General features: G+C 42.6%; 5 protein-coding genes and 3 non-coding genes across 12 annotated transcripts; 3 read left to right on the top strand and 5 right to left on the bottom strand.

Moving 5' to 3' along the window:
* Positions 1-67,724: 67,724 nt before the first annotated feature.
* Positions 67,725-108,823, bottom strand: CNBD2 (cyclic nucleotide binding domain containing 2). The gene is made up of 11 exons (XM_061127181.1): positions 108,773-108,823; positions 106,271-106,408; positions 103,198-103,251; positions 96,299-96,462; positions 91,244-91,400; positions 90,600-90,751; positions 88,428-88,566; positions 80,960-81,074; positions 75,296-75,473; positions 74,354-74,474; positions 67,725-68,084 (listed from the first exon to the last, which is right to left on the bottom strand). The coding sequence occupies exons 1-11, from the start codon at positions 108,821-108,823 to the stop codon at positions 67,782-67,784; spliced, it is 1,572 nt and encodes a 523-aa protein (XP_060983164.1). The 3' UTR covers positions 67,725-67,781.
* A 12,459-nt stretch (positions 108,824-121,282) lies between these two features.
* SCAND1 (SCAN domain containing 1) lies at positions 121,283-122,422 on the top strand. Its single transcript, XM_061127182.1, has one exon. It carries the CDS (start codon positions 121,634-121,636, stop codon positions 122,171-122,173), a length of 540 nt encoding a protein of 179 aa, XP_060983165.1. The 5' UTR covers positions 121,283-121,633; the 3' UTR covers positions 122,174-122,422.
* A 1,256-nt stretch (positions 122,423-123,678) lies between these two features.
* On the bottom strand, positions 123,679-262,535 carry PHF20 (PHD finger protein 20). Of its 5 annotated transcripts, none has more exons than XM_061127176.1 (18): positions 262,400-262,535; positions 240,659-240,773; positions 215,970-216,141; positions 214,825-214,909; positions 204,970-205,049; positions 201,663-202,047; positions 196,665-196,778; positions 195,395-195,583; positions 194,691-194,870; positions 173,288-173,566; positions 156,393-156,491; positions 155,227-155,391; positions 153,956-154,134; positions 144,892-144,991; positions 141,808-142,003; positions 132,633-133,050; positions 130,684-130,867; positions 123,679-126,227 (listed from the first exon to the last, which is right to left on the bottom strand). In XM_061127176.1, the coding sequence occupies exons 2-18, from the start codon at positions 240,739-240,741 to the stop codon at positions 126,085-126,087; spliced, it is 3,051 nt and encodes a 1,016-aa protein (XP_060983159.1). In that variant the 5' UTR covers positions 240,742-240,773; positions 262,400-262,535; the 3' UTR covers positions 123,679-126,084. The 5 variants fall into 5 exon arrangements, with proteins under 5 accessions (XP_060983159.1, XP_060983161.1, XP_060983160.1 ...); XM_061127178.1 differs by having other exon boundaries at positions 132,633-133,032; XM_061127177.1 differs by lacking the exon at positions 262,400-262,535 and adding an exon at positions 250,808-250,934.
* On the bottom strand, positions 134,010-134,377 carry LOC133045073 (large ribosomal subunit protein eL39). Its single transcript, XM_061127183.1, has one exon. It carries the CDS (start codon positions 134,307-134,309, stop codon positions 134,154-134,156), a length of 156 nt encoding a protein of 51 aa, XP_060983166.1. The 5' UTR covers positions 134,310-134,377; the 3' UTR covers positions 134,010-134,153.
* Positions 162,247-162,579, bottom strand: LOC133045074 (large ribosomal subunit protein eL39-like). Its single transcript, XM_061127185.1, has one exon. It carries the CDS (start codon positions 162,556-162,558, stop codon positions 162,403-162,405), a length of 156 nt encoding a protein of 51 aa, XP_060983168.1. The 5' UTR covers positions 162,559-162,579; the 3' UTR covers positions 162,247-162,402.
* Positions 200,278-200,384, top strand: LOC133045395 (U6 spliceosomal RNA). The gene has a single exon (XR_009690256.1). It is a non-coding gene; the product is annotated as a U6 spliceosomal RNA (small nuclear RNA).
* Positions 206,277-206,383, top strand: LOC133045295 (U6 spliceosomal RNA). Its single transcript, XR_009690175.1, has one exon. It is a non-coding gene; the product is annotated as a U6 spliceosomal RNA (small nuclear RNA).
* On the bottom strand, positions 254,259-254,388 carry LOC133045342 (small Cajal body-specific RNA 24). The gene has a single exon (XR_009690215.1). It is a non-coding gene; the product is annotated as a small Cajal body-specific RNA 24 (non-coding RNA).
* Positions 262,536-264,228: the final 1,693 nt, after the last annotated feature.

The following is a 264,228-nucleotide window of genomic DNA, read 5'->3' as shown; positions in this document are numbered from 1 at the left end:
GGAGCAGGGGAGGGGGGGCTGAGCCCCGCGAGCCCGCCTGGCGTTGGTGGCCCGCCGCCCGCTTCCCCACGTGGGCCGGGCGCCTACCTGTGTCGCCGCGGAGCTCAGAGGCCGGGGCGAGCGGCGGGGCGACCCCGAGGAGACCCCACCCAGGGCCCCCGCGCCCTCCCCGTCCCAGCCTGGTGGGCTCGGGCCCCGCCCCCCGCCTCCTCCAGGTCCCCGCCAGCGCCGACCTCGGTTTTCCCTGGCTAAGACGCCTCGGCTCTCGGCCCGGTGCCCCGGACTAACCCCACAGCCCCGGCGCCCAGCTCGCCGGTCCAGTCCACCTCCCGCCCCGACCTGGCCGACGCCCACCCGCCTCCCAGCCGCCCTCCCATTGTTCCCGCGACCTGGGCTCGAGGAAGACCGCGCCGCTCATTCGGGGGAGGACTCAGGTGGCAATACCTCTGAACCCTGGCAGGGGTAGGGGTGCTTTCCAAGGGCTGGCCCCTGTCTCGGGGCGCCAACGCCCACCCTCCACAATCTCAGGCACACCCAAAGTAAAGAGCTTTTCTAAATTAGAGTTTAAATCACCACCGCCCTTAAAGGTGCCCCGTCAGGTCCTACTTTGAGTATAGACTGACGCTTGGGGGGAGGAACTAACGAACCCATTAGGGAGCCACATTCCACAGAAGAAGAAACAGGGGATTCCTGCCCAGAGCTCCTGGGATAGGGGCAGGCCCTCCAGAGGACAGGGAATAATGAGCCTGACCTCCTTGGTTAGACACGACTTAAAACACAGAAATGTGGAAGAAGCCGCACTTTCAGAGGCTTTACTGCATGAAAAGGCCTACTAAGGGCAGGAAGTCGCATCTACTTTGTCTCACTTAGCCCTGACTGTGGTGCCCTGAGGCAGCTGTGATTATCATTTCATCATTTTATAGATGAAAGCTTGTCCTAGGTCTCTCCAGCAGGACAAACAGAACCAAGATGAAGCCTAACAATTATCGGAGTTCTTCACTGCAGTAACCCCTCCAGCAGAGGATACGAAGTGCCAGGTGAGCAGCCAAGAACATAAGAAATCAAGGAGGGCAGGCCTCGTTTGGGCCTGAAAAGTCATCCACGAACTGAAAGAGGACAGAAGTGAGGACCTGAGACCCCAAAGCAGGACTGAGCATGGCCTGTCCAGGGGAAAATTATAATTAATCATGAGAATAAATAATAGCTAATATTACATTAATTACTATAGGCCAGGCACTGTTCTAAGAGCTTTACTTGCACTAACTCATTTAATCCCATAACAACATGGTGGGATGGAGGTTCTTAGGAAACTGAAACACGAAGACATTACATAATACATAAAGTGGCACAGAGGACGTCCCTGATGGTCCAATGATTAAGAATCTGCCTCCAAATGCAGGGGACACTGGTTCAATCCCTGGTCCTAGAAGATTCCACATGCTGCAGGGCAACTGAGTCCATGTGCGGCCACTAGAGAGCCCCTGACAAAGACCCAGTGCAGCCAAAAAATACTAATTAAAATAAATGAATAAATATTTTTTTAAATAAATAAAGTGGCAGAATCAGGATCCAAACCCAGGAAGCTGATTCTCAAGCCTGCACTTAGCTACTATAGGCCAAAAAGAAGCAACCCTGAATGCAAGGTGAAGGCATTTGAATTCCTAGCAGGACTCTTTACTTGTCATTGTCTGTCTCATGTGTAACAGGTGCCCGGTACACAGGGCCTGGAATATCGGCCTCATTGGTTAAACTACTGCCTGAATGACCCTGGAGTGCAGAGGGCCATGTGCAGCACTCCACTGCAGCTCTGGTCCACTGGATATTTTTATCAGTGGTTTTAGATGAAGCAGAGGAAGGCATGAAACGCTAATCAAATCTACAGCTGTCATGAAGTTGGAAGGGCCCACAAATACTCTGGAAACCAAAATGAGTTTCCAAAAACTTCTCAGCAGCCTTGGAGCTGAGCTGGAACTAACAAGATGAAGTAAGTGCCACAAGGGATAAATGTAAATACCTGCCCTTCAGTCCAAACCAGAGCAATCCCATAGAACTTTCAGTGATGATGGAAATGTCCTAGATAGGCACTGTCTGACTTAGTCGCCACTAGACAACTGTGGTGGTTGAGCCCTTGAAATGTGACTCCTACAAATGAGAAACTAAAACCTTAATTTCAATTAGTGTTAAGTATTTGTTTTTCTTTTTAAGTACCTTAAATGTAAATTGTCACATGGGGCCAGTGGCTGCCATATTGGACCAGTGCCCAAAATACAGGGTAGAAAGAATCTAGATTAAGAGCAGTTTCAGTGACAATGACTTATAGGTTTGAGATGACCTCAAGCTCAACAATATGTGGCCGTAAAAAAAAAGAAAGAAGGAAGGGAGGGTAGGAGGAAAGAAAAAAGGAAGGAAGGGGAGGAGAGTGAACATGATATACTATATCGACAGAAACAGAAGGTTAGACCTCCGTGGTTCTAATTCTGTTAGAGACTCTGGGCTGCCTTGGGCTGATCACAACTGGGCCACAGATCTCAGCTCCAGGCCCACGTTCCGAAGGGTACACTGTCACACTAGAGCATGTCTAGAAGAGACCAGAATGCTGAAACCTGGATGCCGTGTTCTGTGGCAAATTATTTAAATACCCTGGAGAAGGGAAAGCACAGGAGGATATAGTAGCTGTCTCCAAACATCTGAAGGGCTGTCATACAGAAAGGGGATTTGATCAGTTTATTTTTTAGGCCTAATAAACAAAACAAAAAAACTCTGTGAAGCCCTGAGCCCCACTCTCTGATGGAAGGATCCATGTCCAGTTCCTCTTTCTTGTTCCCCTCAGCACCTAATCCACCAGAACCTGGCTCATATCAAACATTGACTAAAATTTGCTGGCAAATGGATGTGAAAGAGTTCCACTCAGCTTTAGTGGGTGGACATCCAGGAGGAGAATTTCAGCTTATTATAAAGAACTCTAACAGTCAACGGGGCTTCCCTGGTGGCTCAGGGGTAAAGAATCTGCCTGCCAATGCAGGAGTGCATGCCTGCTTACTCAGTCGCTTCAGTCATGTCTGACTCTTTGAGACCCTATGGACTGTAGCCCACCACACTCCTCTGTCCATGGGATTTTGCAGGCAAGAATACTGGAGTGGGTTGCCATGCCCTCCTTCAAGGGATCTTCCTGGCCCAGGGATAGAACTCCTGTCTCCTTTGTCTCCTGCCTTGCAGGCAGATTCTTTACCACTGAGCCACCAGAGAAGCTCCAATGCAGGAGACACGGGTACAATTTCTGGATCTGGAAGATCCCCTGGAGGAAGAAATGGCAACCCACTCCAGTATTCTTGCCTGGGAAATCCCATGGATGGAGGAGCCTGGTCCATGGGGTTTCAAAGAAGTCAGACACAATTTAGCGACTAAACAACAATAATCAACAGGGTCCAAGAATGCAGTGGACCACCGTGGGAGTGATGAACTCCCTGTCAATAAATGTATTCAAACAAAGATTGGATCTTCAATTAGAGGTTGAACCAGGAATCAGATAACTCTTCAAGCTGAAAAATAAGGAAGTTCTATTACAAGGGAAGAAACAAGATCAAGGCTGTGCTTCCAGACAGTCACCAGACTGAATATATAGAACAAATTGACAGGAAGTCACTAGAGGCAGGGAGGACCAGTTACAGACCACTGGAGTGGTCCAGAAGATTAGAGAATAGGTTGGGTGGCAGCAGGAAAAGAAAGCCTAGGACAGGTGTGTGGTGACAGGAGTGTTGGCCCTGGGCTGGAAGTCAGGAGCTACAGGTTTCAGTCCTACCTCTGCCATGAACTTTTTGTGGGGTCTTGGGTGAATCCCTTCCCTTCTCTGGACTTCAGTTTCCCCATCTGTGAAATGCAGAATAATCTCTAAGTCCCTGTAACTCTGGATTCTTTATATATATATTAATTTATTTAACCGGTCTCAGTTGCAGCATGTAACTTCTTGATAGCTCAAGGCCTTCTCGAGTTGCAGCACACGGGTTCTCTAGTTGTGGTGCCCAGGCTTAGTTGCCCCACAGCATGTGGGATCTTAGTTCCCCAATCCAGGATCGAACTCTTGTCCCCTGCATTGGAAGGCAGATTCTTCCTCGCCCCCCCCGCCCCCCGCCCCACCCCACCCCGCGCCCCGCCCCAGGGAAGTCCTAGGATAGCTTTATTTATTCATTTTTGTATTCATTTTTGTTTGCTTGTTTATTTTTGGTTGTTCTGGGTCTTTGTTGCTGAGCACAGACTTTCTCTAGTTGTGGCCAATGGGGTCTACTCTTCATTGTGGTTTACAGACTTCTCATTGCAGTGGCTTCTCTTATTGCGGAGCACAGGCTCTAGGCACATGGGCTCGATGGCATAGAGAATCTTCCCAGACCAGGGATTAAACCCATGTCCCCTACAATGGCAGGCAGATTCTTATCCACTGTACCACCAGGGAAGTCCCTAACTCTAGATTCTGTTTCTGGGAAAGAGATTATGAAGGATGCTTCAGAGTAACAGTACCACCAGTCTCATACAATCATTATTATTACAAAGATGCCCCCGTAAGATTTGGTGACTAGATTGGCAGGAAGGGACCATAAGGAGTCAATGGACTGTATGTGTGTGGCGGGGGGTGGGGTGGGCAGGGGACAAGGACATTTGATCTTTGGGGTGGGTCAGCTAATCTCTCTACTCCTCCCCCTTGGGAGGAGACAGAGTGAAGACAGCGTGCTGTGTGCTGTCACCTCCTGAACAACTTCCTCATTCCTCTGAGCCACACCTCATACTTGGCTAAAGGAAGCAGTCAGTTCCAGGGTAAGTTAGACTCTGTGTCCTTCCTTTTAACGTTTCCAGGTGTGGTCCTTTCCTTAAATAATAAGTGTCATCAACTCATATGAAAACAGACAGTATTATTGAGCACTATGTGCCAAGCACTTTATTTACATAGTTTTCTTACCCTGGGAGGTAGCTCTAATTATTACCCCCATTTTATAGATGAGGGCACCATGGCTCATGGAGCTTTGCATTTTTCCCACAGTCGCATGGTTTATGAGGGGGAGTCCAGCACAGGTCTGTGAAATATCAAGGCTGCATTCCTAAGGGCTTCTAACATTTAACTATATATTTTTACAACTGCTTAGGGAAGAAGGCAAGATCAGTATGGTCTCCAGATGACAGCTGGGGAAACGGAAGCTCAGAGAGGTTAAATTCAATCACTTGGACAAGTTAGTAAAAGCTTTCACAGTGCAGTTCACACTCTTTCCTATTCTCTGTTCCTCTCCTCTGACCCAGCAGCGCTTTCACCCTTCCCTGTACCTTCCAGGGCCTCCCCAGTTCTCCTACACCTGATGGGTAGGGACTTGCCCAGACCATTTAAGAGGAGGACTTTTACTTGTCCTTTTCCTGGGGTGGGGGAAGGGGAGGACTTCTGAAAGGCAAAAGTTAATTTCCACCTCCTCCCTCACCACCACCAACACACACACACCTCGAGCCCTTGGGCTGGGTGCTAAAGGCTTACAGAGTGAGTCACGGGGGTGCTGACCTGCCAGTCACCTAAGCACCAGGTGCTAAGCTTAGGTTAGAGAGATGAAAAAGTAGGCCAAGTGTTCTCATCCCCAGGAGCATGGCCCCATTGCAGCTTAGCACTCCCCCCACCCATTCATTTCATCCCCAAATACTGCAAACATTTAGGGGACACTGTGCAAGGCCCAGGAGCAGAAGAGACACAGGAGAAATAAGAATGCATTCCCACCCTTCAGAGAGGATAGGGCAGTGAGTACAAAATAGTATATACTTATAAAGGGTGATGGGAGAGACTTACCTGGTGGTTCAGTGGTTAAGAATCCACCTTCCAATGCAGGGGACTCAGGTTTGATCCCTGGTCCGGGAACTAACATCCCAGATGCCTCGGGGCAACTAAGCCCATTCAGTTCAGTTCAGTTCAGTCACTCAGTTGTTTCCGACTCTTTGCAACTCCATGGACTGCAGCTTTCCAGGCTTCCCTGTCCATCACCAACTCCCAACTCCCGAAACTTGCTCAAATTCCTATCCATTGAGTCGGTGATGCCATTCAACCATCTCATCCTCTGTTGTCCCCTTCTCCTCCTGCCTTCAAGCTTTCCCAGCATCAGGGTCTTTTCCAGTGAGTCAGTTCTTCACATCAGGTGGCCAAAGTATTGGAGTTTCGGCTTCAGCATCAGTTCTTCCAATGAATATTCAGGACTGATTTCCTTTAGGATGGACTGGTTGGATCTCCTTGCAGTCCAAGGGACTCTCGAGTCTTATCCAACACCACAGCTCAAAAGCATCAATTCTTTGGCACTCAGCTTTTTTTATAGTCCAACTTTCACATCCATACATGACTACTGGAAAAACCATAGCTTTGACTAGGCGGACCTTTGTTGGCAAAGTAATATCTCTGCTTTTTAATATGCTGTCTAGGTTGGTCATAGCTTTTCTTCCAAGGAGCAAGCGTCTTTTAATTTCATGGCTGCAGTCACCATCTGACCATTAACCACAACTAGAAAAACCCCTAAAGGTCACACTAGAGAAAGCTAATGTGCTAGAACAAAAACCCAGCACAGCCAAAATTTTTTTTAAAAGTGATGGGGGCACATGGTGATTAATTCCAAGGAAAGAAGTTCACAAAGGAGTTATCAGAGTGGATCTTAAAGGGTGAATTGAACATTCAGAGGAAGAGGGACACTCCAGACTACAGGAACGCACATGCAGAAGGCCTAGAGCTTAGATGGACTTGCACACCATCGAGCAGGCATGGAGGTATGGAGTGCACTATGGCTATGGAGAAAGACTGTCCGAGTTTGAATCCTGACTCTGTCCCTTCTCAGCTTTTTGACCTTGGGCAAGTTACTTAACCCCTGTGGGAGAGATATCATTGTCTCAGATTATTTGCTCTCCCCCTTCCCAGTAAGATTACACATTCTAGCCAGTTGCCAAAGGAAGAAGTACACTTCCCCAGGCCAATGTCAGACTTGATCACATGACTCCCTTTGGCCAATGGAATTTGAGCTGGAGAGACTATAGGCCAGTCCTAAGCAGAAACCTGAAGAACCATAGCATGTTTTAGTCTAAAATCAAACTCTTTTATCTCTGCCACTGGAATGGCATCACCTGTGCCTACAGTCTTCGACACAGCCAACCCACAGCTGCCCCACAGCTGCTGATGTATAATCTGAGGGAGAAAAATTTTTTGTTATAAGACAATGAGATTTGGTGTTGTTTGTTATCACAACAATAACGTAGTATAACCTAGTGATTTTCATAGTACGTACCTCATAGAACTGTTGAGAGGATTAATAAGATGATCTTGTGACATGTATAACCATTTCATCAGAAGTTTGCATGATAAGATGGCTATTCTACCCACACTTATATGGACATTTGCTGTATAATAGAGATGACATTTGCAAAAGAATGGCAAAGGATGGTGTCACAGGTGGAGTAGTATCTCCTCCAAATTAATTTCTACCCGGAACCTCAGAATATGACCTTAGGCAACAGGATCTTTCCAGATATAATCAGTCAAGGATCTCAAGGTGAACACACCTGGATTTAGAGGGTGCCCTAAATCCAGTGACTGGTGTCTGTGTGAGAAAAGAAGACACACAGAAACAAAGAGAAGAAGGAGATGTGAAGGTAGAGGCAGAGACTAGTGTGATGTGTCTACAAGCAAATCCTTAGTGGTAAGGATCGTTACTACCACCTGAAACTAGGAGAAAGGCATGGGATGTTTTCTCCCTCAGAGCTTCCAGAAGAAACCAATTCTGCCCATACCTTGATTTTGGACTCCTGGCCTCTTGAACTGTGAGAGAATAAATTTTCTGTTGTTTTAAGCCACCCAATTTGTGGTAATTTGTTCCGACAGCCCTAGGAAATTAACACAGATGGATTACTTTCAAAATGATACTGAACAATTGGTTATTCATTTGGAAAAAAATAAAATTGTACTTCTACCTCAGAGCACACACAATAACAACCTTCTGTTGGATTAAGGACCTAAATTTGAAATGCAAAACCTTAAAATCTTTAGAATTAACTAAAGGAGATTATATTTAGGACTTCAGGATAGAGGAGAATTTCTTAAACAAGACATAAAAATCACAAATTGTATTACTCTGAGTTCTCCACAGAAACAGAACCAATAGGATATATAGACTATATTGGGCTTCCCAGGTGGAGCTAGTGGTAGGGAACCTCCCTGCCAGTGCAGGAGATGTAAGAGACTCGGGTTCCCTCCCTGGGTCAGGAAGATCCCCTGGAAAAGGAAATGGCAACCCACTCCAGTATTCTTGCCTGGAGAATCCCATGAACAGAGGTGCCTGGCAGGCTACAGTCCAGAGGATTGCAAAGTCAGACATGACTGATGTGACTTAGCCTGTATATCGATAGAGAGATAGAGTTATTATAAGGAATTAACTCATGTGGTTACGAAACTGTGCAACTCAGTCAGGATTTGAACCCATGGGCGAGGACTCGAACTCTGCCAGAACCCATTGTCTTTTCATTGAGATCACATACCTGGTCTCAGGACTTAATGAAGCTCAAGTTCCTTATGTCTCATGGTAGAAAGTATTCAGTGAGAGACAAAGGTAAGAAGTGGATTTATTTAAAGAGAAACACACCCCCACAGAGTGTAGCCCATCTTAAAAGGTGAGAGGCCCCAAAATATGGGGTGGTTAGTTTTTACTGGATGGGTAATTTCATGGACTAATGAGTGAGAGGATTATTCCAACTGTTTCAAGTAAGGGGCTGTCATGGCACTGGTGGGTATGTCATTTAGATTCTAATATATTACAGTGAGCATATAATGAGGCTCAAGGTCTACTGGAAGTTGAATCTTCTGCCATCTTGGACCTAGTTGGTTCTAACCAGTCTTTGTCATGTCCTATGACTGTATCCATGGGGTCGCTGAGTCAGACTCGACTGAGTGACTTCACTTTCACTTGTCACTTTCATGCCTTGGAGAAGGAAATGGCAACCCACTCCAGTGTTCTTGCCTAGAGAATCCCAGGGATGGGGGAGCCTGGTATGCTGCAGTCTATGGGGTCGCACAGAGTCAGACACGACTGAAGTGACTTAGCAGCAGCAGCAGCATGACTATATCATTCTTAGAAAGGCTGTGCTCTGCCCCCTTCCCTTGTTTCAGTTATGGAGACCAAGAAGTCCCAAGATCTGCAGTTAGCAAGCTGGAGACCCAGGAGAGCCAGCAGTGTAATCTCAGTCCAAAGGCAGGAAAGGCTAGTGTCCCAAATTGAAGTCTATTAGGCAGAGAGAGTGAAATCTCCTCATTGTTGTTCCGTTGCTAAGTCATGTTCGACTCTTTGCGACTCCATGGACTGCAGCACGCCAGGCTCCCTGTCCTATACTGTCTCCCAGAGTTTGCTCACATTTATGTCCATTGAGTCAGTCATGCTACCTAGCCATTTCATCTTCTGTCATCCCCTTCTCCTCCTGCCTTCAATCTTTCCCACCATCAGGGTCTTTTCCAATGAGTGGGCTCTTTGCATAAGGTGGCCAAAATATTGGAGCTTCAGCTTCAGCATCAGTCCTTCCCATGAATATTCAGAGTTGATTTCCTTTAGAATTGACTGGTTTGATCTCCTTGCTGTCCAAGGGACTCTCAAGAGTCTTCTCCGATACCACAGTTCAAAAGCATCAGTTCTTTGGCACTCAGTCTTCTTTATGATCCAACTCTCCCATACATATATGACTACCAAAGCTATGGAAAAACCATAACTTTGACTATATGGACCATTGTTGCAAAGTAATATCTCTACTTTGTGTGTGTGTGTGTGTGTCTGTCTGTCTGCTTTTTAATACTATGACTAGGTTTGTCATAGCTTTTCTTCCAAGGAGCAAACGTCTTTTAATTTCATGGCTACAGTCACTGTCCACAGTGATTTTGGAACCCAAGAAAATAAAATCTGTCACTGTTTCCATTGTTTCCCTATCTATTTGCCATGAAGTGACAGGACTGGATACCATGATCTCAGTGTTTTGAATGTTGAATTTTAAGCCAGCTTTTTCACTTTCCTCTTTCATCTTCATCAAGAGGCTCTTTAGTTCCTCTTCTCTTTCTGCCATAAGGGTGGTGTCATCTGCATATCTGAGGTTATTGATATTTCTCCTGGCAATCTTGATTCCAGCTTGTGCTTCATCCAGCCCAGCATTTTGCATGATGTACTCTGCATAGAAATTAAATAAGCAGGGTGACAATATACAATTTGGAACCAGTCCATTGTTTCATGTCCAGCGCGAATTGTTGCTTCTTGACCTGCATACAGGTTTCTCAGGAGGCAGCTAAGGCGGTCTGGTAGTCCCATCTCTTTAAGAGTTTTCCACAGTGTGTTGTGATCTACACAGTTGAAGGCTTTAGCTTAGTTAATGAAACATAAGTAGATATTTTTCTGGGATTCCTTTGCTTTCTCCATGATCCAGCGAAGAATGTTGGCAATTTGATCTCTGGTTCCTCTGCCTTTTTTAAACCCAGCTCGTAGATCTGTAAGTTCTCAGTTCACGGATTGCTGAAGCCTAGCTTGAAGGATTTTGAGCATAACTTTGCTAGCATGTGAAATGAGTGAAATTGTATGGTAGTTTGAACATTCTTTGGCATTGCCCTTCTTTGGGATTGAAATGAAAACTGACAATTCCCAGTCCTGTGGCCACTGCTGAGTTTTCCAAATATGCTTACTATTGAGTGCAGCACTTTCACAGCATCATCTTTTAGGATTTGAAATGGCTCAACTGGAATTCTGTCACCTTCACTACCTTTGTTCATAGTGATGCTTCCTAAGGCCCTCTTGACTTCACATCCCAGGGTGTCTGGCTCTAAGTGAGTGATGACATCACTGTAGTTATCCAGGTCATTAAGAGTTTTTTTTTTTTTTAATAGTTCTGTATATTCTTGCTACCTCTTCTTAACCTCTTCTGCTTCTGTTAGATCCTTACTGTTTCTGTCCTTTATCATGCCCATCCTTGCATGAAATGTTCCCTTGATATCTCCAATTTTCATACAATGCAATATTATTCAGCCTTAAGAAGGAATGAAATTCTGATATATGCCACAACATGAACCTTGAAAACATTATGCTAAGTGAAAGAAGCCAGATACCAAAGGATACATAGTGTTTGTTTCCGCTTATATGAAGTTTCTAGAATAGGCAAATTAATAGAGACAGAAACTAGACTAGAGGTTACCAGGGACTGGAGGAAGATAGTTATTGTTTATGGGTAGGGAATTTCTGTTTGGGATGATGAAGTTCTGGGAGTGGTGGTGATGGCCACACAACGTTGTGAGTGTACCTAATGTCACTGAATTGTACACCCCAAAAATAGTTAACATAGGACATTTCATGTTATATGTATTTTGCCACAATAAAAATAACAATTTGGGGACTTCCCTGGTGGTTCAGTGATTAAGAATCCACCTTCCAATGCAGGGGAGTCAACTTCGATGCCTAGTCGGAGAATTAAGATCCCACATGCTGTGGGGCTACCGAGCCAGCAGGCTACACCTACTGGGTCCAAGCACTCTAGAGCCCATCCTCCTCAACAAAAGAAGCCCGCACATCACAACTAGAGAAAGCAAGGAAGACCCAGCACAGCCAAAATTTAAAAAAAAAAAAGCCCCCTTGGGGCTTCCCTGGTGGCTCACTAGTAGACAATTCGCCTGCCAATGCAGGAGACACAGGTTCAATTCCTGATCCGGGAAGCTCCCATATACCAAGGATCAACTAAGCCTGAGCACCACAACTATTAAGCCTGTGCTCTAGAACCCATGTTCCACAACCAGAGAAGCTACAGCAGTGAGAAGCCTGCACACCCCAACTAGAGAGTAGCCGCCACTTGTTGCAACTGGAGGAAAGGCCTGAGCCACAACAAAGACCCAGCACAGCCAAAAATAATAAATTAAATAAAATTATTTTTAAAAGCCCTCAAAAAAGAAAAACAACAATTTGTATTCCTAAAAAAATTAAGCAGAGTGAAAAAAAATACAAGTAATTGTATTTAACTCTTAGCTTATCCAAGAATAAATATGACCAATTTCCTTCAGCTATTCCAGGATTGCTGGATTTGTTTAGGATTCCCCTGCTGTGTTGCTAATACAATCCTCCCACATAATCGTGATCACTTTGAATATGGTACGTTAATTGATCACACCTTTGGCAGAGCAAAGAGCAAATGATAGGCAAGTGTTCTTGGGGAAGAAATGGAGGAGTCAAGATATCCTTTTATGGGCAGATATAGAGCTCAAATTGGATTTACGTAGGAGGGACATCAGCTCTCTGCTTCTAGTGAAGACAGAATCAGTCCAGATACTTCAACAGGAAAGAGATTAGCTATCAGGAGTCCTCTCACCATATGGAATGAAAGGGTTGGACCAGTCCCTTCTAAGACCCCTCCAGCTCTAACAGTCCATAGCTCTGTTACTGAAAGATGAATAATAATTCACATTTGCCCAGTGCCTCTGGCTTGTGTGGCACTCTGCCAATAGCATTAACTTATTCAACCCTCACAAGGACTCTCCATGGTTGGTGTTACTCCCTCCATTTTACCTACAAGGAAATGCAGGTTCAGATATGGGCTTCAGCAGGTGTAGCGTGTGGATTTAGTTGCATGTGGGATTTTATTTCCCTGACCAGGGGTCGAACCCACATCCCCTGAATTGCAAGGTGTAGTCTTAACCACTGGACCACCACAGAAGTCCCCTTGTGGAGATTATTTAGGACAGGGCAAGGGCTGACTCTGGGCTACTGGCTTGCTCAAAAGCAGGAGCCTGAAGTTACCTGTTAAGATCCCACACAGCTGCTTCTCTTATCATTATGTCAGGTTCCCAGTGACAGGGGCTGCTGATCCTGCCACTCTCCAGAAGTTTGCCTGGAAACTGCCCAGATCTTCAAAGAGTGAGTACTTTACGAGGGTTCACCTGCCCTTGTAAATTTCTGGAGCATCCATGTCCCCGGTGAAGTGCTTGCCACACTGGGAGAAGGAAGGGACAGCCCCTTTTAGCAGAGGTGTGACTCTGTCCTTTTGAGCTTTCTGACCTAGAATGAGAAGAACAAAAAACAAGTTACAATGTAAAGCACACTGAGGTGGGTGACAGATCTTGCATATGGATTTTATCAAAGAACATGCTGGAATAATTTCCCATCACTGCCTGGTCTTTTGGCCTCTGGTCCATGCTATACCTCAGTGGCCTGATTAAATATTCCAGAGCACAGCTCCAACAAGGACCCTCTCCAGCTCAAAAGACAACTCTCAACTCCTTAGCTCGTTACCTGAGGCCCTGTATGGGGGCCTCCCCATAGGGAGCCTCAGGTGTCTCAGCCTCCCCACCAATCTCCTACCCTAATAAAATCCCTCCTCCTCCTGACGTGCCTCACCTTTTTTCATTACAGCAGGCAGCGGCAGCCATGTCTGGCTCTAATTTCCGCTCTTCTGGGAATAATCTCCCCTTTTCTTTAGAGAACTCTTTGCTCTTCATTCATACACAGAACTCTGTATCCTCCAATGAGATTTATCTTCCTGGGCACAAAGATTAATTCAAGGTTGGGTATGTGACCTAAAATGACCCCATTACAATCTTCTCTGGGACTTTCATGCTGCAAGTAACAGGGAGGGCTGTCTCAGTTTCCTCTGATCTCCCATGACTCTTATCTGGACCTTTCTTAGGGTACCTAGCAGTTTCTAGCTTAAACTATGGTTTTATACCTGGACTTCCCTGGTGGTTCAGATGATAAAGAATCCACCTGCAGTGCAGGAGACAGGGTTTAATCCCTAGGTTGGGAAGATCCCCTGGAAAAAGAAATAGCTACCCACTCCAGTATTCTTGCCTGGAGAATCCCTTGAACAGAGGAGTCTGGCAGGCTACAGTCCATGCTGTGAGTGAATAAGCATACACACACATTTTTACACTCTCTGTGAGATGGTCACAGCCCCTGCATCCTCCAAGGACTCTACTTTTGGTTCAAGTGTTCAATTTTTCTAGGCATTTCCTGACTACCTCTTCTGTGCAAATATTGTATTATGCTCTGGAGATATAGCATTGGATAAGACACTGTCTCTTGTTAAATGGATGGATGAATGAAAACACCTCTCAGGCCATCACCCAGCTTATCACAGGGGATTTGAGCTGCAGAAAATAGTAGACATAAAGTCCAAATCTGTTAGCCTGGAGTTCAAAACCTTTTACAACCTGGTTCTAATTTTGTCTTCCCTACACACACTCTTAGCTCCAACCAAACTGAACTGTTTTTGTCCTGGAAAACCCCAAGACGTCCCCAACGTGTGGCATATATCCAGGCTGCGGTCTTTTCCCACCGGCTCTCTTCCTGTTTTTCTCTTTCATTCCTACCCTCTTCCCCCATCTCATTTCACCCTCTTTCTTTCAGTCTTACCTCCCCTTGCTTCTACTTTCCCTCTTTCATTATCTCCCACCTTCCCTTTTCCTTCTTCTCTCCCTGAGCTCTCTTTCATCAATTCTGTCTATTCCACACTTACCTCTTTCTCTTTCTCTCTCTCTTTTTTAAGTTTAATTTATGTTTGTTTATTTGGGTGTGTCAAAAGTCTTAGTTGTGGCACTCGGGACCTTCAATCTTTGTAGTGGCATGTGAACTCTTAGTTGCAGCACGTGGGATCTAGTTCCCTGACAAGGGATCGAATGGAGAGCCTTGCACTGAGAGTGTGGAGTGTTAACCACTGGACCACCAAGGAAGTCCGTCCTTTCTCTTTTATTTTGTGCCCCGCTTCCTGTCCCTCTGGGGGAAAAACATGGAATAAAACAAACATATACCAATCAGCTTCTAGAGCTCATCACAAGAGGTCATCAAGAGGACTTCCCCTGCGGTCTAATGCAGGGGGTGTGGGTTCAGTCCCTGGTTGGGGAGCTAAGATCTCACATGCCTCTCAGCCAAAAAAAAATACTCCAAAACAAAACAGAAGCAATATTGTAACAAATTCAATAAAGTCTTTTAAAATGGTCCATATGGGGAAAAAAAAAAAGAAGCAGCAGCCCTCAAAGTGAGGTGGAAATGAGGAGGGGAAGGGATCATGGAAGCAGAGAAGAGGTTGCTTAGTGACTGCTGGTGAAGCCAGAGAGCACTGTGTCAGCTATCTACATCTAACCCACCCCAGCTCTTCCTTTTCCTCCCTGTGATGACAGAATTTTGAAAAATCAGAACTGCAAAAATTCTTGACATTCATTAACTCTGCCTCCGTAAGTTTGCAGCTGGGAAAGTGAGGCCAGCTAGAGAAACAGGGGCACAGAAAAGAAAAGCAACTGGCTACTGTCACCCAGCAAGTCAGTGGCTCAGTAGGAACTGGAGTCCTGAGCCTCCTGAACCCAGGTCAGTGAAATGCCCTTTCTTTTCACCTGTACTACATGATCTTCCTTCCTGTAGTCAGTAGTTCCTCCCCTTGATTTCCACCCACCAGGTTTGGGATGATATCTAAGGATTCCCAATCTGCCCTCCCATCCCCCATCCCCCAAAACCCCACCTCTGAGTGAGTGTAGGGTCCAGTGAAACAGAGGCAGAAGGGAGAACTGACAGTAGAAGGGCTTGCCGTAAACCCTAGGGCATATATGGCAGTGGCGGGACTAGAAGGGGCTTCCCCGATGGCTCAGCAGTAAAGAATCCGCCTGCCAATGCAGGAGATTCAGGTTCGATCCCTGGATTGGGAAGATCCCCTGGAAGAGGAAATGGCAACCCATTCCAGTATTCTTGCCTGAAAAATCCCATGGACAAGAGGAGCCTGGTGGGTTACAGTCCATGGGATCGCAAAGAGTCAGGGTAAAACTGAACGAATGAGCACATACACAGACACAGACAGGATGGTGAAAACTGTCACTCTGGCCTGTAGGGGGACCAGTCTCCAGTAGAAGAAGCAGCCTCTGTGCAGTTAAGGGACCAGACACTCAGTTTCAGCAGGCCCTTCTGGCAGGACCCTTCCTCACTCCTCCAGTCTAGCTGGTTGCCTGGATAACCTACCTCACTCTGCCAGCCGAGGATTTGCACAGAGGCCACCCAGGCACAGGATGGTCCACGACTGCCGGGGATGTGGGGGGGGGGAGGGCGGGGAACGGAGGCAGCTCCACTTTCAGCCCTGCTTCTCTGCTCCACAAAGGGCCACTGTCTGAGCACAGAGGGACCCTGGAGGGAGGCCTCCCAAGGTGCTCGGCAACAGGGCCAGGTTTCATCACGCGGGGCCTCCCGGCCAAGTAAACATCACGGGGAGGAACAGGCCCAACAGTTTCTGCAGACAGGCTCCCGGCTCCAGGCTGGCTCAGGGGCGTCTTCCCCCAGGGCTTCCCCGAGACAGGAAGAAGGGCCAAGTTCGTGTGCCCACTTTTCTCCAGAAACAGAGAGTCGGGATGAGGAACCAGCTCTCTCCTAGTTCACTTCCATTGTTCAAAACTCGGAGAAGCATCCTATTCTCCTCTTCAGAAGTAGACACTTGATAAGAAACGTTTAACTTAGTTCAGAGAGATCCGTGAGCCTGAGTAATCAGGGAAGACTTCCTAGGGGAAGTGTGATTCAGATGTGATTCTGCCTCGGTGTGTGAATCTCTACAAATAGGAAGGAGAGGTGCACTTCAGACAAAGAGCACAGACTGTGGTATCTGGAAAGCAGGAGCATCTGGGGTCAGTGAAGAGACTTATTTGGCCAGGGTAGAGAATTCACATAGGAGAAGGTGGAAAATTGGTTGGAAAGTTTGGTTAGGAACTGAACCACAGCTAGTCTTTAACAGTCATGTGGAGGAGTCCTTCCAGTTTCCAGGCAGACTGGTGATGGGGCTCTAAAAGCAGAATTATTGAAAGCTTAGTCTTAAGATATTGTGAAAGAGGCCCCAGGGTGAGCCTTAGTTCTTTGGGAAAGCTTGGGCTGGTTATGGTCTCTCTCTGGGGCTTTGTTTCTTCATCTTTAAAATGAAAGTGTTCTGCCAGAGAATCTTAAAGCCCTCTCCATCTCTAAAATGCAAGGATTCTCTAATGGGGCAACACAGACTACAGGAAATGAAAGGAACAGAAGTTGTGGCCACACCCTGGACACCCCTGGGCTGCATTTCTGCACTGATTCATCTGCTTAGAGCTGTGGAATGGCTGTTACCACCACTGCTGCCAGGCACTATGCCAACTAATGTCTTTTTTTAAAAACTTCATTTCTGTGAACAGAAATGCATGTACATACTGCAAATTTTAAGTTATAAAACGACATATGTAGATAGAAATAAATTTCCCTCCTTTCCCTCTTTCCAGCCACTCATTTCTTCTCTCACTGTATCCTGAGTATGCTTTCAAAGATAACCTATGCATTTTTACAGATTGTATAGTCTTTTTCTTTGCACAAAGGGAGCATACTAGACATACCATTCTGTACTTTGCTTTTTATTTACTTATTATTTTTAATTGGAGGATAATTGCTTTACAGTGTTGTGTTGGTTTCTGCCATACATCAACATGAATTAGCCCCAAGTATACATATGGCTCCTCCCTCTTGAACTTCTCTCCCAAGCCGCTCCCCCCGCCCCCATCTCACCCCTCTAGGTTGTCACAGAGCACCAGGTTGAACTCCCTGTGTTAGGCAGCAACTTCCCACTAGCTAGCTGTTTTACATATGGTAATATATATGTTTCAATGCTGCTCTTTCAATTCTTCCCACCCTCTTCCCCCACAACTGTGTCCACAGGTCTGTCCTCTATGTCTGCACCTCTATTCCTGCCCTGCAAATACGTTCATCATGTACTTTGTTTTTTTAACTTGAAAATTCTGGCAATCTTTTCATAGGAGTCTACAAAGAGCTGCCTCATTTTTTGTATGTTAGGACCATGATTTGTTAAAACAGTCCCCTATGGATAGATATTTAGGGTGTTTCTTTTCTATTACAAACAACAAATCAGTGCATATCCTGAACATATATCATCCAACATGTGCTGGACTAGGTTAACAGGATACATTCCTAGAACTGAAATTATGTGCTTCATATGACCTAATACTTTATATGACCTAATACTCTCAACAAGAATTTAAAGTGATCGTAATTATACTGACTATGCAAATAAGAAAACTGAGGCTCAGAAATTCAATAACTTGCACAAAATCAGTAGAGTTGAAATTCCAGTGTGGACAATCTGACACCAGAGCTACCACAATCATTCCCCTAGTGTTTCTGAAACTTTAGTACGCATCAACAACACTGGGAGGGCTTGTTAAAACATAAACTACTGGGCTTCACTGGTAATCCAGTGGTTAATAATCTACCTTGCAATGCAAGGGACACAGGTTCGATCCTTGTCAGGGAAGATCCCACATGACTCGGGGCAACTAAGCCCGTGGGCCACAAGTAATGAGCCTGTGGGCCCTAGAGCCTGTGGTCGCAATACAAGAAGCCACGACATTGAGAAGCCCAAGCACCGCAACCAGAGAGTAGCCCCCGCTCACAGCAACTAATGATGATCCAGCACAGCCAAAATAAATTTTTTTTTTTTTTAAAAAAAAGCGTAGATTACTACGCCCTACCATAAGAATTTCTTGGACTTCCCTGGTGGTCCAGTGGTTAAGGCTCTGCACTTCCACTGCAGGGGTCATGGGTTTGATCCCTGATAGGGGAACTAAGATCCTGCATGTCAAGTGGCATGGACAAACAATAGAATTAAAAAAAAAAAGAAGAGGAAAACAGCAGAGCTCTCTCTCATCACTGTGTGAGGACACGGTAAGAAAGCAACTGTCTGCAGGCCAGGAAAAGGACCTCATCAGGAACCAAATCCACCTGCACCTTGATCTCGAACTTTCCAACTCCCAGAATTTTGAACAACAAATGTGCGTTGTTTGAGACCTGTCTATGGTATTTTGTTATAGTAGCCCAAGCTGACTAAGACAGAGCCCTTGGGAGCAGAGCTGTTTATTTCCTCCCATTCCTCCCTTGGCTTATAATGAAATCAGTGAGGCAGCTAGGCCTCTGTTATTAATGGAAAGGCAGCAGCTCAGAATGCTGGAGCTTGATCAAGATAAGCTAGTCTGGTGCTCTCACTTATTAATAGCTATAATTCATAGCATACCCATGCACTTGACATGCTGGCTTTTTTTTTTAATTCCCCCTAATCTAAGTCTCTGACATGTGGCATCTTAGTTCCCTGACCAGGAATCAAACTCATGCCCCCTGCAGTGGAAGCATGGAGTCTTAACCACTGGACCATCAGGAAATTCCCTCCCTGTATTTGCGTTCTCCTTATTCTGGTACACAGCCTCTTTCTCCATTTCATGCAGTTGATGTGGCCAGTATATACACACACACACACACACACAATGAAAAAGATATAAATTCAGGAAGTTGGAAGGAGACCTGAGGTCTGTGGGACAGAGCAGCAAGGCACTGACAGAGACATCCCACAAACGTGAAGAAACAAAGAGTCATGCCACGTTGTGGCTCCCACAGGCCAGCCTGTCTCCTCAAGGTGCTGACTCTGTTACATCACTAGATCCTGAGTCTGGGACCTTGAGGACCCGTGCAATTTCTTCCAGCTGCTCCCTGTGTGGCCTCCAGTCCTTCTTTCTCCATCCCCCAAAGGCCCCATCCTAGGTTCTCTTCCCTGTCTAAGCCCTTGCTATGAACCCCCAAGGCCAGACTTATAGCTGAAAACATCTAGGCCCCAGCTCCCTGGACAAGGAACACCTTAGAAGCCATTTGTTGGGGAGCTGGAGTGAAAGAGGTCATTAGGGAGAGAATTTCAGAAGCCAAGTCAGATTCAGTTGGTCAGCTGCAGTTCAGGCAGCAATCTGATTCAACCCACATTATGGAATGTAGAAGAGGCAGCTGACAGTCAGGTGTAGCCAGAGACAGACGCTGTCCATAAAGCAGAGTGAGGCAGAGGTGGTCAGGGAGGGACAGTCAGGCAGACTCAGTCATTCAGAAACCCACTCCCTGAGATTTCTCTGGTGGTTCAGTGACTCTGTGCTCCCCCTACAGGGGTCACTGGTTCGATCCCTGGTAGGGGAACTAAGAACCTGCATGCTGCGCAGCCGAGAAAAACCCAACCAAATACAAAAAAGCACAGAAACCGGGTCGCTGAGATACAGTCAGATTCAGTCAGCCAGCCAGAACCAGCCAGCCGCAAACTCAGCCCAGCAATCTGGCAGATGCCCGGAGTCCACTCTTCAGGAGGGCTGATCCCACCTGTCAGATGGCCAGTCAGGCGGACCCCACCAGACACAGAGGCTGTAGTGAGGCCAATGCAGTCAGGGTAACCAGCCAGCTTGTCAACCAGCCAGTCAGGCAGACGCGCAGGGGCCTCAGGCAGATGCGCAGGCCCGGGTGTAGTTAGAATCAGCTGAGCTGAGCTGGGGTCAAAACGCCAGCACAGAGGAATCAGTGAACCGGTCAGTCAGTCATACAGGGCCTCGGTCACTCAGATACAGCTTGTCGAGCACAGAGGGAATCTGGTCAGTCAGAAACAGCAAGATCGACTCAGTCAGACACGCGCCGTCGGTCCCAGCTGCCATTAGCCAGGTAGGGCAGTCAGTCAGTCGACTGTGGTCAGGCAGACAGATCACGCGGTCTTGGTCCATCAGGCATTCACGAAATCTGTTTTCATTAGACACAGCCAGATAGACAACAGTGATGGCGTCTGTGGTCAGTCAGACACAGTCGGCCAGTCAGAGGCACTTCTGTCAGGCACTGATGGAATCAGAGAGCCGGGACAAAGTTGCCGCGGAATCCCGGAACTGAGGCCCCAGGCCTCCTTTATGGGCGGAACCTTGTTGGGGCGGGGCTTCGTTCTGGGCGGGGCCTCTCTCTCTCTCCTCCCGGCAGCCTCCGGGCGTTGCCATGGCAGCTTTGGACCCGGCCGGAGTCGCTGGTTTCCTCCGCCAACCCCCCTCCACCAACATCGTGCCGGCGGAGTGGGGGTCCCGCAGCGTAGTGGTGGGGCGGCGGGGTTGGGCAGGCTGCTCTCCACACAGCAGCAGAGGCTGCGGCTCGCGCTTTTGTCGTCCCCTTGTACAGAGGGGGATGATGGGGACCCCGGGAATGACACACGTCAAGCTACACAGTGACAGAGACCCAGAACTTCCACCTCTGCAGAACCCCGCGTTGCCCTTCAGGAGGAATCAGATTTCCCCAGGCAGAGGGCGCGTGTGGAAACGGGAGAACAGCTCTTGGAAAGAGGTGTTTAAGGTTCTCTGGGCTTAATAATGAATAGGGCGAACACTCATCGTGTACCAAGCGCTGTAATAACAGCTTCATGTACAATAATTCACTCGAGCCTCACAATTTTCTTTTGAGGGAAATAATGAAGGTTTCCTTATTACAAACGGTGAAACAAGTACAGAAGGGCTGGTGACTTGACCAGAGTCAAGGGGCTGTAAAGGGAGCCAGGATTGGATCCTGGGCAGTCTAACTCCTGACATGGTCTCCTGGGCCCTCCGCACACCTTCCAGTCCCTTCCTTCTGACCTCTGAGGGCAGAGATGAGTCACCTTCAGCAGGCCTCCGTGGTCTCCTTAAGAACACCCAACCCTGTGCATGAGGCGCATGTTTTCATCTCTGCTTCAAGGATTTAGAATAAGGAGCTATCGAAACCAGGATCCTGGCCAAACCAGAGGACAAACTGTGGGTCTGTCTCACAGAGTTCAGAGAAGGGAAAACCTGTGAGATCAAAGAAGCCAAGGGCCAAGAGGCCACTGGAAGCTGTCGCTGGAGAACGCTATGGGCACAGCCTCAGGGCTTCAGGTTTAAAGATCTTTGAACAAATTCCAGCAATGTGAGCCAGGAGTTAGAATCACATCATGGGTCATAAACTCAAATGCCTACAAGGGCCAAAAAAAGTCATGAAAGTCATAAAAGTGACCAGAATGCAAAACTCTCCCCATCTAGGGGGCACTGCCTCCTGACTCCTGCCCATCCTGTACTCGGACACCTGCTGTCTCTAGCCTTCTAACTGGGTAATGTTGGCTGAGTCAATCAACATTAAGTCTCAGTTTTTCCATCTGTCTAGTCCGGGAAGGATAATTTGGCTTTATCTCACCATAAAATGGTGACATTTTATGGCAATTAAACACATTTTTGTATATAGAGAATATTTTGTGTGCTGTAACATTCTCTAACATACTCTATAAAGTGGAGGGGGTAGAAGAGGAGGTTGACTGAATGCTGTACATCTGCTACATGGTCTAAGAGTTCTGACAGCGTTCCTCTAGGCAAAAATTAGCATCCCTCTTGTACAGAAGATGACTATACCCTTCAAAAAATATGCTGACTTACCCAAGGTCACAAGTTTGTATGGAGTCCATTTAGAATTTAATTCTGACTTCTTTTTAAAAAATATTTATTTGGCTGCATCTGGTCTTGGTTGGAGCATGTGGGTTCTTGCTGTTGTGGTGCGTGGGCTCTGAAGCATATGTGCTCAGGCTTGGTTGCTCCAAGGCTTGTGGGCATATGGGATCTTAGTTCCCCAACCAGGGCTCAAACCCACATTCTCTGCATTGTAAGGCAGATTCTTAACCTCTGGACTACCAGGGAAGTCCCTCTATGACTTCTGAGACTAGACTCTTGTACCAGTTGTTTTGCAAAGTGTTGCTTGGGTCCCATTAGTTGCACTAAGATGACTTCAAGTGAAACCCAAATGAAGATGTTAAAAATAGTTACACAGTTTTTGTTGTTTTCAATTTGAGAGGAACCTTATTGACACTACAGAAGTCCTAAATTTCACACAGCCAGGCTGCAGTAGGCTGAATAATGGCCTCCCAAAGATGCAGAGATCTAATCCCTGAAGCCTGTAGATACTAACTTATCTGGGAAGAGGATTTTTACAGATGTGATTAATTAACTTATGGATGCTGGGTTGAGGAGATCATCCAGGATTATCCAGGTGGGCATGAAATGCCATCACAAATATCCTTACAAGAGGAAAGCAGAGAGAGAGGGGAGCAGGCAGACACACAGAGAACAGCAGGAGAAAATGAAACCTTGGAGGCAGAGATCAGAGTGATGCAGCCAGCAAGCCAATGAATGCAGGCAGCCACAGCCTGCAAGAGACAAGGACGAGTCTGGACGGAACATGGTCCTCTCAGCACCTTGATTTCAGCCCAGTAAATCTAATGTTGCGATTCTGGTCTTTAGAACTATGACAGAATACATTTCTGCTGCTTTAAGCTATCAGTTTTGTGGTACTTTGTTATATCAGCCACAGGCAACAAATACACAGGTCCACATCTGCTTATCTTCAAAATTCATGTTCCAAACCACTAATGTGTACATAACTCCCCTCACTAAAAATAATACAATTATTCTAAAATAATTTTATATTTATAGAAAACAAATGTAAATTTTTGATTTACAAAGTATAGAGATTTCCTATAGTATAGAGAGTTTCCATGTACTCCTCCCCCAGTTTCCCATACTGCTAACATTTAACATGACTCTGGTGCATTGGCCACAACAAAGAAACCAACCCTGGTATCTTCCTATTAGCTGAACTCTACATTTTATTTGGATTTCACTAAGCTTTCCCCCTTAACATCCATTTTCTGTTCCAAGGTTCCATCCAAAATACTATATTACATTTAATCTGCATGTCCCCTTAGTCTCTTCCAGCCTGGGACAGTTTCTCAGGCTTTCCTTGGTTTTCATGACCTTGACAGTTTTGAGGAGTACTTCGGTGTTCATTATTTTATAGAGTGTCCCTCAATTTGGGTTTCACTGATGCTTTTCTCATGGTTTCAGTGAATGTTACCATCAAGGTTAAGTGGCCTTTTTCATGGCATCATGTCAGGGGTAGGTGCTATTAATACGACTTGATCACCTTGAGTACCTGGCCAAGGTAAAGTTTACCAAGCTTCCCTCCTGTGAAGTTACTTGTTTTTCCTTTCTTTCTGCTCTCTGAAAGCAAGTCACTAAGGGCAGCCCACTTTCAGGTGGGGAAGGGGGGAGAGAAGATTAAGCTCCATATCTTGGAGGGGATAAATTATTTGGAAACTTTCTTTAGGAAGATTTGTCCCCTCTCCATTTATTTATTTGTTCCATTATTTATTTACATCAGTATGAACTCATGGATATTTATACTCTGGGCTATAATCTGGTACTGTGTTATTTCTTTTCTTGCTCAAATTGCTCCAGTTTTTGCCCCTGGGAACTCTTTCAGGATGTCTCTTGTGTCCCTTTGACTCCAAGTGTTTTGCATTTTGGTTGCACTAAGATGACTTCAAGTGAACTCAGCTGACCTTTTTAAAAGAGTTGTGTATTTGTAATATTCCAGATCTTAGGAAAACATAACATGTATGTCAAATTGGTGAGTTCACAAACAGCACTGAGGACAAGGCTATAGTGATGACTGCTGAGTGAGTCAGTTCACAGAGAGGTATTCAGTAAAAACTGGTATCCATGGTACAAAGGTATGGCAGTAATTGTTAACGCTGATTAGGGGATGATTCAAGTTTGAGAAACTCTGTGCTAAAACAGAACTGTCTCAGATTCAGGCAGTGATGATAATGATGAGGATTACCAGCAGCCTCTCTGGGACACACCCACACACAATCCATTCCCCGGGGCCCTGATGCCAAGCGGACCTGCCTCAGTGCAGATACGAGCTGATGTTGACGACGCTGGGACTGCGCATGCCCAGGCCGGGGAGGGAAGGATGCTGCACTGTTTATCTCCCGAACGAGCTGCGTGGGCGGCTTGCTGTTCGGCACCATTCCCGCTAATGAGCTTGGAACCGCTGGCCTAACAAACAAGCTCCATGTCACAGGCCTGACATGTGATGTTTCTCGAGGAGAAGTGCCAGGGAGGCTCGTTATTTTTACTTTTTTTCCTTGTTTCATCCTTGATCTGAGACACGCAGACAGGCATGGCCGTGGCCGGAGTCAGCAGTCAGACCCCGTACACCCCGAGTCTCGTCTGGGGTCTGCAAGCCAGTTCTCCAGCCCCACTGAGGATGCTTACACTGAAGTATTTCGCTTGCCCTACTCTGCACCATCCTGAGTCTTGATCCAGGCCCTGAATCTACCTCCTGGTTGAGCAGTGATGCCCCAGAATCTCTGACCTGATCTGAAATAGAAAGTCCTTCAAGAAATGTCTTTTTTAATTTCCCTGCTTCTAGTCTGAACTGTGGGTGGCTGCAGGCTGGTGTGTACTCAGGCTTCTAAACCCTCTCTAGTGCCAAGGAGTTCTGGAATCACATGACCTAGGTTAGAATCCTAGTTCTTCCAAAGAACTAGATAAATTACACAGCCTCTCATAAAAGGAAGAGAGTAATACCTACTTCACAGAATTGGAAGGAAGAATTGCAGTGCAAATTAAATGAGACAGTTATTAGCACAATGCCTGACCCACAGTAACTGTCCAATAAATTCATTCGTCTAACAATTATTAATGTCCACTATATGCTGGGCATAGTACTGGGTGCCAGGAAGGGACACAAGGAGAAAACAAGAAAGAAAAAATAATAAACTAGCAAATTAATAAATAAGGTAAAGCATATAGCCAAATCCTGTGTACAGTGCCTAGCACAGAACTACACAGACAAGTTAAATTTTTTTTTTTTTTTGGCCACACCGTGTGTCATGTGGGATCTTAGTTTCTTGACCATGGATCAAACCCATGATCCCTGCAGTGACAGCATGGAGTCTTAACCACTGGGCCGCCAGGGAAGGCCCGAGACATGTTTTTCTTTTTTTTTTTAGATTTACTTATTTATTATTTGGCTGTGCTGGGTCTTCATTACAGTATGTGGGCTTTCTCTAGTTACGGTGAGTGGGAGCTACTCCTTGTTGCGGTGTGTGGGCTTCTCGTTAGGGTGGTTTCTCTGGTTGCGAAGCACAGGCTCGAGGCCAGTGGGCTTCCAGTAGCTGCAGTGTGTGTGGGCTTAGTAGCTGTGGGGCATGGGCTTAGTTGCTGCTCGGCATCTGGGATCTTCCTAGACCAGGGATCGAACTGGTGTCCCTTGTGTTGCAAAGTACATTCTTAACCACTCTACCACCAGGAAGGCCCCTCCAGACATGTTAATTATTAGTAAAATAATGAGGTATTCTGGTGGATGAATGAAGGAAATAAGTAAGGTCACTTGATGATAACTGGAAAAAACCTTTTTGAGACAGGGAGGTCAGGAAATGTCTTGATATGTGATATCATATAATATGTTTTATTATATGAAAGACATATTATATGATATCACTCCAAATAATATTGGAACTGAGACCTATAAAATGAGAAGAAACTTAGCCTTGCCAGGAGCCAGGTGAAAAGCTTTCAGGTAGAGGGAACAGCATATATAAAGCCCCTGAGGTTGAGAAGAGCTTGAAGAGTGGAGAGAAGAGCAAGGAGACTAGTGTATCTGGGATGTAACAAGAGAGGGCAATAGGCCAGGGTAAGAAGTTTGCATTTTGTTCAAGGTACAATAAAGAGCCACTAAGGTTGAAACAAGATTTGATTTCTGATTAAAAGTTAACTCTGGTTTCTGTAGGGAAAATGGATTTGAAGGGAAGAGTAGTAGAAACAGTCAAAACTTCAATTGAGAGGCTATTTGAGTCACCCAGACTAGAGATATTGCTGAGTCAGACTAGGTTATAGATCCGCACTGCCCTATGACTTTCTAGATGGTGGAAATGTTCTAGCTCTGTGCTCAGACTGTATCCACTGGCCACCTGTGGCTCTTGAGCACTTGGAATGTGGCCAGTGCAACTGAGGAATTGAATTTTTACTTTCATGTTATTTTAATTAATTAAAATTTAAATAGCCTCCTGGGGCTAATTTCCAAAACATACAAACAGCTCATACAACGCAATAACAAAAAAGCAAACAACCCAATCAAAAAACAGGAGAAGACCTAAACAGATTTTTCTCCAAAGAAGACATACAGATGGCCAACAGGTACATGAAGAGATGTTCCAATACCACTAATTATTGGAGAAATGCAAATAAAAACCACAATGAGGTATCACCTCACACCGGTGAAGGGCTATCATCAAAAAGTCTCCACATAATAAATGCTGAAGAGGGTGTAGAGAAAAGAGAATCCTCCTGCACTGTTGGTGGGAATGAAAATTGGTGCACCCACTATGAAAACCAGTATGGAGTTTTCTTAAAAAAAAAACTGAAACTAAAGCTACTGTATGATGCAGTCATCCCACTCCTGGCCATATATCTGGAAAAGAGGAAAAGACTTAATTGAAAAGACACATGCATCTCTATGTTCATAGCAGCACTATTTACACTAGCCAAGACATGGAAACAACCCAAATGCTGATCAGCAGATGATTGGTTTAAGAGGATATGATATATGGACTTCCCTGGTGGCTCAGCTGGTAAAGAATTCACCTGCAGTGCGGGAGACCTGGGTTTGATCCTTGGGTTGGAAAGAACCGTTAAAGAAGGAAAAGACTACCCACTCCAGTATTCTGGCCTGGAGAATTCCATGGACTGTATAGTCCATGGGTCAAAAAGAGCCAAGACATGGAAACAACCCAAATGCCGACCAGCAGATGATTGGTTTAAGAAGATGTGATATATACATACAAGGGAATATTACTCAGCCATAAAAATAAATGAAATATTGCCATCTGCTGCAACATGGATGAACCTAGAGAATATCATACTGAGCAAAATAAGTCAGACAGAGGAAGACATCATATATCACTTATATGTGGAGTCTAAAAAGTTATACAAATGAATTTATATACAAAACAAACACAGACTCACAGACATAGAAAACAAATTTACCCAAAGGAGAAGAGGGGGGTGGATAAATTAGGAGAACGGGATTAACAAACTACTATACGTAAAATTACTGGAGAAGGAAATGGCAACACTCAAGCGGAGATATCAAGTAGAAAGCAAAATGTGTACATGGTTGTCCTCACCATCTTTAGGTTCCAGTGGTATCAGCCTGTTGGCTGCTTAGAAGGGAGGGAGATCAGAAACAGGACCAGGAACTCCACACTGAGACTTTGCTTTTCCTTGTCTTGGTTATTCTGCCAACTACTCACCTAGCCAGGCAGATTTTGTTTGAAACCTGTGTATGATCTGTGACTCCTCCTTTCCCCTCCTCCCTCTTCTCTCCAGGTATTGAGCCCGGGGGCTCCTTCCTTTGCTAATCGAGAAAGCCTCACCCCACCTGTTTTCTACTCCTATAGCCATTTCTACCACTCAGGCCTCTGTCATCTCACAGTGGACTACAGCCTCGGTGCCCAGAGCTCCTGCCTTCTCAACATTCCTGCTTTCCACCTTCCAGCAGAAGGGTCTTCCTGACTATAAGACTTTCCTCCTAGGAATCCTGTCTGGATCTGCATCAAGAGTCTCAGACCTGAACCAACACTTGCTCCTTCTTTGGATTTCTAGAATTTGCAATTCTAGAATTGCATCCAAAGGAAATCGGAAGCCTCCACAAAGTTTGAAAAACCATAAGAATGTTCCTCACGACATTTATTATAAAAGCTAGACGTATGCTTCTCAACCATATCTCACATGACCCATCAGCAGTGTTTGACACTGTTGATAACTCTCCCTTGAAACACTTTCTTCATTTACTTCCAGGATACCACATTTTGTTTTTGTTCTCCTACCACTCTGGTCACTCCTCAGTCTCCTTTGCCAGCTCCTTCTCATCACCCTGATCTGTACACATTACAGTGCCCCAGGGCTTAGACCTGAGAACTCCCTCTCTCTCTGCCCATGACCTTGGTTCTCTCATGCAGCCTCATAGCTTCAAAGATAATCTATATACTTTCTGATGACTCCCAAAAGTACATATTCAGCTCAGACTCTCCCCTGAATGCCAGACTCACAAATCCAACTGTCTACTTGACATTTCCACTTGAATGTCAAACAGGCATCTCAAACTTATCATGCCCAAAACTGAATTCCTTATAGTCTCCCCTAAACTCCCTCTTCCCATGGTTTCTCCCATTTCACTTAAGGGCAATACCCTCCCTTATTTGCTCAGGCCAAAAGCCTTTGAGTTATCCTTGATTCCTCTCTTTCCCACTTCACATCTGGTCTATCAGCAAATCCTGCAGGCTTATATTTATTTATCTTATTTATATTATTTATCTTATATTTATCCTGAATTCACATTTTTGCCATCTTTGCTGCCATCAATCTGGTACAAGCCACTATCCTATTTCACCCTCTTGACAGCCATGGTCTATTAGGTCTCCCTGCTCTACCTCTGGCTCTACATCAGCTATTTTCCATGCTTCAGGCCAAAACTCTCCAACAGTTCCCATTTCACCAAAAAACCCCACCAACTTCCATATATGAGTGGTTTAACCTCTACACTTTTTACTTCTCACTCTGCTCTAGTCTATTTGCTGTTCCTGGATCAGGCCATCTCCATATTCCTCAGCTTTAAAGCCTGTTCCCTGGCTGTTCCCTTTGCCAGGAAGGCTCTTCCACCTGACATTCCCTTGGCTGGTTCATTCCTTCACCTATTTCTGCTCAAAAGTCACCTGCCACCATCTATAACATTCCACAGGCACACCTCATATTCTCCTTCTTTTATTTCTTCATAGCACTTTCACCATTCCTGCCCTTTCACACATTTTAAGGATTGTCTGTTTTCCCTAACGTGTTACAAACGTGTTGTCACTTAGTTGTGTCCAACTCTTCGTGACTCCATGGAATGTAGCCAACCAGGCTTCTCCGTCCATGGGATTTTCCAGGCAAGAGTACTGGATTGGGTTGCCATTTCCTTCTCCAGGGGATCTTTCCCACCCAGGGATCGAACCCGGGTCTCCCATATTTGCAGGCAGACGCTTTATCCCTACTATAGTGTAAATTTCAAGGGGGCAGAAATTTTCGCGCCCGTTTGCAGTTGCATTCCCCAGTGTTTATGTGGCACACAGTTGGTGGTCAATAAATAAGTGGTAAATGAGTGAAAGTTGCTCAGTCCTTTCTGACTCTTTGCAACCCCATTGACTATACAGTCCATGGAGTTCTCCATGGACACAATAAAGGACAGAAATGGTATGGACCTAAGAGAAGCTGAAGATATTAAGAAGAGGTGGCAACAATATACAGAAGAACTATACAAAAAAGATCTTCATGACCCAGATAACCACGATGGTGTGACCACTCACTGACAGCCAGACATTCTGCAGTCTGAAGTCAAGTGGCCCTTAGGAAGCATCACACAAACAAAACTAGTGGAAGTGATGGAATTCCAGTTGAGCTATTTCAAATCCTAAAAGATGATGCTGTGAAAGTGCTGTACTCAATATGCCAACAAATTTGGAAAACTCATCACTGGCCACAGGACTGGAAAAGGTCAGTTTTCATTCCAATTGCAAAGAAAGGAAATGCCAAAGAATGCTCAAACTATTGCATAATTGCACTTATCTTACATGCTAGCAAAGTAATGTTCAAAATTCTCCAAGCCAGGCTTCAACAGTATGTGAACTGTGAACTTCCAGATATTCAAGCTGGATTTAGAAAAGGCAGGGGAACCAGAGATCAAATTGCCAACATCTGTTGGATCATCAAAAAAGCAAGAGAGTTCCAGAAAAACATCTACTTCTGCTTCATTGACTATGCCAAAGCCTTTGACTGTGTGGATCACAACAAAATGTGGAAAATTCTTAAAGAGATGGGAATACCAGACCCCCTGACCTGTCTCCTGAGAAATCTGTATGCAGGTCAAGAAGCAACAGTTAGAACTGGACATGGAACAACAGGCTGGTTCCAAATTGGGACAGGAGTATATCAAGGCTGTATATTGTCACCCTGCTTATTTAACTTATATGCAAAGTACAACATGAGAAATGCTGGGCTAGATGAAGCACAAGCTGGAATCAAGATTTCTGGGAGAAATATCAGTAACCTTAGATATGCAGATGATACCACCCTTATGGCAGAAAGTGAAAAAGAACTAAAGAGCCTCTTGATGAAAGTGAAAGAGGAGAGTGAAAAAGTTGGCTTAAAACTCAACATTCAGAAAACTAAGATCATGGCATCCGGTCCCATCACTTCATGTCAAATAGATGGGGAAACAATGGAAACAGTGACAGAATTTATTTTGGGGGGCTCCAAAATCACTGCAGATGGTGACAGCAGCCATGAAATTAAAAGATGCTTGCTCCTTGGAAGAAAAGTTATGACCAACCTAGACAGCATATTAAAAAGCAGAGACATTACTTTGCCAACAAAGGTTGGTCTGGTCAAAGCTATGGGTTTTCCAGGAGTCATGTATGGATGTGAGAGCTGGACTGTGAAGAAAGCTTAGCGCCGAAGAATTGATGCTTTTGAGCTGTGGTGTTGGAGAAGACTCTTGAGAGTCCCTTGGACTGCAAGGAGATCCAACCAGTCCATCCTAAAGGAAATCAGTCCTGAATATTCACTGGAAGGACTGATGCTGAAGCTGAAACTCCAATACTTTGGCTACCTGATGTGAAGAACTGACTCACTGGAAAAGACCCTGATGCTGGGCAAGACTGAAGGCAGGAGGAGAAGGGGACGACATAAGTTGAGATGGTTGAATGGCATCACCGACTCGATGGACATGAATTTGAGTAAGCTCCGGGAATTGGTGATGGGCAGGGTGGCCTGGCGTGCTGCATGCAGTCCATGGGGTCCCAAAGAGTCGGACACGACTGAGCGACTGAACTGAAATAAGTGAACGATTGTCCAACAGTCTAACAGTCGGAGGTGTGAGGGAAGAAAGAAATACGCATGCTCGGGGAATTCTGAAAAATTACCGTTTGGAAGTGCAAGACAGGCGGGAGTCCCAATTTCACGTGACACCTCCCTTGTCCTCCTCCCCGCCGGAACGTTTCAGTCCCGGAACCTTGGCTCGCGGGTCCCGGCGCGATGGCACTTCCGGTGCCCCTCCTCGCTAGCCAGCGAAGAGAACTGCCAAGTCAGTTCCGGCAGAGAGCGCGGCTAGAAGCGGATCGTGGCTTTCTACCCTGGGGCCCTCCAGGCCCTCCGGCCTCTGGTCGGTAGGTGAACTGGGGGGCCCCGGGACATTCTCGGATGTGTTTTGCAGAGCGGTCGCCGAGGCCGCCAATTGGCAGGGCCCAAGACTGGAAGCAGCTGCGAACCTCTCCCCCCAACCCCACCCCACCCCACCCCCACCGCCGCGACCAAATGGCGGCGGCCCCTCCGAACCAGGATCCTGCCGACCGCTGAGTCTCCTCACCCAGCGCTGCAGGGCTTGGGCTTAGGCGAAGCCTCCGCCTGGCCACCGAGAACGTGGCGCCTTTGGGAGTCGGGCGTGGCAGGACTGGAAGAATGGCGGCTGCTCGAACTCTGCGGAGGGCCGTTAGAGTCTCGGGGGCCCGGGAAGGATTGTGGACGCCAGCTCGTCCACCCTTAGGCCTTGGGGCCACGCGGATCCGCGACCTGAGGTGACCGCTCTGTCCCAGTTGGACGAGACCTCACCTCGTCCGGACAACGACGGACAAAGGCCTTAACGGGCCCGCAAGGTGAGCGGAGCCGCGGTCGACGGCGGGTGGAACGTTAGCGGGCCATCGGGCGGTGATCGTCGTTCTACCGAGACCTTGATGTCAGAAGATAGAAATGGTAGAATAACGTACCCCTTGTGGCCAACAGAAAGTGCCCGCCGCCCTCTGGGAAGATTACTGGCCGCTGATAGAAGGCCTGTGTATATAATATGAAAAAGCTGCTCTCAACTTTACCCCCAACCTTTCAAAAGAAAACTTTCGCTACATCTAGGCCTCCTAGATGTAAAGAGGTTGCCGACGTATGATAAAATAGTTAGAAAAATCACGTCTTGTAAATGCCCGTTTGTTTAAAAAAAAAAAAAAAAAACTATAGAAAAGAAATGTCTTCTGGAAATGACTTTTCTTCGAAATGGAGTTGTTTGATTACGTTTAGAAGCAACTTCCGGAGCCACCGAAGTCCCCGTTTGTTCAGTGGGTTGGAGGACGTGGAATGGAAGACCTTGAAGAGGAAGAATAGAAAGTTCTATGCCAGACTGGTCATACTTAGAAGACATTTTTATATAACCATTGTTTTGTGTGTGCATTTTATTCCTCACTACTGTATATATAGTTGACAATAAGTACTTTGTTGAAATACCTAGTCTTTCTAGATGTTCTGAAGTGCCTGATATATGTTAAAAGTCGAGGTAGTAAAAAGACATTTTGTAAGTACCTTTTTGTTAAAATTCATACGAAATGTTGGGGAGTGGGGGGGATTGGCCAGACCACTTCCTGGAGCAGTACACTTTGTGTTTTGTGCACTGGTTCAAGGTTGGGGTGTCGGGGGGAGAGGGGAGGGAAGTGCAGATCTCTGTGCTAGTGTGTTTATAGTGAGGCAAGAGTAACCATTGTCTTTTCTGTTAGTGCATTTTGTTTGACTTTGCTGTATATATAGTGTATATAATGGACAAATGAGTCCTAATTTACAACATCTAGTCTTTCTAGATGTTAAAGAGGTTGCCAGTGTATGACAAAAATAGAGTTAGTAAATAATACATTTTGTACATTTTGTTTTAAAAGTTTCTAGGAAAGATTGTCTTCTGAAAATTTGAGCATTATAGCCCCCTGGGTATAGTGGAGAGAGGAGAGAAGGGAAGGGTCTTAGGCTAGAATACTCATATTTTGAAGACAATTTCAAGATTATAACTGTTACATGTGGCAGTTTATTCAAGACTGCTTTGTATATAGTGGACAAATTAAGTCCTTATTTGAAACATCTAGTCCACCTAGATGTTTAGAAGTGCCCGACGTATGTTAAATGTAGAGGTAGTGAATACCACTTTGTAAATAACTTTTTGTTCAAATTCATACGAAGTACTGTCTTTGAGAATGTTAAATGTTAAACCACCTCTGTGAGCAGTATACTGTTGTCTACACTTGTTCAGTGGTTTGGAGGAGGTGGGAGGGAAAGAACTACAAAAGGTAATATGCTAGTTGTTTGCACCTGGACATTTTCAGATGAAACCATTTTTTGTATGTTATGTGCATTTTGTTTTGCTGTGTATATAGTGTATACAATGGACAAATGAGTCCTAATTTTGTGACATCTAGTCTCTAGATGTTAAAGAGGTTGCCAGTGTATGACAGTAGTAAAATTAGCACATTTTGTACACTTTGTGTTGAAAATCATAGGAATGCTTGTTTTCTGTAAATGATTTTTTTATATGAATGTATTCAGACACCTCTAAGCGTTACACATGCCTGTTCTTGTCCACTGGATTGGTGGTGGAAAAAAAGAAGTGAGGGAGGGAATGGTTCAGGCCAAAATGGTCTTATTTAGGAGATACCTCAAATTATAACCATTGTTACCTGTGTGCAATTTTACTTTACTGTGTACATATTGGACAAGTAAGTTCTTATATGAAATATCTAGTCTTTCTAGATATTTAGGAGTGCTTGATGCATTTTAAAGTAGAAGTAGTGTAATAATGCTTCTTGTAAATAGCTTTTTAAAACTGATGGGAAATACCGTAATTGGAAATGGAATTGTTAAACCTCCTCTCCGAACAGTACACTCTCTGTGCTTTTTCATTGGGTTGAGGGAGGTGGGAGGGAAGTTTGCAAAAGATGTTTTGCTAGTGTGTACCAGAACATTTCAGGTTACCATTGCTTTATATGTTAAGTGCATTTCATTTAACTTTACTGTATATATTATGTATATACTGGACAAATGGGTCCCAATTTTATAATATCTAGTCTCTAGATATTAAAGAGGTTGCCAATGTATGACAAAAGTAGGGTTAGTAAACTAACACATTTTGTACACTTTGTGTTAAAATTCATTGGAAAGGCTGTCTTCTGAAAAGGACCTTGGAAAGTGAAATTGTAATAAATCACATCTAAGTGATACATGTGCCTGTACTTGCCACCCACTGTTGGATGGATGGCGAAAAGGAGGAATTGGAAGAAATGAAAGGTTCTAGACCAGAATGTTCCTTCGTAGAAGATACCTTCAGGTATAACCATTGTTACATGTGTGTAGTTTATTCAACACTACTGTGTATATAGCGGACAAACTTAAGTCCTTATTTGAAACATCTAGTCTTTCTAGATGTTTAGAAGTGCACAAAGTATGTTAAAAGTAGAGGTAGTGAAATAACATTTTGTAGATATATCCTTTTGTTAAGATTCATATGAAATACTCATTTAGAAATGGAATGATCAGAATGATCAAACCACCTCTCAGAGCAGTACGTATTACTTTATTTGTGCTGGTTCAGGGAGAAAGTACAAGGGGGGTTATACCAGTATGTTTATGTTAGGCAAGGTTAACCATTGTCCTGTTATGTGTCTGCATTTTGGTTTACTTAGTTGTGTATATAGTGTACATAAGGGACAAATGTCCAAATTTACAACATCTAGTCTTCCTAGATAACCCATAAATACATTGTGTACACTTGATGTTAAAATTCATAGGCAAGACTTCTGAAGACAACTAGCAGAAGTGAAATTGTTAAAATCCCCTCTAAGCATTATAGATGCTTATTAGACTTGTCCACTGGGTTGATAGAGAAGACCAAGGGTCCTTGGCTAGAGTGTTCCTGTTTAGATGATACTTTGAGACTATAGCCATTGTACGCAGTGTATTCAGTGCTACTATGTGTATGTATAGTGGACAAACTTAAATCTTTATTTGAAACATCTAGCCTTTTAGATGAGTAAAAGTATACAACCTATTTTGAAAGTAGAGTTAAACACCTTTTAAGTTTTTTTTTTCTGTTAATAGGAATGGTTTTATTTGGGGAGTGGGGTTGTCTTGAAGAGTAAGCTGACGTTTACTGGGTGGTGGGGGTGGGGGGAGGGGACAGGGAAGGAAGTGCAGAGAGCAGGGCTCTGCCCATCAGTCTATAGACAAGTTCAGATTGTCTACCCATTGTTCTTTTTGTGCATTTTAGTTAATATTGCTGTGTATTAAAGAACAAGCAAGTCCTAATGCCCAAAGTATATTAAAAGTAGAGGTAGTAAAATAACCCCTTAATGAATGCCCTTTTGTTGGTTTTTAGGAAGGGCTGTGTCTTCTGGGAGTATCTATGTTAATCCACCTCTTGGAACTAGATGTCGTCTGGTACTTAGTCGCTGAAATGCTGGAGGAGTAAGAGGAAGGGTGAGGGGAAGGGCTCTTGGCTAATATCTCCCATTATCTGGAAGACAGTTTTAGGTTATAGGTCTGTAATGTGCATTTTTGTGAAGTACCTATGTTTATTGTGGAAAAGGTTCATTACTTTGAAACATCTAGGCTTTTTAGATGTCCTGAGGTGACAATGTATGATATAAAGTAGAGCTAGTGAGTTAACCAATTTGTAAATATTTTTTTAATAATTGATTTTTTAAAAAAGGCAGCATCTTAAACCTGGAATAATTATACCTTCTCTGAGAAATGTACATCAGGACTTGTTCATTTAGGTTAGCAGCTGAGGGGCGGAAGGAAGTATAGAGGGAGGGCTGAATGTGGATGTGTTCACGTTTATATTTTGATGATAATCATTGATGTGTGTGCATCTCCTGGCTGTACTATAGGAATGCATTGTTAAATAATTCAGAAACATACCTCCTTGCTAATACCATAATAGTTTAGATCAGATGATGAATCCTCTTAGAACTATTATACTTTGTGTACTCTGTTGCTTTATGTCTCATTTTAATTGAACATTAAGGGAATGTAGTATTTTAATCATAGCTCTGCCAATATGTTTATCTAAAGGCCTGTTGCCATTTTTGTCTTTGAAGTTTTTGTTGCCAAGAAAGGCAAGATTACATTTTTTTCCTTCCAGATTGAGTTGGTGTAGTGTATTCTTGGTTATCAAAATACTCATAGCTTTGGGTCTTTGAAATGGTAAATATTCATGATGTGTGAAACAGCATGATACATAACTGTATGATCTTAATTACATAAAAATGGATGCTTAGTTGTGAAAAATACACAAATGAGACCTAGAAGGACATGTCAAACAGTAAACTGCTTGTGATTATGAATGACTTTGTTTTTTGCTTCTTGTGCTTTTTGGTTTCCTATTATGCACATGTTAACTTTTAAGAAATAAATGTTATTTTAAAAACCTTAAATGAAGTCTCCATTCTTGTAAAGTTAGCATACACGCTCCATAGAACACAGTGTCCACATCCTTCATGCCTGGGCTCTAAGGCATCTAGTGAGGCTATTCATGCTTATATACCTCCCCCCTCCCACCCCCACATCTTGCTATTCTAGGCAGCTCTGCCCTTGCAGTGTTTCCAGCTTTGCTCAAACTATTCCTTCTGCCCATAGCGCCCTTTCCACATTTTTCATCTAGCAAAATCATTCATTGCCCTCTCAAACTTTATATACACAGTCTTACCTGACACCCCAGAATTAAAGTGCCAGAACCCAATGTCCAAAGTTACACACCTCCCCTCGGCAGCCCCTTTTATATGAAACCCACTCCTGTCATTCTTTGCTGTGGATTGAGCTCTGGCTTAAATCTTAACCCCGGGGCAGCACAATGCCTGACGCAGTAGGTGTTTAGGAAGTGTCCAGTAAATACAAGAGACAAAATCACTGCTCTTCAGACCGCTTTGTATGGTATAGCTGCTGCTGACACTGGTTGAATACTCAGGGCTTCCCAGGCTAGCAGTTCCCGTCAGATGACCCAACCAGAGGGTGAAGGTAGGGTGCGCACACCCACCCTCAAATCAGGCATGAAACATTCTCTAATGGAGTACCGGAGGGCTTCTTAAACCTGGCTTTGAGGAAGACACTGGAGACACTGGACTCCAAATGCCAGGAGGTGGCATTTCTAGTGCTTCTCTGGGGCTGTTTGTATCACAGGTGGGCCAGGAGCCAGTGAGGGCGGGAGAGGCAGCCCTTCCCGTTGCCATCTCCTGTCGCTGCCCCTAAGAGACAGGTGTTAGCTGATGGAGATGGGCTTCAGGGAGGCACATGTGCCTGGAACCCCTGACCTAGAAGGGGAGAACTAGGTGCATTTGGACAGCTCGCCCCAGGCTAGGACCAGTCTGCGGCCCAATCCACAGAGCTGGGTAAAAACTGAAGCTCTCTCTAATTTAAGGCAGAGTCGCCCATAAAGGTCTGCAGTGTAGAGAGAAGGCAGACTCATAAAGAGTTAAAGAGACAAGGTTAGGTGTTTCCCCGGTGTCTCAGTGGTAAAGAATCCATCTGCCAACCCAATCTGGGTTCAACCCCTGATCTGGGAAGATCCCACATACCACGGAACAACTAAACCCATGTGCCAAACTATTGAGCCTGTGCTTTAGAGCCCAGGGGCTGCAACTATTGAGCCCATGTGCCACAGCTGCTGAAGCTCACATGCTCTAGAAAGTGCTCTGCAAAGAAAGAAGCCTGTGCGCTGCAACAAAGAGTAGACCCCACTCCCTGCAGCTAAAGAAAACCCACAGAACAGGGAAGACCCAGCACAACCCAAAAATAAATGGAAAAACAAATTTAAAAAAGAAAGACAAGGTTAGCCCTCAGAAAGGCAGTCTTGGACCCCCAGGGCAAAGCTAACCCTCAGTGGACAGAAGAGGAAAAGGTTAAGTCCACAGAGGAGCAGACTCCACCAGGATCACATCTCAGAGCTAACAACATGCGTTACCAGGGGAAGAGCACTGAAGGAGTCAGATGCCTCCGCTCTCGTTTAAGCTGTCTCATGAGCGGGGAAACCCTGGCCCCTTGATCCCATCTGGGCCTCAGCCCCTATCTCTGGAAATGGGAGGTTTGTTCCAGCTGCTTGATGAGCTGTGCCTCTGCAGTCGCTGGGCCTTTCAAAGACACACATTTCATCAACAGCAGAGCCTGGGCCAGAAGTTTCTAAATCCCATTCTCTACTAAAAGGAAGCAAGGTCCTTGGAGAAATGGTTAATTCCAAGGGCTGCAACAGGAAAGTACAAAATCATCCTGGACTACCCCGGGGCAGCAGAAAAGAAAAGAGTGCCTCAGAGAATGGCAGGAACACGTCAAAAGGACCCCAGAGGCAAGCTTGAAGGGGCTTCCATTGGCCTAATCTGTGACAATTTGTGCATCAAAATAGAAAATGATAATAAGATTATAACACATTGAATAAAGTAGAGAGCTATGAGTCCAATGCCAATATAAATTAACGAATAGTAGTCATGTATGGATGTGAGAGTTGGACTATAAAGAAAGCTGAGCACCAAAGAATTGATGCTTTCGAGCTGTGATGTTGGAGAACTCTTGAGAGTCCCTTGGACTGCAAGGAGATTCAACCAATCCATCCTAAAGGAGATCAGTCCTGGGTGTTCATTGGAAGGACTGATGCTGAAGCTGAAACTCCAATACTTTGGCCACCTCATGCGAAGAGCTGACTCATTGGAAAAGACCCTGATGCTGGGGCAGATTGAGGGCAGGAGGAGAAGGGGACGACAGAGGACGAGATGGTTGGATGGCATCACCGACTCAATGGACATGAGTTTGGGTAAACTTCAGGAGTTGGTGATGGACAGGGAGGCCTGTTGTGCTGCAGTCCATGGGGTCACAAAGAGTCGGACACGACTGAGCAACTGAACTGAACTGAACTGAAATGCAAAGTATGCTAAGGAAGAGGATATTTACATAGTTCCAAAGCACCTGCTCACAAAATACCTCTTAAAAGTGAATGAGATACACTCAACAGAGTGAAATGGCAAGCTATGGAATGGGAGAAAGTATTTGCAAATCATATAGCTGGAATTTATTAAGAACTCTGACAGCAAATTTAAAAATAGACAAAGGATTTGAACAGACATTCTTCCTAAGGTGATATACCAATGGCCATCAAGCATATGAAAAGATGTTCAGCCTCACTGAGAATTTGTTTTTTTTTTTTTTTTTTTTAAGAATTTGTTGTTTGTTATTATTTACTCGCTAAGTCATGTCTGACTCTTACATCTTCATGAGCTGGAGCCTAACAGGCTCTTCTGTCCATGGGATTCCCCAAGCAAGAATACTGGAGTGGGTTGCCATTTCTTTCTCCAGTGAAATCAAAACCCCAATGAGACAACAACTCATGTTCATTAGAATCAGTTCAGTAGCCCAGTTGTGTCTGATTCTTTGCGACCCCATGAACTGCACCATGCCAGGCCTCCCTATCCATCACCAACTCCTGAGCCTACTCAAACTCATGTCCATTGAGTCAGTGATACCATCCAACCATCTCATCATCTGTCGTCCCCTTCTCCCGTCTTCAATCTTTCCCAGCATCAGGGTCTTTTCCAGTGAGTCAGTTCTTCACATCAGGTAGCCAAAGTATTGGAGTTTCAGCTTCAGCATCAGTCCTTCCAGTGAATATTCAGGACTGATTTCCTTTAGGATGGACTGGTTGGATCTCCTTGCAGTCCAAGGGACTCTCAAGAGTCTTCTCCAACACCATAGTTCAAAACATCAATTCTTCGGTGCTCAACTTTCTCTATAGTCCAACTCTCACATCCATACATGACTCCTGGAAAACCCATAGCTTTGACCAGACCAACCTTTGTTGGCAAAGTAATGTCTCTGCTTTTTAATATGCTGTCTAGGTTGGTCATAACTTTTCTTCCAAGGAGCAAGCATCTTTTAATTTCATGGCTGCTGTCACCATCTGCAGTGATTTTGGAGCCCCCCAAAATAAATTCTGTCACTGTTTCCATTGTTTCCCCATCTATTTGACATGAAGTGATGGGACCGGATGCCATGATCTTAGTTTTCTGAATGTTGAGTTTTAAGCCAACTTTTTCACTCTCCTCTTTCACTTTCATCAAGAGGCTCTTTAGTTCTTCTTCACTTTCTGCCATAAGGGTGGTATCATCTGCATATCTAAGGTTACTGATATTTCTCCCAGAAATCTTGATTCCAGCTTGTGCTTCATCTAGCCCAGCATTTCTCATGTTGTACTTTGCATATAAGTTAAATAAGCAGGGTGACAATATACAGCCTTGACATACTCCTTTCCCAATTTGGAACCAGTCTGTTGTTCCATGTCCAGTTCTAACTGTTGCTTCTTGACCTGCATACAGATTTCTCAGGAGACAGGTCAGGGGGTCTGGTATTCCCATCTCTTTAAGAATTTTCCACATTTTGTTGTGATCCACACAAAGGCTTTGGCGCAGTCAATGAAGCAGAAGTAGATGTTTTTCTGGAACTCTCTTGCTTTTTTGATGGTCCAGTGGATGTTGGCAATTTGATCTCTGGTTCCTCTGCCTTTTCTAAATCCAGCTTGAACATGTGGAAGTTCATGGTTCACGTACTTGGAGAATTTTGAGCACTACTTTGCTAGCGTGTGAGATGAGTGCAATTATGCAATAGTTTGAGCATTCTTTGGCATTGCCTTTCTTAGGGACTGGAATGAAAACTGACCTTTTCCAGTCCTGTGGCCACTGCTGAGTCTTCCAAATTTGCTAACATATTGAATGCAGCTCTTTCACAGCATCATCTTTTAGGATTTGAAACAGCTCAACTGGAATTCCATCACCTCCACTAGCTTTGTTCGTAGTGATGCTTCCTAAGGTCCCCTTGACTTTGAATTCCAGGATGTCTGGCTCTAGGTGAGTGATCACGCCATTGTGATTATCTGGGTCATGAAGATCTTTTTTGTATAGTTCTTTTGTATATTGTTGCCACCTCTTCTTAATATCTTCTGCTTCTCTTAGGTCCATACCATTTCTGTCCTTTATTGTGCCCATCTTTGCATGAAATGTTCCCTTGGGATCTCTAATTTTCTTGAAAGATGTCTAGACTTTCCCATTCTACTGTTTTTCTCTATTTCTTTGCATTGATCACTGAGGAAGGCTTTCTTACCTCTCCTTGCTATTTGGAACTCTGCATTCAAATGGGTATATCTTTCCTTTTCTCCTTTGCCTTTCACTTCTCTTCTTTTCTCAGCTATTTGTAAAGCCTCCTCAGACAACCATTTTGCCTTTTTGCATTGCTTTTCCTTGGGGATTGTCTTGATCCGTGCCTCCTGTGCAATGTCACAATCCTCTGTCCACAGTTCTTCAGGCACTCTGTCTATCAGATCTAATCCTGTGAATCTATTTGTCACTTCCAGTGTATAATCGTAAGGGGTTTGATTTAGGTCATATCTGAATGGTCTAGTGGTTTTCCCTACTTTCTTCAATTTAATTCTGAATGTGGCAATAAGGAGTTCACGGTCTGTGCCACAGTCAGCTCCCAGTCTTCTTTTTGCTGACTGTATCGAACTTCTCCATCTTTGGTTACAAAGAATATAATCACTTTGATTTCAGTATTGACCATCTGGTGATGTCCATGTGTAGAGTCTTCTCTTGTGTTGTTGGAAGAGAGTGTTTGCTATGACCAGTGCATTCTCTTGGCAGAACTCTATTAGCCTTTGCCCTGCTTCATTCTGCACTCCAAGGCCAAATTTGCCTGTTACTCCAGGTATTTCTTGACTTCCTACTTTTGCCTTCCAGTCCCCTATAATGAAAAGGACATCCTTTTTGTAGCCATCTCATTAGAATGGCTACTAACAAAAACAAAGAATAACAAAGTTGACAAAGAAGTGGAGAAATCGGAACCCTTGTTCACTGTTAGTGGTACTGTAAAATGTTGCAACTGCTATGGAGAACAGGATGACAGTTTCTCAAAAACATCAAACCTATGGGACGTCCCTAGCAGTCCAGTGGTTAAGAGTCTGCTGTGCAATGCAGGGGACACAGGTTTGAAAAAAGATCCTGCATGCCGAGGAGCAACTAAGCCCATGACACAAGTATTGAGCCCGCATGCTGCAACTAAGACTTGACACAGTCAAATAAACAAACTAACAAAAAATAAAAACTAGAACCACCATATGACCCAGCAGTCCAGCTTCTGCATATATGCAAGAAATCTGAAGGCGGGTCTCAAAGAGATATTTGCATATCCATGTTCACAGTAGCACTATTCACAAAAGCCAAGAGGTGGAACCCAAATCCCTATCAACAGATATATGGAAGGGGTGGGGGCAAGATAGTAAGATAGTGGAGTTAGGAGGACCTGGAGCTCACAGGCTGGGGGTTGGGCCTGATCCCCTGTGATGGGAGCACTGAGTCCAAGCTGCTAGACCAAGAGAGAACTTCAGGCCCCAGGGAATATTAATAGGTGTGAGCTCTCCCAGAGGTCCTCATCTCAGCACCAAGACTTGGGCTCCACCCAACTGCCTGCAAACTCTAATACTAGATGCCTCAGGCCAAACAACCAGCCAGACAGGAACACAGCCCCACCCATCAGCAAAACTGAGATGATAGAGAAATATATTACAGGGGAAGGAGCAAGTTTTTATAAGACCAAATAAATGAAGGAATAGGCAATCTACCTGAAAAATAATTCAGAATAATAGATATTAAATATCCAAAATCTCAGAAATAGAACATATGACTGGATAAACAAAATGCAGTGTATCTAGATATGGATACATACATACATACATACATGACATGGAATATTATTCAGCCTTAAAAAGGAAGGAAATCCTGTCACAGAATACAACTGGGACGAACCTTGAAGACACTGGGCTTAGTGAAATACAAATACTGAAATACAAATACAAATACTGGGCTCAGAAACACAAATATTGTATGATTCTGCTTATGTGAGGTATTTAAAGTTGTCAAATTCATAGTGACAAAGTAGAAAGGTAGTTACCAGGGGCTGGGGAGAGAGGAAGGGGAGTCTTTTAATGGGTACAGAATTTCAGATTTGCAAGATGAAAAAGTTCTGGTGATCTCTCTCACAATGTGAACATACTCAACACTTTTGAACTATACACCTAAAAATGGTTAGGATGGTAAACTTCATGTTTTTTTTAAACTACAATATATATACATTTTAAAATAAAAATGAAATAATAAGAGTAACTGTACAATGGGACACCATTTTAACCCAACAATCAAAATTAACATCAATAATGGGACAAATTGAAATCTTGTACCATCTGGTAACATCCAGTGGGAAGAATACAACATCACTTCTGGGATTTCCTGCCCAAGATGCATAACCTATATCTAATCAGGAGAAAGACATCAAACAAGCTGTTTCTTGTAGAAAGAACACTCTACAAAGTAACTGGTCTATAATCTTCAAAAGTATCAATGTCATGAACTTCAAACAAAGACTGAGAACTATATCAGAAAGAAGGAAACAAAAGAGGCATGCCAACAAAGTGTACTGCATGATCATAAACTAGATCCTTTGCTATGAAGGATGTTTTGGGGACAGTTGGCAAGAAGTGGATGGGCCCTGAGGATGCAATGGCTGTCACGTGTCAATGCTAATATCCTGATTTTGACGGTTGTGGTTACATAAGAGAATGTCCTTATCTGAAGGAAATAAACACTAAATTACCTAGGTGTGTGAATGCATCTGGTCCTGACTTACTCTCAGTGGCTCAGGGGAAAAACTTTTTTGTACTATTACTACAACTTTTCTGTGAGATGATTTCAAAACTTGTAAAATTACACAAAAAAGAAATGTCCATGATACTCTGCTAAGTAAAAACTCAAAATGGATAACACAGTACTGTCCATTATGATAGCCACTACCTAGAGCTATTTGAGCGGAGAAGGCAATGGCACCCCACTCCAGTACTCTTGGCTGGAAAATCCCATGGACAGAGGAGCCTGGTAGGCTACAGTCCATGGGGTCACAAAGAGTCGGACATGGCTGAGCGACATCACTTTCACTTTTCACTTTTATGCATTGGAGAAGGAAATGGCAACCCACTCCAGTGTTCTTGCCTGGAGAATCCCAGGGATGGGGCCGCAGAGAGTCGGACACGACTGAAGTGACTTAGCAGCAGCAGAGCTATTTGAATGACTTAAAAATTCAGTCCCCAGTCACATTAGCCACATTTCAAGTGCTCAGTAGACATGTGCAACTGGTAGACACGCAGGACAGAACACTGGCATCGCTGCAGAAAATTCTATTGGATAGACTGGTATAATATCTTTCTTTTTCCTGTTGTTAAAATAATAAATAAGGAAATGGGTATGAGTATGTGAAATTTGAAAAGGCTATGTACCAAACTGTTAGGTTATTCTTGGGAGATGAGATTAGATGGGTGAAATAGTGGAAATGTTTCAGTTCTCATTATACACATTTAAATTTGGGGATTATGAAAGATTAAAACATCTTTAGAATTTTTCTAATACTTGTTTCTATACAGATAAATATCTACCTACCTATACCTTCTACTTGCCTGTCTATTTTTTTAAAAACATAGTTTAGGAATTACCTACTGTCAGTGTAAAGACTGCTCAAACTACCACACAATTGCACTCATCTCACACGCTAGTAAAGTAATACTCAAAATTCTCCAAGCCAGGCTTCAGCAATACGTGAACCATGAACTTCCAGATGTTCAAGCTGGTTTTAGAAAAGGCAGAGGAACCAGAGATCAAATTGCCAACATCCACTGGACCATCAAAAAAGCAAGAGAGTTCCAGAGAAACATCTATTTCTACTTTATTGACTATGCCAAAGCCTTTGACTGTGTGGATCACAATAAACTGTGGAAAATTCTGAAAGAGATGGGAATACCAGACCACCTGACCTCTTGAGAAACCTATAGGCAGGTCAGGAAGCAACAGTTAGAACTGCAATGGACCAACAGACTGGTTCCAAATAGGAAAAGGAGTATGTCAAGGCTGTATATTGTCACCCTGCGTATTTAACTTACATGCAGAGTACATCATGAGAAACGCTGGGCTGGGAGAAGCACAAGCTGGAATCAAGACTGCCAGGAGAAATTTCAGTAACCTTAGATATGCAGATGACACCACCCTTATGGCAGAAAGTGAAGAGGAACTAAAAAGCCTCTTGATGAAAGTGAAAGAGGAGAGTGAAAAAGTTGGCTTAAAACTCAACATTCAGAAAACTAAGATCATGGCATCTGGTCCCATCACCTCATGGGAAATAGATGGGGAAACAGTGGAAGCAGTGTCAGACTTTATTTTTTTGGGCTCCAAAATCACTGCAGATGGTGATTGCAGCCATGAAATTAAAAGACGCTTACTCCTTGGAAGGAAAGTTATGACCAACCTAGACAGCATATTAAAAAGCAGAGACATTACTTGGCCAACAAAGGTCCATCTAGTCAAGGCTATGGTTTTTCCAGTGGTCATGTATGGATGTGAGAGTTGGACTGTGAAGAAAGCTGAGCGCCGAAGAATTGATGCTTTTGAGCTATGGTGTTGGAGAAGACTCTTGAGAGTCCCTTGGACTGCAAGGAGATCCAACCAATCCATCCTAAAAGAGATCAGTCCTGGGTGTTCATTGGAAGGACTGATGTTGAAGCGGAAACTCCAATACTTTGGCCACCTCATGCGAAGAGTTGACTCATTGGAAAAGACCCTGATGCTGGGAGGGATTGGGGGCAGGAGGAGAAGGGGATGACAGAGGATGAGATGGCTGGATGGCATTACCGACTTGATGGACATGAGTTTGAGTAAACTCCGGGAGTTGGTGATAAACAGGGAGGCCTGGTGTGCTGCGATTCATGGGGTCGCAAAGAGTCGGACAGGACTGAGTGACTGAACTAACCAACCAACTGTCAGTGAAGTACTGAATGACCTTTCTTGTGATGAAGACTTTTGAAAAGGGAATTTAAATTTCATGGCTCTACCAATAATGCTTGAAGAGGCAAATAGCTCATGGGCTGCCACCTGCTCCCCACCGCCCCCCCCACCTCCCAAAAGCAAGATCTTGCTCACCTTACTTGAAATAACCCAAGAATCCCAAACAAAGGACCAGGTTCTAAGTGCAATAGGACAGATTGCCATTAAACAGGAGGAAGAACTTTCTGACCATATCAGCATGAAACATTAAGGACAAGGGATCATGGAAGACTGAGGATGTTTAAGAAGAGAAACAAACCCAGGTTTGGAGCCAAACCAACCTGTCTGTTTGCTTATTTGTTTTTAGGCTTCACTGGGTGTTCATGCAGCACGTGGGTTGCTCTAGTTGCAGTGTTCCGGCTTAGTTACCTTAGGATGGCTATTTCATATTCTATATTTAATCTTCACAACTCTTGAAGTAACAGGTGAGCTGAGGCTGCAGAAGTGAGGTGAGTGGGCTGTGGTCACAGTGGGATTGGAAAATTGGAACCCAAGCCCATTTGCAGGAATCTCCACTCCCTTCCTCCAGGCTTAGTTACCCCATGGCATGTGGGATCTTAGTTATCCAATAAAGTGAAGAAAGTGAAAGTGAAGTCGTTCAGTCATGTCCCACTCTTTGGGACCCCGTGGACTGTAGCCTACCAGGCTCCTCTGTTCATGGAATTTTCCAGGCAAGGGTACTGGAGTGGGTTGCCATTTCCTTCTCCAAGGGATCTTCCCAACCCAGGAATCAAACCCGGGTCTCCTGCATTGTGGGCAGGCACTTTACCCTCTAAACCACCAGGGAAGTCCATGGATCAAACCTGCTTCCCTTGAATTAGAAGGTGGGTTCCTGACCACTGAACCACCAGGAAAGTCCCCAGATTCCTGGTTTGAGTCCTGGCTTTTCTACAAAACCAGCTGTGTGAAAATAGGGATAATATTAACCTTGCATGAGTGTGCATAAAGTGCCTAATGGTGTTCTAACTGCTTTACATGTGTTGTCACTTCTTCCTTAAATCCTTTTTTTTTTTTAACTGCTAAAAACCACACTCATGATATTCACCCCTAAGTATGCTTCTTCTACAGTCTTCTCTATTCAGGAAATGGTTACTCCATCTTACCACTTACTCAAACCAAAATCTTTAGCGTTATCCTTAGGAAATGGTAACCTGCTCCAGTATCCTTGCCTAGAAAATTCCATGGACAGAGGAGCCTGGCAGGCTACAGCCTATGGGGCCAAAAAGAGTAGGATATGACTGAGCGTGCATACATGGTAAGTTCTACCATCAAAATATATCTCCCCCCTCAAGACACCACTGAGCCACAATGATCTCCTACTGGGATTATAACACTGGCACTGGCTTCCCAACTGTCCCCCATCCCACACTACACTTAGGCTTAAAGCCCCCGTCTATAGCCAGATCACTCTTCTGCTAAGAACTTTCCAAAGGCTCCCTTCACATGATCATGAACTGGCCCCGAGTCCCCTCTGCCCTTGTACTTTTTCAGTTTCTCTCTCCTTTGACTGAATTCCAGCCACACCAGCCTTCTTGCTCTTATTTAGTCAAGTTGAATGTGCTGTCTGGAACATTCTTCCCCAGATATCTGCATGGCTTATCTCCTTACTTCCTGTTGTTGTAGTTCAGTCTCTCAGTGCTGTCTGACTCTTTGTGACCCCGGAGACTGCAGCATGCCAGGCTTCCCTGTCCTTCACCAAGGGTCTTGGTAATCTGTTATCTTCTTGATTCTGATTTTCTGGTGAAATGAGGGGAGGCTTACTGTCTGCTGGCTCAGACAGTAAAGAATCTGCCTGCAAGGTAGGAGACCTGGGTTCGATCCCTGGGTTGGGAAGATTCCCTGGAGAAGGGAATGGCAACCCACTCCAGTATTCTTGCCTGGAGAATCCCATGGACAGAGGTGCCTGGTGGGCTACAGTCCTTGGGGTTCCAAAGAGTCAGACACAACTGAGTGACTAACAGTTTCACTTTCACTTTAAGAATGCCTACTGGACCCTGCAAAGTTTATAAATGATGGAAGTGAAGCTCCAGAAAAGGATGGAGCGTGGCTGAAAGTCACACGGCACTTGTCCAGATATGCCACTCTCTCAATGTCCCCAGGCTCTGTCTCCAGGGCTAAAGTCCACAACCTTCAGAAGTCATGAAAAGCCCTCGTTCCAGTTTTGGTGCTGCTTCTCAGCCACCTAGAAATTACTCGCCTTCATTACCATCTCTGAACCAGTGATTGCAAATTCTGCAACTCAGCACCCTTGTGAATAAACCCTTTAAATCCCCAAATGTCAGAAAAGCATACGGCAAAATGGCCTCTGGTGGTGCCATGGGAGTTGCAGAGTGACCCATCTCACTCCTTAGATTTTCCATAAGTGCAAGGCAAGACTTTTCCATGAGTTGTATAAAAGGAATAGAGAACTTAAAGAATGCTTTTTGCTTCCAACCCTGAGAAGGGATCTTAAACACTTTCTGTAAACAAATGTTGGCAATATCTCCTGTGTTTCTCAAACGGGTTTTTTTCTTTTTCCCCAAACAGTGGAAGCTATCAGTGCTGGGGGCTATATTTCTGGCTTGAGTGGCCTGGGTGTGCCTCTCCAAGTATGACTAGGCTTGCTTACATATGGGAAACCACCCCAGAGGGTGGATGGATTCTCTCCAGCACAGTTCCAGGGTTGTGTGTACAGAATTTGTTTGAAAACAGGTGGCTCATTTGGGATAGATGAGTAAGGGTGGTTTCACAGTACACACCCGATGCTGCCTGCCTGGGAGGGCCCCGGGGAACAGAGAAAGCACTCGGATTTCCTGGAACCACCACCTGGTAGCTGAGTGAGCTTAGGCCAGGTCTTTGCGTCTCTGGGCCTCAGGCTCTTCATCTGTCAAATGCCTTAACCTTAACCCTGGTGCCACCTGGTTAGTTGCCAGAAAGTATTTTCAGGACAAGTGACAGCCTGTGTAGAGTGCCTCCCACAATGCAGGCACATGGGGTCGGGGGCACTCCGTACCTAGCCTGGGCCCTTCTCCCTTGTGATGGGTCAGTGTGAGCTTGCTGGCCCTTGGATCTGTGCCAGGTGGCCGAGGAGAACCTCTGTAGCACTGAAAATGTATACTGGTTGCTAATGCTTGTGCCAAGGGTGTCATCCTGGTTCCTTCTAAATGAGCTTTTCTGCCACATAAATCCTAATGTGTCCTCCCAGCCTGATTCTGATTCCTGGTGTGTGGGGGGGAGGGGAGGATTCTGAAGCCACAGCCCACAGGCTCTGAGGCTCCTACATACCCACGATCACAAGCCCGCCCACCTGGTTCCACCCATTCTTCCTTCAAACAGCACCCTCACCCATAGTGCAGGCTTCCCTTATAGCTCAGTTGGTAAAGAATCAGCCTGCAATGCAGGAGACCCTGTTCGATTCCTGGGCTGGGAAGATCCACTGGAGAAGGCATAGGCTACCTACTCCTGTGTTCTTGGGTTTCCCTGGTGGCTTAGCTGGTAAAGAATCCACCCACAATGTGGGAGACCTGGGTTTGATCCCTGGGTTAGGAAGATCCCCTGGAGAAGGGAAAGGCTACCCACTCCAGTATTCTGGCCTAGAGAATTCCGTGGACTGTATAGTCCATGGGGTCGCAAAGAGTCGGACACAACTCAGTGACTTTCACCTTCACTTCCACACTTAGTGCTGGTTAAAGTTTTGCTGACCTGCTTCTGCTCGCTCCCAAGGCTGCCCCTTAATATTGACATTAACCTTTTAAGTGAGTGAAGTGTGGGGCTTGGGCAAGATGACTGCCAGGACCCTCCTATCCCAAATCTCTTGGAGATGGTCTTTATCATTGATTATGAAGGCTTAGCCTTCCAAAGCTTCGGTTTCCCATTTCATTGAAGGAGGAAGAGAGTCTCTGGATGGCCAAATTGATGTTGATCAAAACGGCACTACAGAGGAGCCTGGCAGGCTATAGTCCATGAGGTTGTAAGATTCGGACATGACTTAGCGACTGAACCACCACCACCATGTAACATGCATCGAGCACGTACTATGTATCAGGGACTTCACATGTGTAACCTAACGTAACTAGGACACATTCATATGTCCTAGTTATGAATGGGTGGAACAGGGTGGGAATGCTTGTGGTCATGTCTGACTCTTTGTGACCCCATGAACTGTAGCCCACTCTCTGCTTGGTTACTAAAGTGAAAGAAACAGGAGTACTGCATAAAATCCTAAGTAAGAGCTATTCAAATGTTGACTTGGTTTCTCAAGAACACGCTGAAGGAGAAGCATATTCTCAGAGCATGGAAAAGCTCTTTGAAGACCTCTCTGGGATTTCTCATTCTCAAGTTCTTCTATCTGTTATGTACTGGCTTTCTCTGCTCCCCTCATGATTTCCCAAAGCCCAGCCCTCACGGACTCTCCCCCACACACAGGGCACTCTGGCTTCCAGGTTGCTCTTCTAGTCTAATTTCTCACCCACCCCTCCCCTAGAAGACATACTCTGCCCCTACTCTGGAAATTTTTCCTCTCACATCCCAGGAAGCTGGACGCAGGGGTCTTGGTGAATAAAATCCTCCACCTTGCTGCACGTGTCTCTGCTCAGTCGCTCAGTCGTGTCTGACTCTTTGTGACCCCCTGGACTATAGCTGCCAGGCTCCTCCGTTCATGGGATTTTTCAGGCTGGAATACTGGAGTGGGTTGCCATTTCCTTCTCCAGGGGAACTTCCCGACCCAGGGATCAAACCCACATCTCCTGTGTCCCTTGCATTGCAGGCAGATTCTTTAACCACTGAGCCATCTCTTTAATCCTAAGCAGCCATTTAAGTGGCAGACCTAGGATCTTAGTCCAAGTAATTAGATGCTTAGCAAGATAGCTGTCATAAAACAAATGCTCAGTAACAAGCCTCACACCTATTCTCTGGTCATGTCAGTTCAGCTCAAGAACCTTCAAGGGGGGGACTTCCCTGGTGGTCCAATTGCTAAGACTCTGAGCTCCCAATGCAGGGGGCCCGGGTTCAATCCCCCAGGGAATTAGATCCCACACGCTGCAACTAAAGATCCTACATGCTGCTCAAAGACTGAAGATCCTGCATGCTGCAACTAAGACCAAGCTCAGCCAGATAAATATATTTTTAAAAAACCATTCAAGGGCTCCCTGTTGCTCAGAGAGGGGTCAGCCAACAATGGCACACAGGCCAAATCTAGCCTGCCACCTGCTTTTGTAAATAAAGCTTTATTGGAACACAAAGGCTGCCTTCACTATACAGAGTTGAGTAGTTACAACAAAGCCCGTAAGGCCTGCAAAACCTAAAATGTTTATTACTTGTCCTTTTATAGAAAGAGTTTGCCAACCTCTGGCCTACAGAATAAGAGAAAATACAGACTGCCTCTTATCCTCCTTTGGATCTGCTACTGAGCAAGTACTTAATAAGTATATTTCAAATGAATGAACAAAATGTCCGCGTCTTCATCTTGGAGCCACAGCCCTACACATGAAGAGATCTCTAAATATAGTCAGAAGCCCCAACTTACCTGGTCCCCAAACCATGCCACTCTGCCCCTGTAGGTCACAGGCAGCCCTTCCACACTGCCAAAGATGTCCCAGACCCCTCAACCCCCCGGAACCATCAGAAAAATTGAGATATGAAGCGTGCTCCTTCTCTCCTCTTTTTTATCCACACCCTCTTCTGAGAAATAAACTCCCTACTCCCTTAATTCATTTTTAAAAAATAATGACTTATTTATTTGGCTCTGATGTAGTGGGAATTCCTAATAATGTACTTTCACAGCCTTGAAAAATTTCATAGAAATAGCACTTAGAAAAACAGCATATATTAAGAAACCATGTTGATGATTATTTTTCATGTTTTTCTTAGACTACTTGTTACAAACCCCAAGGCCAGACCCAGAAGGAAGTATCACTGGGATCATGAAAGCATGGACTTTGGAACACAGGGTCAGCGTTAGGTATGAATACTGCTTATGCACTTGCTGATTGTTCCCGAGACTATCCCAGAAGGGAATGGCCTGGGGTAAAAACAAGGAGATGTGGACTATGTCAGTGTAGTGTCTTGGGAAAGATAGATCAAAGGAAGTTTCATAGTCTGCAATTAGGAATAAAAGCTAGACTCAGAGTGGACTCTGCATCTCAGTCCAGTAGAGGCTGCAGGTCCCCTGACCCATTGCACTACATTTCCCGTTCTGTCTTCATTCTCGTCACTCGCTCCCGGACCATTGGGTCAACAGTGGGCGCCCAACGTGGGGCTGGAGTGAAAGACCACTAGGAGCAAAAGTGATAATACAGCGCAGCAGAGCCTGGGAGGGTTGAGAGGCCTCCCTCTGAAAAGTCCCGCTGGCAAGTCCTTAGGCATTTAATCAGGGTTAAAATGGGAAATGTTGAGAGTACAGAACACTATCACCCATATATTTATTAAGACAGCTCTTGAAAGCGGGAGGAGCTTCTATTAGTGAAGGGTAATTATTAGAATTGTTACAAGCAGCAGATAAATATTGCTGCTGGTTCCCATCAATAGGGACCTTAGATTTAAAACTTTGGGAAAAGGTTGGAGCTGAATTAAAGAAAGAACGTACAAAAGGAACTCTGCTCCCTGTTTCTATTTGGAGTACATGAGCATTAATTAAGTCAGTACTGGAGTCTTTGCAGACTTCTGATTCTTTTGATGAAAGTGATGATGACTCTTTTGAAAAACCTCAAAATCAACATAACAAGGCCAGTCGTCAAATTATGTTCAATCAATGTTATATACGAAGACTGGGCCTGGGCAAAAATCAACAAGCAAGAATTTATCCTTTGACTGCTCAAGATTTCAACCCCCCCACCCCTGTTTTCACTAGGAGCCACTGCTTGTATTAATCTTCCTCCACCCACACCTATACCTCTTAACTGGAAAACTGATCAACCTGTGTGGATAGAGCAGTGGCCTCTAAAACAACAAAAATTGGAGGCTTTACTAAATTAATTAATGAACAACTTAGTAAGGGACATATTATTGAGTCCTTTAGCCCTTGGAATTCTCCAGTGTTCATTATACAAAATCTGTTAAATGGAAAATACTTACTGATTTGAGAGCTGTTAATGCTGTTATTGTTCCAATGGGTGCTTTACAACCTGGTCTACCTAATCCTGGTGTGGTTCCAAGAAATTGGCATTTGTTTGTTACTGATCTCAAAGATTGCTTTTTTACTATTCTTTTACACCCTGATGATCAACCCAGATTTGCCTTTTCAGTTCCTTCCATTAATTTAAAGGAGCCACATAAAAGATTTCAACAGACTGTATTACCTCAAGGTATGCTTAACAGTCCCACTATTTGTCAAAATTTTGTAGCCAAGGCCTTACACCCAGTGTGACAATAATTCCCTCATGCATATATCATTCATTTTATGGATGATATACATGACTACAAAAAAGACAGATGGCATTTTTGACACTGAATGGCCATGATATTCTTTAGACTCCAAAGAAAACTGGTTAAAATAAAATCTTTTTGGAAATTGCAAAACCAGTTCTTTTTGCACATGCAATTAGGAAGCAGTTGACTTGTTACAATACTTTTCTGGAGCTCCAATTCTGCCTGGGAAACAAAAACAAGCCTGGGAAAAAACCTGAAGTTAACTCTTATCATGTTCTTGGGATACACAGCCCATTCTATCTGGGACTCCAGCCATAAACAAATTGGTAGAACTCAAACCAAGAAAAAAAAAAGGGGGCAAAAAGATATCTTAAATTTCAAGTGGAAAGCTATGTGATCTCTGTCTGTCTGTCTGAATTTATCTGTCTCTCAGTGTGTGTCTTTGTTTTTGGATAATATGAGGTTAATTTATAAATGAGCTCTATTTAAATTCAGGTTCACATGAACTGAAAAATATTCAATATTAAATATCTAACATTAATGTTTGTTTGCTAATCTAATTAAGACATGTCTTAAGTCATCAACATTGTGTAATACTTTTCCTGTGCCTAGGTTTAAGGTAAACTAAATTTGTCAACAAAAAAATTAACTATATATACAAATATACATAAATGAGATGAAAACTTTTAGATAAACTCTATTAAAAACAATTATATTTTAGAAATGTCTACCTAAAATAATCTCTGAGGATTGGGGTAAATTAAATTTATAGGGTTGTATTAAACTAAATGATAAAAGTTTATTAAATAGCTAGGTCATTTCCAAACAAAATAAGACTTTAAAACATTAGTTACTAAACACTAACTTCCTCTTACAGAAAAACTAAAGAAATTTTGGACTATTAATAAATATGTTTGGTGCCATCCTGAGATGTTCTCTATTAAAAAAAAAGCAAATAGTTTTTAAAAATTAAAACTGGTATTTATGTTCACTGATCTATGAAGTGCTAATATACAAGAGTTCATGGTTACTAAAGAAAAGTAAGATGTATGTTTTTAATAAAAAGTTATAAGGAATGGAATTACATTCTATTAAGGAAAAAGGAAATACATCTGAACTTACAAATGACTGTTCTCTGAATGGGCAAACAGAGTGATGAATATAGAAATGTAAAAAAGGGTTGTGGCAAGTGGAAGAGAGTTTTGTGCATGATACAAGTTTCTTAAGACACTAAACTGCCTTTGAAATCTTTTACTGTTACTTTGACTAAATGAATAACTATTGTTTCACAATGAATATAAGCTGCTACCAATCTGGAATTTGATTTTCTCTTCCTGTTTAAAAAAAAAAAAACAAAGTCTTCTTGGAATATGGCTTTTGATAACAGACTATATAAATTTCTTTGTCTTTAAGTGATTCATACTTGCTTTTAAAATCTTTTGTTACTTCGATAAAATGAATGTTATTTCACAATGATATATGGAGACTATGACACACATAGACAAAGCTCATACTGCTTCTACAAAATTAACCCCTCATCAGGAAATTTAAAATGGATCAATAATGGCTATAAACCAAACAGTCGAGGCTATGGGAAGTCCAAGACAGCCTCTTGGCTTTTCCCGGCTCCCTGACAAACATCACTTTTATTTGATACGATAAAGCCTTTCCTGGCTGTAGGGTTAATATTTCACAATAAAAAAATTGGTTAAAATACATTTTATGCGATCTCCAGCAATTCGGACACCCACTTTGCTGGACAGGTCGTAGAGACATTGACAAAAAACTTCACAAACTTCTTAGAGACTATCGTTTTTACGGACATCCTCGGTCGTCAGGCAAGGACCACAAAACAAAGGGATTGGTTACATGAGATTGAACAGACTGCTAAGTATGACTACAATTTTCATGACTTTTTTTCTGACATATTACTGGCTTCTAATCTTTGTTTTCAGATATAAAAAAGCTCTTCTCCTCAAGTCACTGATGGTTTAAAACAATTTAGTGATTTACACCTGTGGATAAAATTAAAACATTTTTCTTTTCTCTGCTTCATTGCTCCAGAAATTAGAAACATTTGGGTTCTGAACAGCCTCATCAAGGTAAAACAAAAACAAAAACAAAAAACTGTCTCCAGACATATACAGAAATCTCAAGAGTATACTGGGGAGCTCTAAAAGAAATATCCACCCAACTGATGTCAGGCCTATGACATCTAATGTTTCACTGAATCTTAATTTCTAGTTTTGTTCATTAAGATCTGTATTTACTAAGACTCACTTCTTAGATAATTCCTTACGGTTATGTTACATTGCTAAGAGGCTTCGTTAAATTAAATTAAAAAGGTCCTTCACTGAAAAGACACTCTTTAAGTTTGTTTCTAAAACTTATCTCAGTAACCAGTCTTTAAATAAAGATCAGATGCTCCAGGATCTACAATCAGGAAATTAACAACAAGCTATAGTCATTTAACAAACTAAGTCAGATGACTTAAAGATGCCATTAGGTATAGCCTAATAAAAGTTCTTGACTTAAATTCTTACTTATGATTTTACTATTACTGCTAACTATATTTGTTTCTATATTGCCTGTTTCAAGAAATGTTATCCCTTATATTATCAAATGTGTGACTGATATAATGATGGTATAGAGTTCCATATAAAATCCACAGTTATAATGGATGTAACTCATATATCTTCCTTCAGTAAACTCTCTTATGTACATATGACTATTGATACATTCTCTCAATTTACATGGGCCACTGCTCACTCCAGTGAGACTACAATGAGGCTACAAAACATATACAAAGACATTTATATGCTTCTTTTGCTGTTACAAAACTACCAAAAACTATAAAAACTGATAACAGCCTTGCTTATACCAGTAGAACATTCCAACAATTTCTTAAAATTTGATCTATAAAACATTCTACTGACATTCCCTACTGACATAACCCATAAAGAGGCCATAATGGAGAGGGCTAATCAATCACTTAAATATATAACCCAAAAACAAAAAGGGGGAAATGCCATAGGACAATAAACAATACAGAGTAAAGCTTTATTTACTCTCAATTTTTGAATATTTCAACACAAACTATGGAAACTATAGCTGAGTGACATTTTCAGGCTACATCCACAAACACAACTAAGACTGTGATTTGGTGGCAAGATCTACTAACAAATGCTTGGTCACCTGGAAAGTTAATTACATGGCAAAGAGGGTTTGCTTGTATCTCCCCAGGAGAAGGTCTAGAACCTGTGTGGATTCCAGCTCATAGAGTAAAACTGAGCAGAAACAACCAGTCAACTCCAGACAACCTCATCATGGTTATGTTTGCCCTGATAACCATCGCAGCGAGTATACCCCTGGCTTTGGCAGAAGCAAAGCATTATACTTATTGGGCATATATACCTAACCCCTCATTACTAAAACCCATTGACTGGGGGGATTCTATGATCCCCATTTATGTTAATGATTCTTCCTGGATACCAGGACCTGAAGATACACGCCTTCCTCTTGTTTAAAAAGAGAAAGTGACTCCCTTCAGTGTTACTTATGGGTATGAATCCTCGCCAATTTGTGTAGGACCAGATACAGGATGTCTTAAATTATCTATGCAAGCCTGGCTGTCCACTAATTCTTTAAATCATAACTATATTACGGTTCAACTATATTTTCTCTCTGGTCTGAGTTTTGCTTATAACTACTCAGAACCCAATAATGACACCAAATCAGACAGACCTTTATGTGAACATCGCAAGCTGTTCTGAATAACAAGATTGTATTCAAGATCTGAAAAACAAGATTGTATTCAGTGGGATAATTGCCGCGGGACTGAGAGAGTAATTTTTGATTAACGGTTCCTATGGAATTGTATGGGACTGGTCCTCTAAGGGGTATGCAGTCTCTTATTGCTCTCATCAAAATCAGTCCTGCAATCCTCACAAAGGGCTGCGTTGGCAGGTGCACAAAGTCTTTGACCATACTAATATTACCACTCATTCAGATCATCCAATTATATGGCATGGTAGTGGCATGTCACCCCCCTTCCCACAACTGGATCAAGAAAGAGGGCAAAGAGAGCTTTGGAGATTGACTAAGTCTTAAAAAATTCCAAATTTGGGATGGACATTATTCTGATAAAATTAATTATTCATTAACATTTAATATCAGTACAAACTGGACATTTTACATTCAGGCTGTGTGAGAGATCCTTATGTGCTCTTGAAAGGAACAATTTCTACCAATGAAAGTGTACAAAAACTTTCTTGCCAGGACTGCAAACTATATATTTGCTTAAATTCTTCACTTTATAATTCTAATCACTCATTTGTTATATTAAAAAGGAGATTGCGACTATGGCTTCCAGTAAATCAAACCAGACCTTGGGAAGGCTCCCCTGAAATACATGCTCTTTTAAAGGTTATAAAGAAAGTACTGCAACGTTCCAAAAGGTTTATTGGACTCCTTATAACAGCTATTGTGGGAGTTATTGCTAATAGCCACAGCCGCAGCAGTAGCCAGGTTGGCACCGCATCAAACTACACAAACGACTAGCTTTGCGAAGTAGTAACACCAAAATGCAGGTTCTGCCTGGGGAGGTCAAACCCACAGAGACTAAGAAAATAGTGACCGATTGACTGATTTAGAAAATTCAGTTCTCCTACTAGGGGACAAAGTGCAAAATTTAAAATCACAGATCCATCTTAAGTGTGATTGAAATATCTCTTCATTTTGTGTCACACCTCACAGGTATAATCAAAGTGCATATACTTGGGATCAACTATCTAAACATTTGACAGGACACATTCGTAATAATCTATCCTTAGATATTTCCCAATTACAGGCTACTATTTCTAATATGCAGAGTGTTCACTTACAATTACTCCCAGAAACTGATTTATTTAAAGAAATCGAGGAAAGCTTACATAAACTTAACCCCATGATGTGAATTAAAACTTTCGGAGGAGTATTACTTGGTACTATAATAACAGGATGTATATTTTTAACTGTTTTGTGTGTAGTCCTCAGATGCACGAGAGAAACCATCCGAGAACTGATGAAGAAAAATGTTGCTCAGACAGAGTATCTACTCCTCCAAAAACGAGAAGGGGAGGATGTAGTGGGAATTCCCAACAATGTACTTTCACAGCCTTGAGAAATTTCACAGGAATAACACTTAGAAAAAGAGCATATATTAAGAAACTGCATTGGTGATTATTTTTCATGTTTTTCTTAGAATAATAGGCTTTTACAAACCCCAAGGCCAGACCCAGAAGGAAGTATGACTGGGATCATGAAAGCATGGACCCTGGAACGCAGGGTCGGCGTTAGGTATGAACACTGCCTATGAACTTGCTGATTGTTCCCGAGACTATCCCAGAAGGGAACAGCCTAGGATAAAAACAAGGAGATCTGAACTATGTCAATGTAGTGTCTTGGGAAAGATAGATCAAAGAAAGTTTTGTAGTCTGCAATTAGGAATAAAAGCTGGACTCAGAGTGGACTCTGAACCTCAGTCCAATAGAGGCTGCAGGTCCCCTGACTCACTGCACCAGATTTTGTGTTCTGTCTTCATTCTCGTCACTCGATCCAAGACCATTAGGGCAACACTCTGGCAGGTCTTGGTTGTGGCACGTGGGATCTTTAGTTGCGGCATGCAAACTGTTAGTTGTGGCATGTGGGATCTAGTTCCCTGGTCAGGGATGGAACCCAGGTCCCTTGCATTGGGAGCCCAGGTCCCTTGCATTGGGAGCATGGAGTCTTAGCCACTGGACCATCAGGGAAGTCCACCTACTCCTCCTTCTTTGCTGTGTAACCCGAAAACAGTTTTCTTTTAAATTCAACACACAAAATTATAATATCGAGTATGCTTGTCAAACTCTACTCACCTCTCGCTCACTGGTGAAAACCATCCATCTTGTCCAACATGCTCATTTTGCCACTGGGGAACCAGGCTGCAGGTGATGGACTCAAGGCGCTTACCGGGATCCCATGAGACAAGCAGAAGCAGGCTCTCCAGAGTTCAGTGTCTGGGTGTTCCTCAGAGTCTGCTCCTTGCAGGGGTGGTGTAGGTGAGTGGGTGAGTACTGGGTGGGGGAGGGCTTCTGCCTTCTCCCAGGCTGGGCTCTTGTGCTGCCATGGCCTCTTCCAGGCCCCTCGGGGCTCTCAAAGCTAAACCATGGGGTTTCCTGAGGGAGAGAGATGACTAGGTCCTGGGTCTGTGGTACCAAGGCTGGAAGGAGACAGGAACCCTGAGTTCTAGGCCCAGCACCACCAACAAGGAAAGCCAGCCCAGACCAGTGACTGGCAGCTTCTGGGCCCTGCCAGAGGGACCAAGGAGCCCTCCTTAAGTCCCACCGAGCATCTCCTTATCTCTGGTCTGTGCCCTCCCTCTCAGGCTGCTGACTCCTCATCCTTCACCCAGGATGCCAGCTCCTGTCATGCTGCCCATCTGTCTCGGGCTCCTCGTATCTGCCCCCGCGGTCACGCCTCACTCCAGGCTCCGGCAACACCCTGTCAGACAGAGCTGCTCGACAAGCTATTGGCAGACTGGCAGCCTGTGGGCCCAACACAGCCTACGTGTGTGTTTTGTTTGCCTAACACAGTATTTCAAGAACAATTTGAATTCACTGCTCACATTTGAAAACCAGTAGAAGCGGGGGGCGGGCGGCAGAGGATGAGATGGTTAGATAGCATCACCAACTCAATGGATATGAGTTTGAGCAAACTCCGGGAGACAGTGGAGGACAGAGGAGTCTGGCGTGCTGCAGTCCATGGCGTCTTATGGAACACGACTTAGCGACTGAACAACAACAGGAATCATCTAAAACACTGGGTTTCTGGGTTTTCCTGGAAAAAATCTAAAGCTTAGCCGTATTGCATCCACATTATTTCTTGGTATGACATCAACTGATTAGAGCTACTGAGCTGCTGCTCCACCGGCATGGGGAATGCGCACACCAGTCCCCACCATTCCCCGTGACCTCCCAAGGCCTTCTGCTGTGTATCTATCTCTTTAATCTTAGCCGCACTGCATAGCCTACCATCTCGACTTTCCTGTTGGCTCCAGGGGTCTTGGTGAATAAAATCCTCTGCCCTGCCACACTTGTACCACTTCTTTTAATCCTCAACCACCATTAGGGAGCAGACCAAGGATCTTGGCCCAAGTCACAAGACTCCAGTCAAATGCTTTAGCAAGATGGCTGCCATAGAACGAATGCTCTATGGATCTTAGTTCCCTGACCTGGGATCAAACCCAGGCCCCTGCAGTGGAAGCACCACCAGGGAAGTCCCCTACACTCCTTCAGACAACCTGCCTGGCCTTGCAAGACATTTGAGTTCACAACCCTGTCTTGCCTCTGTGCCTCCCATCCATGTCATAAGACCCTCTCACCCTGAGGCCACCCCCAGTGATTAACCCCTGCACACCCAGCCTCCTGACCATCCTCTACTCAGCCCCACAAGCATCAGGGGAGAAAGCGCCCCCTAAAACCTCTCCAGACCCATAGGTCGCCCCCAGGGCCTCCCAATGTAAGCCCCACAACTCCCATGGCGGTTACTCAGGAAACATGGTGGTCAACCCAACATCTTTTATTGATTCTACATGAGGACCCCTGCATTCTTATACTGAGGCAGGAGCTCCTGGATTTTGTACCGGGGTGCTATAATGGCTTGGACAATCCTCAATGGGGGCAGGTATTTCTGGGGTGCCATAAAGATGGGGTGACGACGACGTTTCGTCTTCTTGTCTAAGCTATACAGATCCAGCATCACAATTCTGGGGTTGTAGGTCCCCTTCTTCTTGGGCTGGATCGGAGTGAATGGGGGACACCAGCGAGGCTCTACCAGCAGCCGCACCAGATCCTTCCGGAAGATATTCCAGCTGTTCTCCTTGAGGAACTTCTGGCACAGATCTTCATCGCTGAAGGTAAGGAACAGGTGTTGGGGCTCCCACCCCAGCGCCTCCCTGTCCCCCTGCCCCTCCAGTCCTGCCTCCTGCCACTCCTTCAGGCCCTAAACACCCTGAGCCCTGTTCCTCCTCTGCGCCCCTTCCCAGACCCTTCTATCGGCCTTCTTTACCTTTCCACGCTTTCATTCCCTAGACTTGCACTACTCCATGCGGTGGCCATGACCCACACGTGGCCACTGAGTACCTGAAAAGTGTGATTAATCTGAACTAGAGATGTGCTCTGAGTATAAAATACATACCAGATTTCAAAGACTTAACACCAAAAAAAGAATGCAGAGTATCTCAGTCATTTTTATGTTGATTACATGCTAAAATGATAATATTTTAGATATACTACACTCAATAAAATGTATTATTAAAATTAATTTCACCCCTCTCTTTTTATTTCTTACAATGTGGCTATTGAACATTTTAAATTATACCTGTGATCATTAGCCATCAGGGAAATATAAGCCAACGCCATACAAGATACCATTTATGCCCACTGGGATGATGACAATTAAAGAGACAAATAATTATTAGTGTCAATGGAGAAGTGGAGATATTGCAATGAGGGTTCAAATACATTGCTGACAGGAATAGAAAATGATGCAGCTACTTGGAAATATAGCCTAGCAGTTCTTCAAAAGGTTAAACAGTTAACTTACAGCCCGGCAATTCCACTCCTTGGTATATACCCAAGAGAAATGAAAACATACGCCTACATAAAAACTTGCACAAGAATGCTCCTAGCAGCCTTATTCAAAATAGCCAAAAAGTAGAAACAACCCAAATGTCCATCGATTGATGAATGGAGAAATAAAGTATAATATGTCCATGTGCTGCAATATTATTTGACAATAAAAAGGAATGATATACTGATATTAGGTTGGCCAAAATTTTGGGTTTCTCTGTAACACTGTATGGAAAAATTCCCGAATGAATTTTTGTAGCCAGACCAAAACTGGCTACAACACGAATGAACTTTGAAAACGCTATGCTAAGAAGCCAGTCACATGTGCTAGGTTGGCCAAAAAGTTCATTTAGGTTTTCCTACCAAACTACTACATGGTTCCATTTATGGGAAATGTCCAGATCGGGCAAATCTTTAGAGATAGAAAGTCAACTGGTAGCTGCCCTGGCTGGTCTTGGTGCCCTGCGTCTACTCTGCCCCCCTCCCTCATAGCACATGAGGGTAAGGAAAGAAGTGGGCAATGGTGGATGGCCTCAGGACTCACTGGCTTATTTCCTCCTGAGCCCACAGCAAGGGAAGGCCCGTTTGACTTTCACTGCCTCAGCTGTACTCTCACCTAAGGAGGCAAGCTTGGTAAATCACTAACACATTAGAGCATTCTTTCAGAAAATTGCATTGACCAGGAGGACAAAATCAACTTTGATTCACAGAGATCAACTTAATACAAAATCTAGAGGTCAGCATGGGCTACAAGTTAGTCCTGAGACCTTAGGTCTCAGCAGTGCCAGTGTCAGCTCCTACCAGCTCACAAGAGCAACTCCATGCTGAGTGACAACAGGTTGGTAGCTCAAAATTGGCCATGGGAGGGGTATGTGTAATAGAAACTGGCCAACACTTCCAGTCAGGAGACCTCCCACCTCCCAAAGAGCTGCTTGTTGAATGTTCCCCAGCATACCACTGGGGAGTCTCTACCTAAAGAGCCCCATTAACTCCTGACTTCTTACATAATAAGTAACAATATCTAACCCTGCTTCGCACTCACCATGCACCAGGCACTTTATACTTGTTAACTCATCAGATCCTCATGACCACCTCATTTCACAAACATGGAAACTAAGGCTCGATGAGGTTAAGGAACTCACCAAAACTTAAGAGAGGGCAAGCATGTGATCACAAATTCTTAGAAGATCTTTTTGATGTTGTTGTTCCAGAGTAAAAGTTGACAGTTAAGATTCTACGTCACCTCCTGATGCTGATAGTCACGTTGATTCTAGTCTAGTCTTTCACTAAAGGGGGCAGCTCTTCTGAAGCCCTCCACTTCATGCAGGGGTTCCAGTTCCACCCTCTGCCTTGCTGGAATTGCAACTGTCACCTGTCCTTGCAGGATGCCACACTTCAGCCCATGGAGCCCTCAGTTACTACCCCCACGCCACATCCGCCTGGCCACCCAGCACTAGATCACACACAGTGCTTTGATTTTAGGTTGTTCTTCACTTGGGCCTTTGGGAGGGTTCCCTTTTTTCCTGCGAACTCAGCTGTTCATATTCTACATGTGCTCCTTGTGTCTGTAGGGGGACAGGCTTCGGATAATCTAGCCCGTAGCATCCATGGGACAGGTGTCTCACCCATGGACTGTGCAATCTTCAGCATGCCACGTCCCCCTTTCCTGGGCCTCACCGTCCTCAATTAAAACATGGGGGATTTGAGCTAGATAATGGATATATTTTCTGCCTGCTTTAGCAGTCGAGAAAACCATGAGTTTGACAATTAATGAGTAAGCCAGAATTCTGTCTGTCAGCATTGCAGACGACTGCAGCAGAGTGCTGACCGTGCAGCACAGACGCTGAGGGCCCCAGCATCTGCCATCCTCAAGTCTACGCAAACCTCCTCTGAATTCCAATTCAGCCAACGTTGGCTGACACCCGTCATATACCAGACGCTCTGTGAGAAGCTAAGGCTCCTTAAACCCTTTCTCTCCTCCTTAAATCCTTTCTTTCCCCCTTAAAGCCTTTTCTGAGGAGGTGGCTCTAAATAGCTATTTTCTACATTGATAGGCCACAGGAATCAGAGAACTGGGGCATCGCTGAACTGCAAGGAACCATCAGTGTTTCCCAACTTTTTTTTTTCCCGCAAAACTGCCCCCGTTTTTCTTATTCTTTTTAAACGTTTTATTTTGTGTTGGGGTACAGCTGATTAGCCATGTGGTGGTGGTTTCAGGTGAACAGCAAAGGGACTCAGCCATGCGCACACACGTAAAAACTGCCCCCAATCTGGACCACAGCTACGTTATCACCTGCTCTCTTATTAATGCTTTTCTTAATTCCACTTAATTTCTTTTACTTAAATATTTACTTTGGCTTGGTTCAAAAGCAACAAGATTGTCTAATCAAGGGGTTAGTGAACTAGTCCTGCTTTTCTAACTCATATTCGAATAAATATGTAGCTGTTCATAATCTGTGTACCACCTAAAATCATCTTGTAAGCCTTCTGAGAAGATGTTCCATAATTTGGGAAAACTGTTCTACTCTAATTGTTTCATTTTGCAGTGGAGTCTGATGCCTAGAGGAGGGGAAGTGATTTGTCCAAGGTCATACAGATCCCATGTCAAATTCTTTCCTGTGCTCATTAGATACGGTTGAAGTAACTCTACAGATCTGCTTGCCGTCACCTCTTTCTCAACCACAGGAATCACCACACTGCTTACAAAACCATGTCTGATCATATCACCACCACAAGAAAAGAAAAAGGCAGGGAGGATGCAAAATTATATCTGTATGGTTTCTCTTATGAAAGTTTGTGTGACTGAATGAGAAATGCATATTTGGCACATATCCATGTAGTAAAAAAAAAAAATACTGAAAGGATATACATAAAATGCTAATTGGGATTGTTGGAGTAATGCAAACACTTTCGGTCTTCACCTTCTTAAATGTTCAGCCTTTTTCGTTTTCCAGAGTGGGCCTCATTCATTCACTAACGTTTATCAAGCACCTATCTCGTGCCAAGTACTGTAGAGGTGCTAGAGGTGAGAGGTGGATAAAGCCCAAATCCTGTCTTCAGGAGGAAATTAATCAAGTGGTGGGGAAAGAACTGTGCAAAAACTACACAGTTCTAAGGACTTTCCTAGCTGTCCAGTGGTTAAGAGTTCACCTTCCAATGCAGGGGGTGCAGGTTCGGTCCTTGGTCAGGGAGAAAGAGCCTACATGTCTCTCATTGTAAAAAAATTCACTAAGGAGTTTAAAAATTGTCCACATTAAAGAAAAACAAACAAACTACAAAGCTCTAAACAGTTGTAATACAGCGTGGTGTGGCCACTGTGAGAGCTGGAGGACTATGGGTGAACAGAAAGGGGTACTTAGCCCAGCTTTCTGGAGGAGATGAGTCTTAGAGAATGAGAAGTGGAAGCAGAACTGAGGGACGGCGTTGCAGGCAGAAGGGCCTACATTGGCAAAGGCAATGGTCTAGGACGCAATCTGCCTGGGTTGCCAGAGTGGGTTAGAGACAGCAGGAGTGCTGCAGGGAGTTGAAGGGTCAGACTATGAAGCGCTATTTACATGGCACTGAATCTGCACTGTACCCTATAGGCAGTGAGGTATGACTGAAAGCTTTACACAGGAGTTTAACATGGCCAGATTTGAGATTTAAAAAAAGCACAGTGCAGGCTTCCTGGTAAGCTCAGCCGGCAAAGAATCTGCCTGTAATGCAGGACACCTCGGTTTGATTCCCCTGGGTCGGGAATATCCCCTGGAGAAGGGACAGGCTGCCCACACCAGTGTTCCTGGGCTTCCCTGGGGGCTCAGATGGTACGGAATCTATGTCTGCAGTGCGTGAGACCTGGGTTCGTCCCCTGGGTTGGGAAGATCCCAGCACACTCCAGTATTCTTGCCCGGAGAATCCCCATGGCCAGAGGAGCCTGGAAGGCCAAAGTTCACGGGGTCGTAAAGAGTCGGACGTGACTGAGACTAAGCACGGCCCAGCACGAAAGCACAGGATGCAGAAGTGGTCCAGCATGGAGAAGACGGAGGCGGGGGACCAAGGCTAGGGTGGCTACGAGCATCTAGGCTGGGCTTCTGGGAGGGGCTGGGGATGTCACCGGGGAGGTGAATGAGATCCACTGGGCTGTGTGAAGAAACCAGTAGGACTTCATCTATATTTATCTTTGGCTTTTTCTTTTTTTAATTTAAATTTTCAGCCACATCACGCAGCTTGCAGGATCTTGGTTTCCTGACCAGGGGTCAAGCCTGTGCCCTCAGCAGTGAGAGCACAAGGTTCTAACTACTGGAGCACCAGGGAATTCTCTCTGTCTTATTCTTTTTAAAGAACTATGTTTGCCTATTTATAAGGTATAGGAGATATACAACACACAGCAGATATAATATAGATATAATAGATAAAAAATAAATATTGTCACTCACATCACATATGTATTCTAGGGACTATACACTCAAACACTCTTTAGTAATAACAGTGTAAGATCAAAACAGTTCTGTGACCAATGATCAGGCAATACATTAGTTTTTACGTAAAAAATAGTGGGGTTTTTTTCACACTATAAAATTATTCAGTTTTATGGAAAATTTGGAAACTAGGGAAATATAAATAGAAATCTTTTTATTAAATCTTTTAAGATAAATATTTTTTAATTATAAAATATATATATCATCATTACCAAACATTGAGAATAAAGGGGAAAACCCACTTGGAATGTTACTACCCTGACAAGAACTTTAAAAAGTATATAATTTCTCCCCTTATTATAAAAGAAATGTAAAAAAAAGAAACATATATTCACTGCAAAAACAAACATCAGAGGAATATATAACTATAACGAGAAAGTCCCTTTAAGTCCTATCTTCCAGAAAGAATGACCATTACAAATTGGGCAATACCACAGAATTATCATTTTTGCTCATTTTCCTTCTAGATTTTTCTCATGTTAGTGTTCTACAAAGGCTCTAGTCATAGTATATATACAACTTTGTACCCTGTCCTTTTCATGTAGCATTTTATCACTCATTTTACTTTTGCTTCTTCAAAAAAGTTACTATTAAGGGAATGTACCACTGTTTTCTAAACTGGCCCCTTGGTATGACACGTGTGGATGGGAGTGGTTGTTTTTCTATTATGAGTATGGCAGCTACAAACATCTTAGTATCTTTCCCTATAATTTAGTTATATAGAGATAAATTTACAGGTAGACCATTGCTTCAAAGGGTAGAAACAGTTTTGGGCCCTTGAAACATTATTATCTAAAATTATTATCAAAAGGATTGAGTCAATTTAGAGGGTATCAGCAATTACCAGTTTCATTCTACCCTTGTCAGAACTAGATATTATCACTTTTTTTCTTTTACTAAAATAAGAGGTAAAAAATTGTTCATTTGATCTGGCGGAATGCACACCCTTTTCCAGCACTGACCTGGGGTACTTGATACTGAACTTTGACAATTTTTCTATTGTATTACTGTCAAGCAGTTCACAAAATTTTTCTTTCCTGACCCGTATCACCTCAGCTCCCAGGCTCACAAGGATCAAGGGCCGCGTGTCATGTTGGCTCTCCGGGAGGAGGATCTGGTGAAGGCCCTAGAGAAAAGAAGCCCCAGAAAGTTCAACCTCAGAGACCATCCATTCTACAAGCACATTTTTCGGATTGGAAAAGCAAGGCCCCAAACAGAACTTGAATCCATCTGGGGTCATTCAGCAAGTGATAGGGAGAAGTCCAGGGCTCTCTTTGCCAATGACATCAAAGTGCTCAAAGAACCCTCCGAGCACTTTGTCCATAGTCCCACCTCCAGGCAGCAGGCTCTGCAAGAATCACGCTTGTGGGACTTCCCTGGTGTCCAGTGGTGAAGAATCTGCCTTGCAAAGAGGGGGATGCGGGTTCGATCCCTGGTCTTGGAACTAAGATCCCACATGCCGAGGGACATCCCTTGTGAAGCAATGAAATGCTGCAACTAAGACCTGACACAGCCAAATAAATACATTTTTAAAAAAAGGATTTGTACTCACACACTCACTTGCCAGGTAGCAGCATTTTACCAGCTTTCCCTGGTGTCCAATCTCAACTCTTCTTTGTGCCAGGTCAGCCCATTTTCTCTTCCTTAGGACGATGACAAATAGCTCGTCCTCCTAGATCTTCCCTTTTCTACAGCCACCATGTCCTCCCTGACCCTTCCTTCCAGGGCTTTGTTCATAACATGTGCCCCACAGAGCCTTAGTTCTTTCTGTCCCTCACAGGCTCTGGGGCCACTGGCAGCTACTGGGCAGCTCCCATTGCTCCTTGGGCTCTCTGGTGTGGATTCCTACTCCATCATATCTGAAAGGGAGATGGAGGTCAGCAGGCCCATCTGCTTGCTTTACAGGGACTGTATTCCCCTTTGTAGGGAGACACTTTGAGATGGGGCAAAGCTGGGACTAGGGTCCTGGCTGCTGAAATCCCAGTCCAGTGCTCACTCAGCCTCTCAGCTATTAAGATTCTGGCAAGGAGGGGAGAGATCAGTGGTTCAGAGCTTGCAATGCCCAGCTGTCTTGGGCTTAAGAGGACATCAGCCATAAACCAAGAGGTCTGCTCTAGGCAAGCCAAGTGGGATTGGGGAAAATGCAGGCTTCAGAAGGAAGATCCACATGTTTACTTGTCACGTTGATAGGGACAGAGTAAAGGGACAAAGTAGGTGATTAAATAGTTAATCCCACTAAGGGATTATAAGTAAAGGAAAAGGTATGAAGACCCCTGTGAGTCAGCGATCATGCTAGAAAGCAAGTTTGCTAAGCAACAAAACCATGTGACAGGAGCACGCGATGCGCCCCAAAACAATAAAACAATGGTGGCATGAGACCCACATCCTGCCTAGTGAGCTCAGTAAATTAATGATCCCAGGACACACTCTCTGCACACACAGAAACAATAATTTATGAAAAGGTGATAATTCAAATTCAATGGTTAGGACTCCAAGCTCTTTGATCTCTGGTTGGGGAACTAAAAGCCCACAAGCTGTGTGACGCAACCAAAAATTTTGGGCTTCCCACGTGGCTCAGTGGTAAAGAATCTGCCTGACAATGCAGGAGACACAAGAGACGCAGGTTCGATCCCTGGGTTGGGAAGATCCGCTGGAGAAGGAAATGGCAACCCATTCCAGTATTCTTGCCTGGGAAATCCCAGGGACAGAGGAGCCTGGTGGGCTACGGTCCATAGGGCTGCAGAGTCAGACATAACTGAGCACACACAGCATATCATAGGCATTTCAAAGTGAAAGGCCCTCATTGTACTGAGACCTAAATTAATTTTGACCACTCGGGCATATAGGGATTATCAGCCTTAGATGTGGAAGATGAGGTTGGGCAAAGGAAATTCGCTTGTCAAAAGTCACGTATCTAATAATTACAGTAAGGATGATGCTGATGATAATGATGGCCGTGATGGTGGTGATGGTGATGATAGCACCAATTCATGTTTAATGAGCAGTCACTAAATCCCAGGCACTCTTGTAGCTCTGCTGTGTGTTAATGCACATAACCCTCACTAGAACCCCACGAGGTAAGTTCTTTTATTATCATCATTTTACAGAGGATGCTGCTGAGGTTAAGAAACATGTCCAACATCACACAGCATGGAAGCAATAAAGCTAGGATTTGAATTCAGGTGGGTCTGTCTTTAGAGTCCATGCACTTATTTATTTATCTATCTATTTATTTATTTTGGCTGTACCATGGGGCATGTGGGATCTTAGTTCCCTGACCAGGGATCAAACCTGTGCCCCCTGCAGTGGAAGCACAGAGTCTTAACCACTGGACCACCAGAGAAGTCCCCGGAGTCCATGCTTTTAGCTGCTACACTTGAAGGAAACTGAGCCACAAAGACGTTAACTAGTTTGCCAAAGGTGACAAGGCAGAAAGTGATGGAGTGGGATTTGAACCTATCAACCTGCCCAGGACCTCACTAAGGGCAGCCCAGCAGCAGGCACTGTTATTCACCTCCAGTCCACCCTACACTTTCCAGCTAGAGTCAGGTCCTCAAACAGCTTCCCAAAGGTCCCAGGATAAAATAAAACTCTTCACTGTGGCCACTGAGGCTTTGGCTGCCTCACCCTCGTGAGGTCTCACCTTGTTTACTCTGTTTCAGCCACACTGCCCTCCCTTCCAGTTCCCTCCACATGCCAAGCTCCTTCCCCCCTCAGGCTCGACCTGCTTTCTCTTTCTGGAACACTCTCTCTCCCAGGCTGTCCACAACTCATTTGTTTTGTCATTCAGGTCTCAGCTTAAACATCACTGTCTTAGAGCAACCTTCCCTGACCACTCCATGTAAGACCACCTCCCTCCTCAATCCAGCTTTCTGTTCTGTTCTCAATAGCAATTTAAAACCTTCTGTATATTTGCTGCTTTATCTGTTTACTGTCTGTCTCCAGGTAGATCATAAGCCCCACGAGGGCAAGAATGACATCAGTTTACTTGCCCACACTGGCACCTTGGGCCATGTTTGGAGCTTCATAAATGCTCAAGAAATACTTGTGGGACTTCCCTGGTGGTACCATAGTTAAGGCTTCACTTCCAATGTGTGGGGAATGAAGGCCTTGCTCTGAGCCCCCACCCAGAGCCTTCTAGGATTGTCTAGAGCAGGGGTTCCCAACCTCCAGGATCTAATGTCTGATGATATGAGGTGACGCTGATGTAACAATTACAGAAATAAAGTGTACAATAAATGTGATGCACTTGAGTCATCCTGAAACCATCCCCTCCCACCTCCAGTCCATGGAATCAAGTCTAAAGTTCCTCTTGTTCCACTTTCCACAGCTTCCCACATGCCCTCTACCACAGTAAGCAATGCCCTTCCTGGCCTTGGTGCCTCCATTCACCCAGGGTGCTTGGCATCCCAGCTCCTCCCTGGGCCGGCACGAGGTGCGTTCACAGCAGGCGCCCAGCCTCAGGCAGCCTGTGTTCAGTCCCGAGCACCTCACCCGGAGACTCTGAAACTGCAGGGAGGCGAAGCGAGAGGGCTGGAAACCACATCACATGAACACTGAAGGAATGGAGGAATGTTTTCCCTCAATAAGAAAATAATTAACGGGGCATTGGCATGCTGCCTGGCTCCATAAATGTTGAACAGAAAAACAAAACAGCATTCTTTAAATTCTAAGAGGCCATCATGTGGCAAGGAAACTGATTTCTGTTTGTTCTTGGGGGGTGGGTAGGGTGCAGCGGGTGCTGGGAAGAACTCGTTAAAAGCTGTAGGGGACAGTTTTACTGAGTAAAAGGAAGAGCTGCGGAAAAGCTCCAAACTAGTCACTCAGCACTGACTAAGGGCTGGGCGATCAGCACAACACGGCGTGAAGGGGTGTGAAGAGGACCCTGCGGATTCATGGTGACAACGACTGACCGCACATCAGAAGACGTGCCCCCACCCCCAGGAAGATCGAGGCACACAGCTACTCACAGGAGGCCTCACGCCCTCCCCGTGCCGCTCACCCAGCCTCCCAGCTCCGGCGTCTATCTTCTAGCATCTAGCTCCCACAATGGTCAGAGTTCAGGGTCAAACTTGTTTACCCATACATTCCCCTCCACTATTGGATTTTTTTTTTCCTGACAGAGTAGCAAGTGGTAATTAGAGCTTCCCAGGTCGCTTGGTGCTAGAGAATCCGCCTGCCAAACCAGGAGATGGGGGTTCAATCCCTCGGTCAGGAAGATCCTCTGGAGTAGGAAATGGCAACCCACTCCAATATTCTTGCCTGGGAAATTCCATGGATAGAGGAGCCTGGCGGGCGACAGTCCATGAGGTGGCAGAGAGTTGGACACAACTGAGCACACACAACACAGCACAGTATGTGGGATCTTAGTCCCCTGACCAGGGATCGAACCTGCGTCCCCTGCATTGGAAGCACAGAGTTTTAACCACTGGACCACCAGGGAAGTCCCTGGATAATCTTTAGAACCATTTAAGGCTCACAGAAAAACTGAGAAGATGATACATCTTAACCAGTTTCCCAGTTAAGATCTCACATTGTGTAATAGTTTTGTTGCAGTTAATGAACCATGATGGATACACATCAGTAACTGAAGTCAATGAGTTATTTAGATTTTCTTTTTCTGTTCCACAGTCCTCTCCAGGACACAATACACTTAATTGTCATGTCCCTTGAGGTTCCTCTTGGATGTGGCAGTTTCTCGGACTCACCTTGTTTATGATGATCTGGACAGTTTTGAGGAGTTCCAGTCAGGTAGGTCTTGGGTTGCCCCACTATTAGAATCTGACTGATTTTTTCTCATCATTAGATGGGGGTTATAGGTTATTGGCAAGAGGACTGTAGCACACCATTGTCATCACCTCACATCCCACATTTATTATCTCATAAATAAGGGACACACTATCAACATGCCTTATTACTGCTGATGTTGGCCTTGATCACCTGACTCAGGTAGCACTTTGCTTTCAGTTTTCCCTCTGTAAAATTTTCTTCCTTCTTTCTATACTGTACTCTTTGGAAGGAAGTCGCTATGTGCCGTCCACGCCTAAGGAGCAGTGAGGGCAGCATATCTACATAAATTATTTGGAATTCTTCTGCATGTGAGATTTGTGTCTTTTCCTTGTTTATTAATTTATTCATATGTATGCATTATATCAGTTTGTACTTACAGATTTTGTTAATTTTATTTATTTTTGGCTGGGCTGGGTATTCCTAATGGAATTCCTATGTGCCAACTTTCTCTAGTTGCAGTGAGCAGCAGCTACGTTCTAGTTGCAGTGCATCTTTTCATATTGATTTCTTTCCCTTAGAAATATTCTAAGGGAATTCCCTGGTGGTCCAGTGGTTAGGATTTGGCACTTTCACTGCTGGGGCCAAGGTCAATCCCTGGTTGGGGAACTAAGATCTCTCAAGGCACAAACTGCAGCCAAAAGAAAAAAGAGAAATATTCATTTAACTTTGCCACTTCTTTTCATAGTTTGCTAATTTCTCTTTATTGCCAAATAACAAGTCACTGTATGGATTTGTCAGTTTGTTTATATTTATTTACCTTTCCACATAAATTTTAGCATCAGTTTGTCAATATCCACAAAATAATTTACTGGGATTTTGATTGGGATTGCACTGAATCTATACATCAAGTGGGGACAATCTGACATGTTAATGATACTGAATCTTCGAATCCACAAACATAGAATATTTCTCTATTTATTTAAATCTTCTTTGAATTCTTTCATTATAGTTATACAGTTTTCTGCATATAGTTTCTGAACATATTTTGTTATATTTATACCTAAGTATTTCATTTTTTGGTGCTATTGTAAATGGCACTGCATTTTTTATTTCAAATTACAACTATTTGTTGCTTTATACCCTGTGACCTTGCTATAATCATTTACCAGCTCAGGAGGTTTTGTTCTATTTGTTTGTTTTATTTTATTTGTTCTTTTTTTTGTTATTTTGTTTCATTTTTTAATTCTTTCGAATTGCCTATATTGACAATCATGTCACCTGCAAACAAAGAAAGCTATATTTTTTCTTTCCCAATCTGTATTTGTTTAATTTCCTTTTCTTAATGCACTGGCTAGGACTTCCAAAACAACACTGAATAAGAGTAGTGAGAAGGGACACCCTTGCCTTCTTCCTGGATTATTTTAAAGCAAGTCCCAGATGTCATATAATTTTATCTATAAAAATTTGGATATGTATCTCTTAAATATAAGGGCCTTTAAAAAAAAATAACCACAATACATTACCACATCTTAAAAAGTCAGTAATATCCCTTAATATCACCAAATCCAGAAAAGGATGTTTCTTAAACCTTTACTCTCATTACCTAGCACCCTCAGCCCATCACGTCACACACTGTATTGTGAACAAGGCTCTCTGCACACCTACCAAGATCTCGCCTTGCTCCACAGTTTGGATCTTCATGTAGGCCCCCACCGCAGCCTCCTTGGGGAGATCACCATACTTGGTTTGGATCATGGGACATTCGATCAAATGAGTACACCTGGACCTGAAATTTGACAGCTTGTTAAAGAGAACTCACTTGTAACACAGCTCTTGACTCCCTCAATAATCAGCCCTCACTCTACTGCATGTTAAGATCACCCCTCCCTTCTCCCAGGTGGTGAGAACACAGAAAATCAAACCCTGGGAGACACTGTCAGGAATTGTAGAGGTTTAACAGGGAGGAGACTTGGGAGAGGAGAATTTCATCAAACTTTTTGGCTAGTCCATAAACCAAGTGGCCAATCCAGGTTCAAATCTCGATTGGACTGACTCTAAAGCACTTATCTACTGCCTCCCTTAGATGAGTAAACTTTTATGAAAAAGCTCAGATTCAAAAAGGCTGAGTGATACACAGACAGAGTCACCACCAAAAAATGTATGCAGCCCCTTCTTCAGATGGGCTCCCTGAGAAAGGAAGCAGCTGCCTGCCTGATGAGGCCCTGTGAGTTGGAGGTGGAGAAAGTAGAGGCCAATATCAAACCCAGGACCTCTCTCAGCTGCCTTCATTTTTAAGTCTTCTTTGAATTTGAATTCATTACAATATTGGTTCTGTTTTATGTTGGTTTTCTGGCCACAAGGCATATGGGATCTTGGCTCCCCAACGAGGGATCAAACCCATATCCCCTGTATTGGAAGGCAAAGTATTAACTACCGGACCACCAGGGAAGTCCCCCTAGGCAGCCTTCTACACACACCCCAACCTTTGGGGAAAGTTGTGATTGTTACCTATGCTTACCCCCCAGCATACCTGACAGTCTGCCCTGTAAGTTACACCCCCTTTCAACCAGACTCTGAACCCTCCAATCTGTCAAGGGCAAAGCTTACTTGATTTTTGAGCCGAAGGTCTTTGGGAGAGTATTTCCTGAGGTTTTAATCTTCCTACTGAAGCTGGATCCTTCTTGCTCCTGGGCTTTCTGGAGATGAAAAAGCTTCAGAAAACTAAAATCCTGTACAGGATATGACCTGATCTGGAATTCCTTAAATCTCTCCACAGGAGACAAATCTGTTAGAGAAAGCACAGGAAAACACATTAACGACTCTTTCCATACATGAGGATTATACTGGTGGTGTTTGGAGGTGTATCATAGTCTTCTGGTGGTGAGTCTAATGCACGGGAGAATTAAGAAAAATAGAAAAAAAAAATATTGTGGTTTCTGTATATTTTCCCTCTGGGCTGGGCCCTGAGCTAGACCATTACATCCAGACGAATGTCATTAGCCTGATTTAAGAGAGAAAATGAGAAGCAAAGTTTAACACTCAGGAAAGGGCCGAAGGGCTTCCAGGTAAAGAATCCGCCTGCAATGCAGGAAACCCTGGTTCAATTCCTGAGTCGGGATGATCCCCTGGGGAAGGGATAGGCTACCCACTCCAGTATTCTTGGGCTTCGCTGGTGGCTCAGACGGTAAAGAATTCACTTGCAATACGGAAGACCTGGGTTTGATTCCTGGGTTGGGAAGATCCTCTGGAGGAGGGCATGGCAAGCCAGTCCAGTATTCTTGCCAGGAGAATTCCATGGACAGAGGAGTCTGGCAGACTACAGTCCAAGGCATCACAAAGAGTTGGACACAACTGAGTGACCAAGCACAAAGAGCCAAAGCTTGAATTTGAACTCAGATGTTTCTAATTCAAAGCTCGTGTCTTTCCATTAACAGATCACATTTATCTGGTTTTTCAAACTGGGACTGGGGGTAGGGGTAGCAATAAAAGATAAATGACCAGCCATAAAACCCTGAGCATGTGCTATGCCTAGCACAGTGCCTGCACCATAACAGGCCCTCGGTGAGAATTATTAAAAAGATTTCCAAGAGAATACCACTCAGAAATGCTATGCTGAGTGAATGGAGCCAGACACTAAAAAATACATACTGTATAATTCCATTTACATGAAGCCCTAGGAAACACAAATGGAACCTACAGCGATAGAAGACAGGTAAGTGGTTGCCCAGGGCCAGGGGTGGAGGATAGAGATTGACTGGGAAGGGGCACAAGGGAACTTTTAGGGGTGATAGAAATGTTCTATAACTTGGTTGTGGTGGTTACAACAGATGTAAATTTGATAAAACTCATTGAACTACACACTTTAAATTTGTGTCTTTTGTTTTATGAAAATTGAACCTTAATGACATTAATTTAAAAAACAGATCTCCTGAGAGTTCCCTGGTGGCCTAGTAGTTAGGCTTTCACTGCCATGGTAGGCGTTCAATCCCTGCTCAGGGAACTAAGATCTCACAAGCTGAGCAGCAAAGTAAAAAAAAAAAAAAAAACAAGAGAGACACAGTGTTAGAATTAATTGTTAAAACTAAAATTAACATTAGTAGAAGTAAATCCAAACTACACAAGGAGTAGTACTGGAAAAACAGGTTTAAAAATACACCTATTTAGAAGACATTGTAGCAATATTTATCAACATTTTAAATGCACTGCCTTACACACTGGACCAATTACTTGATCCATAATTCTAAGAATTTATCCAATATGTTTCTGTGCACAAGTATGCAAAGATAAACACACCAGGAAATTCACCACAGTAGGGTAATAGCGAAAAACTGAAAATAACCCAAAGTATTTATAAAATATAACTGGTTTAATTGTAGTATGTCCATACAAGAGAATAAAGCTCAGCTATTAAGAACTACAGATCTAGAATTTTGCTTCCAACCAGAGTAAAAGGAACTAGATCCACTAGATCTACTCTCTCACCAGAAACTAATAAAATACTGGGCTAAATACACGGGAAAAAATGGTTTTCAAGACATTGGGCATCAAGCCATGAAGAATCATTATCTCTGCAAGATAGAAAACAAATGGGATGAGCTCTTCTATTGCCCCAGCCAACCACCTGGAGGCTTTCTGGACAATGTTGTGGCAAAGGGAAACCCAGGAGGAGTCCAGCCATCTCTCCAAATTAATGTGACAGGAGTGAGTGTGCCAGAGAAGACAAGGCTGGGGCTCACAGAGCACAGGTGCGGAGAGGACAGAGTGCACGACAGAGAGGTCTGAAGATCCTCCAAGGGTCTCCTTCAGTCTCAGCTGAGCCCTGAGCAACACACGCGTAACGTCAGGAAGCCACCAGCGGAATGCCACCACTAAGATGGCTCTCAGTGATTCCCACCCCCTTACGGCCACACAGGTGTGTACTGTCCTCCCACTGAGTGTGGGCTGGATTTGATTCTAACAGAATACAGCAGAAGTGACAGGATGTCACTTTTGAGATGAGGTTTTAAAGACTGTGGCTTTCGCCCTTGGGTATACTCTGTGTTTCTCTCTCCAGGGCAAGCAAGCTGCCATGTCAGAAAACAGCCCCAAGATCCTCACAAGATGACGGACTAAGTAAGGTTTGCAAAACACCATTAAGTGACCTTGGAAGTGGGTCCCTCTCAACTGAGTCTTCACATGAGAACACAGTCCCTGGAAGACAGCTGCAACCTCACAAGAGAACTTGAGCCAGAGGCACTTGGCTAAGCCATGCTCAAAATTCTGACCCACAGGAACTGAGAAATAGTAAGTATTGTTTTAAGTCATTAGGTTTGGGATAATTTGTTCTGCAGTAATAGATACTGCAGAGTAGTAATAGTAGTAATACCCAAGGCTGGGGAAAGAAACACCCAAAATGTTTAGAGGGACAAATCATCAGTTCTCAAAAGACCAGAAACAGTTCCTATTCCCAACAGCTAGATTAGAAAGCCTCACCAGTAAAAATGGTTTTGTCTCATAAATGGGGCAAAACTGCTCTGATCCTACCTACCAAAGCCTAAGTGCTAGTTTTTAAAAGATCAAAATATTTCCAAATAACTTACCTGCATCCCAGAACAAATCTCAGAAATATTTACAGGAATTTTAAAATATGCAGTACCCAAAATTCAGTTTCTGGCATTCTGTGAAAATTTACCAAACATTCAAAGAAGTAGGAAAATATGAACCATATAAACAGAAAAAAGCAAAGAATTGAAACTGACTCAGAAATGATACAGATGACAGAATTAGTATGTAAGGACATTAAAATAGTTACTATCATTGTATTCCAAAGAGGAAATTTTGTGTACATTAAGCAGAAAAATAGAAATTATTTTTTAAAAGACCCAAATCAAACTTCTAGATGTGAAAACTGCAAGGTCTGAAATGAAAAAATGTACTGGATAGGATTAACATCAGATTAAACAATGCAGAAGAAAGACTGTTAAAGTCAAACACATAACAATAAAAGTTATTTAAAATGACAGGAAAAAAGACAACAGCAAAATATTAATAGAGCATCAGTAAAAACAACTTCAAGCAGCCCAATATACATATGATTTGAGTCTCCAAAGTGGAAGAGAAAGAAAGATAGAAAAAAAGGACATTTTAAAAATAATGGTTAAAGATTCCAAATCTGATGAAAAATATAAACCCAAAGATCCAAAAACTAAATGAACCCCAAGCACAGAAACATGATGAAAAATTTTCCAAGGCACAATGTAATCAAATTGCTTAAAACTGATAAAAAGAAAAATTTTAAACTAACCAGTGCAGGGTACTGGTGATGATTTTACCACTTACATTGAATTGCTACACTGTATACCAGGAACTAACATACTGTTATGGGTCAGTTTTACTTCAAAAATAAACAAACGAACTCGTAGAAAAAGAGATCAGATTTGTGGTTACCAAAGGTGGAGTGTAAGGGGGAGAAGGAACTGGCTGAAGGTGGTCAAAAGGTACAAACATCCAGTTGTAAAATAAATACTAAGTAACAGAGGTGCAATGCACATGATTAATATAACTAACATCACTATATGTTATATAAGAAAATTGATAAGAGCAAATCCTAAGAGTTCTTATCACAAAATTTTTTCTTTTTCTTTTATTTTGTATCTATATGAAACAATTAATGTTCACTAAATTTACTGTGGTAATCATTTCATGATGATTTGTAAGTCAAACCATCTTTCTGTTTACCTTAAACTCACATAGTGTTACATGTCAATTGTATTTTGATAAAACTGGAAGAAAAAATAACAGCCTCAGCAAAAAGTCATATTATGTATAAAGGATATAAAAAGTTATGCAAGGAGGTTATACAAAGATAAGAATGTTGGCAGACTTCTTACTGAAAACAATGTGAGCCAGAAGACAGACTTTAAGGCAAGTCTTCAAAATACCGAGCAAAAAAAAAAAATCTGTAAATCCTGAATTTTGTACCAACAAAAAATTTCTTTATAAAATTAATACAAAATCATTCTTAAACATAGAAAAGCTGGAAGAAATGTTAAAGGAAGCACTTTGGGCAGAAAGAAATGGTACTATGGAAATCTGATCTATACAAAGGCATGAAAAAAATCAGGAATGGTACCACATAAAGACAAAATAGTTTTGTTCTTATTATTTAAATATGTTTAAAAGATAATTATTTAAAGCAAAAGTAATAACCATGTGTTGTAAGGTTTTTAACATATGTGAAGGTAGAATATATGACAACAGCACATCTGAGAGGGGAGAAACAAAAGTATACTGTTGCAAGGTCCTGATTCTATACGTGAAATGGCATAGTATCACTTGAAGGTAGCCTGTGATAAGTTGAAGGTATATATAGCAAACTACAAAGCAACCACTAAAATAACGTGACAGAGCTAATAAGCCAACAAAGAAAATGAAATGGAATCATATAAAACAATCCAAAAGAAGGCAGGGGAGAAAAAGAATGTACTTAATACTGCTGAACTGTGTGCTTAAAAATAAAGATAGTAAACTTTATGTGTATTTTACCATAGTAAAAAAAAAAAAAAAACTGGGGGAAAAAGTGTGAGATGTAGCTTTTACTCTGGTGGATTAGCAATGGAAAAGAGAGAAAAAGAACTGACATGAGAAGAGAACTGAAATTTACTGAGTACCTCCTAGGCACTGTGCATACAAGATTTCCCCTCAGTCAGTAATAACCTCTGTGAGGACGACAGTGAACATCAACTATATACTAACACATCTAGGGAGTGTTCTAAGAGTGTTATATATTCATTTGCTTAATTTTATAACAAGCCTACATGATAGAGACCGGAGTCTGCCTTACAGACTCTGAGGGCATCAGTGTGCAGGCACACAGAATCACTTGTCCAGTATTCACAGCAAGTAAGAGAAGGACCCTAGGCTTATGCTCTTAGCCATAACACACAGTGACAGATTCCAAGACCTCAGGCCCAGAGGCCTAAGTACTCACCAAAGTCACCCTGCTAATCAGTGGAACTCACACCCAGCTCTGGCTAGCTCCAGGCTATCTTTTCTCCACCCCTTTCCACCCCTCAACCTGCGGCCGAGGGGAAAGGCTGAAAGGGGCTGCAGGGGTCAGCAGGAGCCTCACCTAGAGGCCGTGTGGACCCGGTTTCCACAGCTGGTAGAAGAAGATTGTCCATCCTGCCAGGCTTTTCTAGCTGTAGGTTTCTAAGATGCTATGGACCAGGCACCAGGAAGCTGCGGGATCAGGCGCCCCCTGCTGGCTGCCGGATGTGGATGTCGGCTTACCCTTCAGGTGGATGTTTGGAGGTCCGTCGTCTATCAGCCGCAGATGCTCCCAGATCCACATATGGTAGAAGGGCGACGTCTCAAGGTCTATCAACCTCAGGACTTCACACATGCCCTGGACACGTAAGGACACAAGCAGAAGGGTCAACCCCAGATCCAGGCAGGACAGGCTTTGAAGATAAGCTCTTTTTTGTTTTACTTGCTTCACGCAAGTGGTTTGAGGTCCTTTTTAAAAATGAAAATGCTATCTACTCATAATTTAAAAATTCAAATAGCTAAACAGCACAAGAACTAAAAAAACAAATCACCATTAAGGATGTTATACATATTTAAAATTTTGATATATATTGTCAACCAACCCTCTAGATACGTTAGATAAGTTTACACTCTCTCCAACAGTGCAAAACAGAACCCACTGTAATACATCTGTGTAGTACACTGACAACTTGGTTTTCACAGCCCTTTTAATCTTTCCTAATCTGAGAGACAAGAAAGATATGTCATTTTTCATATGCATTTCATATCTTTATTAGACCTTAATTTTTTTTTAAATTTTGGCCACATCACACATCTTGTGGACTTTTAGTTCCCCAACCAGGAATTGAACCCAGGCCCTTGTCAGTGAAAGCATGGAGTCCTAACCACTACAAAATCAGGGAATTTCCAATCTTAATCTTTTTTAGTAGGAAGTCTAAGAGACACATTAGGATTAACAAGAGATCAAACATTTAATAAGCCCTTATTATATTCCAGGCATTGTGTTAGGAGCTTTATTCAACATTCATTCAACAAACATTTTATCCACCAGGAACTGCAGGTACTAGAAAAATACACATGAGCAGTTCTCTCTGGGAAGACTCTCATGGGTGTTTAATCACATCTGAATCTGTGGAGAAAACAATTTCACCATGTGTTCCCAAATGATAAACTGTTCAAAATGAGTTGATTACGGGCATTAATTATGTTTGCAATGCTAGCAGAAATCATGTTCTCCAACTTTGCCCAGGCCTCAAGGACACCCAGCCACCCAAAGCTGATTTCTCCCTCTAGTGGCAATAAGAGTAAACTATAGGAATAGGGACAACTATTCAAATAGCTGGCCAGGTGGGAAATAAAAATGAGGAAAAAGAGCAGTCCCTTTAGAGGTGGCTGGTGCTCGTCAACTCCAGCCAGAAGGGCCACACCAGAATGCATCCTGGTACTGCCTGATCTCCTGAATATCCAAAAGAAGCCAGAAATCAGAATGTTCATGTATTATAGAATCTTCACATTAGCAACTGAATCAGAGGTTTTGCTTCTTTTGCCTACTCAGGCTTCCCTAGTTGTGGCTCCAGGGCTCCAGAGCGTGTGCGCTCAGTAGTTGCAGCGCGGGCTTAGTTTCCCTGCAGTGCGTGGGATCTGAGTTCCCCAACTAGGGGTCGAAACCGCGTCCCCTATATTGGAAGGCAGATTCCTAACCACTGGACCACCAGGGAAGTCCCGTAAATTGGGTTTTAACAACACTGTAAGGGGCTAGTCAACTCATCTGCTAGTCAAGGGGCCCTCTACCTGCTGTCACTTTGGGACATCTATATTATTTTTCTCAGAATGAAATTCAAGCATCAGAAATCACCTGTGACACTTATTTAGAAGCAGATTTCCAGAGTTAATGAAGCAGAATCTCTGGGATGAGGCAGGACTCTGCCTTTTTGAGAAGCACATTAGGAGTTCTTTATGCCTACCAAAATTTAAAAACTCTTCCCCTCGATCAGGGGCCCTCCAGCTTTAGTGCACATCAGAATCATTTGGAAGCAGATGTCAGTGTTGTCAGAACACAGAGTACTGAGCTCTCTCCTCCCAGAGTTTTGGGTTTACTAGCTCTTGGATGGGCCTAAGAATCTGAATTTTTTAGTGAGTTCCCAGGCAATGCTGATGCTGCTGGTCCAGCAACAACACTTCGAGAACCACTGGATTAGATGATGACTGAGTAGAGTGAGCCTGTGCTAAACTAATCTCATCCTCACAGACTATGAAGTAAGTACATAGTCTCATTTTACTGATGAAGAAATGAAGGCTCAACCAGAGTAAGAGCTTTCTGTTAGTCAGGATGTCATTATCATGCTGATTAAAAGAAGTCTTGAATTTATACCCCTCGCCACTCATTGCCCTCATCTTTCCTGGTTATATAGTATCAAAAGAGCTTAGAGTTAACTGGGGGGACACATGGCCTTCCTGGCTTTGGAGGCAATCACCCCAAAATTTTAGGAAAGAGGAAGCAGAACTCAGGGAGGAGAAGGAAGAGTAAATTACTCAGGTTGGCCTTGCCAGGTGGCGCTAGTAATAAAGAACCTGCCTGCCAGTGCAGGAGATATAAGAGATGTAGGTTTGATCCCTGGGTCGGGAAGATCCCCTGGAGGAGGAAATAGCAACCCACTCCTGTATTCTTGCCTGGAGAATCCCATGGACAGAGGAGCCTGGTGGGCTACAGTCCATAGGATTGCACAGAGTCGGACACGACTGAAGCGACTTAGCACACAGGTTGGAATTCAGGGCTCTCCCCTACCAGCTCCTCCTCTAGGCCCTCTCCCACCTCTCCTCACAGGATGATAGGATTCTCCAAACTTACCAAACTACTCTCCCCCTTCCACTGGCAAGCACCTCACCCTCACCCTCATCCTCCTCTGGGTCAGATTCTGTGCATTCAATCCCCCTTCAGTGTTGCGCGTGTAGAGGCCAGGAGCCAAACACTATGTTTCCCAAGCTCCCATTCTGCTCAGGCTCTGGATGTGATTTTTTTTTTTTTGGCTGTGCTGGGGCTTTGTTGCTGTGTGTGGACTTTCTCTAGCTGTGGTATGTGGGCTCCTCATTGCAGTGGCTTCTCTTGTTTTGGAGCACAGGCTCTCAGGTGGGTGGGCTTCAGTGGTTGTGGCACATGGGCTTAGTTGCCCTGCGGCATGTAGGGTCTTCCCGGACCAGGGATCGAACCTGTGTCCCCTGCATTGACAGGCGAATTCCTAACCACTGGACCACCAGGGAATCACCCTGGGTGTGATTTAGCTTCCACCAATCCAATGAACCTGGGCAAGGCTTGGTTATGGAACTAAGGGACATCCACTTTGTCAGTGGAGACAGCGGTTGTAGAGGTGGCTTCCTAAACTTGGCAGGGGCAGCAAGTATCGGGGACAGTCCAGTTATGGATTCTGATTTGAAGCTATATGGGAGTCATTTTTAGTCCAGAGCCTGTTTATTCAGGTCTCCCCTCACTAGTAAATCTGTTAGCCATTTAACATCCTGCTTACAGTAAATCCCTTTCCTGCTTACACTAGCTAGACTTGACTGTTCTCTGGGACTGAACACAGAATCACAACACAAACACACTCCTGGAGATGCTCAAACAACCAGCTCTTAGGTAAAGTGTATGCATGTCTATACATTTTACTGTTATGAAGGGTGCGTTACACACAATTTATAAACAGTATTAAAAGACGCTTACTCCTTGGAAGGAAAGCTATGACCAACCTAGATAGCATATTAAAAAGCAGAGACATTACTTTGCCAACAAAGGTCCATCTGGTCAAGGCTATGGTTTTTCCAGTGGTCATGTATGGATGTGAGAGTTGGACTATAAAGAAAGCTGAGCGCCAAAGAATTGATGCTTTTGAACTGTGGTGTTGGAGAAGACTCTTGAGAGTCCCTTGGACTGCAAGGAGATCCAACCAGTCCATCCTAAAGGAGATCAGTCTTGGGTGTTCACTGGAAGGACTGATGCTGAAGCTAAAACTCCAGTACTTTGGCCACCTCATGCAAAGAGCTGACTCATTGGAAAAGACCCTGACGCTGGGAAGGATTAGGGGCAGAAGGAGAAGGGGACGACAGAGGATGAGATGGCTGGATGGCATCACTGACTCGACGGGCATGAGTTTGAGTAAACTCCGGGAGTTGGTGATGGACAGGGAGGCCTGGCATGCTGCGATTCATGGGGTCGCAAAGAGTTGGACACGACTGAGCGACTGAACTGAACTGAACTGAACTGAATATATACCACACTCTTATTGGAAATTCCATATAGCCAATTGATTCTCACAGAACGCTTTTGTTGATGTTGGCTGAACTCATATGTCTGTGGCTAGTCTGTAGTCACAATTCAACCATGATTTGAGACAAATTAAGTTACATGCCAAACTACCCTTTTCCCAAAATAACTAATAAGTCTGACTTGTAATCTACTGGTAAACTATTTCTCACCCTCATATAAATTATATTCATTACACTGAAACCTCTTTTAGTTTTAACACTAAAACACATAGTTTTAACACTATGTATATTTTAGTTTTAACACTATGTATATTGACTTTCCTGGTGGCTCAGTGGTAAAGAACCCACCTGCCAATGCAGAAGATGCAGGTTTGATCCTGGGTCAGGAAGATGCCCTGGAGAAGGAAATGGCAACCCACTCCAGTATCCTTGCCTGGGAAATCCCATGGACAGAGGAGCCCGGTGGGCTACAGTCCAGAGGGTCACAAAAGAGTTGGACATGACTTTGAGACTAAACAACACTATGCATATCAGAACTTCACCTCTTCATCAATGATATAACTTTTATGATGAATCTATAATGAGTCTTTCTTAAATACTGGGAAAACATTTCCTTAATTTTGTTCTCTTTACAATGTAACAGCTAGAGACCCAGTCCGCTGTGGAATTTAATCTCCATTATAAATATTTTCTGAATAGCTTTCTTAAGACAGTCAGCAAAGTCATAAATCAAGACCTGACTTAAGAGTGTCTGCCTATTTCCACTGCATTCATACTTCCACTATGGCTGATTTCCAGCTACCAATGGGAAGTCACTGAACACGGAATTGAGAAGAGATGGGCACGATGGTTTAGATTTCCACCACATGGATATGACAGGCAAAAGTAACCTCAAGCCCACAGATAACAGTAAAATGCAATAATGCTCAGGAATGATACGCTTTTCAGTATTAATAGCCTTGTTTTCGATATATTTAATTGTAATTAAATAAATTCCTGAGAACTTAACAATCAGCTGTCACAGGCCAGGAGCCAGCTCCAGCACACAACCAATCTTGACCCCTGCTTTTGTCTAAGGGCCCTATATTTCAAGGCTCATCCCCTACCTCACCTTCTCCAGGAAGCCCTCCTGAGAGCCTTCAGCCTTTAAAGAATTTCCTATCCTGAATTCTTATTTGCACTAATTGCTTGGTAATTGGCACTGACAACTTTGTTTGTCTACACACAGAATCTAGTAGAGAATATATATAAGGAGAGAAAACCAGCCTTTTCCATCTTTGTATTCCTCCAGGGCCTGAACGAATGTGTCATGACCTTGGCAAAAACTTGCCAAATGTTTGTGTTGGTTTAACGTGTAAACCACAGGTATATGGGAGATACTAAAAGTCCAGGGGCAGAGTTCTGGCTCTGCCACTTACTAGCTGGGTGGCCTTTCCTAAGGCATCTTAGCTTCAGCTTCCTCAACTGTACACTTGGAATAATAATACCTTCCTGGTAGAGCTCTGGTGAAGATTTATAGTGGAATGGTACTTGATACACAGCTATTCATCAAAACACTGTTTGAAGCAGCAAGTGTTGAGATAACCTAAATATCCATCAATTAGGGAACTGGTTAAATTAAAATACAACCATACAGTAAAATACTATACAATGTTAAGAGAGAATGAGTAAGTTCTTTAGGTACTGATATGGAACAACCTACAGAAATACTTATAAATGAAACAGCAAAGGGCAGAAGAGTCTGTAGGGTGATGTGGCTTATGAAAAAAAAGGAAAAAACATACACATGCATTTGCCTGTGTACAGAGACAGTGTGTGCGGAACAGAGACATAAGAAGCCTGGTGCCAGGGGTGGTCTGTGAGGAGGGATAGTCTGGGGAAGAGAGGGGAAAGGGAGATATCACTCTTGTGAGTATTTTTAATTTTGAACCATGTGAAGTACTACCTATTCCAAGGTAAACCAAAACAAGATTAATGATGCTAGTAGAACTCCTAACACAGGAGTGAAGAGCCCCTCCCCCCCAAAATGGTAGTTTTGATGATGAGGATGTTGGTGGTGATAATGAGCTACTTAGGGGTTTGAGCAGAGTCAACAGTTGACAGAAAGGTGGACTCAAGTCAATCCCAAGCCCCAGCTTCTGGGAAAAGGAGCCTTGGGGTCAGACAGACCTGGGTTCAATCCTGCCTCTGCCCCTGATCAACTGCGTGAACTTGAACAAGCCACTTAACACCATCCCTTTTGTGTCTATAAAACGGGAATGATGACAATAGCAAAATCCTTTGGTTACACAGTAAACACACAATAAATTTTAAACTTTCTTTTCATTATCAACCAACAGAGAAGTTGGCAAAGGACATAAAGCAATTCGCAAAATACAAAATTTAGATAGTAAACAAATAGGATTAATCTCACTAGTAATCAGAAAAACTATGTAAGTTAAATTCTCAAAGAGGTAGTAACCGTACCTATTAAATTATTGCAAAGGACAAAATTTATAGAGTAAACAGGATTAATCTTGCTAATAATCTAAAAGAATATATATGTTAAATCCTCAAAGAGGTAGTAATTGTCACTTATTAGATTAAAAAAACCTTTGAAAGAGTGACTGGCAGAGGTTGTTAGCACTGGGAAAGCTGTATGTTGCTGGGAGCTAGAGAAAGTGGAGCCCTCCTTCTGGAAAGCAATTTGCTCTGAGAGTCAAAAAAAATGGTGATTCTAAGAAATATCACTTTTGAAAATCTATTCTGAGGTGATGAGCTCATTTTCCCTGTTGCTGGAAAGTTTTATAATATGTTCATTATCACTTTAACAATTTTAAGATTATAATTTTTCCAAGTGATCTGGAATCCTTAAAATTCAATTGCCAAATGCATAATATAAATAGGTATCTGTAAATAAACACATATATGAGCTCAAGGAAAGAGAACCCTCCCCCAACACTTGCCTTCTTTCTAATGGAACAGCTCTGTATCTTTACGATCACAGAAACCCTCTGAGGGCGGGAGGCCAAAGTGTGTGTCCTTTGCTTTTTTAAACTCAGACCTGTATACGTGCTTAGTCACTCAGCGACCCAATGGACTGAAGACCATCAGGGTCCTCTGTCCAAGGAATTTTCCAAGCAACTAGGATGTGGGTGCTCAGAAAAGGATGTGTTGGGACTTTCCTGGTGGTCCAGTGGTTAGGACCTCCCCTTCCAATGAGGGGTGGGGCTCAATCCCTGCTCAGGGAACAAAGATCCCACATGTCTCATGGCCAAACATTAAAAAAGAAAAACCATACTGTAACAAATTCAATAAAGACTTTTAAAAAAATTGTCCAGGTAAAAAAATAAAACTTAAAAAAAGAAAGAAAAGAACGTGTTGCAAACCAGGGCTCCACCCGGTCACCTGGCCACAGGACGTCAGATTAGCCATGCTCTCCTTAGCTTCACCACCCCCACCCCAGACCTCTCACCTCACAGACAAACATGATGGAGGATGATTCTATAAAGTCCTTTGAGATCAGTTGCCCGTAGGAGAACTTCTCTACCTTCCCCAGGACTACGAGCTTCCAGAGCGTCTCATCAGACCAGGAGTGAAACAGGTCCATCTTCCTGAGGGGAAAAGCCTGTGAGACTTCCTCACTGTCCATCATGGCAGAGGCCTAGCGATTCCCGGAAAGGGAGTATGTGTTCCCGCTCTGGCAAAGGCCTGAGGTGGATGATTTCGTACCTGTCCTGCTTGCTAGCCTCGCCTGCAGCCGGTCTCCTGTCACTTGTCCTTTGCCCCCCTGCCCTCTTCTTCTCAAGGCCCTGCCCTCCAGCTGCTCCCCTCAACGCGTCTCAGATGCACCTGAGGTACTGGGGCTTTGCTTCTCTCACTTTCGATCCTCCCTCCAGAAGCTTCTCCCAGCTGAATCCCCCACTAAGCTGGCTACCACTAAACTGCTCCCATTCTAAGGAACACCCAGGGACTTTCCTGGTAGTCCAGTGGCTAAAGACTCCGTGCTCCCAACACAGGGGGCCTGGGTTCAATCCCTGGTCAAGGAACTAGATCCCACATGCCGCAACTAAGAGTTCGAATGTCAAAACTAAGACCCAGGGCAGCCAAATAAATAAATACCTTTAAAAAAAAAAAAAAATAAGGAACACCCAAGAGTTCCTCACTTCAGCTGTCCTATCCCCCAGCCCAGCAGTCCAGGCCCTACCTCTGGTTTGGGCAGTTCATTCCAACCCCTGTCTCCCTCCTCCAGTCTACTGACTTCTGCTCCTCAGCCCTGGGCCAGGGGATGGGGGAGGTCAGGACCCTCTTCTTTGGGCCTGTTGGTGCCCTATGGTGGAAGGCCCACTCCACAATGACCACCCCTTCTCTGACCTCAAACCTAGTATACCATCAATCATAGGCTTGCCTTCCCTCATAGGTGGCCCCACCAGGCTGCTAATAAGCATCATAGATCTTTTCTCAGCTCCAGATTATGAGCTCAGAACTCGGCTGACTTCAGGCCTCAAGCTGGGAGTGGGGGCAATGAGCTCCATCAGGGCATCAAAGGGGAACAGGGTCGGCACTGTGTCCAAGGAGAAGAAGGGTCTGGAGACAAGGAGGGAAGCGGGGCCACCAGAGAAGGAGCTCCTCCTGGGCTACACATTTCCCATGAACATGGCACTGGATTCTTACAATGACCTCAGAGAGAGGAATCCTGATCCCCACTTTCAAAGGCAGGAGACGAAAGCCCAAGGAAGTGAAGTGACCTATCGAGGGTCCTGTGGCAAATAAACCTAAGAGCTGCAATTAGAACATGGCCCTATTTTTCTTCCACTGTATGAAAATATGAACTGCCCCTCCCTTTAGGACTGACCCCGCCCTTGAAGGGCTGCAGCCCCTTGATGGAGGTGGCTCTCTTAGCTCCAGCCCGCAGAGGCCAGAGCCCTCTGCTCATCACACTTCTCTCTGCCCCTGCATCCATACAACCTGTATTCTCGGTGCCAGCGTGGATGCTGCAATTGATTTTCACTCTTTTCCTCAAGGCGAGGACTAAAGATAATTGGATGAGTACCTGTCTGTGCCTGGCACTGTGACAACAGAGAGATGATGGTGAGAAAGGCAGGTCTGTCCTTGCCACTGAGCTGCTTGCTTACTGTCTGATGGCGCAAGAATTACAGATTTGGTGGGGCTTTAAGGAAACACAGAGTGTGACAGAAGCTCTGAGGGGGCACCCACTCTATTCTGGGGTGCAGGGAGGTGGCCTTGGTGAGGGAGGCAGGGCAGTGAAGCCTGGGGACTTCTAAGTCAGACATTCTGGACACATCACCATCCTGAGCTTCGCTTCCTTCACTATAAACTGGGGAGAATAGAAACAACACTGTGGGATTGAATGTTCACATTAGATAAAGTGGGTGGGACAAAGGGCTGAGCACCCCATCTGCCCAACAAGTGTGCAACACATGCAACCATCCCATTAAGAAAGGGATATTTGAGCTGCGACCTGAAGGTACAGTAGGAGTTTGCTAGACAGAAAAGTTGAAGTTAGGTGGGAGGTGGGTCCCAAAGAGCATTTTAGGCAGAGAGAATGGCACCCAGTACTCCCCACTGGGCTGAGGACAAAGGTACCTAATAAACACAGGAGGAAGATGTGGGCTGGTAGAGTTACCTAAAAAATTCAAACCGAAGCTGAGCATCCTTTTTAATTTCTTGGTCCAGCTTATTCTCCAGGAAATCCTCTCGGTCGACAACCAAGAACTCCGTTTCTTCCATACAGACCACGGTGGCCCTCCTCACTGAAGAGGTGAGAGAGCCCATTTCCTGTTGAATGGACAGGAGCACAGGCAAATGACAGGCACCCCGAGTTTCTGTCCGCAGCCTTGACCACCTCTTCCCCGCTTCCATCTCCCCCCAGAAATCTCTCCTCCCCAGAATGCGGATTCCCTGGCCCCATCCTGTGCCCCCGCTCACTCCCTGCTGCTGTGGATCAACCCTGCCCCCACCACCGCCTGTGGAAAAAGAGGCAACCAGGCTTGACCAAGGCAGGGAAAGGAAGCTGGAGAGGCCTCACTGAGGGTTCACTGCATCTCTGGGGGTTACAGAGGGAATACACTCCTTAAAACATCACAGATGAAGTGGTCGGACTTGGGCATTACCAGGCCCAACTCAATCAGCATTTGACAAGTGACGGTGTGGTGACCCACAACAGGGCAGGCAGCAGAAGGCAGGACCGGGCCTGGCCTGGAGGTTCCAGCAGGAGTCCTGTCACCCCCAACGCCACCCCAGGAGGGCAGACCCTTCCCCCATGCTCACCCCAAAACAGCTGCCCTTTTGCAGCAACGTCGGGTGGGGATCCAGGAAGGCACTGCTGCCATCCTCGTCCTCCGTCACGGCCACCGTGCCCAGGTAGATAAAATAAAAGCTGTTGCCCCTCTGGCCCTTCTTGACGATCACACGCCTGCGACCAAACCTGGGGAAAGACAATGGCCAGTTGGTCTGGTAGCAACACACAGTCTGGTCCCTGCCAGGAGGAGATCTAGATGGTCTGCTCTTTGTTCTGGAGTGTGAAAGCACAGACGGGCTTCCCAGGTGGCACTAGTGATAAAGAACCCACCTGCCAATGCAGGAGACCTAAGAGACTCGGGTTTGATCCCTGGGTCAGGAAGATCCCCTGGAAGAGGACATGGCAACCCACTCCAGTATTCTTGCCTGGAGAATTCCAAGGACAGAGGAGCCTGGCGGGCTACAGTCCATAGGGTCACCAAGAGTTGGACACGACTGAAGTGACTGTGCATGCACACACGCCTGAAAGCACAGATGGGGCTAGAGGGACCTCAGAACTGCCCTGCCCCAGCTCCATCAAGCTTGACCTCTTCACTAACATGTGTCCAGTTCCCACCTCCATTAGACAGAAGCTTCAAGAGAATACAGCCTTTGTCAGTCTGCTTAGGCATCTAAGTAAATGCCCAACGAATGGTCGTTGAATGAATGAATGAACAACTGCTGGAAGCAATGGATGAGTACCTAAATGACTAAGAGCACTGGCTTTAGAGTCAAACTAGGATCCAAATCCTGGTTCTGCCCTTAGCTGTGTGATAGTAGGTGAGTCATATCCCCTCTCTGAGCCTCAGTTTCTCCTGTCTGTAAAATGGAGATGAGCATATATAGAAAGAGATGGATAAATGGTGGAAACAGTGGCTGACTTTATTTTTCTGGGCTCCAAAATCACTGCAGATGGTGATTGCAGCCATGAAATTAAAAGATGCTTACTCCTCGGAAGGAAAGTTATGACCAAACTAGACAGCATATTAAAAAGCAGAGACATTACTTTGCCAACAAAGGTCCGTCTAGTCAAGGCTATGGTTTTTCCAGTGGTCATGTATGGATGTGAGAGTTGGACTATAAAGAAAGCTGAGCACCAAAGAATTGATGCTTTTGAACTGTGGAGAAGACTCTTGAAAGTCCCTTGGACTGCAAGGAGATCCAACCAGTCCATCCTAAAGGAGATCAGTCCTGGGTGTTCATTGAAAGGATGGATGTTGAAGCTGAAACTCCAATATTTGGCCACCTGATACGAAGAACTGACTCATTTGAAAAGACCCTGATGCTGGGAAAGATTGAGGGCAGGAGGAGAAGGGGACATAAGAGGATGAGATGGTTGGATGGCATCACTGACTCAATGGACATAGGTTTGGGTGGACTCCAAGAGTTGGTGATGGACAGGGAGGCCTGGTGTGCTGTGGTTCATGGGATCGCAAAGAGTTGGACATGACTGAGCAACTGAACTAAACTGAATAGCTCACTACCCAACTGAGAACTTTTAGAGCAGAGGTAGCCAGGTTCAAAGCAAACTAAGAGTTCTTAAGCTCAGAGGAGGACAGTTTCTGTATTTCAAATGCAAGTTCAAACCACACCTCTTTAAATATTTATTCATCCATTCAATAAGTTAGACAAATATCAGTGGTGTCTACCAGGCATAGTGATAAAGGACAAAAACCTTGTTCTCAAAATTACAGTTAAGTACAGGAAGTAAATAAGATTTTTAAATGCTTTAAAATGAGAATTCCCTGGTGGTTCAGTGGTTAGGACTTCACATTTTCACTGCCTGGGTTCAGTCTATGGTCAGAGAACCAAGATCCTGAAGCTGCAAGGCATGGCCAAAAAAAAAAAAAAAATCACTTTAGGAGAGGCTAATTCAGAAGCACAGAGAAAGGGCACTTAACCCAGTTTAGGAAGACCAGAGAGGGCTCTAGGATAGTGAGTGGAGTCATCCAGGGCGACAGAGAGATGGAAGAGAGTCCTAGGCAGAGGGACCACCATGTCCAAAGGCAGAGAGATAGCTGGAAGCCTGCACATTCAGAGAAATAACAGTAAGCTCCAGCAGAGAGGACAATGTACAAACCAGAGGCTTTATCAACAGAGGAAAGAGGAGACGGCCCAGATAGCAGTGACTAGATTGGAGAAGGCAGGCATATTCAGCCAGGAAAGAAGACTTTGGGGATAAAAAAACACAGGCCAGCCTTTATTCCAGGGTAGACCCTCAGAGATCATCCAGCTCATCCAACATTTGGGGGGTGAAGAAAGATATCTCTTATAGTAGATATCTGTTTTTTGGGATTTTTTTTTTTTAAACTGTCAAGCATCTGCTCACCTTTTCCCACCAGCTGATTTTTGTTTTTGTTTGTTTAATTTATTTTTGGCTGTGGTAGGTCTTTGTTTCCATGACTGGACTTCTCCTTGCAGTGGCTTCTCTTTTCGTGGAGCATTGTGGAGCATTCTCATTACTGTGTGCTTCTCTAGAGCACTGGCTCAGTTGTTGTGGCGTACAGGCTTAACTGTTCCACGGCATGTGGGATCTTCCTGGACCAGGAATCCCACACAGAACAGAGACTGTCCACTGCATTAGCAGGCAGATTCCTAACCACTCGACCACCAGGGAAGTCTTTTCTTGACTCTCAGGCAATCAGAACATCACTGACCAACTGGTGATTCAAGTGAGGTCAATCTGGTTCAGAAAAAACCAATCCCAAGGCTCTGACTTAACTGGGAAGAGGTAACTCCTTTTCCCAATGGACTGAACTTGGACAGATGGAAGCTTGCAGCTGTGGCTGTCGTAGCGGGCTGGCTACCATGGAGGGGGAGTCGCACCCAAAGACCCTCCTTTGCATTCGTATTTGCATAAGCTGCTTATGCAAAGGAAGTGCCAAGAGGTGAAGAGAGACAGACAGACTATGGGTCACTGGTGACACTAAGCCCCTGGATCCAGCTGAGCCTGAAGCTGGACGACTATCCCAGGATTTTTCAGATATACGAGCCATCAATACATTCCCCTAGGCTGGATTTTCTGTCACTTTCTAGGGGAAGAATCCTATTTGATCTGCTAACCCCCAGACCCAGAAATAACAAACAACCAGCAGAGAGCTTTAATAATCATGACCTCCTGATGCTCACAAAAAAACTGGAGATTTCATATTTTTGTCTTCATTTCCCCCATGGGAATTGTAGGCTCAGAAAGGTTAAGTGGCTTGCCTGAGGTCACACCAGGGCAGATGGGACATTAAATTCCAGAGCTTCTAGGCCTGTGATTCTTTTTCTTTCTGTGACACCATTCTGCCTGTTATCGAATCTTACAGTTTAGACAGCGGTGATACCCTCTCCTCTCCCCTCAACTGGAACAAAGAGGATGGTTCCCCCTGCCTGCGATGTCCTGTCTACAACCCCACCCGTCAAATCTACCTGCTCAAACGCCACCTCTTCTGTGAAGCTCCCTTGGCCACGTCAGCTGGAAGGTTACCTCCCTTCCCTGGCTTTTATCATCTGTGAGATGGACCCTGCATTGGTAATGAAGGGTCCGTTTAGTTAGTGGTGGTTATGCCCTAGACTGTGACCTCTAAGAAGGAAAAGAGAACACAAACCTATAGTGAGTTCACAGTTAGATTTTCAAGACAGGTCTTACCTCAAATATTCTACTAGGCTGCCCCCCTGAGGCCACTGAAATTTCCTGGAAATAATGTGGAAATACCACAAGCACCTCTTAGGCTTCTCTACTACAACGGATTTACTCGGTCCTTTCTTTGTGTCATGGACCAACTGACAATCTGGTGAAAGCTTCACAAAACAATATTCTAAATGTATAAAAGAAAATATAGCCAAATTACACTTAACAAAAACCTAAGCTTGTGATACAGCAATATATCTGCCTCTTTCTTAAGGCACTGCAAAACAAAAGCTAGCAACAGACCTAATAACTACCATCTTCTCAAAGATGTGATAAATGTAAATTGACTTTTGAGAAATCTGCACCAACTTAAATATGTGATAATATCTCTAAGTTCTTTTGGTAAAAAAAAATTATATAGTGGTTTGTTACCTACATTCATGACTGAAGGAAATGATAAATTTGAGAGGATAATGAAAAACAGATAAATTATTTTTTCTCATCCAAGTTCACAGACCCTTGCCCTAGTTGCTCCTACCTGGATGAAATACCTCATTTGTGATCCCTTCTGGCTTTTAGGACCTGAATTTTAGTCTCAGCTCTGCTACTTATTTAGGGGGTGAAATCAGATGAGTCATTCCCCTCACTTTGCATACAAAGGTCCATCTAGTCAAACCTATGGTTTTCCCAGTAGTCGGGTGTGAGAGTTGGACCATAAAGAAGGCTGACCACGAGTGAACTGATGTTTTCAAACTGTGGTCCTGGAGAAGACTCTTGAGAATTCCTTGGACAATGAGGAGATCAAACAGGTCAATCCTAAAGGAAATCAACCCTGAATATTCATTGGAAGGACTGATGCTGAAGCTCCAATACTTTGGCCACCTGATGCGAAGAGTCGACTCATTGGAAAAGGCCCTGGTGCTGGGAAAGATTGAGGGCAGGAGGAGAAGGGGGTGACAGACGATGAGATGGTTGGACAGCATCACTGACTCAATGGACATAAGTTTAAGCAAACTCTGGGAGATAGTGAAGGACAGGGAAGTCTGGCATGCTGTAGTCCATGGGGTCGCAAAGAGGCAGACACAACTAAGCGATTGATCAAAAACAACAAATTCCCCCCACCCCGAGCTTTAGTTTTCTCATCTGAAGACAGAGAGAAGACAGAGAGAATTGGACCATATCCTTTTTGAGGTTCTAACCAGATCCTCTTCAGACTCAGAGGCTCCTTAATTCTGAGCAGATTCTCAATAAATGGCTGAGATACAGTGTGCTGTAGTCATAACAGTGAGCATGAAGGTGAAATGACAGATGGTTTCCCACAGCCGACACCTCACAGAGGGGCTGGTGGACCCAGCGTGGCCTTCACAGCCCAGCCCTTCTTGCCTGGCCCAGCCCCAGCCCAGGGGCCAAAGGGCAAGCCCCTCACTGACCTTTCAAAGCGCATGACCTTGGCCAGGAGCAGCTGCAGGGGCTCTGAGTAGTTCCGGTAACTGTCCAGAACCTGCAAGAGGTTGCAGAGCGACTGGATCTCGTGCTCTGCCCTCCAAGAGGGCTTCTTCTGCGCGATCTGAATGGCCCTTGGAGGGAAGTGACCCTGGGGGGAGAGAAAGCCAAAGTGACGCAGAGGACCCAGCATTTGCCCCCAGAAGCTGGCGGGAAACTCCCCACACTCCTGTCCCCACCCTTTCCCACTCCCACATAACAGTGGCTGACACGTGATAAGTGTGCCCTGAGTGCTGGGCATCGGGATAGGCATCTTGCACTCACCATCTCACTGCGTCTTTGCCCAAAGAAGCGTGACGCGATTATTACCCCCCATTTGACAAATGCAGACACTCAGGCAGGACTGTGACCTAGAACTGCTATATGCCAAGGCCTGTGTCCCCCACTACTGACCAAGAACCGCTGCCATTCACTGACCCCACCAGTCAGTAATGGGGCTCCCTGGGCCCATTTGACACATTGCACACTTCAGTCAAGGGAGACATCCCTTGCCTCAGCCTGTACCTCAGCAAGCCTCAGGAGCCTAAGGAACAAAGAGAACCTCCAGAGATTCTCAGCTAACCCTCCTGAGCCAGGACTCATAGACCAAGATGAGGGCAGATCCAGGCATTCGCCCACCACTCCCACCTGCCAGGGAAACAGTGCTGTGATATTTATTTGTATGTATTTGGCTGCACTAGATCTTAGTTGTGATGTGTGGGATCTATTAGTTGCAGCACGTGGAATCTAGTTTCCAAACCAGGAATCGAACCCGGGCCCTGGGCATCGGGAGCAAGGAATCTTAGCCACAGGACCACCAGGGAAGTCCCAGGAGAAAATCTGAACCCCTACCACAGCCTGGGGCCCTGGTAGGGTCTGACTCCCTACCTGCCTACTGCCCTCCATCTGTACCTCCTGCCTCTCTCCTTCATTCTCTAGTCTCCACCCATCTTTTGCCTGTGCCAAGCTCACTCCTGTCTTCAGTCTTTGCTTGGGCTGTTTCCTCTGCCTGGAATGTCCCTCCCCTGGATTTTCACAAGAACATGGCTGCCACTTCCTCCTCTATTCTGCTCTCAGCTCATACGGTGCCACATCCTCAGAGACTCCCTTCTGGATCATCTGAGCTAAAGCAGCAGGGCCCCTCCCAACACTCTGTAAGGTCAGAATCATTTTCTTCAAAGCATTTAATACTTTCTGAAATGATCTTAGTCTTTTTTGTTAAAGGAAAAGAAAGTGAAAGTTGCTCAGTCATATCTGACTCTTTGCAACCCCATGACTATTCAGTCCATGGAATTCTCCAGGCCAGAATACTGGGATGGGTAGCCTTTCCCTTCTCCAGGGGATCAAACCCTGGTCTCCTGCATTGCAGGTGGATTCTTTACCAGCTGAGCCACGAGGAAATCTCCCCCCTTTTTCTTCCAACCCCATGGACTGGAGCCTGCCAGGCTCCTCTGTTCATGGAATTCTCCAGGCAAGAATACTGGAGTGGGTTGCCATGCCTTTCTCCAGGGGAACTTCCCAACTCAGGGATCGAACCTGGGTCTCCTGCATTGCAGGCAGATTCTTTACTGTTTGAGTCACCCAGGAAGCCCCCTTTTTTGTTAAGGTGTATATTATGTCATTTTCCCACCCTAAACACACACACACACACACACACAAATCTTGAACTCCACTGTCCAATATGGTAGCCAACAGCCACGTGTGGCTATTTAAACTAAATTAAATTTAAAAATTAGTCCTGGAATTCCCTGGTGGTCCAATGGTTAAGAATCTACCTTCCAATGCAGGGGACCCAGGTTCGATTCCTGGTCCAGGAAGATTCCACATGCCTGTGGACCACAACTACTGAGCCCATGCCCTAGAGTCCTTGCTCTGCAATAAAAGAAGCCACTGCAGTGAGAAGCCCACGCATCACAACTAGAGAGTAGTCCCCACTTGACACAACTAGAGAAAGCCCAGGCACAGCAATGAAGACCCAGTGTAGCCAATAAATGAATAAATAAAATTAGAATAAAAAAGTTAGTCCCTCAGTCCCACTAGTGACAAGTGCTCAATGGCTACATGAGTCTGTTGGCTACTGTACTAGATAACGCATGCTACTAAACATTTCTGTTGTCACTGAGAGTTTGAACAAAGGTGCTCTAGAATATAAGCCCCAATATAAACACAACAAGGACTTCATGGTGGTCCACTGGTTAACGTTTCACCATCCAATGAAGTGGGTATGGATTTAATCCCAGGTCAGAGAGCTAAGATTCCACCTGCCTCATGGCCAAAAAAAAAAAAGATGCAAAAATATTGTAACAAATTCAACAAAGACTTTAAAAATGGTCCACGTGAAGAAAATCTTTTTAAAAAGTAAACACAACAGTGGCCTCGTCTACCTTGTTTACCACTCTTAGAATGTCTCACCTGTAGTGGACACTTGACGAAATAAATATTTACAGAAGTACGGATAAATGCCAGCATCTTACATAACAGTAACTGTCTTGAAGCAAAAGAAAGTAGGTCACGATGAGAATTCTGGTCATCACACCAGGAGATCGGAAGCCACGCACATTCACTCAGAACGGCAGTGTAGCACAGTGGTTAAAAGCGCACAGGCTTGGGTACCAGGTGTTGGGTTTGAACTTGATCCTGCTACTTCCCAGCCAGCTGTGTGTCCTGGCACAGGTCTCTTCTCCCAGAGACCCAGTTTCCCTGTCTGATAACAGAAACTATATGGACAAACCAGAGTTAATGTTGTCAAGGGCTTAGAATGTGCCTCATGCAGAGCAAGGGTTATGGAAGTGTCACAGTCTCTTTTATGGTCCGAATCCATTCCTTCTTACTATCAATAACCCATTAGGACTTCTATTATAGGGTCTATTTATGGCAAAACACAGACGCCTCTGGCTTCTATGAACCAGGCTCACTTGGGGCCCTAATTCCTCCAGGAAATCCTTGTTACCACCCTCAACCCTTGAGACACCCTTCTGTTGATTCCTACAGATTGTTATTTAACTTTCTGAGTAAGTTCCATCACCTTAACTCCTATTAGCTCCTTAAGGGCAGGTGCGAATGTTACAGTCATCCTTGCTCCTCATATCCACTCAGGTGGGGTGGGGAGGAGTGGATTGGTTCCAGAACCCCTGTCAATACTAAAATCTGCTGTTGCTCAAGTCCCTGCCTTAATATGGTATAGTATTTGTATGTCCTCCCATATACTTTAAATCATTTCAAGATTACTTAAAATACCTAACACAATGTAAACACTATGTAAATGTTGTAAATACAATAAATAGTTACTGCCTGCAACTATGTATTCCAATTTTGCTTTTTGGAACTTTCTGGAATTTTCCTTTTCTGAATATTTTCTGCCTATGGTGGGTTGGATCCGAGGATGTGGAACCTGCTACAAAGATACAGGGAGCCGACTGTACTCCCCACCACAGACACAGACTGAGGACTACCCAAGGAGCTCAAAAAAAAATCTGGAATGAAGAAAAGGAAGTATCACTCAAACACAGCCCTGTTTCTCAAACACCATTTCTCAGCACCGTCGATCTCACTCACTTCAGGCCTTCACTGTGGTCCTCCAGCACAGCAGTCCCTAACCTTTTAGGCACCAGGGACTGGTTTCGTGGAAGACATTTTTTTCACAGACCAGGTCAGGGGGATGGTTCAAGTGATGAGGACTGATGGGGAGTGGCAGTTGAAGCATCACTTGCTCTCCCAACACTCATCTCCTCTGTTGTGTGGCCCAATTCCTAACAGGCCACGGATGATAGCGGTCCACAACTCTGGGGTTGGGGACTCCTATTCTAAAATACAGGAAGGATAAAGGAAAATAAGAGGGGCCATCCATAATCTCACCACACAGAATTAGCCATTAACATGTGGCATTTCTGGGTGTGTGCGTGTACGTGTGCGTGCTCAGTCGTGTCCAACTCTTTACGACTCCGTGGATTGTAGCCCACCAGGCTCCTATGTCCATGGAATTTTCCAGGCAAGAACACTGGAGTGGTTGCCATTTCCTTCTCCAGGGGATCTTCCTGAGCCAGGGACCAAACTTGCATCTCTTGTATCTCCTGAATTGGCAGGTGGATTCTTTACCACTGTGCCACCTGGCCTTCTTGCTTCCTGTCTTTTTCCTATGTATAAATAAAACTTTTGAAACTAACACAATATAATGACTATTTCCCATTAAAAACCAGAACAATAGATAGTTAAAATCCCCTCGTACCATGTCACACCTAATCCAGACCTGCTCTCCACCACTGGAGTTAATCATTTATATATGTTATTTTTTATTATGTTTATTTTTGACTCTGCTGGGTCTTCACTACTGGGAGTGGGTTTTCTCTAGTTGCAGTGAGCAGGGGCTACTCTCTAGGTGCAGTGCGCAGGCTTCTCATTGAGGTGGCTTCTATCGTTAGGGAGCATGGGCTCTAGGGCTCCAGGGCTTCAGTAGTTGTGGCTCCTAGGCTCCAGAGCACAGACTCAATAGTTGTGGCACATGGGCTTAGTTGTTCTGAGGCACGTGGGATCTTCCCAGATCAGGGATCGAACCCATGTCTCCTGTATTGGCAGGCAGATTCTTTACCACTGAGCCACCTGGAAAGCCCTATGTATGTTAGTACAAACTTATACATGTGCCCAACAGAGTATGTATAGAATGATTTTGCTTTTATTTACATAAATGTTAAGACTGCTGACAATGTTTATGCAACTTGCCTTTTTTTCACTCAAAACTATGTTTTAGAAATGTGCCCGTTGTTTCCAGTGTCTCACAAATGGTATAATAAATGAGTCTGTGATTCTAAGCCTTGATAATTCTTAAGATTTTTTTGAGACGTTTAGTGTTAGTAGAGTCCTAATATGGACTATACTGAAGTTTAGTTTTCAAGTGTTATCCTGAGAGACATCTTATATATGTATACATATGTGTATCAGTTTGATTGATATATAATTTATATATGATTCACCACTGAAAGTGTACAGATCCATTTTTAGTGTATTGAGAGTGGTACAGATATCACTACAATGGATTTTAGAGCCTTTGAATCACCCTAAAAAGAAACCCGGTACCCATTAGCAGTCACTCAAAGGGCAGGTTGGATGGCATCACTGACTCGATGGGCACGAGCTTGAGCAAGCTCTGGGAGATGGTGACAGACAGGGAATCCTGGCATGCTGCAGTCCACGGGGTGGCAAAGAGTCAGATACAACTGAGCTACTGATCAACAACAACAAAAGGGCAGGTTTTTAAAGCAGGTCTTTATTCTCCATCTCCGTGTTGGAGACAGAGCCAGAGAGGCCTTGCCTATAAGGTGGACTTTCCCTCTGCATCCTCCTCTCTCTCTCTGCTGCTATGCACAGAATTGCCCTCATCTCTAGAGCTCCATGGCCCTCAGAAAGACCCCTAGTTTCTCCCATCTGAAGGGCAAAACCTGGGTAACCTTTCATGTCCAGCGTCAGATACTGGCTGGTCTTGAAATCTGAAGAAACTCAGCATTTGGATGAGTTACTGTGCTTCATACATAATGGGACATGAGAAATTAGATTATGCCCAGTGGAGGCAGACAATAGAAGCCACACCTTGGTTCCAAAGGAGCAGAGGGGAGCAGAGCGATCTAGGTGGTCCTGTACATGTTAGAAAGCTCTGTGCCCCCTGCTCTTCCTGAAAGGAAAACCAGCATGGCTGCTCCAGGCCAGGGTTGAGTCAGGTTTATGGGGGTGAGAACTTCAGACCTTTCCTATAAATAGAGAAGCCCCTTTAGAGTTGACATTAAATTTCAAATTTTAATTTAATATCCAGGATTTGTTGGAGAGAAGCTCAGAACATAATAATGCTTGAAATTCAGAGAACAAATCACACAGGCCAAGTCACATGATGCTGGGAAAGATGGAAGGCAGGAGGAGAAGGGGACGACAGAGGAGGAGATGGGTGGATGGCATCACCGACTCAATGGACAGGAGCTTGAGAAAGTTCTGGGATATGATAATGGAAAGGGAAGCCTGCTGTACTCCATGGGGTCACAAAGAGTCGGACACAACTCAGTGATGGAACAACTGAACAACAACCACGAAGTCACATGAAAGCATTCCCTCCTCAGGTGGCCACCTGAGCCCAGGTCAAGGACAGATGTGCCCAGCATCTCTCGGAAAGTTTGGGGAGTTCCCATACAGGTCAGGGCTTCTCCCGCCTCACTGATTATTTCTCCTCTGTCTGCAACTCTCACATCCTCTGCTTTGCCTTCCACTCTTTCCCACTGGTCCAAGTGCAGATCATCTCCCCTGCTGGTTCGGCTCAGCTATAAAGCAACAATGTGGACTTCCCTGGTGGTCCAGTGGTTAAGAATCCTCCTGCCAATGAAGACAACGTGGGTTCGACCCCTGGTCAGAGACGATCCCAGATGCCACGTGCTCTAGAACCCTCAGGCTGAAACTACGAAGCCTATGTGCCCAGAGCCTGTGCTATGCAGCAAGAGAAGCCATTGCAATGAGAAGCCCATACACTGCAACCAGAGAAAGTCCACATACAGCCAAAAATAAAATTAAAAAGCAATAACAAGAATAAAGTAAAATTTTAAAAATAGTTAATATTAAAATAAATAAAGCAACAGGGTTCAGGGTCGTGGGTGGGCTCATAGTCTTGGGATGCCAGAATTGAAAGGTGCCACTGAGAAAGACTATTTCATAGGTGAGGAAACTAAGTGGCTAGCTCTGGATGGCACACTGGGTTGGTAGCAGAACCTGATCTGAACCCAGTGGTCCTGATACCCAGCCCAGGGCTTCTCTGAGGCTATAATGCAGAAAAAAAAGAAAAAAATCCCAGCAGAAGGTCAGAGCTTTCTATACATACCGACTCTGCAACAAAGTCCATAGTATCAAATGTGATTCGGCCTTCTTTCTTCTTCTGGAAAAAAACAAAAACAAAAAAAGGAGAGGAAGGAGAATCAGCCAGACTGCTTGTAGAATTTTGCACTGAGACCCTCCTGCATACCTAGACCACCATGCAAGGCAGGCAGCCTTGAGAAATGTCCACCTCTGCTCAAAAGCCCAGCTCTGCACAAGACTTGGGCCCAGAACTGACAATATGGTGTTATGGAGGCAGAGAGAGAGAGAGCAGGGGTGAGGAGAGGGAAAGGAGGACAAAGAGAGAGAAGGGGAAGCCAAAGGAGGAAACAGAAGCAAAAGCGAAGGAGAGGGAAGTACAGTAAGTCCCCGACATATGAATGAGTTCCATTCCGAGAGCACCTTTTTAAGTTCAGTTTGTTCCTAAGTCCAACAAACTCAGCCTGGAAATCTAACTAACACCATCGGCTACAGCACTGGACTATAATAGGTATGTAATACTTTGCAGCCAAATAATGCATTAAAAAAACAAAAAAATACAGAAAACATTTTTAATCTGACAGTACAGTATCTTGAAAAGCACCGTAGTCCAGTGCAACAGCTGGCACACAGGGGCTGGCATTGAGTGAACAGGCAAGAAGAGTTACTGACTGGAGGAAGAGGTGGAGGTGGGAGACGGCGGAGCTGAAGGACGTCAGCAGTAGGAGACAGCGCCAGCTGCAATTTCACTGCCATCTGACACTGATGGGATGAACGTGTGCATCTTTGAAAGTTCGAAAATTGAAGGTTTGTAGGGAACTTACTATATAGAAGGGGGAGAAAAAAGAACAGAAAGAGGGATAAAAAGGAAGGAACAAATGAAGCCTACATTCACTAAGTGCCTATAGCAAGCCAGGCACAGCTTACCTTATTCCATTTCATCATCAGAACAAAGCAGGTAGTATTGAGCAGCCCCGCTGGGGACTTGAAGTGGGTGAAGGAAGTTGCCCGAGAATCATACAATGAAACGGTCCTGGTCCAAAGGATGGCCAGGAAGAAGAGGTGTAGGAGGTCTTAGGGATGAACTAATCCAACCCTATTTCCTAACAGATGCAGGGAGGATGTGGAAAGAGTAAAGAAAGGGGCAGAGAAAGAGGGAAAATGCTATGATGGGGGGGTGGGGGGAGAAGGGAAAAGAGGGACAAATAAGGCCCTGACCACCATCCTGTGCTACACTAGGGAAAGTGGAAAGTGAAAGTTGCTCAGTCATGTCCAACTCTTTGTGACCCCATGAATTATAGTCCATGGAATTCTCCAGGCCAGAATACTCGAGTGGGTAGCCTTTCCCTTCTTCAGGGGATCTTCCCAACCCAGAGATGGAACCCAGGTCTCCTGCATTGCAAGCAGATTCTTTACTAGCTGAGCCACACTAGGACCCTCATTCATTTCTCTGAGCATACCTCACTCCTCCCCCAGAGCCCACTTGGATCCCTGTCTTCTCCCTCCATTTATAGTTTGTGCATCCATCTGGTGCTTCTCAGGGAGGCTGATGAAAGAAAGATGTGGTATTCAGAGAGGTCTGAACTCATATATTTCACTGAAAACCAGTCTATGGCTCTCTGCCTGACGCTACTCCCCAGCCCGCCAGGCTCCCTGCCCGGAAGTCGTATGACGCCCATAGGCTGGCCCATCTGGACAGGGCAACGTTGTTAAGTTTAGCCTCGCACTCCCCTCATGACAAGCCTGTCATCTGGTATTCAGCTTCCAGCTGTCTGGGCATCACCCCAAGTCTTCTGGTAACCCGGAGACTCCTGGTCTCCAGGGCCCTTCCCTTCACCACCGTGTGACAGCCTGCACCAGAATGTACCAGACTGTCCTTCCTGAGGTTATGATTCTCCTACTCTATCCCTTCTCATCTCAGGGCAGAATCTGGCTGCAGACTTGTTGGCAGCATAGCATAGCATCTTCAAAGCATGTGAATTTGAATGTCTTTAGATGGGGCAAATCCTTCTCCTCCAGCTACCCCCAGGTGCCTACGTCCTGCTACATCTTCAACTCAGCCACAGACACACAGTTACATTACCGGCTGTCCCCTTAGAAACCAATCTAAGACACTTCCCTGTCCCCCATCACCCCCCTTCTGTGACCCTCTCCTTGGCTGCTAGCCTTCAGAAACCATGCTGGGAAATACTTCGGAGGGAATCACCAGATGTAGGGGTGTAGGTGGGGCTGGGTCTAGTCACTTTTGGCAAACAGGACTCTGGGTCGGGTTTGTCCAGGAACTGGATGAGGAAACTCTGGAGCCCTGGATGTAATGAACACATCTTTGCGGACCCAGAACAACTTAACAGAAAGGTGATCTTTTTTGAGCCAAAAAGGGCCTCAGGATCCACTGCTGGGATAAAATATCTGAAATTGAGACCTTCTAAAAAATCTAGAAAGCATGGTCATCAGGGTGGCCCTGCAAGTGCCTCCTTCTTGTCCAGGTGGAGGGATAGGACAGAAGGAAAGAAGGCAGACGAGATGAAGTTGGGAGGTATGTGGGAAATCCTGGCTCCGTTGTGACTCCCAGGTTTCTTCTGGCCGTTTTGATCGCCCTTGGAAGGGAGATGGCTCCTTCCCCCACTCCTGATGCTTCTCTCCATGCAGAGAGAGTTGTACTAGCAGAACATGACTAGCCCTGCTCCTTTCACATTGACAGGGAGTAACTTAAAACTCTCTGGTGAATTTGGAAGAAGAAACGGACCACAATCACCCCCACCTCCCTCCCTTCAAGCCCACGTTCCGCTCTGCCCATCTCTGCTATGAGAAGAGGGCGGGAAACCCTGCTACTGCAGTGGAGGCCTGCTTTGGTCCAACACTGCCCCTGACTGGGGTCATCAGTAACACTGTCTCCTTCTGGGGTTTAGTATCAGGTAACCATCTGGCTTGATGACACCCAACGTAAGTTTTCTCATGAATACAAGTGGCAGCTGGTTCTCCCATCTGCTTCACCCTTTGTCTTCTCTCTCAGTTGATTCAGAACTTGGGCTGGGAAGTGAGGTGCTATTTGTTGGACCCCTTTAAACCCTCTTATAAACCTGCTAAGCCCAGAAGCTTACATCCCAGAAAGAGAAGATAGGGTGCTTTCTGTGAGCAGTCTCAATGATCTGATATTCCCGAAATCCCCTGAGGCCTTGACGGAACATTTTACACACTCGATTCATCATGATGATGTCCATGGAGAGCCGGTACAGACCCTGTGGAAACAAAACAAATCTGATTTCAACAGCCAACAGCAAGTTGGATAGTGCTGAGCAAGGTGAAATGTAACAGGATTAAATGCAGTGCTGCTGCTAGAACCATAGCTACATCTTCAGGAAGTTTTCAAGTCTGCTGAAATCCTACTGGTAGCTTGAAACTGACCACGATGGGAGTATTTATGCCCTAGAAACTGGCAACTATTATCGATGGGGCATCTCCCTCTCCAGGAGCCAGGTGTTGAAACATTCACCAGCCCAGCTTTAGTTAAGTCCTTCACTTCAGTCCAATAATGTGCACAAGTAACCGCAGGCAGTGAGGGGTGATGGGGAAAGCCTGCATGCTGAATTCAGATGGATCTGAAGGAGATGCAACACTGCTGGCTCTGAAGACAGAGGGAGGGGCCCTGAGGCAAGGAATGTGGGTGGTCTCTAGAAGACAGGAAGTCAAGGAAATGAATTCCTTCCTCCATCCTCGAGAAAGGAACACAGACCTGCTAACATCTGGATTTTAATACGTGCCAGACTTCTAGCCTCCAGCAGATAATAAATGTGTGCTGTGGGTACTTCCCTGGTGGTTCAGTGGTTAAGACGCCGTGCTTCCACTGCAGGGGCCACGGGTTCGATCCCTGTCTTTTCTCTGGAATTTGGAATTGTTGCTGAGAACAAATCTCACCATCCCAGTGTGAACTGAGGATTAAGGGAGTCATCCTCTAACAGGGAAGCAAGTTCAACATCAAAGAGACAAACCTACATTATAACACAATCTCTGCATCAACTCACCCAGTTTCCTCAAAAAGTCAATCTCATGAGGAAAAAAATAAAGCATGAGAAATGTTCTAGATTAATAATACTCCAAGCAAGTGCAAAACGTGAACCTTGACTGGCTTTGGTTCATAACAACAAGCTGTAAAAGCCATGTTAGGGACAGATAAGAAAACTACATTCAATAAAGTCACAAGACTGGACATGGCACTAGTGTGTGTGTGTGATTGTGGGTAAAACACATAATTCTGAGTGGAAAAAAGGTGAAATGAGCTGCCATGTATGATACCACTTTGAAAAATGTGCCGCACACTGCAGTTGCTTATGGATGCACACATTTGTAATAAAATTTTTTTTAATAAAATTTTTACATATAGGAAAGAGACACATCGGTTTCTGGAAAGTGATTGCCAGTGAGGAGAAAGGGAGTGCGATGGTGAGGCACTTTGTCCGTAACTATAATACTTTTTAAAAATATTTATTTTTCTGCTCTGGGTCTTAGTTGCAGCATGCAAACTCTTAGTTGCAGCATGTGGGATCTAGTTCCCTGACCAGGGACTGAATCTAGACCCCTTGCATTGGGAGTGTGGATTCTTAGCTACTGACCACAAGGGAAGTTCCAGTAACTAAATAATTTTTTAAAAAGTCATATAGCTAAAGGAAATATGGGGGAAATCTTTATCAATAAAATTTAATATTTATTGGGAACTCCCTGGTGATCCAGAGGTTAGGACTCTGCACTTTCTTTTTTTTTTTTTTCCCCAGCCCCCCAGGACTCTGCACTTTCACTGTGGGCACATGTTTGATCCCTGGTCTGGGAACTAAGATCCCACAAGCTGCATAGTGTGGCCAAAAAAAATAATAATAAAGTTTTTAAATAAAATTAATATTGATTGAATACAATTGGCCATTATCAGGCACTATTCTAAGCCTGTTACATGTATTGACTTACTGAACCCTCAACAATAAATCCGTGCAGTAGGTACTAATGTTATCATTACCCTTTACAGAAGAGAAAAGAGGCACAGCAAATCAAGGAACCTGCCTAATATTATTATTAGTCACATGACTAACAGGTGATAGGGATTGGGGGGATTGCTTTGTTTTTAAACAGTTTGTTTTCTTTTTTAAATTGCATCTATTTATTTATTCATTCGGCCGCCCAGCATGGCATGTGGAAACCTAGTTCCCCAACCAAGGATAAGATCCCATACCCCCTGCATTGGAAGCTCAGAAGTCCCAGTGATAGAGATTTGAACCCAGGAAGTTTGGCTCCAGCGTCCATAAATTTAATCTATTACCCTACCCTGAGGCTGGGCACTATTCTCTCTGAATCTCCTAATAGCTCGAAGGGTGAGTTCAGAGCAGTTCTCAGGGGCTCCAAGTGCAGCCAATGCCAAGGGCAGAGTAGGCTGCAGGGCAGGGGTGAGAATTCAGTCTTTCTGAAGCCTAATGTGAAACTCTCTTCCTTGCGACTCCAACAGGTACAGAGTGGCCTTGTTTATCCAAGGCTACCTCCTATACCTGCATCTACCTTCTTCAAAATACCTATCTGTTCAGTCTTCCACTCTTCCTCCCAGGGCCCTTGACACTCCTCACCAATTTCTTCCTCAGGATCTGCCAGGAATGGGACACCATATATTTATTCATGGTTCCTGAATTGGCAAACGGCACAGCAATCCCTTTGCCTTTCAAGAGCAGGACCACAAATCTCTTCCAAGAATCCAGTTATACTAGAAAACAAAGTTTCCCTCAGTGGCAAGGTAAGAGCTCCTCTCCATTCCTCATACCCGACCACAGTGGCTGGAAGCCTTGTTCTAACGAATCTATTCTCAGAACCTCCTTATGTCACATTTGAAGATTCTGGAAGGAAGACAGGGTAACGGAAAGTAACTGGAATCTGGGACTCTTAACATTTAGTGAGCACTCAAATGCATTATTTCAGTTAATTCTCAAAACTATTCCAAGGTGAGGGGCTTTGTACCCACTCCCTATGTGAGGTTGAGGCTCCAAGTAGCTAAATGACTGCAGAGTCATGGCCAGCTCAGAGAAAGTAAGAGGCTTCTGGGATGGGGGTAGGGGCATTCAAAATCTCAGCCTGGGGACCACTTTGAGGATTAGAAATTGGAGACAGCCCTGGAGTGTAGGTAGATGGCACTATCATAATCTTGATAAATCGGCAAATCAGGAACACTCAGCAAATTGGAAGTCCTCAACTAAATAGGGTGCCAAGTGTTAAAAGGAACTGGATAGGAGACTTCCCTGGTGGTCCAGGGATTAAGACTCTGCATTCCTAATGCAAGGGGCCTGAGTTCAATCCCTGGCTGGGGAACCTAGATCCCACCTGCCCCAGCTAAAGATTCTGCATGCTGCAACTGAGACCCAGTGCAGCCAAATAAATAATTTTTTTTTTTTTAACGAAAGGAACTTGGTGACTGGAACTCAATGACTCTGAGGTCCTTCCAAAAGTACAGTATTTAAGTTCTAAAATAGTTTTTTCTACTATATCAAACATGACATTGTTACTATTCAGTCGTTAAGTCATCTCCCACTCTTTGGGACCCCACGGACTGCAGCACACTAGGCTTCCCTATCCTTCACTATCTCCTGGAGTTTGCTCAAACTATGTCCATTGAATAGGTGATGCTACCCAGCCATTTCATCCTCTGCTGCCCTCTTCTCCTTTTGCCCTCAATCTTTTCAAGCATCAGGATCTCTTCCAATGTGTCAGCCCTTTGCATCAGGTGGCCAAAGTATTGGAGCTTCAGCTTCAGCATCAATCCTTCCAATGAATATTCAGAACTGATTTCCTTTAGGACTGACTGGTTTGATCTCCTTGTAGTCCAAGGGACTCTCAAAAGTCCCCTCCCTCTTGAGCCTCCCTCCCCACCTCCCAGCCCATCCCACCCCTCTAGGTTGTCACAGAGCACCAGGTTTGAGCTCTATGCATCATACAGCAAATTCCCACTGGCTCTGGATTCCCACAGAGCTCTGGCTCTGGTCATGTGTGTGTTTCAATGTTACTCTCTCAATTTGTCCCATCCTCTCCTTCCCTCACTGTGTCCACCAGATGTTTCTTAAACTGTTCCAGAGCATAAAAAGAAGGAAAACTATCAAATTCTATTTACTGATAATAGGGAAGGAGAAACTGATACTGAGGCCTGATAAAGGTAGCATAAAAAGAGAAAGCTAGAGATTCATCTCATTTATGAATAATGTTTTTAAAATCTTAAATAAATTGAATAAATGAAATTGAACAGCATATTCCAAAAATAACATTATTTCAGGAATGCAAGGATGGTCAATAGAGAGTCCATAAATATAATTTATGTTAGCATGACTAAGGAGAAAAATCATCCGATCTTCTTCATACTTTAAAAGCCACTTCTGACAGAGGCTGAGTGCCAAAGAATGGACTGTGGCAATTCGTCTAACTGTGGTGCTAGAGAAGACTCTTGAGAGTCCCTTGGACAGCAAAGAGATCAAACTGATCAATCCTAAAGAAAATGAACCCTGAATATTCATTGGAAGGACTGATGCTGAAGCTGAAGCTCCAATACTTTGGCCCCCTGATGCAAAGAACCAACTCATTGGAAAAGACCCCGATGCTGGGAAAGATTGAAGGTAGGAGGAGAAGGGGACGACAGAGGATGAGATGGTTAGATGGCATCACCTATTTAATGGACATGAGTTTAAGCAAACTCCAGGAGATGGTGAAGGACAGAGAAGCCTGGCATGCTGCAGTCCATGGGGTCACAAAGAGCCAGATATAAGTGAGCAACTAACAACAATATTAATGAACATGTCACTCTTGGTATCTAGTGCTCCAATGTGCTGGGGATCTTAGCAAGACTGCACAGAGCATACCTCTCTCAAGGAGGAAGAAATTTCCCTCCGCCTTTCTAGGTTCTTCTGGCTCGTCTAAAAATTAAACTGATATGAGACAGATTAACAGGAGAAAATTACACAAAAGTTTAATAACATGTATACTTGGAAGAAACCCAGGAAAACTGAGTAATTTGCCAAATGGCCAAAATCCTCACCTTAAATTTCAGCTTCTTTAGTTAAAAACAAAAGAGGATGTCAGGGGGACTTCCCTGCTGGTCCAGTGGCTAAGACACCACACTCCCAATGCAAGGGACCAGAGTTTGATCCCTGGTCAGGAAACTAGATCCCACATGCCACAAGTAAGTGTCTTCATGCTGCTACTGAAAGATCCTACATGCCACAACTAAGACCCACTGCAGACAAATAAATTAATAATAATAATAATAAATTTTTTAAAAGAAGATGCTGGTGGTTGTGATTTGGGACTTGAAAGGAACAGAAAGACAATTTCATGTGGAGATAGAAAAAAACAAATATTTGATAAACACATGTTTGCCAGCCTTGCAGACACAATGGTGTAACCAGGGAGGGTTAATTTTTACTTTAACTCTTGTTTTTGCCCATTTTGTTATAATCACACATAATGGCCTGCCTCAGAGAACCCTGCCCCCTCTGCATGACTCTTACACTAAAGTGCCTTTGTTCAGTTCACAGGGAGATCTGACCCTGCCCACCTGTGAATGACTGTAAGGAAAAGAAACTAACACATCCCCCCGCCTGAGGCTTACCAGGCTAGGAGATAGATATTCGCAAGAATTAAATGATCTTTTACTTTGTTTCCTTACCTACCCCCATCTCTGATCCATAAAAGAACCTGACATCCAGGCCCCCCAAAATATGATTATTTTGAGGCATGAATCTGTCATCTTCTCTGTCAGCCAGCTTTCCAAATAAAGTCGTATTCCTTGCCTCAACACTTCATCTCTGGGATTCACTGGCCTCTCATGTGGTGAGCAAAGCGAGTTTGGACTCGGTAACAATGGAGCGAACATGCAATAGACTCTGATTGCTAAGGTCCTGCGAGGTTCCTCCACCACACTCAATTCATATTCTTTGCAGGTATCTCTGGTATTAGCTCTATTCCAGGTCCTTTATCTAAATTCTCTAGGCAGCTAGGGGGGTGGGGGTGGGGGTAAAAAGAAAGGCTCCTGAGGTTTCTATTTCCTAAAAATAATCAAATTAATCTTAATGCCAAAGAGACACATTTTGGGGTGGAAAATTTTGCTTCCCTACACCTCAGAGCTGTCCCATTGGTTGAGGGCTGCTCTTAAAGGCATTCAGTTCAGTGCAGTTCAGTCGCTCAGTCGTGTCCGACTCTCTGCGATCCCATGGACTGCATCACACCAGGCTCCCCTGTCCATCTCCAACTCCCGGAGCTTACTCAAACTCATGCACGTCTATCAAGTTGGTGATGCCATCCAACCATCTCATCCTATGTTGTCCCCTTCTCCTCCCACCTTCAATCTTTCCCAGCATCAGGGTCCTTTGAATGAGTCAGTTCTTCACATCAGGTGGCCAAAGTATTGGAGTTTCAACTTCAGCATCAGTCCTTCCAATGAATATTCAGGACTGACTCCCTTTAGGATCAACTGGTTGAATCTCGTTATAGTCCAAGGGACTCTCCAGAGTCTTCTTCAACACCACAGTTCAAAAGCATCAATTCTTTGGTGCTCAGCTTTCTTTATAGTCCAACTCTCACATCCATACATGACTACTGGAAAAACCATAACTTTGACTAGACGGACCTTTGTTGGCAAAGTACTGTCTCTGCTTTTTAGTATGCTGTCTAGGTTGGTCATAGCTTTTCTTCCAAGAAGCAAGTGTTTTTTAATTTCATGGCTGCAGTCACCATCTGCAGTGATTTTGGAGCCCAAGAAAATAAAGTCTCTCACTGTTTCCATTGTTTCCCCATCTATTTGCCATGAAGTGATGGGACCAGATGCTGTGATCTTAGTTTTCTGAATGTTGAGTTTTAAGTCAGCATTCATTCACCAGCATTCTGGGCCGAGCAATCTAGTGGCAGAAAAAGTCCTCTGGCAAAGGTGTTCAGAGTGGGAACTCATCTCGTTAATGAAGAAATGGCAAGTACCAAGAAGACACAGAGAGTTCAAGTCAAAAGAGGAGGCCTGGGACTGAGGTCTCAGGGAGAGAGAGCTGGCAGAGTTTAGAGTGCTCCAGAGGTCCTGCATCTTGAAGGCAAAACCAACACCACCTTCTCTTGAACACTGGGGCTGTGACGAAAGGGCTGGCTCTGAGAGCTTTCCTGATACCACTGGCACCAAGGAGAAGCAGGGCATGTGGGCTGACCAGGGAAACACACAGACACAGACATGCCAGTTTTGCAACCCTGCAGCTGTCAAGCTCCATCTGCCAGCATGAGGAAAAAACTAAACCAATTCACTCACACAAAACTCATGTCCTAAGGAGCTTCATTAATGACCTTTTAAAAGACTTCCTGCCAGCCTGTAATTCTACTCTAGTCCCTTCTCCATGCACAACTCCAACAAAGATCTTGACCAGGAAGAACTCACTTCATTTAAAGGGGAGTTACAGTAAAAAAATAAATAAATAGCATCAGACCTATATAAATATATTACAGAAAAACTGGAGATGGAGGCAGGGAACAAGAAAAACAAATGTTAAATGAAAGGCACTCAGCAGAAAAAAATTAACATGAAACAGATGATAATCATGAACAACAAAGGACTCAATGGGCTTAATGAATTTTAAAGCAAGAGATCAAAGCAAAGACGCAATAGTTCAAAGAAGAGATGATGAAGCAACTGGAGAAAATGGCATTGACAGAGCTTAGGAAATAAAGTATTTTTTTAAAAAAAACACCTTACAAGTGAAGGTCATTTCAGAAACATCAAAAAGGAAATAAGCCTTACTGAATACAGAGGATAAGATTGCAAAAAGCAAGGGAAGGAGCTGGAAATAAGTAATTAAAAGGGAACCAAGGAATAATACAGCCAAAAGGTACAGATATACAGAGGGTGAGAAAGTAGGAGGGCTGAGTACATGGGTTTCTTCAACTTTTATAGCTGTAAATCTTGTTACCTTTTACACCCGATAAACCAAGAAACAGATGTCTAAGCATATTGAAAAACATTAATATAGGGCTTCCATGTTGGTTCAGTGGTAAAGAATCTGCCTGCCAATGCAGGAGACACGGGTTCAATCCCCGTCCTGGGAAGATCCCACATGCTGCAGAGCAACTAAGCCCATGCGCCACAACTACTGGGCCAGCACTCTAGAGTCTGGGAACCACAACTACTGAAGCCCAAGTGCCCTAGAGCCCACGCTCGGCAACAAGAGAAGCCACCGCAGTGAGAAGCCCACACACCGGAACTACAGTTGCCCTGCTCGCCGCAACTAGAGAAAAGCCTGAGCGCAATGAAGACCCAGCACAGCCAAAGTAAGTTCAGAAAAGAAATAAATAAAATCATATATAAAGGGAACTAACAATAAAAACTAAAATGGGATAAGAAAGGATGAAGGAAAGTGAAATATAATCATTACCCTTTTTTGACTTCTGAATTTTGTACTATATATATATATATATATATATATAAATCTATTCAAATGAATGACTCAGTATTTAAAGTAATAAAATCAGTGAAGTATAATAAGGAACACAGAGCTACTGGCAGAGTTGCTGCTGCTGCTGCTAAGTCACTTCAGTTGTGTCTGACTCTGTGTGACCCCATAGATGGCAGCCCAGCAGGCTCCTCCGTCCCTGGGATTCTCCAGGCAAGAACACTGGAGTGGGTTGCCATTTCCTTCTCCAATGCATGAAAGTGAAAAGTGAAAGTGAAGTCGTTCAGCCGTGTCTGACTCTTAGCGACCCCATGGACTGCAGCGTACCAGGCTCCTCCGTCCATGGGATTTTCCAGGCAAGAGTACTCACACAAAACTGTGCCTTCTCTGACTGGCAGGGCACCACAGTGAAAACAGTTTCATTAAAACTGTGAACTAGGAGGGTTGCAATTGAATACAGATCAGTGAAAGGAGAAAGAGGCAAAAAGATTAGGAAGTATGTAGGCTTCTGAATTTACACTGGTTCATCAAGAATGAGAATCCCTAAAAACAAGAGTTAATTACAAACATAATTACATACCTAGGGTCTAAGTCAGTTATCTTCTCCAGTTCAGCAAAACATCAAAAGATAAAATAGATCTCTGTATCCCAAGATCAAACATAGATGATAAAAAAAAGGTTAGCAAAAAGAAGTTAATAGTCGATAGGAGACCAGAGCAAGCCTCTTGGACTTCATGATAAAAAACTAAATATGCACAGACACACAGAACAACCTAGGAGCTTTTTATTCAAACCACATTAGCTGAACCTGTTTTTTCTTCACAATGAGCAAGCTGGGCCCCTGGAATAACATATGTAGTATGAGGTGTAATGTAAGTGAAATACAATTATTAAATCTAAATTTTGTTGAAAATCTGAATTTCTTGTCCACGATAACTTATCTTTTTTTATATATAAATGTATTTATTTTATTTTTGACATGTACACATTACTTTTATTTATTATTTATTTTTTGGGCTGCGCTGGGTCTTCATTGCTGACATGGGCTTTCTCTATTTGCAGAGAGTGGGGGCTACTCTCTAATTGTGAGGCTTTTTCCTTTTGCAGAGCAGAGGCTCTAGGTGCATGGGTTTCAGCAGTTACAGCTCACAGGCTCTAGAGCACGGACTCAGTAGTTGTGGCTCACAGGCTCAGCTGCTCTGAGGCAGGGATCAAACCTGTGTCTCCTGCATTAGCAGGCAGATTGTTTATCCACTGCACCACCAGGGAAGTCCCAATGGTAACTTATCTTAAAGATTTCTATTTAACATCTCACACTTACAAAATAACAAGTGTTGGCAAGGATGTGGAGAAACTGGAACTCATGCACATTGTTGGTACAGATATAAAATGGTGGAGCTGCTGTGGAAAACACAAGGTGGTTCCTCAAAAAAATTAAATGTAGAAATATCATACAATCCAGAAATTCCACTTCTGGGTATGCAAGCAGATATAAGGCAGGGGGTCTCCAGATAAAGAGAACCAGGCATAGCTTTCTTTTTTTTTTTTTTTTTCAGGCACAGCTTTCTTGACATAAGAGAAGCCATTTTTGGCCTAAGACATTTTGTGATCTAAGGCTTATCTATGAACAGGTCTCAGTACTTAATGATGTTAAAGGAACAAAGGAATGCAGAAGCATTGCCTATCAGGCACAAGAAGTAACAATAGCAAAGATTATAAATCAGTTCTAAAGATCCCCAATTCTGTTTCAAGGACCCTCACTTGGTGGCCCATTCCAGAAATTCACCCAAGGCCTGGGATGTGACCATCTTTTTGAACCCCATTTTCCTTCAACATCTTTACAAAGGAAGAAGGTTGCCTTCTCCCCCTCCTCATTTTTCCTTTGATTATAAAAATGTTGTTGTTTAGCCGCTAAGTCATGTCTGACTCTTTTGAGACCCCATGGACTGTAGCCCACCAGGATCCTCTGTCCATGGGATTTCCCAACAAGAATACTGGAGTGGGTTGCCATTTCCTTCTCCAGGGAATTTTCCCAGTAATGATATTTAACCCATGTGTCCTGCATTGGCAAGTGGATTCTTTACCACTGAGCCACCAGGGAAGCCCTATAAAAATGTAGCCCACCTAATTCTTGGGGCAGCACCCTCTTACCTGGCCACTTGTATCACAAGTGTCCAATATTATTAATAAATTTACTTTTTTGCCTATCACTTTGCCTCTTGTTGAATTCCTTCTGCACTGAGACATAAAGAACCTGAGCTTCGTTAAGTTCTGAGACCAGGTTTGCAATTTGAGCTGGGAGATTTTGGGTTCAAGTTCCCTCCTAAGCCAGAGATACAAACAGCCAAAATACAAACAGCAACTAACTTGAGACTCTGAAAAGCAAACAATGCCAAGTGGACTTTGGGGGTGAGGGTGGTAAAAACTTGAAGAAACAACCCCAGTGAGTTTCCTGGTTTAATGAAGAACACAAGTTACTACACGAAAATCAACTGTAATTTTATACACTATCAAACGATTAGAAATAAAAACATCAACATCATCCTGGATGATCCTCATCCACAACAACCTGGATGAGTCTCCAGAGAATTATTTTGAGTTAAAAAAAAAAAAAACCCAGTCCCCAAAAGTTACATACTACATGATTCCATTTATATAACATTTTGAAATGAAAAAAATTAAAGAGATGAAGAATAGGTTAGTGTTACCTATGGTTGGGAATACAGGGTATGGGAGAGGAATTAGAGTGATTATAAAGCATGAGCATGAGGGATCTTTGTGGTGATCAAACATTTCTAGATATTGATGGTGGAATAGTTACATGAATTTACACATATGACAAAACTGCACAGGCCTACACACATATACAAATGAGTGCATATAAAACTGGTAAACACTGAATAATGATTATATCAATATCAACTTTACACACTATATTGTACTATGGTTATACAAGATGTTACCATTGGGGAACACTGGGTGAAGTCTAAACTCTTTTTGTAATTTTCTATGAATCTATGATTATTTCCAAATAAAATGCTTAAAAAAAAAAAAAAAAAAACTATCCAGGCTTCTGTTCCAAAAGCGCCAACAGTGTGCCATCAAAAGACACCAGTCTCTAAAAGGGACAGGAAGTCACATTGGAGCTCTCTCTTCACAAAGATGGTCTGCAATCCACTGCTTGTCCTCTAGTCAACATTTACTGAGTGTCAGCTGGGAGTCAGGCCTTGGAAGCTAAGTGATACAAAATGAATGATTTATGATCCATTTCCATGTGCTCCCAACCTAATGCTAATTGTTGTTCAGTCACTAAGTCATGTCCAACTTTTTGTGACCCCCTGGACTGCAGCACACTAGGCCTCTCTGTCACTGTCTCCTGGGGTTTGCTCAAGTTCATGTCCATTGAGTCGGTGATGCTTTCCAACCATTCAATGCTAATAAAAATGCCTAATATGATAAGAGCATTAGACTAGGAAGTCAAAAGAATGCTGTCCTCTGAGAAACACTTACTAGGTTTTTGATTTTGAACCAATCCTTTGCTTCTTGGTATCTTGACTTCTTGACCTGCAAAATTTAAGAGAAGAGAATACATGTAAATATACATTTTAAACATAACCTCAGTCCTCTGGATGGGTTCAGGGAAACCTGAAATTACCCGAAATTGTATGCAGAAGTATATAAGTACATCCCTCTTCTAGAAGAGATATTATAACTTAAAAAAAAATAGATTTGGGGGGCTCATTGACCCATTAAAAGTTTAGAATAACTGAATCTTATTTTTGGATTTAATCTCTAAGGTTCCACAATTCTAGTAGATCTCTGAGATCTCTCCTTCCATCTCTAATAGTCTGTAGTTCCAAGAGGGATGAAAGAAATGGGCTAGAACTCTAACATTTGGAATTCCTAGTACCACGAGTTCGTTCCCTTCTGCAAGAGGACAAGGATTCAATTTTTCAACATGGAATTCCAGGTTCTTTAGGATTCAATCTCTCATTGATCTTCCAACCTCAGTTATCACTTCCCAAGACCCCACCTCAGCCTAGTTTCCACAAAGCTTTGCTCCCATTCACTCTATGCCTTAGTCCACACAGGGCCATCTGCCTGGAACACCCCTAATTCCACCCTTTTTCTTCTTGAGTCTAGGTTTAAAGGTCCCCTTCCCAGTGAAGGCTTCCCAGGACCTCTCATCCTCACAACAGGCTTCTTAGCCTTGGATACCCACTGCCTGTTACCACACAGGAAACAGGACTATTGGTTCACTCAGGGCAGCAAACCCAGCCACCAAGGGTCATGGCAAAGGAAGTAGAGGTTTGAAGCTGGTAGGTATAATAAACCCTAGGCCCCTGTTTTTCCCACTGCTGAAAAGACAGAAAAATATCAGCTTTTAGGAAAGCGACAGCCTGAGAGCAGTAGTAAATGAACTATTCTGAATGTTGACGTAACATGAAACTACAGTCTACTTCAAAGAACAAGAGGGAGAGGTGAGGACTAAGGTTGACTGGAAAAGAGTACCTTGTCTAAAGGAAGGAGACCAGCTCCTGCTAAAACATTAAAGATCCATTGTGAAGACAAATTTCAAGGTTTTCAGGCTGTGAACACTGTTCTGTGAGGATCTACTTTAATTCAACTGCAAGAGCACATCCTACAGAGTAGGCAAGTTTTATTCCAGGGCCACTGGCATGTTGATGGTTGTCAAAGAGGCCAACTCCTTCTGCGCAGAAATCAAGGGAGCTACAAGGGTTAGATAAAACCTTTCATAAAGGACCCCTGTCTTTGTTTCCTTGTCTGTAAAATGGGCATGATTGTGTGCATGCAGTCGTGTCTGACTCCTGTGACCCCATGAACTGTAGCCCACCAGGTTCTTCTGTCCCTGGAATTTTCCAGGCAAGAATATTGGAGTAAGTTGCCATTTCCTTCTCCAGGGAATCTTCCCTCTTCAGGGATCAAATGCTGATCTCCTGTGTCTCATGCACTGGAAGGTGGATTCTTTACCACTGAGCCATCTGGGAAGCCTTTAAATGGGCTTGTGAGTTTGCTTGTGTTTGCCTAGTCGCTCAGTCATGTCCAACTCTTTGCAACCTCATGGACTATATATAGCCCACCAGGCTCCTCTGTCCATGGGGATTCTCCAGGCAAGAATACTGGAGTGGGTTGCCAAGCCCTCCTCCAGGGGATCTTCCCAATCCAGGGATTGAACCCTAACCCAACCAACGGATCTCCCGCATTGCAGGCAAATTATTTGACCTCTGAGCCACCAGGGAAGCCCTAAAATGGGCATACAAAACATATTTGAGATCCAGCTGTCAAACAGAATACACTATCACTTACCTAAGTGCTGTCGAGCTACATGCTTTTATCTACATCATCTCATTGAATTCTCCGTCCTAATGAAGTAAGTTCTAGTACATCCACATTTTACAGATAATGAAGCTAGAGCTCAGAGACAGCAATTTACTTAATGAAGACAATCATTTAAAAAGACTTTTATTTCCCTGTGGCTCAGACAGGAAAGAATCTGCCTGCAATGCAGGAGACCCAGGTTCGGTCCCTGGGTCTGGAAGATCTCCCAGGGAAGGGAATGGCACCCCACTTTAGTATTCTTGCCTGGAAAACTCCATGGACAGAGGAGCCTGGCAGGCTACAGTCCATGGGGTCGCAAAGAGCTGGACACCACTGACTAACACGGTCACTTTTTCCCAAAGTCTTTACTATTTAATCCTCTCAACAACTCTGGCAAATAAACCCTGCAGAGATTTCACCAAGGCATCCTGACTCCCACAGGGTAGCATGCTTTTACTGTTCAACTCATATACAAAGAAAACCATGTATGGAATGCAACTTTTTCTGGCAACCACAATTTGAAAGTAAAATGACAGACATGAATTTTAGCAATATATTTTATTTGACACAATATGTGCAAAGTATTATCAATCCAACGTGTAACCAATAAAAAATTATTGAGATATTTTACATTACTTTCTTTTCATACTAAGTCCTGTGTGTATTTCACAGGTCAGCAGATCCCAATTCCGACTTGCCATATTTCAAGGGCTCGTAAACACGTGGCTAGAGGCCACTATATGAGGCTACGCATTAGTAATCCTAAAGTTAAAAGCAGAACCCACAAAGCCACCTGTCTCTTGGTTTCAGAAGACAGGCATAATAATAATAATAACAAAGAGTTCTTGGGCGTTTACTCTGCGCCGTAAGACGGCCAAGTTTTATTACTACATGTGTAGAGGACCTTGCACACGTCATCCACCCGCAACCAGATGAGTGTACTACCCTTCTCTTTCGAATGAACCAGAGAACTGTCCCGAGTTGGGCCCTCCCCCAGTGCCTGACCACCGTCCAGTTGTCCTGCCACCCGCCGGGCGCCAGCCCGCGCAAGTCCTCGGCTCGCCACCATCCTAATCAGGGCCAAGTACAGAGGCGCGCTTGCAGGGGAGGACACAGGTCACCTGCAAGCTGAGGCGATCAAGGCGGGCCAAGACGATATTGGGCTCCTCCTCCGGCTTGGGCGGTGGCTTCGGCACCTGCTCCTCCTCCGACCCCTCCTCCGGCTCTTCCTCCGGCTCTTCCTCCGGCTCCTCCTCCTCTGACTTCTCCCGCTCCGACTCCGACTCCTCCTCTGACTCCTCCTCCTCCGACTTCTCTTCGAACAGGTGCTCGGAGGCGCCACCATCCGGAGCCAGCCATGGTGAGCTAAGATTGGTCCGTAGCCCCTCAGGCGCCGCCACCTCCAGACCCGACGTAGGAACGCCAGGGGGCGCCGCTTCCGGGAGCCCAGATCCGGCTTCCGGACTCTCGTGCGCCGAGCTCATCAAAGAGGAGCCAGCGGGTACGCCCACTTCCGGCCGCCCCAGGCGCTTCTCAGGCGCTAGCAAGCTAGCCGGGCGCGCCCTCCGCCCACCTCCCTCAGGGTCGCGCGCTCCGCCCTGTAGGGGAAAAGTCTCTTTTGCCCCGCCCCCTTGCAGACGCAGAGCTGAGCCAACAACGGCTGGACAAAGAGCGACGCACGGAGCCAGAGTCATGGCAGCCACGGAGCAAAGCTTGGCTCCAGCCGGAATCCCCGCGCCGCCCTCGGGGAAAGAAGAAGGAGCCGGCCCGAGCTCATGCCCGGAGCGTGACCCTGCGGGCTCCTCCTCGACTCCTGAAGCCCCACCATCTATCCCCGACTCCTCCAATTCCAGCGCCGCGGTCCCCGAAGCGAATGTTACACCTCCTGCGGCGGCCTCCGCTTCCCTAGACCTGCCTGTCGGACCCGCACCTCAGGGCCCTGCGCCGCTTGCGGAAGCCTCTCCGCGCTCCCCTCCAGGTCCAGGCGGCTCCCGGCCCGGCCCAGAGACTTTCCGCCAGCGATTCCGGCAGTTCCGCTACCAGGACGCTGCAGGCCCACGGGAGGCGTTCCGACAGCTTCGGGAGCTCTCCCGCCAGTGGCTGCGGCCCGACATCCGCACAAAGGAGCAGATCGTGGAGATGCTAGTTCAGGAGCAGCTGCTCGCCATCCTGCCCGAGGCGGCGCGGGCCCGGCGGCTTCGCCGCCGCACCGACGTGCGCATCACCGGCTGAACGGCGGAGCTGCGGGCGACCCGAGTCAGGCACTCTCTGGACTGGAGCCATGATCGGGTCCGGGATCGTGAGCCTGGCTCCCCAATACGCGATAATGAAAAAATGAGTTTTGGCGGTTCTTGCAATCTCGTGTGTCCTTCCCGTTCGTCCTTTCCCGTGTTTAGTTTCCCGAACCTATTTCCACTCTCTCTGGCTAGTTGTGAAACCAAGTTGGGGGCCCATGAGAATAAAGCCTTTGTTTCTTACTCACTTGGCCTTCGTTGGCTTTTGTGGGATCATTATGTGTTGGCTATGGGTCGCCACATCTGGGGATTTTTTTCCTGCGCGTTCCCCAGTGCCCCACATGGGTTTCCTTTGTTTGGTTGGAGCCTATGCAATGAGGACTCCAGCAGCCTGGTTCCATATTCGCCCGTACCCTTCATTGGCTAGAATTTGAGCTTGTTTTCCTACCTAAGCGGATAGAGGACAGTGGTACTACTGTATGTGGTTGTGGGTCGTGCAGGCAGATTGGTGGCTGTACTAAGTGCTGATTTAACTGGCTGCTGCTGCTACAGCAATACTGCCCTCAACTTGCTCCGTCAGCCTACCATGTCGGCGCAGTCTTCCCCAAAGGCCCAAGTTACAGGGCTGTTTTAGTAAGTTCACTGCAGGTGCTTACCGAGAGAGGCTAGTTCTTGTGAACTCTGGTTTAAGCCTCCAGACCCCTTTCTTACCAAATTTTAGGCCTCTTGAAAGATTTAAGGGACAGATTTGGTGTGAACTGATGGATTATTTACATTGTTGGAGCTACTCATAACTTTCTAAAATAAGCATAATTGTTTAGGAAGAGAAGAGATTTGGCAAATAATAGGGAAGCTCTGCAGTATAACTCCATTTCTTGAGTCTTCTGCACACCCAGGAAGGAGCTGATTGGGGTCCAAGGTCGTTTGGCTTGGCCTTCAGAAGGGTCCTAATTGTCATGGGTGCCATCTTTTAATATAAGAAAGGCCAGACCTGTCTTCCCTGCACTGCTTTCAACAAGCAAAAAGGTAACAGCCCTGCAGCTCACACCACAAAGCATGAGTCAAACTGCGCTGGAGGGTGGTGTGGGGCATTTTACTTTTGAATACTAGACACTTTAATGAATGCAAAAGTATGTTGTATACTTCCTTGGAATTTTGTATTTAAGCCTGCATCTGCTCCCTACAGGTGTCTCAGTAGTAAAGAATCCACATGCCAATGCAGGAGATCCAGGTTCGATCCTTGGGTTGGGAAGATCTCTTGGAGGAGGAAATGGCAGCCCACTCCAGTATTTTTTGCATGGAGAATCCCATAGATAGTGGAGCCTGGTGGACTACAGTCCACAGGGTCACAAAGAGTCGAACATGACTGAGCATGCATGTGTGGCTATCTCCCTGCCAAAGATAAATCTATTTAGAATGTAAAAGCAGAGTTGCTTTAAAAGGTAATGTTTATGGAAAATTAATGCACATTAAAGATTGAGTAGATGACAAATGACTAAAACGTAGCAACAAAAACCTGTTTTATTTTTCCAAATACAGATACAGAAGTTTGCGTGTTTTGCAAATATTGCTTCAAAGCAACATTTCTATATACAGCGCCTTCTGTTCTAACAGCGCGTAAACATAGATATGTATCCACAGTGCAATGTTGGCTCATCAAGGGTCCACCTTGCATACACTCATCACTTAAAGAAACAAAATGATTAGTCAAACCAGAACTGTTTTTATCAAGGCAATTTTTCTTTTTTATAGGTGGATAGTTTTTCTCAAAAGAAAACTTAGGTAGTGTACATATTTCTAAATGGTAACAGTAATATTTGCAAAGAACAGTTTCCAGTGCTCCAGCTTGGGGTTAATTCAACTTGACCAAGGAATTGGGGATGGAGCCCCTCAACATGGCTTTAAATTAGGGAAGCACACTGAAGTCATCAGAACTTCGGAGTCATCCCCGCTTCCCAAAGGACAAAAGTCACAATCAATGAAAAGGGATTATTTCCTTTACAAAAAGCATAAAATAAACCCAATAATGACCACTTGGTAAAGTTAGGATAACTCAGTTTCTTCTTCCATCTTGAAAAAGACGTGAGATTTGACCACTGTTACAGCTTCCCCAGAAGTGATGGTCAAATGTGTTTTCAGGAAAGAAAAATCAGTAATTTTAATAATATTAATACAAGTCACTGTACTTCACAGTTGTGGCTACAGAAAATCATCCTGTTTCTTCCCTTTGCGGACAAGCATCACACAGTTCTTAAAATGTGGCCATCTGATAAATTACACAAAATACAGACAGATGCCATGCACACTCCTTGAGCGTTTCTTCCCACACCAAAAGTACTAACGTTAGCAATGGGAAGCAACCTCATAGAGGAATTGTATCAGCTTTATCACAGATGTCGTAGCCACATGTATTCTCTCTGATAGATAAGCTCCAGCAGGTCAACTTGCCCTATATTCATTTTATATCAAATGGTGAATTAAATCACTAGACAAAGCATTCCCTGAAACATCTTGGTACAGAGGCCCTTGTGACCACAATTACCTGTGCCGTAAAGCCTAACCATCCCGGAGGTCACCGGAGATCCTGTCATTGCTATTGAGATATTGGCTACTTCACGTTTACATAGTAAAGATTTGCAGCATATAACATTATAGATCCATAAACCCAGAATTAACTCATGAGTGTTAATGGACAGCTGTGCTTTGATTTTTGCCTTTAGTGATAGGAAAACTAAATGGTAAAATGGGTCATTCCTCAAAGCATGGAACAGTTTCTTTAACTTTACCTAGTAAGGAAAAAACAAAACAATTACACGTGGAACCGTAACCTGCGAGAATAACATATTGTCTCCAAAGGTACAAATTGTACCTGGACCTTAAGCAGCATAATCACCTTGATCTCACAAAATAATACAAACAGAAAATTTAAAGTGTTAAAGTATATTAAAAACAATTCTGAAAATGCTGACTACTGAACATATACCCTTCAGGGAAGGAGAAAAGCGGCAGATGTAGAATCTGGTTTCTCTACAACAATATAAAATAAGGTCATCCCCCAAACCACATCTTTGTAGCAAATCTTTACAGTGAAAGAGTTCAAATTTGGGAGAACCATTTTGGGGACATTAAATAGAACTGATAAGCTGTCAATATTAAGAAGTGGGTAGAAAATGCTGTCCTTCGGGTTCCAGACCCTGTCTGCTTCCGTTTGGGATTCCTCCTAGATTCTTATGACAGTGAGATTCTACTTCTTCCACAGGCTGTATGGGTTCTGCAATGAAAGACACAACCCAGCCAATTCTGGGGTGAACCCCGGTACCATGAAGTCATGCAAGAGAGGTGGTGAGAAAGTGAAGAGTTCTAGGGAGAAGGCAGGCCGGCCCAGGCCTCCACTCCTTCCCAACCTCCACACAAGGGTGAAGTCACGATATTCCCACGAAGTTGGAAAAATGAAAATGATGCCTGCTGCCTAAATTCATGCCAGGCAGAAACCCAGAAGGCTTGGCATATGCCCCAACCTGACAGAGAAGTCAATTAAATAAGCTGCAAGTTGAATTTACAACTGTTTCCGACTACACTTTTTTGGCTCTCATTCCATTTATCATCAGTGGCACGATTTCAAGTGAAGTTTGTGCAAAAAAGACTCACTCTCCATTCAACAATGTGCACAGAAGAAGGGAATCCCAAGAGTCTATCCGCTACCTTCCTGGTAGGCTTCGAGATCAGAGTGCCCTCCCTTCCAGCAGCCAAAATGGCCTCTTTGTCCAAGTCCATCACACCCCTGCCCAGATCCCTGAAGTCAGTCGGTGTCACGTGCATTCGGCATGCTAGGTTTATTTATTTAAATACGTGAAGCTCCTCCTGCAGGTGCCCCAGGATTGTGCCCCCATTAGTCTGGGGTGCCCAGTTTCATGTTGAACAGCAGAGTGCGATCTGCTGCACCTTGCCCAGGTCCATCAGCAGCTGCTTGATGCAATGCTTGAGCTGCGGAAGCCTGGCCAGAGGCTCTGGGGGCTCCAGTTCCCCAGTGTAGTCCAGCCAGCTCTCCAACACTGTGGGCAGAAGAGAGACAGGACCTGGTGAGTTTCCAACACTTGATTTGCAAGAATGTCAGCACTTTATCTCATCTGACCACTAATCGGGGGTGGGGTAGTGGCAGGGAGGGGAGACCATTTCAGGCAACACTGACTCATCTCCCTCTCTGGGAAGTACTACTCCTCGGACAAAGTTAAATGCTGTAGAGCAGTGCTGTCTAATAGAAGTTTCTGTGATGATGGAAATGGGCTATGTCTGTGTTGTCTAATACCGCCACTACCCATATGTAGCTACTGAGCGTTTAAAACATGGCAAATGCAACTGAGAAACTGGGTTTAAATTTTATTCCATTTTAATTAGCCACACATAGCTAATGACTACTGCGTTAGTCTATAGTCTAGTAGGCTTTGAAATACCCACCTTTCTCAGTGTTACTGGCCCACCTTCATAGTGAAAGTGAAAATGAAGTCACTCAGTCATGTCCAACTCTTTGCGACCCCATAGACTGCAGTCCACCTTAGACTGTAGCCTACCATGGACTGTAGCCTACAAGCTTCTCCATCCATGGGATTTTCCAGGGAAGAGTACCTTCATAAGGCTTTCCCATATTGAAAATCAGAGAGCCTGGTGTGTTAGCCTTCTGTTAAGAAAAGTGACTCTAACAGGACTTGAAAAGGTCTATTTTTATCTCCATAAATTGATTTGTTTCATATTGATTCCTAGCATGAGTAGCACTAAATACTCTGATTTCATTTCCTAAATATTTAATGTAAGATGACCAGGTAATAAGTTTCCCAGGTGGTGCAGTGGTAAAGAATCCACCTGCCAGTGCAGGAGACAAAGGAGATACAGGTTTGATCTTTGGGTCAGGCAGATCACCTGGAGGAGGAAATAGCAACTGACTCCACTATGCTTGCATGGGAAATCCCATGGACAGAGGATCCTGGTAGGCTACAGTCCATGGGGTCACAAAGAGCTGGACACTACTGAACATAACCAGGTAATAACAAACTTGATTATTATTAGCTCAATATCTAAAAAGCTGTCTTGCTTCTGTGAGCATGATTTTTCTATAGAAAGATATTTATTCTTTCCCAAGCCACTTGATTTGCAAGAATGTCAGCACTGGCCTTTGGGGAGAGGTCATCCAGGAACCCTGATTCTTTAACAAAAGCCACCCCCAGCCTGCCTGTAGTCTTTCTAGTCTGTGCACCAACCTGTACTGAGAACTTTCTGGACCCTCAAGCCAGAGGTGCAGAAAGAGGAAGACCATGCAGGGCCTGTTCCTCAAGCAGTCTGCAGCCTTGCACACACTCCTCTGCCCTCTTCAGACCAGTCCTTCAGCTTCCTGCCCACCTTTCTAAACCCTTTGTCCCCTGCAAGCTATTTCTCAGGGAACCCTACCCCACTCTATAATCTGAATCCGGTCCCTGAGTCACAGGTGCTATGCTATCACTGGCTCTCCTTTAGAGCACTTATCTTGGTTTGTAATTAAAAATAATATGATGGGGCTGCCCTGGTGGTCCAGCGATTGAGAATTCACCGTGCAATGCAGGGGATACCAGTTCCATCTCTGGTGCAGGAAAATCCCACATGCCACAGGGCAACTAAGGCTGGGTGCCACAACTACTGACTCTGCGTTCTAGAGCTTGTGAGCCAGAACACCAAGCCCGTGTGCTGCAGCTACTGAAACCCCAGCACCCTAGAACCCATGCTCTGCAACAAAAGAAGCCATTGCAATTGCTAAGCATGTGTGTGTGCACTCAGTTTGTGTTGTATCTGACTCCTTGAAACCCCATGGACTGTAGTCCACCAGGCTTCTCTGTCCAGGGAATTTTCCAGGCAAGAATATTGGAACGGGTTGCTGTGCCCTCTTCCAGGGGAATCTTTCCAACCCAGGGATAGAACCTGTGTCTTTTATGTCTTCCTATATTGGCAAGCAGGTTCTTTACCACCGAACCACCTGGGAAGCTCACAATTGCTGAGAGGCCCCTGCTAAAGCCACTGGAACTACCTCAGATCTGGTTCAGGCTCACCTAAGATGTCCCCCAACACCTTGGTGACCCAGTAGGCATACACAGGGAGAAAGAACCAATCAGTGTGCAGACTAAAAGAGTGTAGCCCAGAGGTCCCCAAACTTTTGGCACCAGGGACCAGCTTGATGGAACACAATTTTTCCATGGACAGGGGTGGTGAGGGGGGCAGATTTCAGGATGAGTCAAGCACATTACATTTATTACACACTATTTCAAATCTAATGCTGCCCTGATCTGACAGGAGGTACCACCAGTCTGAGGCCCGGAGGTTGGGGACCCATGGTCTAGGCCACTCACAGTCTATGAACTTGGTTAGGAGTAGTGTTTGGAGCTGCTAAGGGGGAAGTCTTCTCTCTAGATCTGCAGAAATGAAGACCAGACACATAAGTGCGGGAGCCAACAGCAGCTCCTCTGGACCCCAGCATCCAGCCAGCCGGCCTTCTCTCCACACCAGGTGCTGGACCGTAACCCCAGGTTTTTCTTTTAAGGAAGCTCAATGGTATAATGACCGCAAACAAGGCAGAAGGTTATAAGAATAAAGTTCCATTTCAAATACATTCCCCCAGACCATCTAGATAACATTAAAATATATATATATATATACAAAAATCCTAAAATATTCAGTGTTTTCATGGTCATTAAATATCTTTATCTTTTAGTTTTATAAGACTGTTCACACAACTACATAAGTTATTAAGTAATGGTTAAATACTCAAACAATAACACTTGTTAAAGTATAACCAGTCAATATAACAGCTTATTAGATTTTTAAAAAGGAATATTATATACAAATTCCTATAAAAGCTCAGTTTATCTTGAGGTATTTAGATGAAATGAAGATAGTAGAAATAAAATGGGATTTTGAAGAATCGTAATTAAATACAATACAAAGTCTGTTTACATGAATAAAGTCTTTAAACTTAAAATTGATTTTCTTAATTCCAGTACCTCTCAGGGCCTGGAATATAAGAATATAGACAGAATATATGGCTCCAAATGAGTAAGACACATAAAGAGCCCTCTGAAAGCCCAGAGAAGGGAGTTCAGGCTTCTCATCCTGGCCTGGCCACACTGTCCACTCAGTGAGCTCAGGGCTGGAGCAGCCCACGCTGGGCGGAAGGGGTACATCGGTGATTAAGTAGGTAGGCTCTGACCTCTCCCCTAGGGACAGGATTCTTTGGCAACAACAGAACCTTCGCCTTTTTTCTACGGTGCCTGAGCTTCTTCTCAGGGACCCAGAGTCAATTCCACAATTTTCAGTCCATCATTGGATCCCCTTTCAGCTTTCTACTAGCAAGGTTTTCCATAGACTTGGCATCTGTTATAGTTCTAAGGAGCTCAAGGAAACCTTTTAGGAGTGAAGAGAGACAAAAACACTCTAGCTTTCAGCAACACCCTCACAATGGACCCTGGACTGGCCTGCCATCCCCAGTTCAGCAGGTTTGCCTCTGGAGCAGGCCAGGAAGCGTGAGGGCACATTAGTCTTTGTCCTCCAACAGGGCCATCCCTTTCCCAGTCAGCCACCTCTTACCATCCTGCCTCAGTCACCCCTCCTGTAGCAAGAAACACAGCTCTCTCCAAAGGCTCCACTTTAGTCCCTGGAGCTCCAGGAAACCTTCCTGTTCTTGCTTCCCCTCTCGAGAGCTGTCGTCCTCTAGCCTGACCTCACCCACACCCTGTGACCTTTGCTTACATAACACATGGGATTTTTCTTCTGAGTTATTTCACCCCCAATTATAGTAATAATAGCCTAGCTATCCTCAGAGTCCTCAAACGAAACATTTATATCTTAATCAGGCTTCTTTCTAAGGATGAAAAAACAGTAATAATACTTAGGAAATAAGAGAACAAGAAATAAGGAAGTCTATCTTCAAAAACCAAACTGACAACACCCTGGGGAATCAACATTTCAGTCTTCCAAGCCCATCTGATAACTTAAAATCTGGGAGACATATCTGGGGGCAACATAAATGACTCAGTCAAGTTCTAAAATATCTGCTGATAAAGAGGAGAAGGCGTCATTTTAGATTTTAGGAAAGGCTGAAATAAAAGGGGTTTTCAGATTAATCCTCAGACATCCTAAAAGCTCAAAGCATCCAAGTATCAGTTCCCCACAGAACTCGGTCAGCAAAGATCTGCTCAGAACACACACTGCCCACCGGCAGAGTCCAGCTGCTCCTCTGCACTCTTTCCTGGGCAGAAGGGACTGGGAAAGTGAGGCAGGACCCCTAACATCACACAGCTCTTAGAAGTGCCCAGTCGATACTGAAAGTCAAGCTTGGCCATCTTGAGGGGAGAATGGAGATGAGGGGACTGACAGAAAAAGAGGCAAGATCACAGCTATCCCTGGAGAGCCAAATCAGAGGGTTCAGAAAGCAGCTCCTCCTACTGGCCCACAGAGCCTGCCAAGGACGGGGAACCCAGGAGGGAGCCCTACCATCCAGCTCCTTCTCGATGGAGTCCATCCTGTGCGTGACTTCGTCCTGAAGGGATTCCACGTGCGTCAGCAGGTTAAACTGCCACTGGTGCTGGGAGCTCAGCACCCCCTCTCCCCCTCTGTCCAGCAGCTTCCGGGCGGGGGCTGCCTCAGGCAGGACCTTTGTGGAGACACAGTCCCTCACCTGGGGGTGCAAGAACATCAGAGTTACCGGACGGAGCAGCTCCCAGCCCTTTTCCAACCAGCCAGTGTTGGCAGCCATTTGAGAACCCAGTTGCAGTTCGAATAGTCCAAATTGCTACCTCCCTGCCTCCCTCCTTCTCTTTCAGGCACCGGGCAGAAGTGGGCCTGCTGTACCAATAACAACCACCTCAGGGCCGTGCAGACCCTCTGGCTCGGAGGCTCCCAAGCTGCTTCCCAATGAATGCCCCAATGCCTAAGGCCTGAAGCAGGCCTCACAGAACCACTTCCCGAAACCTGGGATCAGAGTAGAGCAGGGCAAGTGTGGACGAGTATCAGTATGTGGGTGTTCGTATGTAGACAAACTAATTTTAAGTCCTAGTTCCATGTCTTGCTGAACGCATGCACCTGGATGAGTTACTTCACTTCCCTGGGCCTCTGTTCCCTCATGGGAAAGAAGTAGTAGTAAAACCTACTTTCAAAGTTCATGAGGATCAAACAGGATAATGTGAATAAGACACAGTGCTGGCCTGTGGTCAATCTGCCAGTCATGAAAGAGATTTTTAACTCTAGCTGCCTTGTTTAGGCCCAGGACTTCTTGATTTTTTTCATCATGTTTCAGGTGCCTCTAGGCAATTTGCATAATTTGCACGACCACAGACCTTTTCTGGGGTTTGTGACTGCAACCCTTCATTCATTGATTGGAAATGAAATAGGTTCTAGTTGACATCTATGGAGGAGTGACTGTGTGCAGAGCCACGTGCTGAGAGCTTTTCAAGGTGTGCTGCGCAGTAAACTGAGAGGTCACCATCAACAGCTTCACTTGGCAGGGGGGTGAAGAGACACCTCTGAGGAGGTGAAGGGACCTGCTCAGAGTCACAGAGCAAGTGGCAGAGTCCAGACTTGAAACTGGATCTGCCTCCAAAGACTGTGTCCTCACCAGCCTTACCCAGTCCTGCTTACACCCTGGCAAGGACACAGGCTGAACAAGGTATAATGCCCACCGCTGAGGGGCTTCTAATCTAGGCTACGCCCCCTCGGCGAGAGGCAGCGATGGGCTTAGGGTGGTGATATCACCCCACACAGTGGAGTCTGTGACAGTAAGTATGACAAGGGTGGGGAAGCTCTCATCACCCAAACCCTCACTGACAAATGAGGATGGGAAGAATGAGACTAGGAACACTGGCAAGAGAACACACAGGGCTCCAGAAGAGAAGACTTGAGTAAAAAGAACCTGCGAGTAGCTCTTGGGAAAACTGATAAAACCAGCAAACATTTGGACAAAATGGACTGTTCTTACACCAGGGCTGCAAAGTTAAAAGTAAAGTTGTCATAGAATTGTACCGAAAAACTTACTCCTGACAAAACACTTGATTCATTCTTTGCTCTTGCTAAGGATTAGCACCCAGATGCAAAGATAAATTGCACTAAAGGAAAAAAACCTCATTTTCCTAACTTATCTTCATTTGTCAAGTTCCAATCAATTACCCTTTTCTTCTGGCTGCCTCCGACCTCTCCACCCCCACCATCACTGACTCTGCCATTTTGCCGACATTTCCTAGAACCAACGATATTTGGGGTTTAAGTGGGCTTTTTTTGATTTGTACTCATTTTAAAAGACAAAAAAAAAAAAAGAACTATGATAAACAGATTTATATGCAATTTTAGAATAAACACAACTCTATAATAAACATCTTCCACTGAACATTTAGCCCTGGGAGGAGAAGGTACAAGCTCTCAAACAAGAACAAGCACAAGCGGGCCAGTACCTTTGGGGAACTGGGTTTGGGGTCACTGTCCCCTCTGTTCCTGTCTTGGTCTAGAGGCCAGCCCAGGCGCGGAGACAGGGAATCATCACCATTCTCGTGGCGGGGGCTGACAGCGTCGTCGAGGGCAGAGCGCCGGGTCTCCACCACTAGCTTCTGTTCCACAGCCGGGTAGTAGGTGCGGGGCTTCTGGTAGCAGTGCTCGCTGGTGATATAGGACTCCTCCACGGAGGGGGGCAGGGGCAGGGGTTTCTCCACTGCCCCGTTCAAAGTTCTATAGCTTGGGGCTTCCTCCTTGCTCTTGGCTTCAGTGACACGGATGTGTTTGGAATGAGACCGCCCCTCCGCCATATGCTGCTTCCAAGGCTGGCACCACAGCTGCAGGTCAGGATGCCCCCGGCTTCTGTTGGGAGGGAAAATACTGAAAGGGCTCTAACCCTTCTAACCCTAACCCCTGGGACTACCGCAGGGCTTCCTACACTAGGGGGAAGACCTCCCACCTGGGCCAAGTGGAGCAAGCCACCAAGAGGTACTGTAGATTCACAGCCTCTGAGGAGACCACTTCCAGGCAAGTTCCTGCTGTATTACTCACAGTGAGCAGGACTGGACTGGGAGTCAGAGGACCTGGCTGCATTTCAGCTCAGCCGCTGATCACAGTGCAGCTGAGTCGAGTCATTCAGCCAGCCTCGTTCCCATTTCCTCCTCTGCAAAACTGGCTAACCCTTTGTCTGCCAGCAACTACTGAGTTTAAGTGAATTAATTTGAACAGAAGTCCAGTATTTTGTTGGCAGTAAAGAGCTCTTCAAATGTGACTTACTAAAAATAAACTTAACTTAGGAATAGACAGCCATGATAATGCTGCCATGCCATGGCATTCAATTATACAAAACCCAATGAATGCTTCCCTGGTGGCTCAGACAGTGAAGAATCTGCCTGCAATGAGGGAGAACTGGTTCGAGTCCTAAGTCAGGAAGATCCCCTGGAAAAGGAAATGGCAACCCACTCCAGTATTCTTGCCTAGAGAATTCCATGGACAGAGGAGCCTGGTGGGCTATAGTCCATGCAGTCGCAAAGAATCGGGACACAACTGAGCAACTAACACCTTCACTGATGACCCAGGAGGGAGGTGGTAACCAAAAGTCATCAAGGCATAAGCCATTAATACAAAGTGTTTTGTTTTTAATATTTATTTACTGGTTTGGCTATGTCAGGTTTTAGTTGTGGCACTCGGGATCTCCTGTAGCAGCACACAATCTCTTTAGTTGTGGAGCATGGGCTTAGTTGCCGCACGGTATGTGGGATCTTAGTTCCCTGGCTAGGGATCAACCCAAATCCCCTGCATTGCAAGGTGGGTTCTTTTTTTTTTTTCCAACATAACATATCATATTTATTACTGGTCTCAGACTGATAGTGAGGAAATAAGAAACATCAGGAGCCAAGCATTACAGTAGTGATGTTCTCACTGTGATACGGCTGCTTAAATAAGTGATCTTAACATGTGTGCCACTTTTTATGTGAGACTTCTTATAGACCCAGCTTGGTTCTTCTCCAATGTCTTCTCTTGGAGTTGTACCTAATTTTATTGCCAGTTTTCATTCGAATCCATTGAGGAATGGGACGATTCTGCTTTTGCTTCTTGGCCAGGAATCGCTTGATCCTGAAAGTCTTGTGAGAAGACATGGTGCGGACAGAACTCAACCGCACATAGGATGGCGGAGAAGAGAAAAGAGGCAAGGTGGGTTCTTAACTACTGGACCACCAGAGAAGCCCCCTTAATAAAAAAAAATTTTTATTTGACTATGTCAGGTTTTAGTTGCAGCATGCAGGACATTTAGTTGTGGCATGCGAACTCTTAGTCATGGCATGTGGGATCTAGTTCCCTGACCAGGAATCAAAACCAGGCCCCCTGCACAGGGAACACATAGTTCTAGCCACTGGACCACCAGGGGAAGTCCCAATAGCAAGGTTTTTCAACATTCTTCAAAAATCTTCTGTTCTCCCCATTCCAAAGAGGATAATTTGTTATTAAAGAAGGACTCTGATCCCTTTCTAGCCAGCAGACACCTCTGAGAATCTCTGCCTATGTGTATATATGTACATAAAACTCTGTGTATGACTATAATCATTCCCTGTCTGACATCTGACACAAGAGGTCTTTTAATTTACCAACTCATAACCACTTGTATGAAAGAAAAAAATAGAACAGAAAATACTAGACTGCACCATTCTAAGAAGAGGTGTTTTGTGAAATTTTAGTATGCTTTGTACATGTGATAAAAAATGTATTTCTTTGGACAAATTCTTAGAAAAGTATAACTTTCCAAAACTGAACCAGAAAGAAATAGAAGATCTTAACAGACCCATCACAAGCAAGGAAATCGAAACTGTAATCAGAAATCTTCCAGTAAACAAAAGCCCAGGACCAGATGGCTTCACAGCTGAATTCTACCAAAAATTTAGAGAAGAGATAACACCTATCTTACTCAAACTCTTCCAGAAAATTGCAGAAGAAGGTAAACTTCCAAACTCATTCTATGAGGCCACCATCACCCTAATTCCAAAACCAGACAAAGATGCCACAAAAAAAAGAAAACTACAGGCCAATATCACTGATGAACACAGATGCAAAAATCCTTAACAAAATTCTAGCAAACAGAATCCAACAACATATTAAAAAAATCATACATCATGACCAAGTGGGCTTTATCCCAGGAATGCAAGGATTCTTTAATATCCGCAAATCAATCAATGTAATATACCACATTAACAAATTGAAAGATAAAAACCATATGATTATCTCAATAGACGCAGAAAAAGCCTTTGACAAAATTCAACATCCATTTATGATAAAAACTCTCCAGAAAGCAGGAATAGAAGGAACATACCTCAACATAATAAAAGCTATATATGACAAACCCACAGCAAGCATTACCCTCAAAGGTGAAAAATTGAAAGCATTTCCCCTGAAATCAGGAACAAGACAAGGGTGCCCACTCTCACCACTACTATTCAACATAGTTTTGGAAGTTTTGGCCACAGCAATCAGAGCAGAAAAAGAAGTAAAAGGAATCCAGATAGGAAAAGAAGAAGTGAAACTCTCGCTGTTCGCAGATGACATGATCCTCTACATAGAAAACCCTAAAGACTCTACCAGAAAATTACTAGAGCTAATCAACGAATATAGTAAAGTTGCAGGATATAAAATTAACACACAGAAATCCCTTGCATTCCTATACATTAACAATGAGAAAACAGAAAGAGAAATTAAGGAAACAATACCATTCACCATTGCAACAAAAAGAATAAAATACTTAGGAGTATATCTACCTAAAGAAACAAAAGACCTATACATAGAAAACTATAAAACACTGATGAAAGAAATCAAAGAGGACACAAACAGATGGAGAAATATACCGTGTTCATGGATTGGAAGAATCAATATTGTCAAAATGGCTATACTACCCAAAGCAATCTATAGATTCAATGCAACGCCTATCAAGCTACCAACGGTATTTTTCACAGAACTAGAACAAATAATTTCACAATTTGTATGGAAATACAAAAAACCTCGAATAGCCAAAGTAATCTTGAGAAAGAATGGAACTGGAGGAAACAACCTGCCTGACTTCAGACTATACTACAAAGCCACAGTCATCAAGACAGTATGGTACTGGCACAAAGACAGAAATATAGATAAATGGAACAGAATAGAAAGCCCAGAGATAAATCCACGAACCTATGGACACCTTATCTTCGACAAAGGAGGCAAGGATATACAATGGAAAAAAGACAACCTCTTTAACAAGTGGTGCTGGGAAAACTGGTCAACCACTTATAAAAGAATGAAACTAGAACACTTTCTAACACCATACACAAAAATAAACTCAAAATGGATTAAAGATCTAAATGTAAGACCAGAAACTATAAAATTCCTAGAGGAGAATATAGGCAAAACAGTCTCCAACATAAATCACAGCAGGATCCTCTATGACCCACCTCCCAGAATATTGGAAATAAAAGCAAAAATAAACAAATGGGACCTAATGAAACTTAAAAGCTTTTGCACAACAAAGGAAACTATAAGCAAGGTGAAAAGACAGCCCTCAGATTGGGAGAAAATAATAGCAAATGAAGAAACAGACAAAGGATTAATCTCAAAAATATATAACCAACTCCTGCAGCTCAATTCCAGAAAAATAAATGACCCAATCAAAAAATGGGCCAAAGAACTAAACAGACATTTCTCCAAAGAAGACATATAGATGGCTAACAAACACATGAAAAGATGCTCAACATCACTCATTATCAGAGAAATGCAAATCAAAACCACAGTGAGGTACCATTAAACACCAGTCAGGATGGCTGCTATCCAAAAGTCTACAAGCAATAAATGCTGGAGAGGGTGTGGAGAAAAGGGAACCCTCTTACACTGTTGGTGGGAATGCAAACTAGTACAGCTGCTATGGAAAACAGTGGAGATTTCTTAAAAAAACTGGAATTAGAACTGCCATATGACCCAGCAATCCCACTTCTGGGCATACACACTGAGGAAACCAGATCTGCACCCCAATGTTCATCACAGCACTGTTTATAATAGCCAGAACACGGAAGCAACCTAGATGCCCATCAGCAGACAAATGGATAAGGAAGCTGTGGTACATATACACCATGGAATATTACTCAGCCATTAAAAAGAATTCATTTGAATCAGTTCTAATGAGATGGATGAAACTGGAGCCCATTATACAGAGTGAAGTAAGCCAGAAAGATCAAGACCAATACAGTATACTAATGCATATATATGGAATTTAGAAAGATGCTAACGATAACCCTATATGCAAAACAGAAAAAGAGACACAGATGTACAAAACAGACTTTTGGACTCTGTGGGAGAAGGCGAGGGTAGGATGTTTTGAGAGAACAGCATAGAAACATGTATATTATCTAGGGTGAAACAGATCACCAGCCCAAGCTGGATGCATGAGACAAGTGCTCGGGCCTGGTGCACTGGGAAGACCCAGAGGAATCGGGTGGAGAGGGAGGTGGGAGGGGGGATCGGGATGGGGAATACATGTAAATCCATGGCTGATTCATGTCAATGTGTGACAAAAACCACTACAATGTTGTAAAGTAATTTGCCTCCAACTAATAAAAATAAATGAAAAAGAAAAAGTATTTCTTACTGTGGGATGTATGTTTTTTGAAGTTTAAATGCCACTACTCTGGATAAACTTCACCATTTAACATTTTGTTCACCACCCAGAGCTTCCATTATAACCTTTAATCGTTATATGAAATGAAGAAAGAAAGGAAAGGAAAAAAGGATACAGGAAGAAAAACCGGGCTCCCCAAGTAAGGCAACAGGTGAGAAGACAGACAGGAGCTACTCATGTTTGGTTCACAGATGTGTAGAAATGCGTGGGGATCCTGCCAATTGTCACAATGACTACTGATTGGCACAAATGGACTTCTGGTACTCAGTTCATTGAATTCATGAATCCTAAATATCTTGTAATGCTTGGTACAATTCCACGCATATAAAGAATTATGCCGTGATATAACTATATACATTATCTTCACCAGTCTGAACTGAGAATCACTGAAACCGCATCAGCAGGAACTCTCCAGCAACTCCCACATAGAGGTCCCCTCACCACCACCAACACACACACACACACATGCCTTCCTGAAGCCTTCCTATAGAAATGGAATATGTCATAACTATGACAGCATGGAATGAGCTTACAGAACCTAAAATTCTGCTCATGAGGGGCTATAACTACGCTAACTCAGCTCTCCCACTCCAGCAATCCCCAGTACCACTCCCATCCACTGAAGGAGGAGAGGAGACCACCAGCATCGAGGCAGTCTGGGTCCCTGGCCACCTCCAATAGGGTACTGCAGTCTGTACCAGGACCCCAGGACCCCAGACATGCCTCTGAAATCATAACTGCAACAGAGGAAATGGGAGTCATTGTTAACTTCCAGGTCTACTGTAGTCTGAAATCTGTTCACCTGGAGCACATAAGCCACAGTATGAACCTGTTCTTGCATGAAAATTGCAAAAATCTTTGCCTCCTCCCTCCTATTTTCCCCTCCCGGCTAAGATCTGAAGCCCCAGCTACTGATAACCCTGGTCTTTCTCAGTAAGCCCTGTCGATCATGAAGAAGGTATGCACATTCATGCCTGTTACTTTTTAAATGACAACAGATGCTCTGAAGTTACACCCGGTTTTACTGTTTGCCTCTGAAAATGAATCCACTAGGTTGCTTAGGAACAAACTTTCTGAGAATGAAGACTGTGAGCCTGTGATAGCAGAGACTATCCAGGTGTGCAGAGACAGGGACCACCTGCCCATCTCCCATGATCTCTTCCACCTATAATGACTAACAAGATCTCCTGATGCTCTCTCCTGACCTGCTTGGAGAAGTCAGGTTTTAATTCCAGTACAAAGTCACTGCTACAAAGATGAAGGATCTCAACGGGAATTCGGAAGGAACAAGGTTCTGGAATATGGGACACAGCTGGAGCACTTATACTTCTGTGAGCAGAAAGAAAAACATCTAATTGAACCCTCAAATGAAAAGAAACGCAGCAACATGTACAATTAGGATCTGAGGTTTCTGGGCACCTTCCATCTGTCTCAGTCAATTTCTGGCTTCTCATTAAGAAGAAATTCATCTGGCTTACATGAAGTCTTCTGATTTTATAAAATGTAAGGGAACACCCAGTCTACAACATCCTAAACAGGGGCTGTCACAGTAATGGCTAACTTCCCCCGGTAACTATCCTTTCCCTCTCTTCTACCCACCTCCACCCTCACTCCTGGGTCTGTGCAGGGAACACAGCCACCTGGCTGGCCTCTTGCAGTTAGGTGTGTCCATGAAACCACCAGTTCCCCCTCCTGGGGGTTAGAGCAGAACTGAGGTACAGGTTTGACTGCTTGGATGAGATAGGTGAGATTAAACCCAGTGGGATGTCAGAACAATAAGACAGAAGGAACCCAAGTCCCCAAGTCCATAGCTAGCACCATGGCAAAAGGCCACCTACCTGGCCTGGGCTCCTGCCTATCTCTGCTTTATGTGAGAAAGAAAATTCCATTATGTTTTGCTCTTTATGTTTTCGGTCTTTCTTATAGCAGCTTGGCTTTTACCCAGATCAACACAGACCCTTGCTGAATGTGCTCTGCTCAACCACTTCTTGCCACGCCAGTGCTGGAAGCCAAGTCTCCGTGCACCAGAATGCAGCAGAAGGCAGACCCTCATTCTGTCATCTCCAGGCTCTGACATTCTACTTTACCTAACATAGGAGGGCTCCAGGACTAATGAGCACCAAAGAAACCTTGTCAGGCACTGGCCCATGGGGTCTAACACATGTGTGGTATAGAGTTTGCACTGTTGATGACTTCATTAAAATGGCGCTCTATAGGCAGGCTCATGGGAGAACTTAAGGATTCTATCCCTGCCATATCCCTACCACGAAAGGAAAATTCACAGACCCACTGAGGAGAGGCAGTTAAGAGAGATAAGGACAAGGACCTAACGGGAGCTGGGACCTGAATTGTAGTCCTGGAAACCAAGGAGAGGGGCTGTCCCACTCAAGGCCCAACTGCCCTATTTGGTAAAGTGGAAGCACATTATAAAAGCCAATAGACCCCAATATGAGTTACATTTCTTTCTCAGAGCTTACGTGAACTTGGGTCATCTGACACATAGAATCTAACCACAGAAGGAAATTCACACTCAATTTCACTCCAAATTCTAGCCATTAAAAACCAGAAGTCCAGCTCCAAAGGGCATAAAACTTCTTCATCTGAGCAAACTATCAAGAGATATATTTACTGAGCAACCATTATGCTAGAGAGCAGGCCTACCAACAATGTCTCTTCCAGCAGCTTTCAATTTTACTTTGTTTACCAATCAAGAATGTTTAGGATGGGAGTTCCCCAGTAGCCTAATGGTTAGAATTCTGGGCTTTCACTGTTGGGGCCCAGGTTCAATCCCTGGTCAGGGAATAGAGATCCCACAACTGCACAGCAAGGCCAGAAAAAAAGAGAAAAGAATATTAGGATGAATGGATAAACAAAATATGGTATTACAAATAATGGAATATTATTTAGCCTTAAAAAAGGAAATTCTGATGTAGGCTACAACATAGACAAGTCTTAAGGCTGTTATGCTAAGTGAAATAAGCCAGTCACAAAAGGACAAATACTGTTGAATCCTATTTATATGAGGTTCCCAGAGTCAAATTCATAAAGACATGAAGTAGATCGGTGATTGTCAGGGGCTGGGGGAGGGGAAGTGGAGAGCAGTTGCTTACTGGGTACAGAGTCTGCTTTACATGACACAAAGAATTCTGGAGACTGGCTGCAACAGACTGAATATACTTAACACTGCTGAACTGTACACTTAAAAATGGTTAAGATGGCAAACTTCATATTATGTGTGTGTGTGTGTGTGTGTGCTCAGTCGTGCCCAATTCTTTGCAACCCCATGGAGTATAGCCCATCAGGCTTCTTTGTCCGTGGAATTTTCCAGGCAAGAATACTGTAGTGGGTTGCCATTTCCTTCTCCAGGAATGTTCCCACCCCAGAGACTGAACCCACTTCTCTTGGACCTCCTGCACTGGCAGGCAGATTATTTACCACTTAACCACTGGAAAGCCCCTATATTATGTACCTTACCACAATTTCTAAAAAAACAAAAAACTCAGAAATGGTACAACAAAACAAAAAACCAACTAAACTATAACTACACACTGCATATCTTGATTTAGTAGTGTTTGCAAGGGTATATATACGTGTCAAAACTCAACAAACAAATGTTCTGTGATGACCTAGAGAGATGGGGTCGGGGGTGGAAGGGAGGTTCAAAAGGGAGGGGACATATGTATACTTAATGCTGATTCACGGTGTCAAAGCAATTATCCTCTGATTAAAAACAAATTTTTAAAAGATGAATATTTAAAATGGGTGAGCTTAATTATATGTAAATTAAACCTAAATAGAGTTACATTTTTAAAAAATGCTTATCATGTCACTGAGAATTTTTAATACAGGTCTCAAACTCACTCTTTTCATCACCGGTTTTGTGGCTTTCCAGGTTCTCACATTCACCCTGCCCTCTGCCCATGCGAACTCAGACTCAGCCCCAGAGCGGCAGGTGCCACACTTACTGTAAGATGCTCATCTTGAGCTGCAGGCCGTGCAGAACCTCGATCACTCTCTGCACGTCGCCGAGAAGCTGGTGGGTGGCCACGATCTTCTTGGCGTTCTGGTGGGAATAGTTCTCTTCTAAAAATGCCAGGCCATGCATGTGTCCCCTGCTCAACCACTCCTTGTCATACCAGTACTTGAAGCCAGGCCTCTGACCTACAGCAGTGACAATGAGAGAGTTAATCCTTGGTCTGAAGGAAACCCAGACCGTTTCATCATCGCACAGTTATCACACAAACTACTGCAAGGATGGACTGGTGTTTACATGTGTTCATTCACTCATCCAGTATACATTTACCTGGTACCTACTATATGCTGGGCTCTCTACAAGGTGCTGGGATAAGGTAGTGAGAAAGGTTTATTAATGTCCTGATCTCTGCAACTGGCCAGAGGCAGAGTGGGAATTTCTCATTCCCTCTCACACTTAAAACCTTCAATGACTTCCTACTATGAACAAAAGAAAACCCAAAGCCCTAACTCTGGTCTAATGAGGCCTGCAGGACCTGGCTCCTCCCTCCCCTCCTTGCCTTACCCTTTCTGGAACACATCAAGCTCCTTCTGGTTTTAGGATCTCTGCTCCAGCACCCCACCCCCACATGTCTGGAGCACTATTTCCCAAGACCTTTGCAGAACTGGCTCCCCACTGCCTCCTCAGATAGGCCCTATGTTACCTCCGAAAGTAAGACAGCCTCTTTGGTGCCTCCCAGTCATTTCCTATCCGAGGGCTTTTGCCCCATCAAAGTATTCATCCCTACCGAATATGTTTTTGTTTATATGACTTATTTTGACATCTGTTTCTGGCCCCAACCCCACTAAGAGCCAGAGTAGGAACTGTTTTGTTCATGGTTATATCCCCAGTGTCTAGCAAAAGCCATCTTGAATGAATTTATCACCTGGAAAGATGCTCCAAGCCCCCTCCAACTGTCACCTACCACCTAACTGAACGAACAGTCAGGCCCCTGCTCCCTTCTCTGGATGTCCGTTTCCCACCTGTTAACAATGACAGATGAACTGAATAGCCTCAGTGGTTCTGCTCATTACAGGGATCCTTGGACTGAAAACACAACCACGTACGACTTGGCAGTTTCCGATTGCAAAAGCCCAGGGAACAGCTTCCAATCAGACTGCTGTTTACCTCTCAATAGCTATTAAAAACCGTAAAATAATCAATCCTTATCAAGGTCCTTGGACCCTTTCTGGCTTTACTAAGACACATGGTGGGGATGCACCTTCACTCTGCTAAGTAACCTTTAAAGAAGAGCTCTGTTAGGTTAAATTTCTGGCTCAAAGACACTGCAGAATCAAACATAGACAGTAAATGTGACAGTCACTGAGTGCTCAATTAGAGGAATCTACCCCCAGTCTTGGCAATTTAGTTATAAAAGTCCAGAAAGTGCTTAGGGATTGATGAAGATGCTGTATATGATTTCTTAAAAGGAAAAAGTGGAAGAAAGAGTGAGAGACAAAGCAGACAGAAGAGATTTTTAAACAAGGCCACAAAGGAGCCCTGGGGACTACGTGTGGAGCCTCGGAGGCGGCTGTCAGAGGTGGCCTGAGCAGCAGGATTCAGAGCAGCATTACCGGTTTGACAAGACAAAGGTCAAAGACACCAGTTCTCATCTTCTATCTGTCACTAACTGAGTGATCTTATGCCAATCATGCCCCTTCTGGGCCTGATGCTTGCCTGTTAAATGTCAAGGATAAACTAAGAGGTCTCTGAGATCCTGCCCATTAGTTATATTCTATGACTCATGGACTACTCTTCTGACCATGTTCTTTCCTTGGGGTAAAGGGAAAAATAGAGGCAGATTGCTCTCTGCCTATAGACTACTCTAGCACAAGAAGACACAGTGTCACAGTAGACCTTATCAGGCCCCAGGGGGGCCTACTTGCTGGAAAAGAAAAGAACTGTGGTAGCCCTTCCTATATAACCAGCAAAATCAAGAGAGTTAGTCCCACAAGTCAGTTCTAATTCCAATTTGCTTCACGGGATTAGGAAAGTCATTTGTATCCCCAGGCATCACTTTCTTCCTCATAAGCAAAAATATAGGACTAGGAGCTCCTACCAGAGCCATCTCATTGTTACCAAAAGGAGTAACAGAAGCAGAGGCCCTCAAGCATTGTCTAGCTGTAAGGGGATCATGGGACTGGACCCAAGAGGAGAGACCTCACAGCTGATGAATGGAGACAATGTCCCCATCCCACTGACAGCAAGACAAGAACTGCACAGATTTATAATCCATTCCTGAGATTTTTGGAAAGCGGCACTCGAGAGCCACAGGCCAGCCCTGCAGTCATGGAACAACGAAACAAACTGATCCTGAGGAACGAACTCACTCCTCTGGGTGACAGACAGGCTCTTCGCAAACACCTTTCCCGTCCCCCTCAAGGGCACATCTCCCTTCCAGGTGGCAACGATGCAGTGGAAGGCAGATGCCACCAGAGGGAGCAGAGGCCAACTTGCAACCCTCCAACAGCCCTGAGCAGTCAAGGTCAGAGCCCACATCCTCATCAACTCTCAAGAAAAGGAAAAGGTGTTCACTCTGGCAGTACATATGCTAAAACTGGAATGACAGAGAAAAGATCAGCGTGGCCCAGCATACGAAGGGACGACATGCAAGCCTGTACAGCATCCTGCAGTTCACATGGAGTGTCAGTTGCACCAGAGGAGAAAGTTACGGGGATCTGTGCATACAGTTTATAAACAATCACTGCACCAGACACTTACAAATTTGTTAACAGGGTTGAGCTCATATTATATGATTTTTTAACCACACACACACACACACACACACATACACACACACAGATTCTAGCTCAAGGTCAGGTCTTCCGATAAGTGAACCTCTCCACTCACTCTTTCTTACTGCCAAGTTCAGGACAGCTGGCCACCAGGTGGGCTAGCAACAAGGGCGAGGAGGCCGAGTCTAGCCAACACTTAAGAAATGAGTCTCAAGACCCCAGACCTTCAGGCTGCTGCACCGCCCGCTGTGCTAAGGAAAAGGCTACATACTGTTAAGATCCCTGACTCCAGAAATCGCTACCTGGAGGGTCTCGGCAAACATAACAGGTGTATTTCTCAGGCACATTTTCTTCCAGTAATCCCATGCAGACCCCATGCTGCCAGCACTGGCACTCTTCACACTGTTAGAATTAAAGAAGCAATAAAAAAATTAAACTCAGAAGGAATCCTCCATCCAAAAACAAGACCCAGCTGTGGGGGAGGGGCACCGGGAGGCGGGAGGGGGGGAGGGCTCTCCCCAGGGACTCACAGGGGGGAGGGCTCTCCCAGGGACTCACAGGGTGGAGGGCTCTCCCAGGGACTCACAGGGTGGAGGGCTCTCCCAGGGACTCACAGGGGTGCTGAGCTGCAGCCGCCTGCACAGCTGCGCCGGTCAATACAGCAGCCACCCCGAGCTTTTAATGTTACATTAACAAACGAAGTTAAAAATTCAGTTTCTTTCCCCACCAGCCACCTCTTAAGTGCTCAACAGTCATATGAGGTTCGAGGCTACTGTACTGGACGGCACAGATAAAGAGAATTTAGATTACACAGTACTTGGTCTCAGAAAAATGACTACTTTCGCTCCCATATCTAGAGGCTTGCACTTCTCTGATCACTTTATAAAGACAGAGGAAAAATTGTTTAAGCCCTCAGAGGAAGGTAAGAAAGACAAAAACCTGAGTTTGAATTCTGGCTCAGACATTCATTAGCTGTGTGACCTTGCAGATCAGGTCACTTCTCCAACCCAGGCTTCAGTTTCCCTATTTGCAAAACAGGATACTATTCCTATTGACCATGTGGGGCTGTCAGTGAGGAATCAATGGATCATATGTCATACCGTAGAGCTCAGCACACAGCTTTTATGTAGAAAGAGCCTATTCCTGCTACAAAAGGGCAGGCTAATTCACTGCGATGCCTCCTGAAGTAACCATGTGCTGTGCATGTGCTAAGTCACTTCAGTCATGTCCGACTGTGTGACCCTATGGACTGTAGCCCGCCAGGCTCCTCTGTCTATGGAATTCTCCAGACAAGAATTCTGGAGTGGGTTGCCATGCCCTCCTCCAGGGGATCTTCCCAACCCAGGGATCAAACCTGGGTCTCCTGCATTATAGGCATATTCTTTACCACTGAGCCACCAGTGAAGCCCAACCATGTGCTAGCACTCTGCATTTCTTCTCTCTAAACCTTACCAAGGGTCACACAGCTGAGAAGAGGCAACAGTGGAGGAACACTGTTGGATCCACTGTTAATCAAACACAAGCCCAACTAACTGCAAGACTAGTTCTTTTAACCCAGGAGTCCCTAACCTCTGGGATCAAATGCCTGATTACCTGAGGTGGGGCTAATGTAATACTAGTAGAAATAAAGTGCACAGTAAATGTAATGCACTTGAATCATCATAAAACCATTCCCCACCCAGGTCCAGGGAAAAACTGTCTTCCACAAAACCAGTCCCTGATGCCAAAAAGGTTGGGGACTGCTGTTTTAACCCCTAGGCTCCACTGCCTTCCCTGGGGAAGGAGGAAAGGAAGAAGGGGCAGGAGGCAGAGAGAGAAAAGAAAGGAGCAGAGGGCGAGAGCAGCACTGGAAGAGCTATGGCTGGCCTGAGGAGAGGAAGCCCGAGGGCTCAGGTCCAGAGGAAGGAATGGAGTGGAAAAGGACGCCCAGGGAGACACCAGGATACTTCCAGCAGTTCCAGACCAGGCCCTAAACTGTTAACTACCCAACCACATGGACAGCTCTGGAAAGGGGATAGTGAGCTTCTGACATGGTTTGAGGTTGGACCACCGGCCTGGCCACAAAGAAAAGTCTGAAGCTCACAGTCTTCAGCCATCTGGAATCAGATAGGCCTCAGCATCAAAGGGCTTTTATGGACGATAATATAAGAATCAACAGGGGCAGAGCTGGAAGAGAGACTTCAGATGTGATCTAGATTCTTCCATTTCCAATGAGGAAACTAAGGCTCAGAGGGAAAGAAAAGGGTGTGAGACAACAAAGGCAGCTGGTAGCAGAAAACAGACAAATAATTAAGAATGAAAGTCTCTCTCACCAATGACTTCATGTTTTAAGAACTAGGAGACACCAAAATTGAATCAAATACAACTAAGTTGAAAATTTTAAAATAATTTTCTCACGTGGGTCAGGCTAATATACACTGTTCATTTTTTGAAAGTTTAAATTGGGGACTTAATCTGGCAGTTCAGTGGTTAAGACTCTGCACATCCAATGCAGGGATCACAAGGTTTGATCCCTGGTCAGGGAACTAAGACCCAACATGCCATGCAGTACAGCCACAAAATTAAAATAAAAATGATTTTTTAAAAAAGTTTTTTAAAATTTTTGAGGCAGGGGCTGGGGGGGAACACTTCTGTTGTGAGGCTTGCAAGATCTTGGTCCCAGACCAAGAACCGAACCCAGGGTCCCACCCTCAGTCATTCAGAGCACTGAGTCTGAACCACTGGCCCACCAGGGCATTCCCAAAAAGTTTAAATTTAGAAATAAACAGAAACAATAACAGAAAAGATAAACTATCTAAGAATAAATGTAAGACTAAGAATAAAAGCATGCAAGATCTAAACAAAGAAAATTTTTGATTATTTGAAGGACACAGAGACTTAAGTCAATGAATAAGCTGCATTTTATTCCTTAATAGCAAGAGTCATTATCAAAAGGATGGCAGTTCTCCTTGGATTAATATATAAAAATAATGTAGTGCCAATAAAACAATAAACTAATAGCTTTGGAACTATACAGAAGCTGATTCTAATAGCCAGGAAATTCATTAAAAAAACAAAAGGGGGTACTAGCCCTACCAGATATCTTAAACATATTAAAAAAGTATAATAATTAAAATAGAATTGTACAGGCAAATACAGAGAGTGATCAATGGAAAAGAAGACAGAATCTAGAATAAGAAACAAACTACATACAGAAATACAGTAAATAAAAGTAGTTGTGCAATATGCGGCATGGTGTTGGAACAACTGGGTAGTGAGAGCCCTCATCTAGGCAAATAAAATATTTACATGGTTTTTAAAAAATATATGAAACTGCAAAACTACCAGAAGAAAGCAGCAGAAATTCATTTATTGAATTTTCTGTAGACTTTTATGAACTTCCAATGGGGAAACAACTCCTATTCAAATCCCAAAAGCCATTAAAGAAAAAGTTTGATATATTTGACCTCATAAAAACAAAGGATCTATAAGACAAGTCAAAAGACAGATGACCAAACAGATACAAATATTTGTAACCGTTCTCACAGCTGACACAAAAACATATCAACAAAAAGCCTATACAAGCCAGCAGGAAAATGACCAACCATCTAACAGATAAACGGATAAAGAACATGAACAGACAGCTCAAAGGAAAAAAACAAATCTTAAGTAAAAAGATATTCAAATTAACCATTAGAATAATAACAGAAAATTGTATTAATATAAATTAATGTGAAGTCAAATCAGCCTAATAATAAGCATACACATTGGTATTTCTAGATTTGGAGATTCTATGTAAGCATCAACTAATTCTTCATACCTTTATGTATTCCCTGAAATTTTTAAACATTTACTGCTTTCATCATAGAAGTGTTATTCTCATGAAAAGCTGTTTATAGATTATAATTTTCATTTATATATGCATTTGTATGTGTGTATTTAAAAATAACAGTGGTTATTTATGGATGAAAATAATCTGGGTTATCCTTGTTTTCTTCTTTGTAGCGCATGGAAAACACAGAAAAATCACAAACTTTTTTAAAGTTTATTTAAATTACAAAATAGCTACACTAGAAGATTGTTTTTATCTGAAGAGCACAGATAAAAAAAGTTTAATAGTACTCTGTAGTGACAAGGGCACTGGTAAGGCTGTTCTTGGTACACCACTGAGTGAAAAATCGCTCAGTCGTGTCCAACTCTTTGCGACCCCGTGGACTACACAGTCCATGGAATTCTCCAGGCCAGAATACTGGAGTGGGCAACTGTTCCCTTTCCCAGGGGATCTTCCCAACCCAGGGATAGAACCCAGGTCTCCCACATTGCAGGTGGGTTCTTTACCAGATGAGCCACCAGGGAAACCCAGGAATGCTGGAGTGGGTAGCCTATCCCTTCTCCAGCAGATCTTCCTGACCCAGGAATCAAACCAGGGTCTCCTGCATTGCAGGCGGATTCTTTACCAGCTGAGCTACCAGGGAAGCCCCTGATACACCAAGGAGGGTTTTAATAGAGTTGTTATGACAAATAACAGTATTTGTCAAAATAACAAAGGCACACAAACTTTTGCCCAGAAACTCTACTTTAAAACTCAGTTTCACTCTTACTCTGGTGTTCTTGCTCCTGCTTGAACTAAGTCTTTTGTCTTGTTCTATAGATTTGGTTAGGTAGGCTCAAGGGGGAATAAAGGTGAGTTTCTGACAATTTTTTGAGGTCTTATGAGATAAACAAGGCCAAAAAAAAAAAAAAAGAAGAAGAACTCAGTCTCACAGGTATACTTACATAAAATTATTCATTACACTGCTATTAAGATTAGAAACAATCTAAATGTCAATCAATAAGGGAAAGGTTAAATAAATGATGATTCATTCATTGTGCAGCCATAAAAAAAGGCTGGGGAAGCTTTTCAAGATTTGAAAATGGAAAGGTCTTCAACTTACATATCATTAAATAAAAAAAGATATTGAAAATACTATGTATTAAAATAACATTGTGTTTAAATTTTTAAAAAGATGGTTGTACACCGAAGTAAATGATATATTCAATGCCAGTTCACTTAATGACACATAAATTTAAAAATGGTTAGTCTGGTAAATTTAGCGATATGGATAAACCAAGAGTCTGTCATACAGAGTCAGAAAGAGAAAAACAAATATCATATATGTGGTTTTGGAGAAGACTTTTGAGAGTCCCTTGGACTGCAAGGAGATCCAACCAGTCCATCCTAAAGGAGCTCAGTCCTGAGTGTTCATTGGAAGGACTGATGTTGAAGCTGAAACTCCAATACTTTGGCCACCTGATGCGAAGAACTGACTCATTTGAAAAGACCCTGATGCTGGGAAAGATTGAAGGTGGGAGGAAAAGGGGACAACGGAGGATGAGATGGTTGGATGACATCACCAACTCAATGGACATGAGTTTGGATAAACTCCAAGAGTTGGTGATGGACAGGGAGGCCTAGTGTGCTGCAGTCCATGGGGTCGCAAAGAGTTGGACACGACTTAGCAACTGAACTGAATGTATATATATGGAATCTAGAAAAATGGTACTGATGAACCTATTTGCAAGGCAGGAACACAGATGCAGATGTAGAGAACAAACCTGTGGACACAGGGAGGAAAGAGGGGGACGAACTGAGAGATATATTGCCATATCTACAATACCATGTGTAAAACAGATAGCTACTGGGAACTGGCTATGTAGTACAGGAACTCAGCCCAGTGCTGTGATGACCTAGAAGGTTGGGAAGAGGGTGGATGGGATGGAGGCTTAAGAGGGAGGGGATATATGTATACATATAGCTGATTCACATCATTGTACAACAGAAACTAATACAACATTGTAAAGCAATTATATTCCAATTAAAAAAATTTAAAAAGACAGTAAACTTTATGTTGTATATGCGTCCATGCTAAATTGCTTCAGTCATGTCCAACTCTTTTTGACCCTAATGACCATAGCTTGCCAGGTCCCTCTGTCCATGGGATTCTGCAGGCAAGAATACTGGAGTGGGTTGCCATGTCCTCCTCTAGGGGATCTTCCCAACCCAGGGATCGAACCCACGTCTCTCAGGTATCCTGCATTGGTATGCAGGTTCTTTATCACTAGCGCCACCTTGGAAGTCCTATCTTATGTATATTTTATCACAAAAAGAAAGGGAAAAAATGGAGAGAATACATGTATTACTGCTTATTTTGCCACTGAGTGTTTCTGGAGTGATACACAAGAACATGACGAAGACTGCCTCCAGGGAAAGCAAACAAGTTTTTTATATGGGTTTCTTATTAAAGATGCTATACAATTTTCACTGGGGTTTGGCACCTAATGTTATATATTTGTTGCTCTAGGGCAAAGGTCAACAGACTATAGCCCACAGGCCAAATTCAGCTTAAGTCCTATTTTGGTAAATTAAGTATTATACGAACATAACCATACTCATTGATTTTTTTGGTACTACTTCTGGCTGCTTGGGGCAGAGCTGTGTAGTTGTGACAGAAACCAAATGACCAAAGCCTGAAATATTTATTATCTGGTCCTTTAAGAAAAAGTTTGCCAAACCTGCCCTAGAGCAATTAAAATAAATTCAAATATTAAGTGAGTTTCTTGATGTTCATTTTTTTTGTGGTACCCAGATTTCTCAAACATTCATGATTATTAAATAGGATTTTAACCTTCCAGTGATTTAAATTAGCACTGGTAAATAAAATAAAATAATAATATACATGAGCAATACTGATACCAAATAATGAAATGAACAAAGAAAACTATTTCTCTATAGTAATCTTCTACAGAACAAATTCTAAATGTGTTCCATGACTATGCAAATTATCAATGTAAGTTAAAATTTTAAGGAAAAAAATGACTTGAACTTTCCTAGACAATGAATATATTTAAAATTAGATGAATACATTTTAAAGGTTTAAACTGTACTTGTTCCTGCTGCTGCTGTTGCTTTTAGTCACTAAGTTGTGTCTGACTCTTTGCTACCCCATGGACTGCAGCCAGCCAGGCTCCGCGTCCATGGGATTTTCCAGACAAGAATACTGGAGTGGGTTCCCATTTCCTTCTCCAGGGCATCTTTCCAACCCCGAAATTGAACCCATATCCCCTGCTTGGCAGGCAGATTCTTTACCACTGAGCCACCTGGGAAGTCCCATTTGTTCCTATTAGCTTCCTTTAAATTTATGCCTTTTGCTGAAATTACTGAGTAGAAAAGGTACACTGCTCATGATGACAGATAAAGTCAGGAACTGCCCCTTTATAACACAAAGCCAGCTGGCAGCAAATGAACACCAAGTATTCTACAGCAAAACCCACAGTGTTCTGAAGTGAGCTCATCACCACCACAATGCCAGAAAGAAAGCCACAGCGCTAAGCTGAGCTGAGGGGAAGGCCATGTGGAGCCTAGGAAGCACAAAATGGACTCAGCCAGCCATGTAAAAGCTGGTGTGTCCTCAATTTTCCAAACTTAGTCTCATAGCACAAAAATGGTACTTCAAGCTCTATCCCCCAGACACCCCATGATCCTTGCCACTTACAGAAAAGTCAATGGAGAAAGTACCATGGTGGATCAGAACTGCATCTCCTACACTGATATGCCAGAAGAGCCTTGCCAGGAAAGGCCTTCATTACTCAACCACTAATAATTTCTGTGGACATATGAGGATCCAATCAGGCTTCCAACACCCAGAACTGAGCACATGCCCAGAGAGACAGGATAAAAACTAACGCTCTTCAACATACTTTTAAAATCAAACTTAACAAAAAAACAGAACTACTTAAAAAAAAGGAGAAGGGGGTGTTTCATGTTATATAAGTTTTTGAATTATATTCCACTGAGCTTCAGAGATTCTACACACAGGTGTGTTTTATAAAATGGGACTATTTCAAAAGAAAAAATAAAACAAAAAAATGCACATTCCAAGCTTAATGCTAAGACAACATATGTTAAGAGCCCATAACAGTACACATAATTCTGTACTGCTGGGCTAACTAAGTATTATGCTGTCCTTAAAACAAAGCTTTTCTTTCTGTCTCTGATTAATCAAAGTGACTACAAAGCATGCTGTTTAGGAAAAGTCACCCACGCAATGGCCATGTTCATTAGGCTTGTCTCACAAAAAGAAGAAAACAACAGAGACACTGAAATGCTCTAAGTCAGCAACCAGCACACCACCCTGAATGCATATTAGACCTCACCGAAAGAGGCCATTTCTGAACTTCAAAGTAAAAATTATTCATTCTGAGCTTTCAAAACTACTGCTTTTACCTGTTATACCTTTTGGGGTTCTGTGAAAGAGTCTACATTGGCAAGCAGTTCTGATGCTGAAAAAGTCTGAGAACGACTGACCTAACGCATGGTAGTGGTTTAGTCACCAAGTTATGTCCAACTTCTTGTGACCCATGGACTGTAGCCCACCAGGCTCCTTTGTCCATGGGATATTCCAGGCAAGAATACTGGAGTTGGTTGCCATTTCCTTCTCCAGGGGATCTTCCTGACCCAGGGACCAAACCCGGGTCTCTTGTATTACAGCAGATTCTTTACTGACTGAGCCACCAGGGAAGCCTGACCTAATGCACACTAAAGATCATAAATATCAGGAGCTACTGGAGAACCATTCACGTACCTTGAATTCCCAGAGGCCATGAAGGCTATTCAAAGAGAAAGAAACTCCTAAAATAATTCTAACCAAAGTACACATGACTTATGTAAAAAACTCAGGTTCCCTGAATACCCAGGGTATTTATGACAGTCCAGGGAGTCAACCAGGCAAAAGTCACCTCCAGCAGGATTGTGATTAAGAGCAAGAGAAAGGCAGAGGCAAGCAGGTGCTAGCCAGTGAATGGTCTCCCAGAGCAGGCAAGGAACTCCCCCCACATTCACCTCCCCCAGGAGACACATCCCAGAAATGGAGATGACAACTACAAATGCCAGGGAAATAAAGAGTAAGAAACAGACAAGCTCTAAAACTGGCCACCATTTCATTAGATCATAAAGAAAATCTGCCTTAGAGAGAAGATATGGGTCCATAAGAAGATCAAACTGCCCCTCCAGAGAGTTGGGTCCCTACTGTTCAACTCCTCACTGTGTGACCACAGGCAAGGCCCTTCCCATTGGTGAGTCCAGATGGCCTAAGCAGAGCATGAGAGATTTACACTCAATGATCCCTCAAGTCCTCTCTTATTCTATTAATAGGTTATTTATACCAGCCTGAGATGCTGAGAAAGCTGAACGAGTAAACAAAGTTCAACCTGGTGCTGAGAGTACCGCCTACCTGGGGCTTCTGACCTGATTTGTGATTTTTGCTGGCCTCAAATAGTAGTCCTTCAAAATTCCCACCAAGGACCAGTTTGTGTTTCTCTGGACCTGTGGCTCCTAGAAGCTCCACCTACCTGAATCATGAAATCATTTTCCTCCTGAACCTCACAGATGCAGCGGACCACTTCAAAGTCATAACGGTCATCCCCGTCAAGTTCCTCGTCTGGGTTAGTGGTCACATCGACGTCTTGGCCATACTCCTCATCGCTCCAAAGAAAGCTCTCAGAAGAGGACTCACTCAGATTATCCTCTTCTACGAGGAAAGGGAAAACAACAGTCACAAAATAAAAAAAATAATCAACCCTAGATCACCAAGACCTGTGAAAAAATGACCTTACAGACCCTCTCCTCTGTGAACTTTCACAGAGCTGGGAAACACGAACTCCAATTGGCCCCTCGGGCCTGTCCTCTACTAACAGCCCAAACGATATCTGCCACATGGCAATAAACTGAGCTCCCTTTCCTCATTTTCCTGACACTGAAGCCCGAGGTAAGTAGCTGCTCAAGGTCACAGAGCTCAGTGGCAGAGGAATTCCAACTCCCCATGAACCATACAGATCATCATCCTTAATGACACAAACGTATTCCTCAACCTCACCCCAGCCATCCAGGACCTGGTTTACAGCCAAGTCTGTATCCACAGTCACCTTCAAAACTCTGTAAATCTTGGAGAATGAGGAAGGGGAAGATTCCAGGGACAGTCAGAACTAGAACATCTAGTCTGGGGTGCCTGATTAGTGATAATTACAGCTAACATTTACTGATCACTTATTCTGTACCAGACACTGTTGTAAGTACTTTACATATACTTATTAACTACTTTTAAACTCATGATCACCTTATAATTGCCGAAGATGGGGAAGCTTCAAGGTTGACTCAGATTTCCCCAAGCAACCAGGTTATATGCAGAGGCCACCAATAAGAAATGAAGGAACAGGGAGGTAGGTGTGCAAGGGAAAGAGGGATAATGAAATTGGTTATACACACACTGGCTGAGGGGTACCTATGAGACGTTCTACTAAGACCAAAGTTGGAGAGAAGGGAAATTCAGGAAAGGTATAGCTAATGGCTTATTTTATTTGATGTCTTTTTTTTTTCAGCTGCTAACTCTTTTGCAACACCATGGACTGTAGCCTACCAGGCTCCTCTGTCCATGGGATTTTCCAGGCAAGAATACTGGAGTGAGTTGCCATTTTCTTCTCCATTTATTTGAGGTACTTTTTATTTAAAAGATCTAACAATTACTTGCAGAAGGCCTGAGAGTAGACTACAATATCAACATAAATCTAGCGTTCTCAGACTATAGTGTTGTACAAATGGTCAAGCCAGCAGACAGCCTCCTTACCAGACACTTTCACTTTCCCTTTGTGGTTTCCAGACTCTGAGCCTTGGATCTGTGGGCTCATATGGACACCAGGCTTGTGTGAGGAACCACACTTGGTAACAGCAAATGCCTTAGGTGGAGAAGGTTCCTGGGAAGTGTCACTGACCTCCTCACTGCAAGGGCATTCTGGAAGAACAAGATCAAGAAGAAATTAGCACCCCTAGACATCACCAGGGCATTCCAGAATCAACACTGTCCAACCAACAGCTCTGCTGGTCAAACAGCTCAAATGCTCAGGAGGAATTCAGCTACAAAAGAGTACAGGTTAATACTTAGAGTTACCTCTAAGAACCTCAAAACCAAAGCCTTCCTCCTCACCACCACCCTTCTCCCTCCTTTTCTGAGAAGATTGTTTCTTTAAGCCAGAAGATGGTTTGAGAATAAAATGTGGCATTCCTTTAGCTCCTGAGACTGGAGCACTGATTTTCTTAAAAATAGGCATTTTTGTTGGAGCTAGGCACATACTTTTAAAGAGATATATACTTTCTTAAAAGGGTTCAGAAATGTACATTTAAGAGTTGTGTGTGCACACAATTAGAGAACGAACTTACAGTTGCCAGGGGGAAGGAATGGAGGATACATTAGGGAGTTTGGGATGGACATGTATACAGTGCTATATTTAAGATGGGTAAGAAAGTCCAACTGTGTAGCACAGGGAACTCTTCATGTCATGTGGCAGCCTGGATGAGAAGGGAGTATAGGGGAGAATAGATACATGTATATGGCTTAGTCCCTTCACTGCTCACCTGAAACCATCACAACATTGTTAATCGGCTATACACCAAAACAAAATTAAAAGTTTACAAATAAATACAATAAAAACCAGAAAAGAGTTGTGTATGCAAACAAATACAGTTATTCACCTGCATATCCTCTCCTACAACGATGCTTTCACTGTGATAGGGCAATGCTGGCCAACACAGTACGAGGGAGGGCTTTCTAAACACCAATGCGGCCTTGAGGCACCATAAGTGGGCTCTTCCCCTGTCACTGCCCATGCTAGGCTGAGCCCACAAGCTCCATTAAAGGCTTGCTGACCCTTCCTCTCCTCAGAGGCAGGACTATGAAGAAGCAACCCCTCCTTACCTGTAAGGAAACCCAAGTGAAATGCCCCGGGGAAAATTTACCAGGTTTGGTTTTCTTTTTCTTTTTCTTTTTCCTCTTTGGTTTCACCCTCACAAACTCTTTGAATTTCTTCTCTTTATTCTTCTCCTTGTCTTTTGCAGCTAGAATTAAATAGAAGCGTGTAAGTATTGGAATTCTAACATTCTGTTTTCAATGCCGGGATATTTATGCTTAAGTAACTAAGAACTAAAATGGGCAGAAGAACAGAGTTCCTGATTGGGTTCTGCCTGGGAGGTCATCTTCCATCTCCCTCAGCACCCTGCAGCCCCTTCTCTAAAGCCCCTTCTGAGTCTTTAGACTAGAGGCTGGCAAACTCTGGCCCACTGCTTGTTATTGGAAATAAGTTTTATTGAAATACACTATGCTCATTTATTAAATGTTTACCGCGGCTGCTGCCACGTTTCAATGACAGATGTGAGGAGTAAAAATAGAGATCTTCTGGCCCTCAAAGCTGAAAATAGTTATTGTCTGGTCTTTTACAGAAAAAGTTTGCCAACCTTACTTAGATCACTATTCCTGAACACTGGCTACATTTTGCAATCATCAAGGAAGATTTCAGAAAGTGAATGCCCAGGTTCTACACACAAAGATTCTGATTTAACTGGTTTGAATCCTGAATGTCAGAATTTTGTTTGCTTGATGACGATGATGAGTCTTTTTTTTTTAATAATTGAAGTACAATTCACACCATGTAAAAATATCCATTTAAAAAGGAACAATTCACACAACTTCCAAAAGCCACAACTCTTTTCACAGTAAAGCTTCTGAAGTTATCAACACTTCCTGCCAAACTTCTCAATTCAGTTTTTTTAATTCCCACCTTAAAAGCTTCCCACCTACCACTCAACTGAAGCTGCAGTTTTCAAGTTATTAATAGCTTCACCATTGCAAAACTCCAGTTGTTTCTTCTTTCTTATCAAATAAATCTGTATCATTTCAAATAACTGCTCATGCTTTACTTTTTCAATGTTAAGACAAGTTTAAACATACACATATCCTCTGACCCAGCCATCCCACTCCTAAGAGAAAGGATAACTGATGTCCACACTGAGACTTGTACATGGATGCCCACAGCTTTAGTTGTAATCTCCCAAGCTGAAAACTGCCCAAATGTCCATTACCAGGTGAATGGACAAATAATTTGTGGTGTATTTATACAGTGAAATACTTTCAACAATAAAAGTATAAATATGTTGCATATAAATAATATGCAACAGCAAAAGTAAACACTTATAAGTGAAATAAGTATACTGAGTAAAAGGAGTCACATAAAATCTAATGCATACTGCATGATTCCATTTACATAAAATTCTAGAAATTGAAAACTAACCTATAAAATAGAAAGCAGAATAGTGACTACCTGAGGATGAGAGGGCGGGGAGGAATGGAAAGGAGGCATTAAAAGAGGGCACAAGGAAATTTTAAGAGATAATCGATAGGTTTACCATCTTACTGTGGTAATGACCAGGTACATATATATGCAAATCTCAAATTATACAATTTAAATATATGCAGGCCACTGAACAACAATTAAGCTTTAATAAAGCTGTAGGGAGGGTGGGGTGGGGTGGGGGTGGAGGTGACTGAGAAGGAACAATCCAGCAGCATGTAGTACACAATATTGTGCAACCAGTTCTACCCTAGTTCCAAAACATTCCCATCACTCCGGAGTAAAATCACTTCCCATTAAGCAGATTCTCCCCAAACCCTCAACCCTTGGCAACCACCAATCTTCATCTGGCTCTGTGGATTCATCCATTCAGGGCATTTCATAGAACAATATGTGACCTTTCACGTCTGACTTCTTTAACTTAGTGAAATATTTTCAAGGGCATCAGGGTTTTTTAAAAATACTCTTCAAGTGACTCTGATGTGGAATCAAGATGGATCACAAAGCAAGTGCAGGATAGAGTGAACATCCAGATTCAACTGATTTTAACTGAGCACTTGGTGCAACGATCACAAATATCTCATTCAATCCTGACAACCAACTGTGTATATCATTCCAGCTTTACAGATGAGGAAACTGAAGCTTGGTGAGGCAGATACCAGCTTGATATCATAAAGACATTTAAAAACAAGTTCATCTGGCTCTCTAGCTCCAAGTCAGCACTATCGCCCGAGCCCCTCTCCCAATCAGACATCCAGGAACTATCAGAGAAGACAGCGGGCTGCATCTCCCAGCTGGCAAGCCTAGCTCTATGGGCAGAAGTTAATCTACTGGCTACAGAGCACAGAACTTCAGGGTCTCTAAGCTCCCTTCCTGTTAAAATACTCTGCAACTGGGGAACAAAGCTCAAAAACAAGAACTCTAGGAAAGACCTTAGTCTAATCTCTTTCTAAGATTAAGAAAATAGGGCCCAGGGACTTCCCTGATGGTCCAGTGGTTAAGACTCTGCACTTCCACTGCAGGGGCATGAATTCGATCCCTGGTCTGGGAACTAGATCCCACACGCCTTGTGGTGTGGCCAAAAACAAACAAAAATCAGGGCCCAAAGAAACAATTTGACTTAGCCAAAATCATGTAGTTAATCAGCAAAATATGGTTAAAAGTCTTCTAAATGTCATAAAAGCTACCAAAAATATTTACTTTTCCTCTAATCCTGGGAACAGTCTTCCTCAGGAATAGAAACAAAACAACTCATTTCTGCAATGCCCACTAGAACTCATTCTATGCAGCCAGCATTACTTTAATACTAAAATCAGATAAAGACATTACAAGAAAGAAAACCTACAGACCATTTTCTCTCATGAACACAAATGCAAAAATAATAGCAAACTGAATCCAACAATGTATAAAAAGAATTATATACCACGACCAACTGGGATTTAATCCAGGTATAAAGGAAGGCTAGCTCAACAATTAATGTAGTCTATTGTTTTCCTCTATTTCTTTGCATTGTTCATTTATGAAGGCCTTGTTAATTTCTCCCTGCTATTCTCTGGAACTCTGCATTCAGTTGGGCATATATTATTCCTACTTTTTTAAACATAAGCCTGAATTATGCAATAAGGAGCTGATGATCTGAACCACAGTCAGTTCCAGGTCTTGTTTTTGCTAACTGTATCGAGCTTTTTTATCTCCAGCTACAAAGAATATAATCAGTGTGATTTCAATATTGACCATTTGGTGATGTCCATGTGTAGAATTGTCTCCTGTGTTGCTGGAAGAGGGTATTTGCTATGACCACTGTGTTCTCCTGACAAGACTGTTAGCCTTTGCCCTGCTTCACTTTGTACTTCGAAGCCAAACTTGCGTGTTACTTCAGGCATCTCTTGACTTCCTACTTTTGCATTCCAATCCCCTAGGATGGAAAGAACATCTTTTTTTTTTTTTTAATGTTAGTTTTAGTCTAGAAGGTCTTGTACATTTTCACAGAACCAGTCAACTTCAGCTTCTTCAGCATCAGTAGCTGGGGCACAGACTTGGATTACTGTGATGCTGAATGGTTTGTCTTGGAAATGAACATAGTTCATTCTGTTGTTTTTGAGATTGCACCCAAGTACTGCATTTTGGACTCTTTTGTTGACTATGATGGCTACTCCATTTCTTCTAAGGGATTCTTGTCCACAGTAGTAGATATAAAGGTCATCTGAATTAAATTCGCCCATTCCTGTCCATTTTAGTTCACTGATTACTAAGATGCCGATGTTCACTCTGGTCATCTTCTGCTTGACCATGTCCAATTTACCCTGATTCATGGACCTAACATTCCAGGTTCCTATGCAATACTGTTCTTTACAGCACTGGACTTTACTTTCACCACCAGATATATCCACAATTGAGTGTCATTTCCACTTTGGCCCAGCCACCTCATTCTTTCTGCAGCTATTAGTAACTCCCCTCCACTCTTCTCCAGTAGCATAATGGACACCTTCCAAGCTGGGGGGCTCAACTTCCAGTGTCATATCTTTTTGCCTTTTCATACTGTCTCTGGGCTTCTTGAGGCAACAATGTTGGAGTGGTTCACCATTTCCTCCTACAGTGCACCACGTTTTGTCAGAACTCTTCACTATAACCCATCTATCTTGTGTGGCCCTGCATGGCATGGCTCATAGCTTCATTGAATTACACAAGCTCCTTTGCCACAAGAAAGCTGTGACCCATGAAGGGAATCAGTTTTCACTCCAATCCCAAAGAAGGGCAATGCCAAAGAATGTTTGCACTACTGTACAACTGCACTTTTTCCACATGCTATCAAGTTTATGCTCAAAACCCTCCAAGCTAAACTTGACCAGAATGTAAATCAAGAACTTCCAGATGTACAAGCTGGGTTTCAAAGAAGCAGAGGAACCAGAGATCAAATTGCCAACATTCATTGGATCATGGAGAAAGCAAGGGAATTCTAGAAAAATGTCTACTTCTGCTAAAGCCTCTGAGTGTGTGGATCACAACAAACTGGAAAATTCTTAAAGAGATGGGCATATAAGACCATCATACATGTCTTCTGAGAAACCTGTTTAAGGGTCAAGAAGCAACTGTTGGAATTGGAAGTGGACAATGGACTGGTTCAAAATTGAAAAAGGATTGTGTCAAGCTGTATACTGTCACCCTGCTTATTTAACTTTTGTGCAGAGTACATTATTCAAAATGCCAGACTAGATGAACCACAAACTGGAATCAAGATTGCTGGGAGAAATATCAACAACCTCAGATATGAGGATGATATCACTCTAACGGCAGAAAGTGAAAAGGAACTAAAGAGCCTCTTGATGCAGGTGAAAGAGGAAAGTGAAAAAGCTGGGTTGAAACTCAACATTCAGAAAACGAAGACCACGGCATCTGGTCCCATCACTTTATGGCAAATAGATGGGGAAATAATGGAAACAGTGGCAGATTTTCTTTCCCTGGGCTCCAAAATCACTGTGGACAATGACTGCAGCCATGAAATTAAAAGACACCTGCTCCTTGGAAGGAAAGCTATGACAAACCTAGACAGTGTATTAAAACCAGAGATATCACTTTGCCAACAAAGGTACTCATACTCAAAGTTATGGTTTTTCCAGTAGTCATGTATGGATGTGAGAGTTAGACCATAAGGCTTAGCACCAAAGAACTGACGCTTTCGAACTGTGGTGCTGGAGAAGACTGTTGGGAGTCCCTTGCAGCAAAGAGATCAAACCAGTCAATCCTAAAGGAAATTAACCCTGAGTAGTCATTGGAAGGATTGATGCTGAAGCTGAATCTCCAATATTCTGGCCACCTTATGGGAGGAGCCAGCTCAGTGAAAAAGACCCTGATGCTGGGGAAGATTGAAGGCAAGAGGAGGAGCCAACAGAGGATGAGATGGTTAGATACCATCGCCGACTCAAAGGACATGAATTTGAGTAAACTCCAGGAGATAGTGGAGGACAGAAGAATCTAGCATGCTGCAGTCCATGGGTCCCAAAGAGTTGGACATGACCCAACAACTAAACAACAACCATATCAACAGACTAAAAAAGAAAAATAATATATCAATTGATGCAGAAAAAGCATTTGACAAAATCCAGCACTCATTCATGATAAAAATTCTCAGAGGACATCTACTGATACAAAAAAACATACAGCTCACTTCATATTTATGTTGAGAACTGGATGTTTTCTCTTAAGATCAGGAACAAGGCAAGGATGTACCATCTCAACACTCCTTCACCATTGTACTAGACATCCTAGCTAGCACGATAAGACAAGAAAACAAAATAAGATATAACACTGAAATGGAAGAAATAAAACAGTTTATGCTTTACCAGGAAATTGGTCTTTACTATGAATTTGAGCAAATGATTGATGCGATTTGATGTACCTCCACCCACACACATATAAAAACTACTGCTCAATCCAGTTCTTGATTTGTAAACTCAGGTTTTTTTGTTTTTTTTTAACATAGCATATTTATTACTGGTCTCAGACTGATAGTGAGGAAATAAGAAACATCAGGAGCCAAGCATTACAGTAGTGATGTTCTCACTGTGATATGGCTGCTTAAATAAGTGGTCTTAACATGTGTGTCACTTTTTATGTGAGGCTTCTTATAGACCCAGCTTGGTTCTTCTCCAATGTCTTCTCTTGGAGTTGTACCTAATTTTATTGCCAGTTTTCATTCGAATCCATTGAGGAATGGGACGATTCTGCTTTTGCTTCTTGGCCAGGAATTGCTTGATCCTGAAAGTCTTGTGAGAAGACATGGTGAGGACAGAACTCAACCGCACATAGGAGAAGACAAAAGAGCTAAACTCAGGTTTTAATGACCTTCAAACTAAAGTAGCTGTATCCATTAGCTTAACGTAATGATAACAGCATTAACCCAAACACTAGCAGATCTGGCTGAAGAGATACAACCTAGGTTCTGAATCCTTGAGAAGGAAAGGTGCAAGTGTAGGGTATAAACTGCCAAATCCAGGACATGCCCAGTTATGGGAGTTCCTTTGGGTTTCTCTAGCAACAACATTCTTTGCATTTCACATTTTATAAAACAGCACTGCATCCTATAGGGAACCCACAGGCTGTAAGAAAAAAGATGGGGAAGTTCATTCCATACAAGAGATTCCTGAAGACCTCACATTATTCAAATTTACATAATTCATGACTCATAGCCCCAGAAAATAAAGGCATAATGAACACACTTTCATTGGCCTACCAGCTTTTGAAATCATGGGGTTGATGAATTTTCTCAATTTGGTAGGATTTGCTTTAATTCAAATTTTATACATAAGGCTTTTTATATTGCACAACTTCAAACTGATTAATTTTGAACAAAATACATCTATATCTTAACATGATTACCACTTTACAGAGGAGAAAGTGAAATTCAGGGAAGATGCAAGATCATACAAACTAGTATATAGAAAAGATGACCTCAGATACATGGGTCTGAGTACTTGGGCCATGTGTGGGCCTTGTGCACTGTCCCTGAAATAGGAAATGAGCACAGAGCATATGCCAACTGCTCTACAATTCAATGCCACCACCACCCTTTCCTTGGCTGTGCGGGGTCTGCTGGGTGGACTTGCTGGGTGCAACAGGCATTGTAGGTATAGCCCAGAATCTCTTCTACCCTTCCTTCACTGTGCAGCATTTAAGGGTCTGGACAGGATTAACCTCACACGCACTTAAATACATAAGAGTAATTCCATGCCTCTTGGCACAGTGATAGGCTTGGAAAATCTGAGCTTCGGCCAACTGGTTCATAAGGCAGGTACAGGAATAAATTAATCCAACTCAAACTTGGGACTCTGGTCCAAAGTTTATAAAAAGGGTATGTTCTTACTTTACTGTTAGATTTGAATGAAACAGCATGAAGCCTTAAATGCTGCTGGCTTCCATCCTCTGACCACAAGGGTTTAATGTAAAAGCAGCAGTGAGAGGTGACATGGTAAGCCAATCAACAGTCCTGGCACAGTACGCCTTCCCCGGACTTCACTATTAACGTGGACTCACACATCCCCTTTATTGCAGAATCAATTTGAATTGGGTTTCCTGTTACTTGTAACTAAAAGCATCCTAAGTGTTGCAGCTGTTCAGAAATATGGTCATATTAAGCCTTAAAGAGTCCCCTCCTGAGGCTTCAATTAGAGAAGTAAGCAATGAGGATAAAAAGAAGAGATATTTTACAAAGTTGTTCTATAGGAATCAGTGTTTCTTGAACACAGAGGGAAGAGAGCAAGCCTTCATAGGCTCACCCTAGCTTCTGGTTGAAGACTGTCAAGTCACATGTGGCCTGAGGTGGCAGAACCCATAGGGAGAAATGTCCAGCAGGGACTAAGCTAACTCAGGTGAGTCCCTGAGGAACAGGGACAGACAAGGTGACAACAAGAACTCACTGGTTCAGTCTAGCCATGTGCACCTGTGTTTTCAATTCCTAGCCTCCTGCAAGGAGGCACTTCTGTTCCCCACTGCAAGGCCCAGTGGCAGGGCACCCTTCCCTGGTGTATGGCCTAGAGGGGAGAGTATGTGCGCTGCAACTAAGTTCAAATTCTGGCTATGCCAAGCGCTAGATGTGTTGATGCTGTTTAAGTTAATCCATCTCATCAGCACCAGTTTCTAACCCATCAAGTGGGCACAATAGTACCTGTCTCATAGGGTTTGCTTTGAGAATTAAGTAAGACAATACAAGTAAAGAACTCAGAACAGTGGCCAGCACATGACAAGAACTCAAACAGATGCTGTTGTTACCTTGCTTGTGATACTCTCTCCCTGGAAAGTGGGGCTGGTCTGTGGTCAGGTCTCTCTCTGAACAGCTTGACCAATTGCTCCACGACCCACAGAACAGACGCTTGGCTGCAGGGCTTCTTCCCGAAAGCTCAGACTTGGACAAAGAGTCACTTCCTGCCAGAGCCCTGGAACAGGCAGCAGCTTGTCGCCTGAGGAGGGCCAGGCTTTTCCGGGATGGGGCCACTTGTCCTCCCCGCAGGCTGCAGGTGGCCATCAGGAGAAATACCAGAGCCTTTCTCACTCCCTCTGTACAGCCTGCTCCCTACTTCTCCCTCAGACCCTCACTGTGCTATGAGAGCAAAAGGACACCAGACTGCTGCTTCCAGGAGGGAAGCGGGAGAAAATGACAACTGCCTGTACATCACAGAGCACCGCCACCCACTGGGGACAAGCAGTGACCAGAGCCTGCTGTCACCTGCATGAGGGTACGGCATCCTGGGGCAGAGCAGGAGTGTGTACGCCCTTGGAGGGATCCTCACCACCCATCAGAGGAAGCTGTCTCATGGCTTCCTAAGACCGTCACTTCATCTTGTCTATTTTTCCAGCCTCATCTCCCATCAGTCCCCCACCATGGATCGCACCCAGATTCTGGCCCAAAGGAGCCCTCCACTAAACCCCTCCCTCAAGTCCTACCTTTTTCTCCCTTACCTCATATGGCAGAGACTACTATGCATTCCCCAATATCCACTTCTCCACCTCTCCCACAGGAAAAGGGTATACTTGCCAGCTTCCCCTAAGCAAGGTGTGGATATCCAGATGTCCTGGCTTATGGGATATGAACAGAGGTGATGTGTGGCACTTCTGAGATGTGCCCTTAAAAGAAGAAGGCATGCCTCACCCTTCCCTTACCAGCAGCTGAAAGACAGGCAAGGTAGTGAGCGATGCTGGTCCATGCAGAGAGAGCAACACTGTGGGCTGGTGGGATACTGAGGAGGAAGCTGGCCCTGGACAACTGCTCAGACCACAGCAGAGTCACCTACAGTTTGGCCAGAGACAGAAATTAACCTCCATCTTAAGCCAGCCTCTTTGGTTGTCTCTTTAAGGCACCATAATCTACATCTCAATTAAGTTCCTATTGCTCCCTTCTCTCTAAGGGGAGAGGGAACGGTTCTATGAGAAGGTCAGTCTAGCACCACAAGAAAAGGTACAGACAAAGAAGTGCCCACTCTGGTGCTCCAAGGCACCTTTCAGCCTAAGCCAAAGTTTACCCACAGTGAGAATATGAACATAATGGACATAACAATAGGTAATAAGCACAGGTGAGGTTCCCTTTGATCCTCAAATAGTCTTTCTGGGCTAAATCTCTACTCAGGACTCAACTCACCTATGCAGAATTAAAAGCCAACACCAAGGAAGCCTGAATTCACCCCTGGAAGAGAAGTTACTAAATGGATTCTGGTATTCTAAGAAGCCTCATTCGGAAAAGCAAATTTAAACTGACCTTCCAAATTAAGGCCTGGCTGAGGGAAGAGGAAACACACGAGGGTCAGAGTCAGAAGGGTACCTGAGGGACAGTTTGTTCCTCTCAACAACTCTGAACTCTGATCTACTTGTTCCTGGCATAGGGATTCCTTTCCTAGTCCCCAGCCTCCTGGTCCACCCCCGACCTACCCTCACCCTTTCAGGCCTAACTCAAATGTCACCTCCTCCTCTGGAACTTTCAGCCCCTACTCTCCAGGCAAATACCTCAATCTGTGTTTCCATGGCACTTCATACATTCTTTACATAGAGCTTAGAAGTTCTCACTGGATCTGTTTCTGTGCTTTTCTCCCCACAGGAAGGAGCCCTGTCTTATGCATACCTAGTTCTACATCATCATTTTGGAAAGGAGATTAGATCTGTGAAGAGCTCAGATCACATGTGAACAGGAACAGGACTGTTACTGGGACTGAGTCTGTGGGCTTCAGGCCAGAACAGCTTCTCCCTAATGCTCCCAAGGAGGAAATGGGGACTGGGGGGACCGGAGGACCCAAAAAGGTCTCTGCAGAACAGTTTCTGATGCTCCTGGACCAGAAGCTCCAGGCATCTCCACATGAGAAATCTATTAGAATCCAATTTCTCAACAGCCACAATCAAAGTACTCAGCATAAAAGGGGGCACTCTTTTACAATAACTGTCCCCAAGCAGCACATGCTATGTAACATTCTGCTTTTCACTTAAGCATTATGTCGAGTTCACACTGCTTGTGATCGAGGACACAGGCAGCCTGGTGTTCAAATCTCACCTTGAAACATCTCCCCACTCAAACTCCCCCAGTTTCTGAAATTCCACAGCTATAGATAAGAGCTTTCTTAGAAGTGAAGGTGAAACCTAGATGTTCTAAGAGAACAGGGGATCTACTGAGCCGGTTTTATTCTTTCAAATCATAAGAAATTTAGTTATCAGATTAGTATCCAGCAAAACCATGAGGAAACAGAAGGAGGCTCTGATGTGAGAAAGGTGAGGGGCGATGTGTGGAACAGCAGGTGCCTTCTGAAAGGCTGGGGCCTATGACATACTCTGAACATGACGCTGTGTTGGCTCTCAAGGATATCCGGGGGTCTGATGAAGGCTCAACATGTCTAGAAACCCCAGTTCAGAGATGGTGACAACTGAGACTCCTGCTGGTTAGTGGCAGAGGCAGGACGAGTGCCCAGGGTTTTAATGTACCAGCTAAAGCACAGCAAGATGAACAGTCTAGCTCCCTCCTGCCTGGGAGCTGCTGGCAATCTTAGCAGTCAGGGCTGGCAGAGCTGTGAAATCATCTATGTAACCCGCATGCCCATGATGGGGATGGGGGCACCAGGGGGCAAGGCCCTTCCTGGCTGCACAAACCTAATCCCCATCTGACAGGGTACAGGAATGACCAGCCTAGACCCTAACAGTGGCTGAGGGGCCCACGTGGCACACTCTGCCACCAAAGAGACCAATTTTCAAAGAACCAGCAGAGGGGGTCACAAGTTAAAATATACGGATTTAAAAGACCCTTTCGTTCCCCCTAAAGCATTTTGTAATTGTCCATCCCTGCCAGTCTGGCAAGCATAACCATAGCAGATCTTGTTATTTTAAAAACCTGGCAGGCAAAAATCTCCAATTCACCAACAGACTTCCAAACCCCAGTGAAAGGGATTCTTCTGTATTAAGAGAGAGAATTTAAAAACCCCAGGTCAGTATGTTGGTATGAGACCCAAATGCAGTACATAAGAGTAGAAAAGTCACTCACTCAGGTTTCTTAATTTTATCAAAATGACAATACCTTGGATATTGGTTTTGCATTTCATCAGAGGTCAGCTGAGTTTAGAACTAAGCTCTTTGACTGCCTTGGTTCATGTCTCTAAGATAAAGACCTAGTATTTATTAAGAGTTTACTGTAGGGGGAACACATGTAAATCCATGGTTGATTCATGTCAATGTATGGCAAAAACCACTACAATACTGTAAAGTAATTAGCCTCCAACTAAAAAAAAATAAATGGAAACAACAACAACAACAAAAGAGTTTACTGTAGGCCAGACATTGTGCTAAGCATTTCACATTAGGTAATTTAATATAATAAAGTTCTGAGGCAGGTAGTTATCGCCATCTCACAGATGGAGAAACTGAAGCTCACAGTTATTTGCCCAAGGTCACAGAGAAAGCCGGGTTCAAATTCAGGTGTGCTGACTTCAAGCCTGCACATATTCACTCCACACAAATCAAGACACTCAAACACAGTTAATCAGGAATTCCAAAACCAAACAAGAGATCTGCACACCCTCTTGGGCAGCAAATATCCACCCTGTACTCAGGTGCACTACACTGGGAGAGGTCCCTCCTCGAACAATCACCATGATCGTCAGTTACAACCACCATGCAAATCACATGGTGGTTACAGTTCTGTGGATACAAAACTCCAGCACCTTCAGGAGTCTCCCTCCTGCCCCGCTTTCAGTCATTCATCCATCTACCCCCAAGGATAACCACTGTACAGCCCTCAAGCATAACAGATTCATTTTAATCAATTTTTGAACTTTATATACATATCTATCATATCATATGTATGAGTTTATGTTTGCTTCTCTGGTTCAACATTATACTTATGAGGTGTCCCCATGTTGGCAGGTGTAGCTGTACTAGTTCATTCACTTACTGCTGTACACCATTGTATCAAGATACCACAATTCATTTACTTGATTTACTCTACACATTTATTTACTCTACAATGAATAAACATTTGAGCTGTTTCTAATCTAGGGCTCTTATAAACAGTGCAGCTTTTAATGTGTGTGCAACATTTCAAAATTATTTTAAATGCTTAACATAAAGACCTTCCCAGCATTTTTGCAGGGGCCAGAAGTCTAACCTCCATGTTACATATCAGAAGCTGAGGTATTCAATCAATACCAGAAAAATCAGAGTGGCAGAGCTTAGTCCGGAACTCAGGCCTTCGGGCTCCCCTACTACTGTTCCTTCCTTTCTTCCACCACAGCACTGAAAAGGGAAAGAGGAGGGGAGGGTGCTGACAGGAGTCAGAGGTCAGTTGACCAGAGCCAACCAACAGGCCAGACCAATCCACAGAGAGAGGGGCTCAGACAGAAGGGCCCTCAGAGCAGACCAAATCCCTCAAGCCACGGCTTCCTCTTTCAGGTTGTGTCTCAGAACAGGGTTGGGGGGGAGCCCAGCAGAAATAGGGGAGACTCGTAACAATTCCAACTCTAATCTAAAAAGTACAAATGCTTTTCTCAATGAGAAAAACAAGGACATAACCACTTCAAATTCCTCAGATTGGGCACATTTCTGTCAGATAATACCGAAAGCTGTCAAGGATACAGACTAATCACAGAGTGGACAGGAGTGTTCAAGTCAGAGCCACCATTTTCAAATACATTCTGGTACATTAACTAAAACCATTCCATCTAGCAATTTCTCTTCTAGGTAAAATACACAAAAGAAAAGCTTGTGCCCAGGGGATGTCCACAAGCCGTCCCTGAAACATCACCTGTAAAAGTGAAAAACTAGAAACCTAATGACCCTGAGTAGGACAGGGCTAAAGAAACTATGGCTTGCTTTTTTTTTCTTTTTAAAGGACTTCTCTGGAGGTCCAGTGGTTAAGAATCCACCTTTCAATACAGGGGGTGCGGGTCCAATCCCTGGTCAGGAGAACTAAAGATCCCACATGCCACAAGGCAACAATGAGGAGCCCATTGCCCGAGTGCTGCAAGGAAGACCCAGCACAGCCAAAAGAAAAAACGAAAAAACTTACACCTGAAACTGGGGGGTAGGCAGACAAGCTGAAGAATCAGTGAGACAGACCCACCTACAGGTTACAACTTGGATGAAACTGAACATGATGGTGAACAAAAGCAGGAAGTTCCAAAAGAGTAAAAGTATGATATGATACTATTTATACATGTTTTTTTTAATACATGTTTTTAAAACACACAAAATAACCTATCATTTACCAATATAAATGTTTTTAATAACACTCAAAAGGACTATACATTATTTCTCAACATATATGTACATATTTGGGAAAGCACAAAGGGAAAGAAAGGAAAAGCAATTTAGGGGGTTTATACCTCACCCTAGTGTTTTGTTTCCCTTAAAAAAATAACCTAAAGGAAATATGGCAAAATGTTCATATTTTTTAAGTCTGGGTGGGGAATGAATACCTGCATGTTTGCTATATAATCCCATGTACTTTTCTATATATTTAAAATATTCCACAATTTTTAAAATAAAAGATTAAAATCACTGAAGTATTTTTACCTATCAGATTAGCAATAATTTAAAACTTGATAATACTGCTAAGATTGTAAAGAAACTAATGTGCATAACCAGTTGGTGGAAGATTACAAACTAAGACAAGCTTTTTGAAGGGTAATTTGGCAACATCCATCAGAAATTTAAATATGCATACCCTTTGCCCAAGCAAATCCCACCTCTAGGAATTCATCACATGAATTTGTATACAAGAGCAGCTTTACCACTTGACAAGAGTGAAAAAAATCAGTGAACCATGACTTTTTTGTAGGAAAATGATGTTTAAAGTCCAGTACACCCGTACAATTATATAACAGCCACTTTCAAAATGAGGTAGAACCACGTATCTATACTGACATGAAATGAGAGCCAAGACATCTTAAATGAAAAAGCAAGCTGCATATAATATCAACTGTATAAAACTTTCCATTTAGATGTTTTCTATTTAGACATAATAGATATGTACAGTTTGGATATGCACAGAAAATATCTGAAGAGTTATAAAAGAGTTTGTTAAATATAGTCACATCTGCAAGGGAGGTGGGGCTGCCAGGGGAGGGAGACCCTTTTCCCTTAGTATTTGTTTATATTGATTTTACAGCAATCAAATGTCACTTTTATACTTGGGGGTGTGTACACAAAAACTGCACATTCTAAGAGGTTTAGAGCCACTGAACTGGAATGTCAGTAAAGCAGGGTCCAATAAATCTGTATTTTTAACATGACACCCAATGACTCCCAGGCAGCTAAGCTGGCCACTGCTCCAGGTGATACCTGGGACATGTGGAGGGAAGGAAAGGTTCTCAGTGACAGGTCTCTCAAGTTCTCAGAAATAAGCCTGTCCCCAGAAGTAACCATGTATTCAACGGCAGAGAAAGATAAACTTACCTAAAAGACACAGAATGGACACCAAAGCGAGTGGGACTGGCCAGTAAGACATCATTGACATCCCTAAGGAAACAGGGTTTAACCCTAATAAAATAAGCATTGCCCAGGCAAGATGATGCACCCATCTGACAACTGAGCCAGTCCTTTCTTCTTCATACCAGGAATACCCACAACCAACAGCATCAAGCAGAATAGAACTTAGGTTTCATTTTACTCCCCAGAACAGGTATTTGATAAATAGTTGTTGAATGAACAAGTCAATCTATCTTAGCCTGAGGACTTCTAACTCCAATGTTGTGATCCAATACTCAATAAACAACTTTCTCTTCCTATATAGGTCTAGACAGAGGAAAGGGATTTTGATAGCTGTTGGCTTCGTTTTAAACAAATAACTGGTACCTGGCATTGAGCTTCAGTCTACTGCTATCTGGTTTCCCCGGTTGCACAGTGGTAAAAAATTCACCTGCTAATGCAGGGATACTTGAGTTCAATCTGTGGGTCAGGAAGATTGCCTGGCGTAGGAAATGGTAACCCACTCCAGTATTCTTATCTGGGAAATTCCATGGACAGAAGGAGCCTGATAGACTACAGTGCATGGGATCACAAAGAGTCGGACACGCACATGCATGCACGCTACTGCTATCTGATTCATACCAGCCTACTTCTGAGAGATACCCATTCACTGGTGGGTACCTGAGCAGGACTCTGGTGAAGTCACTAAGGTGGTAAGTGCTGGAGTATCCTATAGCCCACACGGGGAGTGCCCTCCCTGGTGACTACTGGTCAGCTGACCTTCACGTAGCTCCTTTTAGCTCAATACTTGGGCTGGCCAAGTGCACAGCTAGACGGCCTACAGCTGAGGGTGACTGAGCTGCAAGGACCAATTCTGTGGCCACCAGCCACATGCAGCTACTAGCTCCTAAAATATGGTTAGTCTGAATTGAAATGTTCAGGAAGGGTAAAACACATACTAGATTTTAAAGGCTGAATATAAGAAAAAGAAAATATAATGGCTTATTAAATAGTAATGTTTATACTGATTATATGCCGAAATGATAGTATTTTGGATATTCTGAGTTAACAAAATTTATTAAAAGAGATTTCATCTGTTTCCTTCTATGTCTTAAAATATGGCCACTAGAAAAAATTATATGCTAACTCACATTATATTTCTAATGGATAACGCAGTACATATGACCAAGAAACAGCCACCTGACCCATTATGCTTCACAGCCTGACTAAGAAATGACCTCTCACAGGTCAGAGATCATCTGAGTTTGCACGGCCCTGCCCCACTGTCCTGAAACCTAACTCCATACTTCCTTAGGAACAATGTCAGATATGCCAGAAGTTCCATAAACCACCCAACACTTATGTATTTTAAAGGAAAGGCTTCAAACCAAAAAACATATGATGATGTCACAATTTTAGGAAAACTGAATCTGGGACGCTTGTAGAATTTACTGGCAACTCATTAATTATTCTGCAATGCCCAAGAAACATGTAATTTTTCAATTTCTGTAACTTTCAGAAGAAATCTCCAAAAAGGTTCTCTTGTAATAAACAAGAGATGTACATGAGTTTTTATGGTAACCCTTACTACCATCATTGCAGCTTCTGTGCAAAATAAACACTGTTGTTAGAAAACATCTCCAGATGCAATTATTATGAAATTGGACCCCACAGGAGAACCACACATCACCTCTTAGTTCTTTCGTTCTTTTGTTCTGTTAGCAGGGATGGAGCACAGGTTGGGGCGGGGGCAGCAGGGAACGGGGATGACTGCACCCATGCTATTCTCAGTACTAGTTCCCCTGCTGGCTGCTAATGGAGCTCCCCTTCCTTGACGGTCCCCACTCCATACCTTAAAAGGCTAAGGGACTTTCTCAAGGCAACTCGAGCAGCAAGAGGTAGAGGTCAGAATAAGAATCAGATATTTCTGTTTCTTCCAGAAGGGCTACAATTCCATGATGCAATTCCTGAAAACTTGTCATTTTCAATTTGGGGGGATTCGACTGGACCAGACCAACCTAACACCCGCTTTTTGGGTCAGCCCTTCATGATACAGATACATTGCAGAACCAAAATGCTTACTTGGGGAACTGGCTGAGACCCGCTTCCTGGTCAGGCTCTCCTGGCTGGCTTTGTCTGAAGCTGAAGAGCCCCTGGTCTGGACGTGCCTCTTTCCTGGGTTCTCCTCTGGCTCTGGCGACTTTTCTATTCCGTGGAAATACTTCATGTGATAATGCAACAGTTTGGCTTTGCGGAAAATTTTTAAACAATCCACAACCGTGCACCTAAACTTGTGATTTAGGTCGCTGGCTGGTGCTTTAGATGTCACAAAATCATTTGTTCTCTTAAAAGTATTTGTTACTGGAAAAAAAAAAAAAAATCCCTCATGCTTATTGGAGCTATTACAATACATGCATCAACACAACACATGGCAACAGAGTGAGAGAGCAGCATGCGTATGTAGAGGCAGACATCGATGACCACTGCTGTTTGAAAGAATGGATAGAACTTCAGGGTAGATAACATAGACTCAACTGTAATTCATCTCTTGAAAGAAGAGATCAACTTTTTTTTTTCTTTTTTAAAGCAGCCACACAAGTTCTCATGGTTTCAGAAGAACAAGGGAAAATCCTAAAAAAGCAAAAAACCAGGAACCCAGCCCAGCACTTGTTACTCATGAGTTGGACCAGACTCAGACCTTCCATCATTCAGATATGTTTGTGTAGGCAGGACTAGAGAATACTCCAGTAGATCTCTTTATGAAACCGAAAGGATCTTACACAAGGAGAATCACTATTATAAAGGTTTTAGTATAGAGCTATTGAGCTCTCAGTACGATGTACTCTGTTTGATCAAGAGGACTCAGAGAAGAAAAAGGAAAAAAGACAACCAACTGAATGAAGCTGGAAGGCATGTAGAGAACTCAATGATCAAATTCAAAGAGACAAAAAAAGTTTGACACCCCCTCCCTAAACCAAGAGTCTCCCCAGGTGGCTTTAGTGGTAAGAATCTGCCTGCCAATGCAGGTGACACGGGAGATGCAAGATCTGTCGGGAAGATGCCCAGAGTAGGAAATGGCAACCTACTCCAGTATTCTTGCCCGGAAAATTCCACGGACAGAGGAGCCTGGTGGGCTACAGTTCATGGGGTCACAAAGAGTCAGACATGACTGAGCACGCACACAGGCCCCAAACCAAACAAGCAGAAGGCAGTTGCCTGTCATGCATCAATAATAGAAAGTAATGCTGTCACAAGGAAATCATGAGTATTAGAAACTCAATTTATTGAAGACTCCCTTCACAATACCCTCATCCCAATGAGAGCAATCACCTTAAACTCAAGTCACCCCTACTCTACAGATTACATCATCCAAGAATATCCTGAATGTATGGACCTTTCTTGAGTGAATCAACTTTTTTCTAAATGGAATGATACAATTTTCATTACAAGCAAAGAGCATGCTGAACTTTTGGTAAATATTATGATTACCTTTTCAAGTACCATTCCATAATAAGAAGGAATAAAAAAATTCTTAAATCAATCTAAATCACACTCTACATTTCAAAATCAGCAGGAAGGTATGATTATGAAACTGGTAGGCTTGACGATCTGATGTACACACACACACACACACACCCCAAAGCAGAATATCTTAACTCATTTTCTATCCATGACAAGATATAAGAAAGAGGTTCAAATCAGTCAGACACAGTTAAGAAAAAGCAACATGAAATGAAATAGAATACATACTTCTCCCTACACATAGTTGCACCAGAAAAACAAAAAAAAGTCAGTAAAGAAATTCAAAATTCAAACCTCTAATATATCCTAAAATGCTCTCTTAAAACAAAATACAGTTTCTCTGGAATCTCCTCCCCCTTGGCCTATTAAGTTGAACCATATCAATTTGCCATTTTTATAGGTTAAGAAAAGTGAGACATTGGCCATTTCAAATGGTCCAACCTAATAGTTCCTTTCCCACCTAACAATCTTTCAAAAATTACTGCAGAAAATTCCACTTAGCACTGTGTAAACAAACCTAAGGTCTGAGGAGGTCAGAGAGCACCAAGCCTGCCCACTACCACCCGAGGCCCACAGCAGGCAAGTTCAGCTGCAGTAAACTCAGCTATCCTTCGGCTTGTGTCTGAAGCCCTGTTTGTGATCAACTATTTATTAAAAAAAAAAAAAAAAAAAAAAGCCAAAATACAAACACCTTAGAAGTTTTTTAAAAGTTAACAATAATGAGAACTTTGAATCAATTCCATGGAGAATTACCATTCTTTCTACTCAGAACATTTGCACCCTTGTGTACACACACCAGCCATTTGCATAAGGCAAAGACAGGACAGTGGTTAAAAGTGGGGTCTCTGCCGTTGGGCAGCCTGGTTCAAATCCTGGCTCCTCTAACTACTCCTCCTGCCTCCTAGCACCTTCATATGCAGAGTGGAGATAGCAATAATGGTAACTACTTCACTGACTTCAAAGAATTAAATGAAATGCATGCAAAGATTCTAAAACAACATCTGTTCAATAAATAGTGAATATATAGTACAATTTTGCTCAATATTCTGGAATAAACTATAATGGAAACGAAATTTTTTTAAAAAGTATAGGACTTACCTGGTGGCTCAGTGGTAAAGAATTTGCTTGCCAATGCAGGAGACATAGGTTCAATCCTTGGTCTGGGAAGATCCCACATGCTGCAGGGCAACTAAGCCCATGCATCACAACGACTGAGCCTGTGCTCTAGAGCCCAGAAACTGCAACTACTGAAGCCTGCTCTCCCTCGAGCCTGCGCTCTGCAGCCAGAGAAGCCCATGCACCGTAACTAAAGAAAAGCCTGTGCAGCAACAAAGACCCAGCACAGCCAAAAGTAAATAATACATACATAAATAATTTTTTTAATGTATACAATATCATTTTGGATTAAAGAACAAATGTGACTTATGAACAGTCTTTCAGCAATTAACCTCTCACAGCAGAAGGGCAGAAGCTCCCTTCACCCCCAGTCTCGCTGCATGCCATTGCAGATTTAGGGCAGTATAATGGAAACCATCCAACTTTAAATCCTAGCTCTACCCTTTATTAGCAGCATGAATAAGCTGTGTATGGCTTTTTAAAACTCTTCTGATTATCCAGATTCCCACCTATATCAAAAGGGTTAGAGAGAGGGCTATAAGATAACATATACACTTGGTGCAAAGCAGGCCATTTCAAATAGAAAATAATCCTGGTAAACAGGCTTCTGTCATTTATAGAGCGTGGCTTGAGACAAATTATAATTATCAACCAGAGTGAATACTCCTTCGACCAGCCCTCATAAGCTCTGGCTAGAAGACACATTACTCAGTAAGCATTCAGTTTTCTCTACATCCTACTAGAAATGTGAAGTCCAAAACCAACCTTAAGATTCCCAGCATGGCCATTCAGTGGGATTATTACCACCACCTTTCAGGACATCTTACTTTCACTAATGCAGCCCCCCTCCAAAAAAAATTTTTTAATAACTACGTTATACTAGGTGCTGGACAGTACCAAGCTTGATCCACCAAAATCCTGAACTTCATGTGGTTTGTCTTTTTAAAACACAAATTAAAGTGCATTTCCTCCAAAAGTTTTACCAAACTCTATGCTGGAAGTTACATTTATCCCTAATAAACTCCACCTGATTATTTTAGTCCAAGAACTTTGTAACTTTTGTCTCTGTAACCCTATATATTCTTAGGTCTTTATCCAGGCTGTTGATAAAGATCCAGTAGTACAGGGCTGAGGACAGCCTTCAGAATAACCTTCAGGCTGACATCAACTAATCTACACTCTCTGGTTAGAGTTGCCTAAGCCAACTGAACTTGATCTATGCAAATTACCAATGCACTCACACATCTATTTCCTCTTTGTTCATAGATAGATTTTAAGAGGGATGTGGTCAAACTGTCTGCTAAAATAATGAGATACCTGGTCTGAGTGCTATAGCAGGCTCCTCACATTCCTGTGTTGAAACTTAATTCCCAAAGTGATGGTATTTGGAGGTGGAGCATTTGGGAAGTGATTATGTCACAAAGTCAGAGCCCTCATGAACAGGACTAGTGGCTTTATAAAAGAGACTCCAGAGAACTCCCTTGCCTGTACCTCCATGTGAGGTTACTGTAAAAAGATAGCTGTTTATGAACTAGGAAGCTGGCCCTCAACAGACACTGAATCTGCTGGCACCTTGATCTTGAACTTCACATACTCCAGAACTCTGAGAAATAAATTTCTGTTGCTTATAAGACACTCAGTCTATGGTATTTTGTTACAGCAACCCAAATGGATTACGACAGACAGTCTACCAACCCAGTATAAGCCTCTCAAAAGGAAGTACATTCAGTTTGGCAGGATAAAAACTCTTCCCCACAAAAGCAAAACCCTTGATTCCTCACAAGTAAGCAGAAGGTGGAAACAGCTAGACCTCAAAAGGTAAACAAGCTTGGCAATCAGGTGGGCCACCTTCCTCAGAGGTGGTACTAGGATCACAGGGGCTCAGGTAAACAGATAAACTCCACAGGAGAAAAGATACTACCTGGTGTCCCTGTCACAAAGCTCCTGGCCAAACCTAGAGCCCTTTTCAAGACAGCAACATTAATAAGACAAATTGAGTTGCTGGTTTTGTCTGAATAAGTATAAATATTTGAGAATTATGAATCTTCAACCATGGAAGTTCAAGAAGTAAGATTTCCCCACAAACTCAACTCAGTTAAGTATACAAACTCATTGACATGCAAGCCCTTCTGATTCTAAGCCTGTATATAACTTACTTTGCCATCTGGAGAAAACACAATCAACACAAGCATCAGGGTGAGACAAGCAGCAAAGAGAGGATAAATTAATTATGAATAATAGCCTGTGACAAACTCTGGTAGATTACACAATTAACTATAACTTTAGGCTCACAAATGAAGAAGTAGATCAAACACCCCAAGACTTAAGTAATTGTTCTCTTTTCATGAAGGTCTTGCAAACTGTACTATTTTGATTCTGAACACAACAAATTTTTAAAGATATGAAAATTGTATGTTCCAGACTTCACAATTTTATCCTAATTTTCCCATACGGCAGTCGTCTGTATGCATAAAGAAAACTGCATTTCAGGGATTCCCCTGGTGGTCCAGTGGCTAAGACTCCGCACTCCCAATGCAGGGGGCCTGGATTCGATCCTTGGTCAAGGAACTAGATCCCATATGCCACAACTAAAGGTTCATATGCCACAACTAAAGATCCCACATGCTGCAACTAAGACCCAGAACAGTCAAATAAATACAAAAATAAATAATTTTTTAATGAAGTTATTAAAACAAAAAAGCTGCCAGTTTAGGCAGTACAGGCCTCTGACACACCTCTCCCACATGCAAACCAAGCCCTGTTCAGCTTTTTCCCTGGTCTCTGAGCAAAAAAGATTCTGTCCTGCCTTCTCTGAATTCCCGTAAGTACTTCATGGAAAATAAAACTTGCAATTATGTATTCCTTTCTATTTATATTACAGTTCTGTTCACTCCTTCTAAAATGTTGAAATGAGGAATATGCTCCATTCTTTACTTTTCCTACAGTCCTCACCTCAGTAGACTACTTCGTCAAACAAGAGAGTTAGCCCTAGCCTCTCCAAGACAGTTTCCTTCTCATTAAACGGGAATAAAAACACTTATTTTACATATTCACGAGATTCCCACACATTTCCATGAGGTATTAGAAGAGAAATCCTCTTACAAACCGCAGCAGGGTACTTGAACATTAGCTGTCACCTGGCTTGTCACTGACCTCACAGTTGTTTGCTTCAAAAAAGTTACGCATGATCCCAGCGCACATGGTACATCGAATTGTCTCATTTTACTCATCAAACACTGAGGTGTTAGTGGTAATTAGTAAAAGCACAATAGGAACAGCAAAATGATGTAACCAGTAAAAATGTTTTATATTTTAAAAGAATTCTAAAGTAAAACCTGCACAGCATAATTAAGCTTAAGAAAACCCACAAAAGAAACAGTTCAGCAAAACAAAATTATATATGAGTAACATAAAATATAATAGTGTCTTTTTTTTTAAGAATTGTAAGAATGTAAATAATAACGGTTTGCTTATGAGACTTCAAGTAAAAAAACCAAAAACACTGATTTTTTCCCCTACTCTTCCATGTTATAATACCCATATTATTTCACAGTAGAAAGAATACAATTCTTTTATATTTTATATTATACTCATCCCCAGAACAGTGGTACTGTGACAAAAGAAACATGGTGATGTGAGCACAGTCAAGCAACCAGGAGAGCCACTGGTTGTCAAAAGGGCATCCCGGGCCACAGTCTACAGCAATCCCAAGTCTCACACACAGGGTCTATTTCCCAGTGGGAGGACAGTTCGTCTGGAACATACATCACTGATAGCACCAGCTAAGCGACATCATCCTCTCTTGGAATACTATGTTCCTTTGTCAACATGAGAGCAGTTACTAGGTGACAAAGGGCAGAAAATATTTAAATTAAATCCTCCAGAGTGCCTGGTTCAAAATCTAGGGGTAATGGAATTATCCTTAGGTTACAGGCTAAACTACAGGAACCAATTTATTCCTATTTTAGAAGGTAGCATGTAAATCAATATTTGCAAGTAGTTATAGGTATTACTGTTCAAATGCTGTGTTCTCCCTCATGTTTAACAGATCTTTGTATGGATGTATGCAGGCAAACCATGGAGCTCTCTCCTAGGCTCCCAGGCTTAAAATCCCAAGTCACCCTCTGCTCTGGCCTCTCCCAAATTATACGAGGAGAAAAATGGTCCACAGAATTTGAATTTGCTTTAAATAATAGTATAACTCTATTAATTATACTAAAAGAGTGCTTTCTTTTTCTTTTGTGGAGGAAAGAGAGGTAGAAAGAGACTATAAAATGTCTCCTAATAATCCCTGCCTCTGGGCATCCACTCCTGTGTGCAATTCCCTCCCTTTGAGTGTGGGCAGGACCTATATAACTTGCCTCTTACAGAACAGGCAAAGGTGACAGCAGATCACTTTCACGATTGTGTTCTGTGAGACCATAACATCCATCTTACTGGCAGGCACTCTCCCACGCTGGCTAGATGCAATAAGCTGCTATGCTGTGAGCTACTCAAGAGAGAATGCCGTGTGGCAAGGAACTGAGAGTGCCCACAAAAGACTACAGCCGTCAGCCTGACAGCCTGAAATAACATGTGAGCCTGGAAGCAGACCCTTCCTCAGTAGATTTTTCAGATGAGAACCAGCCCTGGCCAACTCCTTGACTGCAGCCTTGCAGAGAACCCTGTTAAGTTGTGCCTAGACGTCTCACCCACAGACACTGTGAGAAAATTAATGTGTTATTTTAAGATACTATGTTCGTGGTAATACTGCCACACAGCAACAGATAATATAGAGTAGGATCAGAAGCTCTCGGTTTCCATTTGCTTGGGCAATGCTTTATATTACACTTTCCCCTTTATGATAAGTATAATCTTTATAATAAAAAAGTCTTTTAAACTGTTTTCTGAGACCTGGGTTAGAAATCATGTCCTATATAACTATCCTTTTTTTGCATACCCATTGCCAAGTACCTCAAAACCTCACAGCTAGATTGCTTATGATGATGGTATTCACTCTGGCTGGCAACACTCAGTCTGGCCTTCTAAGCCCATGTCAAATCTAAGAGCCATCATTCTTTCCAAACTCATCTCCCATTAGTTAGTCCACAATGAGGTCTCAGCAGCTGGCCCAGCCAACTGCTGGCCCCAGCGACCGCTTCAAGCTCTTATAGCTCACACCTCTGCTCATGCTGTGCCTCTCCTTGCCATTCCTCCCTGTCTCAGCCAAGTCTACTTCCATGCTGACCCAGCTCACTCCAAATGCAGGAAGGCAGCCAGATGGCCCGGTTCTCAGGGACCACATGCTATCAACTCCTGGCACAAACAACTATCCACTGCAGCCTCTCTTTAGCACTGTGGATCTGCTCCTGGATCCGGCTGTTTGCCGCTCCTCCAGCCAGAGGATAAGGTTCATTGTCATGTATGCCCTCAGCACTGACCCCTAATATGACTGGTATTCTTGTCAGCAACAACTCCACATAACCCCAGTAGTTTAACACTTTTTTGACATGTACTTGAAATACTATAATGAATAAAACATTTTTCAGGTCTGTGAAGGAATAGCTTTCTCAGCTGTGAAGCAACAAAAGCAACCAAAGAGAAACGTGAACAGATTTAAATACTCACAGCAACTCCAGTCAAATGTTTGGAATAAAAAAAATAACAAAATGTTCATAAACAGAGAAGCAGTTCATTATGTGAAGTTTGTACTAAGTAATTCTACCATCCAAGTACTAACCAGACCCGATCCTGCTTAGCTTCCGAGATCAGACAAGATCGGGTGCATTCAGGGTGGTATGGCCATAGACAGCACTATGGAATTCTAATTAGTCATTTAAAAGAATGAAGTAGCTCCGTACTTACTGATATGGATACTCTCAAGATACACTGCTAAGTGAAAACAGGAAGTTGTTCAGTGTACACTGTACGATTGTATGACATGTATGGTTGCAGATGGGGGGAAAGGTATTATAAAATGCATAGAAAGGAAACCGGAAGGATAGGTATTAAACTGTTGACAGCTCTACAGAGAAGCTTAAGCTAGAAAAACAGGTGGTAAAGAGGAACTCTCACATGTCCTCTGTATACTCCAGGAGCAATGCGTGTACCCAGCACTCAGCTCTTGAGTGAGTGCTTTCTTTTAATTCTCCACTTAAAAGAAATCAGGGCTTCCTGGAGAAATGGCTGAATCCAAGGTTGGGTGAGTACAAGATGAGCATGCTACATTTTCTTACGACAGAAAGTGAAGAAGACACAGGAACTAGCTTGACAGGCTCCCACAACATGGTTATTAAAATAAATAATGACAGAAACCATTATAACCCACAGAACAAAAGAAATTCCATGAGACCACGTGGATAAAAAGAAGGAAGGAAGGAAAGAAGGGAGGGAGGGAGGAATCAGGGAGAGAGGGAAAGGCAGGCAGGCATTCTCTTAACAGAATACAAACTAATAAATGTAGAAGGAATGATGAGAGTTAGAAATCACCATTTGGTAGCCATCAGAGTAAAAATATTTATCAGGCAAGAAACAGAAGTGGATATTAAAATAATGGGTGAACATCTAATAAAGAAACATACAGATATTTGAGTATATATAAATAAAGATACTTACATATACTCAAGGTCTTCTCACAAGAAACTTAGTAACTATAAAGGAAAAAATAACAGCTTTACAGTAGAGAAACCTGATGGGCAGTACCTCTAGCCAAGTGACCAAAGTTAACTTCACCAATAAATGGGACAGATATCATGTGGCTCCTGATAGAATGTACTTGAAAAGGACACATCACTTGCATGGTGTTGTTGCTAAAAGGGAACAACCTAAATCTAATTATCTGAATATATATATAAAAAAAAAAAACACACCCAAATTTAAAGACATCATATTCTTCAGAAAGACTGAAAAAAATGTTTCAGATGAAAGGAGACTAATGAAACATGACAATTAAATTCAGTGTGACATCCTGATTTGGATCCTGATCCCCTCAAAAAAAATGTTTCCCCCACGTTTGCTATGAAGGACATTATTAAAACTGATAAAGTCTGAATAAGGTCCTGACTTTGATAATTACATTATGGTCAAGTAATTAAATGTTCTAGTTATCAGGAAATCGACACTGAAGAATTTAGGGGTAAAGGTCTGCAACTTACTTGCAAATAATTCAGAAAAATACTTTTTAAAGAATAGAATAATGAAGCAAACACAGTAAACTGCTAACAAACAGGGAATCTGGCTGAAGGTATGTAAGGAATTCTTTCTGCTATTTTTGCAACTTTTTATGTATTCCAATATTCAAAATAGAAACATCTTTTAAATATAAAGATGAAAAAATTTCTGTAGGAAAAATACTTCGAGGTCACAGAATAGCTAAGTGGGAGGAAAGCAACCCTGGCAAAGCTATCCGCACTTGGCCCTCACAAAAGAAATTGTGCATTTACTCCACAAGATGGCAGAGCTGCCCCAAAGGCCAGAGCTGTGTCGGGAGCAACAAACGCAGGGATTCTGCTCTAGACTAAATGGTGTTGCCTTCCCAGCCTCCTTCACACTGATCGTGACTCCATCCCAAGTTAGAAATTACAAGACTGGCACCAGCTCAGGGCAGCAACCTCTAAACAGTGACTAACACAGCAGCACCCCGGCCTCCAGGGGCCTCGTGGGATGCTTCTGAGAATGATCCCGCCCTCCTTCCTGCTGACTTACATAATACATTCCTGGTGAATGAGTTCTCAACAACCAGCAATCTTTCTGGATCGTCCTGTGCTCACCACTAAGCCCATGTTCCAAAAGAAAAACCAGGAACACCATTCAGTTTCCAGATCAACACTTCCGCCCCCTCAAACTAAAGAATTTCAAAGGCACCACCCTGTCTGGAGTACTGACATCACTTGTGCCACACACAGTGCTCTTCAAAGCTGGCCTGCTAAGCTGCTTTCTGGAGTATACACACTGCTTTAACACGTGCCCTCAAGGGCAGTGCAAGCTCCGCGTCACACACTGTGCAACCTCTCTAAAGGCAGGATGTGTGTTCACTTCACCTGATCTATACAGCACCCAGCATCTCATCAGATGGCATTCAGTACTCAGTCAGAAGATAGGAGATGGAGTGACCCAGCCATTGGGAAATGTGGTATTCTAACTCTGGCTGAGTTACCCCTTCTTGCCAAGTACTAGGTTATTCTATAAAACAGGGAGAATTAACAGTGAAAAATTAGCAAGAACTTAGATGTCTTTCAGCAGTGGGAAGTTAAATAAATTATGGAAAATCCATCCAATGAAACAAATTATATGTAATCGTGAAAGAGCTATGAACTGACATGAAAAAATACTGTATAAAAATGACAAACCATTGACTAATACAAGAAAATGATTTCACTACTATGTTTTTAAAAAGTTACATGGGTACATGTGTGTTTGTATATGCAGAGAACCACGTGTTGAAGAATGGAAAAGCATATACCAAACTGTCCCATGGTTCCTTCAAGAGGGGGAAGAGTAACGGAGGACTTTTCACTTTTTTTCCTTTTACTTAGTTTTAATTTTTCCTAGTATATTTGGTTTTGAAATTTATAGGAGGGAAAAAAACAGCAAAATGACGCTTTATATATTAATAATAATCTTTAAATACGGGTCCTAACTGTCTTTATGCCAGAGTAGTTATGAAAATTCATCAAGAAGTTGTACTTACAAAGAATTAGTATTCCTTAGTGTTCTCACTGTGAAAAATCAAATTTAAATTTTAAAATCAACACTAAATAAAATCTTTCATTGCTATCTCCTTATGACTCAAAAATGATGACCATACTTGCTTGGAGGACAGCAAGGAGGACTATGGCTGGAACAGAGGCAGCAGGAAGGAGGGAAACTAAGGAAAACATGAGACTTGAGTGGTAGCAGGAAGCAGCCGAGCCACAGTAAGGACCCGAGGCCCTCGCTCATGGCCAAAACCAACAGTTCAGGTGGTGGGAAACATGCAGGTTATTTTTACTGTTCTCGTACTCTTCTAGATTTCTTTTCAACTTTATGAACATAAAAAAGCAAGTTAGCAAAAAAGAATATGCTGAATAAAGACAAGATTACCTCCATTAATGAGGTAAAAAGTACCAATGAAATCCCTAGTGGAGTTTGAATAAGGTCCAGATTTTGATAATTGTGATAACATAAGAGAATGCCCTCATTTTTTTTTTAAGGAAATATATATTAAAATATTCAAAGGTAAATACTGTCAAACAATTCATAGAAAAAAAAAAAAACTTTAAAATACCTTAAGGCCACAGAACAGCTAAGTAGGAGGAATGCAACCTTAACAACAGAGAGATCCAAGTGAACTGACAGCTCTCTCTATCCTGCAAACGAAGCATTTCAATAGATTCACAAATAAGAAAGCAACTTAAAAAAAAAAAAAAAGAAAGAAAGAAAGAAAGCAACTCAAAGCAACTATCTGTTTGGTACCAACTTACCTGCTCAGCCTTAACCCAGTTCAGGAAGCCTGCAGTTAAGTCAGAAAGCACAGCTAATAGTCTCAGAAAAGACCCTGTGATTATACTATTGATGCTGTTCTGTCTTCATCTCCAAATGCCTAACTGCTACTCATCCTTCAAGGCCCTGTCAAGTTCCATATTCTTCCAACCCTACCCTCAATCTATTAACCTAAACATCACCTGTCTCCAGATGTCAGGTCCAAAGAGCACTTAATGTACCCTAAGACCAAGAGCGCCCCATCAATAGCTAGCAGAGCTCCCAGGCATATAGTAAGACGTACAGTATTCACTCCCAAGCATATAGGATTCACTCTCAGGCAACAGGACTCAAATAAGAGAATCCTGAGTTCAACTTCCATGTGACAGGCACACATTATCACTGGCAGTCTTCTCTTCTTAAAGGTTTAAGTAATTTTCATGACACCACCTTACTTTCTCTCTTGTAATACAATCTCATTCATGCCTCAGGACAGAAGGACCTACAAGGGCAATGACCAGATGTCTCATTCATTTCTCTAACCCCAAAAGAACGATCAGTTCTCAGCCAATGTTCCACCAGGACATGTCTGATGACAGACTACAGACACTTCCAACTTCCCAAACTACATTGCCTCTAAGTCCTCAAGAAAACAGAGAATATAGGTGCCTGAAATCTAACAATTATAAGCACTACACTAAACCAGACCAAGTTAATTTAAAAATAAATCATTTACAAAAACTACCATAGGCATTACTCTGACACTAACCTGGTTAATTTGCAAGTAAATCATCTGTAAACTTTTAATAATTCAGTGACAAGTAACTTCCCATTCACTTTATAACTGACAACATATCAGTGGAACACTAGACTATGTGGCAATGTCTGATTTCTAACAGGTATTCAGTTTAAAAAAAAAAAAAAAGAAAAAATTAGCTGAATAAGCCTGAACTTCTATTTAGTCTTCTCTCTTGTTTATGGTTCATGTAGGATATTCCCAAATGACACAGCTTAGAATAGAGTCTGGCACTTAGTAGGCACTTGTTAAATATTCATTGACTAAAATGAATGAATGGGTTTCTCTGGTGGTTCAGTGGTAAAGAATCCATCTGTCAAAGCAGGAGACATGGGTTCAATCCCTGGGTCAGGAAGAGCCTCTGGAGAAGGAAATGGCAACCTACTCCAGTATACTTGCCTGGGAAATCCCATGGATAGAGGAGCCTGACGGGCTACCATACATAGGGTCACAAAGAGTTGGACATGACTTTGCAACTGAGCACGCACACAAAATTAATGAATGGACTACAGTCCATTTCCAAACAGCCCTGGTTATCTGTGAATGACCAAATAGGCTGGGCTGAGGTTAGAGAATAACCTAACTTCACAGGGCATGTATTCTAATTTCTGAATAAACTCCTACTCAAGTAGAACAATTTCAACTGCATTCCCCTCTTGACATTTAAGTCATAAAAGCAAATAGCTTAGAGCTTATTCCAAAAGAAAAAAGTAATGGTATCCATGCTGCATTTACTTCTCCTAGCGCAAGCTCCAGGTAATCACACCACTAACCCTACTATACACTCTCTTGCAAACAGGGAAGTACTTCAGTCAGTTGCCATGGTTTCAAAATTATTCCCTAGAAAATCCTCCATGCAACCTCAAGAAACAAAATAACATGAAATCTTCCCACCATCTTTTCCAAGACTTCCCTGTCCCACCCTCACTTTACCTTATTTCCATCTTCACCACAAACCTGAGATGCAACTAAATTAATTGACATGATACAGAAACTGCATGTGTGTGCAAACTTTAAAACAAGCACTGGGATTTAGCCTCTAACCTCATCTCCTCACTCATCTTCTCTACACAGCATATTTCCTAGTGGTGAAGAACAACTCATTGCCAATCTCAAGTGATGTCTAACGTTAACATCACCCTTAAGACAACATAATAAAAAGCTTAGTCTGCTGAGCTAAGGGACGTGGCTGTGATAGAGAGTTCTCCATGCCAAAAGAGACTTCTAAATTCTGAAATTAAATTTCCACCAAATTTGCACATCAAGTCTAATAATCCCTCCCAAAGGAGGAAAAGTTGGCTGAGGAGAGGAGCCCTGCCATTGAGAAGAGGCTCAGCAAGAAAGGAGAGGATCCTTGGTACCCACAAGCCCACAAGGCTAAGGCACAACACTCTGGACCCACCAGAACAGAAGACCAAAGGAATGAGCCAGAAGTGAGACTTGAGTACTTTTAGTTTACTGTTTTCAAAGAACTGCTCTGCTGCTGCATTTATTCCCAAATGACACAGCTTAGAATAGAGTCTGGCACTTCGTAGGCACTTAGTAGGCAACTACATAAAATCTGATCAACAACAACAAAAACCTGCCCCTCCAACCTAAATTGAAATTATCCACATAAAAGTATAAATTCTGTAGACATATAGTCATCATGGTATAAAAGTCTTATAAAAACAAAACTATTTAAATGTCATTAATCTTTTAACATTGTAAACTTTTCTATTTATAATTTAAATTACTCTTTTTTTGCTTGTTTGTTTTTTGCCGTACCGAGCACCTTGCAAGATCTTAGTTCCCAGAACAGGGATTGAACCAGGGCCACACAGTCTAGGTCGTAATCACTGGGCCACCAAGGAATTCCACCAAATTTAAATTATTCTTAATGTTTGAAAGATTTGAAAGTAATGCCTTTCTGGAAGAAAGGAAAAGAATTTCAAATCTTACATTTATTATTAAATATATAAATTAGATTTGCATTTAATATAACAAAAATGAGTGTGTACGTGTATAGATTTCATGACAGCCTATATTAAATAAAGTCACAAGTACACAGTGTCAAAATACAGAATCGTTAAATATTCAACTGACTACCTTCTCTTCATTTGAAAGAGCCTAGTAAGAGACGTGCTACACCTCTATTCATATAGTTCCCTCTCCTGGAATACCTAGTCACTGTGTTACTCATGGGGTACTGCTATACATCCATTAAGATTCAGCTTAAACATCATACCTCCCAGATTAAGGTGGTCTTCAGGCAGGCACTGATCTTCCATCACTGACACTTATTAGCACAGCGTCTGCTACCCAGGGCAACAGGACACTCTAATCGATCTGAGCAAAAAAGATATATGACCAGAGCTTCCACATCCACGTGTGCAGTGTCTTCTCACCATGCAGGCCCTAACTGCAGGAAGACAGTTCCATTTAATCTCTACTATTTCCCTGAGTCTCTCACTTAAAAGAGTGTCTGCACATCCTTCTTCAGGGAACCATGCTCAACCCACAAATCTCCACAAGTGTCTTCATTCTTCCTCTGGGCTCATACACACTCAAGAAGCTGTGCTTTGGGAACTCTACAGCCTGTCTTCTCCACATTCATGAAGGAAGAAGGTTACAGACCACCCAGGTTTACCAAAGGAACACATGGTCCCAAACCATATCATCAACAGACCCTCAAGACATTTGATTCCATAACTTGTTTCTGGCTAAATTCTCCAACAAGGCCATGTCTTCCTCTCTTAGGCTGCCGTAGTTCACAATATAGCATAGTCCAGAAGAGGGATATCCTACAAGCCCCCTTTGGCCTTCACGGATATTTAGGAAACACCAGAATTTACTCACACTAATTCTCTCATCCACTACCTTACCTCTTTCAATTAATGTTAAGTCAAATTTTATAAAATAAACAACTTTTTAAAGATAAACGTTCGGGACTTCCCTGGTGGTCCAAGTGGTAAAGAATCTGCCAGCCAATGCAGGGCACATGGGTTCAATCGCTGGTCCACGAAGATCCCACATGCCGCAGGGCATCTAAGCCCATGAGCTGTAACTACTGATGCCCAAGCGCCTTAGAGCCTGTGCTCTGCAACAAGAGGAGCCACCACAATGAGAAGCCCGAGCACAGCAACTCTGCTCACCCAAACTAGAGAAATCCATGTGCAGCAATGAAAACCCAGCAGTCAAAAATGAATAAATAAAAATTTTTAAAAAGATGAACGTTGATCAAGAATCTTAGAATGGGATTAGGGGTGAGAGGGAGATTTAAGAGGGAGGAGACATATGTATACCTATAGCTGATTCATGTTAATGTATGGCAGAAACCAACACAACACTGTAAAGCAATTATTCCCTAATGAATATAATCATAACTATATTTTTTAAGTACCAAGGAAAAAAAGAGTGTAGATTTAATTTTTTTTAATTTCATTATTATGAAACACAATGATTAAAAGTAAAAGACAAGTGACAGATGGCTAACAAACACATGAAAAGATGCTCAACATCACTCATTATTAGAGAAATGCAAATCAAAACCACAATGAGGTACCATTACACGCCAGTCAGGATGGCTGCTATCCAAAAGTCCACAAGCAATAAATGCTGGAGAGGGTGTGGAGAAAAGGGAACCCTCTTACACTGTTGGTGGGAATGCAAACTAGTACAGCCGCTATGGAAAACAGTGTGGAGATTTCTTAAAAAACTGGAAATAGAACTGCCATATGACCCAGCAATCCCACTTCTGGGCATACACACTGAGGAAACCAGATCTGAAAGAGACACGTGCACCCCAATGTTCATCGCAGCACTGTTTATAATAGCCAGGACATGGAAGCAACCTAGATGCCCATCAGCAGATGAATGGATAAGGAAGCTGTGGTACATATACACCATGGAATATTACTCAGCCATTAAAAAGAATTCATTTGAACCAGTCCTAATGAGATGGATGAAGCTGGAGCCCCTTATACAGAGTGAAGTAAGCCAGAAAGATAAAGAACATTACAGCATACTGACACATGTATATGGAATTTAGAAAGGTGATAACGATAACCCTATATGCAGAACAGAAAAAGAGACACAGAAATACAGAACAGACTTTTGAACTTTGTGGGAGAATGTGAGGGTGGGATATTTCAAAAGAACAGCATGTATACTATCTATGGTGAAACAGATCACCAGCCCAGGTGGGATGCATGAGACAAGTGCTCCGGCCTGGTGCACTGGGAAGACCCAGAGGAATCGGGTGGAGAGGGAGGTGGGAGGGGGGATCGGGATTGGGAATACATGTAAATCCATGGCTGATTCATATCAATGTATGACAAAACCCACTGGAAAAAAAAAATAATAATAATAAAAAAAAAATTAAAAAAATTAAAAAAAAGTAAAAGACAAGTGACAGACCAAGAGAAAATACAGTACAATACATAGAAAAGACAAAGGGTCCGTATCAATAATATACAAAGGAAACTTGGCAAATCAATAATAAAAAACAAATAATCCTACAGGAAGTGGACAAAGACTATGAAAAGACAATTCACAAAAAAATACACTAAAATATTCAATAAAACATGAAAAACTGTTCAATCTCATTTTAAAAAGTACAACTTAAAAAGTAAACCTACATTTTCCAATGTTAACCTACATTAAAGAAAATTCAAAAGATGAGTAGTATTCACAGATAGCAAGAATGTAGGGAAAACGTACCACATTCTGTACTGTACCACACTCTTGATCATAATATAAAGCAGAATGGTCTTTTTTGATCATAATATAAAGCAGAATGGTCTTTTTATGAAGGATGATTGGTCATCAGAATTTAAATCCTGCATTCTGTTGAATCTAGCAATCATACTTATAAAAACGTATCCTACAGGGCTCTTCATAAGCATTCAAGGATTGCCATATTAATGTTTGAAATACTCTACTATTGCTCAGTAATAATCTAAATATCCATCAAAAGGAACCATTTATCAGAAACATAAACATTACCGATAACATCCAAATAGCTATTAATGCAACATGCAATCACAATACTTATCTTTCTGTGTAGTCATGGGTATGCACAACTACCTAAACTGTGTGTAAGGTAGAGTCTTCCCCGTCAGTAATGGCAGAAGACCTCACATGGAAACAACCCTTTCGATTACAACCATTATAAACTCTGGGGAAAAAATATAAAAGAAAAAAATATCTAAAGGCACTGAAGAGCAACAAAGACAGAGAGAAACACGAGTCAGACATTTGAAATAAACTTTTCATGTAAAGGTGGGCTCCAGTAAGAAGCACTGCATAGCTAAAACCCTTGCGTCTTATTGGCTGAAGAAACAGAAGACAAAGTTCAGTGCAATGACAACACCTAGAAAGTAAGGAGTAAAATCTTAGAAGACAGCCACAAAAGGGTGGCTTCATTTGATACGTTTAAATTCTGCCTGATCTCTGACTGATCTCCAAACCTATAGGTTTCTAAGAAGACCAACTAAAGCTCAAAGGCTGAACAGAGGTTTCAGATTCCGCCCATTGCAGGAGAAAAGAAAAACATAAAACAGAAGCATATTGCAACAAATTCAATAAAGATTTTTATTAATAAAAAAAAGGTCTACATCAAGAAACTGGCATTTTGATTTCAAATAAATTTCCCTTTAAAAGAAAGAAATCATTATTCTTCAGAGGAACATAACATAATCCAAACTACAACCTATCACTCACAATACAGAGGTTATAATCCAATACATTAGAGACATAAAGAAATGGGAAAGTGTCACCGAGTGAAAAGTCAGTCAACGGCGATTAACTTCAGAATAATCTCGATGTTGTTAGATAGGTATTTTTAAAAAGCTATTAAAACTATGCTCATGATGAGTAAACAGACTGAAAATCTCAGCAGAGAATCTAGGGGAATAAAAGGAATATTATAGAACTAAAAAGTACTAGAAATAAAAAAATTCACTGGACGGTCTTAAAAGCAGACTGGAGTTGAGAAAAGCATTTGAAAATAGATTGAAAATTTTTCAGTCTGAAAATGAAGGGAGAAAACTGAACAAAAACATAAAAATCCACAGAGTTCCAGTGACCTGTGGGATAGTTTCTAAAAGTCTCACATAAATTTGATGAAATAAATCAGTTTTCATATTCAAGCTCAGTAAAGTTCAAGCAAGTTACATATAACACTAAAACAAATTTTAACATGTCATAGTCAACTGCTAAAAACCAAAGATAAAGAAGAAAATCTTGAAAGCAGCCAGAAAGAACATAAGAGTCAGGGAAAACAACAATATGAATGATCACTAACTTCCTTTCAGAAATAAGAGGACCATGAATAACATCTTTATAAAGTTATTATAAAGAAGTGATACTTTAAAGTATTTAAAGAAAGAAAAACTGTAAACCCACAATTCTATATCCAGTGAAAATATCCTTTAAAAATGAAAGTTAAATAAAGTCATGTTCAAATAAACAGAAACCAAGAGAATGTATCACCAGGAAACCTGCCCTACAGAAAAAAAAAAACAAAAAACACGAAAGGAAAATTTAACATGAAAAGAATCTTCAAGAAGAAATAAAGAAGGGAGGTTCAAGAGGGAGGGGACATGCATATACCTATGGCTGATTCATGTTGATATATGGCAGAAACCAACACAATATTGTAAAGCAATTATCTTCCAATTAAAAATAAATAAATTAAAAAACAAAAGATATGAAGAATACTGGATATGGTAAATACATGTGTAAATCACCACCTCTTTTGTTTTATCTTCTTTAAAATACATGAGCAAAAATTATAATACTATACTGTCAACTTTATAGCATACATAGATTCAATTCATGTGATAACTAGAGCATAAAAGGGGATGTTAATGGATTACACAACATTTTACATAAGATGGTTCAATATTAACTATAAGTAAACTGTGAAAAGTACACATATACATTGTAATACCTAGAGTAACCTCTAAAACAAATGTTAAGAAGTATAGCTTAAGGCTAACAGATGAATTAAAATTGGATTTTAAAAATTCAATTAACCTGAAAAAATAGGAAAGAAGGAAAAGAACAAAACACAGGATCAACACACAACAAAATGCAAAATGGCAGACCTCAATGCAATCGTATCAGTAATTTCATTTAATGTAACTAAACAATGCAGTTAAAATCCAAACCCAACTATCTATAAAAGGCAGTTTGAACTTAAAGGCATAGTTATATTGAAAGAAAAGAGTCAGAAAGAGATAGAAAGCAAAAGAAAGGTGGAGTACCTATTCTAATATCAGAAAAAGGACACAAGAATTAAGTCAATTTTCATATTCAAGCTCAGTGACTCTCAAGCAGGTTAAATACAAAACTAAAACAAATTTAAGCACATGATAGTGTTACAGTCAAGAAAAAGACTACCACCAAAGATACAGTGATATTTCACATTACAAAGAGGGCAATTCATGGTTAGGATTTGGGGCTTTCACTGCCGGGGCCTGGGTTCAATTCCTGGTCAGGGAACATTCCACAAGCCCTACAGCCAAAACAAAACACAAATCGGGGCAATTCATTAGGAGGACATAGCAGTTAAAAATATGCATGCAATTAAAAATATGCATGCAAATAAAAACAAAACTTCCAAATACATGGATCGAGACTACTAGAATTAAAGGGAGAAAAAGATAAATCCACAATCACCCATCTCTTAGGAACTGGTAGAAACAGATATACACACACAGAAAAAACAAAACTAAACCAGTGGCAACGTATCAGAAAAACATCATCAACCACCCTGACCTAACTGACAGATTTACAACCATGGCAGAACACACAATTTTTTCAAATGCATACAGAATATTCATCAAGATAGATCATATGTTGGACCATAAAAAGCAGCACAGCAAGTGTATAAATATTGGGGTAATTCTCTGGCAGTCCAGTGGTTAAGATTCCATGCTTTTACTGCAGAACGTGTGGGTTTGATCCTTGGTAGGGGAACTAAAAGCTTCCATGCCCCGTGGCATGGCCAAAAATAAAGACAAATAAAGATTGAAATCCTATAGAGTATGTTCTTTGACCATCATGGAATTATATCAGAAATCAGTAACAACAAGGTATCTATAAAAGAACCCAATACTTGGAAATGAAACATATTTCTAAGTAACACACAGTCAACAAATAAATCATAGATATTCTGAACTGAATGAAAATGAAAATACAACATATCAAAATTTGTAGGATGCAGCTAAAGCAAGTGCTTAGTAGAAAATTTTATAACTTTAAATGCTCATATTAGAAAAAGATCTAAAATCAATGACCTATATTTCTAGAAACATTTAAAGAAAGAAAACAAGATCAAAACAGAAATCAATGACATTTTTTTTAAATAGAGAAAACTAAAAGCAAAAGGTTAAGTTCTTTGAAATTATTTACAAAACTGATAAATCCTCAGTAAATCAAGAAAAGAGAGGAAGCACAAATTAGCAATATGAGACAAGCATGCAGCACTTTTTAAGTATATAGCGTCAAAATAAGAAATTGTTATTAATAAAGGGTGAAAAAAAAAAGTTTATTTTTTTAGTTCACAATCAAAGCAGAAGCAAAAGTATATTTTATAAGCGGATTATGTTAACTCTAAATATGAACCTGCCACAGTAGAAATCTCTTGTAATTCAGCAAGGGGAGAAGCCGGTTCTGTTTTCATAGTGTTTTCTCCCATTGACTTGCAGTTCAACTCCAAGCCTGCAGGCCCCAATCCATCCCCAATGGAGTGGCAAGTTAGCGTGGATGAGACCTGGCCAGCTTCTAAAGGAGATTTCAACTGACCTAGAAGAAAAAGAAAAAGATTGGGGAACATATACATGTATTTAATCTGAGAACCAAAAGTCCCACAAAAGACTGATAAAGTCAGGGTCTTTTTAGAGGAAGCCATTCACTTCACAGCATACAAGAATACATTCACAGATTCCAGCACGCATAGTCAGGGTTGTAAGCATATCAAAGAAAAAGGCTAATAAGAAGCTAAAGTAAAAGGAGGGTCTACTGGAAATACTAACAAAAAGGCACTAGAGTAAGATGGCACCAGAAAGACAGAAGAACAAGGCCCTTTAGCACTGTACCTCCAATCCAACATTCACATACACAAGCAAAATCAATCACAGACACACACAAAAGTTTGTCTGTGAATCCTCAGTGAAAAATAATATGAGAAACACTGCAGCCAAATCCGTATCTTGATTTCAAGACAATCCAAAACTTGTGTAAGGCAGTACACAATGACTGATTTAGACTGGTTCTCACCAGACAGGCAGCAGGTTGGCAAGACCATTCTAGAACAGACTCTGACTCACCTTCTTCTGATTCCTTGGTATTGGATGAAGTGTTTTGCAAAGGATCAATATTAACCGTATCAACCAAATCTGATACAACCAAGTCAGGATCTAGAATTTCGTGGGTCCCATTAGTGGACAGCCTGGAAGACCGTCTCCTTGATAAGTCTTTGTCAGTGTTTTCCGAGTAGTTTTTTGACTTTTCCTGGGCTATAAACCATTAAGAGAGTTGTAGTCAAGAGACCAGAAGAAATAACTCTGCTACTACAGATTTCTGGGGCTTCCCACGTGGTGCTAGTGGTAAAGAACCCACCTACCAATGCAGGAGACATAAGAGACGCAGGTTTGATATCTGGATTGGGAAGATCCCCTGGAAGAGGAAATGGCAACCCACTCCAGTATTCTTGCCTGGAGAACCCCATGGACAGAGGAGCCTGGCAGGCTACAATCCATGGAGTCACAAGAGTCGGACACTACTGAAGTGAATTAGCACACATAGATTGCTGGACTGGCTGCCTTGATAAGGGCTTCAAACAGACTCCTGGCATCAGTGATGAAAGGAAATACCTTATCCTGGCTTATAGTTTTAAATAAAGGCACAGTCTTTCTGCCAGGACATAATTTTCCTGATTTAAGGATTTGTGATCTGAAAATATGTGGGCAAGATCACACCCCAATCTTGACAAGTTCTATTTTGGGGCTTTCCAACATAAAAACGTAGGTATTAACAACACCCCAAGGCAATAAGGTTTACAGAGCCTTAGAGCCATCACAAGTCCTTTCTGGAACCAATAGGGTATTTTTTAAAAAATCAATAAATAGCATTTTTTAAAATGGAAGTATAGTTGATTTACAATGTTGTGATAGTTTCAGGTGTGCATGAATATATAGGTTCATGCACATATATATGCTCTTTTTCAGACTCTTCCACTACACTAAGTTATTTTAAAATATTGAATATAGCTCCCTGTGCTACAGTAAGATCAATAAATATATAAAGTTTCACTCAGCATATGAAATCCATCACTTCCTAAGCCATTAAATTTCCAGTGGAATCCAAATCAGATGGGTATGGAAACAGCATTACTGAAGTCAACATTAACACAGCTTGTGTTTTGGGATTTATTCTCCCTCTAGCAAAACTCCTCTGATCCAAACACATCCCACTCACACTAGCCCCTGTGATCAACAAGCATTAGAGTCTATAAGGCCCAGGGGACAACACAGACACAAGGGAGCTAACCCAACAGTTGTCAAGTTCCAGCCACACATACACAAACTGAAGACTCACATGAATTTTTGTCAAGCCGAGGACGTTTTAACGGGACTTCGCTTCCTTTTGATATTTTCCGTCTTCTCAATTCCAATGTTATTGGTTGCAAAGTTTGAGAGTTTGAATCCACAGCTACAATGTATATAAAACCACACATACACAAAAAGATACGTAGTTTTTTATTGACCAATTCTCATGCTGTATACAAACATATATGTGTGTGTATATGTATATACACACACACACACACACACATATATATATACACATCCACACAAATCATTGCATGATAAATAAACCCTCAAAGCACATTCTTACTTAAACCAAAAGGAGTAAAAAGTGAAATGGATGAGAGATTACTTCCTTATAGGAAATGCTGACACCCTGCAGACTGACTTCTGAATCTTTGTAATCTTTCCTATGACCCAGCTCTAGTCATATACTGATCTCCTGAAACCCACTCCTTAAATATCCTAATATGACTCCTTTAAAATATGAGGGTACAAAGGCAACAGTAAAATCATTTTTATAACCATCAAATCTTCTCATCAAAATTTGGCTTATCCAATACTCAGGAAATCCACCATGCAGGCTAATTCTTAAAATGTTGTACCCCGGGACTAAAGCTTGATTATTATTTTCAACCTCTACTTGCTGAACTGGTTAGCTTGGCACTGATCCTAGTTTTGATGGACCAAAGAGAATGTCAACATTTACAACCGCTTAAAAACAATTCCAGAAAAATCTCAGGAGACCATGCTATTTGATAGCCAGTATTCCAGACAAGGCTGCTTAACACTGGCAAATCCAGCCCTGACATAATTTTAGCAGTGCAGAAGCTAAACCCTTAGATAGTACTCACTTTGTATTTTTTAAACATAACACGTAAGAAGTTCTCTCCCATCAGGAAAAATAAGAATCCAGAAGGCAGGCAGAAGAAAAAAAAGCAAAAGAAAAACATTGGGAAGCTTGAGGGAAAGGTAGGGCTAGGGGGTCTGATGAAGGTTGAAATAAGAGAAAGAAGCAGCCAGGGGAAAGAACAGAGGGAAGAGGGAAAGAAATGGGAGGGGAAGAAGGAGGGGGAGAGAGAAGACTCATCTAAGACCAGAAGCTTCAGATCTGCCATGTCAAATGTACAAAGGACAGAGGGTTGAGCTTTGAGGAGGCAAACCTGATGAGAATGCAGATCTCTTTGGTTCTTTGTGTATCCAAGCTTCTCAATGTGCCAACAGTACTTTGTTCCAAGGGTGGGAACTTAGAGATCACATACATTCCACATTAAATACAAACAATCCTCCCTAAATAGCTCAGATCTGGTTCCAGTAAGGTCTGTATAATCTAGTGAGCTCAAGCCTCCACCATGTCAATGAACTTATTTCAAGCAATTTTTAAAGGGGATTTGAAGTATATGAAATACTGGCAAACCTTCACGTTGATACCATATACAAACCGGGGCTAACCACACAAAAATTCAATGTTTCCCAACAACGAATTCTTTTTACAGTAAGAATCATCTGGGAAGGTTGTTAATAATTAGTATTCCCAGATCCTGCTCCAGAGATTCTAACTGGAGAGGAACAGCTCAGTAACTGAGCTGTTACTAGCTGTTACAGCTAGTAACAGTAAGCTTGGAAAACCCCAGTTCTCTACTAAATTTGATCCTACCTTGTGTAACATCCTACACTTAATACAAGCAATAAACTGAATGCCCCATTTTTAATCTGAGTGAAATAAGGTGGTTTCAGAGAAGTAGTCTGCAGACTGGAATGCAAGTATCCCAGTCCACACTTTTCAGAGAGTACAACCCACTGTAAGAGTAACCAAAGGGGAATCTGTTTCAGAATGCTCAAGTCCCACATACTCTCTTCCCTAAACTATGGTGAGGACACATCAGATTTCTGCCTGTTCACACTGTCTACCTTTCCTTGAATAAGTGCCCTTCTCCCACTTACACAAAAAGGCCTGCTTATTTACATCCCACATCGTAACACGGTACACTGCCCAGAGGTTTAAAACGTCTAGACCTTCTCAACAGGGGTTCCTCATTTGAAAACAGAACAAAGGTTATTTTCTTAATTCTCTCAAGAGTGGTTTACAACTAGTACCACCACCAATTGGCAGAAGTCAATTCGTCATAGGTCACAGATGCCTTGGGCATTAGAGCTTAATTCTCCCTTGGAATCCTACTGAGAAAGCCAGTGAATTTAGACCACTGCTGTCCAATAGAACTATGAGAGCCACAAATGGAAGCCACATAGATAATTTTAAATTTTCAGCTGTCACTTGGAAAAGTTAAAAAAATGAAAATAACATTAATTTATATTTTATATTTATGTTAAATATATAAAATAGCTACATGTTTATATTAAATAGATGACTTATATTGAATATAGATTTTTAATTTATATTTATATAAAATATTCTGTAAATATAAAAAGTAACATTTATATATGTAAATATGAATATTTAATTCATATTTTATTTAACCCAATACATCTAAAAATATTATTTCAATATGTTATCAATATTTTTAAACTATTGAGATATTCTACATTCGTGGGTGGGTTTTTTTTTTGTTGCTGTTGTTTAGTACTATTTGAAATCCAGAGTGTGTTTTGTGGGTTTTGCTTTGTTTCTTGTTTATTTGCCAATGTCATGTGGCTTGTGGGATCTTAGTTTCCAGACAAGGGATTGAACCCAGACTCTGAGCAGTGAAAGCACGGAGTCCTAACCACTGGGCAGCCAGGGAATTCCCTCCAGTGTATGTTTCAGAGTTATGGCCCATCCCAATTCAGAATAGCCACATTTCAAGTGCTCAGTAACCACGAGTGGCTAGCAGCTACCATACTGGACAGCGCAAGTCTAGGCCCCAGTTAGGCATAGGCACAATGCTGAGCTCAAAACCACCACTAAAAGGGGAAGTGCCTTATTTCAAATGGGAAGAAATCAAACCATCATCCATTTTCATACCTTAAAAATTAGGACTAAGATGTAAGAAGGCTGCCTACTGGGAATGACCACTAATACATTTATTTAAGTAAATAAGGGTTTTTCCACAAAAATTACATATGATGTTGCTGTCTGGATTGATAGATAAGACCGGCTTTGCATTCTGCATCATTAAGGGGACAACAAATGGGTTGATGCTGTAATTCCACAGTTTTTTATATTTTGTTTTGGGTTTTTGTTTTTTTATTTTTTTAACTTTTTATTTTGTATTGTGGTACAGTCAATTAGGGCTTTCCCAGGTGGCTCAGTGGTAAAGAAATCACCTGCAGTGTAGAAGACAGGGGTTCAATTCCTGAGTCAGGAAGATTCCCTGGAGGAGGAAATGGCAACCCACACCAGTATTCATGCCTAGGGAATCCCACAGAGGAGCCTGGGGCTACAATCCATGGGGTCACAAAGAGTCGGACACAACGTAGTGACTAAACGACAACAATAAACACAGTTGATTAACAATGCTCTCTGGTAGTCTGAAGTGAACAGAGAAGGGATTCGGCCATACATACTGTAGTTCCACAGTTCTGATGGAAATATATTTTATGTCATAGTTTATATTTTTCATTTATCTTTGGCAGCTATTTAGACTTGTAAGAAAAAAACAGATATCACTTTAAAATGGTAGGGAGTGCTCGCTTCGACAGCACATATACTAAAATTGGAACGATACAGAGAAGATTAGCATGGCCCCTGCGCAAGGATGACATGCAAATTCGTGAAGCGTTCCATATTTTTTTGTAAAGTAATTAGGCTCCAACTAATAAAAACAAATGGAAAAAAATAAAAAATTTAAAAATTAAATAAAATAAAATGGTAGGGATTCACAGCTTTTATGTAAAGTACATGTAACCAAGAATATCTGGCCAGAAAGATAAAGACCATTACAGTATACTAACACATATATATGGAATTTAGAAAGATGGTAACAATAACCCTATATGCAAAACAGAAAAAGAGACACAGATGTACAGAACAGAATTTTGGACTCTGTGGGAGAAGGCGAGGATGGGATATTTCAAGAGAACAGCATTGAAACATGTATGTTATCTAGGGTGAAACAGATCACCAGCCCAGGTTGGATGCATGAGACAAGTGCTCGGGCCTGGTGCACTGGGAAGACTCAGAGGGAGCGGGTAGACAGGGAGGCGGGAGGGGGCATCGGGATGGGGAATACATGTAAATCCATGGCTAATTCAAGTCAATGTATGACAAAAAACCACTACAATATTGTAATTAGCCTCCAACTAATAAAAATAAATGAAAAAAAAAAAAAAAAGACTATCTGAAGGCCTCTGCCACATAAGCATAGACAGTGTTCAGTACAGAGATGCTGGGAGCTTTTCACACCACTCAATCCAGCGAAGGAATGTTTGGTTTAGGAAGAAATTCAGGGCTTGTTTCTTTCTTGGCTATTCTAGAAGAATTCCAAATTTCAACTTTTTAAAATAATTGTGTACTCTTCCCTAAATCCTCTAACCTTGACTCTACCAATTAGCCATCTCAGCTTTTCATTTAGACTGAAAATTACCAATCCATAATCACTCTGCAGAGAGCTCAATTTCAAAGGTAACCCTCCCTTCCCAGGTCCAGTGTTCTTTGTTCCCACCTCCTCCAGAGATGCCCACACCTACTTACCTCTCTTTTTTCCCCTTTCATGTCGCTCATGAAAACACTATTTCCAGATTCCAGGTTCTAGGTAAGCTTACTTGGAAGTGAATCATTTGAATTGGCACAAACAAAAGGCCTTAGCTTACTAGGTTTTATCCTATAAGCTGAAGCATCTAGTGAAGAGCTATCTTTCACCTCAGGAGCCCAGCCAAGAATATGTTTCCCAAATTTATGTTCCTCTGGATATATGCCACCCATAAAATTCAGCTCCACGGACATGGCTTGTTTTCAGGTGACAGGATGACTCAAGGTCAGTCACAAAAATAAAGGGTTGAATAACAAAGTTATAAAGAACCAAAGAGCCACAAAAAGAACACTCTCACAGTGCACACCTGGGAAACTCACCAGTAGGAGCAATGGAAGGGGGTCGGCCTCGCTTTCTTTTTGGCTCCCTCAAGTTTTCCTGTGGACTCTTCACAATATCATTTTCAGGTTTCTTATCCACTTGAGCATCTCCAGAATACTCTCTGTCATTTTCTGAAATGTTCTCCTTATCTTCCTTCTCGTTCTTGGGAAGGCTCTTCTCTGACGCTTTCCCCTTTTCAGCACAGATTAACTTTCCTTCTTTATCAGACTGCTTGGCTCGCCTTTCTGTTTTTAAGGCTTTGTCCTCTTTGTCTTTCTTCACAATGGCTGTGGGTTTTCTCTGTTCTTTAAACTTTTCTCGTTTATCAGACGATAGAAGACTTTTGTGTTCTGTTTCTTTAGGCCTAGCATTACCCACAATATTCTAAAATGAGCAAAATAGTGATGAAACACACTTTGTGATTACTTGCAAATAAAAAATCAGGTGGTTTTTTGTAAACTTATGAAGATAAAAGAAATTAAAAGAGGATATATTTCAGGTCACATAATGGAAAGCACCACTGAAAATATCCATCCATATGCTGAGGTTTGAGAACCAGTCCTAAGTTTAAAGAAAATAACAGAGTCATGTTGAATTCCTTCTGAGACAATGCTATCTCCCTTATGATTAACAAGTAACTGGAAAGTAGTTAAAGGGACAGACAACTACCCCAGAGACCTCTTCTGGGAAGCAATCTTTTTGATTGCGATGTTCTAAGAAAACGCCTTCGTGCCCTGTCTGTTATCCCAAGCGTGACTACACTGGCCCAGGGTCTTTCAGAAGCTGACGTCCTGTGTAGAGAAGAACCCAATAAACTGGTAACTGGTGGCTGAACAGGAAAGCTGTAAAGATCGTCCAACTCAGTAACAGATTGTCTTTGCTTTCTCTACTGGGTAAGGCTGTGCTCAATCCTACGATGTTCCTGAGCTACTGAGTTTTTGTGCATCAGGAAGAAGTACTACTTCTTGGTTACTTTCCTCCTAAATTACTTTCTTTTAAAATCTCGTTTCCCAGTACACTGTCTACCGTCTCATAATAAAGCCAGCTCTGAAAGCTCTGGGGTTTCCAAAACTACAATTAAGTTTATTTGTGTATGTATCTTCCTTCCAAGACCTCAAGAGAAGAGCAGAGGCCACCACATCAAGCTCATAAGGGACCCCTAGCACCAAGCACAAACTAGGCACACAGAGTTTCGCCAGGAGCAAGAAGGAGTGTCTAAATACTCGGTGAGTAAAAGTTTAATTTATCCCAAGGGGAAAAATAATAAATAAGGAGAATCCTTGTGGTTAGAGCCTAGGAGGAAATTTTATTTTTCAAGTCCTCTAAATTGTCTAAAAGCAGCCAGGTTTGAGAACAAGCCCTCCTTAGTAACTGCTGGCAGAAATATAAATCACAACCACCATGAAGGGGGGTTGGCAATTTGGGTCAAAAGACTTATGATTCTACTTTTGAACTACAATGAATTCCTAGAAATGAAATTTTCTAATAAAATAATTACACTTGTGTACTCAGACTTACAAATATCTTTAAATGACCACTAGGAAACTGGTTACACAAAGTTGGTTATATACATATTATAAACACTACATAGCCATTAAAAGCTATATTCCCATATAGGACTTAGGAACTTAGGAAAACATTATTTTGTTAAAAGAGCAAGTTATAGAACAGTAACGTATGACTCAAATTGGGAAAAGAAATATGTATATACATAAACATCTTTTTAAAAAATACAGAAGGCTATACATCAAAATGTTACGAGCAACTGTATCTAGATGACAGAACTAAACAACTTTTACTTTCAATGTGTTTTTCTGTGCTTTCTAAATTTTCTACAGCAAACAAATATATTTTTATAAGTACAAAAAAAGATAAATGTCCCTGAAATATAGATTATCAAACCATTTAGGGCAGTAAATGCCTATTAAAAAAAAAGAAGAAGCCATTACTATATGAAAAAAAGCTTTAAAAGTTGATAAATATTTTTTAAGAAGTTTTGCTTTGTAAGTGGCCTCACTGAGAAGTCATTTCCAAAACAGTATGTCCTCTTGGGAAAGGAAAACAAACAGGAGCCATGGGCCTGTGCTTGACCACCTGCCAGGTCTGAGATGACAAGAGACACTCAGAGGCAACTGGGAATTGAGAACTGAAGACCCACAGTCCACACAGGGTGAGGTGCCTATCTCCAAGTCAAGGCCCTATGAGTACTATCAACCAGAGACAGCAGCTGAATGTTATTTGGAGCCCTGTCCTTCCACTTGGGGAGATTCTAGACACAATCTTGCAGCTTTTGACATGTTCTTAAAACAGTCCTCTAAAAAAATAAAAAAAAACAGTCCTCTGTCTAAATGAACTCATTCCACAAACTTAACACAAAAACTGCCAAATTTAAGGCCAAAATAATTTACAGAGTGCTGTGTAGCTCCTGAGATGCCCGAAAAGCAAATGATCAAAGAGAAAACATCTTCAGGGCTAAAGCTTTATAATTTTATCAATTTTCGGAAGAGGAAAACCAGCAAAAGGCAAAAAAACACTTTTGAGGCTATCTTTAACAATATCATGTATCATGATGCTTTGAAAATGCTAAATATGTATAGAAGAATTTATTAAAGTAAAAGCCTTTGATCATAAAACAACAGGTTCCGGCATTACCAAATACTGCCACATCAACCATCCACAGAGACAAATAATAGTAACGATCAGAATCTTTCCCCTCAGCTATTTCATTAAGACATAAATGCAAAATAAACTAAAAGGGGAAAAAATCAGGAAGAAAGTAGGCAACACTTTACATTGTCAAAACTCAGGACCTGTGCTCAGATGTGGATGGTGAAAAGGACAACAGAAAACAAACTTTTCACCTCAGGAACATCTAGCACAAGTGATTGCCAAATCTACGTCACCACCAAGCCATGGTCCTGAGCTAAAAGGCAAAGTCAGATGAGGAGGAGAAAACATCTCTAGATCTCCTCAAGCACTCAGCAAGTTCCCCAAGAGAGGAAACAGCTCTGGGGGCAGGGCACAGGGAGAGAGAGAAAAGAATAATCTCCAGGCATTTTGAAAAAAAGACCTAACAGGTAATGGTACTTAAGTATTGGCACTTAAGAAAAGAAGACTGTATGAAAAGAAAAAGGCAAAGAGAGAGAAACATTCACAATATCTGAAAACTTGTATATTGCTTTTTGGAGAAATCATGTCAGATGAAGGAAAGTGTTTGCCATCATAAACAAATGTAGCATCTTTGAGAAACAAAACTATAATATTAGCATTATGCATACCACAAAAGCATAAAACCACATTTCTCACCTGATCTTTGGAAAATGCTTTGACATGAATATGTTTGACAGTCTGAACTACTCCATCATAAAATTTCACAGTGTAAGTACCTAAAATTCAAAAAGATATGATTTTAACTTGTAGTTTTATGAAAGCAACAAAACTTTTCAAAGCATAAACACAAAGGAGCTCCAACCACAATAATAAACCTACAGGAATTAAAAAATTGTTTACAAATCACAATTGGTCTTTCTTATGTCCAAGATAGTAGTATGTTTGCCTTTTTTCTCTTTATCATTATAGATTTGTTTACCTACACAGATCAAAATCCATCAAAAAAATTCATTTTCATGGTGTTACACTAAAATTTTTAAAACTTGCACTGAATTTAGATCAAGAGCAAATAGCAGTAAAACAAGAATGTAAAGAAACACCAACAATGAACTACCAGAAAGAGAAATTAAGGGAAAAATCCCATTTATCATTGCTTCAAAAAGAATGAGTCCTAGGAATAAACCTACTTAAGGAGCTACAGGACCTGTACTTGAAAAACTATAAGACACTGATGTAAGAAACTGAAGATGACACAGATGGAAAGATATACTGTATTATATTCTTAGTGGGAATGTAAATTGGTGCAGCCACTGTGGAAAACAGTATGGAGGTTTCTCAAAAAACTAAAAATAGAACTACCATATAACCCAGCAATTCCACTCTTTGATATACATCCTAAACAAAAACAAAAACATTAATTCAAAAAGATACACGCATCCAAATGTTCACAGCAGCATTATTTACAATTGCCAAGATATGGAAGCAACCTAAGTGTCATCAACAGATGAATGGATAGAGATGATGGATGGATATATGTATATCTGGATACACACACACACACACACACACACACACACACACACACACACACACTGGAACACTACTCAGCGATTTAAAAAAAAAAAGAAATTTTGCCATTTACAGCAACATGGATGGACCAGAAGGAGGGTATTGTGCTAAGTGAAATAAATCAGACAGACAAAGATGAATATTATACGATCTCACTTATAAGCAGAATCTAAGAAACATGTTAGTGAATATAACAAAAAAAGAAACAGATTCATAGACACAGAGAACAAACTAGTGGCTACCAGTGAGGGAAACAGGGGGGGGCAAGATAGGCGTAGAGAATTAAGAAGTACAAATTATTATAGATAATGTACAAGGGTATACTATACAACACAGGGAATATAGCCAATACTTCATAACAATTTTAAGTGGAGTATAATCTTTAAGAATTGTGAATCAACACAAAAATACACAAAAAAAAGAATTGTGAATCAGTGCTTGCTTCGGCAGCACATATACTAAAATTGGAACAATACAGAGAAGCTTAGCATGGCCCCTGTGCAAGGATGACACGAAAATTTGTGAAGCGTTCCATATTTTGGGGGGAACACATGTAAATCCATGGCTAATTCATGTCAATGTATGGCAAAAACCACTACAATATTGTAAAGTAATTAGCCTCCAACTAATAAAAATAAATGAAAAAAAAAAAACTAAAAAAAAAAAATTGAGAATCACTGTATTGTACACTTGTAACAATATAATACTTTATATCAACAATATTTTCATTTTTTAAAAAAAGAGATGTAAGGAAAATGCAGATTTATTGCTTGATGAATTATTGCTTATTATTTGATCTTTATTTTCTGAGCTGAGAAATAGTAATATCCTTTAAACTTCAAAAGAAATAGGACCACCTGCTAAAGATGTGCTTTTAGAGGTCATAATAATCTCAAAATCCATATGAATTACCTGCATGTTACTATGTTTAAAAACAGAGGCTAGGCCAAAGCACTAAATGGTGCCTGCTACAGTTAGTTTTATTCCTTTTTTTTTTAAGTCTAACAAAAATCACTCTGCTAAAAAATTGAAACTGGTCATCCAAATAATCCTGTCCAAATAAGGCATTCAGCTACAAAAGTTCTTATTCGTTCCACCCAAACCAACATTCTCAAACTTTTGCATTTTAGAACCCACCCATGTCTCTCTTTTGCTGGTTCCAGGAAGTTAATTAAAAAAAAAAAAAAATCCACAGTTAATCTTGTCAAGATTATCAGTGAACCACTGGTAATCATGTAATGGTTTACCACTGGTAAACATGGTTAGTTTTCAGAACTAATTTATGACTCAACATGGAAGGAAAAAATAAATCTCAAGGGTTGGGAGCAGAATAATGCCAACAGTGAAGTTAAGGTCACCTGGCTGGCTGCCTCCATCTTATACACTCTCCTCCCCTCACCTCCCCTTCTCCTCCAGTCCTAAACAGGGCCCTGTGAATGGCTACCACCTCTACTGAAACCCTTCCTCTTCAGTGGGTCAAAGTCCAATGCAATATGAGCCCAATTATTTTCCAAACCTTACTTCAAATTACTAGCATACAATACCCAACAACTCAAAGTGACTAGCTACTTGCCACCCACTGAAACTGTCTTGGGACATTTCCACCTTCCCATCTTTATCAAAGTGTTTTCCGGCCTGGAATGTGCCATTCATCCTTAAGTGCTCAGCTCAAAAGACTACAACATTCCTGTAAAACCTTCCTGACTTCCCTGGTCCTGGAGATTTCTCCCTCCTCTGTAACTTCTCACTCATTTGGATCCTGGTCTGCAGAGCCTCACACTTAGGTGCCTTCACATAGAAGGCAGATGCCAAATCAAAGGCAGGCTCTCCAAGGATAGAGACCACATCTAACACCAGTTTCTCACACAGCGCCTGGCTCACTGTACTCCAGTGTTTCTCAAAGTGTGGTTCCCGGGACCTGTAGCATCAACAACCCCATGAACCTATCAGAAATGCAAGTTAGCAGCCCTACCCTTGATATACTGAATAATAACTTTGGGAGCGTGAAACAAAAATGTGTGTTTTAATAAGGACTTCAGGTGATTCTGGCGCACACTGAAGTCTGAGAACTACTGTCGTAAACAATTAGTAATTACCTACTGATTTTACTCCTGGCAGTTACAAAAGTGATTATTTGACGAATGCATAAGGAAGCTATGGTACATATACACAATGGAATATTACTCAGCCATTAAAAAGAACTCACTTGAATCAGTTCTAATGAGATGGATGAAACTGGAGCCCATTATACAGAGTGAAGTAAGCCAGAAAGATAAAGACCAATACAGTATACTAACACATATATATGGAATTTAAAAAGATGGTAACGATAACCCAACATGCAAAACAGAAAAAGAGACATAGATGTACAGTACAGACTTTGGGACTCTGTGGGAGAAGGCGAGGGTGGGATGTTCTGAGAGAATAGCATTGAAACAAGTATACTATCAAAGGTGAAACAGACCACCAGCCCTGGTTGGATGCATGAGACAAGTGCTCAGGGCTGGTGCACTGGGAAGACCCAGAGGGATGGGATGGGGAGGGAGGTGGGGGGGGGATTGGGATGGGGAACACATGTAAATCCATGGCTGATCCATGTCAATGTATGGCAAAAACCACTACAATATTGTAAAGTAATTAGCCTCCAACTAATAAAAATAAATTAAAAAAAATTTTTTTAAAAGTGATTATTTGTCACAAGCATTGTCAACACATAAAAGTGGCTAGAAAACAAGATAGATACAAGGATATATTGTTGGTTGGTTAAAGCAAGCAATGAGATGACAGGCTATCAGCAATTACTGATGAGTACTTAACAACAAAGGCCTGGGTTCCTATCTTCCTGCCTCTATTGTGAGGGTGTTGGCAAACAAAGAAGCAATGCTGTGGGACCCTAAACAGACCCTTTTCAAAGCAAAGCTCTGGTCAGTCTAAGGATTGTGGTTTGGGGATGATGACCTTAAAAAAACCCAATTCTTTAGAAATCTTAAATATCAAGCATGCCAACAGGCCATCCAAAACTATACTTTCAATGATCTTAATCAACAAAGCTCAGCATTAGTTACATCAAAATGGAAACTCTCCATTTCTATAGACATTTCAAACCGACAGGACAATTTAAAAACAGTGCTTACAACTTAAACGCAAAAGTCCAAAATTTTCAGCTACTTGAGGTCAATTTTGAAGCTTACTCCTGACGGCAGGCTCAGATGGAGGCCTCAGAGGAACAACAGAGCTAGAGGCAGAACCCAAGCCTGTCTGCTGACTTCTCTCCCAACCCGACATACCTATTCCCCAAGTCCCTCAGCCTCAACTCCAAACCACAGACCCAGAGCACCAGTGGCCCCTCTGAAATGACCCAAACTATGGCCAAAGGGCCTAGGGGACCACTGCTGTTAGATAACAATATCCCAGCCCTGACCCTTTTTACTTTCAAAGAACTACAAGGGATCATCTTGAAACTTTCTCCCTTGATCACGCACACAGCTAACTTGGGCTTCAATAACTCCGAGGAAACACAGCCCGCAAACAACAGTGGCCTAGACCTGGAGAGAGGCTCTAAGTCGACTTTAATGGTTTCGTGCATAACTAAAAGAACATCTTCCCCCCCAAAAAAAAAAAAATTAAAAATAAATAAATAAATAAAAGAATGTCTTCCCAATGAATCCTCCAAAGGGTGGCAGGCAAGGATCTCTCCCACGGCCACATACAACATTAACAAAACACATGTAAATGACAGGATTCAAAATGAGAACATTAGTGACACAAAGGCGACCTGCCTCAGGCTCCCTTAAGAAGTTCCAGTCTCTACCAGATGAAACCAAGCTTCCTGGCCTTGCTCTCTGTGGGTTAAGAACCCAGCATATCAGACAACCTTATAGAAGTTAGTAATAGCAGAAGGGATGTAAGAACAAAACTTGAGACCGGTAGCAAGCTCATATTCCCCAGGACCAAGGAAAGAGGGATACACAGGTGACTCTGGAAAGGACAGATTTACGTTGCTCCTGAAATCTACCATAACTGTGACTTCAGGGCCTTTTTACTATCCCGCTCATTCTTCAGGAGTCATAGAATTCCATAATATCATGGACAGGAGTTTTCAAACATTGTTTCTCAAAGTCTTGAGGTTCCCACAGATGTGCCTCAAAGGTGGGCTGGGGGATGGGACAGGTCCATGTCTGCAGGCAAACCTCCCCCTAAGCCTTCTCCTCTTAGCAATTTTACATAATGGGCTTAGGTTCTGCAGCCAACAATTCCCAAATTGCTCGTCTATTACAATCCCTTCTTCCATTTACAACTGCTCAGATGAATTCAGAGCAAGGAGAGTGAACTGCCTATGATCACCATGCAGGGACTGGGACAGAGTCTGTCTCTACTAATCAGGGCTCTCAAGACACCAGTGGGCTCCAGGAAGCGCAGACCATCTATTCCCACCCTACTGCATCAGGTGCACATACACGTGTACACACACACACACACACACACACTCCCCCATAGGGCACCTGGCCCTAACTGAAACTCCTGCTGCTTAAAGAAAACCCTGCTCCTGAGAAGTAGGCTGATACTGTGGCCACTGCAGTTTCAGGAACCTTGGAGCCCTGCAGACCTCCATTCAGACTTCCGTGCTACTGTTTACATATGTGCTCTGCAACCTCAAGCAGTTTCTCCTGTGAGCTGACTTCCTCATCTGAAAAATGAGAATGGGGTTGATGGCAACAATCTTTCCACATTTGTATGAAGAGGAAATGAGCTCAGATATGGAAACTGCTTAGCAAAGGGACTGTCACAGAGCAAGGGAACAGTTGCTGTTGTTTAGCCACTAAGTTGTGTCCGACTCTTAGAGATGCCATGAAGTGTAGCCCGCCAGGCTCGTCTGTCCATTGGATTTCCCAGGCAAGAATACTGGAGTGGGTTGCCATTTCCTTCTCCAGGGGCTCTTCCTGACCCAGGGAGTGAACCCATGTCTCCTGCACTGGCAGGTGGATTCTTTAACGCTGAACCACCAGGGAAGCCAAGAGGTCAATATGTGGTTCTAATTACCATCATCTACCAAGTCACTTTAAAAGGGAACCCCCCTCACCCCCCTACAGATAGTAAGAACCAAGATAGCACCTGCATGTATGGGCCTAAATTGTCTTTCTATCTCTAGTCAAAGCTGTTCACAGTCCCAGAGTTCCCACATTTCAAACGCAGAATCAGTTACAGCAAGAAGAAAACAAAAAACAGTAACTGCTTCAGCCAGAGACTCAAGAAATAAGACCATTTCCATAGAATCTCCTGGTAAAATGAAGACTTAGGCACTGAACAAAGAGACTGAACTGGGGGGCACAGGACCTAAGAATATGCATAACTTTAAGGAAGAGGGACCTGATACGCCTGCCTGAGCACTCAAGTTAAAGAACCACAGATCAACAGGAAGGAATGATTCCTCATTTTGTAGTAAATGTGAATCTACTTTCAGTTTCCTCTAGAGAGATTGCCTTGCAGAGCAGAGGGGTACAAACCCCGACAGGCAAGTGGCTCTAACACCTCCTTAAAAAAGGGGAGCTGGGCGGAGCTGAGGTCAACTCACCAGAGAAGAGAAGGCTTCCAAACAAAGACTTCCTGCAAGCAAAATCCCTTCCTTCACTCCAACACAGACCGAGGATCTAACAAGGCTACCAGGTGTGGCTGCCTTCACAGAGAATGATGCTTAACTGCCACTGCCAAAGACTCACGCCTGGTGAAAAGGGCTAAATAACACAGCATTGTTCTCCCAAGTTTCCAATTGCTAAATGACTCTCTTAAGAAACTCTAAAAGTTGCTCACTAGTTGTGAGGCAATCATGTGGGACACCCAATGCCAGCAGCCAGGGCTCTCCACTCTGGCTACAGCCTCTGCCCACCAGACTGCCCAGTCAATGCTTGGCCTCCGCAAAACCACCAAGGAGGTTATGAGTGGCAGAAAGATCAGACCAAGCCTTCCCAAGATGAGTCTACAGGGAGTGACTTCACTGTATTCCCAGCCTCCTCCCAGCAGCACCAGAAAGACAGAATAACTTTACAGGAAATAAAGGGAGCACCTCGTCTGCAGAGGTTCTGCCACCATTAAGCTCTGATGGCCCCTGCTACAGACAGAAATGAGGCAGGACAGAAAACACCAGGCAAAGAGTGAAATTAGAGTCCAGTATCGTCCTTCTCAATCACACAACTGAATAGTAGAATAAATCATGACGCAGAAACTCTGCCAGTTCCCCTGGATTAAATCTAACCCAAAGGCAGCACCTAAGAGTCATTATTTCATCTCAAAATCAGGCACCGACCTGAGCTCCCACAAAGGAAGTCCCACACGATTTCCTTCTCAGGCCTCAGTGCAGCACTAATACCACACAGCTGGCTGCCTTCACTTTCAGGATTTCCTCTTCCCCTGCCCTCCCCCTTCTCCTCCCTCTTCCAATTAATCTCAAGAACCAGAGAGGATGGTGGCATAATGCAGGATTTCAGACCCAAGAATTCTGGGAAAAACAGGTTCTCCCCAAAATATCCACTCATTTTCAATGTCCTCCAATTAACTAAAATTTACTGAACAGAATCTGAAGCTTATCGAACAAACATATTAGGGTGGCAACTGACCACTGTGGGAGCAACCATTATCTCAAGACTCTCCCTCCTATAATTTTAGCTCATGCAGGAAAATAAACTTTAAAGATTTTTAAAAACAACTTGCAAAGCAAATAAACCAACTTTAAAAGGACTTCTCTGGCAGTCTAGTGGTTAGGGCTGGGGAAAGTAAGATCCCATCCTGCATGCCATGCGATGCAGCCAAAATGTTTTAAAGAAAAAAGATTTCAGACCCAACTGACACACAAAAAAAACCAACTGCAGATAGGGGTCCCTCCTCACACCTCCCCTTATGATTTATTTGCACCATTCTGCACCTGTCATACCTCCCCCAGTTGCTCTATCTCAACACCTACTTCATTGTGCCTTGAACAAGTTTTTTATTCTTTTTTAATCCATGATGCTAAGGCTGGGGCTCTACAGATATTAGATGCAAACAGTAGGTTCCTAAACCTTTAATGCTTTCACCTAGACCCTCACACGCTACCTCTCTACAAGACAGCTCTCAGGACTCCCCAAATCCCTCCTTCCTCAGTGTGCGCTTCCTTTCCCATTCTTTTAATCCAACCCTCTTCTCACTTCTTTCCTCCATGTGACTCTGGGACATCACTGGAACAAAAGAGAAACGTTGCTTCCTTTCTGCTACCTGCTTTATCGATAGTTACCCGTGTTTCTATCCACAATTCATTTGATCTAAGGAGCAGCCATTTCCCCAAAAGGGCTCACCTCCCCTAGGGGGAACATCCAACTTGATCAGCATAAATCAACCTAACAGACTTTCAGAAAGACATCTATGTACACTAACAAACACGTGTTTCATATCATATAATTTAAATCCAATAAGAGCAGAAAAAAGTTACTAATCTAAAAAATAAGATTCTAAAAAATAAACTTTTTCTTTTACTGTGACTTTTTTACTGAGGTACAGTTGCTTAACAATATTATATTGGTTTCAGATGTGCAATTTTAGTAATTGACAATTCCTATAGATTATACTCCATTTTAAGTTATTATAAAATATCGGCTATATTGCCCATGCTGCACAATATATCCTTGTAGCTTTTTTTTTACTTTTTCCCATATAAATGAGATCATTCACCATTTTAATATAAATGGATCTATAAACATATGGATTTATAATCTATTTAATGAGTGTTTGATATAATAAACTATGCCTTTTACAAAAAGGATCTGAAGCAGTTTAATAACATGTCACTTGGATAATATCCATTTATTAAAATTAAAGTAATACATACGAAAAGTAATATGAGACTTTATTTTAAACACAGGCTTATAAAATGTAACTTGGGGAAAACAAGGGGCTATCCAAAAAGACTTAACCATAAATGAGAGGATCAGTAACTGCTTAAAGAACTTATAAGATACAGCCTTGCTCTGGAGGCCTGTGGTAAGAGGACTATGTTTTCAGGGATACATCTGTCACCTTCCCCACCCAGTCTAATAACTGCCAGGACTGGTGAATACCGCAATAGAGGAACTAAGAGTCCTGCTATATGCAAATGTACAGTTCATTTTTGACCATTTCAAACCATTCTGAGACGAAGTTTCTTGTTTACCCCAAGGTCCAGCATTTAGCAGAGTGCTAAATAAATACTTGAATAACTTCACTGAATGAAGTCAATCTAGCCTTTCACCCCTAACAGTGGTATTAAGAGGTCCATTTGCCGTAAACATTCACTGCAGAGATCATGGACATACCACAAACATCTCAGTAGAAAATGCTTAAAAAAGGTATCACTTGGACCCTGCCGAGTCTGTTCTGTGTGTCAGGATACTGACTGCACATACCGTGTTCATAACCCTCCTCTTCCCTTGCTTCTGTATTCACAAAATGAGCCTCTTTGGGTTGTGTTCCCCACTTTGATTTCTCACATGTTCTGAACTCTGGCAAAGGTATCCCAACTCAGAGCTCTAAACCCCAGTACCCCAACTTCAACTAGCAATTCTGGTATCACACACCACTCTCAATCACCTGGCATCCACAAAATACATTCTGTAAGAAATGTTGGTTGCCTGCTTGACTTCTAGACTGTTAACAAATAACTAAAAGGAATATTAGGGACTTATTTCTTCAATTATATTAGGAACTCCTAGACAGCAAGAACCTGCAAACTTCCCAGCAGAGGGACAGATGAACCATGACTGTTTCAGAAAACAATGACTAAAATTTAGAAGGCAGAGAACCAAACTCCCCTCTTTAACCTAGCTTTCTCTCCATTTATAATTTCTTCCTAACTCCTGACATAGTAATTAACTTAAAGAAAGAGGATTCCAAGGTAATAAATACATACTAAAAATACACCATCAAATTCAAATATTATAAACTGACCCCTAAGTTAAGAGTAAAACTCAAATGCCTTACCATCCTTGTTAACAGCAGTGACTTTGGCTGGGTAAAAACGACAATCAGACCAGCAAGCAAGGACTTGCTCATTTATTTGAAATTCCTAAAAAATATTAAAAAACAAAAAAAAGGTCCTGTTACCAATCCAATTTCATAGGACATACATGGTAACCAAATTCATAAGACAGGCTGAAACTGACAAGGGCAGGTAGGGGAGATGGTTACTGGGATGAAGATGTTTCTGCTGTTCCCATTTAAGGAAAGGCACAGCACTGATGATAATTCTATCTTGTCCCTGAAAGTGCGTCTAACAGCCCAGGACCACCAGGGAGCACGACAAGTACACAGCTGGAAGGAGAGAGGCTGTTTCATCTCGAGGCAAACAGCATTCATGCCACCTAATGCCATCCACACTTTTAGAGGGTCTTTGGACAAAGGAGGCACTCCTTCACCATTAATATTTCATACTGCTTTCCCAGCACACAGTCTGCATTGAAACGTTTTGTAGAATGAATACCCAGCAGCCAAACTGGGCAACAGTGAACAATCTTGAACTGGGAGGGGGGAGAAGGGGGAAAGGCTAGCAAGAGTTCAAGTTCCCTGGTCACGGTTAAAGTGGAAAACAGAATCCAGGGCTGAGTCAGCTCCAAAGGCAGCAGGATTTCTACAGATGTCTCAATTCCTGTTTAAAAAACTAAAAACAAATACTTTGTCCTTCATTTTGAAGTCATAAAAGTGCCAGACATAGTGATGAAATTTAAAAAACAGGAATCCAGTCAATTCCAAGATTTTCAAGGGCTTATTTAAAAAAAAAAAAAAAAAGCTAGCATAATGCTCCACATGGAATGACTGACTAATGACCAGACAGCAGATGAGCTTAAGAAGCAATCTAAAGGGACACAGTGGTATGAAAGAGAGAGATCAAGTCCCCATTCATCATCAGTACAGTCTCAACCAAATTAATTTATGAGCTGTCAAGTCAATCACGTCATACAAACAGATGACAACTGAGATTCTTCAACAACCCCAAGAGGCCGTGGAGATCTCAAGGTTGCACTCCAAGTCTAAATAAGGACAGTCCCCAGCTGCTACAGGCTTTTACACTAAACATCAAAGACTCAGCCCAATAGCTAAGCACTGAACTGCCCGGATTTGTTACTCACAGATGATCCCTCCTCTTCATGCAAGCCCTCTTTCCTCAGCTGTATTTTCTCTAAAGGACGTAAATAAGGACTGTCCCAGCAGAACCACTCATCATAACGATGGTTCCAACGCTTGAAATGGATGAGTACTTTTCCTTCTTCGTAATCAATATCTTCTATGTGAGCTGGATACCTGAGTTAGGAAAGAAAAAAAAAAATTGAAGTGCCCTTAAATATCCACCTAAAATAATCAAAATGATACTTTTCTAAACCTCTTACCAAAGAAGTAGATCTCAAAGTACTAAATAAAGCCTATCATTTAGCAGTTCTCTGTCACTGTGCCAAATTGAAAATCATGGAGGCTAACAGACTTGGGATTCAAATCCCATCCTGGATATTCCTTAAACTGTGATTAAATTAGCCTTTCAGAGCCTGAGTTCTTTCATGTAAAGCGGAGGAAGGATACACTGTGTTGCAGTGTGAGTAAAACAAGATGACACATACACAGACCTGAACACACAAGAGGCAGGAAGCGAACAATTAACAACTAGATTGTATTTTACAGGTGTCAAAAAATTAGAATGACCGGGAAGCCCAGACTGTGTTAGTCTCAATTTTAAGAATTTTGTAATCTATGTATTGGATATCATGCAGTTGTTAAGAAAAGAAGATGGCTCTATGTCATGATATGGAAAGCTCTTCCAAGAAAAACCATTAAATGCAAAGAGTGAGGTGCAAAACACTGTGTATGGTAAGTAAACTACTGCTTTTTTTTTAACAAGACAAAAAAGAATATACGTATTCAAACATGCTTAAATATGCATAAAACATCTGGAAGAATACATAAGAAACTAACACTGGTTACTTGTAAAAGTGTGGTCAGTTCAGTAGATGGGCTCTTTCAATCTCCAATCACTCTTCTTCTAGACTGAGAGTTACCAACTAGACTGAGAGTAAACCAACAACTACATTTGCTTGACTCACTTGAAACTGGCAATCAGGGTCATGGAGATCTGTGGGTTTGGAAGCAACTGTCACGACAAGAGCCAGGACTGCTCAAACTTTTATGCAATGCAAATCATCAGGGGTTCTTGTTAAATGCAGATTCTGATTCAGTAGGTGGAGCTAAGTAAGGCCTTAAAAGCTTTAAACAAGCTCCCAGGTGATACAGACATGCTGGTCTATAGCAACAAGGATCTAATGTCTAGTCACTGACTTCTTGAGTGTCAAGTAGCAATGGTGGGGTGGGGGTGGCAGTAGCAGTAGTGACTTCCCAACCTCCAGTTCACACTCCAGGGGTGAGTCCTTCAAATTTAAACTCTAAGGCCTGTCCCCTTGAGTCCCACTCCTCCAAGTTTTCCAACAATTTTCTAAGGACCCAATTACTTGCGTTAAATCCTTTTGTGGTTCAAGTATCCAGGATGGTTTCTGTTTCCAGCGTATAAACCTGACTGATACAAGAGGGGTACTGGGTATGGGACAGGGAGGGGCAAAAGTGGGAGGGAGACCTTTTGCAATACATCTTATAATACTTTTTCATTTATTAACCATATAAATGTATTGCTCATTCCAAAAATAAGTAAATGATTAAAAGTAAAGAAAAACAAATATGCAATTGTTCTCTTCAACACATCTGTATTGACCAGAATGCTATTCTTCATTGAGAAAGTTTCAATTCTACCCATTGGCATTTTCTCCCTCCAACTTGGACTTGCCCCATTACCTTCCTTTCTTACATCTAACACTCAATACCCTACTGTCCTAATAAGTATGTGCTACCTAAATGAACAGGCCTGCTTCCATTGTGTCCTCTTTGACCCTACACTAGTATCCACTAAGGCAGTTTACTTGGAGTAAACCAAAACACAGTAGGATGCAGATACTGGGCATTCAGTGAACATCCAGGAAATGAATTCCATTCTCCCTATTCTTCCCAAAGGTTGGGTGTCCCGTCAATTCTTCAATCCCAAGGCTCACTGACTCCAGCTACCCACCCCAAGTTTAGTCACTCTCCAGCTTCAGGCCCCAATCACTTTATGTGGTTATTTCTCACACAGGACTGACAGGGTATGCTTTTCAAAATTCCTAATTGTATTATACGTACATTAATTGCTCAAGAAATATTAATAAAAGGAATAAACAGTATTAATAAAAGGAATAAACAGCCCTGAAACTAGTCTCCCTACTCCAATCCAGCTGACACGCAGCTGCCGTAAATACAAGCTATCTTGACAACAGACTAGCTAATCAGGGGGGTTGGGGAACTGAGTAGTACACTGGTAGGAGAGAAAAAAGCTTCCCGAAGTCTATCCCTCCCTGTAAAATGGAGAGAAGGATATGGATATGTCAGCTGTATTCCTCTTGATCTCTCAGTCAGTCAGCCTACCACAGATTAGTAAGCCTCCGTAACTCAGTCCTATTCAAAGGCCTTTCTTTACTGGTTTACTATCTTGAGCAATAGTTAGCAAACAGGTCTTTGGACCAACACACAGAATTAATTTTTCATAGAACCAAATTTATTTAATTTACAGAATTTTCCTTTATACTAATATCATATTCTTTCTAACTTTTCAGTGCTTAAACACACTTTTCAAATTAAAAAAATGGTAACTGTTTTTAATCGTTACCAATATTACGCAGTATTGCAAAGAAAACGGCAGTGTACTGATTTTTAAAGATCTCTAAGAAAAGTGGGGGGATAAAAACAACTCAAGATGCAAAATGGTACTGAATGCACTACCATTCATTTGGGGGAGTGGAGAGAGCCAATACATTCATACCTGTTTTTTAAATGCATGGCTATCTATGGAAGGGTGATCAAGCAACCTGATTTGCCTCTTGGGAGGGGAACTAGATAGTTAAGGAACTGGAGAGGAAGTATGAAACTTATATTATTCAGTGTATATCCTTTTGTTTTGAATGTTGCACCATGAGCATGTATTAAATATAAAAAATATAATTAGATATTTGTTTTAAATGTTCTTATTTGGCAAAATAAGAAGCTGGCACTGTAGGACAACTTCAAATTCTTTTGAATTTGCACTTGGTCAGTGCCTTCTGAAAGTCTGGTAAGGTTGGATCCACAGAATTAACTGCAAAACCCTAGGACAGCAACTCCACTGTACACAGATAATGAAAGACCTCAGGGCCCTTGGCTAGCCAAAAGCTACTTCCTTGATCAAAAAACTTCACAGGGCATAGGCAGCTCACTGTCTACAGACTACACAAATCTCTCCAGGTGGATCAAGAATAACCCAGGGGTCAGTAAGTCTTCCTAAGGAGAAGGTGGTTCTCTCTACTTCTCTAAAGCGTGACAAGGATGTAAGTCACTCATAGTGAATGGGGAAACCCAACTGCAATCCAGAGAAGAGAGAGGCAGTTGATCTTAGGGATCAATCTGGTTAAGACCTGGTGGATCACAATTACACAGCTGCCTTGGGGACAGCTCAGATTCATCTGTCAACAAATCTTATTAAGTGACTTTGATCTGGCCAGTCAATTTCAGGTCTCAGAAGATTATAAAATGGATGTACTTCTGGTTTCTGTCTTTAAGAAGAACCAGACACCAACTAAGTTTTAAAACTACCAGGTGGATAGACATTTTCCCAAAATGGAAATGTAGATGGCCAACAGGCACATGAAAAGATGCTCAACATTGCTAATCATCAGGGAAATGCAAACCAACCCACAACAAGCTATTACCTCACACCAGAATGACTATCATCCAAAAGAACACAAATAACAAACGCTGGCAAGGATTTGGAGAAAAGGAAGCCCTTGTACACTGTTGGTGAGAATGTAAATTGGTGCAGCCACTGTAGAAGACAGTACAGAGGTTTCTCAAAATACTAAAAATGGAACTACCACATGACTCAGCAATTCCACTCCAGGGGATATATCTGAAAAAAAAACAAATGAAAACACTAATTCAAAAAGATACATGCACCCCAATGTTCACAGCAGCATTAATTAAAACTGTAAGATAGGGATTCAACCTAAGTGTCTATCAACAGAAGAATGGAGGGAGTTCCCTGGCAGTCCAGTGGTTATGACTCAGAGCTTTCACTCCTATGGCCCTGGGTTCAATCCCTAATCAGGGAACTAAGATCCTGTAAGTCGAGGGGTGCAGCCAAAAAAAGAAAAAAGAAAGAAATATTTATTTTTAAAAAACAGATGAATGGGTAAATATGTGTGTTTGTGAGTATATATGTATAATGAAAAACTACTCAGCCATAAAAAAAAGAATAAAATGTTGCCATTTGCAGCAACATGGATACACTTAGAGGGCATTAATTCTAAGTGAAATAGGTCAGACAGACAAAGACAAACACTGTGTGACATTACTTACATGTGGAATCTAAAAAAAGCAACACAGTAATGAATACAACAACAAAAAAAAGGCAGATTCACAGATATAGAGAACAAACCAGTGATTATGGGAAGGGCAATGAAGGGATGGGCAGGTAGGAGGCACAAACTACTGGGTGTAAGACAGGCACAAGGATATAGTGTACAAGACAAGAAATATAATCGATATTTTATAATAACTGCAAATGGAAAGTAGTAACCTTTAAAAAGTATGTAAAATTTTTTAAAAATTAAAAAAAAACCTACTAGAACCAACAAGGCCCTACTGTATACTACAGAGAACTCTATGCAATATTCTGTGATAACCTATATAAGAAAGGACTCTTAAAAAAAGAATGAATTATGTACACATATAACTGAATCACTTAGCTATGTACTAATACAACATTGTAAATCAACTATACTTCAACAATTTTTTTTTTAAAAACTACTAGGTAGAATCACATGAAACAGCTGATAATCAACTGTTTCTTACTGACAAAAATCATAACTTTATTTCATTCAATCTAAAAATTGGAACAACCATAAAGGAAGCTGGAAAGCTGAGGCAAGGTTAACAAAAGAGGCAATGTGAATGGAATCTGTATAGACAGAAAAGGGGAGAGAAAATTTCCAACACGTAACTAACAGCCATGAAGAGACTCTAGTTTCCAAACTAACACTGCAGCTGGGAGTCATATCCCTAATGGAAATAATAGCCAGAAAGGAGGAGACATTGAACACCAAACTGAAAAAAAATTTAGCTCTGGGGAGGAGAGAGGGATTGAGAAAAGCCAAGAGACTTTTGCTTGTAGTCTTAATTTTTACAAGAGTTTAATCACACAATACCTGTGTAAGCAAAAATAAATACTTTTAAATTAAAAGTTTAAAAAAATACTTAATGGTCAGATATCAAACGATAGCTTCATGGTTGTTGAATTTATATGCTGCTGGAGAAGGGAATGGCAACCCCCTCCAATATTCTTGCCTGGAGAATTCCAGGGACAGAGGAGCCTGGCTGGCTACAGTCCATGGGGTCACAAAGAGTCAAACATGACTGACTGATTAACACTTTCACTTTGGGACATCCACAAAACAGAATACTATGCAGCTGTTAAAAAAAATGAAAACAAACTCTGAATTGACAAAGAAAGATTTCCAAGTTTTAGAAAGCAAACTATAAAATCACCTTTTGTTGTTCCAAAAGAGGAAAATAAGAATATATACTTGCTTGGCTTGTATTAAATAAAGATATACTGGTAGGATGGACAGAAATTAATAAAACTGGTTGCCTTTGGGAGTAGCGTGAGTATAAAGTAGAAAGAGAAGTGGATGCAATAATTCTCACTGTATACCCCGTCATTGTTCTGACTTTTTGATTCTATTCAATCTCTATCCAATGGATTATCAATTAAAATCCTTTGCATTTCCCAGGCAGACTACCATTATCATATTCAAGTTATGATTACACTGTCTCACTTTCAATTCTGATATCTGCCATTTATTTTTCTCATTTATCACACTGATTAGTGTTTCTAAGACGATGTTGAAAATTAGCAGAGATAGTTGACATCCTTCTCTTTAATGAAAATGTCTCTGGTGTTTTATCATTAAAGATTTCTTATTAATGCCTTTAATCAAGTTCATGAAGTTTTTCTCTATGTGTAACTTACTGAGGATTCATCAAGATTAAATTTTGAGAATTTTCAGCCTTTGTCTAGGTGATTATATAGGTCTCTGCTTTTATTCTATGGAGATAATGAAATAATACATTTCCTAAGAAGTAATCATTACCCTGCTTAAAAAAAAAAAAGTCATATTTGATTGTGTGAATCATTCATTAAATAAATAACTCTTTGGTCTTTTTAGCATTTTATTGACTAGTTTTGTGTCTCTTTTATAAGCAGAATTTGCCCAAGTTTCCTCATATTATGCCGTTCCTGCCCAGTTTCATTCAGGCTACACTAACCTCATAGAATGGACTAGAAAGTTTTATTTCATTTTCTGTGAAACTGCCTACTCTGGTGTGTTTTCATAAGATAATTATCTACCTTTTCCATTACTTTTATGTTACTAGGCTGGTCAAGTTTTCTTGAGTTTATTTTGCCTGCTTAGGCAAATAAGAGTTTGAATGATCATCAGATACAATTTAGATGTTCAAAACCAGCAGTTTTCCTTTGAAGAAAAGAGCTCAAGAGTCAATAAAAAACATTTCAACCTCAAGCCACAAACAGGATTTTTACATGATGATTACAAGCACTAGATTGCTAAGCAGTTTATAGGACAGAAACTATGCCCTATAGGGTCCATTATTCAAACATGCCTTAGTTTGGATTCTAGACAATCTAATAGGTCCTGACGACACAAAACAAATAATCAAATACCAGGGCTTCCAGGGTGGCAAGGGCCCAAAGTTTGGTGGGCTCCTTGGAATCCCCCACTCCTCTCCCCAAGTACAGAGACCAAAAACACTCTTGATTTGTGGAGAGAAACAAGTAAAGGAGTATAACTCTAGAATTACCTGGCCTGCCTATCGCCCAATAACCAGGGCTAGATGGAAGAGAGGCACTGTCTCTCTGGGGAAAGCCTGAGCTAGACAGACAGTGAGTTCTGCCCACTCTCCCCTATCTCCCTCTAACACACCTAAACAGACCCTTCTCTTTCTAAATTACATTTCCTACCACTCACCTCCTAATCTCTTCGTTTAGCTTAGTCTACTTCCTCTGTTCACCTTCCCCAGAAGCAGCAATAGAGTCCACTGTGGGGGGGTTGGGAAAGAGACTTTAGAGAAGAAGACTTAGCACTTGGGGTGAACCTTAAAAGATGAAGAGAGCTGTTTGCTAAGTGTATAAATTTCTTCCAGAGTGTTATATATTAGACATTCAATAAATGTTCATCAAATGTACTTATAAAAAAAGGCTTGATTTTGAATACCTAGAGTCACAAAACAGCAACAGAATATATACACACAGACCACAATGAATTCCCAAAACAAACCAAGAATATCCATGCTGTAGATGTCAAAGAGACAAACATATCCCAGCACAGAAACTGTCAAATTGGAGGAGATATACGCACGGGTGCTGTGGTCATTATGACAAAATTAAATTAGTTACCAAAAAGCTTTTTTCTGAAGGCCAAAAACTATTAAAAACTCATCTGTCTAAAATTCAATTTGGGGGAACACCCTAGTGGTCTAGTGGTTAGGATTAGGTGCTTTCACTGCCAGGGCCCAGGTTCAATCCCTGGGCAGGAAACTAAGATCCACCAAGCTGCGTGGCACAGTCAAAATAAATAAAATAAAATTCAACTTGGAAAATAACCTAAACTTCACAGTAACTTAGGTTACTATGGTGACCTTAAGCAAGTGGTAAAACTGATCACTAAAACAAGAAGCCACAGAAGACCAATGTAGCCAATCAAATGTAAAGAGACAAGAAGAGTGACAAAAATTAAAGAAAGAGAAATTCATCAATTCCCCTGACATTTTCTGAGTACCCACTCTGGGCCAGGAAATGTGCCAGGGTTTGGAAATACAGAGCCAAATATATAAAAACCTGTGACCACAACAGCTTACAGAGGAACAAAGACAAGGCACACTGCGCCTTTGATTTCCTCATACACATACCTTCCCTAACCAGGTCTGTTCACTTCACTGAATCACTTCCCCTCTGTCCACTCTTCCCAGGCAATAGCCTTATGCCCTGCAGCCTCAGAATCTTTGAATATATATATCTCGAGTAACCCCCATCTCTTTCCAATCTCTGTCAGTTTCCTGTTTCTTCCTTCATAAATAACATTCACCCCAATCTGTAATTACTTCATTTGTTTCTCTGCTGACTTGCTTACGTTCATGGCCTGATTTCCTAGGAGATTACAGACACCCCTAAAGACATCTATCTCTCATTCACTGCAGTATCCTCAGGAGGAATAAATGTGTATTTCTATATACACAAATAACTGTAATTAAGTATCACAGGTGCAGCTACAGAAGACTGTTTAAAGTAGAATACGGGAGAAGGAAATGGCAACCCACTCCAGTATTCTTGCCTGGAGAATCCCATGGACGGAGGAGCCTGGTGGGCTACAGTCCACGGGGTCGCAAAGAGTCGGATATGACTGAGCGACTTCACTTTCACTTTCAACCCTCAGCTGAGAAGACTTTCAGCTCTTGTGTTTGCTATTGATTGTTTTCTTGAGTTCTCAAAGACCTGTGACCATATTTTTTTCAAGTTGCCTGTTTTCTAATTGTATCACTTTACACACTGTTGTCTAATAATATGTGGTATTTAGAATACCTTCTTAATTATTTTGAGCAGCCATTGCCTGTATTTTCTTAGCACCTCCTTGGTTTTCTTACATGAACTCATCTGACAGGGAAATGCAGCTTTTTTGTTTGCCCTCTCTGCATACTGGACCGTCTGAGTCAGTGTTCTCACTAATCCCTGATGGTCTCTGAGCTACTGTTCTACCAGACTCAGTAGTTACATGCTTTAGGAATTTTTCGGTAGAATTGGTCCTATTAGGAGACTCTTGGTGTCACCTTTGTTATCTTAAAAGCTGGTCCCTTCGCTGAGGCTCTTAATTTTTTGAAAATTTGATTCTATTTCAGCTGAAAATTGGCAAGGCTATTTAAAAAATTGAGGGAAGCCTTTAAGAAACTGAAAAGTAATCGCAAACAACATTGGGTAGTTGTGACTTTCAGTTCTGTATCAGTTGAATTTTTGTGCTCTTTTCCCTGTGTACGTGGTGGTTCTATTTTTCTCCAATAAAGCTTTTTATTTAAAATAAATAAATAAATAAAGTAGAATACGGTACTGAGGAGCAAAAGGCTAGTTCTAGGGGGAGAGGAAGGAGGGTGAGGAAGAAGAAGGCCTCAAAACAACTAGTGAAAATGAGACACATGACTCAATTCTGAAAGATGAATCATCATTTTCCAGGTGACCAAGGAGGCAGTGAGGCTGAAAGTCTTTCTGGGAGAAGGTGTAAAATAAGTAAATCAGCACAGGTACAGAAGAAGTGAAGCACAAAAGAAGGTAAGGATGTACAGGAAACTGAAGGTGAGAAAAGAAACAGCAACCCTGTGTAGAGAACTATGCAGGAACCCCATGGATTCCACACCTATTGTACGAATGGGCAGGTGGGCCTGAAATGATTGTTGCCCGATAGCAATCCATGGACCACTGGGTGTTCATGAACACAGAGCTGGTGGTCCACAAGGTCTCCTTGAGGAATGTTTTATTGTGCTTTTCCACAAATCTGTACTATTTTTATTAGAGCTTCCCAGCTGAGATGCCACGAACGAGCAATAACATGAAAAAGGTTGAGAAGCACTGATCAAGACGACTGCCAAATAATCAAGTACTACTAAGGAATTTTAGTGTGTGTGTTTGCAATTAACCTGGCATTGTATGATCACTCTCAAAAGGTAGATATAGTGGTTTTAAAATATGTCTGCAAATTTTACATTCCTTCCCTCAAAAGGTAAAGCCTAATTATCCTCCCATTGAATGTGGCCTCATTTCTAACACATAGAATATGGCATCAGTAATGGTGTAGGACTTCAGGTCTGGGTCCTAAAAAGTGCTGCAATTCTACTTCTGGGTAAACATACCCTGAAGAATTGAAAGCAGAGACTCAAACAGATACCTATATACTGACGTTCACAGCAGCATTACCCTTAATAGTCAAAAAATGGAAGCAACTCAACTGTCCATCAACAGAAGAACGGATAAACAAGATGTGATATGTCCACACAGTGGAATATTATTCAGTCCTAAAAAAGAATAAAATTCTAATATAGCCTAAGACACAGATGAACCTTGAAAACACCACTGTTGTTCAGTTTCTCAGTCATGTCCAACTTTTTGCAAGCCCATGGACTGCAGCATGGCAGGCAATCCCAAGAGGACAAATTGCAAGATCTAGGGTAGTCACATTCATAGAAACAGAGAGTTGGATGGTGGTTTTTAGGGGCTAGTGAAGAAAGAGGATGAGGAGTTACTTTTTAATCTGTATAGAGTTTCTGTTTGGGAAGATGAAAAAGTTCTGACAACACAGAGAATATAGCCAATATTTTATAATAACGATAAAAGGACCATAACCTTTACAAATTGTGAGTCACTATATTGTGCTCCTGTAAATTATAAAAAATTGTACATCATTATACTTAAATAAATAAATTTATTTACATTCTAAATAAATAAGTAATTTTGGAGATGGGTGGTGGTGATGGTTGCACAACAATATGAATGTACTTAATGTACTAGACACTTTAAAAAGGGTTAAAATGATAAATTTTGAGTATTATTTTAACACACACACAGCACTGCCACTTCTTAGGTTCTCCATTCTGCGAGAAGCCAGGTGCCACATCATGAGAACATTTTAGATGCCCTACAGAGAGGTTCACACATAGCCACAAGTCTCCCACAAGCAATCAGCACCAACTTAGGACAAACATAAGACCTTGACCCAGAGGCTGCTCCTGAATTCTTGATCCACACACTGAAAGAATAACGGTAATGTTGTTTTAAGCCACTAAATTTTGAGAAAATTTGTCACACAGCAATAACTAACATAGAAGTTAGCCCCAATGCTACTAAAAGTGAGATCCATAGATAGTATATTGGTTGGAGGCACTAGTCCCCATGTTTTTTTGTGTTTGAGCCACACTGCTCTACACCACCAGAAAAGTCAACCTACCCTGGGGCTCCACCAAGGAACGGAGAGGAAAGGACCATTGCAAAGTGAAACCCATACAAAATGAGAGGGACTAACTCTACCTGTACAACCAGAAAGGCAGAGAATAGCCCAGGTCTAACACAGAAATACCGGAGAAGGTGATGGCACCCCACTCCAGTACTCTTGCCTGGTAGGCTGCAGTCCATGGGGTCACTAGGAGTCGGACACGACTGAGCGACTTCACTTTCACTTTTCACTTTCATGCATTGGAGAAGGAAATGGCAACCCACTCCAGTGTTCTTGCCTGGAGAATCCCAGGGACGGGGGAGTCTGGTGGGCTGCGGTTTATGGGGTCGCACAGAGTCAGACGTGACTGAGCAACAGCAGCAACACAGCAATACAACCCTGGCTTGTACACAGTATATGACCTCAAGTCCCAGGAAGGCTTAATGCTCAGAGTCTTGGCTGCTTCTGAGTAAAACTAAGCTGCACACTGTGCAGATGCTTAAATTAGAGCTAGACAGTGCCTGGCAGAAATCTGTCTGGTCCCCCCACATACACACCAAAAATACAAACTGAAGAACTGCTACAGGGGGAAAAAGAGGAACCAAAAGGGATAACAATTTCCCTCAGATTTCCTACTTCCACTACTAGTCAGCATTTCCTCACGTGGCTATTCATAATCAATGTGAGCAGTTTCCTCTAGGGGCTATATACTGCCTCTACATATATCTCACAGGATTTTTACCACCATCCCATGAGGACTTATGGAATTGTTAGGATCACTGCACCTGTCTTACATGTGTGGAAATGGAAGCTCAAAGAGAGTGACTAGGTGGAGCTGTAACAGAGATCACTGTCCAAGTCACCTCACTAAACCCAGTGAAGAGACTTCTGCTCTTAATTTGACTTCACATACAAATATCCTTGTTCTAACATAGGTCCACAGAGGTGTCTTTTGTGGTACCTACCTAATGGCCTACCTGGTGGTAGCCAATAATTTGCCTGAACTTTGCCCCAGGGGTTGGGCAGGCTGCTTCCAGATTCTTCCCTGTATAAACAGCCTTTCTGCAAACATACAACAATCATTTACTTCAAGAATCAGAGCATGCCACTCTATTCCTGGTTCAGGGCACATACCAGAAGCAAATGACTTTTATGCACAAAAGTAACATTCTAAGCCATCTCCAGCCTTTGTGGAGAGGAGACGGGGATGGAAATCGTATTCAGGGTAAAACAAAGAGCTGACTATTAAACTACAGAAAAACTGTACTATTTTGGATGTCTTCTCTCTTTCCCTATCCCTTCACCCCTTCCATTCTTCAACATCTGATACATCTAACTCTGAAAATGTCTTGAATTCATCTCTCCTCTCTAAGCTGATCCTTTCCCACAATTGAACAGTCAGCTCTTGTTGTTGTTGTTCAGTCACTAAGTTGTGTCTGACTCTTTGCAACCCCTAGACCACAGCATACCAGGCTTCCCTGTCCTTCACCATCTCCTGGAGTTTGCTCAAATTCATATCCATTTGTTGATGATGCCATCCAACCATCTCATCCTCTGTCACCTCCTTCTCCTGCCCTCAATTTGACCCAGCATCGGGGTCTTTTCCAATAAGTCAGCTCTTTCCTTCAGGTGGCCAAAGTATTGGAGCTTCACCTTCAGCATTAGTCCTTTCAATGAATGAATATCAATTTAGTCAATCAACTAGTCAATCAATTTAGGATTGACTAGTTTGATCTCCTTGCTGTTCAAGGGACTCTCAAGAGACTTCCCCAGCACCACAATTCAAAAGCATCAATCTTCGGCACTCAGCCTTCTTTATGGTCCAACTCTCACATCCATACATGACTAATGGAGAAACTATAATTTTGACTAGATGGATCTTTGTCGGCAAAGTCATGTCTCTGCTTTTTAATATGTTGTCTACGTATGTCATAGCTTTCCTTCCAAGGAGCACACATCTTTTAATTTCATGGCTGCAGTCACCGTCTGCTTGTTTTTGAAGCCCAAGAAAATAAAGTCTGTCACTGTTTCCATTTTCCCCCGCCTATTTGCTATGAAATGACGGGACCGGATGCCATGATCTTAGTTTTCTGAATGTTGAGTTTTAAGCCAGCTCCTCCAGTATGCCCAAGTAACTCCTATACACTTCTATCAGTCCTGGCAAAGGGCCAGATATACAGACACTCAATAAATGTTTGGTGACTGAATAAACACCACCACTTTTCTGTTCCTACAAGGGATTGGACCATGTCTCTCTCCTGCTTAAAATCTTGCTCAAACTCCCACCTCACCTTATCTGTCCCTCTCCAGACTCTGAGAACATACATGTTCTGTGAACCCTCAATACTTCTGCTCACATTGTCCCTTCTGCCTGCTCTCACACTTCACTCTCATTCTGGAAATCTTATCCTTTAATCTCACTTCCTTGCAGATACCCTTAACTCCCTGGCCCCTCTTGTCCTCCATCACACCTGCCTGGATAAACCCCAACTATAGGATAACCCACTTCAGTATTCTTGCCTGGAGAATCCCATGGTCAGAGGAGCCTGGTAGGCTACAGTCCCCGTGGTCACAAAGAGTTGGACATGACTCAAGCAAGTTAGCACACATGCATGTAGGTCCATCAGATTCTCCACATTTTTCCACTCCTGCACCCAGGCAACTGATTATACTAGAGAATACCCACAGGCTGATGGGTCTCACTTTAAATGCACAGCCACAGAAAGTAGTTCCTCTGGGGCTGAGGGGACTCTCTGACTGGATATGGGAAAAAAGGTCTTCTAAGGAGCCCAGAATGTCTCTATCTTAATCTGGGTGGTTACACATGTATATACATGAATAAACGTTCATCAGGATACACAGTTAAGGGGTGTCCCTGGTAGTCTAGTTGTTAGGAATCTGTCTGCCAATGGAGGGGGACACAGGCTGGAACTCTGGTCTGGGAAGATTCCACATGTTGAGGACCAACTGAGCCCGTACACCACAACTACTGAGACTATGCTCTAGAGGGCGGGAGCCACAACTACTGAGCCCATGTGCTGCAATTACTGAAGCCTGTGCCCTAGAGCCTGTGCTCTGCAACAAGAGAAGCCACCCCAATGAGAAGCCTGAGCACTGCAACTAGAAAAAGCCAGCTCAGCAACAAAGACTCATTTTAGCCTAAATAAATGAATAAATAGATAAAATTTAGAAAAAAAGAAACATAAAGCAAATCCATGTAATGGGAAAAAAATTTTTTAACTATAACAAATATAGCACCCTGGTGCAGGATGTTGACAGCGGGGAAGACTGTAGGTGTGAGGGTAAGAGACGGGGACTCTATACTTTTTGCTCAGTTTTGCTATGAACCTAAAAGTGTTCTAAAAAATAAAATCTCTCTCTTTTTTTTAAATCTCCTATACTCACTGCCAACTCTCAAATTTCTATCTCTAACTCAGGGCTCACATCTAGATGCTTGACTTTTATTCTACCATCTGCTCAACATCTCTGCTTGGTGATGAAAAAGGAATCCCATATTTGAAATGTCTAAAATCAAACAGCTGGTTTTCCCCATTTCAGCAAATATTCTATCAGTACTTTGACCAAAAGTTCTTGGAGTCTTCCTTGAATCTCCTCTGTCTCTCAAAACATCATCAGCAAATCTATTGGCTATACCTTTGAAAAATACCCAGACTCTGATCCCTTCTCATCATTTCCACCAATGCTTTTTAGTTCAGCAACTATCACCTTAAATTCGACTACTACAAGACTCTTAGGGCTCTCCCTATTTCTCCCCGTGCCTGCCTATTACAGGCATACTACACACAATAACCACAGCCACTTTTAATAACTGAAATCAGATAATGTCACTTTACCGTTTAAAATCCTTCAGTGACTTCCTATTATATTTACAATCAAGCCCAAAACCCCTCCTCTGGCCTATCCCGCCCCTGCTGACAGGTGTGGGCTCATCTTCTACCTCTGGCCCCCTTACTCTTAACTCTCCATCGACTGCCTGAATGTGCCCAGCATGCTATGCCTTGGCTGCCTCCACCTGGAACCCTCTTCCCCTGGATATCCCTCACTCTCTTCAGATTTCTGCTCAAATGCTTCTGTGTCAGACAGATGCTCCCTGGTCATCCTCTACATTGAAAAGCTCTCATCATAAACATACCGCATCACTCTCTGTCCACTTACCATTACTTTTTCCTCTTCATTTATCACCACCTAGTCTTCATGGAATCAATCTGTTTATTTATGGTCTATCTATCTCCACTGGAAGATCAGTTCCTGAAGATCAGGGTCTATGTCTAGCCTAATCACCACTCTTCTCCAGCATCCAGCACTATATAAATGATTTGGCATCAGCCATCTTTTGGAACTCTTCTAAAATTCCTACACACAAAATTAATTGTTGTCTCTCAGGGATTTGCACCCGAACTCTATGCAGAGTAAATGTCACCCCATAATATAATTAATTTCAGGAACTTGACTCTATATCCTAGGTATAGGACACAGAATGGGGAATCAAAGCCACACCTTGTCAAGCTCAGAAGCCAGACTATCTGTTTTCAAATCCCAAATCCATTACTTATCAGTTGTGCAACTTTGGGCAACTTACTCAACTGCTGTGCCTCTGTTTCCTCACGTATAAAATGGTAACAATAAAAGTATACACTTCATTGTATTGTGAGGGTTAAATGGGGTATAGGATTAGGGTTAGGGTTTAGACTTGTGCCTAATAGAGTAAGTCACTCATTAAATATGAAATATTAGCAAAGATTCAAAATCACTGCAGATGGTGATTGCAGCCATGAAATTAAAAGACGCTTACTCCTTGAAAGGAAAGTTATGACCAACCTAGATAGCATATTAAAAAGCAGAGACATTACTTTGCCAACAAAGGTCTATCTAGTCAAGGCTATGGTTTTTCCAGTGGTCATGTATGGATGTGAGAGTTGGACTGTGAAAAAAGCTGAGTGCCGAAGAATTGATGCTTTTGAACCGTGGTGTTGGAGAAGACTCTTGACCCTTGGACTGCAAGGAGATTCAACCAGTCTATCCTAAAGGAGATCAGTCCTGGGTATTCATTGGAAGGACTGATGCTGAAGCAGAAACTCCAATACTTTGGCCACCTCATGGGAAGAGTTGACTCATTGGAGAAGACCCTGATGCTGGGAGGGACTGGGGGCAGGAGGAAAAGGGGACAACAGAGAATGAGATGGCTGGATGGCATCAACCACTCAATGGACATGAGTTTGAGTAAACTCTGGGAGTTGGTAATGGACAGGGAGGCCTGGCGTGCTGCGATTCATTGGGTCGCAAAGAGTCGGACACAACTGAGTGACTGAACTGAACTGAACTGAACTGAAGGATGACAGGACACAATTAACAATCCTTGGCCAGAATGCTACAGACAAAGCCAAATACTTCACTTCTTGAGGGCCCTACTAGCTGAAGGGACTGATTTCCCTTTATTCCATAGTGCCTAGTATAATGCCTCAATACACATATGTGGAAAGCTCAGAAATGAGGTAAATTTTTTTTAAAAAGATGGCACAAGAAGTGAAGAGGTATGAACCAGGAACCCAAACTTGATCAGTGCAAATAATCTTAATGAAAAAGAAATAGAAAAGAAAGAGAGCTAAGGACATTATGGAACTCAGATTCTGAAATCCTTTGTACAAGAAATGGAAGGATACCATGATCAACTTAAATGGAAACAAGGTGGTGGAATCATGCCAAAGAGTCAGGAAAGAAATAGACAGAAGGAGCTTTTTTCACTGTGTTCAGAGTAAGAACAGGGAAGGCCAAGCCTACTGTTCAGGACAGATGGTGTGCTCCCACCAGATGACAGGAAGAAGGCAGAAGGCATCAGAAAAAGCAGTTTCCATTCCATCCACCAAGCATCATTACTAGGAAACTGCAGACTCTCATACATTAGACAGTCAGCTTATCAATGCAACGGCAGAAGAGGGCAGGCAGGATTACTCCATCTCCAGAACAGAAGATGGATATGTGGAAAGTTCACCCCACAGTGGTAGGTCTAAAATTAGAATGTGGATTCTTATCAATATTCTGTAGTCTGTTTGGTGAGATAAACTGCTTTGAGAACTAATGATCTCCACGGAAAATCTAAATCTGTATTTTACAAATGCTGGTCTCTGAGAAAACAGAGACCTGATTCCCTGATAGCTCAGTTGGTAAAGAATCTGCCTGCAATGCAGGAGACCCCAGTTGGATTCCTGGATCAGGAAGATCTGCTGGAGAAGGGATAGGCTACCCACTCCAGTATTCTTGAGCTTCCCTTGTGGCTCAGTTGGTAAAGAATCTGCCTGCAATGAGGGAGACCTGGGTTCAATCCCTGGGTTGGGAAGATCCCCTGGAGAAGGGAAAGGCTATCTACTCCAGTATTCTGGCCTGGAGAATTCCATGGACTGTACAGTCCACAGGGTCACAAAGAGTTGGACACAACTGAGCAACTTTCACTTTCACTGAGAAAACAGAAATCCTATTTCTGAGGGAATTCCCTGGCAATTCAGTGGTTAGGACTCTGCACTTTCAATGACAAGGGCCCAAGTTCAATCCCTTGTCAGGGAACTAAGATCCCACTAACTGCACAGCATGCCCCCCCCCTCCAAAAAAAAAGAAAAAAAATCCTAATTCCATGATTTGGGGGGGATCTTGTAATTTAAGAAAAGCTGGGTTGGGTGTTTTATAAATAAATTCTGGAAAAGGTACACAAAACACTGTAATCAAACAAAACTGGGTCAGGAGGTCTCAAATTCAACTTCTTCTGAAAGTGACTAACTTCTAACCCTGGGCAAGTCATTCTATCTCTGAGCTTCAGTTCCCAATGGGCTTGCTATGGGGGAGTAAATGAGATGGTCCATGTAAAGCAAATAGCATCATACCTGATACATAGAAAATCTTTGATAAACGTTTGCTGTCATTGTTACTATTAACAGTTAAACAGAAGTAGAAAATGTGCTGTTTACAAAGGTGAGAAGAGGTGAGTTTACAAAGGTGAACCCTTAAACAGGGTTCTGTTTAAGCAATACAGACAAAATTAATCGAAACTACAGACTTTTTATAAAAGCATTAATCCAGAAAGACCACTCGAAGTCACATTTTTGTCTCTATTACACTTCTGTCATGTGTTTTGAAAAGTAACTCTTCTCATCCTCACCCTATTTATTTTTTTCTTTTTTTGCAACGAGTAGGCAATCTAGGAAGTAGGGAAGTGCACACAGAAAAAATATCACTAGAGAAAGGAATCACCTGGGAGATATGGCCAAGCTGTGGAGTCATAGATCAACAGGATTTTAAATCCCAGCTCCACCACTCACCAGCTCTGAAATTTGGGACAAAGGACTTTTGCCTCGGTGAGCCTCAGTTTCTTCCCTCATTTATAAAATTGAAATAATAAAGAACCCCATACTTGTTGAGAAATCTTAATGGAGACGCTGCACATGGAGAGCCTGGCAGTCAGTCCTTTACCTAGTTGCTATATAATTCTATAACACTAAAAAACATTTTCTCAAGGGAATCCTCATACACTGTTGGTGGAAATGCAAATTGGTATTGCCACTATGGAAAACAATATAGAGGCTTCTCAAAAAACTAAAAAGAGAGCTACTATATGATCTAACAATCCCACTCCTGGGTGGGATTGGAAAAATATTCAGAAAAAACAAAAACTCTAATTCAAAAAGATACATGCACCTCAATGTTCATACCAGCACTATTTGTTAAGACAATAGCCAAGACATGGAAACAACGAAAGTGCCCATCAACAATTGGCTTAAGAAGGTGTGGTATAAACATATATAATGGAATATTACTTAGTCATTAAAAAGAATGAAATATGACATTTGCAGTGACATGGATGGACCTAGAGAATATTATGCTTAGTAAAGTAAAACAAAGAAAGACAAACACTACACATTATATGTGGAATATAAAAGACAATATAAATGAATCTATAAACAAAATAGAAACAGACTCACAAACATAGAAAACTTATGGTTACCAAAGAGAAGGGAGGGGACAAACTAGGTGTATGGGATTAATAGAAACAAACTACTGTACATAAAATAGATAAATCACAGGATTTACTGTTTAGTATAAAGAATTTTTATATCTTGTCCCAACCTATAATGGAATATAATTTTTAAAAAACCTGAATCACTATTGTGAACAAACTAAACTACAATTAAAAAAAGACTTTTTTTCTTTCAAGCTTAAGATGTAAGCAATCAAAACAACCTAGGAAAATGTTTTCCTACAATCACCTGGAACTCAGCTCACAAATTTTATTGAGCATCTATGTGGCTGCCTTGAAAATATACCCTTCACATCCTTAGCAAGTGCTAATAACTGACCCCAGCTGTAGCAGCTTGACACTCACCACCACCTCTGTTCCATGGCCACACTTCCCTGGGGCTGTCCCCAGCCAACGGCTGAGTGAACAGGAATATATGGAGACAAGACTCTTTCGACAGCACCTTTGGCTTGAGGACTCACCATCTCCATTGCCAAAATCTTCTGAGCACTGCACTGCATTCTAGGACTTCCATCATCCTCCTTTCTCCTTTCCAGGGTCAGATTCACAAGAGAGTCCATAGCTCTCTCAGTCTCTTCACCTCACTCCCTATTTCTCCCACTTCCAATTTCCAAATAAATCAACTGCACTGTTTTTCGGAAACCAAAACACCCTATTCCTTACTGAGTTAGCGGTCTAGTGAGGAAGACAGTAAACAAAATAATCAAATCAAGTAAGTATAGACTGGCAAAGGTGTAGCATGAGAGAAGTCTTTGAAGTACTCTGTTTACTATTAGTTCTGACACTTACAAGAATCTATACATGAGTTAAAACTCATAGGCATATACACCGAAAAAGGAAATTTTACTGTATGCACATAAAAAAATTTTAATGTAAAAATAAAATTATGCTGTAAGAGTATTGAGAAGGAACTCACATTACTTAATTTAGAGTCCTATTTAATTTGTAGCAAATTAAATATAATTTATCCTAGGGGGAAGGGTACATCATTTTTTTAATATATTTATTTATTTGGCCCATTCCAGGTCTTAGTTGTAACATGTGAGCTCTTGGTTGAGGCATATGGGATCTAATTCCCTGACCAGGGAATGAACCCGGGCCCTCTGCATTGGGAGCTCAGAATCTTAACCACTGGACCACCAGGGAAGTTCCCATAATTTTTCTAAATGTCAGGAAAATCTTAAATTTCACTCAGATTTTTTTTTTTAATACCAGTATTGTAACTTTGAAACTATTTTGTGTGTAATACAGAATAAAGCAAATGGGTTTCTATATTAGCGTGATTAGAAACAAAGAGTTTTAATATAAAATAAAGGCAAAATTTTAAAAATTACAAAATGTTCCATTTAAATTAGAAATATAAAAATGAACTCACAGGGACTTCCCTGGTAGTCCAGTGGTTAAGACTCTGTGCTCCCAATGCAGGGGGTATGGGTTTGATTGGTCTGGGAACCAAGATTCTGCATGCCACGTGGTATGGCCAAAAAATAAAAATGAACTCATAATGTTTCAAAACAACTATTTCTTAGCTCCAACCACTAAAAAAAGTCTTAAAAGCAATGACATTCTAGCAGCAATAAACAAACCCAGTGCCCAATTTAGAACTTAAGTTTCAAGTACCACTTCTAACTAAAAGAAACCAGGTCTCCTTGGAGAAATGGACAGGGTCTGGGAGCAGGACAGGTGAAATAAATCTGGGGCTTCTAGTAATGCCAGAAAATAAGGACTACTCAACGACTAACAGGAGTGTGTCAAAAGATCAAAGAAGCTGGTTTAAAGAGGCTGTCACTGACCAAGTTTGGGAAAATTTTAGCACAAAAGAAAATAATGAATGTAACCGACTACAACACCACACTGAATAAACTCAGTCCTTAGTGATCTTTAAAAAGGAATAAAGAAAAAAAAAATGCTCTTCTTACAAAAGAACATCAGCTGTAACAATAAAACACTGAATGAGAGAGGTGAAAAAACCACTATCCTTCCACTTCTGGGATAATAACTGATGGAGGGAAAGGATTATTGATGGATGCTAAAAATCATTCGGTAAATGGTATAGGGAAACAATTAAGATATATTCCAAAGTACCCCCACAAATTATTTAGTACTCTGACAGGGAAAAATACACTTTTAAGATGGTGAGAAATGGCAGTCATTACTTTATCCAAGTGATACACTGGAACAGAGAGTGGGATGATATAGCTTTATGTGTCCCCTGATGGGATGCGATATGAAACACATAGCATTACCATTCAACCATTCTGCAACACAATGTTTAACCTGAAGTCTAAACCTAACTTCTAGTTTACAGGAAATAGAGAATACAAGAAACAAGTTAAACTCGCCATGAGAAAACAATGTGACCAACTCAGAATGTGGAATAGTCTTCAAAATAAATGTTGCTTAAAAATAACGTCATGACGTTTCTGTTTAATTCAGCAGTTTTTCATCAGGCAGGATCTGGTGACACTTTGCACCTGGCTAGAGGAGAAGACGAAGCCCTCTAGCCTCTGGGATGTTACAGGTAACACACTGTGGATTTAGAGGGTAGCCTGGAATGTTTTATAGTTTTGTACATGCCCAGATCCTTGCCTATAGGCTGGACTTAAATTCATTAATTTGAATTCAATACTTTTATCAGGCATCCTTTTTTAGTAGCTAATGGTTTAAAACAAAAGAAAAAAAAAAAAAAAAAGGATCCTTCCCAGTAGAGAAAGTTTTGGGAGAGACAGAAAAATAAAAGGAAAAAAAGATCCAGATAGATACATTGTTTAAATACAACCACTAACTTAACATTTTGAACTTTCAGCCTTTTTTTGGCTTGGTTTTACATAGTTGAGATCATACTGAATATACAGTTTTATATTCTACTTTCTCATTTAACTTTATAACTTAAAATATTTTTCCATGGTATTATAAGCTCTTCATATTCATGAGTGCAGCCTTCCTTTTATAAATAATGTGGGACTATTTCTTGCCATCCTTGTTAGATCCTTCTGCTAACCTTTGAGCACGTTTCCTGTGCTCTGATATCAGAGTGAAGTGAATGAATCAAATGCCTTACAGTATTTCCACCTAATCATATTCTCCTCTTTCAACATTCAACAAATAAGGGGCTTTTTTAAAAAAAATCTGTTGTATTATTCATTCAGTGACACACCTCTAATTTTTTATCTAATTTTTGTTGTTGAATTGTTGGGTGGAGAAGAAAAAATGCTGGTATAGAAGGCAGTCATATGATTTCAAAAGTAGGATAGTATGAGAGATTTAAGGAAGTCTATTGGTGCTGGATTAGTTCAATGTTGGTTTTATTATTTTTTTAACCTGCCATGTGTCAAAATGTTCCTGTTAAAACTTACAATTTGAGTACTGTGGTTTTTGTGTTGTCCAAAGAAAATCGAAAACCTGTAGCATGTATGTACTCATTTGAAATCTTATGAATGTATTAAATGTATTGCTCTTGAGAGACTGTGGTCTAAAAAAAAAAAAAAAATAACGTCATGAAAGGCAAAGAGTAGCGGAGGGGAGAAGGATTGTCATGGGATAAAAGTAACTAAAGAGACATATATCTGAATAGGTTCTGGATATTAGATATTATGAAATTATTGCTAATTACAATTAATTACATTATAATAAGTATATAAAGTATGTTGGGTAAAAATATATTTAACAATTAGTGAATACAGGTGGAAGGCATAGTATTCATTGCAGTATTCTCTGAACTTTTGGTTATGCTTAAAATCTTTTCATAATAAAAAGCTGAAACTCGGGGCTTCCCTGGTGATCCAGTGGTTAAAACTCTGTGCAAATTTCCAGTAAAACTAAAAATGTGTTTATCATATTACTTAACAAATTCACTGAAGTAGGGCTTCTCAGACTGCAGTACATTGTAAAATCAGTAGATTGTAAAATCAAATGAATGGTTCACAACCAGCAGTTTTGTGTGTATATTAGGAAACATTAGAGTATATTGAATGTATTAAGGTTAAGGACTATTTCACAAAAGTTTTGCTTCTTTTAAATTTATATTGTGTATACAGCAAGTACCACACTGGCTTTCTTTAAAATATTTCTTATACTAGATTATGGTCAAAAAAGTTTGTAAGCCATTACCCAAGAAATATTCTTGCACATGTGCACAAAGAGATATTATAGAAATGTTCAAGGTAGCATTGTGTATAAAGTAAAGAACTAGAATCTAAATGTCCATTAGTAGGAGACTAAATAAACAAAATATGGTATATCCATTCAGTGGAACTCTATACAGAAATGAGGACAAATATCTATACCAGTATGGGTAAATCACAAAAATATGAACTACAGAAAAGAAACAAACAATATGAGAACACTTACATGATTTTTTTTAAAAACACCCAAAGTGATGCTAACTAGTATTATTTATGGATACATACAGTAAAAATGTAAAACATGGGAAGGACAGAACTAACTACAGGATGCTGGCTGCCTCTAAGGAAGGCAAGAGTGGAACTGAATTGGAAAGGGCATAAAAGGTACTACCATTAAACCAGGAACATTTCATGTCCTTTATTTTTTTTAAATATAAATAGAAGTGTTAAAATTCAGTAATTCTGGGTGACAAGTACACAGATTATCTTACAGTTAGCTGTACTTTTGAACTTTTTCAATATTTTAATTTTTTCTCCAAATCTAAAAAGAATTCTTTCTCTTGATTAAGCTGCCTTTAAAAATCCTGAGGGAAACCAAGAAAGGGAAATAATTACAGAAACAAGCAGGTGTTCAAAGAGTCTAATTCTTATATCACATCTCCCAGCCCCAAAAGGCAGCAGAGACATATTCTACCCCATTTCCCCTGCTTCTCTTCTCATCTTCTCCTTCTAAACACCAGGCGCTGGTTAGCCTGTCTATTTTGACACTGAAAAGCACTACAGTCTTCCTTATAAAAACTCATAGAAAGGTTTGAATTTTGAAATCCTCACTTTCACTTTAAGCATAAACAAAAGACTAAACTCTAGGATATCCTCAACAACAACCATCACTTTACAGTTTACAAGGCCTTTCCCCACACATCCTGTTATTTGATTCTCAGAAAAACTCCGTTGAGGTCGGTATTACTAATACCCACATTTACAGATGAAGCTGATGCTCAGAGTAGCTAATTACCAACCAGAGGTCACGAGTCATTGACAAAGTTGGGATTACAACCTCTCAGTTTCTAAACCTAATCATCCCTATGATGCGATGACTAAGTTTCAACTGTACAACAACACACCCAGAAAACAGGAGGGGTTGTTTGCAACACACAAACTGCTCTGATCTACCCCCCTTTTCTTCATTCTTCCATCTCTGATCTTTCAGACAGGCAGCCAAGAATAAGTTGCCACTAATAACTCTTCCCTTCCCTGTAGCCACTCCTGATTCTTCTTCCCATAACTCCTGCAGATGAATAGGCAGAAAAGGGAAATAGATATTACTAGATGGTTCCCTCAACACAGGGATCCCAGCACCAAAGAGAAAGATATTACCACAGCTCTAGACTTAAGAGTCAGGGAGCAGGAACACACTACAGAAAAGCCTAGGCTACCCCTCTTTATGAGTGCTGGCAAATGTCCTTTACTGAAGGGATTTAATTAACAGAAAAATGTAAAAGTACCAGTTTTTTAATCGGTCCCGGGCTTCCAACTGGGCTCCCACTTCAAAGCTGATTCCTCGTCTGTTAGGTGGATGCTTTGTCATTTTCAGTCATCAACGGGGCTGCTTTTATTCTCCTGAAAAAGCCAATTAAATATTTATGAAACTTAGGCAAAGTCTGCCCAGAGTGGAGTATCACTCACTACACATAAAAGACAAACAGGCATTATTCAAAACACAAAGCTCCAGGAAACGGCGTCAGCGCCCTGCTTTACTCCTGCCCTCATCCTAGCACAGGTGTGCCCTCCACTGGTTCCTCCTCCTCTAACACAGAGCATCTTGTATCTCTGGAACTGGAAGAGTGCCAAGTTGCTCCAGTCATCTCCAACTCTTGTCGACCCCAGGGACTGTAGCCCCCAGGCTTCTCTGTCCTTGGGATTATACAGGCAAGAATAGTGAAGTAGGTTGCCGTGCCCTCCTCCAGGGATCTTCCTGACCCAGGGATGGAACCTGTGTCTCTTATGTCTTCTGCATTGGCAGGCAGGTTCTTTACCTCTAGCGCCACCTGAGAAGCCCCCAACACCACTTACCAAAGATTCACCTGTAAGGGGGACTCCTCAGAACACCAAAGAAAAAGTCACTCAGAAGTAAATTTAATCATTTGCTGAAGACAAATGATAACAAACATCTGCTGAGAGACTTTAGAAAAACAGTCCTCAAGACCAAAGAGACACAATTCCTGGCCTCCTGAAGCCTCCAGTCTACTGGGGAAAAAAATAATGTAGCCAGTAAAACAGACAAATGACTTAACTGCAAACTGCAACTGCTATGATTTTTAAGTGCTACAAAGGAAGGAAACAAAAGCTGAACTCCGATTTTCTGGTCCTTTACTTTTGGAAGGCTGGACAAGAAATGTCTATTTATTCATTTTGTTCTATCCGTATTTTCTGCTGCTTCTTGAGTAAATTCTGACAAAGTGGGATTGGTGATCATTATCCATATGAGTAAAATTGACCTTTATGGGCTAGTGGTGGTTTTGCTGGAGATGTAGCCACTCTGAGCTCCGAGCTCTTGGGGCACTTGAGCAGGCCACCTCCATATAGCAAGGCCAACTCCCAGTAAATTCTCTCCCACTGAACTTTGGATCCCAAGCAATGCCAGAGCACTGTCAGGGCAATATCTGCCTCATATTACAAGGGCAATCTTTGCAATAGATGAACGAGGAATAATCACAGAAGTGGGTCCTCATATCTAATGTGTAGATACCATCACATTTTTCTTGCAATATATTACATGAAAAAGGAGGATGTAAAATTATATCCCTCTGAACTCACAGTAAAACTCATGTGCATTTTAAAAAAAAAAAGACTGGGAAAAAAAAACAGTTTGTAAGTGATCTCTCCCTCTTAAAGTTTCCTAAATTTACTATTTTTCACACTGGAAATTTCCCATGAGGAAAAAAAAATGTACACGATGAGCTATCCATTATATTAAACAACTCATTTCAAGGGGCTGATACTGGAGAACACATAAAGCAAATACCAGACTAAGACAGGAACAGGTGACAGTTTCAACTGAAAGGCTATGTCAAACAAGAGTATTTGGATGATATGGACCCTAGGAAAGGGCAAGTCAGAGGTCTGACTGGCTATACTTTACACTCTCCAGGAAAATGAGATATCAAACCTAATATAAGTAAACAGTCTTCGTTTTGACTTGCCTGAAAAAGCACCTCAAATTATCTTTTTGACTTCGTGTATACCAAGTAATATTCAGATTAATAGTTTTGCCTCTCAGATTATATGAAAAGACGATGGTACACAAGAAAAAAGAGTGGCACTGAAAACTCACCAGAGCAGCTAGTATTTATTAGACTTCATGCAGGGAGACAGTTCCCTTTTAGAGATGGCATTAATGTAATAGGATTAAATGCTTGGCCTTTAGCGGAATAAATTTGGGTGAATTACTTAACCCCTCAGAATTTGTTTTCTCTCCCTAAAATGGGGATGGTGATACCAGGTACCTATCTCCAGGCAGTGGATGTGAAGACTAAATGAGATAATCCATTTAAGGAATGGTATAAGGACTATATAGTTAGCAGCTAATTATAATCCTATTATCACATAAGAAGAAATTTGGTTTAAAGTAATTGGGCTAAGGTTCTGGTGCTAAGTGACCAGCCCCAGAACAAAAGCCCAGGTCTGCTTGATTTCTGAATTAATTCTTTTACCACACAGCTTCCCTAAGGAGGCCTTCCATTAAAATACAGGAGTGTGGGAACAAGGCAGTGAATGAAAATGAGCAAATTATTCTTAATGACTCAAGAAAACCAATTCCTCTTGAGGCAGAATTGTTGAAGGTCTTCCTTATCATGAACTGAAACAGGTTTCATTGTAACTCTGACCCATTTATTTGAAGCTCCACTCTGATACCAGTCAGAACAAGACTAAGGACTAATCTGACTTTTATGTCCCATGCCCAAATCCCTCTACTCCTCTAGGATGGCACAGTTTGTTTTTAAATTTCACATTAATTTATTCAACAAATCATTAGTGAGCACTGTCAGAAAGGCACTGTGCTGGAAATCAGGAATCAGAAATCCAACTCAGTCCCAGCCCCTGTCCGCCCAGGAAGACAAACACAAACACTGAAAAGAGATGAAGGGGCTCTAACAAAGGGCAAAGGGAGGGACAACTGTCTGAAAGTCTCAATTTAATTTGACAACATCTACTAAAGAATAAAAAATAGTTCAAGACAGAAGTAGGAATTAAGATTACATAAGTTTTTACTTCTTACATTTAAACACATTTTTCTCAAGCTGCAAGAGGGCTAAGATTCTGTAGCTTTTAACTTATGCATTCTTCAGGGCCTTAGATTTTTTCTTCCAAAAAGTTCTAGTTCCAGAATAGGAAGAGGAAATATGTTCAATAAAGACACCCAGGAAAACTATGAGAAAAAAAAATCTGATGCAACCTGTACTCATATATGATTCCATTTTAAAGACCCTGGCAGGACTTCAAACTACTCCTTTACATTCAAAATTCCCTACAGGGACTTCCCTGGTGGCCCAGCAGTTAGGGGTCATGGGTTCAATCCCTGGGGGGAACTAAGTTGCCATGCAGCAAGGTCAAAAAAATTTTTAATTAAAAATAAAATAAAAAAAACAAATTACCCTACAATGTGTGCTCACTGCTCCACAGGAGACAAGAGAGCCTAGTTTATTTCCTTAAATACAGTATTTGCAGTCAATGGCCCTGTACCAATGATAATGAATCCTTTAAATGTATACTGTGTAACACAGTTTAAAGGGCACTTTCACAAACAACAAACTTGGAGAAAATAACTTCAACACATATGACCAAAGGGCTAACTTACTTTATTAACAAGGAGTGCATATAAACCAAGAACAAAAGAGCCAAACAACTCACTTAAAAATGAGCAAAATGAAAAAAAAAAAAAAAAAAAAAGCAAAATGTGAGAACTGGCAGATTCCCAGGTAGGGAAGGGAGAGGCTTGTGGGGAAGACGGGCAGGAATAATACAAAGATCTAATAAGCATATGACTATATTATCCTTATTCATGTAACATCATCCTAAACTAAAGGAAATCCAAATCAAAGTAACAACTTTTCACTTTTCAGGCTAATAATTTCAAGATAAAATACCCAGTGCTTTCGGGGATGAGGGAAAAATGATACTTATACTCTGTTGGTAGAAGCATAAATTGGAAAATCCTATCTAGAGGCAACTTGGCAGTATCTACAAATATGCAAATCCCCACAACCCAACAGACCCATATCCAGTGACACCCTACGGATACATCCCCCAAAGTCTGCCAAATTACCTGTGAGGATGAACAATAAATTTCTGCAATTAAAATGCCCATCAAAAGAGGCCCACTTAAATGAATTATGGCCATCTATACAACAGAATACATGGAACAACAGACTGGTTCCAAATTGGAAAAGGAGTATGTCAAGGCTGTATATTGTCACCCTGCTTATTCAACTTATATGCAGAGTACATCATGAGAAACGCTGGGCTGGAAGAAGCACAAGTTGGAATCAAGATTGCTGGGAGAAATATCAATAACCTCAGATATGCAAATGACACCACCCTTATGGCAGAAAGAGAAGAGGAACTAAAAAGTCTCTTGATGAAAGAGGAGAGTGAAAAAGTTGGCTTAAAGTTCAGCATTCAGAAAACTAAGATCATGGCATCTGGTCCCATCACTTCATGACAAATAGATGGGGAAACAGTGGAAACATTGTCAGACTTTATTTTGGGGGGCTTCAAAATCACTGCAGACGGTGATTGCAGCCATGAAATTAAAACACACTTATTCCTTGGAAGGAAAGTGATGACCAACCTAGATAGCATATTAAAAAGCAGAGACATTACTTTGCCAAAAAAGGTCCGTCTAGTCAAGGCTATGGTTTTTCCAGTAGTCACGTATGGATGTGAGTGTTGGACTGTGAAGAAAGCTAAGTGCCAAAGAATTGATGCTTTTGAACCATGGTGTTGGAGAAGACTCTTAAGAGTCCCTTGGACTGCAAGGAGATCCAACCAGTCCATCTTAAAGGTCAGTCCCGGGTGTTCACTGGAAGGACTGATGCTGAAGCTGAAACTTCAATACTTTGGCTACCTTATGCGAAGAGATGACTCATTGGAAAAGACCCTGACGCTGGGAAGGATTAGGGGCAGGAGGAGAAGGGGACAACAGATGATGAGATGGCTGGATGGCATCACCGACTCAATGGACATGAGTTTGATTAAACTCCAGGAGTTGGGCATGGACAGGGAGGCCTGGCGTGCTGCAGTTCATGGAGACGCAGAGTCGGACACGACTGAGCAACCGAACTGAACTGAACTAATACAACAGAATGTGGTACAGCTATTAAAAGGTAAAATGGTAAGCTGTAGATGCTGATATGGAGCCATCTGCAAGATACACTGTCAAGTAAAAAAAGCATGGTGTAGAGGCAGGTATACAGTATTACCTCTTTAATACAAATAAACATATATACAGACAGATCTATTATATGCATACTCTATGCATGTTTCTTCCCTCTAAGAAGGAACAAAATAACTGTTCAGTAGTTCCCTTAATGAAAGGAATAGAGCAAGAAAATTTAACTTCATTTTTTAATTTTATTGTTTGAATTTTCTAACCTTAAGAATATCTACTACTGCGGGTAAGAATTCCTTAGAAGAAATGGAGTAGCCCTCAAAGTCAACAAAAGAGTCCAAAATATAGTATTTGGGTGCAGTCTCAAAAATGACAGAATGATCTCTGTTCATTTCCAAGGCAAACCATTCAATATCACAGTAATCCAAATCTATGCCCCAACTACTAATGCCAAAGAAGCTGAACAGTTCTATGAAGACGTACAAGACCTTCTACAACTAACACCAATAAAGATGTGATTTTCATCATAGGGGATTGGAATGCAAAAGTAGGAAGTCAAAAGATACCTGGAGTAACAGGCAAGTTTGGCCTTGGAGTACAGAATGAAGGAGGGCAAAGGCTAACAGAATTTCACCAAGAGAACGCACAGGTCACAGCAGACACCCTCTTCCAACAACACAGGAGAAGATTCCACACATGGACATCACCAGATGGGCAATACAGAAATCAAACTGATTATATTCTTTGCAGCCAAAGATGGAGAAACTCTATAAAGTCAGCAAAAACAGGACCAGGAGCTGACTGTGGCTCAGATCAGGAACTCCTTTCTGCAAAATTCAGAATTAAATTGAAGAAAGTAGGGAAAACCACTAAACCATTCAGGTATGACCTAAATCAAATTGCTTATGACTATACAGTGGAAGTGACAAATAGATTCAAGGGATTAGATCTGATAGACAGAGTGCCTGAAGAACTATAGACAGAGGTTCGTGACATTGTACAGGAGGCAGTGATCAAGACCATCCCCAAGAAAAAGAAGTGCAAAAAGGCAAAATGGTTGTCTGAGGAGGCTTTACAAATAGCTGAGAAAAGAAGAGAAGTGAAAGGCAAAGGAGAAAAGGAACGATATAACCATCTGAATGCAGAGTTCCAAAGAATAGCAAGGAGAGATAAGAAAGCCTCGCTTAGCGATCAATGCAAAGAAATAGAGGAAAACAATAGGATGGGAAAGATTAGAGACCTCTTTAAGAAGATTAGAGATACCAAGGGAACATTTCATGCAAACATGGGCACAATAAAGGACAGAAACGGTATGGACCTAACGGAAGCGGAAGATATTAAGATGAGGTGACAAGAATACATGGAAGAACTATACAAATAAGACCTTAATGATCCAAATAACCACAATGGTGTGATCACTCACCTAGAGCCAGACATCCTGGAGTCCAAAGTCAGGTGGGCCTTAGGAAGCATCACTACGAACAAAGCTAATAGAAGTGATGGAATTCCAGTTGAGCTATTTCAAATTCTAAAAGATGATACTGTAGAAGTGCTGCATTCAATATGCCAGCAAATTTGGAAAACAGCAGTGGCCACAGGACTAGAAAAGGTCAATTTCATTCCAATCCCAAAGAAAGGCAATGCCAAAGAATGTTCAAACTACTGCACAATTGCATTCATCTCACACACTAGCAAAGTAATGCTCAAAATTCTCCAAGCTGGGCTTCAACAGTATGTGAACCAAGAACTTCCAGATGTTCAAGCTAGATTTATAGAAAAGGCAGAGGAAACATCAAATTGCCAACATCCGCTGGAAAACAGAAAAAGTAAGAGAGTTCCAGAAAAACATCTACTTCTGCTTTATTGACTACACCAAAGCCTTTGACTGTGTAGATCACAACAAACTGTGGAAAATTCAAGAGGAAGGAATACCAGACCACATTACTTGCCTCCTGAGAAATCTGTATGCAGGTCAAGAAGCAACAGTTAGAACTGGATATGGAACAACAGACTGGTTCCAAATTGGGAAAGGAGTACCTCAAGGCTGTCTACTGTCACCCTTTTATTTAACTTATATGCAGAGTACATCATGCAAAATGCCAGGCTGGATGAAGCACAAGCTAGAATCAAGATTGCCAGGAGAAATATCAATAACCTCAGATATGGAGATGACACCCTTATGGCAGAAAGTGAAGAGGAACTAAAGAGCATCTTGATGAAAGTGAAAAAGGAAAGTGAAAAAGTTGGCTTAAAGCTCAACATTCAGAAAACTAAGATCATGGCATCTGGTCCCATCACTTCATGCCAAATAGATGGGGGAACAATGGAAACAGTGAGAGACTTTATTTTCTTGGGCTCCAAAATCACTGCAGGTGGTGACGGCAGCCATGAAATTAAAAGACACTTGCAAAAATAAAAAAATAAAAGACACTTGCTCCTTGGAAGAAAAGCTATGATAAACCTAGACAGCATATTAAAAGGAAGAGACATTACTTTGCCAACAAAGGTCCGTCTAGTCAAAGCTATGGTTTTCCAGGAGTCATGTATGGATGTGAGAGTTGGACCATAAAGAAAGCTGAGCGCTAAAGAATTGATGCTTTTGAACTGTGAAGTTGGAGAAGACTCTTGAGAGTCCCTTGAACTGCAAGGAGATCAAACCAGTCCATCCTAAAGGAAATCAGTCCTGAATATTCATTAGAAGGACTGATGCGGAAGCTGAAGCTCCAATACTTTGGCCACCTGATGTGAAGAAGATTCACTGGAAAAGACCCTGATGCTGGGAAAGATTGAAGGCGGGAGGTGAAGGGGATGACAGAAGATGAGATTGTTGGGTGGCATCACTGACTCAATGGACATGAGTTTGAACAGGCTCCGGGAGCTGGTGATGGACAGGGAAGCCTCATGTGCTGCAGTCCATGTGGTCGCAAAGAGTCGGACACGACTGAGCCACTGAACTGAACTGAAGAATGTACTTCTTGGGCTTCCCTGATGGTTCAGTAGTGAAGAATCCGCCTGCCAATGCAGGAAACATGAGTTTGATTCCTGGTCCAGGAAGATCCTACATGCCTCGGAGCAACCTAGCCTGTGCACAACTACTGAGCTGTGCTCTAGAGTCCTGGAATGGCACCTACTGAACCCCATGCACCCTGGAGCTCATGCTCCGCAACAAGAGAAACCACTGCAACCAGAGAAACCTGCACACTGCAACCAGACACGAGCCCCAACTCACAACCAGAGAAAAGTCCTTGCAGCAACGAAGACCCAGCACAGCCAAAAATTAATTAATTAATTAATTTAATTATTTTTTAAAAAAGAAAGAATGTGTATCTTAGGACTTCCCTGGGGGCCCAGTGGTTAAGACTCTGCTCTTCCACAGCACGGGGAAACGGGTTAGATCCCTGGTCAGGGAATTAAGCTCCTGTATGCCATGCGGTATGGGGGGAAAATAAAAAAGATGTGCAAAGCCCCTGTATGTCTAGCACAAAGTAGGTGTTCAAAAAACAGCAGAATTTTCTGAATTCATAATGTATTTATAGTTAATGTACTGACATGGACTCTGGATTTTATCTTGGGAGAGGTTTAAGAGTACTGTAGCCATGGTAACTGGAGGCCCTGCCCTCAGCAACCCTAAAGTGCTGGGGAGAAGAGACTTAGGACTCAAAATAACAAAGAATTTGTGATAGGTGGTCAGGGAACAAGACCTTTCAACGAGTTGGCTCTCATCAGGGTTAAGAGAAAATAAACTCTGAAAAGATTGGCAACCTCCAGAAACTACAGAATGGGCTTTACAATAACCTTAGAGTGCTTACACTAGGCTTGCAATTCAATCTCCATTAAAGGATAATGGTGCCTTTTAAAGTTAATGTATACCTCACACCAGCCGAAATGGCTATCATCAAAAAATCCACAAACAGTAAACGCTGGAGAGGGTGTAGAGAGAAAGGAATCCTCCTACACTGTTTGTGGGAATGTAAACTAGTACAGCCACTAGGGAGAACAGTATGGAGATTCCTTAAAAAACTAAAAACAGACCTACCATATGACCCTGCAATCCCACTCTTGGGCATACATCCAGAGAAAAGCATGGTCTGAAGACACATGCACCCCAATATTCAGTGGGGCACTGTTTACAATGGCCAGGACATGGAAGCAATCTAAATGTCCATCGACAAAGGAATGGATAAAGAAGATGTGGTACATATAATATTATTCAGTCATTAAAAAAAAAAAAGAAATAACGCCATTTGCAGCAACATGGGTGGGCCTACAGATTGTCATACTAAGTCAGACAAAGAAGGAGAACTATCCTATGACATCCCTTATATGTGCAATCTAAAAATAAATGACACAAATGAGCTTCTTTATAAAACAGAAACAGATTCACAGGCTTAGAGAAAGAACTTATGGCTGCTGGGGTGAGGGATGGGGGGAAGGGATAGTTAAGGAGTTTGGGATCAACATATACCCACTGCTGTATTTAAAATGGATAAACAAGGTCCTACTGTATATAGCACAGGGAACTTGGCTCATGTTATGTGGCAGCCTGGATGGGAGAAGAGTTTGAGGGAGAATGGATACATATATATGTATGGCTGAGGTTCCTGCTCCCTGCTGCCAACTACCTGAAACTATCACAACATTGTTAACCTGCTATACTCCAATACAAAATAAAAAGGTTAAAAATATAAAAAAAAAAAAAAAAAAGAAAAAAATAAACTTAATGTTAACCCCCTTTCAAACTGAAGGACACTTCAAGCCAAAGACCAGCTTAAATCTTTATGCCCCCTTCACTCAGTTTTTACTGAGAGCCGGCTCTGTGCCAGGGCCCCCAAGATGGACGGCAGGAGGACAGGACACCCCGGGCCCTGTTCTCTAGCAGGGAATGCAGAAACACGATAACACATATGCAAATAAGATCATTTCTGGGAGAGTAAGTTCTGTAGTGGAAAACCCAATGAAACAGCGTGAGCCAGTTAACGTGGCAGGATCCTTTAGAAGAGGCTGTTAGACAGAACTCTGAGGAGCTGAGGTCTGAGCAGAGATCTAAATGACAAGGAGACTACTATGTGAAGATCTAGGCGGAAAAGAATTCTAGGCAGAGGGGAAGTCCTAGAGGCAAGGTGTCTCAGCAGGAATGAGCTCCCCTCCCAGTCCCCCACAGCCCTGAGCCTGGGAGGTGGAAACCCTGGCTGCAACCCAGCAGCCCTGACTACAGTTCCAGAAGAGCATAGTATCAGCAGGTCCAGGGACACCTACAACTCACAGGAGGAAGCTTCCGAGGGAACTTTTCCAAAGTTCCGTCTTGGGGGAAGGCCAGGCAGTACTTAGTGATGGGAGCAGACAGGTTTCAGACTCAGATTCCGACCAATCCTGGCTCCACTTGTTGCCTGCTAAGTGAAGATGAGAAAAATCACTGAGCCTCCCTGTTTGCCCTTCTATAAAAGGGGACTAATAACCCCTACCTCCTGGGGTTGTGAGGCTAAGCAAGCTAATGGATGTCAAGTGCTCAGGACAGTACACACCAAATACTCAATATTGGTGATAAAATGGCTGCATGATAGTAGTAGCACCAGCAAAAAGGACATCAAACACAAAGGATTACAGTCACTGTTATTATGCAACTTTAACAAATAGTATTCAATATAACAAACATAAAAGAGCACATCTAGGGATTTCCCTGGTGGTCCAGGGGTTAAGAATCCACCTGCCAATGCAGGGGACATGGATTCGATCCCTGGTCTGGGAACTAAGATCCCACATGCAACTAAGCCCTTGCGTCACAACTACTGCCCTCAAGGTCTAGAGCCCAGGCTCCACAACAAGAGAAACCACTGCAACCAGAAGCCCATGTACCATAACTAGAGAGTAGCCCCCACTTGCTGCAACTAAAGAAAGCCCATGAGCAGCAACAAAGACCCAGCACAGTCAAAAATAAATTTAAAAAAAAATTTTTTTTTTAAAGAGCACATCGATAGTCCTAGAGAACTGACAAGTTGTTTCAAGTAGGGGCAAAGGCCCCTCCATCACTAATTTCTCCTCAATGGCATAGAAAGAAGACTGAGTCTAAAGCCAATCATTACCACTCCCTCAAGCTTACCCAAGTTACACTGAAAGAATTGGATTAGCCTCTTTTACTTGAGAGGGTAGAGAAGGAAACAAGGGAAGAGGGGAGGAAAGGAAGGAGGAAGAAAAGAAGTAGGCAAAAAAAAAAAAAAATTCCCTTACTCTCTTCCCAGATACTTGAAATGCTTTCTCTAGAAGTCAGTCTTTTTCTACCACAATTAAAATTCAGACAGACAACAAACACAGGTTGAGCTTACATCTTCTGAGTTACTGAGAATGAACTGGTTAAATGAGGGGCTCTTCCCAGAAACAGTGGAAAGGAGTCCAGGCTTAACTCCAGAATATATTTGCTGAATGCCTGACCTTTGGCACATTACTCAACCTCACTGAGCTAATCATCTTACCCTCACAAGTTCCTTCTCCTTTTCTCCACATCACAGTTTGAGGTCCCAAGACTGGCCAATGTGCCAAGCCAAGAACATGGGCATTGCCTTCACATCTCATTCTCAGTCACCATTTTGTCACACCTACTTCTAGGTTTCTCCCACTATCCAGTGGCTGCCCAGTTCAGGGCCCCATCAGTTCTAATCCAACTACTGCAACAACTCTCCGGCTTCCCAGGTGGCACTAGTGGTAAAGAACCTGTCTGCCAAAGCAGAGAAGTGAGTTCCAATCCCTGGGTCAGAAAGATCCCCTGGAGGAGGCCATGGCAACCCACCCCAGTATTCTTGCTTGGGACATCCCATGGACAGAGGAGCCTGGCAGGCTACAGTCCATAGGGTCACAGAGTCTCACACGACTGAAGCAACTTAGCACACACAACAAACGCAACAACTCTCAGTAGAGCTCAAAACCTCCAGCCACATGCTCCCCGGATCCAAATCAATACTGTCTTATAAGCTGACTTCTGAGTGGTTATTTTATGATAGACACTATTCTAAGTGCTTTATACATACATCATCTCATTTAGTGTCTACCTTATAGGTTTGTGATGAGAATTATTATTATTGTCATTTTAGAGATGAAAAAACTAAGGTTCAGAAAGTAAGCTGCCCAAATGACAAAGCTACCAAGTACTGGGGCAAGGAACTGAATGAATCCAGGTAATCTGACTAGTCAACTAACGGGGGCTACTCTTCATCAGTGCTACTACACTAATATTTCTAAAGTAGAAATCTGATCATAAGACACCTCTGTTTAAAACTTCAGGTTATATGTCAATTACATCTCAAAAAAAAAAAAAAAACCTTAGTAGTTCCCCTAGAGAACAGAGTTCAAACTACTCTGTGTAGCATCGAGGCCTCCAGTGAGTTAGCAACTATGACCAAGTCAAACCAGCGGCTGTTAAAGATGGGAACTTAAAAGGAGTGGAGCAGACAATCAGCAGAGGGCCAACGGCACATGGTGGTTAGGAGCCAGAATTCTAAAGGGACTACCTGGATTTGACTACCATGTTCCAGATAACCTTGCACAAGTCATTTCCTCTCTGAGCCTCAGGCTACTCATCTGTTAAATGGGGATAGTACCAGTACTTACTTCATACCTTCCTATAGGTGCTGTGAAGATAAAAATTACTTAACACAGGGATTTCCCTGGTAGTCCAGTGGTTAAGAAACCCTGCTTCGAGGGCAGGGGACACAGATTCGATCCCTAGTCAGGGAACTAAGATTCAACAGGCCACATGATGCAGCCAAAAAAAAAGCAAAAATTACTTATCAAAGAGCCTGGCACATGACAACCTCTCAAGATTATTACTGCTTATGCCTCCCACACACCCAGACTCCCTGCAATGCTGCTTCCTCTCTGCCTGGTCCTTCAGATGGGGCTCAGCCATCAGCACCTCCCCAAAGGGCTGCTGGGCCAGGGCCCACCCCATTATTCACTGGTGGCAGCCTTGCCTGCTGCGTGGATCACAACCCAGCATTCTACACTGAAACTGCCTGTGTCTGAGCCAATCTCTCCTCAGGCATTTAACTCCTCACAAGCACCCCCAGAGTCTAACAAGCAGCACCCTTACTTGGCAGTCAGATGCTCCTTTAATGAGATAACCTTAGTTTCCTCGTTGACAGAGAGAAAAGAAAGAGATCAGTATCACCCATCTTAGGAATTCAAGGAGACAATTCCATGGAGACTCTTTGAAAAGTGCTCTCCACAGGTAAATGTAGGAACTGGTATTACTCCACAGCGGTAAGGCAGAGCACAGGGAACCAGGCACCTGAAGACAGACCAGAATTTCACCGCTGCAGCCTAAGAAAAGCTGTACTCTGTTTTCAGCCGCTGGGAGGGCTCTATAAATGGTGTCATGCAGCTCTGGAGTGGGTTTGTGTGGGCTCTTTTTAGGGAAGGGAATCTTTTTTAAAACATACCTGACTAAACTGTTCTTACAGAATTCCTTAATTGAGGTATCACTACATTACAAAGGAAAACAATTTGCAGATGGAGTCATTACCCCATGGGACCTCCAAAGACATTTCCCTAAATTACAACCAACTCACTGTGCACGGGGTTTTAAAGATAAATAAAAATTATTTAATAGTCAATTAATTACCTTACTCTTTAAGTATTATCATTCCTGGTCTTTATTATTAATACCAGGAGATGGCTAATTTTAATAAGTTTTTTTCATTTTTTTTCTTTTTTTTTTTTTTCATAAATGTCAGTAGTGGAACGACCCACCCTTTTTACTAGCAAAGGGTAAACAGAAAGCTACTGTATTTCTCTAGGACATTTACAAAGAGTTATCTTCACCTTCAGAAGAAACTGAATAGAAGTAAATGTCCACTTTACTGTGTTTTTATCACATGCTAATCCATGAAAAATACTTTATTCCCAACAATGCAGAAAAGTTGGCAGTACTATCCTATTTTTCAGAGGAGGGAAAACAGACTTAGAGCAAGTAACTTGCTCTTGGTCACCTGGCTAGGAGGAAGAGTTGGGATTTTAAAAGCAGGACCTACTCCAAAACCCACTGTATTTATACTGCATTTAAAAATAAGGCCTTGGAATAAAGAAGATGTGGTACATATATACAATGGAATACTATTCAGCCATAAAAAAGAATGAAATAATGCAGTGTGCAGCAACATGAATGCAACTAGACATTATCATACTAAGTGAAGTAAGTCAGAAAGAGAAAGACAAATACTATGTGACATCATTTATATGTGGAATCTAATATCTGACACATGCATGCATGCTCAGTCGCTTCAGTCATGTCCAACTCTTTGCAACCCCATGGACTGCAGCCCACCAGGCTCCTCTGTCCATGGGACTCTCCAGGCAAGAATACCGGAGTGGGCTGCCATGTCCTCATCAATATATGACACAAATGAACTTATTTACAAAACAGAAACAGACTCACAGACATAGAGAACAGACGTGGTTGCCAAGGGGATGGGCAGTGGAGGAGGGAAGGACTGGGAATTTGGAATTAGCAGATATAAACTATCATACATAAGATGGATGAACAGCAAGGTCCTACTATATGCAATCTCCTGGGATAAACCATAATGGAAAAGAATATTTAAAAAAAAAAAAATGTATGTATGTATATAAGCAAGTCACTTTGCTGTACAAGAAAGACTGGCACATTGTAAATCAACTATACTTCAATTTTTAAAAACTAAACTAAAATTTTTTTTAAAAGGGGCTCTGAGGGAACTCCCTAGTGGTCCAGTGGTTAGGACTTTGCACTTTCATTCCTGGGGGCCCAGGTTAGATCTCTGGTGGGAACTAAGATGCTGCAAATATCGTGGCCAAAAAAAAAAAATATTAAGGCCTTTGAACAACAAGGTCCTACAGTATAGCACAGAGAACTATATTCAGTATGACATATTCAGTATACTCCTATGATAAGCCATAATGGAAAAGAATATTCTTAAAAGGACCTATATTTGTATAAATGAATCACTTTGCTGTATAGTAGAAATTAATATAATATAAGTCAACTACACTTCAATTTAAAATATATACATGTGGGGCTTCTCTGGTGGCTCAGGGGTAAAGAATGTGCCTGACAATGCAAGACACTCAAGTTCGATCCCTTACCCAGGAAGATCCCATATGCCAGAGAAACTTAGCTGGATTTTTCCACAGCTAAACAAGACTCACCTGTGACCTGAACATTACACATCTAGCACTTAGAAAACAACTTTGAAAAAGTGTCCTGACAACCTATCACACAATTATACACAGCAGCTCTACTTGTAACAGCTAAAAAAAAATAATAAAATAAAATATATACATGTTTTATAAAGGCCTTCGAGAAACCTGAACACTAATGATATTAAGGAATTACTGTTAAATTACTTTGTGTGAAAATAAGAAACAAATTTTAAGTGTTCTCTCTTACAGAGAGTACTAATGTAGTTACAGATGAAATATCAAGAAACAAGATCAATGAGGGGATTTTACAAACATTTTATAAAAGGAATGAAACAAACAAAAAAAGGAATGAGACAAATTAGTGGTAACATATACTCAACTCTTCACAGCTCACCAAGTTTTAATAACCTTATAAATTAGATTTTCTTATTCCCATTTTACAGATTAGGAAATGGAGAGAGGGCAACATTTACCGATATTTCTAACAATAGATGTGAGGCTAGTATGATACTTGAGAGAGAAAACAGGTCCAGATAGGTCAGTAACTTGCCATGCTGGAAGTCTGTCTCCAATGTCTGTGCCACAGGCAAAGTCCCAGGAGGTTTGAGCCCCACACCCACATGACATGGAACCCCAAGCGAGTGGCAGGTACCTCCAAATTCGGGTTCTCTGCCACCACATACCGTGCAGCCTGGACATGAAAGGGGGCATCTTTAACTATCATGCCTTTCTGAATTGCAGATGCATGAATATCATACAGGGCAGAGCATGATCGACTTCCTACCCAACAAAGCACTCTGGACAGCATTCACCACTCCATGAGACCAAGGGGCTATCAAGCAGCCCAAACCAGCCATACTCCGGAGAGTCCCAAGAAGGGGAGAAAAGCAGCCTCAGCTGAGAGAGTTGAGCTTCTACAATTGAGGGAAGTTTCCACGGGCAGGAACGGAATCCGAGATGAGGTGGCACAGCCACATCTTCTCTCAGCAGTGCCTCAGTCCTGCGTTTTAGGCTGCCACCTGTTTGCTGCTGTGACCAATGTGACTTATTCAAGCCCGGAGGGAGAAAGGTAAGGCGGCTGCTGAGAGGAGGATGTATGAGCACCAAACTTGAAGGCAAAGCAACCTGGGTCATTAGCCAAGTGACCTTGGACAAATAAATTACTTAATCTCAGTTTTCTTATCTACTAGGTGAGAATAATAGATAAACTGTAAATGTTCAATAAGATCTAACAGAGTGCTCCAAAAACTGCTAACTAAAATGCCCACATTCGCAGGCAAGAGTTCCATAACCTAGAAATCCCAGCACCTGTAGAAGCAAGGTAGATATGTCAATCCACCTAGCCACCCACATTTTCCACACAAATAAGAGACCTCATGAAAATCAGGTCTCTACTAGGACAAAGAGAACCAAAGACTCATCTAAGATGCCTGGGAGTCAGTCTTTAAAATCCTAGAATTATGTTGCTGACAAGGGATAAGCTCTTATCAAATATGTTAGTGTTAGTCACTCAGTTGAGTCTTGACTGTTTGCAAGCCCATGGACTGTAGCCAGCCAGGCTCCTCTGTCCATGGAATTCTCCAGGCAAGAGTACTGGAGTGGGTAGCCATTCCCTTCTCCAGAGGATCTTCCCAACCCAGAGACTGAACCCAGGTCTCCTGCATTGCAGGCAGATTCTTTACCGTCTGAGCCACCAGGGAAGCGCCAGTTTAAAACCCTTCCCCAGGCCCCTCCTCTTCCTCCTTCCCCTAAGTCCCCTGATTCAGGCACCACCTCCCTTTCATATTGATACAACTGCCCTGTTTATGTTTGGCGACTCATACTCAGCTCCTAAAATTTTACATGATTTCTACAACCTCATCTCTTCCATTATTTGGCCAAAGAAAACAAAGGACAGCTGGATACCCAACACGAGATCCAGCAAAGCTGTTACAGCATCATTACAAATCAAGGTTTCAATTTTCAACAGGTTACCCCAAGGTTAATCAACAACCTGTAAAGGGCAGTTGCTGAGATGAGCAAGAGAGAAATAAGACTTTCTCCAAGCTTACAACTAACCAAGGAAGCTCTGAGTAAGTACACACTTTGGTTTAAAGAAAAAAAATTTTTTTAAAAAAAGGTCATCAAGAAACAGGTAAACTTTCCCCACACCCCCCAATCAGAGGTTTATATACACCTCTGACCCCCAATCTGGGAGACCTGAAGAGAAGAGGGCTAAAAGTATGACATTCTCTTTCCCCAAACTCCAGTCAAGGGCAAATTACCTGCAACATTTTTAAATTTCGTTCTATCTACTCTGCTAATTCAAAGCAAAAATGAAAGCTGGGGTGAGGAGGAGGGGAAGACATTTTTTAAATACACATCAGATAAGAAAACCTATAAATAAAGTTGTGTGTAAACTACAGACTCCTTCTTTGTGATTCAGGGAAGTAGCTAACACTGAATAGAGAATTCAAGAATTCTTTGGGAAGCTTAAACAGTTTTGAATGAACTAAAGCATGGAAATGGCAGAGAAACTGAGGCAGAAGAATGCTGAAGTTGGGTTTGAGGACAAGCTGGCTGCCTTGGCTAGAAGAGTCAGTGGCAGAAGTGACTCGGACACGGAAATGATTGGCAGCAAGCCCAACAGAGCACGTGAAGGAAATTAGATCTGCTATAACAAGCACCCACAGGCACTGGGTTTCTAACCAAGGTACGGACAAAGGCTCAGAGCACAGTAGACCTTCGAGATAATCAGCCCCTCATTTTACAAATGGGGAGAATGAGGTCCAGTGGCATTAAGTGACTTGCCTGAGGTCTCACAGTGAGTGGAAGTGCTGGGATTAGGGCCAAATCAAGATCAAATTTGTTACTGAAGAGGATCTATGTAACACTCATGTGAGGGAAGGGGCGGGGGGGGGGGGGGGGGGGGGGCGGCAGGGTGTGGAGAGGACAAAAATTCGGGTTTGTCCTGATTAGGGCCCAGAATAGGATTATGGTGAGGAAAGGCCACGACAAGTGATAGCCAGGGAAATAGGTACAGATGATCTGAAAGGAAAAGCCCACTAAGACTGAGAGACAGATGTGGATACAAAAGGAGAGAGCGCATCGGAAGGTCAAAGAGTAATGTCATATTCCCAGCACATTCGCCTTGGTGAAGCTCCCACAGATACCAAAGTGCAGGCACCTGCCTCTGCCAGGCCCATCTCTGGAACCGAGAAAACCAAGGACTGCTTGGTAATTCCAACACCTGTGACCCTGCTGACTTGGGTTATCTCAGACTCATTATCCATGGTAGGATGACAGATGAGGAACCAGAGAGACAAGCTGGCTGGTCACTATATGGGCTATGCAGTATTTACTAGAGTGATTTTATGTCAAGAGTTATGATCAAGGGCTTCTCTGGAGGTCCAGGAGTGAGGACTCAATGCCCTCACTGTCAAGGGTCTGGGTTCAATCCCTGGTCTGGGAACTAAGATCCCACAGGCTATGCTGCACACCAAACCCCCCACCCCCGAAAAAAAAGTTATGTTCACCTTTAAGCAAGAAATAGTTAAGCATTTAAATTTGACAAAATAAATAGGATTCAAACTCCTGGAGAAGTTCTAGCCATGATTTCAAAAGCTAAATGCTAGAACAACTGTAACTGAATATAAACAGTAGTCCTCCAAAGAGGACTGTGGCCTTGTATAAACTTTAAGGGATACACATCTAGATAAAGAAAAATAATGCTCCAGAATAAGGCTAACCACCACCTTCCTACTTTCACAGAGAAATCTTAAACTTTGCGCATAAAACCTAACTACTCAAAGTGTAGTTCAATAATATTAACATCACCCGGGAATTAGAAAAGCAGATACTTGGGCCCCACTCTAAACCCACTAGATTAGAATCAGCATTTTAGCAAGACACTCCCCACCCTAGGTGATTTATTTGCACATTCAAGTTTGAGAAGCACTGGTGCAGAATACTTTAAGGGTGAACTATACATAGCAGTACATAGATAGGGTACCAATCAGGCAAATAAGATACAAAGTACCTCTTCACTTTCTGTACACCATATTTTATTAGGTACTGCTCAGACAGACCTACAGTGTTTCTTAATGAATCTGGTACTTACTAATGATCATATGATATAAATGTGGGATCTATTTCACTTCCTGAAATAACACAGCTCCAGGGTTTTCATGCACATGAAATATAAAAATGCTTAGTTCTTCTGAAAATACAATAATGATTCATTTTATTCAAGTTCCAACACGGAGTTCAGCACACTTCACCACAAGCCCCATTAATTCCTACAGGTTCCTGGGAGTATCATTAAATCCCCCAGCATCACTGAGAAGCAGGTGCTTGGCAAACATCCAATCTTCAAATGAGATTCAGAAGGACGCGGTCCTGAAAATGCAGTATTTTTCTGCCTTGTCCTGCCAGGGTTGCTTCTCAGGCTTATACTCTCTCCCGCCCTGAGGCCTCATACAGCTGCACACTCAAGTACTTCCCCAAAAGGAGAAAGGTCAGAGGTGTCATTATCCCATAAGCACTTGAGATTCCAGCTGTGGAGAAATTAATCTGGTTCGGTTCCGGCTGAGAAGCCCTGAGTAAGATCTGGAAAGACAGAGGGAAATACAAAAGAAAGAGCCTACTGAGAGGCTCTTAGGAGAGGACATTTGCAGATTTTAAGGTGGGGGTTGGGGGCAAGGTTTGGCAGATTAAGTGAGAGGATCACAGGGAGAGATAAAGATCCATCTCCCACCTCTACTCCAGGAATAAAAAGAGTGACCAAGAGATTCCTCCAAAAGACCTCTTTTCTTGATAAAAGGAAGGAAAAGAGCCAATGAGGAAGCTTAGGAGCTGGAAGCAAGACTAAGAATCTCTGGAGGGTTTTTTTGTTTTGTTTTGTTTTCCAATGAAGGGAAATAAAGCAAAGGAGAAAGCAGTATCCTTCTAACCAGAATCTTATAAGCAGCAGACCATCAGGAGGATTAAGAGACCTGTGAATAACCAAAGAAATACAAGGGGGGATTCGTTTTCAGTTTAAATCCAGTGCTGGGGAGTCAGGCAGCCCTGGACTTCAGGCTTCTTCCAGAGTAAGGGGAAGAAATGGGACTATCTTTACAGCCACCAGTAAGCAGAGCAGCGTCCAAAGGAAGAATCGAATGATAAAAATGCCCGGGGATAGAGCAAGCCAAGAGAAAGAGTTCCTGTTAGCAGAAAGATGAAAGATAAAGTAGACATAGGAAAGACAACATGCAGGCACCCCTTTGGGATGGGCGGGGAGATCCTCCCCCAGGGGGAGGGGACTTCAGGAGGTAAGACTATAGGAAGTGAGTACAGAGAAAAGGCCACAGAAGCAGAGAAAGTGCCATGCTCAAGAAAGATACTTATTCATCAGAGGAAGGAAGACGAAAGGTGCACTTACCTGACAGGGAGAGCACCTAAAGGAAAATGGGGCTCCAAAAAGGGAAGCTGAGGAAACAAAATCTCTCCGATGGCTGCAAAGCTCAAGAACCACGGACCACTGTCTGGAAATGAGCAAACTAAGAAAAAAGGTGTGCCCTCCCAGGTTTAACAAACATCAGGACGGAGGCTGCACGCTGAGAACTGTGTAACCAAAAGTAGAGCGTGGGGGGTGGGGACAGGAAACAAACACTTTCAGATATGAAAATCTGGAAATAAGGTGGTCCGATTTGGAGAACTCACAAAAAAGGGTGGAACCACAAGGATAAGAGTGATTGGAAAAAGCTGTGAATTCCCTTGTGTAAATACAAATATCTATCTTAAAATTTCAGGATTTGGACTTCATTTCGGGTAGGCTCTGGACACTGTGCTCTCCCAGATTTTGAAAGGCTGGGAAAAGGAATCGGCCCCTAAATTTAAGACATTCTGGAAAGCATTCTGCGAGATTTCAGGCCTGGAAAAGGGAAGTCTCCCCTGAATTTGTGGGAACATAAGTACCCCCAAAACTGGTCACTGGACCCCAGATTTGAAACTCGCTAAATGGGAAGAACCCTCAGATTTAAAAGGGGACGTTTATTCAGAGTGGAGTCACGTAAAGGGAGTGTCCTCCCAATTTGGGGGTCGTGGGTCAGGGGGTACCATCCTCAGTTGGGGAGGCTTTGGAAATTAAGTTAAAATCCCAGAGATGGAGCTTAAGAAAGAGGGTTGCACCGATCACATTTTCTAAAAACTACAGAGAAAGGGGACACTCCCATAGTCGGGGGCTTGAGAAAGGGGTGTGCTCCCCAGAACAGGATTAAAGAGGCTATAAAAGAAAACGCGTTCCCAAAGCACAAGGCAAGGGCAGGGGTGGTTGGTGGAGCTCTCGGGGGCCACACAAGCTCAGGATCCGACCCTAGTGCTTCCCCCCACCCGCAACACGGCCCGCTCCGCGCCCTGGGCCCGCACCCCGCGGCCCAACCTCCTCAGGCGGCGCTGATTGGCCTCAACCACCGTCACTCCCGCAGGCAACCCTGGGGATTGGGCGCCACTCGCACGCCCGCCACGCTCTCTACAGCGGTCCCCGGGCCTCCCTCCGGGCAGGGCAAGCGGGGCCAGGCGGGGAGCGGGGCCGGGCAGGGGACCGGAGCAGCGGTGGCGTCCGTCACCGTCCCCGCCCGCACGGCGCGCGCGCGCGCGCGGCGCGGGCCCGGCCCGACCCGGCCCCAGCCAGCCGGCTTCGCCTCGCCGCGCCTCGCCGCGAGCTCACCTCACAGCCCCGCTCCGGCTGCGCCGCTCCAGGACCAACCGACAGAAGGACTCTGCGTGCTGCGCACCACGTGACCCCCGGGACGCGCCCAGCGTATCCCCCGCCCCCCACACACACGCACCATCGCCACCACCGGGTGACGCAGCTCCTCAGCTGCCCCGCCCTCGGCCCCTCCCCACCCGATCTCCGTGGCGACGGCTCAGGCGAGCCACGCCCACTGCCCTGACGCGCGGGAACCTGCCTGCGCCCGGATCCGGAGCACGAAGACCCCGCTCACCCATAGCCACTGTGATTACACGAAGCCCGGGACTGGACCCTATTCGTCATCTGTTAGTTATGCCTCCTATATGCGCCTCGAAGCCTCCTACTTCTCTCCATCCTGCTGCCAACACTCCAGTCTAGTCCGCCATCAGATGGTTGTCCTCTCCACCCACTCTTACTCCTTCCAAACCGTTCTTCGTGCTCAGACAGCAAGAGCTTCTCCAAACGCAACTCTGTTCATAGCCATCCTCATGCTCTAAGCCCGTTGCCCACTGTTCTTCAGATTAAGATCCAAATCTTCACCGTAGTCTATCTGCCAGACTTTTCAGAGCCTGTACTAACTTGCCTCTCTCATGTTCAGGTGCATTCAACTCCTCCACTTTCTCAAGTGTCTTCCAAGTCCTCACACAGTCAGGTTCCTTCCCAACCTAGAGTCTTTGAACCGCTCCTCCTGCGCCTTACCTCATTAACTCCTCGGAAGGGATTCCAATTACTAGTGTGAAGAGGAGCTGTATTCTACCTCCCGGGACCAAGGTCGGAGTTGCAGCCACCCACAAAGTGTCTGAAAAGTTTTCCCAGTGGGACTTGGGAAGTTCCAAAGAGGAATGCTAAATATTTATTTAGGAAGGCAATAACGATTTTATTTTACCTTGGAAAAACAGGGCAACTAGATTGCACTTCTTCAAATGTAAATATAATCATGTCACTGCCCCCCTTAAAACAACCAACCTTTCTATCACATCCTCCACCCTTGCTAACTGTCTGGCCATACTAAGTTGCTGTCATTTCTGTGGTTCTCTCCAAGGTCTTTCCAGGCACTGGGCCATTGACTAAGCTGTTACTTTTTGCAAAACTGACTCTTTAAAAGACTCTTTAAAAGGTCTCAGTTTGACATCTCCTCAGTAAGGTCCTCTTTGACCACATAATCTAGAAGTGCGCCCCTTGATCTCCTGCTTCAAACAGGGCAATTGCTCTCTACCTTATCAATGTTTGTTTTCAGCAGAGCACTTAACACAGCTTGTAATTATTTAATTGGTTTGTTCTCTTTGTTTTATCCGCCCCCCTCCCCACCCCAAGTTAGAGTTAGGGACTATCTTGTATCTACTGCATTGTCAGAATCTGACAAATAGTAGATGTTTATTGTTTATCTGTGGAAGGAATAAAAGGGAAGAGAATATTTGGGGCGGGGATGATAATCGAAAACAACGAGTAGACAGGACTTCCCTGGTGGTACAGTAGATAAGAATCCACCTGCCAGTGGAGGGGACATGGGTTCCATCCCTGATCTGGGAAGACTCCACATGCCACAGAGCAGCTAAGCTCAGTACTAAGTACTGAGCCCACATGCCACAACTACTGAAACCTTCAGATACAGGAAGAAAGAATCTTCCCAGTATCTTCTGTGTTTATGTTTATTAACATGAAATTGCTCAGATTTTAGTGGCTATTATAGGATATAGAGAATCTTTTGCCCCACCACCACAGTAACGTCAAGAATTCATGGCCCCATATAAATACAGCCTGTTTCTTTACTTATTCAACCTGTACATATTGAGACCTAGGCTTGA

This window comes from Dama dama, chromosome 23 (assembly GCF_033118175.1).
Source record: "Dama dama isolate Ldn47 chromosome 23, ASM3311817v1, whole genome shotgun sequence".
Taxonomy (NCBI): domain Eukaryota; kingdom Metazoa; phylum Chordata; class Mammalia; order Artiodactyla; family Cervidae; genus Dama; species Dama dama.
The sequence above is the reverse complement of the archived record's forward strand: the minus strand, read 5'-3'. Positions and strand labels throughout refer to the sequence as shown.

Excerpts from the sequence above, each read along its gene's own strand:
- CNBD2 (XM_061127181.1), bottom strand. The coding sequence starts at position 108,823 with ATGAATAAATATATGGTGTCCCATTCCTGGCAGATCCTGAGGAAGAAA. Across the intron at positions 106,409-108,772 it reads AGATCCTGAGGAAGAAATTG|GGTCTGTACCGGCTCTCCAT; the intron begins GTGAGGAGTGTC and ends TTGTTTCCACAG. Across the intron at positions 68,085-74,353 it reads TGGAGCAAGGCGAGATCTTG|GGCCTTCACCAGATCCTCCT; the intron begins GTAGGTGTGCAG and ends TCTTTTCTCTAG.
- LOC133045074 (XM_061127185.1), bottom strand. The coding sequence starts at position 162,558 with ATGTCTTCTCACAAGACTTTCAGGATCAAGCAATTCCTGGCCAAGAAG.
- PHF20 (XM_061127176.1), bottom strand. The coding sequence starts at position 240,741 with ATGACAAAGCATCCACCTAACAGACGAGGAATCAGCTTTGAAGTGGGA. Across the intron at positions 216,142-240,658 it reads CGGGACCGATTAAAAAACTG|GTATCCAGCTCACATAGAAG; the intron begins GTACTTTTACAT and ends TTCCTAACTCAG. Across the intron at positions 202,048-204,969 it reads AAGCATTTTCCAAAGATCAG|AATATTGTGGGTAATGCTAG; the intron begins GTGAGAAATGTG and ends TGCTCATTTTAG.
- LOC133045073 (XM_061127183.1), bottom strand. The coding sequence starts at position 134,309 with ATGTCTTCTCACAAGACTTTCAGGATCAAGCGATTCCTGGCCAAGAAG.
- SCAND1 (XM_061127182.1), top strand. The coding sequence starts at position 121,634 with ATGGCAGCCACGGAGCAAAGCTTGGCTCCAGCCGGAATCCCCGCGCCG.